General features: G+C 35.4%; 16 protein-coding genes and 4 pseudogenes across 17 annotated transcripts in view; 9 read left to right on the plus strand and 11 right to left on the minus strand.

The window, feature by feature from the left end:
- The first annotated feature begins 3,798 nt into the window (after positions 1-3,798).
- Positions 3,799-5,023, plus strand: LOC147283748 (citrate-binding protein-like). The gene is made up of 2 exons (XM_086245486.1): positions 3,799-4,104; positions 4,631-5,023. Exons 1-2 carry the CDS (start codon positions 3,799-3,801, stop codon positions 5,021-5,023), a joined length of 699 nt encoding a protein of 232 aa, XP_086101612.1.
- Positions 5,024-18,398: 13,375 nt separating this feature from the next.
- LOC147283749 (plant/protein, putative (DUF3411)) lies at positions 18,399-29,028 on the minus strand. Its single transcript, XM_086245264.1, has 8 exons — positions 28,596-29,028; positions 25,096-25,260; positions 24,890-24,982; positions 24,667-24,782; positions 20,857-20,955; positions 20,462-20,767; positions 19,796-19,960; positions 18,399-19,075 (listed from the first exon to the last, which is right to left on the minus strand). The coding sequence occupies exons 1-8, from the start codon at positions 28,932-28,934 to the stop codon at positions 18,787-18,789; spliced, it is 1,572 nt and encodes a 523-aa protein (XP_086101390.1). The 5' UTR covers positions 28,935-29,028; the 3' UTR covers positions 18,399-18,786.
- Positions 29,029-52,534: 23,506 nt separating this feature from the next.
- Positions 52,535-61,193, plus strand: LOC147283750 (Chaperone DnaJ-domain superfamily protein). The gene is made up of 7 exons (XM_086244258.1): positions 52,535-52,953; positions 53,819-53,848; positions 55,502-55,609; positions 56,544-56,631; positions 59,649-59,958; positions 60,078-60,132; positions 60,979-61,193. The coding sequence occupies exons 1-7, from the start codon at positions 52,819-52,821 to the stop codon at positions 61,051-61,053; spliced, it is 801 nt and encodes a 266-aa protein (XP_086100384.1). The 5' UTR covers positions 52,535-52,818; the 3' UTR covers positions 61,054-61,193.
- A 1,407-nt stretch (positions 61,194-62,600) lies between these two features.
- Positions 62,601-63,635, minus strand: LOC147283751 (uncharacterized). The gene has a single exon (XM_086245255.1). The coding sequence runs from the start codon at positions 63,459-63,461 to the stop codon at positions 62,877-62,879; it is 585 nt and encodes a 194-aa protein (XP_086101381.1). The 5' UTR covers positions 63,462-63,635; the 3' UTR covers positions 62,601-62,876.
- Positions 63,636-69,979: 6,344 nt separating this feature from the next.
- LOC147283752 (trihelix transcription factor DF1-like) lies at positions 69,980-72,711 on the minus strand. The gene is made up of 2 exons (XM_086245339.1): positions 72,199-72,711; positions 69,980-71,759 (listed from the first exon to the last, which is right to left on the minus strand). The coding sequence occupies exons 1-2, from the start codon at positions 72,459-72,461 to the stop codon at positions 70,337-70,339; spliced, it is 1,686 nt and encodes a 561-aa protein (XP_086101465.1). The 5' UTR covers positions 72,462-72,711; the 3' UTR covers positions 69,980-70,336.
- Positions 72,712-78,649: 5,938 nt separating this feature from the next.
- On the plus strand, positions 78,650-82,128 carry LOC147283753 (BolA-like family protein). Its single transcript, XM_086244212.1, has 3 exons — positions 78,650-78,806; positions 81,648-81,670; positions 81,765-82,128. The coding sequence occupies exons 1-3, from the start codon at positions 78,744-78,746 to the stop codon at positions 81,958-81,960; spliced, it is 282 nt and encodes a 93-aa protein (XP_086100338.1). The 5' UTR covers positions 78,650-78,743; the 3' UTR covers positions 81,961-82,128.
- Positions 82,129-94,096: 11,968 nt separating this feature from the next.
- On the minus strand, positions 94,097-94,684 carry LOC147283754 (VQ motif-containing protein 31-like). The gene has a single exon (XM_086245580.1). It carries the CDS (start codon positions 94,682-94,684, stop codon positions 94,097-94,099), a length of 588 nt encoding a protein of 195 aa, XP_086101706.1.
- Positions 94,685-95,498: 814 nt separating this feature from the next.
- On the minus strand, positions 95,499-102,913 carry LOC147283755 (DNA glycosylase superfamily protein). Its single transcript, XM_086244216.1, has 3 exons — positions 100,470-102,913; positions 96,264-96,460; positions 95,499-95,819 (listed from the first exon to the last, which is right to left on the minus strand). The coding sequence occupies exons 1-3, from the start codon at positions 102,792-102,794 to the stop codon at positions 95,702-95,704; spliced, it is 2,640 nt and encodes an 879-aa protein (XP_086100342.1). The 5' UTR covers positions 102,795-102,913; the 3' UTR covers positions 95,499-95,701.
- A 3,467-nt stretch (positions 102,914-106,380) lies between these two features.
- On the plus strand, positions 106,381-107,450 carry LOC147283756 (uncharacterized protein At2g29880-like). The gene is made up of 3 exons (XM_086245581.1): positions 106,381-106,533; positions 106,872-107,136; positions 107,257-107,450. The coding sequence occupies exons 1-3, from the start codon at positions 106,381-106,383 to the stop codon at positions 107,448-107,450; spliced, it is 612 nt and encodes a 203-aa protein (XP_086101707.1).
- Positions 107,451-113,242: 5,792 nt separating this feature from the next.
- On the plus strand, positions 113,243-115,831 carry LOC147283757 (uncharacterized). The gene is made up of 2 exons (XM_086245488.1): positions 113,243-113,545; positions 115,277-115,831. Exons 1-2 carry the CDS (start codon positions 113,243-113,245, stop codon positions 115,649-115,651), a joined length of 678 nt encoding a protein of 225 aa, XP_086101614.1. The 3' UTR covers positions 115,652-115,831.
- A 14,445-nt stretch (positions 115,832-130,276) lies between these two features.
- Positions 130,277-143,308, minus strand: LOC147283758 (WAT1-related protein At5g64700-like; annotated as a pseudogene).
- On the plus strand, positions 134,016-137,554 carry LOC147283759 (uncharacterized; annotated as a pseudogene).
- On the plus strand, positions 137,807-139,358 carry LOC147283760 (uncharacterized; annotated as a pseudogene).
- A 3,005-nt stretch (positions 143,309-146,313) lies between the features above and the next one.
- LOC147283761 (WAT1-related protein At5g64700-like) lies at positions 146,314-152,444 on the minus strand (annotated as a pseudogene).
- Positions 152,445-155,451: 3,007 nt separating this feature from the next.
- Positions 155,452-161,582, minus strand: LOC147283762 (WAT1-related protein At5g64700-like). The gene is given in 8 exon segments (XM_086245583.1): positions 155,452-155,520; positions 155,522-155,642; positions 155,871-156,022; positions 156,656-156,814; positions 157,000-157,258; positions 160,893-161,009; positions 161,197-161,259; positions 161,410-161,582. Coding segments are annotated over 8 exon segments (1,113 nt in total).
- A 2,335-nt stretch (positions 161,583-163,917) lies between these two features.
- Positions 163,918-169,045, plus strand: LOC147283763 (5'-3' exoribonuclease 3-like). The gene is made up of 11 exons (XM_086245584.1): positions 163,918-163,938; positions 164,239-164,316; positions 164,368-164,451; positions 165,112-165,207; positions 165,297-165,367; positions 166,044-166,172; positions 166,246-166,322; positions 166,414-166,454; positions 166,560-166,634; positions 166,742-166,899; positions 168,600-169,045. Exons 1-11 carry the CDS (start codon positions 163,918-163,920, stop codon positions 168,742-168,744), a joined length of 975 nt encoding a protein of 324 aa, XP_086101710.1. The 3' UTR covers positions 168,745-169,045.
- A 2,752-nt stretch (positions 169,046-171,797) lies between these two features.
- On the plus strand, positions 171,798-179,838 carry LOC147283764 (Putative endonuclease or glycosyl hydrolase). The gene is made up of 3 exons (XM_086244562.1): positions 171,798-172,290; positions 176,170-177,769; positions 178,507-179,838. The coding sequence occupies exons 1-3, from the start codon at positions 171,909-171,911 to the stop codon at positions 179,477-179,479; spliced, it is 2,955 nt and encodes a 984-aa protein (XP_086100688.1). The 5' UTR covers positions 171,798-171,908; the 3' UTR covers positions 179,480-179,838.
- A 5,987-nt stretch (positions 179,839-185,825) lies between these two features.
- LOC147283765 (acylamino-acid-releasing enzyme-like) lies at positions 185,826-188,582 on the minus strand. Of its 2 annotated transcripts, XM_086245480.1 has the most exons (7): positions 188,548-188,582; positions 188,332-188,424; positions 188,018-188,096; positions 187,754-187,931; positions 187,466-187,526; positions 187,048-187,170; positions 185,826-186,223 (listed from the first exon to the last, which is right to left on the minus strand). In XM_086245480.1, the coding sequence occupies exons 2-7, from the start codon at positions 188,344-188,346 to the stop codon at positions 186,185-186,187; spliced, it is 495 nt and encodes a 164-aa protein (XP_086101606.1). In that variant the 5' UTR covers positions 188,347-188,424; positions 188,548-188,582; the 3' UTR covers positions 185,826-186,184. The 2 variants fall into 2 exon arrangements, with proteins under 2 accessions (XP_086101606.1, XP_086101607.1); XM_086245481.1 differs by lacking the exons at positions 188,332-188,424; positions 188,548-188,582 and adding an exon at positions 188,195-188,297.
- A 39,502-nt stretch (positions 188,583-228,084) lies between these two features.
- On the minus strand, positions 228,085-230,986 carry LOC147283766 (Transcription elongation factor (TFIIS) family protein). Its single transcript, XM_086243968.1, has 9 exons — positions 229,997-230,986; positions 229,829-229,897; positions 229,640-229,725; positions 229,463-229,530; positions 229,272-229,321; positions 229,148-229,181; positions 228,885-229,012; positions 228,523-228,622; positions 228,085-228,436 (listed from the first exon to the last, which is right to left on the minus strand). The coding sequence occupies exons 1-9, from the start codon at positions 230,357-230,359 to the stop codon at positions 228,318-228,320; spliced, it is 1,017 nt and encodes a 338-aa protein (XP_086100094.1). The 5' UTR covers positions 230,360-230,986; the 3' UTR covers positions 228,085-228,317.
- A 14,903-nt stretch (positions 230,987-245,889) lies between these two features.
- The window catches only part of LOC147283767 (uncharacterized), a 3,224-nt gene continuing 992 nt past the window's right edge, over positions 245,890-248,121 (minus strand). The window contains exons 3-5 of the mRNA XM_086245585.1: positions 247,511-247,777; positions 246,945-247,020; positions 245,890-246,133 (exon numbers count right to left, since the gene is read on the minus strand). Coding sequence (XP_086101711.1) covers positions 245,890-246,133; positions 246,945-247,020; positions 247,511-247,777 — 587 coding nt within the window. The remainder of the gene's footprint in view (positions 246,134-246,944; positions 247,021-247,510; positions 247,778-248,121) is intronic.

Genomic DNA, 248,121 nt, shown 5'->3' on the forward strand with positions numbered 1-248,121 from the left:
GTGTTGGGCCAGATAAGTTCAAATGTCTGTGTAAAAAATGTTGCAATAGATATATTTTTGGAAGACAAACTATTGTGGATCATCTTGTTTGGCATGATATGGATAAAGATTACAAAAAAGCTTGGTGGCGACATCATGGGGAGCCTAATATTGGAGAGCCTAATATTGGAGAGCCAAATTTAAGGGAGATAGAAGATGACCGTAGGAGGAGAGATGAATGGTATGCATGATTTTCTTAATGACATATTTGTTCAACCAGTAACGGAAGAAGAGGTTGGGTCATCGACACAACCTACTATATATCGTGGACGGACGTCCAGCAAAGATCGAAAGTTTTTTCAAGTTGCTTGAAGAGGCAGATCAAGAGTTGTATCCTAGTTGTAAAGAGTTTAAGAAATTAGAGGCCGTTGTAAGATTGTACCAAATCAAGTGTTTAGGGAGTTTGCCGGACAGTTTATTCACTATGTTACTAGAGTTGGTTAAAAGAATGTTGCCTGATGAAGATTGTTTGCCGAACTCGTGTTATAAGGCAAAGAAACTTATAAATGGGTTGGGTCTCACATATGAGAAGATTGATGCATGTCCTAATGATTGCATGATATATTGGAAAGACACCTCAAAATTGACTGCATGTTCGGTTTGTGGCAAATCAACATATAAAGATAACAAAGGAGATGATATTTCTAGAAAGAAAGTCTCAACTAAGGTTATGTGGTACTTCCCTTTAAAATCGAGATTGAAGAGATTTTATATGTCGAAGCATATTGCTGAACATATGAGGTGTCATGCAACTGAATGTCCCAAGGATGAGTTTATGAGGCATCCATCAGATTCTCCGGCATGGAAGCATTTAGATAATTTGTACCCTAAGTTTGCGTCAGAAATTTGAAATGTGCGTTTAGGGCTGGAAAGTGATGGATTTAATCATTTTGGTCATATGAGCAATGCCCATAGCACATGGCATGTGATGCTTGCTGTTTACAATTTGCCTCCATGTGTACGAAGCAACCAAATTTATTATTGTCTTTGTTGATTCCAGGACCGAGAAGTCCCGGAAATGACATTGATGTGTATTTGTGACCATTAATTGATGAGTTGAATGAGTTGTGGGAGGTTGGCACGACCACGTATGATGTGTTTTCAAACCAAACTTTTCTGGATTGCTTTCCAGTAATTTAGGTGATGATGAATTTATGAGACAGTTTGGTCAGCAGGGAAGATCGAGGTCACATTCAGCTTTCGGTTTGGGTTCTGCTGCTGGACTTGAGTAGATTATTTTTGTTTGCCTGCTTTATCTTATCTCTGTTGATGGAACAATATTATTTGACATGTATTGTTAATTGAAAGATTTTATCTCTATTAGTGTATAATTATTATTTGAAATGTTTTATATTAATTAGTTTATTTTATATTAATTATTTCAAATATAATTTCATTTATTTTTTTTATATATATTCAATGATTCTGGCGGTTGTATCCTCCACGAAAGGATTTTTTAATATATTTTATTACTTTTCCTGGTGGATACACTGTCAATGTCGGCAGTTATATCCGCCAGGAAAGTATTTTTTTTTTTTTTTATATAATTTTGTTACTTTTCCTGGCAGATATATTATCAATGCCGGTGGTTATATCCGCTAGAAATTAGTCAATGCCGGCAGATATATCCGCCAGGAAAAGTTTAATGCCTTGTCAGCGTGGAATGATATTCCTAGCGGATTTAGACAGTTGTCCGCCAGGAAAAGTGCTTTGCCTGCGGTTTTAATGTTGGCGGAAAATTTATCCGCCACTGCTTCATAATCCTGGCGGATTTGACTATTTTTCCGCCAGAAAATTGTTTTTCCTGGCGATTTAATTTCGCCAGGAATAAGTGATTCTGTAGTAGTGACCATCACCAACTCACCAAAAACATATCATCCTTGTTGCTAACACCATCACTATCACCCCTTTATAATTGAGGCATCAAAAAATAATATTATAAATTTCGTATTTAAATTCCATTATGTTTAATAGGTTAGCCAGACAAAAGAATTTACAAATTCTAAAATGTTAAATCACATTATTTTAGAATTCCTTAGCAGACTCTTTCATTCAAACGCATAGTTTAGAAATTGTACATTTATGTTTTTCGTGGGTGGAAGCTTGTTCGGGGAAGTGACATAGAAGAAACGAAAGAGACGCATGCAGAAGATGCTTGACTTTTGTGCTGATTCAGTAGCTATTGCCTATTGGGATATGATATATGCGATCAATTGCTAGCTTCACATGCATGCTTTGAGACTCCCTCATTAAAATAAAAAAGAAATGTTTATCTATGGTATGTTATGCATGTGGAAGTTTATAGAGCAGGTAACGTGAGAAATTTAATTAATTTGTTCTGATCAGCTCCATGCATGTCTCAACTCTTACCTACTCTCTTTTTTTACTATTGAACTTTCATTAATTGTCTTTATTGTAGGTTTTGGCTTTTGGTCACTCATCTAGCTGTCTAGGTCTTATCGACCATTTCTCCATATATATATATATATATATACATATATACACGGAGATGGATCCATGTCACTATATTTTTTACATAAGTTTTGACATAAGTTTTCAATGAGACCCATAGGGACGGATCCATGATCCCCAAGCTGGGGGGTTAAAATTTTAAAAAAAATTTGGATGACATTAACAATGAAAAATTGAGCGATAATACTTTCATTTATAATTCAAGGTAAAGCAACATTACAAACTACCATTGTCCACGACAATGTTTCATATTTTGAAAACGTAGCATTATAGATTCATTATCAATACAAGAAAAAACATTATTCTCAATATAAGCAATCAAACTATTACTCAATCAAATAAATATGGATTAATTACAAAAATATATCTCAACTAATCCTTGTTTTTCAACTTCATACCTTAAGTTCAAAAGGTTGAACTAAGATAACTGAACTACGAATTTGTGTCAATAAAGTACCTTTGTTTGTTTGATCGTAAAAAAAAAAAAACCATTATCTCATGACACAGCCCTGAGGTGGCACCCACAAACTCCAACACTTGTCTTTTAAAAATAGCCACTTAAAAAGAAAAACAATAAAAAAAAATATAAAACCTTTTAAAATTATATAAAATACAAAAAACAAATGAAGAAAAAAATTTGAAAGAACTCTGCAGATCCCCACCTCACGGTCCCCACCCATTTTCTTTTTCTTTCTCCTTTTTCTTTTTCTTCTTCTTCTTCTTCTTATGCACCTCCACCATCACCAACGACACCCACCAGACCTCTTATGCAACTCCACCATCACTAAAGACACCCCACCCCACCCTACCCCAACCCAACCCAACCCACCCCATCCCATCTCTTTTCTTTTTTTCTTCTTCTTCAGTTCTTCTTACCCTTTTATTTCCATTCTTCTTCTGCAACTGAGTCAGCTAGTCAAGCATTTCATCGAACAGTTGCTGGTGTGGGGGGTCGCCAGTGTCACCGTCCAAAGCTCTAGGGCTTCGTGCTCCGGGACTTACTTATGTATATAGGCTCCTTCTATTGAGGTATACCTAGAAAAAGTGGGCGAAAATTTTCACAAAGATCATCTTCATTGATAGGCAAATAGGCTGATAGTTTTGCTTTTCTTGTTTTTTTAAAACAGAAATTTGTTTTTAAATATATATAATATAAAAAAAAATTTGTGGGCCCCTCTTGAAGATGAGCCCTAGGCGGTCGCACTCGGTGCCCCCTTAGGGCCGGCACAATTTATATATATATATATATATCCAACTTGGCCATTTTTCTTCTTCAGAAAGGAATTAATGGCATACACATACTCCTCCTTTGCTCACTCGCTAGCTTTCTTCTTCTGCTTAAGCTTTCTTCTTCAGCTCATTATTAATCTACACCAAGTCTCGGCTTGGGATGGGGAACATGCAGATCCTACACAAGGCTTTGTCTCCCTCCCTCTTAACAGTTCATACTACCATATTCAGAAGCCTTACGATCTGCCTCAAGACCAGCGCTACAGCTTCATCCATGGAGTTCATAAATGTTGGGTCTACTCCACAGACAAACCTCATACTAACACCAGCCAAACCATGCCTCGTACTGAGATTGCCATACAGGTAAGCCTCGCCAATTAACAAGTACTATCTTACTTCCTCATTTTTTACCACTAATAAATATATATAATCAATGCAAGATAACTCTAGATAGGCTAGATCGATTTCATTTTGGTTCCTATATAATTTCCAATAGTTTCAAATTTTGCCAGTCACATCAATGCATGGTTTGATAGGGATTGCAATATTGGGGAGCATATAATAATGTCACATTTTAATTTCGCCGTATGTATCTGATGAGAAAAATTAAAATCATCATACGTATGTGTTGATCAGTGAAATATTATTGTAGTGATTTTAATTAGAGAATTAGGAATTTTTATCAATTTAATTAATAATCTTTTAGGTGACCAACATGTGATATTTTGGTCAATTAATTTGGCAAAAAGGTAATTATTCACCCAATTACAATCTTATCAAACTAGAGAGATGCAATTAGCAAAAATAAAATACAGGGACCAAAGTGGAATTGAGTCCAAAACTATAATTAAGTAGAGAAAATATAATTTAGCCTTTGTTTATATGACAGGGATACAATTACTCTTCTGGTATGTGGCAATTTGAAGGATATGGGTATGTCCCATATGGAACATCAGGTGTGTGCATAATGCAAGTGTTTGGGGCAAGTGCTCCTCATGCAACAACTCTAATGCTTAGGGTTTACAATGGTTCACTCATGTACTACAGGGCTTCGGTTTTGGTACCAAACATCTATGATAAATGGTTCCGATTAAATGTAATTCACGATGTTGATGCTGCAAAAGTGAAAGTTTACATTGATGGATGTCTCAAGTTAGAGGCAGATGTTCGTGGAGGCACTTCTCATGCATTCAAATGTGGTGTATACGCTCAGACTAATGACTCATATTACATGGAGTCTCGTTGGAAACACATCAGAGTTTTAAGAAAAGGTCAACCTTGAATCATTCCTAGCTAGGAAAGGAATGTGAGAAAATGGTAAATGGCTTGTTTAATTTCTTGTCACCAATAAATGCTTAAAATGCGGTCACCGAGCAATTGAACAATTGTACTAGACCCTTTGCTCTAGATCGACGTACCAATTTCATGGTTGTGTCTCGCAAATTAAAGTGCATTTTAAGTTTTCAGCTGGGCGCGCCACCTTATATTGTAAATTGGCCCCCCTTAATTTCTGTAACTTTGCAGAAAGTTTCATACTTAAATATATCAAAGCAAAGTATCTGTCAAGATCATAGAGCTAGGCTATTCTATAAGTGTAGTGCATATGATGCAAATCTCTCCAAAGCATCATGTTCTTATGACAGTATCACACTATAGCATATATAATAGGGGTGGGCGCGGTGCGGTTCGACTCACTTTTCCCCCGGAACCGTGCGCCGCGCCGGACATTAATACATGGTGCGGTTCGGTGCTTAAAACCGTGAAAGAAATAAAAAAATCAAACCAAACCAAACCATTCAAGGTGCGGTGTAGTGCGGTTCTGGGCCTAATGGGCTATTATTCAGATTAGCACTTTTGGGCCTCACATTTATTTTTTTAAGCCTAAGCCCAATTATTTAATGATGCAAACTCATCCTAATTAACAAGTTTTGGCAACAAAAAAACAAATTTACAAGTTAATTGAATGAACTTAACCAAAAAGACTCACACATTAAACTTTGCTTAACCTGCTTAGTACTTCAAACTTAAAAGTTAAAAACAAAATCAATTATACAAGTATACAACCAATGACTACAACTACAACGTAAGAACCTGCTTAAAACAAAGTTACTAACTTACTAGTTACTACAAGTTATAAATCTTATATGACATATACCCTATACACTTATATAGTATATAACTATATATTATACCCTAGAACTATAAACAATTAAAAATTTTAGTATATAGAGTATAAACTATAAATAATATACTAATTTTTTTATATAGAATATAAAGAATATACTAATTTTATTATCAATAATGCTATTTGTCCCACATTTTTTTTCCCACATTTGTATCCCACCTGATGTGTCATTACTTTACTGGAAGGGTATTTCCTTTTTCTTTTTTAAGTTTTATTTTTTAATTTGTAGTGTCCAATGTATGAATGCCATGTAAGATGGTATGCAATTGTGGTATAAAAATGTGGTAAGTGTAGCATTACTGTTTTATTATATAGGGTAATGGGTATAACTAAAATTATATACTAAAACATTATTAATTTATTATTATATTATATATCTAGAAAATAGATCATAGGGTTATATAAAATATATTTTAGGGTCTAAACCCTAAAATATAGCTACGTTAATATTAATTATAATATTTTATTAGGGTTTAGGGTTTATGGTCTAAAGTGTATAAAAATGTGTACAAAAAGTGTATAAAAAGTATATAATAATCGTATAAATATATATAAAAATATATATAATGGTGTATATATGTATAAAAATATTTAAAAATATATTTTTTGCAAGTATGCTGTGCGGATCGGTTCGGTACGGTTAAATAAGGTGTAGAACCGGAACCGGAGAGAACCGGTGCGGTTCGGTTTTTTTGACGGTGTCGACTTTTTTTTTTCAACGCGGTTTTTTGGCGGTGCCCAGTTAAAATGCCCACCCCTAATATATATAAAATCAAAAAGGAAGGCTTCATATGAAAATTGGTTTGAAGAGGAGACAAGAGTTGGCCCAATCATGGAAAGGCTTAAATTAAAATTAAAAAAAAAAAGGTTTAAATTTAAATGCAACTACACTTTTGGGTTGGAATCTAAGAATCCCACATAAAAAGCATGGAGGGTCTACAAAACTCAATCCAACCAAAAACATTATTTTAATTCATTTACTTCCCAAAGAAAGAAGGAAGAAATCGATCTGGAAACCAAAACCAGAGAGAAAGACGAGCTGTGGAGACAAGGGGGAAAATATATATGGATCGAGAAGGGAAAGGGTTAGTAGGTAGATGTACTTGGGCACACTAGGTGAGAAGATGAAAAAGAGAAAATGGTAAAATATATAGGTCATACAAGACATGCATGTACTTTAATTGACATGATCATCAAGACACTATTACTTAGGTGGCTAAGCATTAGCCTTTTAACAATAACCATGATTTGGCCAAGATGTTTCTCAAACTAATTAACTTTGAGGTCACGATATATAGCTAATGTTGGCCTTAAAGTTGTAAGAGGGGTTGCGTTTAGTGGACATTCACGGCATTGTTATGTGATGATAAATAAATTACTTGGCACCCAATTAATGTTAATGATCGAGGTCAAGGCAAGATATGGCCACCTTGACAAGAATTTCATGTATTGGGGACTTTGAACGTACCTTCTACTATTCTAGCAATGTCAGAAAATGGTAAACGGCTTGTTTTGTTTTTTTTTTTTTTTAATTTTTTTTTTTATAAGAATAAACAAGTTTAAAATGGAGAAGAGAGAAACAGTAAATTGATTAAGGGTCACCAATTCTTGAACTATTTTTCGTGTACCACTTTTGGTCCACAAATTAAATTTTGTATCAAAATGGTCATCAATCTTTCAGTGGTGCGTCATTTTGGTCCAAAAAGTTAATCCTTTTAACTTTTATATGTTTATTTTAGGGGTAAATATATTCGTTCATTCATCTCCTATATGAAAAGAGGTTGGGGAGTTAATTAATTATGTCGAATTGGATGAACAATTTTACCCTTAAAATAAACAAAAAAGTTAATAAAATTGATGTTTTTGATAATAGTGACCACCACTGAAATTTTGAGAAGCATTTTAATACAAAAATTAATTTAGGATCAAAGTACGTAGGACATGGGCTATAGTTCAGGGATTGTTGCAATTAACACTTAATTAGAAGATGTTAGATTTTATTGTCCCAATATGATTTTATTTAAAATAAAATAAAAATACATACCTTTGCTATGTGAGATATATTTTAAGCCATTGTTAGCTAGTGGTCTAATCTAGTGCTCCATAACTTGTGTTAAAAGTTGTGTAAAAAATAAGGGGTCATAGATCCTTTCCAAACATAAGGGGGCCTTCAAATAAGGGATCCTTCATTTAGTGTTAAATGAGGGATTCACTTGTGGGGCCCACACATGTCATTTTGTGTCAATCCGAACCGTCCATTTTTTACACCTCCATTGATAAATCATCTCTGTAAAAAAATCAGTCAAATCAGAGACCGTTAAAATATCTAATTTGGATCAAACAAATGGACGAACAACAAGTTCATCTATAAACACCTAAACTTTGACTGCTTAATCAAACGGGTAAACGGTTTCCGATTTGGCTGATGTTTTGCAGGAATAATCTATCAATGGAGATGTAATATATAGTGAATTCGAATCGACACAAAACAACTCATGTGGGCCCCACAGGTGTTAAATGAGGGATCCCTTATTGGAAGGCCCTTGTCCATATATATATATATATATATATATATATATATAGGAGTGCTCTAAAGCTAACCAGTTAGCAAGTTAATACGAAGCTAACCATGCTTTTGGGCTCACCACATCACTAATCTCATAATCTGAACCATCAATTATTTAAGCCATACTTCAAAGATTATCATTGGAAAAAACCAACTCAATCGAAATCATGTAGTCATCTAATTGAGATCAAATAAATAGACGATCAGTATTTTCGATAAAAGCATAGAAATAGTTGTTATTATAATCAAATGGCTAAATGACTTCCGATTTTGAATATTTTTTACATGAATGATCTTTGAAGTATGGCCTAAAAAATAAACGGTTTGGATTTTGAAATTACATTGTGCAGTGGGCCCAACATGGTGGTTAGTTTTGTATTAACTTACTAACTAGTTAATTTTAGAGCATTCTTGTATATATATATATATATATATATTTATAAACATATATGAGGATATCTTTATTTTAAGAAAAGTAAGGACATTATTGGGACCACTCTTAGAATATATTTTAACAAGCTGAATCGTCAATTCTTTATATTTCCCATCATGGATCATTTATGCAAAAATTCAACTAATTCTAAAATTGTTTAGTGATCTAATTATCGTCAAACAAATGAAGGAGTATAATGTTTCAAATAAATATAGAATTGATCGATGATAATGATAATCAAATAGCCAAACAATTTTCAAATTTTCTGATTTATTGCATGAATGATTCATAACTAATTATCTAAAAAATGAATGGTTTTGGATTATGCATATCCCAAGAACAAAAATGACCCTCACTTTTCTTAAAATGAGGGCATCCTCATAAGAGAAGGTAGTGTTTCTCTTTGTAGGATGTTCGTTCTTTAATTAAATTCCATATTCGTTCTTTAATTAATTAAAGAACGAATATGAAATTTAATTTGTTTATCTTTTTTACACTTTTTGCTCTCATTTTTGAAAAGGTTTAATACTTTTTTGTATATCTTGTCGATTGAGACTCGTTCTTTGGTTAAAATTTGAAGTTTTAGCTCTTGAGCTATGAGCTCTCTTCATTCAATTATATTTTAGGTTTTAACTCTTGACTTTAGAGCGCTTATATATATATATATATATATAGTCTTTCTCTTTGTAAGATGTCCATTCTTTAATAAAAAAATGGAAGCATATATTAATTTTATGGTTTTTTTTGCATCTTGATATAATTCTTGGCAGAAATACTTTAGAGTATAAATCGTCAATTGAGACTCATTCCTTGGTTTTAACTCTCATGGTTTTTAGCTCTCATTCCTTAATTAGATTTATATAGAGGTAGTTTAATTCAAGTAATTAAGAAAATAAGGACATCATATCTCGGGTAAGGCTGGCATTTTTTACCCCAATACCAAAAAAAATCGCCTACCGAGCCGATCCGAATTGATTGGTTCGGTTTTGTTGTTGTCTTTTCGGTTTCGATTGGTGAACCGTCACGATCGGGGTCGGAAACGGCATGGAAACCACCCCTCTCAAAACACTAAAAAACCCGACTAATCCCTGCAATATCGCCGACCGATCCATACCGATCCCAAAAAGTCGGTAACCGACCTCAATCAGTTCGGCGGCGGGTTTTTTTGTTACATTCCATCTCCTTCGGTTTGGTAGTCGGTACTAGTGTTTTGGTTCGGTTACCAAAACGATTTCACCCTTAATCTCGGGTCTATAATTCAATTGAAACCGTTCATATTTTAGGACATCATTCAAATATCAATTTTTCAAAATATCTACCAAATCAAAAACTGTTTTGCCAGTTTATTATTATCAACATTATTTCAATTTGTCTGACAGACTATACTTGTCCACTAACTAAACAATTACCGATTTGACTGAACTTTTATAAGGACGACCCATGAGGATGGTCTTAAAAATGGGCCATTCTAATCATTGAACTGCATTTATGGGTGGTACCCAAAGATGATGTTCTTACTTCTCTTAAAGTAAGGACATCCTTACTTGAAGCTCCCTCTCTATGAACAAAACTATATATAAGAACATGTCAAAAAAGTAATCTTTTTTTTTTTGGCTTTTTTACTCAAATACCACCTGGACTATATGAGGTGTGTTCTCATACCACCCAAACTTTTTTTCTTGTCAATTTACCACCTGAAGTTATTCATATGTGCCAATTTGCCACGTGACATCCATTTTTATGTTAAATCATCAAAAAATTTCCCAAACTTCCCATTTTGTTCATGAATACAATAAAAAAATAATATTATTTTTAAAATATAATTATAAAAAAAAACTTAAAAACTAAAAAATAGAAAAAGGAAATACCCTTAAAGTCTTTTTTTTTTTTTCTAGTGGGTTTACTTAGAATTTTTTTTCAATATTTCAAATGCTTTTATTATATGAATTGACAGAAATACCTTTAAAATAAACAGAAAATTTAACTGAAGTGACGGTAGATGGTAGATTGGTTAATATGTGAAAGTTCAGGTGTAAATTAACAAAAAAAAAAGTTTGGGTAGTATTTGAGCACACCCCCTATAGTTCAAGTGATATTTGAATAAAAAGTACAGCCTTCTTTTTTTCTATTGTATAAATTGTACAACCCGAAGGAAATGATGCCCTAAGGCCAATTGAAAATAGACTTAAGGACATCTTTTCCTCAATTGGAAAAGAACTTAACCAAGCTTAGGGATCTAAGGAAGTTTACTGAAAACCTTACTCAAAGCGGATTAGGAAAACCGTCAAAGTTTCTGAATTGCGGACTCGATATTTGATTGTTATGTCCCAAGAAAAGAACAAAACTTTTGAACTAAGGGCTCCCACTTTACTAGTAAGCCCAAGAACAAGTGTAGAACTACACTAGTTCTAGAGAGAGAGAGAGAGAAAACTTGATTCTAGAGAGAAAAGCTCTCAATGAATTGAAGGGAGAGGTGCGGCAAATGAGGGAGGAGGGGCTACCTATTTATAGTTTTGAAGGTGGGTTCTACTTACCAAAGAAAGGTGGTTCTAGCTACTATAATATCAAAGTGTCAAACTATTTTTACAATAGCAAAAACCTAACAGAATATCTCTCGGAACACTTAGAAGTGTGTTTCCTTAATTTCTAAAAATAATAAATAAAATACTAATAGTCTTAAATAAATCCCAAAAAATTACTATAAGCTCAAAATAAAGTACGAAAAAATTCTAGAACGTCACAGGAAGAATTCATTGCAGCAACTGAAGCTTGCAAAGAAATGTTGTGTATGAAAAGATTCCTACACGAATTGGGGCAACAACAACAAAAGTACACTCTGCATTGTGATAGTCAGAGTGCAATCCACTTGAGCAAAAATCTAAGTTTTCACTCGATGTCAAAACACATTGATGTGAGATATATATCACTGGATACGTGATCTCTAGAGTCCAAGCAACTATAAATTGAGAAGATACATAATGACGACAATATATAGTTCAAATATGATGACCAAGTCCCTACCTAAGGATGAGTACCAAGTATTACAGGAAAGCAGCATGCATGATGGAGTTGAGAACTAGATTTCTTCTTTAATGCATGGCCATAAAATGAATAATAGCTTAAACCAATGCATATAAGCGCCTTGAAGGTTTTACATTCTCTTCATTCTGAAAATCATCGAACAAAACCTCACTTAATTGGTAGAAAAAGTGAGAGACTTTGAGAGATAGTAAGCCTGACATTTGTGAGAAGAAAATTCCTCTTGAAAGAATCCAAGAGAGAGTCACCCACTTCGATGAGATCATCTTTGTAACTCAATTATTTTCCTAATGGAAGATATTGTCCGTGGACATAGGCACATTAGCCGAAACATGTGAATTTGGTGTCTTTATTTCCTATTATTTATCTGTTGCTCGCTAGCCCATTTGAATAACACAAGGGTAATAAAAGTTTGATCGACTGCCAAATTATTTATTGGCTTGTCGCCGTCTTTCCCAACACTACGATTGTTGAGGGTGCTTATTACCCATAGTCAGCGGTCCATACTATAACCTAATGAGTCCATTTTTGCTCACCACCCTTAAAGTGGTGAAGCATTATCTTTCAATGAAAATTTGACAAGTGACATTTTTTAATTTTCTTGGTTAACCATAGTTTAAATATTTATATTATACTATTTCTGAAAAGTTAATGAAGAAAGAGAAAATAATTTTGTCATTAACTTTCACTTTTACCCTTACTAACCATTCTAACTCTCTTTGATTCTTTCAGGCCACTTCACAATATATACTCCTCACAAAGGAAAATAAAAATCAAATGCTCTAACAAGACAATTAATTGAAATTGTAATAATCATGTTTGCACCTAATGTACTCGTACAAGAAACCCACGGTAATATATATAGAAGACAAGAACGACATTTGACACAAGTACCCGGCCAGGGACGGACGCACGTAATAGGTTGGGGGGTCGGGCGACCCCCCGAACAGCGGAGCACGAAGCCCCCAACCTCTAGACAGTGACACCGGCGACCCCCCGAAGAGAAGAACGGTGACCCCCCACGCCGAGCAACTGCTCGATGAAAGTCCTGACTGAGCTGTGGCTTCTGCTCATCTTCTTCTTCTAGCTTTCCTAGTCCATGAAAGCCAAAAAAAAAAAAAAACAAGCACCAAGGTCTATCCACTAGTAAATTCATTTGTTCCTCCTTTTCGCTGTAGCCTGTAGGAGCTTCGAGATGTTTGCAGTGATTTTAGTCTTTTGACTTTTGGTTTTACTATTGTTCTCTATTTAATTGGTCGGGACCACTTGGTTATGGGCCCTTGAATACTTCAATAGTTCTAGTTGTGAATTGTGATGAATCTCTCTTTGGGCCTCTAAATTACCCTTTATGAAATCCCTTCTTCAAAGAAAAATGCTATATACTTAAATTAGTTTATAATACTTAATCAAAATAATTGGTTGAAAATAATTTTTACAATAAATTACATATTAACTTAATTTTGATTTCCCAAAACAAAACAAAAAGTATAATTTCAGAAAGGGCCCACATTTTTATTTTTGTACGGGCCCCCCAAATGTCAAGGATGGCCCGGCCCTAGGTTCAACCGTTCCAGCAGAAGCAGAGAAGCCTTCCACTTTTTTTTTTAGTTTGTAGCCTGGCCAAATAATGCTACATTTTCAAAATATGAAACTTCATCGTGGACAATTGTAGTTTGTAATGTTGTTTTCTCTGTTATTGTCGTCCAAATTATTTATTTTTTTTTACACTATGACCCCCCTAGTTAGGGATACTGAATCCGTCACTGCAAGTACCTTCAACCAATAAAAACACAGAAATAAAAAATGATTATATTGGCATGATGTGGGCCATGACTGTTCTTGTAGTTTTCCTTTGTAGTGACATCTTAATTAATATGTTATGAACCAATCCAGATTTGTTTTTTTTTTTCTTTTTTCGGTCCAAGCACAACTGGAGATTTATATTCAGATAAAATCAGAAACGTAATAGTAAAATTTTAAACCAAAAGAAATGATGAAGGGGTTCAATGTTTTCTAAAATAAGCAAAAATGAACCGTACAATGTCAGGACCAGTATTAATATTTTCATGATGGAATGGAAAATTACTAAAAGTGTTAAGACTGTCGAAAACAAGGAGGATATATATGAAAGCTCCATTGACCAATTCCATGTCTTTGGATAGAGAGGGCTCTCCATCAATCATTCAGACAACTCCAAAATGAACCTTCTCTCGGGCCATCAAAGCCGTAGTGTTCGAAACAATTTTGGTCAGTGTGATCTTTTTAGCTTCAGTTTTGATAGATAAGTACAGGGTTTGTTTTGTTCATGGGGTTGACTATAATTCTTGTATTTACAGGCCAAGAGAGTTCGTGATGGCAAAGCATACCGCTAAGACTCGTTTGGATCAAAACAAAGTTGTTCTTTGGATATGGGCAGTGATGAATTGGTGAATACACAAAAAACAAAAACCAATTCGAAGTTGTCAGATTCATCTCCTTCTAGTACTTCATCATCTTCGTCTTGAAAAGGGTAAAAGAGTTAGAAAAAAAAAAAAAAAAGTTATAAACAAGAGTTATTTACACTTACACCCCTAAAATTTATTGTCTTTTCATATATATACCCTCTAGGGTTTCAAAAATTACACATACACCTTCTGAGGTTTCAAAACTGTTATATATAACCTCCTACAGTGAGACAAAAAATGATCATAAAATATACAAAAAGGCATGCCAAGGGGTATAATAGCCTAATACGATTACTCAATATGTAAGATCCAATCTCAATATAAATTTCTTTTTCTTTATTTATTTATTGTGTTCTCTTGCAGGTGGTTATATGCAATAATTTTCAAACCTTAAGAGATATATGTGTAATTTTTTAAGCCACATAAAGTGTATGTGAAAAGACGATAAACCTCAGGAAATATAAGTGTAAATAATTCTATGCTCAATTACAAAATGCACCCACCAATTATGGGGGGTATTTCAGATTGGTCCATGAACAAAAAAATATTTCAAATTAGTACACGAACTAATAGAAAGTTACAAAATAGCACATACGTTATAAATTTCGTCAATAAAAGCGTTAAATGCTAGTGTAGAGAATATTAACAGGATTTTTTTAATAATGTGAACACTAAATTTACACTACATGGATTAATGATGTCATATTTTATTTTATTTTTAAGGGATTAAAAGTTTTTGTAGTTTTCTTTCTTAAGTTTTTTTTTTTATCAATATGACATTATAAATTCATGTAGAGCAAATTTGGTATTCACATCATTAAAAAAACTCACATCATTGTTGTTCAAAGTGACATTTAACCGTCTTTCTTGACGGAATTTGTAACGTATGTGCTATTTTGTAACTTTCTATTAGTTAGTGTACTAATTTGAAATATTTTTTTGTTCGTGCACCAATTTGAAATACCCCTTATAGTTGGTGGGTACATTTATAATTGAGCCATAATTCTATAAACAAAATAAAAACTGATGATTAATAAGGGTAAAAGTAAAAGTTAATAACAAACTTATTTTTTCTTTCTTCATTAATTTTTTCATAAATAATAAAATATATATATTTAAACTATAGTTAACCAAGAAAGTAAAAAATGTCGTTTGTCAAATTTTTATTTAAAGGTAATGAAATAGACTCATAATCTAATTACCAATTTATACAGATATATTTTTTTCTCCTTTTGCTGGGTTAAATTAATTTACGAATGAATGAGTTGGGGACTACCACAACATATAACAGTGTAATGACAGTAGGTTCACTAAATAATGATTGGTACACCTTCATGTCAATATTTTACTCAGCAAAAATAAATAAGATTTGAAAAGGTTGAAATTTAAATAAATCTGTAGGTTTTTTTTTTTTTTTTTTCCCGAAGCAAATCTATAGGTTAAAACTTAAAAGTGCCATTTACTACCTTATGTTTTGATATAAAAAAAATAGTGCCTAATTTTAAACACCCTACTCACCAAAAAACTTTGTCTAAACCCCCACCCATCTAGAAACTCTTTCAAAACCCCCTAAAACTTATAATCCTAAATTACCCTTCTGACGCATGCTGACGCGCGCTGACGCATGCTGACACATGCCGACGTCACTGTAACTGTATTTTGGTGAAACTGTTTTTTTTTTTTTTTTTTGAATTGAAGTTTTTGCTAAAACTCAATATTTCACTAAAACTAAAATCAAACACTGAAATTGAATTTCATTACACTGAAACTGAATTTCAAAAATTCAGTTACACTGAAACTGAATTTCAAAAATTCAGTTACACTGAAACTGAATTTCAAGAATTCAATTACACTGAATTGAAGAATTCAGTTATGAATTCACTTACTGAAACTGAATTAAGTGATGAACCATTACACCTCGACTAAAATGCAATTACACCTTAATTAAAAAACAATTACATCTTTACTAAAACAATTACACTTCACTAAAACAGTTACACATTTACTGAATTCCATTTCACTAAAAAGAACACAGCAACCTTATAAAAAAAAAAAAAAACAACAATACAACAAGCCATTGAGATGAAAGGAGTAGCCAACAATACAACGTCGTCCGATCACCTCATGCGCAACGAGTACACGACAGTCGCCACTGTCTCGATCTGTTTCTACCTGCAAATTTGATTTATCATATTTCAGAACCATAATTTTATTCAAAATTCATTTAAAACTCATGTTTCACGAACTGAAACTGTTTCAAGAACTGAAACTGTTTCACAAACTGAAACTGTTTAATCAATAAATGAAGTAAATTTGTATATACTTATAAATCAATTAAAAAACCCACATTTCTATCCGATTAACATAATTAAGCTAGAACTGAATTTGGGGTGAAACTGAATTTTCAAGAAATGTAACTAAATTTTCTAGAACTGAAACTGAATTTACACCGTTACACTAATTAAGCTAGAAACTGAAACTGAATTTGTTGAATTCAGTTACACTTTTTAATCGCCGAGGTACCTGTTTAAGACTAGACAGTTCAACAAATCAAACAGGGTTCATAAAATTGATCGTTCAACGGCCAAGTTGGGTGGTGACCACCACACACAGTGGCTGCCCAGCCCCAATCAACACACAGAAAATCACAGAACTCACCCAAAAATATTCTCGGACCACGAATTGAGCTTTTAGGATTTGGGGGAGGCTGAACAGCCAAAAAAAACACCCAACCCGCCGCCACAAGTGGCGGATCTAGCGGTTGCAGCGGCAATCCAACATGAAAATCAAGATTTGAGTTAAAACAACCCAACCAATAGCAAGAGCAGGTCGAGGGGACAAAGATTGATACCTGGATCGACGGAAATGGTTGCCGGAACACAGAGATCGCAGACAAGGATGTCGCCGGCTTCTCTCCTTCGAAACGGCGAGCCTAGGGGTCGTCCAAATCTTCTGATGGCACCAGTGGACTCGGGATGACGAGAAGAAGCCATCCATGGCAGTCTGGCACCTCATCGTCGCCGGAATTGGCGGATCGCCGATGAGGGAGCTCGGGTCTGCCTTGACCCGATCCTGCATTGATGTTAGGTTTCACGAAGAGTGGAGGGCAGGGAAAGGAAGAGGGAGGAGAGGCGAGCGTGATGGGACCGGTATTGCCGACAACCGTCGCTGGATAGCGGCGAATGCGCCGGCGACAGCAGCGGGAGAGAGAGAGAGAGAGAGAGAGAGAGAGAGAGAGAGAGAGAGAGAGAGAGAACACAGAGGGGAGAGAGAGAGCACACAGATGGGAGAGAGAGAGAGAGAAAGAGTACATAGATGTAAATAATAAATAAATAAAAGGGGTAAAACTGGAAAATTAAAAGATGGGGAGTCAAACTTGGCTGGGTATTAGTTGACCAGGGGGTTTAGGAAAATATTAAGTGTAAAATTGGGAGTTATGGGAGAGGTAGATTTTTGGTGGGGGTTATGAGAGATTTTTTCTCTAGCTAGGGGGTTTATAATTATTAACATTAAAAAAAATTGGGTTGCCACTTCAAATGTTTCACTCCAATGAATAAAGCAAATTGTTAGAATAAATATTATATTATTAGTTTGATAAAAAGTTATTGAAATTGCTGAAATAATAAGATGTTAAATTTTTTTTTTATTATTTATTGAATAGTAAGTGAGCCTAATTTACTCTAATTTTGATTTTCTCTTGATCAAATTTGACCATGCATTTACTCTAGGAGTCTCAAAATCTAATATGGCACTACAAATAAAGTTTACCCATCATTTGCCCCATCCTTTGATGATGCTAATAGTCTTTTCCTTTTTTTTTTTTTTTTTTTTTTCTATCCACATGAATCTACCTCCATCTCTAAGGCCAAAAAAGAAAGACACCCTATCTCTGCTGTACTTGATCCTTTTATTCCAACGAATGTACATTTTCACCAAAGGGAAAGAATAGTACAAGTTGGTGATATTTGAGCACAACTATATGATGGGTCATGATATCAAGAATCGCTGAATTAGAATAGTATGACAAACTGGAACTGCTAAAATTACAACACGCAAGAATTTTCAATCTTGGAAACATAATTTTGTATTACCCAAAAAACAAAGAAAACATAATTTTAGCTAAAAATTTGAAAGTTTCTGATTTACTAAAATTTCAAGGTCGACACAGTAGTACAATACACTATCAGAAGATGAGAAACTATAAAATGCCAAAAATTAGAAATCTTCTCCTTATATTTGTCATTCAGCAAATCCTCTGCCGGAGATGCCACATATTTCTGCACAGAACCTCCTCCTGGTTGCTCTTTTAAATATTTGACAAGCAAGTTGTATCTCTCCCTCAGGCAAAAAAATTGGACTTTGATGGTGATTAGTTAAACTACGCTGAACTTGCAGTCACCTTCTTCCGGATGATCCTTTTTCTACGTGTCTTAGGAGCTGAAGATTCCCCGTTGGAAACAGAGTCCGAATTTCCCTCTTTGATGCCAAGGAGCCCGAGTCCAGAAACAATCGCATTCTTCGATATAAACCATTTTGAAGACGACTGGTCAACATTCTCAGAAGGCCTGCTGTAAGCCTTCAAAAGATCATCAGACTGAACCAGTGGATCAGCCTCCACCCCAAGCCAAGCCAACCTTGATCTCTCTCCTAATTGAACATTCAAAATCCTGTGTACATTCCCAGTTAAGAGTCAAAGAACCACTCTGATAATAGTTCACATGTAGAGCCAATTTTACCATTTAAAGCAAAACCTAATAGAGTAAGACCGAGAGAGTGAGGGTGACAGATAAATATATCTCTGCAATGCAAAGGGAACTACCAAAATCCAAATATCTCTGGATGAGTTCTCACCATAGTCTGAGAGATACACACTTACATATAAAGACTTAAGACAAATGCTAGTTACTTTCCCCTCTTACCTTCCACACTTTTATTTCTGCTAACCATAAAACAATCTATTTTAGACATGTCATATATTTTAGAAATTTTTTGAATAAATAAACATGAGGGGTGAAGGACTATTGTGGCTCCGCCAGTGAAGACAAAGATGAGAGAACTGAAACATATTTCTTTATGGAGTTAAAATGGTTAGATTTATAAAGGGCAATTATGGGGAAAATATGATTTATGTTTTCAAAATATTAAATGCTTAGTTTTAAGTGCAATATGTGTGGCACAAGAAGAATGGGGATATAGATAGAGGAAGACAGGAAAGCAGCTAGCATTTTCCAAGACTCAAAAAACAGATAGACCAAAAGAAATGTAAGAATGTTAAATGTATGGAAGGACAACCCTCTAAGCATGGGTTACCAGAAGCAGATGTCAAAAAAGCAATTTAGGACAATGTAAGCTTTGGATGCAAGTTTCAAATAGAATGAAAAGCATACCTCAATGCCGTGCTAAAAAACAGCCCCACTCCAATAACATCAAAATGGTTCATCACTGCTCTATCAAACCCACATAACAGCTGATATCTCAGGTTTGCATAAAGTCCAAGGAAAGCACCATAGCCAAGTGCATTTGCTTTCACACTTGGGACCGTCACAGATAACCTGTCAAATAAGTTAACAATTGCATAAGAACTAAATTAGTTGGACTAATTATAATTTAAAAACCTCCTACACTTTTTTTAAGGGAAAGGGAGGGGGGGAGGGGGTTCAAGCACTTTCTCTTCTAATAACCTTTTTTTTTAGTGGAACCCTTTTAATTTCACCAAAAAGAAAGCATCATTTACTCAAAAAAAAAAAATTTGAATTGACATGCGGTTAATTTCTTTTTTTGGCTGAAGATATTCTGTTCAAATATAACTATAAAAAATATGAAACATTTTTTGGTAAATATAAAACCACTCAACTAACCTATTATTATTAACAAACTTCTATAACTGAGTGTTAAAATTTTGTGAAAGGGACTAAGGGTTCAAGAAATGATAGGACTCGTGGTACTTCCAGTGGAAAAGTAAGATAAATTACTTGATATGTTCCTTTTTCTCCATTTTGTTCAATATGAAAACAAAGTAGATATCAAAAACATGTCGGCAATAAATTGCTTACCTTCCCTCCTTTTTATGTGACAAAAAATTTGCTAAAGAACCTTGCACTGCTCCAGCAGTTAGTCCAACCATACACAACTCAGCAGCCTTGTAGAAGAAAGAGTGAACTCTCTTTTGCAAGTCAAATTCCCTCAATGGATAGCTCTTCTCAAATATATTGTTGGGGAGCTTTTGCAACGTATTTTGCAAATCAAACCTGAATGTGTTCCCATATGAACGACAAGGAGCAAGTGACCAAACAACAATAGCATTGCATGCTGTTACTGTGAGCACATTTATAAGTGCCAAATCCCATTCTTGCTTTATCCTATTATCAGAGTAAACAAATATCTATCAGTTTGATATTCACAAGACTTCAGAAACATTTCATGCCTCTGTCATAACATTAACACACACCTGTCCTTACGGTTCTTTAACTCCCACCAAACTGAGCAACCAATTGTGGCAGCCTGCTCTAAAAGAAGCCTATATAAGAAAGCAGGATCTGCAAGCATTCTGCACAGCAAATTAACTTACACATCAAATTTAAGAATTGAAATAACCATTTATGTTTATTTGAGAATTCAATGGACAGCAAAAAGGATCACTCATTTTTCGAAAGTACTAATGAAAGGGAGGACATACAGATATTGCATTGTTATTGGATTACAATAAATGCCTAAAAAACAATCTAACTTATTACATCATAAAATTCAGTCAATTTATGTCTTCACAGTTCCAATAAGAAAATTATCCATAGAGGCACCCATCTTTGACACTTAATTAAATGCCTCTCATTAAGTAATACAACTAAACTGTAGATATGATGTCATGTAGAGAGATTACTCGGTACTAAGACAATTGAAATGAAATATTATAAGAGTGAATCTTAATTTTAAGTGGGTGCACCAATCACAATTAGCCATAGTTATAACTATGATATGGATACCTGCTTTTAACTTCTTAAACACCTACTAAACCATTTAAAAGTAGAAAAAAAATTTTTGGTCAAAGAAAAAAAAAAGTAGAACTTTAGAAAGATAATGTGGCCAGCATCTCATCTATTAACATAGAACAAGCCAGAAAACAATGAAACTAAGATATCTTATTTTGTGTAAATATTATCTGTTTTATATTCCATGTCGTCTGATGAGAAGTCACTTGTTATGAGAACTTACATATCTCCTTCCTCACACAAGCAACACAGAAAAAAACTTTTTTTTTTATCTGAACAAAACGTAAATTAAGAATGCCACTATGAACCAGATTGCAATCTGACTTGAATCATACTGTGTATTAATTTGTAATCATTTTTTTCAAAGTAGAAGTACATGGTGAAATGGCAATCCCTGGCAAAGTAAGTTGCATCAGCTGAACCTCCTAGACCTCACCCCACCTAATCATAACCTCAAACTATTTTTTTTTTTTTAACAAATGAAAGATTATTACTTACAACTGATCTCACATTTTTTTATTTCAAATATTTAGGAAGAAATAAAGAAGATAATCCACCTATTGGAGAATAGAAGTATTTTGTAATTAGAAGTCCAAGAATATTCTGTTTCCTAGCTTGTTTAGGTGTGTGATCTAGGTTTTTTAAATTAAGATATGTTTTTCCAGTTGTGGTTGGATTGTCCTCTATTTAAAACCTTTTGGGGTTATGGTTAGTGTATCTCATTCTTTCCCTATTTCTTTGACAAGTAATCAAAGCACCAATTCTGAAACCTAGTCATCGAAAAGAAAATGTATTCCTTCTGTTGGATGATCCAACAAACTTCATCACATTATATATATATATATATATATATATGTTGTCATACTGTTCTCCAAGGGTTTTCTTTGTTAATCATTTCTCTGTCATCTGGTTGGTGATTTCTATGTCACTAATATTGATAGGCAAACATGGCTTATCGGCTTTTTTGGTTATATGTCAGATTTTGTTCAGACATCTTCACTAACCTTCTTTGGCGTCTCTTCAATTTTTGTTCCAATCGTGTGAAGACCAGTAAAACCATTCTCCCGTTGGGATCAGATCTTGTTGCTAATTTGGTCTTGGTGGGTGTTTCAGTTCGGTTGGGAGTGTTCAATGAGATCCCTATCAAAACTTCTCTCTTGGTTATATTTGGTTGCTAGCCTGCTAGGTGTTGTTCGAGTGCTCCCAAATTAATAGCTGAGTGTTGATTTCTCATGTTTGGTTGCTATATTTTATTCAATTCAACCAGGAGGAGTTTTTTATTGATATTTGTCCCCACAAATTTAAAATATGTATTTTTGTTTTGAGGCCCATTGTGTGAAGCACTTGATGTCGACCTTAGCGTTTTGGAAAGACAAGTGATCTCTTCATGGTGTGGACGCACATGATGTTATCAGGTTTGTAGGCACGCGAAGCCTAAGTTATTGAAGTAAACAATAATATTCTAGCTGTTCTTTACAGGAAAGAAAAATATAAAAGAATCAAGAAGTTGTTGTTCAAAATGTGTGACAAATTGATCCCTTATCAATTTGTGGGGGAGTATTGAGAGACTGAAACATGTTAAAGATCATATTCAGAGAAATTCAAGACTCGGGTGGGGAATAGGGAGAGTGTGAGGTTTGGGAAGAGAGTTGGATGGGAGAAACAGAATTTTCTTATCTTTCCTAGATTATAGTATTATACAGATTATCAAAATCTCTTTTTTTGATGAGAACAAGAGTTTCATTAATTGAAATTAATGAAGTACATAGAGCAATACAGTGGACAAGATGTCAACAATCGTACAAAAACCTAGGAAGCAAGCTCTAGTGTATTACCAAAGCCAAACAGAGTACAAAAGTTGTGAAACAGCAATAATTAAACTGTAATACATGAGAGCCTCCCAATTAGACATAATAGCAGTTATGAAAGTCTGTGTGAATTAATGCTTCGATTGCTGGTTTGTGTGTAAATCAATCTTTTTCGTTTCCCTCCTCTATTCCTTTATCTTGGGATTTGCTTTTTGAAGAAACCTGAATGATGTTTGGAGGTGCGCCAGTGATGGGTGTTTTATGGGTAATTTGGATGGAGATAAATAAAAGGATTTTTTATGATGTTTGGGAGGAGGGGGGGCAAGGTGGATTATTTGTGGGAGAGAGTCAGGTTTTGGGCTTCATATGGGCATCAGTCACTCCAACATTCAGAGACTACTTGTTTTCTGCAATTATGTCTAATTGGGAGGCTGCTGTGTGTTAGGGTTTGACTGTTTCTGTTTTACTAGGGTCTAGAGCTTGTTTGTCTTACTAGGGCTGTTTTACTACACAGTTATTCTCTATTTGTTTGGATTATATAATATCATAGAGCTAACAATCTAGGAACTTTTAGGAAAATGGATATCTTGTCCACTGCACTGTACTATGTACTTCTTTATTTTCATTTAATGAAAGTGAAAGAGAAATTCAAAACCCACAGTGGTATGACACAGTATTTAAGACAGCATAAGCACAAAATCAATTTATTTTATGTTTTTTGTTTTGTGTTTGTAGTTTCTTTGATATTTCTAAGTTCTTAACTATATTTAGGAATAATGAAACAAACTGGGTATGTATCATTTATGCTCCAACTTGAGGGGGATTGTTAAAGAATAAAAGTACACTATAATTAAATACCATTAAAAGAATATTTGGTTTCCTTTACTTGTTTATAGGTGTGATTGTGATTAGGGTTGTACTCTTTTAAAATGAATTTAGGGTTATGAATAATGTAAGTAAAACCCTTTTAGAATTATGATTAATGAATTTCTCTCTTGCTATTTACTCAAACACCACCCAAAGAATACAATTTACTACAAGTATAGAATATGTGAAGACAGAGCACTACTTATGTGGATCTTAGTTTTAATAGCCTGCAAATTTCTATGATCACAGTGTCAGTGTCATGAAAATGTCTTCATGCGTGCAGATAAAGTTTTCTAGAGATTTCTATTCCCACTCCTACCATAAAAAACAGCTTCCTTTCCAGTATGGAAACACATGCCAAACATATTTCTATTTGTATTACATCTTTCTATTGGTATTATGTATGAAATCTTACATGCCAAAATGTATTTTAAATCGAAACACGCTGAAAGATGCTAAAGATAGTATTGCTTAGGACGGCAAAAGGAAATAATTGACAAAAGGACAAATTTGTAACTTAAGAATAAAACTATATTGAGATATCCAAAGAGATGACATTCTAAAAATGGTAAATCTAGGCCAAATAATCAAAATCACCTGCCAATGAATGCCCTCGATATTCCATCAGGAAGTGCTCGAGAAATAAACCTAGTAGTGGTTGGCCTGGCATTGGTTGCTAAAAATTTTACCATTTGAGCAGAGCTGACCAATCCCTGGAGGCAATATTTCATTTAGTATCTAGCCACAGGTGTTCCATTTTTTGATTAGTAGTATCTAACTGAAATTTTTCAGCCAACAGGTGATATAAGAAATACTGCACCATTTCATAAGCTTGCCGGAACCCGGCGGGTAAGTCCATCATTGTCCTCTGCCACTCATTCAATACTGCATCTACAAATTTTCGATCAAACAGCTGGAGAAAATATCATAAATCATCAGTACATCCATAAATTTCAAATTAACATCAGCAAAGGAAAAAAACTCTTTCAAAGATAAGAAATAGTGTTTATGTGCAATATTACCAACCTCTTCAAAAAACTTCCGTCTTCTAAACAGGCCACCCTCATCTCCCTCATCGCCCTCATCGAAGTCATCAAAATAATCATCATCATCGCCATCATCATCACCTCCATCACCACCACCATGATTTAAATTCTTTCCACTATTTCCACCAGCTCCACCATGTGAAAGCTGCAATTTCAAATTATTAGCATTTTCACTAAATACTAAACAGAGTAAATGGAAGGAAACAAAACATGTCAATTTATATATGGTCAGAATTTCTTAATGAAAGCAGAAACCATAACCAGAGTGGAGTACATTGACAACTATCCGATGCAGTAGCAATTGGAATGGTTAGAAAGGCGATTTCCATTTTTGGAAACCTACAGAGATACCTTCAAAAGTAAGTGACCAACCAGGAAGTCACTTCTAGCTTGCGGCTAACGAATGTGGGAATGAGTTCGCTACTGTGGGGGAGATGGGCCTTCCGTCTTCTCTTAGTTGTGTTGAGTCTAATTAGGATATTTTGTTTTTATATTCTGTAAGCTTTTTTTCTTTTCTGGATACCAAGAAAACCCCCAAATCCGCTTCACAGACCTGGGCTCAAAAGTGGGCCTCCTACCGAACCCTACAATCTTTAGAAGGCAGGAAATTCTAGCAAATAGCTAGGTAGGTACCTTCACAAAGATTTGAACCCAGACACCACATGGTAGCAAACCATGGACCGGACCATTCCACCAAACCCTTGTTGGTTTATATTCTTTAATTTGATTACTTTGTAGTATGAAACATAACTTAATTAAGGAAAAAGGTACATTGAAAACGCACAAGATGTCCGTCCTAAAAAGAGACAACAGAAAACAAGCAATAGAAACCCTTGAAGCCCAACAGGACAAGGAAAATCCGCACCTCCCCCCTGACAGGGAATCCACCTCTCTTATCTTCAAAAAACTTATTGCTTCTGTAAGTCTAAACACTCCAAAATGTCACCAAACCTAACACTCCAAAAAATCACCAAACGTGCACAACAACACAAAGTGCTCCAACATGGATTACCAGTCTAGGCAATGCACCCACAACACCAAACACATGAAACTACCTCCCCAAAATATGAGAGGTAAAAGGACAATGCAGAAATATACGATTAAAACTCTTTGCATCTCTAAAGCACAAAGAGCACCAATGAGGGGACAAGCAGGAATTTGGTCTATGTATGATTAATACAAGTCATAGAATTAATCACTAAGACTATTAGAGTCAGAAAAATCCTATATCTATTAGGAAAAGGAAAGGGAATCTATATAAACCCTTGTAAACCTATGGATTAGTAGAGTTCAATAAAAAATTGAACGCTTTGTTTAAGGCATACTTGCCTATGTTTCCAATTTCTCCTCTCTTTTTATTCACTGTTTATGTGTACCCGTGCTTTCAAAGGTGAGACGTACGCCCATCGGGTATTGAATTTTTATAATTGTAAACATGTAAAATAGTAAATATTTTGTCTCCTCTCCTCTCCTCTTCTCTTTCTACTTCTTTCTCCCTAAGCTTTCTTTCTTAATGTCACTTCTCCTATCTATCTATCTATCAATGTAGCACTAGCTTACCTGCGCATTTTACATGCCGCACAATGCACATTTTTTTTTATAGGAAAGATGATGAATATATTCATACAAATTTGAGAAGTACAAACAAAGTGGAAGAGCAGTCCACAAAAACTACAATAGACAGAACATCAGGAACACAAAAAGAAACATTGGTTCCACATTACCACCAAACCAAGTTTTTCTAGACAACCCAACCTAGTTATAATATCCAAGATCCATAAGAGCAACGCCCACACACACCAGTCATTATCTCCACTGAGACACCCAACACACTGCCAATTTTTTGGACAACTTTTCCAGCAATGTCGTCTGCCTTCTCCTGCGATGTACAAACACCAGTTAAAGCTCCAACAAGTTGAAGATTTGCAACCTTATTCAAATCCAACTCAATTTGGTTCAAACGTTTCTCAACCAGCTCATACCAAGTTAGGTCTGATTTGCTCTAATTTCAACCGAGTTTCTTACAACCCGAAAACGTCTGGCCAGTCATCCCTATTCCACCCAAACTAGTTTAAGTCAAAATGACATCCTCCCTACCAGATTCTTCTTGATATTTCCTTCACGAAACTTGTTTTGGCCAAAACTTGTCGATTGTGACCCACTTCAGCTCGATTTTGATAGGATTTGCAATTTGTTTGCCAATGACCATTTGGTCAAATGGTGGCACCCAGTCTCCCATTTGTGGGAGGATGTCCTGAGTTCAAATCTCATGGATGCTAGTTGTTGATAGTCAAAAAAAAGATTTGAATATTGCACTTCCTACTTTGGTAAGAAACTAGTCCTACCTTGAGAGTTGATATTAGTGTCATTTGTTAGATTGACTGATAAGTATGTATTAGGTCTATAAAAAAATAAAAAAATATTCAATAAGTTTATGTTAGGTACATAAAAAATATTCAATAAATTTGTGTTAGGTAAATCAAATAAATCCATACCTATCTATGAAAAAAAAATAATGTTCCTTAGCCTAGCTCTTAATTTCCTTGGGTTGTTATTCTTCATTCAACAGCAAATGCCTTGTCTACTGCTATTGTACTATTCCTTGAAATGATTAATAACATTTGTTCATAAAAAAATAAATCTTCTCAGAAGATTAGCCTTGAATTAAGCTAACCAAACAATAAGCCTTAAATTAAGCTACTTAAAGAACTAAACCTTAATTTTGGCAATGACAGTTTCTTTTCTCCTCTGTTCTTTCTCTATTCTAATCACATCTACACACTCAACTCCCTTCAAATAAGTCAGCATAATTTGAAATGCCAATTTCAGCATACAGTCAATCTTGTTGTCCTATCAAAATTCAAAAATATTTCTAGTTGGGAATTTCATTACCATAAGAAATTCAAACAGGGCGTACCGCCTACTGGCCTAGTTCTTTTATCAAAACCAAATAAATCACATATTCACAAGAATTGGAAAATCGTTGATTTTTGTAGAGAAACGATCATGATTGGGTTTTCTATGCATACTCTGTACCTTCTTTAAAGTAAAAAATTTTAATAAATTTCTACTTTCACAATTAATATAAAATGAAACCTAATATGATTTTCATTCACAAGAATGATAATGCTAACAGACATTTCATTTTTTACTTATGTCTCATCCTTCAGAAAAGAGTACACTTATTCTGGCTTTAATTTTTTCATTCCCCTAAAATTCTTATCTTGTTTATTATCTCTACATTATGCCAGTCACCAGCACCTAAGTCAAGCATTCTATGAAATTTTGTTTCTCTAAAAAGAATAAATTAGAAATTAAACTGAAGAAAAGCTCAACTCAGCCCAGAGGCTAGACCCTCTCGCTTCCTTTGGCATTTCCCACATTTTCTCACCAACCAAACACCTCAAATAACTTGAGAGAAAAACAAAATAAACAAAATAGAGAAGTAATTAAAATTTTCATTTTTTTGAGGGGACTGACCTCGGGGCTAGACTTGGTTTGCTTCTGAGACATATCGAGCTTACCCTTCTCAAGAGTAACCGCACCCAACGCACCAAACTTTCCCTTCATAACCGGACCAAAACCAGCAGTCGCCGATGGAGCCACGAAGCAGCGCTCCAACATAGACATGGACTCTCCATCCACCGCATCCGAAGTCGACGGAGGCGCACAGCACGCCCTCACAGCCAGACCTCTCCGTAGCTTACTAGCTACCAACTGAGCAACCGGCTGGCCCGGTGGACCCATCAGCTTCGGCTTCGTCGGCAGCTGAGTGTTTATCGGCATGATTTGAGCTGTTTGGAACACTGCGTGCGCCATCTCCTCCTTTTGTGCTCTCTAGAGAGAGAAAAGTGAAGAGCCAAAGAGAGGAACAAGGGGTTGGGGAATTGGGGGTTTTGATGGGATGAAAGCCGACTAGGCGAGGACAACTCAATCCGAAAGCGTAGAGGATTTTTTTTTTTTTTTTTTTTGTCTTCCTTCTTTTAATTTGTTCTGACCAGGTGAGTTGATTAGGATATTTTGATGAGTCGACTCGGCCGGCCTGGGTTTTAGGTGGTGAATTGGGGGTCATTGTCAACGTGTCATTGCCTCATTGCTTAACTGCTGCCCACCCAAGCGACGTACCGGCTGGTCTTATAAGCATCACCTGTTCGTCATTGTTTGAGCGGTTGAGCCTTTAATTAATTATGTGAATTTATATTGAATGTTTATATTCTCACTCCATGCCCAATTTTCCTATTTATCTTATTTTTACACATTTTATTAAATTTTTTAAAGAGTGTTGTTATATACACACCTCACTTCCTCTTACTACACAATACACACCCCTCCCTTTGAATTTTTGAAGTTACAAATTTGATCTAATATGAAAAGACAATAAAGGATAATAGGAAAAAAAAAAATAGAACACCCCACCCTTAGCCACTCCCGCCGTCGGCAAGGTGGCTGGAGGTTCAACCTGCCCATTCCCCTCTCTCTTTCTCTCCCTTCGCACTCTTCTAGCTTCCCTCTTTTTCTCTCTCTCTCTCTCTTCTATCCCTCTCAGTCTGGTCTGTTGCAGAGGTCGGTGACCTTGCTGGTGTAACACCCTAAATCTTATTGATTTTGGTTAAGGTGGTGTTACCAAATTAATCACTTAGTTTAGAACTAATGTTCACTTTTTTCAACTTGTTATGGATTTGATTCACATGTTTAGATCAATGGAAAGTTACTTTCTTTTATACACTTGTAATGATTCAAATTATATGCTTATGCTCATTTTTATTTCCATAATTTGTTAAATGGTTATACATGCACAACTTTTCTTGTGGAAACACATAAGTTGCTTAAATGTTTTATTTGTTTTTCTCGGATCACATGTGCATTTAGACCTATGCACATGTGTAATTTTATACTTGAATTAGGTTTAGAATATCAAGAGTTGACCAAAGGAATACCAAAGAACCAACAAGTTGACCTTAGAAACCCTAGCATTGACCGGCCTACACAACTAAGGCTAAAACCTCAAGTTACTTGAGTGAGAGATAAAGAAAATAGCCATAGCATGAGATGTTGATTATGACCAAAATTGGAGGTTGAATGTGCTCTCGAGTTAAGGAAAGAAAAAGAGATAAGAAAATAAATGATGATTTTTGTTTAAAGTGAATTTAAGCAAGGAAAGAAAGTAATGGACTTGGATTGGCTAATGAGCGGAAAATCCTATTGATTGCAGCTTTCTCCAGACCTCCGGGAAAAGCATGAAAAAAAGGCTCGAAATGGTACGATCCCTCCATCAACCCAGAATGAAAGGGGCGATCGCGTAGTTCTTGGTCTGTGAAGATACGTTGTTAGGTGCTCCGTTTTATTTTCTGAATAAACCTAATCCATTAGGCTAAATACTCATTAAGCTAGGCCTTAAGGGACTTGCCAGCCACTTAGAGCCCTCTTAGGAAACCAAAAGCCCTTACAAGCCATCCCCAAGACTCCTTGTTCACGCAAAAACTGAATATGAAGAAGTGACTTTTCAATTTCCCTCTAACAACCATATCCTTCCCTATTAAACAAAGCCTTCATTCAGACAACCATTCCCACATTCAATTCAGGGTCCAACGAGAAAAAGAGAAAGAGAGAAAAAAAAAAAAAAAAAAGAGATAAAGAGGAAAGAAAAGGAATTCAAGAAAGTAAGGAGAAGGAGAAGTGCAGCCTAAACTACCTTCGAAGGGATTCCTAATAAGGAAACCTCCAAACCAGTCTTTTAAGTTCTTCAATATCAGTTCTTAGGATTAAAATGATGGTAGGATGATTGAGATAAGTTGCATTTCGAAAATCAATAGGTTTCATGTTTCACAACCCTTGTTTGGTTATTTTTAAGGGAAAATTTTACAAACATGACACATACTTTGATGGTTGTTTCATTTCAGGACATTAATTTTGCTTTGTGTTAATGAATGACACATACTTTCATTTTGTGTCAATTAAGTACCATATTTTTTTTCAATTTTTATCTCAACTTTGGCCCGACGTCGGACCTATCAAAACTCTACCAAATTTAGCAAACTTATACTTGGTTTAAAGATATGCATTTCCTCTTTACAACCATATAAAGATCACTCAAATCGGATCTTTACAATTTTAGATAATCGGCCCCAAAGTAAGATACCCGAAATTATCCGATTTTTCAAATTTTTTCTCAGAAGTCCGATATGACAATTTCGGGTACCCTACTTTTGGGCCAATTATCTGAAGTTGTAGATGTCCGATTTGAGTGATCTTTATATGGTTGTAAAGAGGAGATGCATAGCTTTAAACCAAGTATAAGTTTGCTAAATTTGGTGGAGTTTTGATAAGTCTAATGTCGGGCCAAAGTTGAGATAAAAATTGAAAAAAATATGGTCCTTAATTGACACAAAATAAAACTGTGTCCTTCATTAACACGAATCAAAATTAATGTCCTGAAATGAAAGAACCATCAAAGTATGTGTCATATTTGTAAATTTTTCTCTATTTTTAAACTTTTTGACCTTACTGCCATGTTTTCAATGTTTGCCTTAATTCTTTTGGAATTTGACAAAATTGTTTTAATGTGAGAAACTAGACATTTTAACCTTTTTTTAGAATTTAGAATCAATAATCACTCAAATGAAATTTGTTATGAATTTATAGTGAATTTTACAAGTTTATGCATTTTATGCATGTTTTCACAAAAGAAAGCATTAAATTTTTATGCACGAATTTTGATACACTTGAAATTTTGATTTTGAAATTTTTACAGTAGCTTTTAAATGTGATTTCAAACCTTTTTCAATTGGTCTCACTCAATTTGGTTCAGTATACACACAAAAATGAGAATTTTGACCAAATGAACAGTGATTATGCAGAAAATTGGTTTCTAGTGTGAGATTTAGCACTTTGAAAACCTCATTTTCACAACTCCAAATGCTTTAAAAAAAACATTTTACATGAGTGTTAGCATGTCTACTAGTTTCTTATGAAAAATCTTGTTCAAATAATTTTTGTACTATTTTATAAAATTCATGGAGTAGGTGCTACTCTTTTGACATTTTTAAGATTTCAATGAAGTGTCAAACTGTCATTTTCCATTTTAGGACCTTTTGGCCTAAACTCTTGGTTTGAGCAAGTCAAAAATCACCACTGGGAATGTTCTAGGAACAAGAGGGAGTCCAATTACCCCTGGATTGAAATTTGGGTTGTCAAACCCCTTGTTTTTCAAAATAAAACCTTGATTTTGGTTTATGTAGCATATCCATTTCTTTGTTATGGTTTTGTTGATGCCTTTAAGCTTTCAATCATGCTTCAATACATAATTTAGAACTTGTGAAGGGTTAGACTTTAATTGTTTTTTTATTTTGAAACCTCGGATGCAACTTAGCTTGTCCAATAAAACATTAAAACCTAGAAAACCCTAATTTTGTTTATAGGATGCCCTTTCTGATTTTGTTATCTTTTAAAATAGGGAAACAACCTACTTGGAGTTGTAGTAAGGGCAAGGATTACAATTGAGGTAGGGGAGCTAGTCCACCTAAACTTTATGTTTTGATTATATCTATATGTATATGTATTTATATATATGCATGTGCTTGGTTTTTGATGCTGCATACTTGTTATCGAATTAAGTGTGGATAATTTGATTTATTTCATGCATTCCTTGCAGCAATAATATGTCATGATAAGTATCTATAAGAAATTGCATAACTCTAGCCTTAGGTAGATTTTCTGTAAACACTTAGTAATGGCTGCCTACTTTGTTTAAGAAAAATCAAACATGTGAAAGCATGTTGATGACTTAAACTTACTTTACCATGCTTGGGAGAATCAATTGTTCAATAAAAGTTAGTCTCAACTGCCTTGGTTTGTATGAATTATTGGTTTGGATAGCAGGCTTTAGTGTTTTAAGTAAATCAATATGAGAGGCTATATTAATGACTTCAACTTGCTTTAAGAAATAAAACTCACTGATTTAGATTTAAATTGAAACTAAAATGAACTCACACTTAGAATGAGACAGTAGGAGCTGCATAATTGGGAACAACTCTAAGGGAAACCTGAACTGGTACCATCACTTTTTAATGATGCATGATTTTAGGCTTGTGAAACTAGCAAGGCTTAAAATCAAAAGTTATGTTGCATAAGTTGGTAATTAGGTAATATGTTTGGTTTCAGATTAAGGTTGATTTCAGTTTAATAAGTCAATTTATTGCTTACATTTTATTAAACACTTCTACTATAGTATGTATATGTGAACTGTGAAATAAACTTGAAATTACATATTTGAAACTGTCTATGGTTAAATACATATGCATTATATTGAATTGGTTCATTTGGGGCAGATTTCCTTGCCAAGGGATCGATCTGCCATTGCATTACATTAACATTCATAGATATTGAATAAAAAATGTATACTCTAATGTGTTTTGAGTGTTTGGACTTCATAATTAGAGATGAGAGGGTAAAATGAAATTTTATCCTTATGTTCAATCCCCTGAAAGTCTGCATACAGGTTTTATCTAGAGTTGGTTATGTGTTTTAAGAATATGCTAGAGGGGAAAAAAAAAATAGGATTATCTACTTTCAATAAAAGACATCTCACTATCTAGACCTACTTAATTATTAGTAGGATATGAAGATAGGAGTAATGAAAATTACAAACTAGGGACAAGTCCACTGTATTTGAATTTTGACAGGTTGAGTTTGTCTTAGAGAAAAGGTATGCATTGCATTGTACTTTATTTTTAAAACATGCATTTACATTTCATGAATTAATTTATGGTTAATTGTGATACTCGTTGAAAATATGCAAATTGCTATTACAACCTGAGACCAAGGAATGATCTCCTTGATTGTTTTATATCATTGTCTTGTGCTAAGGACCTCAAACGAAGTTAATGTGCAATCTTGTTATAAGTTTCACATAGTTTACTTTGTTTTGAACATGTTGATATTGTTTGGATGTCTTAGAAATGTTATGTTTACAAATTTGGCCAGTTTGACAAAAATGTTTAATTAAAGTCTTACTTTCTTATCTAAACTACTTTGAAATGTTTGGAAAATAATTTGGACTAGTTGAGTGTGTGATAAGCTGTTTTGGTGATGCTCACCCTTACAAAGTTTATTAAGTGCAAGAAACCTTAGAATTTAAGATGGTTAGCTTGGTGGATCTTACAAGTTTTGAAGGAGGAAGGATCAACAAGAGAGATAGGTCTCAAAGTGTAGAAATTTCAACACCACCACCATCTCATTACTCGAGTGAAGGGGATCCTAGCATAGATGAGTGTGTAACAACCCCTTTTCTAGCTTATTTTACCTTTATTTTGTCCTTTGATTAAGAAATCTGTTGATTGATGTTCTAAGGAATAGAATGACTCATTACTCATTACTTGTTTTGGTATTTTAATTTTATAACTAGTTTTCCATTTAAGAAATGTTTAATTAATTCCCTTTTATTTTGTTGCTTCATTCACTGAATTTTAAAGCAAGGGGTTTATATTTCTATTTCATAAATTCATTTTTAAACTCTCAAGCTCACTACTTAAACAATTTATAGATATGATCAATCTGTAACATGTCTGATGTAACACCCTGAATTTTCGGCTTACGTTAATTTTGTTATTTTAACTTTTTAACCTTGTTCTTAAGGTTTGTTTAAAGGAATTGAAATTTTCCTTAACTTTTTTTTAACTAACCAAGACCTTTGATTGTGGTTCTAGAATTTAGTTACTTAGAAGTGAATTTTAGAGAAAGGAAATTTAAGAGTTTGGTGATTATTTTATTTATTTTCATTTTTTGGAATTAAATTATAAGAGGGGGATTTTTCATAATTTTTCTGGAAGTGATTTAATAATTTTGAGACTATAGGAAATTAGCACTCATCAATACTAGTCCGTAGGATTTTTCGAGGAATTATTTGGAGTCCCAAGCTATTTTTGATGAATTTTCGAAGTTTGAGAAATTAGAAAAAATAGGAAATGAAATGAAAAGGAAAATCTTGCTGACAAGGTTGACAAACAGCAACGTTACACGCGCTTATTGGCCTAGAGGCACTGACGAAGCAAGTGCACGGAAGCAATGGTGCGCTGCACCACACGCATGGAAAGCCTTGTTCTAATCCTGACCGCTCAAATTCATTTAAGTGAGTTAATCTGAAACGTCCATTTTAAGTGAAAATTCGATCAGATTCGGATGAGTTGCGTTGACCCATGCCTCGACCCGATTTGACCCGCCGGACTATCCATTTCCTCTCACAAAATATCCATTTTTCTGACCCGTTTACCCACTGGACCCGGTTCGTGTTTTAATCCTTGTTTGTGCATTTTTAGTGAAATTTGTCCCACATTGGAAACTTATAACTTCTTCACACCCCCTTATGCCTATAAATCAAGACCTTTGTACCTCATTTTTACTTGCACCAATAAGTGAAGTTAGAGTTATTCACTAATTTGTTCTTTGGGAGTCTCTCTAAGAAGAGACATACCAAAATGAAAGAAAATTCTAATAATTTAAAAAGTTTTCTTTGGAGACCTTGCCAAGGAGGAGGAGTTCCTAGGAGTGGAGTTGAGCTTTGGAGGTCTATAATCGTGTAAGTATTTTATTATTTTTGCTTTATTTATTTTTCTTATGCTTTAATATTAAGTTACATGCTTAGATTAATTAAGTATAATTTATTTATTAATTAAGCATGCCTAGGTTTATCTTGGAGATTTAATTGCTTAATTTATTTGGTTAATTAAGCATGATTAGTTGTAACCTTAATTTGAAGATTTAATTTAAAGGTTATTAACATGCTAGGTTTAACAAGTCCTATTGCAGAGATTAAATTGGATTTAAGCTATTATTCAAGTTTGATTAATTAGTGGAATATTTTGGAGAAATACTAATTAATTAAATACTTGGATATAGTACTTTGATTTGATTTATTCTAATTTGAATTAATTTGTGAAATTGTTTTGAACTAAAGCAATTAGTCAAGTGGTTTGACTTTAAGATAAAACTTGAAACTTAGAAACTCTAAAGAGTAGAGTTTAGCCCACTTAGGACTAGAGTATTTAGGAACGTGTGACCTAAAAAGATGGGTCATAACGAGATTGCATTGAACTTAACTTTTGACTAAGTTGTCGTATTGTCGACACTAGGAACACCAGTTACCGAATGATTTCTTTGTGACGTGACAAGAAGGCGATGGATTCAAAACAGATGAGGATGCATAGACTATGTAAGAGAGTACGTGAAAAACATTGGATTACAGGTAGAGAGATTTATCATACATTCCTGACTATGGACTTTGTGTATGTTTGTGTTTTTAAATTATTATAACATGCTATTATTGTGTTTGGTTTGAGAGTAATGGTAGCCTCGTCGGTGACTTTGCTGATCTAGTGGCAGATGATACGATTTCTCAATTGCGAGTTTCTATCTCTATTTATCAGGGCGCTTTCGCTTTGGTAGCTGTCTTTTGCAGCTAACATCATAGTTGTACCTAATGTGTATCGACCATCTAAGTTATTGTTATTTATGGGTTTTATGCATGTTTATCATATTGCTGTACAACCGAATTATAAATTTTTTGAAAGGATTTCAAAGGAAAAGTTTTGAAGAACTTGTTTTGGATGATTTAAGAATCCGACGGAAAAGGATTTACACTATGTTTTTCACTGTGAAAAGTTTTGTTGTTTTCAAATCTAGCAGAATCCCTTGAGAGAAGCTATAAGCGTATGATATTCTTATCTTCTACATTGTTTTTGTGTTCGTTGTTTATTGGATGTTTTTATAGGTACGAGCATGATAAAGAGACAGACTTGGACGAGGGTCGAGCAGAGCAGCATCTTGAGACTTGTCAACTTCCTAGATTCAATTGGTGTTGTTATTTAATTGATATTTCGTGTCGAATATATTTTGTTCATTTTTCCTCCATCGATTGGAGATGGTTTTGAGTTATTTACTTTGATTATACATTTGCGTAGTTTTGAAACCTTTATTTTATGTTTGCCATATATATTTTGAATTTATTTAATTCTTTAAGGTTACAATGAACTACCGTAACCTTGAGGGTTTGTTTTATAAAAAAGTTTTATTTTTACTTCACATGTTTTCCGCTATTTATTATCTCTTATTCAACCTATACTAAACCCAAAAGACTTAACTCGCCTTGAGTATTTTTGGAGATTAACACTTGATTTAGTGGTATTAATCTCTTGGAACATTCAAGGTAGGTGCCTCTGTTGCATACTTGGGGTTCGGGGTTCGGGGTTCGGGGTTCGGAGTTCGGGGTGTGACATCTGAAGCTAAGGCAGCTACTACACCAGCTAAGTTGGTCTCATCCTCATTTCGTTTATATCTCATTAATGTACTTATTACAAAATCTCATGCACTCTCCAGTCAAGTAACACTCTGCTATGCATCCTTCTGGTCGTGCCTAATTTCTAACATATCCCTTTAATACTTTCATGTATCTAAATTAAAAAGAATAAAACATTAAAACAAGAAATAACTTAAAAGAAAACACATATTATAGCAAATATAAATCATGTAAATTTAATATATGTACCTCTCAAAAGGCCGGGTACATCCAACGATACTGAATTGGTCCACATAGTCTAGCTTCCCATGCTAAATGAATCGTAATATGAACCATAATATCAAAGAAAGAAAGTGGAAAAAATCTTTCAAACATGCATATATTCTCCACAACTTCATCCTCCTATGTTTCTAGCATACTTTTGTCAATTACTCTTTGACAAAGTTTATTAACAAATGCGCACAATCGAAATATTGCATTTCATTGACCCTTAGATAAGAGACCTCTTATTGCTATTTACAACAACTGCTGAATTAGAACATGGTAGTCTTAAGTCCAACTAATTTGCATTCACTTAGTACTACACAATTACTAATGTTTGAGTAGTAACCATCTGGCAACCTTAGATTAAACAACCTTCTACATAAAATTTGTTTCTCAGCCTTTAATAAACTGTGCGGAGCTGCAGGTAGGTAAAGCTTATTTCCTTATTCTTGTATGTGCAAATCATGCCGAATGCCCAAAGCTTGCAAATCTTTTCGAGAATTTAGGCTATCCTTTGTCTTACCAGTCATATCTAACAATGTTCCTATAATACTTTCATAAATATTATTCTCAATATGCATCACGTCCATATTATGTCGCAAACCTAATTTCTAAAATTAAACAGAAAAAAGACATTAAGTACTTGAAAAATATTAACCATTTTTAAGAAAATTATGATTGACTATGAAAAGGCAGTTTTGAAATGCATGTCTTACCTCCCAATATGGCAAGTTAAAGAATATTGATTTTTTTTTTCCATACTTGTCTGGAGTCTTTCTTCTTTCTCTTTTTAGACATCTTTTCCCAATCATTTCCAACTTTTGTGCATGCGTGTTGCACTTCTACACCTGTTAATATCCTTGGTCTCTCTCTCTCTCTCTATTATCTTCTTTCTCATCAAATCAAGACTTTTTTTTGCAAAATTCATGACCAGGTGGAAGAAACTGTCTATGGCCCATATACACATTCTTCTTACTATAGGGTAATCTCAAAGAACATGTCGATCTCCAAGCTACATGCAAGACAAGCAAATTTTCCCTTTGTACAACATCCAGCCAAGTTGCCATAAGTCGGAAAATCATTGATGGTCCACATCAAAAAAGCCCTCAAATTGAAACTAAAACTAGTAAAAGCATCAAACATATTCACACCATCATTCCACAAGACACATAAATCCTCTATAAGTGGCTGGAAGTATACATCAATATCATTCCCTAGCTGTTTTGGCCTAAGGATTAGTAATGACAACATTAAATTTTCCTTAGACATGGTTGACCAGGGAGAAAGATTATATGTAACTAATATAACTGGCCAACAATTATATCTAGAGCTGAGGTTGCTAAAATGATTAAATCCATCTTAGGCCTGACCAAGTCTAAGGTTTTGCGCATCTGATGCAAAATCTGGCCATTTATTATCTATGATCTCCCATGTTGATGAATCTACTGGATGTCACATCTTTCCATCTTGACTTTTATGGGTATAATGTCATGTCAAGTCTTTTGCCATTTCAGGCAACTTAAACATCCTCTTCAATCTAGGTATTATCGGAAAATAACACAACACCTTTGCTGGAACTCCTTTATGGATACGATTAGTGCGTTCATTCACCTTCCATCGTGAAGAAACACACTTGGGACATGTCTCATGCTTGTCTAAGTCTTTTCTAAACAAACAGCAATTATTTATGCATGCATTTATTTTCTCAAACCTTAGATTAAACATCTTAAGTAACTTTTTTGCCGAGTACATCGAATCTGGGAGTGTATTACCTTGCAAAACATATCAATCAAGGTTTGAAGAATGTCATCAAAGAACGTATATGTTACACAATGCATAGCTTTTAGCTTGTATAAAATAATAGTAGTAGACAATTTCGTGTACTTAATTTGTACACCCTTTATATAATGGAGATTCAGCATCTTCCACCTTGTCCATGAAATCCTCATCTCTTATTTGTGATGAGGAGTCTGCAATACCATCATCTTCAATGAAGACATCTCTATACATTGGATATGCTTCTGACATTCTAATGTCATTATATTCTTCAACAACAAGTTCTTCTCCATGCCACACCCAAGTAGTATATGTATCTTCCATTCCCTTCATGACCAAGTGTGTATGCACTTGGTCAGGTAGTTGAAAACATTGACTTTGACAAACTATACAAGGACAAACTATCTTGTTTTGATTACCTCTACGTTATGTAGCTGCTTTTATAATTTTTTGCACCGTCTCTATATTCTTTTGATCGTCTATATTTCAGATAAGAAAAAAAATCTTAATCACTTAAACCAAATATAACATATAACATCTAAACAACTCCTTACTAAGTTAAGTAATATAACCTATCAAATGTTAGCCAATCCTTGTCCATTGCACCTAGCCAAATAAATAATGAATGTTTGCTATTAATAAGGCAAAACAAGGAATAATCCTAAAATCGTCCACAATTCAGGGCAAAAATAAATTAAAGAACAAAGAGAAGGGAGTGAATTAAGGGTCATGGAGAAAATCAAAATCAAACTCTGATATAATTAGTAGTGGAAATAATTAGTGGTCTTAGCATAATTAGCAATTGGTTTATAACAAAAAAAAAAAAAAAACAAGAGAAACCCAGGTTTCACTTGATGAGCAGTACAAAAATTTAAAAATAAGTTTTCTAGCACACCCAGCCAATAATATGATCAACAAATCTTGTTCACCTTATGAGTAGATCAAACAATCAAACAATCAATATCAATTTCTTTTCTCAAATCTAAATTTGTCCACATATCCCTCCCATCAAACAATCAATTAGATTAGATCACTCACAGAACCGAAATGAGAGAGAGAGAGAGAGAGAGAGTCACTCACCGAATCGAAACGGCCAAAGATGAAGCTACTAATGGTGGCGTGCTTTTCTCAACACTCAGCCCGTCACAGCTTGCTCAACACTCTTTAGTCATTGCTAGAGGGAAGAAAAGAAGGATAAAAAAAACACAGAGAAAGAAAAAATTGGACAAAATGTAAAAGCCAATTTGCAAAACTAACAAAATCATTATCATACACACTTCAAATTTTAAATAAATCCAAGAAAAAACAAAAATCTAAGAAACCCACCACTTCTTCATATCGGGGCTGGTATACGGGACTTGGACAATTTCAGACAAAAGTGAACTCTCTTTTGCTTAATCTTTTTAGTTTTGGTTCAGTATTCTAGAAGGTGCCAATCTCAAAAAAAAAATCATTATAGGGTGCAAGACTGGAAAAATTTCGAACAAAAAAAATATTTTTCCACCACGTACATATCCCGTGGTGGATCATAAAAAGACACTGTGGTTATTAAAATTATTAACCACCTACATATCCCGTGGTGGATTAGAAAAAGGCATTGTGGTAATTAAAATGTTTAACCACGTTCATCTCCCGTAGTGGATTTCATTATAGACCATGGGCTTTAAATGTCCATGATAAATTAACTTCTTCTAACTACAAGTCTGTTATTGACCATGGTAGTATAACTTTATTTATAATGGGCTTATATTGACCGTGGTAGATATATATTTTTTACCATGGACTTTTCTGAACCGTGGTACGTAAAATTAATCTAAAGTGGACCAAGTTGGGATTTTCTGTAGCAAATAGTTTGGGTTATCAGCCTTATTTGTGAACTGGACTAAAAAAAAAAAACCTTTTTGATAATAGTGACCATGACTAAAAGTTTGAGAACCATTTTAATACAAAAATTAATTTAGGATCAAAGTAGGACATGGGCTATAGTCCAGGGATTGTTGTTGCAATTAACACTTAATTAGAAGACGTTAGATTTTATTTAAAATAAAAAAAATACATACCTTGATATGTGAGATATATTTCAAGCCATTGTTAGTGGTCTAATCTAGTGCTTCATAACTTGTGTTAAAAGTTGTGTAAAAATTAATAAGGGGTCATAGATACTTTCTATATATATATCAGGCTCCTTCTATTGAGGTATATCTCGACTTATTTATGTTGAGGTATGACCTTATTGGGGCTCACACGAGTTGTTTTGTGTTGATCCAAACCGTTCATTTTTTACATCTCCATTGATATATCATCCTTGCAAAAAATTAGTCAAATCGGAAATCATTTGCCTATCTAACTTTGATAAAAAAAATGGACAGTTTCATCGAAAATATTTGGTTCGTCCATTTATTTGATCAAAGTTAGATAGGCAAATGATTTCCGATTTGGCTAATTTTTTAGAAGGATAATCTATCAATGGAGATGTAAAAAATGAACGGTTCTGATCTACACAAAACAACTCGTATGAGCCCTAATAGGGTATACCTCAACATAAATAAGTTGAGGTATACCTCAATAGAAGGAGCCTGATATATATATAAATTATATATATATATAGATATAATGTATATATACATATACATTTAGATATAATTATAAATTTATATATACTTTATATATATATATATGCTTATATACATATGAGGATATCCTTATTTTAAGAAAAGTAAGGACACTATTGTGGGACCACTCTTAGTATATATTTTAACAATCTGAATCGTCAATTCTTTATATTTACCATTATAGATCATTTATGCAAAAATTCAACTAATTCTTAAATTATTTAGTGATCTAATTATCGTCAAACAAATGAATGAGTATAATGTTTCAAATAAATATAGAATTGATCATGAATAATCAAATGGCCAAACCATTTTCTAATTGGCTGATTTATTGCATGGATGATTCTTAAATAATTATCTAAAAAAAAATGGTTTGTATTATGGAGCCATATCCCAAAAACAAAAATGACCCTCACTTTTCTTAAAATGAGGGCATGCTCATAAGAGAAGGTAGTGTTTCTCTTTGCAGAATGTTCGTTCTTTAATTAATTAAAGAACGAATATGGAATTTGTTTATCTTTTTTACACTTTTTGCTCTCATTCTTGAAAAGGTTTAATACTTTTTTGTATACACTACTACAATAATATAAATACACAACACTACCTACACAACGGTTTTGTTAAAACTGTTGTGTAATTTTAAAGGATAACGGTTTTTAAAAAACCGTTGTATGTATGCTTAAAATCCAATGGTTTACGGAACGATAGATTTTTTAGTTTTTCCTACACAATTGTTATAATATGCGACTGTTGTGTAAGTGAAATAAAATGAAAAAACCGGTCTACAGTAACTTCATTAAAAAAATTCACTGTTTACCGATATGTTGGCTCTTTCGATATTTTCACTTTCACTTTCCCTTTGTCACGTTCATTCTCTCGATCTCTATATTCCCTCTCACTTTTTCTCACCTTTCACTCCTGACCTCCAAAATCAAAAGAGATCTGAGAGAGAAGCCACCCTCTGCGCACCCACCTGACCTCCAAGCGCACTTGTCCGACCCTCCAAGCGACCTCACAAGCCCATTCCTCTCGATCTGCTCTCTCTCTCTCTCTCTCTCTCTCTCTCTCAAAATCTCTCAGTCCAGTCGGACCCACCTCCCGCCAGCCCTCCTAGCACAATCGCACCCACTTCTCACAGATGAAGCTCGATACCCGTTCCCTGCTGTAAGTCCTTCTTTGTCTCACTCTATTTGCTCTTTTTTTAAGGGTTTGTTTGAACTTTCGAGTTTTAATCTGTTTGGTTCCTAAGAAAATGAAGGAAAAGAAGAGAAATTTTTTTTATTGCAGTTTCCCTATGTTTTTCGTACGTTTCATTAACTAAAGTAACGAAGCATTTTTGTTAATTCGAATTATTTGGTTCAAGTTTCAATTTTTCTTTTTGGGGATTTATGAGATATCTGATCTGGGTCTTGGATTTCTCTCTCTAGACTCTAATTTCTTTGTCTTTGCTGTTATTCTGATTTTAGCTAAGAATTGGGTGATGGGTGTTTTTTGGTTTGGCTAATCTGATTTTAGCTAAGAAATTTTTTTATTGCAGTTTCCCTATGCTTTTCGTACGTTTCATTAACTAAAGTATCGAAGCATTTTTTGTTAATTCGAATTATTTGGTTCAAGTTTCAATTTTTCTTTTTGGGGATTTATGAGTTATCTGATCTGGGTCTTGGATTTCTCTCTCTAGACTCTAATTTCTTTGTCTTTGCTGTTATTCTGATTTTAGCTAAGAATTGGGTGATGGGTGTTTTTTGGTTTGGCTAATCTGATCTAGTTCTGCAATTGGTTTCTTATCCTTGATATTGCTTAGTGTTAAAGTGAATCAATGGGTATTTCATTCATGGGGATTTTAGGGCATATATGGTCTGGAGCATGCTTCTGTGCTCTTCTGATGATGTGGTTTATTTTTTGGTCAAGATGAGCTGATGAGTGCATGAATTTTTAGGCCAATAGGGTAAAATCTGATTTGCTTACAGTGATATTTTTGTTTTTTAAGATTGTAAAACCACTTGAGAGAAATTTTTATTTCTGGGGGGTGAAGAAAAAGGGAAAAAATGAGTTTGCTTCCTCAATTACATTGTAATCCATACTACACATGATTTCAGGATTCTGTCAGGCATTGGTTGACTTAGGTGCTTAAGAGTTGCAATGGGGTTTTGGTGTAGATCTTAGGTTTGATGATTCTGAACAAAAGCTCCAGTTCTTTGCAGCTCGACAAATAGCATGTCGCTTGCTTGGAAGTAGGGGATACCTTTGTCAGAAGGTATTTGGTTTATTTTGCATAGACATATATGTACATTATATCGGGTTTCATATTCTTCCAGTGAGGTGATATTGATGTTTCCTAGAACAGGCGAATATGCCTTTAAATAGTTGCATATCTTCATACCTTGTTCATTATCTCGTATTAGACTTATTAGCACTTTGCAGTGCTGGCTTCCCTTGGAAGATTGTATGTGCTCAAGAGTGACACAATGCACTTTGTGGCGTGGAATGCGGTTCTGGTTATATATGCATCCAAAGGCTTGTCACTTCGCTCATTTATGAATCTGATGGGTCCTTATAACATTTTAAAAAATATATATTTAAATGATCAGTCATCATTCTTGTAGGATTTCTTACGCTAGAACAACACTAGAAAATTGTTATGGCAAGTATTTGGTATTGAGGCTGCAACCTTGTGCCTCTTTGGCATTGCTGGGCATGAAGAAATAATGTGGGATGCATTTAAGCTTGCAGGTCTAGTTGATTTTTCTTGCTTCTTCAAATAAGTTCAAAAACTGATTGTGCCTTCAACTCAGACAACTTAATGTGATCAGTGTATTGCTACTTTGAATTATTCAACTCTTTTTAGGGAAACATAGTACTCTCTCCTTATCCTAAAAAAGGATACTTTGATTCGACAGTGTCCTTTGACTCTGCTAAAATGGATTAACTTTTTTATTAATGTTTGTAGCCACTGGCTCTTGCAATTGATATTGCAACTACATGTTGAAACTTAATTACTAACATTACTTCCCATCTAAATTGATGAAGTTAAGTTGTTACTGTTATTTTGAGTAGTTAGAACTGGCAGTATCTTATGTGCTCTCTAGTTTAATTTTTATGGATGTTAAACCTGTTGAATCATTAACATATGTTTGGGATTTACATTAAATTCAGGTAAAACAATGTTTGGTGCCTCTATCCTAACAAAAATGCAGTGCTAAAATCAGTTCAGGATGTCTTTGGTCAAGAATCTTCAGGAAATATGGAAAGTGCTGATACTAAGGTATTATCTATATATATAAAGCAAAGGCTCTCCTTATGTGAAATTTTCAGAAATTCCACAAATACCCATGGTTAATTAAAATTGTTAAAACATACAATTTTAATTGGATAAGGACAAATGAGTAAATCAACCACTATTGCAATTATACAAATTCAAAAATAAATTTGAAAAATGATGCAGTATGAGACCACGTTCTCTTTTTTTACCCTTTTTTTTTTCTGTATCCAAACCATGTTATCTCTTCTTTATCAATCCAAACTCACGTTCTCTTCTTATGCAGCACATTCTTCCCCACAATCTCTTTAGTGGTTTACTTGATTTTTCAGTTTTATGAGTTGAGAATTGGATCGATTTGAGTTTCTTAGATTTTGTGATTGGATTCTTTTTTCCTCAGGTAAAATATGTTTCTTAGCTTTCATTTGTTTTTATTCGATCATCAGAATTGGGATACTGATTCACCTCATGAAATCTCCATATATCTAACTATATATTCTGTTTTTCGATTTAAGCATTGTGTTTCACTGTTTCGAACATAAAGGAAGGCCTTATACACAGGTATTAGCTCCTTTGTTGTGCCTTTAATTTGTGGCATACATGTTGATGGCGGCTACCTCTTCCTCATCCTTCTGTTGGCCCTATGTTATGGACTCTTCTCCTCATAGTTTAGGCAAATGGGCCCCACTTGGCTCTGCTCTTTATCAACCTCAGAACAGAGCGGCTCTGGCTTCGAAAGTAAGTCCCTGTAGGACTCATGTTAACTAAATTGGCTATTTTCATAGGTAATAATTGTCTCACCTGTTGTTAACTTTTATTTGGATATGGTGAATATTTTAAATATTTGAAATACATTTTTAAATTTCAAATTTACATGATAAATATTTAGCCACAGTTGTTTCTTTGAATGCATTATTAGCTCACGTAATTTTCATCATCTACAGTTTATTACATTTCACTTCATTCTGATTCAAATGACATCCTCTCAATTCTTCTAATATTACATTTTGGTAATAAAATGCTCATCTTTCAATAGTACTGTTGGAGATTGGAGGGGGCAGGGAAGTAGCCATATTAGTGGTCTCAAATAAATTAAAATTCCTTTGTTCTGCTATCGACTTCTTATATGTGTCTGTTTATTGTGGTTATTATTAAATTGGTTTTTACGTTTATTCTCACATGTATTTCCCCCTCTTCAACAGGTTGTCATTTATAGTTTATTGATTACTGTTAGTTACACTTAGTTCAGAAGCCTATATTGGTAATACCATAATACATACGCAAGATGTATTAGTTTGGCTTACTGCAGCATGGTAATAGATATGATAGTATTAGTTCAGGCTAATGGTATTACTGTTAGTTAGGCAGTATATATTTTGATGCCTTTCATTTATGTTTAACAATTTGATTATTGTTAGTTACGCTTTGGTAATACATACGCTAGATATATTAGTTAGGCTTACTGCAGCATGCAGCATGGTAATACATATGATAGTATTAGTTCAGACGAATGGTATTACTGTTAGTTAGGCTTACTAGGCTTTAAATAATGACAAATATTGATTAGTTCGGATTTAAATAATGACAAATATTGATTAGTTTGGTAACTTTAGTTTAGTTTAAAAGTATTACATGAACCTCACCCCTTTAATATGGATGATTCTAATACAAAATTTTCATTTGGCAGGCCCGGATTAAAAAGATTATGCAAGCTGATGAGGATGTTGGGAAGATAGCCTTAGCGGTGCCCGTTTTAGTTTGTGAGTAGTTCTGACTATCTTTTTTTTTTTTTTTTTAATTAGAAACAAGGTTTCATTAAATGAAATAAAGAAGTACATAGTACAATACAGCGGACAAGATGTCCACTGTATTAGAGTTATTTTTGCAAGACCTATGTGACCGTACATATGAGATAACTCTTCAAAGAGGAGCTAAAACCATGAATGCAGTGCATCTGTAAGTGAAACATTGAACTTCCTTTTTGGTTTTTGTATTTATTTTTGGAATAAAATATTTAAAGTGAAAAGTACAGCATCAATATTCAGTATTCATCAAAAAAAGGTACAACATTAGTGAATGGGCAGTGCACTAAATGTACCATAATCAACTATCGACCAGCAAACTGTTCAAAGCTACTACAACACACACAATACAAAATTGTTCATCTATGTTGTTTTTATCTTTATATTTCTTTATGCATCTTATGTTTATACTTGTGCCATGTTAAAATGCTGAGAACAACAAGTCTATTAATTAATTGTCTCTTCCATACATATTCATGATTTTACTATGATAGTTAATTTATTATAATTCCCTGAAAACCTTAAAGTTGTGGACCTGTGGTTTGTTATTGCTTATCTTCTTTGAAGCCATTTCTCCATTACTAGCAACATTTGATTCACAAATTTGAAACTTAAGATCTGTCTGATGTATCATTGATTTGCTTCCACTGCAGGTTCCTAAAGATTCCTGCTATATGGGCTCTAACAACTCTGCCTTCCTACAGCAGGGTTCAACTCTGCTTGCCTTTATTTTTTGGGAGATATTGAACTTATTGATAACCATATTGACATAAAGCTTCAAAGTTCCAGCAAATTCACTTGTTATATTTGTGTTGTAGGTAATTAATTACAATTGGCTCTCATTGTTATTGTTTTTGAATTTCTTGTGTGCATTTACAAACTTGTTTCATTTGTATTTTTAATGTATCTTGTGTGCATACCCTTTTGTTATGTTTGCATCTTTTGCTTGAGTTTAATAGTAATACAAATCTTCTTTTCTTTTTCTTTTTTGTTGAATATTGTTGTTTCTTATCTTGCAGAGTGGAAAGTCTGCAACTATATATCTATGCTTGTGCACAAGAGGAAGGGTTTGTTTACAAGCCTTGTAAAAAGTGCAAGAAGCTAGTATGGGAATAATGCGGATGTAGAAAGGTTCAAAAGTTGGTCTCCAAATTTTTAAGCCATGCCTTTATAGTTTGTGTAACAAGTACTTTTTTTCAATGTATATCAAGCTACTTTACAATTAATTTTTTGGAGTGTTAATTGGCAATGTATGTGTGAATGGGTTTGCTATGACTTTGTAAATTCCAATTCCAATTTAATGAATTCATGGATCTTTTTGAGTTCATATTTGTGGATTTAATTGGATGCAAGCAGGGATTTAGTGGGATTTAATTTCAATTGGATGCAAGTAGGAATGTTAAAATGTGAATCAAACAAACAACATTTGTTAATTTAAAGATATTGTGTTAGTCAAACCTAGACAACGATTTTAGTTGAATAATCATTGTGTTAGTCAAATCTTGACAACGGTTTTAGAGGAAAACAAGTTGTGGATAATTAAATTACACAATGGTTTTATGTTATAAAACGGATGTGTATATGTGATTAAAACAACATGTTTTTCTTAAACCTGTTGTTGGGAAATAAATTATACAACAGTTTTAAATAATAAACAATTGTGTATATTCTTTTCAAACAACATGTTTTAGTTAAACCTATTGTTGGGCTATGAATTACACAATGGTTTTAGATTATTAACAGATGTGTATATGCTTTACTAACAACATTTTTTAGCCAAAACTGTTGTTGAGTGCCTCTACTAACACCATTCCTACCAAATTTAACCTTAATTATGCAACGGTTTTTATAAAAATGATGTTTAAAAATATATCGGACAACATTTATAGTATATAACTATTGTTAAACATTTGTTACTACAATAGTTTTATATCTATAAACGTTGTGTATTCTATTGTGAGACAACCGTTTTTTATGAAAATCATGCATTTTGGTGGATACTAGACAACAGTTTTAAATTATAACTGTTGTATGTATTCATTCAGACAACAGTTTTTAACCGTTGTCTGAATATGCTATAGATGTCACTCGCCTAGACGACGAAATTTTGGGTAAATAGACAACGGTTTTTCACCGTTGTCTATTAACTTCATTGTTGTAGTGATATCTTGTCGATTGAGACTCGTTCTTTGGTTAAATTTTAAGTTTTAGCTCTTGAGTTATGAGCTCACATCACTCAATTACGTTTTAGTTTTTAACTCTCGACTTTAGAACACTTATATATATATATATATATACATAGAGCCAGTGGCAGAGCCAGGAAAACATACCTATGGGGGCACCATCGTTTCTTTATAAGGCATTTCCACTTCAGTATTGCACACCTGATTTTAACTTGCTTCAAAACCTTTTAATCAAAATAGAAAATAGCTTTAATTTAAATAGAAGCTGTTGCCTTTTAATCAACAAGAAAAAAACTTATATAATATTACAACAAAAAAACATAATAGAGACAAAAACATAGAGTTTTATATGTATGTCCTGGTAAATCAATACACTTTTCTTTCCATTACAATATGTCAGGAGTTAGGAGCACAAAATTATATAGCATTACTACTATATGTCAGCGGACCACAAATATTTCAGTATCACAAAATAGGAGAGACAGAGCAAAGCTTGTTGTCCATGGAGAATAGGAGAAGACGTGAGAGGAATAAAATGAAAAGTCTGAAGAGTGAAAAGTGAAAAGTGAATCTTCTAGAAAAGGGAAGTAGCCAAAAAAACAAATAAAAAAAGGGAAGCACGTGTGTGAGTCTGTGAGACCTTAAGTCAGGACTGATATTTTAAAGGGTCTTTTAGTCAAAAAACCATGAAATCAATAGGTCATGTCTTTTTCCCCCAAAAGTTAAGTGGGGGTCGTGTCCCCCTTGGTTCTCACGTGACTCCGCCACTGCATAGAGCACTTGTGTGTATATAGTTTTTCTCTTTGCAGGATATCTCTGTTCTTTAATAAAAGAATGAAGGCATCTATTTTATGGTTTTTTTCACATCCTGATATTATTCTTGGCAGAAATACTTTAGGGTATAAATCGCCAATTGAGACTCGTTCCTTAGTTTTAACTCTCATGGTTTTTAGCTCTCATTCCTTGATTAGATTTATATAGAGGGAGCTTCAAGTAATTAAGAAAATAAGGACATCCTATCTTGGGTATATAATTCAATCGAAGCCGTCCGTATTTTAGGACATTATTCAAATATCAATTTTTCAAAATATCTACCAAATCGAAAACTATTTAGCCAGTTTATTATTATCAACAATAATATCATTTATATTTTGTCTGACAGACTGTGCTTGTCTATCAAACAATTACCGATTTGACTGAACTTTTATAAATGGACGATTCTAATTATTGAACTACATTTGTAGGTGGTACCCAAAGATGATGTTCTTACATCCTTACTCGAAGTTCCCTCTCTATGGACAAAACTATAAGAACATGTCAAGAAAGTAATCTCTTTTTTCTATTGTATTAATTGTACAAACTGAAGGAAATGATGCCCTAAGGCCAATTGAAAATAGACTTGAGGATATCATTTCAAGGCAAATTATTCATGTACAGACCCGTTAATATTGAATTCTTAGAACTATCTAGAGGAATGTATGGTAGACTAAAGTGGATCATATACATAGTTCTTATACAGGTTCCTAATCAAATGGATGATTAAATGAATACCGATGATTTTGAGTGAGTTCATCATAGCTCTTAGCCTGCTTGATTGATGAGACAGTCAATCTCGGAATGTGCGTATGAGGGATACCAAGGCATGCGTATACCCACCTATAAGAGTATGAGTACATTGAACACCCTTTCTCATGTGCTTCACATGCTATTTTTATCCAACAAAAAGGACGAAATAGACGAAATAATGCATGTGTCCTTGATTTGCAACCATTAGAAAACTAAAGGAACAAAATTGGCACAATTGAAATAATAGGGATGTATAACTTGGCTGAAACTACACAAACTGAAAATGTCATTTAGCTTTTTGTTTTTTGGGTTCTTGCCCTTGGTTCGAACCAAAGCCGTCCCTGAGCAAGGGCTGGAGGGGCGACCGCCCAGGGCCCACTATCAAGGGGGGCCCAATTTTATATATATATATATTATAATATTAAAAAAATTAAATTTAAAGCTATGGTATGAAGAGGCCTAGTAAGTAGTAATTAAGGTGTTCAAGGTTTATATCTAAGAGGCCCAAGTTTGTAAGAGGCCCAAATTAAATTTATAATAACTAAAGTAATAATTAAATTCAGTTTTTAAACTTTTATTTCTTTATTGAAAAGCTTAAACGTCAAAATGTTTTTAATATTAAACGAATAAGGGTTTTGTTTTTTGTTTTTCTCTTTCTCCTTCCTTCCCTCACTGTCTCAGACTCTCTCAACTCTCAATCATTTAATTTCTCTTCCTCAGTTGAAGTTCCCCCATAATCCATTCGATCAAATTTTCGATTCTCAAGGCTTCAACTCGATGCTCTTCTTCGATTAACTATCGGATTCTCTTGATCTCTTCTTTAGTCCTCGTATCCTCTCCATTGTCTCCAAAGAAATTAGGGTTTTGTTCAAAGTTTAAATTACTTTTTGTTCAAAGCTTGTATGTCCAAAGACCCTATAACTTTAATTATTTATTGTCCCAAGTTTTTTGTTAAAAATTTGTACAAACTATAATATTATCTCATGTTTAATGAAAGTATCATTTTATTTTTTATTTTCAAGCAAAAGTAAATGGAAAACATGCCTACATAATTTTATAATTTTTTTCTTTATATACAAAAGGGCCCTTTTTAGATTTTTGCCTTGGGGCCTCTAAAAAGTCACGAACGGCACTGGTTCGAACAACTTTGGTAAAGGTAGAACTTCTATTTTACTTGAGAGAGCATATGGGCCTTTAAGTAAATAAACAATATTTTGAACCCAGCCCAAATATCCCAAATATTTCAAAGAGTGAGACTATGCAGACCACTCTTAACTACTGAGTTGATCACTCTAACATATTTTTTTTAACTTTTTTTTTATTTTATCCTTTATTGCAAAAATATGATAAAATCACCCAGATCCATTCGGTGGTCACCTACTGAAATATCCACCAATGTTCGGCAGATAAGTGTCGAATAAATACAAATATTTCGACAGATAACTGTCGAATGCCTTTTTCATTTCCATTCGGTAGTTATCCATCGAATAATTCACCAATGTTCAGCAGATAACTGTCGAATAACCATAAATATTTCGGTAGATAACTGTCGAATGACCCGACGAACAAAATTCAAATTTTTTGTTTTAAGGGTAAAGTTGGAATTTTGAAATAGAGTGGTCAACTCAGCAATTTAGGGTGGTCGGAATAGCACTCTGCCTATCCCAAATTTGCATCTCTACTTTCAGACCTTACCCCTAACCTGTGAAAGCGCAAACGTCGGAGGAGAGACTAGAGAGAGATGATATCGGCCGCGCTGGCCTCAAAGATTCGAAGAAGAGTAATTGTGGTCAATTTCGTATTTCTCAATGCTTAGATGAAACCCAAACTCCGAGCCACAGAACATGCACCTCCCTCTGCGTGAAGATAGCTCCTTTCCTTAATCCTTATTACAAAGGATATAAAAAAACCAACCTTTGAATCTTAATACTACTTTTCCAGATTACCCTCCATAAATGCAAATACCCGGATGGAGAAACGCCTTGATACTCAAGAATTCATTGATTTCATCAACTTCTATAGCAACCCGTTTTGCTTCATTCCATTCCACTCCAACTTCATGTGAGAAGTGGAAGAACAAATGGAACTTTGTGAGTTACTTTCCTCTGCTCAATTTCTCATTCCAGGAAAGTTTGTACTTTTTCGTAAAATTTTGTATTCATTCTGCTTGTTTGAGGCTTTATTGTAAGACGTTGTTGGGATTATAGTGTTGGAAAACAAAGTGGCCTATTTTCAATAGTATTATGGAAAAGGAAAAGATCAATTTTTTTTTCTTTCTTTTATAAATGCATATCTACAATTGTTTGATTTGTATTTTGAAGATACATTTTTTTGTGCGTGCGAGGGAAAAAATTTCCATGATAAATGCTCCTAGAATCAATAACAGAACTGTTAAAAGAAAAGAGAGCGGCAAAGCTTTCTTATGGAAACACATTATCTAGCAAAAAAAAAAAAGTTTCTTGTGCTTTATTCTTTTGATAGTATAAAGTTCATAATGTCTGACTAATAGCTTGTATTGAGGATGGTTTGTTTTTATTTTTATTACTTTTTTTTTAGGTGGGGATGGGGGTATTTACCACTGCTTAATCAGTTGATACATTCTGAAACTTTGTTTCCCATAATGGCTCTTCACTTTCACCATGCGGTCCATCATCTCACTCAGCTTGTCTTTATAAAAATGCTTTTGCCATTCAGCACTTCATAACTCTGAAGTTGGTTTCATTTGCATAAGGTTTCTTTTATGTGAAACCTTTTGTTTATTTGCTGTCTGTCAGCAAATCTCTTTTTAGGTGTTCTTTTCTCACTTGGTTGCCTCTTAAAAATGGCCCTGATGGAATAACTGACAATTGTTTTGTTTAATCATTTTTTGTTATTATGAATTAACAACACGGTTTTTTTTATTTTTTTTTTATGAGAATGTTTGACGATTCATTTTTTTTTTTTTTTTTTTTGCAGGATGTAAAAAGTGGTCAACAACCATCAAAGGTATTAAGTCTGTGTTAACCTTTTGAATTCTCCTGGAGTATATTGTAAATACATCTAATAGTAGCAAGGTATAGAAGCAAAAAATGACGCTGCAAACAGGACTTTTATCTTTTTCCCCTTTTATGCTCTGATTTTCACATAATAATTCTAGGTGGGAATTGTTAATTCTCGAGTGTTGCTGAAATTTGGTTGTTTGTTTTGAAAAAAAGAAAAGAAACATCCTAAGAACTTCAATTCTCATGAAATATGTAAATTTCAACTCTCACCTTTAACACAAGAATGATAGTTCCCATAATATATCCCTTATAAATATGTGAGTTCCCAAATTCAATCTTTGCTCAAAAAATATTTATCTTAAGGTTGGTTTGAAACACACATTATATTGCAAAAGTATTCTTCCAATTTAATAATGCTATTTTTATCGTATTAATTGAACATGGAATTTTACTTAAAAATATAAAATAATGAAGTAGAAGTTTATTTATATTATGAAATCAATTCACATTATAAGTATATCTAACAAGAATTTGTCAGCTCCAATAATTAATGGCTTACAAAAGTTATAACCCCAAGAATTAGAAATTTTCAAGATTTGAACACATTTAAAAAAAAAAAAAAAAATTAGAAACTCTCAAGATATGAATTTATCGACTAAAGAACAAACTCTCATTTATGGCATTATGATGTTTAATGATTAATTTTGAAAGAAAATATATAGGTTTGGCGTCTACCTATTTGGGTTGGTCCATGAGACTAAGGGAACATAAGCATTCTCAATCTGTGTTTTGATAGTAGGCCAAGTTGTGCTAGATGTAGACACTTCTCAAACAGACCATTTACAAGGAGGAGAGAGAACAACCATGCACGTTTAAAATTCTTAAACATGTAACATTAATATATTCTGGTGCTGGTGTAATATTTGATTGACTATTTTTCTTTTTTCTGATTTCTTGCAAACAATACATTCTTATGCTTCAATTTCTTTTAATTGCTAAGTTTATTATAGCTTGAAAAATTAATATTTCCCCTCAACCTCTTAGCTACAAATTTCATTTTAGCTCCTGGTTGGTCTCATTTTTTCTTTTTCAAGAAGCAAATGCATTCTTATCATGTGGTATTTTTCCTTCGTTCTTTCACCCCATGTTATGAAATGTGGTGCATGCCTTGTTATCATCCACATTGAGCAGTCCTAACTTTACCCTTTTTTTTTTTATAGATAAATTTTAATAGAATCTGTTGGTCTTTAACCTCTAAAATTTTATTAGCTATCAAGCCTTTAATTCATATGAGTGTACAGCATAATCTGAATTTCAAGTTAAACAGGTTATACAAAGATTATATTAAATTTAGATGTGCATTTTTATTACCTTATTTCTTGTAATAAATGGTAAGCTCTTATAAAGCAAGGGACTGCTCTCTTTTATGGTTGTTCCAAACTCTTCTACTCAATCATGAGTCTGTTTCTCTTCAGAAAGAAATCAAGAGTCTGTTTCTCATAAAATAAAATAAAAAAATCAGGAGTCTGTTTCACTGCAAAGTGTCAGTTTGTCTCTGTCTCTGTGTTCTTTATAATTTTTCTAAATCAAAGCATCTCTAACATTTTTTGGCCAAAAAAAAAAAAAGCATCTCTAACATTTGAAATATGTAATTCAGACTTACATCAGATATGCAACACGTCAGAAGCGTGCTGATGCAAAAAAAGCCTTGAAAAACCTCCTCTTCAACAGTGGGTCCTGTAGAATTCCATTTCAGGGCGTTCAGGTAGAATGATCCGATTGCTTTTTGTTTTCACTACCATGATGTAATCCCTAAGTTACTATTTAACACAACTTGGCTAAATTCTATTGTTTGTGCACATTATATTAAATTGAGGTTGTGCATGCACCATGCAATTGAATGTGCTATTTTTGTTGCATTAAATTAAAATCTTAATTTGTGTTCGTGTTGTGCGTCTTTTATATTAAATGTTCTTGGAGGATAATTTTGAACATTAATTTCTTATTGAATGGTCTTCTTGTATATACCTTGGTTTTGTATAGGTACGAGGTATACATGATTTAAGTGAGGCCATTGGAAAAGATATCTCAAAAATAGTGATGAGAAAATTTAAAATTATGTTGATTCTAGAACGTAAGAATCCTATGTCCTCAGTCATGATGATAGATCCTAATTTTTTCAATGAAGACGTCCTGAAGACCGTTCCTGAAGACGTTCTTGTGTCTTGTGGTTTCTTGATCTTAAATACAGATTATATGTACCAACGAGGGTTTAGTCGAGTGGTTAGGCCCATGGTTTGCTCCCATGTGGTCTGAGGTTCGATTCCTCAAAGGCACCTATATAGCTATTTGCTAGAGTTTCCTGCCTCACAATGTTTCTAGGGTATGGCGGGGGCCCCAAGCTTCAAAGCCGGGTCTGCTTGAGGGTTTCTGGGTATCAAAAAAATAAAAAAATTATATGTAAAACACTGGAGCCATCAAAATTAAGAAATTCCCACATGCACTTTTAGAGTTTCAGTTATCTAGCTCTTCATATTATGTGTTTCAAATTCCAGTACCTTTATCCCATTATGTTTCATAGGCAGAACCATGTACCTCTTGTGCTTCACTGATTTCTCTGGACTATATCTTGCTTTTGGTCAAAACTGCTGTTACTTTTTCATGTACAGATCTTTGGTTTGTTTTTCACTGTTAATTAGGATGAAGATGATTCAGGTAGCCCTCCTAAGAAACATAGATCGAAATCTTCTCGACATGCTGAGAAATCTCGCCAAAAGAAAATGAAAGGTGAGCTTTTCTTATTTTTCTTTCCCAGGCCTTTCCTTTTAATATTCTTTTCTCTAATATCTATGTTTACTGTATTTTATAATTTTGATTATTTTTACAATTTGTCACCTAAATCATGTTCTGAATTCAATGGGTTCAATAAACTCCCTGCACTAGTTCGTTTTGGGTGACCAAATCTAGAAGACCAGAACTACCCTTAACAGTTTGTGTAGCCATAATAGTTTATATTGATGACGATCTGTTGACTTTGTATACCATTCTGTTGTACATAAATGATCATAGATCCATTGCGGTCTTAAAAATATATAATGATGGAAACATCTATCCTAGTTGCTATCTCTTTACTGATTACACCATATGTACTGCTTTTGGGCAACCCTCTAAACAACTAAGAGATCCTTTCAAGGAACACAAGGACTAGTGGCCTGTACTTTCTTCATATTACTTTGCCTGCATCTGATGAGCTATGCATATATATATATATATTGTGCTATTGTTTCCTAAATTTCAACAATCAGGTCAAGAACCAAGATTATCTTTGAAAGTTTAAATGATTAGAACTCCTATTTTTCTGTAATGGTAAAAGCCGGATGATGCCTTCAGCAAAGTAGATATAATTGCACATACGGTTTGTATGAAACCCTGGTGTGGTTATGGCATGCCATTAGAGTCAACACCATGGTTGTAAAGAATATTAAGTATGCCATTTCTTGAACTCAATTTCATGATCCTGTCTATAACACCTACTAACCCTGTCATTGATAAATTTTATTCCAGGATGAATACATAATAGACATATGAAATCTGTCGACCTCATTATGTGGTCCATACAAATGTGTTAAATCAAGTAGATATTACTGTTGAATTCTATGGGGAAAAACTCAATGGTGTTAGTCATAGTGGTCCTGCAACAATGAAAAATATGCTAGATTTGCTCAGTTTGGTTATATTTTGGAATTAGATTCTGCTACTTTGAATTAGAATGGTGTTTTATGTAGCGGTTCACGGGATTGGATTACTTTTGGCATATGCTTCCTTTGCTTTCCCCTTCTTCTTTGAACATGCTTGTCATGGTGTGATCTTGTTTGAAAAAATATGTTTCTCGTTCTTTTGGTTTACTTAATAGTTAATAGATGTATTGAATGGCATTATAAATGTGCTACTACATACATATTAAAAAAAAAAGTGGATTAAGTAGTTGAACCTACAATACGTTTCTTGTTATAATGTGTGTTGACATGAGAGATACACTGAGAAGCATAAATATAGATATGTGGATATGTGGGATGTTTATAATATGGATGACCTGTGTAGGATATGTGGATAGCTCTTGGGGCACATATGACAGATATATGCTATATAAATATTGTGTAATAACTTCTAGTAATCTAATCTTACAATCTTATATGTAAAAAATATATATGATTTATAGTCATATTTTATGGGGAGGCGATTTTCACACTCCACTTTTCTCCTTCTGCACTCCTTTTATTTTTATTTTTTTTTACATCTTTTTATTATTTATATTTCCAAATCTACCCTCTTTGTTACATTCTCTCACCTCAAGAATTCACTTTCAAAGCCACCCACAATTTCTTCCTCGGATCCTCCACACGCTATGCTTTAATCCTCTCCTTGAATCTCCTTCACTTGCAAATATCTAGTCACCATCAAAACACCATTACCGTCATCTCTCTGCCATCAAGGGCAACTTAAACCCACTCCTTCACTCTCCAATTTGATAACAAATCAACACACTAAAATCACTCATTTGGGTTTTCTTTTTCACCATATTTGTTTAGACCGCCGTCTGCCGAAACTGGCATATGATGTACCTTGACTGTACTCCCAAGGTTTTAGAGCAACTTTGCATAAGGGAACTCCAACAATTATCTTTATTATGTTTTCAATTAATTATGTCTTGAAATGAATAACAATCCTTTTTCATGGGATACAAAAGCAACTAAGTTGGTGAAGGCTTTTTATGTTGGTCAACGCTTTGGAATACCTGTCATGAATAATATCATTTGATTGAGATTACAAGCCAGCAATATAATTAGTCAGCTCTGATAGGGATATTGCTTTTTTATTTTTGTTGAAAAATTCCATTTTTTCTTGATTAGATAACAAATAGAAATAAATTGAAAGAGGAGTTGATTCCTGGTTTGGGTTGCAAAACAAGAGCAGGTGTGGGTCTTATTTCTCCTCTCCCAAAAGCCCCCTTTTATTTTCTCTTTTATTTGGTTCTAGCAGTCCTCTATTTGAAAGGAAATAAATTATCATGGTCTATGATTGTGACTTGTGAGAGAAGAGAGAGAAAAAAGGGGAAGAATATGAGAGAGAATGGAGTGCAAAAGATAAAAAGATGAAGGAATTTAACAATTCTTCAGGTGAAGTGAGAGAATAACAAAGAGAGTAGATTTGGAAATACAAGTAATAAAAAGATATAATAAACAATAAAAAAAGAGTGCAGAACTGCAGATGGACAAAAGTGGAGTGCAAAATTGTCTCCCATTTTATATTGTATTATCATAAACCCTTCCTATGTTTTCAATTGAAGTTGTAAATCTCTACCATACACAAAATAGTCTAATAACTGAGGTGTACTGTGTATGTGACATGTACTTGGTAAGGTAACAGCATATCAGATGCATTTCTGAAATTTTCTTTTGGTACGGAATAGGAAAGCTGCAATCCCAAATTTAAAGTTTCTTGAAGAACTTGAATGTTTATGAAGTAAGGGAGTGCCATGAAGTAATTTAGCCAATATGGACTTGATACAAATATAGCACTCTTCTAAAAGAATCATAAAAATATCTGACATCTGCTCTCATGTAAGATTGTTCAGAAACCTTATAGATATGGTACTGATCTTATTGTGAAAAACACACGAGACTTTAGGTAGAAAGTAATAACCCCATCTGTTTCTCTTCTGGGTAATGGTTTAAAAAAGGGTTATGATTTGCCCACATTATTTGCATCCTAACAAAGTTTATGGTTCTTTGTTACATGTTCAGGCAAGTACAAAAAAGAGAGTTTCTCAGAGGACTATGACAACAATCCTGAGAAGATCTTTCATGCAACATTTGGCGAGAGATGGTACACCTGGTCTTTTAACTCACGGCATGACCCTTCTCTTCAAGATTCAGCTTATGGATTTGAGTGGAGAGATCATTCGAGCTGGACAAATAGAAGTAAAAGATGGGAGAATAATAGTGATATGGAATCTGATGATGAATCATGTGCTAGTATAGGATCATGTTCTGATAGAGAAACTCTTGGTCTGCCTCCAACAGGTCCTTTAAAGATTGAAGATGTTAAAAAAGCGTAAGCTCAGTACTTTCGTTCATATTTTAGTAGGAAGCAAGAATCTGCACAAAGTTCCTGAACTTTAGTTTCTATTATGCCATTGTTTTTATGTTTAAACTTCTGATTTCTTCTGGCAGTTTTCATTTATCGGCTTTAAAATGGCATCCTGATAAGCATCAAGGCTCTTCGCAGGTCAGTTCTTAATCTTTTGAACTTTCACTAAATTTTACTTCTTAAATACTCTTGAATGCTAAGCCCTCTTAAAAGAATACCACGTTCTTTGAACTTGCATGCTCAACATTCTTTTAGGTTTGGTTATAGTCCCTTGTGACAATTATTTTCAATCATCATCATGTGTTCATTAAACTTAGTAGACTCAGCCAATTTCTAGAGTGAAACTGCCTTTTTTGTGTGGATGTGGCTAGCTTGAAAACAAAAAGGCTGCTTGTAAAACTGATATGCCAGTTTGTAGAAAGCTTTGATATATATGGAATGAGTGTTAATACTAGTTACTCCCTTGGAACTCGTTAATATTTAATTACAAACAAGACCAACAATTCACATACCTTTAATTTGGTTTATTTAAAGTGATTGATGACTTTTCACCTTTTCAGCTAGCCAGATAACACTGGTAAATTAAATATAAGAAAGATACAAATACCATGTTCATGCTTCAGTGGATACTGTTAATTGGACGTACAATTGAAGAAAATGAAGAATTTGCAAAGAAAAATCTTATCAGTAACTGCAATGCCACAGAAATGAGACTGAAATATTCTTCTCATTCTTTTGAATAATCAAATGTGTTAGACTCATATATACAATTGGAGCAAGCCAACTGAAGCATGACTAACCGAACTATAACAAATTTATAGCCAAGCATAACAAATTCCTATATTCTGCTGTGTGTTCTAGTTTCTCTTGCTTCTGATGAGCATGATTTCTAAATTGGTTTTTTATTTAATCCGAGTTTTGTAATTTATCTGTTTCATTGCTTGGTTTTAAAACTGATTATAAGATATTTGTGCATCTGTGCAGTCAATGGCCGAAGAGAAATTTAAACTTTGTGTAAATGCTTACAGCTCTCTCTGCAATGCGCTATCCCCAGCATGAGCCTTAGTTTCAAAAGGTTCTGGTTTGAACACTAATGGCTCTTATGGGTTCTCAATTCTAATGGAGCTCTAATGTTGGGTGTATCATGAACTATATTTTTTTATTCATCCAATTTTTATTAATATCATGTACTTAATCCATGACTAGAGTTTGTTTTGGCTAGTTATTGACATACCATCATATTTAATATTGAGAAATCTATATTTAGTAGTCATAAGATAATTAGTTAACAACGAAACATAAAAGTATAAAGGTTCCTAAAATTACTCACAATTCACCAAAGTTTAATTCCTCCTTCAACTCAAAAAGTAAAATAAAAAGAGAGAAAAAAATGGTTTTATGTTATATGGTGACTATTAATTTTCTTTATCAATAGAAAAAATTATATAAATTTACTTAAAAAACAGTAAAAGAAAAAACAATTGAATTCACATTCAATGCGCAGTCCAGCCTTCAGGGACCAGCGTTCGGTCCCCCCGTCGCATTAATTGCTCAAGCCCATCATCATCATCATCATCAGATTCCATTCACCACTCACGTGTTTGATTAATTTCAAAATTCAAATTCAAACAGTATTCAAAAATAGAAAATTACAAAAAATTTAATAAAAATTTTAATATTACAAATAAGTTAATATAAAATTTTTTATCTCATATTACTAAATTGTATATTTTGAGAAATTACATTTTAGTCAATGATCCAGCCAAATTTATATCCACTTGATGATGTAATATATTTTAGTGCATTAGAAAATACCAATTTGCTCATCCTTTTTAGTTTATGAAATAGAAATAAAGTGCAAAGTATATAAATGAGATTTAGGGTTTAAAAATAGAGTTTAAGATTTAAAATTATGGTTCTAGAGCTTATGGCTTAGGGTTTAAGTCTCTGCCCAAAACCCGAGAGCTATCATGCATGTTTGGACTCATATGAATTCATATATTTAGCCGTTTTGATACGTAACAATCAAATACAAACCTAAATATGAATAATAATGTATGTTTATTAATTTATTGTAATTCATATTTTTTATTTTGATAAATAATGACTAAAATAAAATTATGAAAAAAAAAAAAGCATTAATTAAAATGTAATTGTGAAATGTTTTATTGACTTGTATGTAATTAGCACATTCAAAAATTTTCTAAAAAAAAAAGAGGTATTCAAAAATTGTTAATAAACTTTGTGTAATCTTGTTTGTACTCAAATTTCTATTTTAAATTTAAATATTAAATGATGTGACAGTGTACTGTGTACGTTAGAGTGTTTTACTTGTAAATATATGAATTCAGAATGAGTCCAAAGACTCCAGACATGCATGAAACAATGTCACTATTTCGGTGCTCAATTGGAAAGTATTGAGTCAATTTCCCCATCAAGAGAGAATGAAAAGGTCCCAACACTACTCCAAAGAAAAGTGAAAAGAGAATGAAAAGGTCCTAACACTACTCCAAAGAAAAGGCATTCATTTTTCTTTCTAGGTAGAAAAAATAAAAGGGACATCTCAGCAAAAGAAGAAACATAAAGAAAGATGAGTGAATGTCACTTTTGGGGCAAACTTATGGCTTTCTAGCTCAATCAAACCTTGTATAGTTGTATGGATATATAATCTAGATTCTAGCAGATGATGATTGTAGTCAAGCTTAACAGTTATAACAATTCAGATCCTAAACATTATGTCAAATTTGACAAAAAGTAGCAACAAATTTTCAAATCTTAAAAATCAATAAATATGGCACCAAACCCATCCCTTAATTACTCATATAACATCTACTCTCTACTAATTTCTCTCTCAAAAAAAAAAAAAAAAGAAAAAAAGAAAACTAAAAACAGAGGAGAACAACAGAGGAAGAGACCATGAAGCCATAGATGAGGATCAAGAAGCCAAAATGCAAAGCCCAGTTCCTCTTGAACTTACCAAAGTAACTCTCGGGAGGCTCCTGATAATGAATCTCGAAATCATTATCAGCAACCCCATCATCAAAGTCCCCACCGCCATTGCCATTGCTATTGGCACTACTCAGCCTCAGCTTCATCTCCCTGAGCTTCTCAGTGGCCAACCCAAGTGTGAGCTTGTGGCAGCGCCTCTGGTACTTGAACCCATTGATGCAGCGCAAGGTCTGAGCCACCGAGACGTAGAAGGTGAGGTGGGCAAGGGAGAGGAGGATGATGGGGACCCAGCAGTGGCGGCATTGGAGCCTGGAGGACTGGGCCTGGGCCAAGAACATGAGGCCCAAGAAGATGAAGAAGAGCTGGAACAGCTTGTGGAGCTCTTTCTTTTGGAGGTCTATGGACCTCTTCTTCTCGAGGGTCTTCTCGAAGTGGAGCTGTATGATGGTGTTTAGAGCTTGCAGAGCTGTCTCCTTCGGGATTGCTGAGTGGTGGTGACGGGTTTCGTAGTCTGCCATTGATAGGCGGCTGGAGCTTCACTCTCACTCACTCTGAGGTTGAGAAACAGAGAGAGAGATCTTACCTTAGCCTGTGGTTTGGGACTTGGTCACTGAGTTATGGCTCGGATCTCAAAAAAGTTTTTATCTTTTTTACTTTGACTCAAGTACTCAACGAACCAAAGACGCTGACAAGAAAAAACAAAAAATGAACCAAAGAAAGACGAGGAGAAATAAAACAAAGGGTTAATTATTTTGGTCCACATTGTTTGGTTTTTGTTGTTTTTTTGGTTCTTGTTTCATTGTGAGTTCATGTAGTTTAAAGTTTGTTAGTTGATTCTTTGTAGTTATCATATTTTTTTACAATCAAAGTCTAAAATTTAATTTCGGGCAAACTTTTGCTTTGGTCAATGTAGGAGTTTAACGGTTCAAGTTTTATAATCGTTTAGCCTCTAAACTTCAAATCTAACGTTACACATAGTTTTTATATGAAAATTTCATCTAAAATTTGAATGAGATTTAAATTTTAGACTTAATTGTAGTAAAAAGAAAACTATGGGGACTTGATTGAAAATGTTGAAATAACGGAGACTCAAGTAAAATAAGAGACAAACTATGTGATTTTGTAATGCTTTACCAATGAACTATTCTATGTGTCCTAAAATGCCCCATCAATGGCCATGCTTACCCTACCCAAAACTATTGGATTTTATGCATTCATACAACAGTATTTTAAAAAAGCTTATTCACATCATTGTCCCCTATAAGATACATTTTTTCTCACTTTGTCCCATAAAACTTAAATCTTCTCAAATTGCCACCTGAACTTCACACAGTTGTTGCAAAAAACTCTATGCCGTCAACACTATCAATTTTTCCGTTAAAATAGCTGACGTGACACCTATATGACATGAGTGAAACCCTTTTTTAGTTATGTAAGATCCATGTGAACAAAAAAAAATAATAAAAAACAATTTTTAAACTAAAAAATAATAAGATTCATGTCAATTTTTTATAATTTTTTTTGTACACATGGATCTTACATAACTAGAAAAGGGTCTCACTCATGCCATATAGGTGTCACGTCAGCTTTTTTAACGGAAAAATTGACAGAGTTGACGGCATAGGGTTTTTTGCAACAACTGTGTGAAGTTCATGTGGCAATTTGAGAAGATTTAAGTTTCATGGGGTAAAGTGAGAAACAATGTATTTTACAGAGGGCAATGGTGTGAATAAGCCTTTTAAAAACACACAATAGTTTTTAAAATTTTGTTATGTAAGTAGTGTCGTCTATTCATATTATTGTAGTAGTGTCACTAGTTGGCCTCCTAAGGCCTTCTACAACAATAAAACCCAAACACAAACCCAAAAACCCATTTTAAGCATCAAATAGTGTCAAAAATTTGGATTTGGATATCAGCAACACCAATGGTGCTATAACCCAAAATGGGTTTCACTATTCTCCACCAATTTAATTTATGTATAAATTTGATTAAATGTCCATTAAATTAAAATTTATAATTTTTTTATTATGAATATTGTATCATTGTTAATATTTTAATTAGCTCTTCAACATGATACTAATATTAATATATTAATATAATTTTTTAAAATCATAAAAACATTACATACACTAAAATTTATTCTATTTCACAATACGAATGAAAAACAAATACACAACTTAACGATAAATAACACATAAACGAAAAAATACTGGCTACTCAACCAAATACTAGAATGAAGATATAAATAGAACTACAACAACGACGATCTTCAGTGGTTCCCACGGGTTGAGGGCGACTCACGGTCGTTCACGTAAACATTCTTATAATTAAAAGAATATGAGATATTTGCTTTGGCTTCACAATTGAGGCATGGTTGAATGTCCTTCCAGCAAGTGCATGGAACTGGGCTTGGGTCTTTGGGGATTGGGAGTCTTAGGTCCTGCTTTACACAATAGTGCCACAGTGGCCTATTTCCTTCACGATCGCAAAAAAAATATTGCGACATTGGGAGGCTTTGAAAGTAGTTGGTACAAACCTTTCAATTTGGATTATAATCATCAGGACCATCACACTTACACAAGATCAAATCGAGGTCTTGGCCGTTGGCCTTTCAATTTGGGGAAAAAAGAGCCTTTGGCCTTTCAAACTCAGCCGGCCATCTGCAATGGACAAGAAATCTCCACCATCCTTCAATGTGTATTCATATTTTCATCTGCATCAGTACACTGGCCCCACTTGCAGGGATTGTGTCGGTTGCTCTCCATCAAATGACAGACTCACATAGTGGGTCGAAAAAGCTTTTTGGGTTTGGGTATATTGGTCACCCAGATATGGGTTTCTGTTTTGGCTTTTGGGTATAAATGGGTATACTATTCCGGCCCATTGGTGTTCGAAAAACCCATAATACATCCAAAATGGGTTATAGCTTACCTTTCCGATGACCATTGTGGAAGGCCTAAAGGCTACATGATCAAACTCATGCAAAAAGTGATGCAATTGTCCAAAAAAAATAAAGAAATTAAATATGAACAACAAAGGTATGATGTAATTCAATGGGAGCATCACCGACTAGACTAACTTCAAGATTAAAAACAACAACGAATATGATAGGCATTTAGATTAAAGAAAAGGAAACAAGAATTGCATTATCACTTGAAATTAGAACAATCAACGTTGCATAAAAAGTAAAGAACAAAACCTAATCGATATCACAAGCCTTTGGAAGGATGATGGCAAAGCTACAAAACCTAGTGAACTTAAAACTAAAGCTACGAAAAAACTAGAAGCACTTAGAACGGAAGCAACAAAGAAAACTGAAAGCAATAGAACTTATGAGTTTCTTGAGACTTGAAAGCTTTGTAAGCGTTGTGTGTCCATTTCTCTCTTGGATGCTAATATTTATAGGGGTTAGGATACAACCTCAACAATGGGCCATTACTTGGCCTGGAATCCTCTTTAAGTCTCCTAGTTTGGGTAGGATTCGTCCTCCAGGAATATAGTATTTGATCGAATTTGGGGTAGAGAAATGAGACAGAGACATAGAGAGAGAGAGAGAGAGAGAGAGAGCCAGAGAGATGTAGAGTGATCGAGGAGAATAGAAGAGAAGGAGAATGGAAGAAGAAAAGAATAGAAGAGAGGAATGGAGAAAAGAACGGCGCACAAAGAAAAGGAGGGCAGGAAGAAAGATAATGTAGGTCTGAAATAGCAGTGCTAATATAGTAAACTTTTTTAATGAAAAGATTGTACACTGGTTTTTTTCTATTTCTTTCGTGTACACAATGGTCACAACTTATAATTGTTGTGTAGGCAAAAACCATAAAATTTACCCTACCCAAAACCATTGGATTTCATGCGCGCATTCACACAACGGTATTTTAAAAACTGTTGTGTGGTTAAAATACACAAAAATTTTAAAAAAACCGTTGTATATGTAGTGTTGTCTATTCATATTGTTTGAGTAATGAAATATGAAATTATCTAGTTTAGAAATTTGATATCATGGAGCAGAGTGATCTGAATGTGGAAAAAACTTGTGTCTCTGCTAATCACAATTCCATTTAAACTATTTCCCTCCGAATAGAAATTCTGATGCTTTTACATGTTGATAATATAATTGTCATATATGATTGGATATCTTTACTCCCCTCTGTTGCAAGTTCACATGATTATTATTTTCAAGGAAATGTTGTTAAAAATTTGGTTTAGGCGTGCGCCACATGATGCCTTTTCTTCCATTTTCTAAGATAAATTTTATTCAATAACCCTTTTAAATATCCCTTAGAGGATATTACAGATTTGGTCCACTTATTTTATAACTAGTTCAATTTTGGTCTACGATTTTTTTTTAAGTTTTGTTTTGGTCCACTAATTGTTTCATTTGTTCAATAAAGGTCCAGATTTGTGTCTTTAAATCCTTTGGGTTGTGTTTTCTTCAATTATAATTGAAGTATAAGTTATATTTCATCATTTCTTAATCATAAAAACAAATTTGGAGTATTAGAATCTAAGAGAATTGAGATTGAGTGAAGTTTGAAAAATTGGCAGTTTCGGGTACCCTAATTTGGGGTCAATTTTCTTGAGTTTTAAAACTCCAATTTGAATGATTTTTATATGGTTGTAAAGAAGAAATGCATAACTTTAAAACAAGTATATGTTTGTTGAATTTGGGTGAGATTTGATAGGGTAAAAGGCAGGCTCAATTTGAGAAATAAATCTAGATCTTTATTGAACAAGTGGACCAATTAGTGGACCAAAACAGAACTTGAAAAAAATTGTGGACCAAAATTAAACTAGGTATAAAATAAATGGACTAAATCTGGAATTTCCTCTATCTCTTAAACTTTTTTGACCCATAGTTCCAAATCTTACTTTTATGACCCTTTTTCTTGAAATATCCATAATACCCTCCATGTAAAACCTTTTTTTTTGTTTTTTTTTTTTTCTCTCTTCCCCAGTCAACCACTGCCCCCTTCTCCCCTCTTCCCCAGCCAACCCATCCATCACTCCCTCCCTCTCCAGCTAACCACTACCCCCTGTCCGCCCTAGCCGCCGGCGCCCCCATCCCCCGCTGCTGCAACCAACCCAGCATAATTCAATGAAAAAAAACCCACTTCACCCAGCAAAACCCACAAAAGAAACCCAAAAAATGATTGATTCTTTGAGAGATCAGACCTATCAAAACCTAGCAATGGAGAAGAAAAATATGCAAAATTTTCAGATCTGGGTTTTTGTGTCGACCACAAATTCGACCATCTTTTCTCCTCTTCTGGCAATAGAACATTCCACCAGATCTGATTTTTCAATTTTTTTTTTGTTTTTTCTTTGTTTTTTTTTTTTTTTCCAAATTTGGGTTTGGAGATAAGGGAAGAGAGATAGAGAGAAGATGATGGGTCACTGGTCGGTGCCCACCACCATCCTCCACCGACCTCTCATCTATGTCTCTGTTTCTCTCTCTCTCTCTCTCTCTCTCTCTCTCTCTCTCCCCTTCCCTCCCAACCCATTTAGAGAAAAACTCATATCTGGGTTTTCAAATTTTGTTTTTGTTTTTTCTTTTCATATTTGGGTTGTGAGAGAATGTGAGAGAGATAGAGAGAGGAGATGATGGGTCGTTGGCTAGTGAGAGAGGTTGCTCTCCATGGCTGCTACAGGAAGAAGGTGGAGGAGAGTTTGGCTGCTGCAGCAACTTGTCGAATTTTTGGTCGACACATGGTTGACTGTGGCGACATTTTCGTATATAAAAGGGTATTTTGGTTTGAAAAATACAAAAGGGTCATTATTGTTAGTTTTTAGGGTAGGTATTTAAAAGGGTTATTGAATAAAATTTCTCATTTTCTAACAACAAAGAAAAGCTTTCAGAAATTTGTTATTTAAGCAATTGTATTTTCTGAAGTCCCTTGATTTATCTTGTTTTAATTTAGTAGTTTGTTTATGAATATAGGTCCAAAAGATGAATATTATAATTTCAGTCATGCATTTATGATCAAATTATTTACCTTTTTTTTTTTTGAAAAATTCAGGTGTACCTATTTTTAATTTCTTTTTAAACTTTATTGATCTGCCTTTCTTTGCTGGATTGAGTTACAACTGTTTATTTATACGTTGAACATCCAACTGTTTTTGGCAATTTGCTACGCATATATTGACTGTTTATTTATGACATATGCTTCTCTTTTGTTCATTTTTCAACTGGTTTTGGTAATTTCAAAACAAGTTTAGGCTAATGTTGGCTTTTGCCCTTTTTTTTTTTGGAGGAGATGCATCTGCAATTCTTTTTGAAAGCGTGTAATGTGGCTGATTCTGGAGTTCACTTATATGCTTAAGAAGCACTTTGCTTTTGGAGGGGGAGAGGTGGAAAAATTTGTGTAGTTGTGTATTGAATTCTGATAACAAATTCACATTGCAAATTAAGAAGTCGATCTTCCTATTGGAGAACTTCTCTCAACTGGATGGTAGGAGATTAGCTTGTTGCATTTATGCCGGAGATGCAGTGATGTTGGCTTTGCTTGAAAGTACTACATTTGATGATTTTATTTATCAAGTTGTGTTCTAGGTTCAAGAGTTTAGAATTTAGTTCAACTATTTGTTACAGGTTGTCTTTTCGTCATGACTTTTTCGTCATTAAATTGTTTTTTGTTTTTACCTTATCGCATTTTTTTTAGGGTGATTCTCTCTAGTTGTAACTTGTAGTTGGGTAAAATTTTTGCCCAATTTTGAGTAATTATTAGATTATATGGATACAAAATTTTATGTTGTAAATTGTAAAGAAACCAAGAGCAGGAAAATTTGAGCGATACTCCTTAATGTTGTTTGAAGCATTTAAAAAAAATAAAAAATTTGAGCGTGTAAAGTGTAAACAGTGACAAATGAACAGTGCACCTAAACAGGAGCGAGCTGTTTTAAATTTGGTCTGAGCTTAAATCTTGGGCCAGCTGAATTTAGGCTTAATAATCTTTCTCATTTTAAGCAAGCACCCTAAAAAAAATACATGACAACAAAACAGAAAAGGTTGGAAGAAGAAGGCCCGAGTGATATTAAAAAAAATGCAGCTTTTATTGCAGCACGACCACTGTTACTAGTCTTTATTAATACAATTCAAAGCAACTAACTATTTCCAACCTTTGCACACATGGGGAGTGAGCATCCAAAGCCATATTAGTTTACACACCCCGCCTCCTTTACTCTCTCTCTCTCTCTCTCATATCTATTATCCAACAAAAGATGAAGGTATACATATATTTGTAGATCCCATTTTACACTACAAAAACAAATTTCTCAAAACCAGAATAATGACCCACAACGTTGTAGTAGCCACAAATTTGTGGACCCGACTCTCCTCAAAACTCACGCACACCTGATTAAGCTTTCATAAAGGATTTCTTATGTAGTGTCACCTCAGCTCATAATCACCATTGAAGGATTATCTTCGTCAATTGAAGGATTAACTTCTTCCATTGAAGAAGGATTACCAGCTACAATCCTATAGCCATCTTCATCTCCATTTTCATTATCTCCCTGAATCTGATCAACATTCTCGCTTTCACCATCCACAGTCACGGATTCCGGTTGATGCTGCTCGTCTTGCCTGCCCACCATATGCATTAATAGCTCCTCAGGCTTCAATACATAATTGGAATTAACTTGATTATCATGAACCTTATTAGTCTTCTTATTGTACAAAGCATCAAGCAGGCCAAAATAAGCACATGTCTTTGAATCCTCAGGCCTTCTCTTGTTGCTTTCTTTCAATCTTCTGAAGTACTTGTTTATGTTCTCCCACTTCTCTTTACACCTCTTGGCACTTCGGTCGTAACCAAGCTTTTTCATGGCTGCTGAAATCTCCTCCCACAAAGGCCCTTTAGGTCCATTTTCTTGATACTGCAAATCAAAATTAGATCTGAGCCGAATCAAAGCTTCAACTTCATCTTTAGGCCACCGGGAAGAGCTCATATGCATCAAATTTCTGCCATTATTCTTTTCTTGCTTATCCATGTGCATATGCACAAGATTTGCACCATCATTCTGTTCTTGCTCGTCCATATATGTGTCAGCCAAAATTGGGTTATCAGGAAAGTTCACTGAGGATGGTTGCTCTGGCAATTGCACTGAGGATGGTTGCTCAGGCAATTGCACTGAGGATGGTTGCTCTGGTAATTTCACTGAGGATGGTTGCTCTGAAAATTGCATTGAGCATGCCTGCTCTGGCAATTGCACTGAGCCTGCTTGTTCTGAAAACTTCTGCAAAAATGCAAGAACAGCAGCATCCTTTGCAGCTGCAATTGACCTCTCATGAACTAGTAGCTCTCTTTCTCTCTTAATCCTAGCCAATTCTTGCATCTTCCACGCCTCTTCCCTCGCTATCCGATCTTGTTCATACTTCTCCAACACCTCTACAAACTTGTTCTGTAAATTCTCTTGCTTGTCTATTACTTTCTTCATCAACCTCTCAAAGAAGTCAGTTAATTTCCTCTTTCTCTTATGTGTGCCTTCAGATTCTTTGCTTGAAGTTGATGTGGTAGAAGTAGAGTTGTCAACAAAACTCGAACCTGGGTGTTGAATGGAAGAACAGGGGATTGCATTGTAAACCACATTTGTTGGGCTTGTTGCTGTTTCTGCTATTGAAGTGTGAATCTCTTCAGCGGGAGGAGCTTCAAAATGGTGGTGGTCTAGAGCCTCTAATTGCTCAAAAAACCTATAAGCCTTGCCATTGGGTCGACCAGACCGCCCTTCTCTAGTCCTTCTGTGGTACTTGTAGATGTTCTCAAATTTTTCCTTGCATTTTTTGGCGCTTCTATCGTATCCATGCTCTCCCATTTTCCTAATAACACAATCCCAAAAAATTCCATGTTGCGCACTTCAATTATACAAACTCCAAAGAAACCAATTGCTAAAATAGTAAATAACTATCGGGGGCGTTTGGTTTTCTATTCAAAAACAGTTTTAAAAAATTTCCTTCTCTATTTCATCTATAAATATCAAAGATGAAAACAAAAAATGATTTTCCAAAAGGATACCAAATGCTGCCTTTGAACATTTTTATCGAAGACCCATTTCACACAATGAGATATTAATGTAAATTATTGACTGCATATGGTATAAGAAAACAAGATATAAAGAAATGAAATTCTGGGTATACAAAGAAACCAACAAAGAATATGAGAGCAACAAAGAAAGCAAAAGACTTTCCTCCATTTTCTTGCAGATTTTCCCAAAGAAGAAACTCAAAGCGAGGTGGAAAAATAAAAAGGAAAACTCACCTGGAAACCTCATCCCAAAGAGGAGCTTTAACACTTGCTTCCTTGAACTCAACATCCATATCGGACCTTATCTTCAGCAAAGCCAAAGTCTCTTGCCGAGGCCACCGGTTACCGGCCCAGTTCCGGAAACCCTGTTCAAGCCCCACTCTCTCTTCCTCTTCAATCCCAACTGAGAGTGACCCACCACCACCGGCAACCTCCTCATTTCTCCGGTCGCTTGAGGCTGTGCTTGGGTTTTCCGGTAAAGTTGAATTTTCAAGCATGAGGTATCTCGGATTTTACAGTTGTACAGCTGAGAGATTTGCTGGGAGAAGAAGGTGAATTTGTGGAGAGCGAGGTAAAGTGAAGGGATGAGATGGGTAAAGGGTAAAATTTGATGGGGGCTCGCTCTATAAGAATTGAGTTTAGGCCTTTTGGGTTCTCAGTTCCCACACTCAACTGTTCTACCATTTTCATTGGGTTATCTAGTCGGTAACAATGGGAAGGTGAATTAGGGTTTTTTTTTTTTTTTTTTTTTTTCTCAGGGTTTTGTGAGAGCTAAAACATTATTTGAAGTCTACAAGAGGAAAAAAAAAAAAAAAACTCATTACTTAAGTCAATGTCTGACCCAAAATATAACAGTGGGTTAAATACAGCTAAGGTTGTGACCAAAAATGAAAAAAAAAAAACAAACAACTAAGGTGGCAGATTTTGATTAGGAGGAGTCAATTTGTTATTCACCTTTGGTTTCACACAGAATTTGTGGACTTTAGAGCAAACATCATGTCTGACTTTTGGTCAAGATAAGTGCGCCCTATTGGATAAGTAGAGGTGAAATATCTGGAACGGAAGGTAAAATTGGAAATTAAGGTTTGAGGAGGTGGAGATTGGGACAAGTGACAACTAGGGATAGGCCTCACCAAAAAGCCCAAGGCCCGAAGCCCACCCGAAGCCCGCCCGGCCCATTAGGCCCGAAGCCCGATTTGGCCCGAAAATTGGGCCGGCCCGGCCCGGCCCGAAAGTCTCTTGGGTTGGGCTTGGGCCATCCCCTTGAAGCCCATGGGCCGCCCGAAGCCCGGCCCGTTTAGGCCCGCCCAAAGTCCGACCCAAAGCCCAATTTGGAAATCATAACATATTTAATAGGTTTTTTGTTTGTTTATTATAATAAATTATTAATATGCTTATTAAGTTATTATATAATACTATAATGTTAGTAAATAGTAATAGTGTAAACTATATAATACCATAAATAATAAAGTAATAAACTTTTAAAATTATATACAACATTACAAGTATAATAAAATATAAATGTATATGTGTATATACAACTTTTATAATACAAGTATAATTAAAGTTATTAAACCACAATCGTCATTTCATTAATTCAACGATCTGAACCGTTCATTTTCTATTTTCATAGTCAAAGATCATCCTTACAAAAAATCGGTTAAATCGGAATTTATCTACCCATTCGATTATCATTAGAAAAACCACGATCGTTCATTAATTCGACCACCGTTACATTTAGAAAAATCACTTTTACATCTTCGATTAAGCTAATTTTTTGCAAGAATTCTCTTTGAGTGGAGAACTAAAACTTGAACGGTTCGGATCGTTGAAAACAAGATCGATATGTGAGCTTCTACATATAAATACACTTGAAGAGTATAATTCTAATAACTTTCCCGTTGAAACCTTATTGTTTCCATAATTATGAAGACCACAACGTGATTTCAACAATCTGACCTGTTCATTTTCTATGTTCATAGTCAAAGATCATCCGTACAAAAAATCGGCTAAATCGAAATTCATCTACCCATTCGATGATCATTAGAAAAACCACGATCGTTCATTAATTTGACCACCATTATGTCACTTTTACATCTCCGATTGAGCTAATTTTTTGCACAAATTATCTTTGAGTGAGGAACTAAAATTTGAACGGTTTGGATCGTTGACAACACAATTGCATCGTTTGTTTATAAAATTATGTAATAAAATATATAATAATACATATGTACATTTATGTTTTATTATAGTTGTAATGTTGTATATAATTTTAAAAGTTTATTATTTATGGTATTACACTATTACTAACATAATAGTATTATATAATAACTTAATAAGCATATTAATAATTTATTGAAGTAAATAAACGAAAGAGCTATTAAATATGTTATGATTCACAAACTTGACAAATAAACTAGTCAGCTCAGTTGGTTGAGAGTTGAAGCTTGTTATGTGAGGTCTCATGTTCAAATCACAATATAGCCAAAATCCTTTTTTTTTTTTTTATGATATATATGTGTCTAAATAGGCTTTGGGCCCAAAATGGGCCGCCCGTTCGGGCCTAGCCCGGCCCGGCCCTCCAAGCCCGCAAGCCAAAGCCCGATGGGCGGGCCTTAGGCTTGTGTATTAAAGCCCAAGCCCGACCCGGCCCGGCCCGAAAGCCCTATTAGGCTTCTATAATTCAAGCCCAGACCCGGCCCGAACCCAAAAAATTTGGGCCGGGCTAGCCCGGCCCGGCCCATTGCCGACCCCTAACTAGGGAAAACAAGTTGTTTCTTGTCTTTGCAGCCAAATTCGGCTGAAAAGCCAAGGCCCACACAGCTCACCTTTAGCCTTTTCTTTCTTTTTGGTCAAGGCCTACCTTTTAGGCTTTGTGTGGGTATTCTGCCTTTCGATCAAGTTATTCAATTTCAAAATTTTTGGCGAAGTTTTGCTGAAAATTTCATTTTTTTAGAGTGTCAAAATTGAAATACATGTTCAATAATTTTTCGGGAAGATTTCGCTAAAATTTATCGAAATTTATCGAAATTTTTATATTTTCTATTTTCTCTAACTTCATAAATTCACCAAAAATAGCTCGAAACTTCAAATAATTCACCGAAAAAATCTACGGACTCGTATTGATGAGTGCTAATTTCCTATAACCTTAAAAAAAGTCAAATTGCTTTCATAAAAATTATGAAAAATCCTACTCCTATAATTTAATTCTAAAAAAAATAATAATCGCTAAATTCTTGAATTTTCATTTTCTAAAATTCATTTCCACACAACTAAATTCTAGAACCACAACCAAAGGTCTAAGTTAGTTAAAATACATTTAAAGAAATTTCTAATTCCTTTAAACAAACCTTAAAACAAATTTGAAAAGTTTAAGTAACAAAATTACGGTAAGCCAACATTTGGGTTGTTACACTTAGTGAAGACAAAGCTTTGCTATGTGAGAGTCACGGAAAAACAGTAAGGAAAGATAAAAAAAAAATGAGAAAAAATGAGGGGGTTTGGGGCCTTTGGGCAATTGAAAAGAAAAAAAAAAGTTTGAGATTTCGTTTAGTTATTTTAAACATTAAACATTAATATATTTCTATATAAAAAAATAATTAAAAGTATCATAGAGGGCTTAAAACCTAATATCCTAAAGAATATATAATATAGAATATATAGGGTTCAATGTATAGATTATAGAGTATAAAGAGTATTAGGGTATATAGAGTATTAGGGTTTAGATTTTAGATTTTAGTGTATAATTAAATTATACAGTATAAAGAATATACTAATTTTGTTTATTCATTATACTAATTTTATTTAACAGTATTTGTTCCAGCGCGCATTATATTCACCTTATATCATATGAAACTTACTATATAATTTGATTTCTTCAATGTTTTTTTATCAATTTAGTAGATAATATGTTAAATAAATATATGGTAAAGTTTCATTCAAAATTTCCATATTTTGATAGCAATTTCCGTCATTTCCGTCTAATTTATGTCGAAATTTAAAAATCTTCGAAATTTCCTCGAAACCCAGAAATTTTATTCCTTGCTTTCAACTAGACTGCATCTTTTTGTGTCAATTGTTTTGGGAAATTTCACTAAATAACCTTGTTTAATGTCAATGATTCTAACTCTCCACTTTAACATGTAAAAAGACTCAATTACCTTTGATATAAATACTGTACCAAGTATCCTAGAAACCCCTTTTAGATTTTCCCTCACCTTTGTTCTCTTCCCTTCTCTCTCCCCCACCCCACCTCACTCTCAGCCATGTTGCCTCCACCAACCCTAGAAAAAATTAATCCAAGAGATAACATTATACCTCTTTAAGTCTGCTTGATTGAGGAGACAGTCAATTTCGGATTATGCGTGTGAGGGACACCAAGGAAAGAGTATGGGTGCCTATGGGTGTATAGGTTCCACCAAACCGACCCAACTGAATGAGAATCTTGCCAATCAAATATCAATCAAGATATATATATCTTATGAGGTTGTAGTAGCTAGATTCGAATTGGTTCTTAGATTAGCATATGTACTTATAAGGTTTTGGGCCTCTCCACTTATTGGCAATTGATTTTGGGTTGGATACTTAAATTCTATCAAAGAAGACTTCGATCGAAGCAAATGGATAAGATGATAATTGGAAATGTGTTTCCAATTAGAACTCATAAGTAGTGACGTTTGGTCATAAAATCACATTAGAAGTTTTGACTTATAAAATACTCATACCTCATAAATGTGATCATGACATGGAGAGATAGAAGGACTGTCATATTAGAACTACAAATGAATAGGTTCTCCAAAATCTATTTAATTTGGGTAGCCTAATGCATAGCTAAGTGTCACGCAAGGCATGTGGAAACACTAAAAATAATTTGGGTCTAAGAAGTTTATTCTCACACGAAAAATTAAACATCATTTTAATTATTCCACTGTTAAATGAAATGGAACCTAAAGGGTCGCACATATATAGGTTAATGTGTTGGATTGGAGAATGAAAGAAAATAAAAATAGTTAATCAATCTAGCTAGGACAAATCGTTTAACTGAAATTGCTATAGAAGAATGGTTAATTGAGGAGATAATTAACCAATACTTTCTTGATCCTTAAGTATTAAATGAATATGTAGGAAACATTTTTGCTCAGTAGTGCTTTCATTAGAAGCGCTTTTGTTAAAAATTCATAGATTTTTTTTTAAAAAAAATTTAAATGGTTCTTGTTAATATATTTGAAAGTGCTTCATTGTGCTTCACTCGGAAGCGCTTCAAAGTGCTTTTAGAATCCAAAAGCGCTTGTTATTTTTTTTGCCAAACATAAGTAAAAGCGCTTTTGATTATTTGAAAACGTTTTTAAGCCTTCTAAAATCACTGCCAAACAAGCCCTAATTAATTATTTGAGTAGTGCAAGTGTAATTTATTAAAAATTAATTAAATCCATTTGGCACATAGTGAGAAGCATCTTTTACTAGGTCAAATATGGAAACACAACTCCTAAACCCCTTTCATGTCATAACACAAGTCAAGTGTCTAAAAATAAGTCTTTTGTACCAAATTCATTTGAAAGTGTTGGTGCAGAACTTAGGAGATGAAAAGTTTCAGAGAAATTCTACCTGATAGTGAAATAAGAGGCAAAGATTCTTACAAGCAAAGGAAAAATGAAAGTTTTTTTATGGCAAAATCTTTTTTTTCTAGTTTGCATGTAGGATCATAGTGGTGAATCTTTGAAATTATGGTAGGCATAGAGATTTTATTGTGGTTTTTTCTAAACATCCTTCGTTTTCTGGTCCTTGGTAAATCTTTATAGGGTGTAAACAATTTGGTCAAGATCAGTACTTGACTCACATGATTGAGTTTCTTCTAGCACTTCAAATCAAATGAAGGAGACACGAGGGTGTTTGCTAGTTCAAGCAGAGTAAGGTTGTTGGGAGCATTTGAGAGGTCGCGTAGTTTCATAGATTAAGGCCCCGTTTGGTATTGTTGTTGGAGGCCTTAAAAGTGCTTTCATTGAAATTTTTCTTGATGAAAGTGTTTGGTAAAGTAGATTGTAACCGATTGTAGCAGTTTTAAGAAACAACTCAAGTGCTACTTTTGAAATTTACATTCACTAGAAGCGGAAAAGAACCGGTGTATGGTTTAATAATGTCTATTTTAGTTAATATACATAGTTATAACACTTTTAACACTAAAATTTATCAAACACTTAGATTTTACTTTTTATACCCAAAGCAATTTTAAAAATACAGTTTACCAAACACTCGCTGTTTTATGTCACAGTTGATTATTTTCATAGCACACCTAGAAGTGAATATTGTCACGACATAGTAATACCAAACTAGCCTTAAAGAAAAGAAAAAAGTTTGATGTTAAAGAATAAAGAGTGACTCTTTAGTTCTCTTTAGCTAAATTTGAACCGGGTGAGTTGTACAAGTGACAAAATGTCCAACAGTGACACCTCCTGTCAGGCACTTCTGGCCACTTGCAAAAAATGGACAGAATGTCCCACTATTGATGTTTTGGAGCAAAATTGTAAATTAAATTAAGCTACAAGATTAAAAGTACAATTGTACAAAAAAACAAAAACTATAAGGACGAAGGTGCAAGTAAGGGCAAACTATTGTTTCATTAACCGAATGAAGGCCTTTCCAAGTGGGCCTTGAATAGAGAGTCCACCCAAGTACCCAACCATAATCTTCAATTTAAGCCACTCTGGTTTTAACTAGAGACTAGACACTGAGAGAGAGTTGTGACCTAAAAGCGAAAGAAAAGAGAGCAAGAATCAGAAGCGATGGGAGTGACAAAGGAACAAGTTGAAGCTTCATTGACCTCAAAATTGAGTCCTGCACATCTCGTAAGCTCTATTCTCTTTTAGTCTATCCCTGTTCTTATGTTTCATATGAATTTTCTCTTTTATTAAAAAGGAAATAAATATAAACGTCCCATTAACTTTTTGTTAGTTTTGAATTAGGTTTAAGTTCAATTTGAATTTGCCCACCTACTAGGTTCACTTCAGATTCTGCAAGTGCTCTTTAATTTGATTTCGTATTGGGGTAATCTAGGGTTTAAGGTCACTGTTTAATGTGTGCAAATTCAAAGATTGACATAAACATCTTTTAGCCATAGGGCGTTGGTTTGTTTATTTATTTATGTATTTACTTATTCTGGTATAATTTTAGGCATTTGTCTTGGTTTTGTGACCAAACTCACCTCATAAATACCCATTTGTTGGAAATTTTTGGGGCCATCCTCCATTTATCAGAAGTTAAAGTACATGTTTAGTGATTCTGTTAATATCGAAAAACTATGACTTCCTTTGGAAGAGGGGGGAGAGAGAATCTAGGAAAAAGAGATTGATACTAAAATTGAAACTAATTGCCTAGCCTCGAGTGCTGACCTGGACATTTTTTTGTGCTCTATCAAAACCTGCCTGAAGAATGGTGGGTGTGATTTTATGCATGTATTGTTTAATTTGGGTTGTGGCTTGTATGCGATAATAAATCACTTTGATCAATATAAGCCAATTGGAGCTGATTTTTTCTTGATCTCTCATTGAATAGAAACTTCATCGGAATTGTTTTGGATGTGTCCTGGATAGGGTCAAACATGCATAGATGCTGTGAGAAGGAGCTAATTAAGAAGGATTATTGAGGGCTTGGGTGATCATGATTGTTTGAGGGACAGAAGGCATTTTATGGCTATCTTTGTTTGTAATTTTTAGTTTTGCGTTATCTTAGTTAAACGTCACATCTGAGATGCTGTCCAACAGCAACCAGTGTCTTTTGAGATGTCAATAAAAGTAGGGTTAGTGCTATCCGTCAGGCATATGCAGACACTGGAATTTGTTGTTGTCACAGGTTAGGCCTTTTTACAAACAATTCCATGAAAATCCAAATCAATGTCAAATTGAAAGTTATAAATAGAAATTTTTTTACTGTGGTTAATTTTTTCTAGAAATCATTTTTGTGAAACATACACAACCTAAAGGGTAGAAGTTTAATACTACTAAGCTGATAAGCAAAAATGTTCATGGCACTAGGACAGAAGGAAGTGGTATAGGTAGCTTATGCGGTTCTTAGGAGCAACTTTTTGACAGGCGAGGAAGAGGTGCGCCTTGAGGTGCGAGTTGGGGCGAGGCGGCTGTGAAATGCCTGAGCTTACAACTCAACCTTTCACATCAAAATAATACACAAACCTAAGCCTCTGTTTCTACAATCCCGCACCTTCAAACCCCAAGTTTATCTCAAGTTCTAAACCGATCATAGAAGCATAAGTAAGATAGTTTCCTTAAATTCTCTTACTTCACATACCCTTTCCCATGTCGTGTTATTCAACACAATTTTGCTTGGAAATTGATCTAGGTAACCAAGCAATGAATCACAATCTAGTTACAGATGATATAAGAACTGGGTAACAGACACATTTAATAGGGATAAAGGAATGAGCATATCTTGTGCAAGATTGTAAGGTGCAGTGTGGAGTGACAATATATGCTAGGGAAGATATTTCATTCTAAAAGGTTGCTTAATCAAATTTGCTCTTCCCTCTATGAACTTATAAACTAACAGAAAAATAAAGGTTTGGGAGAGAAAGTTGATGGAACGAAATTAGTTATTTATATGTGATCACAAAACTTAAGAGACCCCACAAAGCTAGAAGATTGGTGCAACCATTCCCTCTTAAAAAGTTTTAAAAATTTGTCAAGCATTTGGTTGGAGTTGCCTTACTTCGATTGCTGCTAAGAAGTTATGGATTTTCTTAATTAATGCATAGGTATTGTCTCCAAATTATATCCTGTAGTATAAAACTCAACATACTCTTATAGTTTTCTGGCATTGTCAAATCGGTCCAATTCAGGCATTCCATCAATTTTTTTGATGGAACACAAGAGCCTCTCAAAAAAGTGGAATTGAGGCCAAACTACAGGGACTAATTGGCATTGAGGCCGAACTAGAGAGACAAAAAGTGTAATTTTTCCACTAAATTTAGAATGGAATGACCTTTCTTATATTATTATAGTTGATCAATATTCGATTAGAGCTCTAAATATGTCTGCAACAAGTATGAAAAGCTAAATTAATTTGTAAGATCCTCTCGCGGATTATTAAGCCAAATAATTTGCCACCCTTGGATTTTTGAATTATTCTCAACAACGTTGTTCGATTTCTAATTTTTCAGTTGTTACAACCAATTTAGCGAATGATGTATTGCCATTGTACTGCTTTTGGAAGCATTTTCCCATAGGTTTTGGTTAACTTCTATGTTGAGAAAATGGATATTTCCCCTTCTGGGTAGGGGCCTATATGAGAATCAAATGAGTCTTAAATTTAGTGTTGGCTTCTTGAATTCTTTCTTTTCATCGTCACCACTTGGTCTTCATGCTGGAAGTTGATATTCTGAACAGTTAAGGTAACTGCATAGACACTGGAATTGAGTCTGCAAATTGACCACTTGAATTAAGTTCCTCAACTTGGTTGAGGTGTCAGTCTTAAAAGTTTAAAGTGAAGTAAAAGGAGAAATGTGAGCTCCAGTGAGTCCTTTAGAAATAGATTGTGGCCATTTATATACCATTTATATACTTCCATTTATGTTGTTAATAATTTATTTGCATTCAATTATTCTTTTCATATTCCATGCAAATGCTTGTGCCTATTCATTTCTTTATTTTAATTTGTTTTGAATTTCTATATTTCAGGAAGTAATCGATACATCTGGAGGGTAAGTTAAGTCTTGCAATTTAGCATTAATTTATGAACTTTCCGAGTCCTTTTCTCCTTCATCTTTTTATTCAATTGAATTATGTGGTTGTCAGATGTGGTGCTAGCTTTGCTATTGAGATAGTATCCGAGCAATTTGTGGGGAAGAGGTTGCTGGAGAGGCATAGGCTGGTAAATTCTTCTTTAGAAGAGGAGATGAAGGAGATTCATGCTCTCTCAATAAAGAAAGCTCTGACACCAGAGCAGTGGAAACAACAGCAGGAGTCGGAAAAATCTGTACCTGCTGCTTGAACTTCATTTTAAAATGTTAAAAGTATATTCTATAGGTGATAAGAATATATTTTGAGTATTAGAAAATTGGCTGAAATTTTCTTTCCTTCTAAAAAGAGTGAAAATATATTGCTAACATTTTGATAATTATTCCACCAGTTTGTATATGAGAAATTTCTGTATTTTGGATGAGGTTTGATTTATGGTTGTTTTTTCCTCTCTAATGGTCAAAGAAAGGAAGCCTGAGGTGATGCTGATTTGGTTGTTCTGTGTTATGACCATGGTGTTCCTAATTTGGTTTAAACCCATCATACATTTAAAATTAACAAACATATTTAATTTGGTGTTTGAGCTATACGTTCAATCAATACACGTTTTCGTGTCGTTTCCATGTCATTTTTAATTTTACTGAAATTTCCTCTTTCTAGTTTGACCAATCATTTTAATTACTTTGTAATATTTATAATAAATGTGTTGTAACATTCATAATAAATGTGGTTCCACATCATCACGGTCTTGGTGATTTAGTAGCTACTATAAATAAAAGCTTTTTTTTAACTTTTTATCCACTTTAATTTTGACCTGTTTTTATTTTACTACCAAATTTTATTTTATTTTTACTCAATGTGACACTTGAATATTATTTTTTAAAAAAATTGCAATGTCAGACTTGATTGCATTCCGTTCAAAAATAGTCACGTGGGACACCTTTTTTTTTTTAGGGACATTTTGGTCTTTTTGGACCCCAATGAGATTGTTTTAGGAGTTCTTCTATTCATAACTCAAAATATTCTCTCTATACACAAATTTTTAATTTTACACAAAAATCAATTTTTTTCTACAAACAAAAAAAGGAAAAACACAGCAACGACCCCATCGAGCCTCCCTCCACCATCGCCGACGGTCCCTAACTCCGACACTTCGTTCCCCCCACCCCTTTTCCTGACTAGGCCCCTACATTCTTTCCCTCTCTTTATCTTTCATTCATTCTTTCTTTGTTTCTCTCTTGAAAATCCACCTCTTCTTTACTATTTTTTGCAAAAAAAAAAACCCAAAAATACAATTATTACCACCATCTTGATTTGCCCAAAAACAAAGAAAGAAAGAAGGAAGATAATGGAAGGAAAGATTTTGGGTTTTAGGAAAATTAGACCTTTTTGTCATCGTCTTTAGTACGAGACCTGAAAATGACTGTGGGGGTGTGTTTGTGACTTTTTGAGTGATATCGAGGAGGTTGGAGACCAAGAGAAAGAGAGTCACTGAAAGGCCGAGATATATTACATATGGGTGGCTCGGGGAGTGGACCAGAGAGGCAATGAGTGGGTGGTGGTGGCTGCGTGGCAAGGAATTAAATTCGATAATTTCGTTTCGGTAATATTTCTAAACCTAAAAAAAATTGAAAATTTTGAGGAAATTTTTGAAATTTAATTCCATGCTGCGTGGGTGGGCTAGGTAGTGGTGGCTGGTGGTGGTTTTTTTGTTTTTAATTTATTTAAAAAAGTTTTTCTTAAATAAAAAAGACATGTGTAAACTTCTTATTGGTCCAAGTAGGTGGGTTGCTGCAATTTTATTGTGTTTGACAATAGAAATTTAACATGGAAAGACTAAAATGCCCTTATTTTTAACAGAAACATATATTGACAGAATGTAACCAAGATTTCACATTGCAAATATTTAAATTTAGGTGCCACATTGAGTCAAAAATAATTTTAGGTGGTGAAGTGAAAAACGGGTCAAAGTTCATGTGGGTAAAGTGTTAAAAAATCTAATTAAAATATATGATCAGTGATCATCAATTAGTGATCCCAGAATTTTCTTATGCATGCATAATAGATATTTCAAATTACTAGGTACCCATGCCTGTTCAGGGATTTAACTGTCTTCTCTTAAACTTGTGTCTCTTCTAAAACTATTATCTCATTAGGATAGTTTATTTAGAGAATGTGGATATATTTAATCGGGCTTTATAAAGTAAATAGATAAGACAACATTGTGCCTAGAAAGGGAGGTTGAATAGGTGTTTACTTGTTTTTAACTAAGGTTGGCCGGAAGAGAAACTTTAGTCCATTTGGGTGTGAGTGAGGGGTGTGCCACTGTTAAGCCAATTTTGGCTTGATTAGAATGAGAGTGTGACTGAGTTGATGGATTGCACCTAAATTGATTATTCTTAAATGATTGTTCGACCGCGAACTAGGAACTACTTTTGGCCTAGGTTCTTTTCAAGTCTTGGGGACAAGGCTTTTAAGGGACTACTCGGACTCGGAGTCCGAATCATCACTAGTTGGCCTCCTAAGGGCTACGTGATCAAACTCATGCAAAAAGTGATGCAATTATCCAAATAAAATAAAGAAATTAAATATGAACGACAAAGTAGGTACGTATAATGAAATTCAATGCGAGCATCACTGACTAGACTAACTTCAAGATTAAAAGCAACAACGAATATGGGAGGCATTTAGATTAAAGAAAAGGAAACGAGAATTGCATTAATGCTTGAAATTAGAACAATCAACGTTGCATGAAAAGTAAATAACAAAACCAAATCGATACCACAAGCCTTTGGAGGGATGATGACAGAGCTACAAAACCTAGTGAACTTGAAACTAAAGCTATGGAAAACCTAGAAGAACTTTGAACGGAAGCAACAAAGAAAACTGAAAGCAATAGAACTTGTGAGTTTCTTGAGACTTGTGAGCTTTGTTAATGTTTTGTGTGTGTCCATCTTCTCTCTTGGATGCTAATATTTATAGGGGTTAGGATACAATTACCTCAACAATGGGCCATTACTTGGCCCGACATCCTCTTTAAGTCTCCTATTTTGGGTAGGATTCGTCCTCCATGAATATAGTATTTGATCGAATTCGAGGTAGATTTCTTCTTGTTGATTGCATTTATGGTTGATCGGAACTCTTCTCTTTCTTGGACTCTTTTGATCCATGGGCGACTTGAACTTTCAGCTTTCCTGGGTGACTCAGTCCCTAAGACCTTCTGAATCCTACCTCTTTGTGTACCACACCCTTACTAGTCTCTGAAAGCTTTGCCTATTCACAGACATAAGTGCCATGGGGTTTACCACGTATAGTTATTCAATCACTACACCAGCCATCTTGTTTTCCTGCACCACTTCCTCAGTAATGATCCCCTTAGCAAGTTGATTGCTTATGTACTCTTCAGGGTTTACAAGGACATGCTTCAAGTGAATCTCTATCTCTTGAATATCCTCATCAATTAACTAGGGCACACATATTTAGAAATTAGAACATCTCTATTAGTCTTAGCTAGGTTAATGCACCACCAAATCGATCTCTTCCTCGTAACTTGTAATGATAATGAATTATTTGGTTGTGATACCCTAACTTAATCACCATGTAATCAATCTTTGTTAGGGACAATTTTTCCGTCTCACCGTAATCAAAATAGTCTACTGTACCTTCCACATAATAGTTTTCGATCAGTCATTACACCCCATGATACATTATAATGGTGAACATATCTGGATTCCTAAAAAAGACATTAAATTTGAGTCAAATAATTATTTGAATTATTTATAAAACACGTACAAGTACATTTGAGTTAAACTTCATACACTTTAAGTCATTCTAACCATAAACCCCAATACACAGATTTTTAAAACACATACAAGTACATTTGAGTTAAATTTCATACATTAGTCATTCTCTAGAATCTAAGTCATATACACAGACAACTCATTGTTTTTAAGCTCCCTTTTCACACAAACTATTATTAAGGTGCAATCCCGTATTTTAAATGTCAAGGCACCAACATTCATTTTCCTATAAGGTACAACCACATTCATTTTCCTACAAAAAAATATAATCTATTTACTTTAAAATGAAACTTACTAGCAAACAAACACCAAGCAGCCAAACCTGCTTACCTATTATAAAATACGATCTATTAAAACCCTAATTCCTATATTCGAAAGCCAATAATTATAAAAATACATAGCCCAGTTTTGAAACTAATTGTTCAAAAGCCTACATTGACCTCGTCTTTCACAAAGTACCCAAGCCATCGCAGAGAGATTGTACAAAAGCCCAGCTTTTTCTTGAGTCAATATTCAATTTTACAAAGAGATTGAGAACAGTGGAACCCTAGAGTCGATGAAGAAAAGTTGAAGGGGTAAGTTGCTTTTGATTTTAGGAAGTGAATAGTGGTGATTTTGGGGCTGATTAAGGGTTCAAGGTTCCTTGGGAAGCGTTCATATTGTCATGGATTAGGTAGCCACGTGTCATAATTTGGGCAGGATAAAATTATCCACATTATGTAAAAGTCCACATCAAGTCATCCATGCTGGTACTTAACACTAGCCTTAACAGAATCCTTGATGGAACACGGTTTTCTAGAATTCATAATTTGGGAGGGAAAAATTATCCACGTCATATATGTAAAAGTCACGTCAAGTCGTCCATGCTGACACTTAACACTAGCCCTAATGGAATCCTTGATGAAACACAATTTTTTAGAATTCATGGACGTGCTTGAAAGATTTTTTATTTAACGAACCCGCTTGAAATACCCCCCATAGTTTATGGAAGTATATTGTAATTGATCCTAATTTTTATTATACATTCATGTTCTGCTAATTTGGACCTTAATTTACAACACCTAAGAAAATTAAAAATAAAATATTTATAAAAAGCCAACTGGACTTTTAAAATATTATAAAGAATCTAAAATCGTTTTTTTTTTGACAATTATTCAATATTTAATTTCATCTTCCAAAGTGAAAATAATAAAGAAAAAATTAAATTAAATTAGTCCTAATTGCACCAGTAATCCACTTACTTTTCCTAAAATTTCAATGTGGTCCACGAACTATCTGACATGTCCCAATTGGTCCAAACTATCAACTTTATTATCTTTTATGTCTATTTTAGGGTAAAATCGTCCACTCACTTATGCTTACCTTCCTAACCTATTCTCTCTAGAAAAATCTCAAATTTTATAACTATTACTAACTCTACTTCAAAAAATTTAAATGATAAAAAAAATTCAAACAAGAAAGAAAAAAAGAGGTTGCAGCACCTCCCCACCCCACTGCGTTCTCCCCTTCCTTCTCCCTTTCTTTCTCTTTTTCTTTCTGGTTCCCTTTCCCTCTCTCTCCCTCTTTCCTTCACTATTTCTCTTTCTTTTTCCAAACACAACAAATTAAGGAAAATAAAAAAATTCCAAGCAAAGAAAAGAGAAAAAACATATTTTTTAGCAAAGGGCTTATCTTTTTCCTCTCTGATAGGAAGCAATTAATTACCATAATATCACATTTAGAAAAGGAAATCTATGGACGTGTGGTTGCCGGAGTAGGGAAGAGGTTGGGGAAGTCTATAGACGTGTAGTCATCGAAAATCTACGTTTTCTGGAGAGAGAAGAGGTTGGGAAATGTAAGCTAAAGTGGAAGGACGAATTTATCCCTGAAATAGACAAAAAGTATAATAGAGTTGACGGTTTGGACCAAATTGGAACACGCGCGTCAGACATTTCGTGGATCACATTGGAACAAAATTTAGTCCGTCGACCACATTGAGATTTTGGGAAAAGTAAATGAACTATTTGTGCAATTAAGTGGTTAAACTAAACCCTCTCAACCCGTAGAAACCCTCCCATACCATCTCCAAAAATTTGTAGGAAGCAGCACCACAGTCTCGCCTCCGATGGATGCTCCAGGCTTCTACAAGCTTGTCCTTCAACATGATCTTCGAGATGGGAAGCTTGTAAGTTGAAACCATTTGCTTCATCTTTTTCATTTGAGCTTCTAAGTTGAAAACATTTGCTTCTTTCAGCTTCAAAGTTGAAATTTAATAGCCAATAAAGTTGAAGCCTTTGCATTCTCTCTTTTCTCATTTTCTTTGTTTTTTTTAGAAAATGAAAGAAATTTGCATGCTCATTTCTCAGATTTTCTGTTTTTAATCAAACACCAAGAGAAATATATTGCTATGGCCATTTATTCTTTATTTAATTTCCCATATATGAAATTTTGTTAAGGATAATCAAGAAATTAAATTTTGAGGGTTCAAAAATATGGAAATTTCGAGAAATTTCAAAAGAATTTTCGATTTCGTTTGAAATTTAAACTAAAACAATTGAAACTTTTAACAAAATTTCAATAATTTCGTTTCGGTAATATTTTGAAACCTAAAAAAAGTGGAAATTTTGAAGAAATTTTCAAAATTTAATTTTGGAGGATAATGTTATTGACACTCCAAAATTTTTCTCTTATGTTTTTTTTTTTTAAAAAATTTGTACATGTTGGAGTGCAGGATGACTTTTTTGGAGTGCCAATAAGATTATCCTTTTGTTAATCATTATTATTCCTTTGTTGGGTATTAAGAATGATAAATCAAACTAAAAATGGCAAAATAATATATTGTATGGTGTATGTATTGTATTTCACACAATAATATATATTATGGGGGATGGATGATGGAGTTACTTGACACTCATAGTAACTTTGTGAACCATTTTTGCCCATAAAACTTTTCTCACAGTTTGTGGGTTTGGTAAGGGTGGGTGAGTTGTGTTTCCTGCATTTACCTATGCTTTCTAGTTTTATCTGAGATAAAATGTGACTGGCTGTATTTTAATTTTTGACTTCCCAAAGGGTAAGTGTGGGCGGGTGGTGTTTCCCTGCATGTATGTACCATTCTACCTCTGTATTAATTTACATCTTCTTTTGAATGTATTCTAATAAGTTTTTGGTTTGTTTTGGCAATGGTATATTGGTATGGTACATAACCTTGATATGCTAGCTTATTGTATTTTCACTTCCCCAAGAGAATATTGGGTGGTGTTTTCTGCATTTACCTATTGCATGCTCTTAGTTGTATTCTAGTCAGTTTGAGACTTCTTTAATTTGGCACTGGTGTCTGTACATGTCATTAGATACATGTCATAAACTTAAGTGTCAATTTAATTGCACTTACATGCCTTCATCTCGGTTGTTTCACAACAATGTTATCCACATGTGTGTTTCTATATGCTACATATATAATTATAAGCATATCTTAATATGAGAAAGTTATTAATTAATTTCAGGAAATTCCAAGGATGGCTATGATTAATTAAGGAAACTGTATAGCTGACTCAGTATTCCTCAAGGTTCCAAATGGAGAAGTATGGCCTATAGAACTGAGAATGTTTGCTGCAAGTAGGCTTTGGTTACAAAATGGCTGGCCAGAATTTGCCAACTTTTACTCTATAACCCATGGATGTGCCTTAGTGTTTAACTATGAAGGCGTATATTCCACTTTTCGAGTGCGTATTTTTGGTACGAATAGTTTGGAGATAGATTATCCCTTCAATTCACGCCATGATGAAGAACCCGGCCAATTTACATGAAGGTATATATGGTAATTTGATTTTTGTGTGAGCATGCATTTAGAATTTTTTTGGGATTTTTTCTTTTTGGTTTTGAGACTTGTCAGACTTGAATCATAAGAATTGAACAGGAGGTGGTGGGGGCATGTCTGTTGATAGAGCTTTTTCGAAAGCTAACTGACCATTTATTTTTTGTGATCATAAAAGTTAATGAATTTACTCATACATATATGTTGAATTGTGCATAAATGGATGCCTTCTAGTATCCAATGACGCGTTGATCTGATTCTTTTTTCTGTTTGGCTCTGCATTTGAGATTTCCTTCTTGTGTCTTTGGTGGTTTGAAGCTTCTTGTGGCTCCTTGTTCTTTGGTGATTTCCTTTTATGTTATTTTTGGATTTTGCAAATTGCGTTTATTGGGTTACACTTGAGTTTTGGACATGCTAGATTTTTCTGTTATGTTTGATGGTGCAGCTTTGTTTAATTGTAATATGATCTTTTGTATCGTTCTCATTCTTCTCATTCTTTCATTTTAATGCAGATTCTGCATGAGGATGAGGGGAAAAGAGTATTGGGCTTTGGTTGTTGTTTTGGTTGCTTTTTGTATCCAGTTTAGATATCAAAATATTAAATTGAATGTATGGATTTATGGATATGCTAAGAACTAGGGACTTTAGGGTATGTAATGGATTCTGTTTTCGTCAAAAATATGTAATAAATTAATGTATGGATATGTGTGTTTAAATATTTAGAACAATGTTTTTGTATTCGGAGGTAGTACTTGTGGATTTATAAATGTAGATGGACTTATATTTGGATGGAATGTTGTTATCTTTCAAAAAATTCGACAGGTTTATGAAAAGCTTGAAGATACAAGGGCATGGCTCACAATTGAAACAAAGTCCGTTTAGGGAGATTTGATCTAGACATTACAGTTGGAAAAACATTGCAATGTTTATTGTCTTTGTCATTAGTTTAGTTGACCATCAAATCAACTGTTTTTTGCTTTATATAGCTGAGTGGGCCAACATTTCATGCCTCATGGGCAAATATAAAATAAAATTAAAAAACCAACTGAATTTTCAAAATAATAAAATCAGATAAATTTTTTTTTCAAAAATGACTTAAAATTTGACTTCGTGTCAATTTAGGACATGAATTATGGGTTGTACTAATCTGCCTCCTGAACTTTAATTTCAATGCTAATATGTTGCTTCTGTCAACTCAATTTGCAAATTTCATGCAAAAAAGATCATATGTCACGCACATGATCACTTTTTCAACTGTAAATTCATCATTCTAGTTGTAATACAAGATACTTCTGTATTATGGTTTTGGAACCTATAGTTTGGGCCAAGTTCTACTAAGATACTTGTAGTTTTAATTGTCTAAAGTAGGGTGGGCACGGTTCGATTAACGGAACCATAATGAGAATTGACACCGACGAAATCAACAGGCTCGGTACGCTAAGAGTACGGTTTGGTTTCAGTCGGTACGCCGAGATCTGGAGGGAAAGAGAATGGTGACAGCGAAGCCAAAAAGAGAGTAACGATGGAGACGCCGGATAGAGAGACTTGCGACTAAGATAGAGAGATCTTAGACATAGAGACAAGAAAAAGATAGGGATACAGAGAAAAATTGGGTCCCTTTCTTTTCCTTCTGTTAAGAAAACCTTTGTTTTTTTTAACTGATCCCTTTAATTCTCTCATTTTACAAAGACTTGGTTTTTTTTTTTTTTTTTTTTTTTTCAACTAAGATCCATACCAGTTATTGCACATTTCAGTGATTTTATGTTGGATTGATTAGATACCCTTTGGATTTGATTTAAGGGAGATGGGGTGGCAATGGGTTTTTAGTTGTACGTTGTGCATTTTGGGTTGTAAATCTGAGTGTGTTACTATGATCTGCTATTGCTTAAGAGAAAGAGGAGTTAAGAGAGGGAGAGGGAGACAGATGAGGGGAGGGTTTTCGATAATGAGAATGGGAGGGAGTGGTGTTGCTGGGTTGGGAGGATGGATGGGGATGGGGGTGGGGTGGGGGTGGGGGTGCTATTTGGTTACATGAATAAGAAATATTAAAAGTAACACATGGTAGTACGTTTTGTATTGGGCCACATCAATCCTAATGCCTTGCACTACAGCACTGGAATTGGGGACCCAAAACCCATTTTGGGTCATAAATGGGTCATACATGTACACTATGGGTCAAAATTTGTGACCCAATATAGCTTGAAACCCAAAGTGATACTAATGTATGGGTATCAGTGTTACCCAAACCCAAATTCAGCTGGAGAGCCCATGTGAAGGAGAGAGAATGAAACAGCAACAACTGACGCACGCCTCAAAGGTGGGCCCCGCATGTCGGGCCGGTCTATGTGAGTCTCCCCTGGTGCGCGTGTAAACCACCAAAGACTAGGATTACAGGCCTGTTTGTGGATGTGCAGTCCAAATTAAAGGACTGTTGGTCCTTTTTTTTTTTTTTTTTGATACGCCTTTGAAATCAATAGCCTAGATGAGTAGACCGTTGGGGGTGAATGGCCCAGATTGCTCCTGTTTTATTTTTTTTAATAATACAAGAATCATTAAAAAAATAAATACCCGAAAAAATTCCAAAAATTTCCTGAAAAATAATAATAAAAATCCCTCAAACCCCCCAACGGCGATATTCCCAAAATGTTGTTGTTGTTGTTGTTGTTTTTTATTTTTTAAAATCATCGTGTTGTTCTTGTTGTTTATGTTTTTGGAAGTCTCGATGTATGGCTTGTGTTGTCTAATTTATGAAATTTCATGTTTTTATGTGTTACTGACATGGGTATTTAAATTACATTTTAAATATATACAATATTATACTCATTTTGAAGATCTAATTAAAATACTAATGATTATATCATATTAATAATCATAAAAGTTTATATATTTTTAATTAACGGTCACTTAATCAATTTTAGACATAATTTAAATAGGTCTAAAATGCTGAGACTCAAAATGGGTCTCAGCACCATGAAAATGAGAAATGAGTTTCAACACTATTTGAGACCCAAAATTGGTTTTGGGTCACAAATTTTATGTCTAATTGTAGTAGAAGGCCTAAGAACAACAAGGTCCTCAAAACTGAGGACCCAAGTATTTCCCTTTTTTATCCACGTATCAGAATGTATACCCATACCCGGCTCATTACCTAATGAGTTAATTAGAAATAGGTCCAATTTTAGAGGGTCATTCAGACTAAAACCATATAGGAATTTAGATTTGTACTTGAACCCAATTTTTAAGGCTAAAGTCCAAAAAAATGGACTTTTTAAAAATTAAGATAATTAATATTAATTAATTTTAAAAATTATGAAAGATAATATCCGTTAGGACATTTTTTAATTTAAACATTCAAGATTATCTAGTTTTTATGTTTTATAATTTAAAATAATAAAAGATAATATCCAATTAAATTATACAAATAAAAAAAACATGCATTAACCCACAAAATTGAAAATAATCAAACAAGTAAGAAAAAAAGTATATATAAGTACATTTCAATTGTACCAATACCTAGGTTTATATATATATAGGTACATTTCAATTATACTAATACATGGGTTGGTATATATATATATATACATATTCGATTAGGTGCGCACCAACGAACATGCGCACCTGATTCGAACTCTCGATTTCTGCCGCCGATTGTTCGGCCATGTTGGTTTATTTATGGAGTTTTGAGGGTAAATCCCCATCTTTTCACCTCATCCCCTCATAGGGTATAAAATGAGTTTAGTGGAGGCGTTATGTTAGAGTTTAGCTCTGGGAACCACCGATCGATTGGTACAATTGAAATGTACCCATAAAGAATTTTTTTCCTTGTTTGATTATTTTCTATTTTGTGGGCTAATGCATTTTTATTAGATTTATATAATTTAAATCCCACAATTAATTTTAGAATAATATGATAATATTAAGATAATATTAAACTAGGATAATATTAAGATTTAAATATCACTAATTCTAGGATAAATATTAGACATTTTTAAAATTAAAAACATATGGATAATATTTTTGGACCTCCAGTACAAAATAAAAAAGTATTAAGGTATTAGTCTAAGAGAGGAGAGAAAATTGGACCGACCTGTGAATCATTCTTATCTAATAGAGTAAATACTATCCATGGAGCTCTTGTGGCAGAGATGAGGGTGTTGGTAGTGAATTTTTAGATAATTTCATTTAGTTATCAAACCCAAATTTGTAATGTTATTGCTCATAAATTAGCTTGTCATAGCCTTGATATTGATCAACCATATGTGTGGATTGAGGAAGAGCCTCCTTGGCTTCTTTCTCATTTACAACATGATATACTTGTTTGGTTGAAATCCAATGAATAAATTTGCCTTCTGGATTTTTCAAAAAAAAAAAAAAAATGATCAAACATTACTACATTAGTTCACTATTATTGTTTTATTTGATATTGAAATTCTTTTGTGACCTAACAATAATTATTTATTAGAATTTTATTTTAATAAACATTTTGTGCCCTTCTCATTTCTCATTTTTTTTTTAATCTAGAAAAGAGAGATTCGAATTTGAGACCACTCTATGATATTTTGAAAAGAAATACCATTATACCAATAGCTAGTTGATATACTCATCATCTCTCTATTGACAATTAAAACGTAAACAATAATAAAAAAAAAAAAAACAGGTTATAAATAATTGAAAAGATAATTAGTCTTGGAAGAAGAAGAAGAAGAAGAGCAATGGAATTATTCAAAACTATGATAAAATCAATTAAGTCAAAAAAAAAAAAAAAAAGAGCATTAATTTGCATATTATGGAAATTATGATGATTTTTTGATTGATTTGGGAGATGATAGAGGGAACAAGGTAAGGAGTTCTGGTGACTTGCTCCCCCGGGGTGATGGATGCAAGTAAAATCTCCTCTCTTTAATGGCTTTCTCTTCTTCTTGAGTATTCAATTCATAATAGTGGTGATCAGAAGAAGATGTTAAGGTTGCTCCTTTGTTTTCTTGTTCCACCTGCTGGTGTATGGACAGCTTTGAGAAAATTGTAGATGGGCTAAGTAATGGGCTGCAGCTTTGTGATGTAGCTGGTGGTGGTTTGAAATGGCAGGGGGAGATCGTGGGCTTAATTATCTCAAGCTTGGGCCTCATGTACTGCCTTCTCTCATGAAGTTTGCATGACTTGGTTTTCCTTAAACCTATGCTTGTGCCCATAGTGCTTGTGCTCGTGCTCGTGCTCGTAGTTGTGGTTGTGGTCGTCACTTGTTGATAATCAGTTTGGACAGGTGGTGGTGTGCCACTGCCTGTTAAGCGCTGCACTACTCGTCGGAACGTATTTGTCTCTGTTTGGACAAATGTAGTTAAGGGTTGCTTACAACCACTTGTGCCTTTTGGCGTTGTCTCCATGGACAGTGAACAAGGCAAATGCAGAGAGAATTCAAATTGGAAGGAGAGTTAATTGAGAAAAAAAAAAAGTAGTTACGAATTGAAACAACTGACGAAGAATATGACTGGAGAGAAGGTTCCAGGTTCAAATCTCATAAATGAAGAGTTGATGATACCTCTTTGGTGATTTAAGGGTACAAAAGTTTGTTGTGCAACTCAAAATGTGAGAACAAGACATAAATAAGAAAGAAAGTGATGAAGGAGGACTAAAAGTTAAGGCATGGTTTTCTGGCATACACTCAGGAGCCAGTGAGGTCAAACAAAATTGGTCCCAAAACCCATGAATGAATTGCAACCATTGGAGTTGGGCCTGCCTGCCACATCACACAAAAAATCCACAATTGCCTTTGCTTAGTTAGTTATAAAATTCCTCAAATCACTGGTTTTTGGGAGGGACAACCACATTAGAATTACCCTTTTTGGATGATTTATTGCTATTTTTGCCGGTCAATGACTCAGTCATGGTTGTTGACTATTGACTTTAATTACAGAATCATGGTTAATTGTTGACTGCCCAAAAAAACAAAAACAATATTCTGGTTGTTACTTGCTGGTTTCATTAGCTTTTTTGGTCTCTTTCCTTGTGCGTGCAAAATAAACCCTTTATATACATCGATCCAGAACACTTCCACAAGGTTATTTTCTGAAGAAACACAGTGAACACTACAGCATACTTGTCTTTGAATTCCACGCTAAAACAAATATTTAATCATCAAAGACATTTGAATCTTGGCTAAAATATTTATGCATGAAACACTAAATTGTCTGTAAAAAAAATTTCAGGACAAGCAGCCATTCCTTTAAGTTACAAAGCTAAAAAGAAAAGTATGCCTACTTACAAAAGGTTCCCAAAATTCATAAATTTATAAAAAAAAAAAAAAAAAAAAATCTAGAAGCATGACACCCTAGTGTAAAAACCTATACACGTAAGTTTTAAACAAAAAGTCCCTGCTCTCAAACAAAACTGTTAACTGCCTCTTACAATGTATGTCTAATCCTGCAGAGAAAATCCCAATAATAATTTAGCATGTGGTCAGTAGGTCTCACTCGGTCCCACTTTCCTGTGCAAAATATTGCATATGCATCAGCTGCATACCTAGCCCAAAAAAAAGGGGAAAATTCAATTTCCACAAGATAAAGTTCAATAGCTTGTATGACATTGGAAGAGAATGGGAGGGGGGGGGTGAAATTGGCTCCTCTAGAGTTTGGGGACAACTCCTATAGTTTTGGACTCGACAAAATCTCAAACATTGATAAGACAATGAACATTTCACACTGTGCCACATCATGCATTTGAGGTCATCAAACATAGAGGTTGGATTGCTGAATCTTGGTCATTAATGAAAGAAAAATAGAAAAGAAAAAAACACTGTTTATGTCTTTTGTCATGTCATGCAAGCTATATTGGAGGCCCTTTTATCCAGGCTTGGCAGGTTATGGTGTTATTTTAACATATGAATATAGCATTACCAAACAAACAGGAATAATAAAAACAGAAAAAGAATAAGAAAATAAAAGGATCAAAAATTAGCCAATTTACTTGCCAACACCATGCAACTCAGTTACATGGGTCCATCTTTCCCCCAAATACTCCTCAGAGAAACGCTTTAACATCACTGCCCTTTTCTTTTGTAGACCAAGAGTTTGTATAATATTTTCTATATCCTCTGTGGCAGTCTCAGTTGCAGCAATTGCATTGGGACACAAAGTGAAGAGATCTGATATAACTCTTTTAGCCTGCATTGAAAAGTATAATCCATCAAGAAATTCAGACATAAAAATAGCAAGGAAAAAGAATCAATCTCCACATCTTTCCATACCATTGATAATCCATCATTTTCAAAAGAGTATCAAACGTCAAAATCATTATTTTTATCCACAGTCTAACACAAGATCAAGGATCGCATGAAACCACACCACGGATCCATTATATTCAAGTATAAAGGAAAAGCCCAAACCAAAGAAACATAACTTAGGTTAGTGATTTCAGTGTAATTTATATATTTAACAAAAACAAAATTTATAATTATACTGTACTTATGTGGCAACCTAGACTGCACAATTAACAAATAGCAACCATATCATTTCATAAAGATTACAAAACAGCCACCTTTATAAATGATATTGAACAGTTAGAATTGCAACCCTATTAGATTGAAAATTCTAACAGTCAATGTCCTGCATCTTTTTTTTCTGACAGCAATAAATTGTTTATCAATGGAAAGCCTAGTTGTCTCCCTGAATGATAAGGAACTTTCCAGAAATGTGGCTAAACTTCCGTTTTCCAGTCTCTAATCACAAATCAAAGTCATAAGTGATGCCCAATATCAGTTTAATTTAAGATGCACGCTACCCTAGTCCTATCCAAGACTTCTGAAGAGTCTGTCACAGTGGTACCAAATTGACAAAGACCAGGATGTTATGATGCCAAAACTGACATAGCACCACACTTTAGGTTATAATCTATTTACCTATCATTTTTTTTTTTTTTTTTTATGTTGGCTAAATCAGCAGAAAAGAGGTTGGTTTAATGGTTTATTGGGCTAATGTGAGGATTCACCAATTATGGATCAACAACGGTTGAAAAGTATCCAATCTAAGGTCTGAAAGGTTGCAGGAAGTGTAATGGATGCTGCAAAAAAATTTGGGGTTAGAATCCTCTGATTGTGATATTCAAGACCTGAATGGTGTGAGAAATTCTGAGGTTATTGTTCCAATAGGAATGGAAAGGACACATAATTCATACAGAATTGAAAGAGCACCAGAAGGTATTAAAGTGAAGACAATAAATAATTCAAGACTGCAGAAATATGAAACAAGTCTAAAGTGATCTAAATATAAGCACAAGAAGTTACTTGATTAATATAGAAAATCATCAGAAATCTTTCAAAAACTTTCAAATTTCAGCATCCTTGAAATCAAACCAAATTTCGAAGCACTTCACTTTTTTAGTTATCATCCTATTAAATTCTTGATCATTTTGCAACTCTTTTGTTGCAGGGATTGTAAGATTTGAAATGGAAAGCAGATAAAGAGTATTTTAAAAGCTTGTGGGTCACAGGGAAGATGGTAGTAAGTAGTAAATGGATCATAGGTGGCGTTTTAACATGATAGTTTAATAATTTTTTTCGGGAAAAAAAAAAAAAAAACCAAGATGGTAGCGTGGCAACAGCCCTGCACAAAATCAAATTATAAGTAGGGCAAATCTAGGCATCACATATGGATTTTCGTGGGATCATACCTTATTTAAGGCACATCACAGATGACACAAGAAAGCAACACTGGATAGAGATATCAACTAGAAAAATTTGTTCAGATATTTTAATGCAATCACAGGTCTGTTGCTGTAAGACAGAAGCATACCCAAGAGAAACTCTCACATCAGAAATCTCTGAATAATATTATGCCAAAAACTGTCTATTACAACCTAAGCCTTAAGCTTATATATAGGGAAAACATAAACCTAAGATAACTAGGAAAAGCATAAACCTAAGATAACTAGGAAAAGCATAAACCTAAACTAACTAGGAAAACATAAAGTAAAATTACCTTAAAAGACCTAATGAAATAAGGAAACTAGACTCTAAATCCAGCTAGGAAATAAAAATTAAAAAGCTACTAAAAAATAATAATAAGTCTTGGAACCCTAGGAGATGCTCCTGCATCATCTGTACAAATGCTACCGAAAAACGCATGACAGATAATGATCCAGGTCCCCAAAGGGCACCCAGCCACTAATGGCAGTACGAAGCTTGATAAAGTAGAACAAAATTAATGAGGCATGGTAGCAAACGGCTGCAGTTGGTCATCACTTTCAAATGTGACATATTCAACTATTTTTAACAAAGTCATACATATTGATAAGGCTGTTGGATGTCACACAAGCATGGGAGGCAACAATTTCTTAGCAAAATTTTAGGGGGAGCAGAAACATTAATGACAGAAGAAAAGTTTAAATCTACCAAGCTCCCAGTGGACAAAATGATTTTAGGTGAATATAAATAAGCGTTAAGCTCACAATCAAAGAACACTCCAGAACTCAGGCTACTACTCTTTTTCCCCTTGCTTTCGCCCTTCTTGTGGTTAATAGGGCATTCAGAACTCTTTGTGTAGAGCTAACCATGACAAATTTTCAGGGTGACCAACAAAGAGTTGCAGTAGAACCTCAACTTTGATTTTTCCTAAGTGTGAGAACCCAAGTGAATGAACCAATTAACTAGCATCTAGGGGTTGAGGTACAGACTCACAGTTGCAGCAGAAGCTACAAAATAGGGGTACTACTTGCAAGCATTTGACGACCTCTTAGCTAATGTATCAGACAGCATATCCATAAACACAACAAATGTATGTCAGAATTACACAGAACAAACTCATAGATTGGACACAGAAGTTGGTAGATGATGCTTGTTACTTGCACTCTTGGCTAGGAAATGTAATATTGCAGTTTCCAGACTTGTGAATCCAAGACTCCAAATAGAACTGCTTCCTCTACAAAATCTGTAATTCATGTTTATATCATTAATTTTCACTCATTGCAAATTGTCGTTCCGTTTTGATATATTCACGGATCAATTTCACATAAAGTGCCTTTCTTCACTCAGGCAAGTATAACAGGGAATACAAGGACCTAAGCGCCTTGAGAGAACCTTTGCATTTGGAAATTGCATATATTAAATCCAAATAGAAATAAACAGATGGCTTATACTAAATGTTGCCTACGCCCATGACATTAACAACCAATTTATGGCACAACAAAGAGAGCAACAAAAGCCTTGTCCCAATTATCTGTGTTGGCTGCATGAATCCAGGTCTTCCCTTCTGTCTTATCCTAGGCAATTGAGTGACTCAAAAGTCCATGATGAAAGCATTCAGTAAAATTCTGCATTGATGAGAAGAGCTAAACGTTCTATGCTAATTGTTTTACGGCTGAATCTAATATTGATATAATAAAAGATGGGGGAGAAGCTACTAGCCTTCCTGAAAATGTGAGGATAAGAGTGGAAATTTGACAATGAAAGCTAACTGCAGATATTGCCCATTCATAATGGAATTAAGCAATAGCATATACCTGTGGTATTCAAAGGCAGACTATACTATAGTAGATTTTATCCAATAAATTATTGCAAAATTACTACTTAAATACTTATTGTGTCTTGATGGCATCAATGGCCTGCTTGAGTGTCTTCAACTCCTCATAAACTTAAGATTTAAATTTCCCATACTGACTTTCAATGCAATTGTATTCTAATTTAATTATACAGAATTAGTGTTTGGAATTAAAATAAAACTCCCATCCCTCCCTAAGGACAGGTGTAGAGAAACTAAAATTGTAAGTTGAAGTTTATAATCTTGAAATTTTTTTTCCATTCCTAACACACGAAGGCTGTGTATAATCATTACCATACAATATATGATTCAAAAAGAATCTAATTTATTAGGAACTCATATTGCAATAATTTTAGTCAATTTCCATTTGGATGTCATTCTACTAACTACTCAATTGTCAATGTTCAGTACTTTAAAACCATGAAGTTCCTAACAAGACAGGAAAATTACTAACATACCATGATGTTAGCAACATAAATAAAAGCATAAAGCTGAGCAAACATCTACCAAAAGATACAAAGAATAGGCAGAAAACACATTTTTGGTAAGGAATGGCACTATTCCTTACAGTAATCCAAATCTCCAATAATATATGGATAATCAAGTAGTCAAACAATGAGAATATATAAAGAAACAAGACCTGCAATCCTGTTGTCCGATTAAGGAGCATGCATATCACCAATACTCTCCAAGGATCATGGAAATGATCCTCTTGGAGGAGACCAACTTCAGAGTGAGGAGGAATCCATGTGTTATCTGCAGTTTTCTTTCGGTATGCTTCGTCTTTCTTCTGGGAAGCAGAAAGAGAAGTCTTAACTATCAGAGATCTCTTACGCCTCTTTTTACTTTCCAACAAGTGGCAATCTGCATTTTCTTCTTCTTTGGATTCTTTCTGAAAGTAAGGAGACAGCTTCACAGAGTTGGAACAAGTTTTTGAACACCGTTTAGGTGGTTTAACTTTTGTATCCTCACCCTCATTTACCACCACTTCTTGCACTCTTGAGGTTTGGAAGTAAGGGGAAACCTTTTCCACATGGGCTATTCTTTTCGGATTTTCATTTTTCTTCCTCGTCTTGGAAGAAACCTTCACAGACTTAGAATGAGTTTCTTCCTCTTGTTGGAAGAAACCATTTGCACTATCTTCTTTGGATTCTTTCTGAAAGTAGGGAGACACCTTCACAGAGTTGGAACTTGTTTTTGAACACTGTTTAAGTGGTTTAACTTTTGTATCCTCACCCTCATTTACAACTACTTCTTTCACTCTTGCGGTTTGGAAGTACGGGGAAACGTTTTGGACTTCCAAATGTGCTATTCTTTGCAGATTTTCGTTTTTCTTCCTCCTCTTGAAAGAAACCTTCACAGACTTGGGACAAGTTTCTTCCTCCTCATGGAAGAAACCATCTGCATTATCTTCTTTGGATTCTTTCTGAAAATAGGGAGAGACCTTCACAGAGTTGGAACTAGTTTTTGAACACCATTTAGGTGGTTTAAGTTTGGTATCCTCACCCTCATTTACCACCGCTTCTTGCACTCTTGAGGTTTGGAAGTAAGGCGAAACATTTTGGACTTCCACTTGTGCTATACTTTGCGCATTTTCATTTTTCTTTCTCCTCTTGGAAGAAACCATGTGATATTCTGCACTATTCTGATGCACTTTCTCTTCAATGAAGCTTCCACAGGTGCTTGGCATCGTGGCATGCTCCTCAACTGAGTTCCTGCCACTCTCTCTAGCTAGAATGGAAGAATTGATAATGTTATTAATTGGGAAGTCGGCTGTTGTTTCCTTATGATATTTTTTCTCCTCATCCTTCTCTTGATCCACCACTTGTTTGTTCATAATACTAGTTCGACTTGGAGAATGAGTTTGCACCTTTGTGACCATCTTATGTTTGTCATTCCGTGCGTTGGTCATGCTAACACCACCTCCCGTATAAACAAATTGCGAAAGCACATCCTCAAGTTTCAAAATCTCATTATAATTACATTGATTAGCCTTTCTTTGGTGATTGAACTCTGATTTGTCTTCCACATTCCTTTTGTTCTCCCTTACTACCGCAACGACATTGACAGCACCAATTGTGTTACAGTTTCCCCTCTCCTTCTTCTTTTTCTTCTTTTTCTTTACAATGCCATTACCACCTAATACCTCCACTGAATTCACATCATCATTGGCTACACCACTACCTGTTTGTAATTCCATACTTTGATCCTTGTGAATGGGTTCCGTAGCAGTCACATTGCTGTGACTTGTACTTTTATCATGTTCATCTTCATTTGGTCTCCTACTCCTCTTCTTTTTGACGCTGCTAATACAATCACAAAACTCATTGTCAGATACACCCACATTGAAATTTACTTGTTCCTTTTTCTTCGTTTTATTCTCAGTTGCAGTCTCCGCTACAACACTCACAATGTCTGACTCTGAATTGGGAGAAGAGGAGGTTGCGAAGAATATCTTACCATTTTTGTCTCTATCTCCTCCTCGATTCTGAAAATACGGAGAAACCACCCGCTCCCGCTGTGCCACGCGACGTCGTTTTGGGGCTTTCCTTGTCCTCTTGTGGTCGTCGGCATTGGCATACACAAACCCATTTGCAGATGAATCATCAAATTCAAGACCAGGAGCACAACACAAAATGGGTGGTGGTGATGAATCAATTTGAGCCTTCTTTCTCCTTTTCTTTTCCTCACTCTTCTCCTTCATTGGGTTTTCCTCTTCCACTTCCTCATGGGTTTGGCTTTGAACAGGTCCACTGAAGATGGAGAAATTCGCATAACCCTTGCCCTCCCCTTTTTTCTTCTTCTTACGACCCACCGCATCTTCAATCAACGACGTCTTTTCAACCACTAACGAAACAGGAGGCAGAACCTGCTTTTTATTCTTCTTCTTCTTCTTCTTTAGCGGCTCTTCTTCTTGTTGTTGTGGGTACAATTGTGAATATCGTTCCCTCTCGCCTTCCTCCATTTCCCACTTTCTCGTCACAGCGGTTCAACTCCACTTCTGTCTTCTCACCTCGACTTTTGAAGCTTTGACTCCATTATTTGTAGAACAATGCTTGTGAGCTGCTTCATAGGGGTGATCAAAATCCAATCCAATCCGTTCAAAGTTCAAACCCACCAATTCAATTTGATCGATTTCCATGACTTTGCGGATTGGATGAGATCCCAAAATTATAAAATTGATTTTTTCTTTTTTGTTACGTAAGAGGAATCCAAGACATAGTCTAATCATAACACCTATCTCAATTACTTTCATCACTTAGTTAACCTAAGTCTTTAAGAAAAAAATAATAAATTACTCTCAATTCTTGTTTTTGAAAAGTTTTTAACTACAAACCTAACCAATTAAAAAATTTAAGTGCAAGTTTAATCTCTCGAGAAACACTTGGAGCTCCGAGAGCACAACAGAGTTTTCCTTAAAGTTTACGCTCTTCAAGACACTCTGGGCCTAGTCTCTCTAACTAAGAAGCGGGCTAGACTAATCTCTCCAAACCCGTACAAGTCTTCACAAAAAAGGTCCTAACATAAATTGGCGACTCTGCTAGGGACTAGGCTGTGATTCTTATTATGGCTCCACCCCGCAACAACAAGAAGAACAAGAACAACAATGATCGCAACACGATACTCTCTTAAGAGCAGCCAGAGCATGGAGACTCCATCTCTAGACAAAACGACTCCGCCCATCATGAGGAAGAGCTAGTGGAGGATGTGGAATATACCATTCCAGACATTGTGCAAACTCTCCACTCCTTGGGACGTGCACAAAAGGAGATAATGGACAGTGAAAGAACTCCAAAATTCTCTATCCACAGCCAAGCCAAACGGCCATAATGACGAACCTCCTCGTGAGAAGGTCCCTCATGAAAACTTCACAGCTAAAGGATCCACGCACAAAGAACCCTATTTTGTCACCTAAGAGGATGTCCTCACCATGCTGAAAAAAGAACTCCACAAGACTTCCGAAGATTGGAAGTACATTCCTCAACCACCTTACCCAGCAAGCTTGCTTCAACTTCCTTACCCAAAAAACTATGAAATGCCCACTTTTGTCCTTTTTGATAGGAGGAAAGGCAGTCCAAAGGAGCACATAAGCCGCTTCATTGATGCACTTGAGCCTCATGACGGTGACTACAACCTTTGTCTCCGAGAGTTTTCAAAGACGTTTACCGATCGTGCCTACACGTGGTACACTACCCTAGCGCCATGCTTCATTTAGAAATGGGAAGAGATGACAAGAAAGTTTTACAAAAAGTACTTTCAACACGAGGAGAAGGTCACCACAACCCAATTTAACAATACCTGTCAAAAATCCAGAGAACATCTAGTTGGACTTGAAAGTAGGACCCACTATAGAACATCCAGGCTACAGGCATACCAACATCAAGGATCATGAAATCTGGAATCACTATAGGAGGTTTTGGAAGTGGAAGTGAAGACACCATGGGGTATATATAGTTGGACCCATTCGATCTTTGACCAAATTCCATGTCCTAGATGCTTCGGTTGCTTATCACGCTTTTCTTGGACGAACCTAGATTAACAAGCATAAGCTCATTGGTTCTATCTACCATCAGTGTGTAAAGGGACGGTTAGGGTTAAGGCACATCCACATACCAAACAACCAAATGCCTTTCAACCAGGAGGAGGCTCACTACACTGAAGCTCAGTTCTACAATGATTTCACCCAGGAAAATAATAATCCCTTGAAAGTTTCTGGTACACCTCTACCTTCCTGGTCTCATATTCGAGACCTGAACGATGAAGAGCTCATGACCATCTTTGACCAAGAAAAGTGCATGCATGGAGGAAGTAGTGCTTATGCCTACGTCCCACCTCAATGCTTCATAATTGCCCTTCCAGAAGGACGTGTAGCCTACCGATTATGACGGGTTGCGCGGCCTAACTACGCTTTGTAGAAAGGCCCTAAGACTGGAGGAGAAAGTGTCGTGGGATATATGTGTGCTCAGACCAAGGAACTTGAAGGGTCTCCCACGGCACAAAAACCATGTGCCCTTCAAAAGACTATGCTTGCACCAAAATGTATGCAAGACCGTTCCAGCACCGTCACAGAGAAACTAGAAGAAATTGATCTCAGTGAAAACTCACCGTCAAAAGACTAACTACACAATTTATGATTCCTATTCTCAATGGCCCAATTAAAACATGCTCATGGTTGATCATAAACAAATTCTAATGCCAAAATCACAATACCCAAATCCTAATCAATTATCAAGCACATAGAATTTAAGGGGGGTGTACTCAATCTAAACGTTTAATGACTTTTAAAGACTTAAGAAGTCAGGGGTACTCAATCAAGAATTTTATAGACTTTAAAAAGTCTATAAAAGTCTGGGGGTACTCATTCAAGACTCTTTAAAAGTCTATAAAAGTCATATAGTACTCAAAATGTCAATGACTTTCAAAGAGTTCTCAGGTTAATAGACTTTGAAAGACTTTTGGGCTTTAGGTATAAATACCAAACCTCCTGATTTCTCTCAAATTCCCCTCACTGACTTTTGACGTGAAACAACGTGGTAAGATGAACAGGCGCACAACACTTCTTTGAAAGGAAGGAGGACACCAAACGTTGTTGAGGGAGGAAGCCATAGCTTGATTTCACGGTTATTTCTCATCGACCAACACCATTCTTTCTCATCCAGAGCTTTGATTTCACGGTTATTTCTCTTCATCTTTTGCACAGATTCATTGGGTAGTATATAGTTTTCTCATCTCTTTCATGGGTTGCTAGTTTATAGTGATAGTTATGCTTGATTTCAACTTGATTATAGAAAAGAGATAAGAGTTTGGGTGGGTTAGATAAGTGCTATGTCTTTCTTTCTTTGTATAAATTTTTTTTTCTGGCCTGTTTGTTATGCTTCGTTGATGGTGTTATTCTTGTTTTGTTTGTTAAATTGTTTGTTATTTCCTGATTTTGATGTTTATTTCTTTGGATATGATGGGCTTAGGGTTTATGGGTGCCTTGCAAATATGTTGGATTTAGGATATATGTTTTTTGCTACATATGATGGGTTTATGGTCTATGGATATGATGGGTGTTGACACTATAGCAGAAAGATACGATACTTATGTATTTTTTGATGATCTTTTTTCTCATTTATTGATCTAACCTATTAGTGTGTAAATTGCAATTCGTTTTTGACAAGTTAATTCTCAACTAGTTTCTTTAGAAATCATGTATCCTTTTCTTATATGTTCATGTACATTAGTGATATAGAAAACAACAAGCTAGGTGTTGCTTTTTTAAAGCTCTAACCATAGCATATCATCATATCATTCATCAACGTACAATACTAGTGTACTAGCATGTTGAAATATCAGAAGTGTTAGTGCAGTTGCAATGTATGATTGAGCCTGGTGTTTCTTTTTTCTTTTTTCATATCTTTCTTCTTCTTTTTTTTTGGATGAAAGTGATTATTGAAGGCAAATAATATTTGGTGTTTAGAGTTATTTCTTGCAACTTGTTTTGTTTTCTTATGTTAATTTTTAGTTATTAACACTTGGCATGTAAAATATAGCTAGTAATATTATTAATGGGAGATTCACAACAAGGAAACGTCAAAGGAAATGGCAGAGTTACGGAAAAATATAAAATATGGACGGTGGAAGAGAGCAATGAATTGCTAAAGCTCATGGTTGACGCCGCCAATCGTGGATGGCGTGATAGTAATGGCTTATTGAGCAAGGTAACTGTAGAGAAAAAGATACTTCCTGCTCTTAATGGAAAACTCAACTGTCAAAGGACTTAATCACAATATCTAAGCCGATTGAAATAGTATGAACATCGATACCAGTACTTTTCTGAGCTTATGCGTCATAGCTTTGGGTTTGGATGAGACCTTGTGATAAATAAGTTCATTGCTAGTGACGAAGTTTGGAAAGATTACTTTAAGGTGAGCTTCTTGTATATATTAAAAAAAAATGCATATATAGTTTATTATTATATGTTGCATATATTAACATTTGTTATATTTTTATTCTTTGCTAGTCTCATCCTATCCATAGAAGTTATCACACGTAAACTTTTCCTGACTATGAAGATTTGAGAATTGCAGTCGGAAATGGAACTGCTGTTGGGAGACACTCCATTGGATTAGGTGATGATACTGAAGCAAGAACATTTGGAGTAAAAGAAAGTAGAGATGTTGGGATAGATGACTTAATATATGATCATGGTGCTATGGCATTCATACTAAGTGAGCATGAACCTTTAGATCAAGAACCATCTCCCAGGCAATCAACTCCACCATTACCCTCTCAGCCCATGAGTTCAGATGTTCCACCAACAAGTAGAAAATGAAATAGAGCTGAGTATGAAGGGAATCCTACCCCATTTGAGAACAACACTCAATCTGATGTTATAGACATACTAGTTCATTCCATTGATTCAATTGCTACTGAATTTCAAGGAATTCATAGCCTATTGCAAACAAGGGAAAAAGAGAATAGTTGTTGGGATGCTATCAAGGAGATCCCAAACTTAGATAATCGTGCTCACTTTAAGGTGCTTAATTTGCTTAATACTAGAGCAAAGAAAATTGAATTCTTGAAGATGACACATGAAGAGCGGTCGGATTGGACATTTTTCGAATTGATGGAATGAGTGGTTCTTTTGGAGATGAAATTGTTGAAATGAGTACTTATTTTAGAGATGAAACTATATGGTTTTGCATATGTTTGAATTCACTAAACTTTTGGAATAGACTTATGTATGAATTGTGTAACATTTTGGAGTAGCAATGCATACTATTGCTTTTGGTTTTTAATTAATTGTTATTAGTTGTATTCGGTTATTTTTTGTTTTTTGTTTTTTTTTTTTCATCTGGAATGGGTCTGTTATGCTTGCTTTGAAAAGTTTTCTTGTTTACTGTTTTTTTTCATAACTGTGATGTTTTTATTATATGATGGATGAAACTAGTTTTACACTATGGGAGTTTAATTGGCACAACTAGTTTTAAACTATGAATGTTTATTTCTTGTTTCTGCATTACTTCTAAACTATTGAGCCTAGGCAGACACGTGATTGGAGTGATAAAATTGACATAAGGTTTTTTAGTCTGGTGGTTGGTCAATGAAAGTTAGTATGGAACAAATTTTTTAGTTTGGTAGTTGGTCAATGAAAGTTAGTATGAAACAAATACAGGAGCATTCTTATGAAAGTTAGTATGGAACAAATACAGGGGCATTCTTGCTGCAATTGATGCCTTCTCCGACCAAACATACTAATAATCCTTTTCTTCTTTATTTTTAGTGGTTATGTCCTCTTGTCCAATAAGAATAAAAGTGTGAATATTGCTTCCAATAGTTGCTAATGCCCAACGCAATCTATGTTTTCCCTGCCAAGATAGCAACATTTTCTTTCTCTTCTTTCTAGAAAAGGAAAATTGACAGTGATAATTTAACAGAATAAATTATGTTGAAAATATTTACATCCTTGACTTTATGACATATACTTTTGTAGTTATTAGTCTAAGCCCTTGTGGCTTATTGATTCACACTTTTTTAGTAGTGAGTAGCATTTGCATGTGATTATGACTTTAGTGGTTCCTGACTAGTCAAAAACCACACCAACAAATTATAAAAAGGCTTATTCACGTCAATGCCCCCTGAAAGTAACTTTGATTTTCAATTTGCCCCTTGAAACTTCATTCCTCCCACTTTACCCCATGAACTTTACAAAATATCATATTTAGTCAAGTCCGTTACAAGCTCCGTCAAATAAGCTGACGTGGCAGTTTATTGCCTCTTCTACATAAGCGCCACATAGGCTTTTTTTACGAACTCATAGACAGACTTAACAGAATATGGTATTTTGTAAAGTTTGGGGGGCAAAGTGGGAGGAATGAAGTTTCAAGGGGCAAATTGAAAATCAAAGTTACTTTCAGGGGACATTGACGCTAATAAACCTTATAAAAATTAAATGATCAATCATTTGTTGAAAGGTTTCCTATTAATTTGATTTCTAGCATGCATTCACGTTAAGCCAACCTTTCACATTGCTTCATGAAACTATTTGCTTTAACATGTCCCAGGCTCCCAACTGAAGAATTAGGTGTTTCAAAGTGACAAATTGCTGTGACAGAAGAGGTGGGGATTAATGTCAGAACACCAGGTAATTGTAAAAATGTGAAAGATTAGTAGTTGCACGGTACATTCAGATTTCAATCGTATTAAGTAAAAGCATGTAACCCCAACTATTAAGCTTCAAAAAGAAATTTTTTCAGGTTGAGTTGGAAATGTCTATTCTACTGCACAAATTAGTTTTTATCCTACTATGAAATGTCTATTATACTACACAAATTAGTTTTCATCCTACTTCATTCCTTGCATCTAAAGATTTTTTTTTTCTCTGGTGGTTTTGTATATATAATGTCTCAGTCCAACATGCATGGAGATAATGAAGTAGAGGAAGAAGAAATGGAAGAAGAAGAAGTGGAAGAAGAATTTTATAAAACAATCAGGTATTCATTGATGGCAATGGAAGCAATCCTCCATGTTCTAAATGAGCTTATAGCTATCATGCGTTGTGAACGTGTTCAACGTCTTCTAGCTCGGCGACCAATTTCTACAAATGGATACAAATATATACATACAACATTGAATGAGGATCTTGCACACTTCCAGAAATTGTACAGAATGTATCCTAATGTGTTTCTAAAGTTATGCCATATCATTAGAGAAAAAACACTCTTACGGGATACAAGGTATATTTGCATTGAAGAAATGCTTGCAACATTCTTACTCACTGTGGGCCAAAATTCTCGATATTGTTTAAGTCATAAAACATTTTATGGATCACATGCCACTGCGAGCAGAAATTTTAATAAGATTTTGAGGGCATTGAACACAATAGCAGTAGACATGATGGTCAAACCTAGACCCACAGTGCCAGCTAGAATAAGGGAAAGTACAAGGTTTTACCCGTACTTCAAGGTAAGTGATAAAATATACGTGCTTAGTGGGTGGGAGGGATCTGCTCATGATTCAAGAGTGCTAAATGATGTTTTATCAAGGAGGAACAGACTTAAAGTGCCACAAGGTATGACTTTAATTGTTTTGTTTTGCTTTTTATTTGTTTTTTGGCTTTTATTTATTAATTTTGGCCAATTTATAAAGGTCATAGACAAGGAGTAAAATTTCGGTTTCGAAGAAATTTTCGATGGAAATTTCGACGGAAATTTCAATTGAAATTTCGATTTTGACAAAATTAGACAAAAACGACGGAAATTGCTATCAAAATACGGAAATTTTGAATGAAACTTGACTATATGTTTATTTAAGATATTATTTACTACATCGATAAAAAAATATTAAAGAAACCAAATTATATAGTAGGTTTCAAGTGATATAAGATGAATATAATGCGCACTGGAGACAAATACTGTTAAAGAAATGGGTCACTAATTAATAATTATATAAATAACACCTCAAATTTATTTATATTACAATATTAAATCATGAATTAAATAAATATTCAATAAAATAAATATAATGTGTGTTGGAGGTAAATACTATTGTAAAAATTGTTTATTACTTAACAATTACATAAAAATGACCTATTTTTAAAGGATATAAATGTATTAGGGTTTAAAAACAATTAAACGAAAGTACGAAACCCAAAATCTTTTTTTTTTTTTTTTCCAATTGTCCAAAGACCCCAAACTCCAATCAACCCTAAACTTTTTGTTTTTCTATTTTTTTTACTTTTTTTTCTAATTTTTTACTTTTTTTTTTCTTTCCTTCATTTTCTTTCACCGTGACTCACTTCTCTAAGTTATCTTTCTCTTTATCATGTTTTTTCTTTTTTTGCCCTAAAAGTCAAACTACTCAGTCTGCTACTTTGCTCCCAGCTGTTGAGAGTAATGTGGAATAATGTCCCACATCGGAAAACTAAGACGTAGCATATGTGTTTATAAGTCTTGGGCCTCTCCACCCATTGCCAATTGGTTTTGGGTTGGATGCTCTAATTCTATCAATTTCGTTACTTGAATTACAGGGTTATTTTGTGAGTTGAACCTGCCAAAAATTTCGAACTCCCGAAAGTAAGGATTCTGGAAGATTCTAATGATATAGGCTAAAGTCTGCGGAGCACGACTGAAGAAATCAGATGTATATGTTGGTTCAAAGTGTATGGCCAACACGACGTAATTATGAGGACACCACACATACTTTTATATTCTTTCTCAGTGTCATCACAAAAATTAAAAAAACTTTCAATATCATCAGCACATATTAATTATGGCTTTCTATTAGATTGTTCAACTTTAATATCCTTCAAAATATTTGAATATATATATCAGAGATGTGGCTTTCCCCTTGCTAATCATAATGGCTATGAGGAGTTAAGTACTTAAAAATGAAGGAGCCCGAACCTAATTTTTTGGACTTTTTAGTTATATTAAAGGAAATCGAACTTTAAATCTATCTTTTAGCTCATTACTGCGCTTACGTACTTTCAAACACTTGGACTAACTCCAACTTCTAATTACTTAGTCATTACGTATCTTTTCAAAGTACATAACATTTTAACTTTTCTTCTGTCTCAGCAGGTACCTTGCATCCTGAGCTGGCTAGCTAGAAAGTGTTTATAAGAAGAAGCAAAAACGCTATAGTACTTTCCTTTCATAAGCGATATAAGATATAAACGAATTGCAATATTATAATAAATGGCTTGTCCTTTTGTATGAAAGAAACTAAATTTAATATATTAGATATCCCTCATGTTCTTGACATCTTGTGTATTTGAAATTCCAAGGAACTGCCGCAGATTTATTAGTTCTCATCACATAATTAATTAACTTAATTTCTGTAGCAATTAAAAATGCTTTTTGATAGAGCATTACTCTTATAAAATTTCCATGGACATAGTCCATTAATTTGTTTAGTGGGCAAACTGTTTTTTTCACATTCCATCATGCAATCCTTGTAACATCGGTCAATCTGAATCATTGGTTCCATTTGGTAACACAAAGTCTATATATGGACCCACTCGCATGCATAAAGAGGTTAAAACATATGATTCAGATCCTTTGTTTGTACGTTTTTATTTGAAATTAAAATGTATAATACAAATCGAAAGGATATATTTGAATTATATGTTGGCCTTTTTTTTTTTTTTACATAGAAGAAAATTGATCGAACCTCATCTTTAGTCACTTCATCACTTGGACTAAAATTTTTTCTTGTTTCGTTTCCAACCATGTAATTTAAATCAAAGAGGTGTGAGTATGTAAATGTAACTCCACTCGATCATATCCAAAAAGTGTTGCAAATTAATTTATTTCATGTTTTGTTCCCTACATTTAGATAATAAATACATGACTAGCTAAATTTAGAGGTCAAGTAGAAATAAGTAAAGAAAAAACAAATTAATAGAAAATCCAGATAACTTTAAATTCGTAATACACAATTAAAATTGAAATTAAACAAGTAAAAACAAATACAATAGAAAAAAATAGGTTTATATCCTTTAGAAAAATAGTTTTTAAATAGAGACTGGGAATGTTTTAAAATTTATAAGAAAATAATTTTAATTCATAATAATTTATAAGAAAATTCTTTTAATTCATAATAAAATTATTTTAATTTATAAGAAAATCCTTTTAATTCATAATAAAGTCTTTCCCCGATTTGAATGGTATTTCTCCTCCTATGTTGTAGAGTGGGCTTTGTAGAGAATGTATGTTAGATTTTAATTAACTCTGAGATTTTAGGCGGAGCCTAAATCCTTAGAGTTAAAACCTAACATAAAGCCGTCAAAAAATAAAAATAAAAAGATTTTAGTAAAAATCCTAAATTACTATCGGTCTTAGTCTAAAAAAAACTCATAAAATAGATTGAACTCTAAATCTCCGTTTTATATCTCAAAGGCATAACTAAGAATTCATTATTGTACGTTTGATGAATAAAGAGTGAGGCCAAGGTGGGATGGGGATTATGGAAAGGACTCGCGCGCCATGAAACAGCCAACTCAGAAGCCTCCACATCATCACATGTACAGCTTGGCGAGCTGTAAATGACAACATATGTGTATACAAAAGGAAAAGGTTCCTCCCCATAGGCCCCTTCACGTCCTTCCTTAATTAATATACCAATTCCAATTAATTATATATGTTGATATGAATTTACAGCGCCTGCATTATAAGCAACAACATTAATAAAAGTATAATAAATAATAACAGCTAGCTAGTACTAGAATAAAGTATTGGATACAAATTAACTAATAATATTTTTTTTGCATTGGAACAAATGTTGGAACAACACAGGCTCTCTCAGCTTTCCCTATAAACAATCTCTCTAGCTCCCTCCTTTTTTGTTCTCTTATCTTTGCTATAGCTAGTCTTGTTTTTATTTGTTTGATTTTTCTCTCACCATCCTAGAGAGAGAAAGAGAGAGATGGGAGGGTGTGCGACTAAGCCAAAGGTGTCCAATCCGGTAGCCGGCGAGGTGCCGGTGCCGGCTCCGGAGCCGGCCAAGGAAGAAGTAGTCCTTGAGACAAAGGAGAAGGAGGTGGTAGTTGCTCAAGAAGTAGTTGAGATCCAAAAAGAAGCAGCTGAGGATGGTGGTGGTGGCGGTGGTGGTGGTGGTGGTGATATTGGTGATGATAGAGTCAAGGAGATCGTTGATGATGACAAGGCTGATGATGATGATGATGATGAACAAGGAAGTAAACGCCGGTCTCTTAGCCTTTTGTTCAAGGTGCGTGATCACTGCTAATTAAATATATATTACTTTAATTATTATATATATGTTTTCAACTTAATTTCTCATTATTACACATACATGCGCGCCTGCCATCTCTTAGCTCACATAATTAATAAAGCAGCAGTTTCTTATCAAGGACAAGAAACCCAACAAAACCAACAAACTAGTTTAAACACTATATTTTTTGAATTAGTGGGATTTCTTGCTTTTTTTCTCCCTAAATATCATTTTTTTTTTTTAACTGATGTGAGATAGGAAAGATTTATATTTGTGATCTCTTTAATATTGTGCAATAAAAATACCACTAGATCAATAACTAGCTAGCTAGTTAATAAATATGAAAGACATACGTACTCTTTATTTTTTAGATAGAAAGAAATTAATATGGCCATGGCTTTATGCCTCTACTTAAGTTAGGCTTCAGATCGAATATATTTTTTTTCTTATAACTTCTTAATTTTATTTTATTTTTTCATTTCTTTAGATTCTTTAAAATTTGAGAACTTTACGATAAAACATTATTACAAGATTGTCCCATAGACTATCCCCATCAAAACCCGAAAGGTTTTTTTCATTTTTTTTGGCATTATGTTATTATTTTGGAACCACAATACAATGTCATTATGAAAATGCTAGCTGTTGGGGTTTTCTATAGAGAAGGAGAATTCATATTTACAATCTTAATTTTCTAATAAAATAAAATAAAATACTAAATTAATTAATTAATCAGTAATTTAGCAGAGTTTTTTTAAGCAAGTATTTTAACAGAGTTTGGAAAAATAGTAAAACTAAAAATTAAAAAAAAAAAAAACCAATGTGGAAATGTGTTACTATCACTCCTAGTATTCCCAAGGTGAAAAGGAATCACACATTGTCAAATGAAATAACATATAATTCTGTAGCTAGCTTTTTTGAAGCTGGCCCGTGTCTTGGTGCTTGTCTAATGTCCTGTCGGCTTTGCGGATTTTGCGTTAGATTCCCAGATATTTTACACAGAAAGATGATTTTCTCTATGTAAATAATATATTTATTTATTATTGGTTGGTATGAATATTAAAAAAATAAATAAACATAATATATGCTTTGATTACTTTGGTCGATACTTACGTACGTGGTCCTAGAGAATCAGTATAAGGTAACTTGGACATGCATTCGATCACATCTTTACTTCACGACAAACAAATAAGTCGCAATTTAGAGGCCCACTTTAACTGGGACCTGTACTGTTTGTTTTCTTCGACTGCTCAACTGCAAATCAAATCTTGTATCGTAGCTCAATAGCTCTTGACTAAGCTTTACAAGTTGATCACCCACCAAGTAAAGAAAAGGAAATCGATTTTGAATATATTTTATAGATCCTTTATATATTTTGTTTGTGATTTTATTATGTTACAATTTTAATTTTGTGTTATTATAATGATGTTGGTTGATCTTTATTGAAAAAAAAAAAAATTACGTGAATGTATATAGAGATTGAGGGTTCAATTATTAGAATTCGTTTCGGACTCCCGAAATTTAAAGATATATCCTACCAAACTATAACTTCTTTATTAACTAGATGAATCATATATGTATGTACATTCTTTGTACTATGTATGATTGTGATTTGAGAATTTTACTTTAGAAGTAAACCATTTTTTAGCATTAGGAAAAGACAATTTATATATGTTCTAATTAACTAACATTTTGGTAAATCATCCATTACTGATGCATGAAATTTAGCAGAATGAAGAAGGGAAGGACTCAACAGAAAAAGAGAAGCAACCAGAAGTATCGGAAGGGACTGAAAAGGCTCTAGAAGAACAGACCTCAGCTGATACCAATGTTGTTGTTGATGCTCCTCCTAACAAGGCTGATCATTCAGAGATAGCAATTGAAGATGCAGCAGCAGCAGCTGCAGAGACACAAACCAAAGAAAAAACCGACGAAACAATTACAGAAAAAGTGAATATTCCCAAAGAATTAACAAGTGATGAGGGAACCAAGGAAACATCAGAGGTAAAATGCACAGATGAAGCGAAGGAAAGTACTACTGTTCATGAGGAAAAGGCCAAAGATGTACAAGTGGAGGGAGGTGCTGAGGAGAATTCCAAAGTATGATATGGAGAGGGCTAGCTGCACAAACCAAGTGAAGAATGTTGTTTGGATCGATCTTGGCTACTTTTTGAGACGACTTTCTTGCTATTAATTTGTTAATTTTCTTCTTGATCTCTCTCTTTTTTTTTCTCTTCCATTTGAATTGCCTTATTTCTCCCCTTTCCCTGTGTGGACATATATGAGACTTTTTAGATTGAATATATACGCGTATAGATATTGTTTCTTACATATTTTTACATGGGAAAAGATTTTGTGCCCTAATAAGCATACTATCTATGTGTAATAATCTGATGTGATAAAATTATTTTAAATGCATTACTATTTATTTACTACATCAGAACAGTATTATTATTAATACAAGACTATCTTACCCAACGCTATATTTTCGCTCTTTTTTTATCTCCTATTATATCTTAACCATCAAATTCATTAAATAAAATAAAATCCAATGAATTTTAAAGGAAACCCTTCAATGTCTAGACTCTAGAGCTAGCACTCATCTTCGTTCAACTATATATTTTCACCCATTAAACCCAATTAAAATCATCTACCATATTCCCTGCAAAAGCAAACATATTATACGAAATGATTGTTACTGTCAATTTGCACCAGATTCAGACATCTCCTAATTAAAGGTTTACCAAAATTAAGTTTTTTCTTATATTCTACGCTTGAACATAAACTTATAAATTTGACAAGCTATTGTCTTTAGAATTTTCGGATTTCAAGTGAAGTCCTTTAATTTTTCAATTAAGTTTCTTTTTTATATATCGCTTTAGTGTAAATTTGACTGACAAGCTATTAGGAATGATGATCCAATGGGTGCCAAAAATATCCCCTTAATTAGGATCTCTTTGTTATTTTCCAAAATAATCAACTATCCCTTAGCTTCATGCTTAAGGCAAAATACAAGGCCAATTTAATTACTTCATTATTATTCTAAGTGTTTTCCATTGGTTTTCTCAGTTTTCTATCTTTAGAATCTTTATAACATTTTTTTAAATACTTCCCACTAGTCCAATTAAGACCTTACAAGCTAGGTTATAGATAACCTTTGTATGCAAGTCAGTGTAACCAAACTTTATAATCCAGATTCTAAAACAATACTTCCTAAAACACTATTAATTAACACTCATAATTAAATTAATTTCAACTTTTAGTTTTAAGCATTCCTGGAAAAGTACATTGGGTAACAAGAAAGAAAGTGTTAAGATATTGTTTGCCTCAAAATCTCTACGGCCACGTGTCAACCAGGCCGCAGATCAAGGAAACTATGTCCTTCTTGTGTGCATTGGGTGTGCGTAGGCCGAGCGTACAAATGTGAATTTTGAGCGTAAATCTGACTTCGAGCAAGCGATTGATCGAGGAAGGAACGAGATCTCGGTCTTAGGTTCTCACTGCCTTGATGATGCAAGGACTTTTGTGAGGGCGTGATGGAATAGAAGTAATTTAGTGGGTGATTATGGATGTATGGATGATGGGTGTGAAGTTGATGAGAATAAAAAGTAAAATAAACAAGTAGATGCAGGAAAAGTAAAATGCAATAAAAACAAATGTAATCCTAAAGATTTAATAGAAATAAAATGAGTGTGAACTAATAAAGTGCATAATCTAACACCATTCTAAACTACAAAAGCGATAAAGAAAGAGATAAAGAAAACAATAAACCTAATTACGTGCAGAAAATAAACCTAATAAACGATATGCAAATTAGAAATCACACGCATATTAAAACTAATTAAGAAATATGTTCAAAAACCCAACATTCTGAAACACTAAACCCTTAAGGAAAACCATTAGATCTCCTCAAGAGTAATCTACAAACTACTTGAAAAGAAAACTAAAATCCTAATAAGTTCATGAGATTAACCTCAATCCCTCAAGACTAACTATTACAAAAGAGAAAATACTAAATCATGATAACTAGAAAGCTTAATTAGCTTGAAAAGCTTGAATGATATTTGATAAAGTGTGGGGCTTTGATTGGTTTTTTCTTGATTGATTTTTGATTCCTTTGTGCTTCTCCAATAGCTTATATTTATAGGGTTCAGTGGCAACCCTAATGGGTCGGGCTATTACTTAGCTTCAAAGAAATCTTCTAGCCAATCTCAAGGATTTGATGGGATAAGATCCTTATCTTCTATTGACTTGATCTCCCAGACTATTCAAACTCCTTCCATGGTGGGCTCGGAGTAGACTTGGGCTTGAAGATAACATCTTTGGCATTAAATTCTTGAAATCTTTTCTAATTAAGTATGGTCTTGATCTTTGAAATTAATGAGATTCCCTCAAATCAAGACTTGTCGGCTTTAAATTTTGAACTTGAGTGGACTCTTGCCTTAGTAAACGACTGAATGAATATGGAAGTCCACAATTAGGCGTCAGCCGTGGCTCATCGTCCTTGGGCGTTGAATGGACTTCCATGATACTTTTGAATCATTTATAAAGACTGCAGTCGAAGCCTCCTTGTCCATATATAGCTTGGTTGCTTAGTTGGAATAGCTTGGCCGCAATCAAGTTTGGCTACGGCCATCAATTATGTGAGCTTGCTATACGTTTACAGCCGTCCATATGGTCAATGGTCGTAAGAACATTCAACCTAAATATTAATTCACTTCTTAATTTGGCTGAAATAGAAGTCAGAATGAACTAGAATCAAAATATAAACCATCTCAAAGCCCATTTTTTGACTTTATCTGGCCGTCGGGCTATGACCTAAATTTAGTGCGGCCTGAGCACTAGAACTTGGCTTGAAATCGCAGCCTAAATTTAGTGCGACTTGAGCACTAGAATGCGGCCTAAATTTAGTGTGGTCTAAGTATTAGAATGTGGCCTAAATTTAGTGACAAACTGATCACTAGAACTCGGCCTGAAACCCAACCAAGGACCCTAACATAGACTAATATGGACTTAACTTTGACCCCTATGTCAATTCATGATGCGTATTATGAGTTGTATCAATGTGCCCCCTTAACTTTAATTTTGAAGCCAATTTGCCCCTTATGTTATTCCAATTACATTTTTCGTTCAAAAAAAGCCACGTGATTGAAGTGGTTTGACTTTTATAGACTTGTACGTATTACAAGTAGAATGACAAATTTACCCCTGAAAAAGTAATCACGTGCATGACACTTAATAACTTTTGGACAAAATTTGTAACCGAGTTGACGAAAGTAGCATATTGGAATCCAAAGTAAAGTTGAGGGGCCAAATTAGTACAACCCATAATTCATGTCTTGGATTAACACAAGGGGCAAAGTTTAAGCCATTTTTGAAATCGTTTCCTTGCCCTTAATATAATTAATTCCTAAAATCCAAAACTAATGTGCTTTTCAAGCGTAAATCTAACAATGCCTAGTTTGCGCTCATTTCGTGATTTTACTGGTGTTTCGGTTGGCTTGTGTCATGGCGTACCTAATGGGCTGAAAATTTATGGCTGACCAGCCAATTTATTTGTGTCACATGCTCATGTCGGCCAATCTTGTTTCATGCCTATATCGTGGTCCAGCCCGTTTGAGACCTCTAAATCTAACCTATTTATGACTACTAGCTACCAGAAAAATTGCTTAAGCATTCTGATCACATTTGTATCCTTTGGTTAGCTTTGCAATCTGTCATTTGTATCCAATGGTGTTTAGCAACTAATCACCTACATATATGATTTCAGTTTGCTTTGCTGGGGTATCTAGTAGCTAATTTCTTCAATTCTTGTTTCAGTTTCCCTTGTTTTATCACTTTTTTAAAAAAATAACCTTTATTGAATTAAAAGCAGCAAGTAAGTATTAATTGCTTTGACAATTTGGGTTCCCCACCATTTTATGCACACAGCTAAGCCTCAAGCCAACCTCATGTCCTTTTGGCTTCATGCTGGCTTAACCCATGTTATCTTGGCTCCATTCCAGCTCAAGCATGTCCCTAGCCAAAGCTTGTTCTCAGCCAATTTTTGTTTTCAGGATTCCCTGCACACAAAAAAAAAAGGAATGATAAACTTCTAGATCAAAACCCAGCCAAATTGTGTTCCCAAATCAGAAATAAAATAAAAATAGAAAGAATAAGCAAATAAACACCAAGTGAATTGAAAAAATATATATATGGAAAACCTATGAAATTATACAAAATTTAAAAGAAAGATATGGCCACCTGAACTCAATATAGGCCCTCATCATCAACGTCTCCACAAAAGAAAGTTGCTAATGTATCGCCATGATACCCCTGTAAATTACTAGCTAGTCAGTCAAAAGGATAAAGATACGTACTAAAGCTTGAACTTGGTAAGTCATTGAACATGCATTATATCAAACAATTGTGAATGCTAATGCAAGTAAATCTCCAAGTTAAATAAAAAGGGATGGACTTGCAAGAGAAACATTAAATTACACTGCCTCATAACAAAGCTAGGCCTAAAAGACTAACCTTTAAATTTGTATCCCGGCCAACTTCCTGTACACAAGGCGCTTCCATCAGTTGATCGACAAACCGAAATAGCTAATCTAGGCCTCATGTGAGTTTTGGAGAGATCCCAAGTTCAAAACCACCTGCCACAAAATGACAGACTAATTAGGGCCAATTCATTCATTAACATGCAATGAGGCAACCATTATTTTTTATTGGGTCAGAGATAAGCCAACCTCTAGGAAATAAACATTTTGAATCGATCTTTTAGCTTAAAACCACATCATACACGAGATCTCTGATCCCCTAAACAACAAAACCCAAAAATTTAATAACCTAGACAAGCACATACATAATACCGTTTTTGTAGTAGTGACCTGAATTTAATAAAAAACAAAAAAACCAAATCAATAAAAATAAATTACCTTTTGATATGCTCTTTTGGTTGGATGTCTGGGTATTTAAGATTTTGGGGCTTTAGGTATTCCCTACAGACAAACCGAAACAAAACATTTCATAAAAAAAAATTAAGCAAACTTTCATATTAAAATTCATCCAAACGGTGTTCCCAAATCAGAAAAGATGAGAAACAAAAATACCTTTTTTCCTTTGAACTCTAACGGAGGAGGCTGAGAGAAAAAGAGAGAGAGAGAGAGAGAGAGAGAGAGAGAGAGAGAGAGAGATTTTGGTGTTTCCGAAAGATACATACTTTTTGAATAAATCAAACCCAGCAGAAATCAACAAGCCATAAAATTTTACAACACCCTAAAATCAAAATCCTAGAAGCCGTCCCAAAGGAAAAAAAAAAAAAAAACTAATAATACTTTTTTGTGGGTTATAGGAATGAATTAGGTTTTGTCTCAGGCAGAGAGGGGGAGGAAGAAATTATGAGAGTGGTATGTACTCAGAGGGCAGAGAGTGATTGAGAGATTATGAGAGTGGTATGTACTGAGTTGTACCACCTTTGGGCTTGCTAGAACCTATATTGGAAAAGAGGAAATTAAGGAATACAGTCTATTGAGGAACTGCTGCCTCTGAACAACTCAAGAAGTTGAACAATAAATTTGATAAGTCATGCCTTTATTCATAACTTTTTTTTTTTTTGGTCAAAATGGAATATCATAGAACAGCCCAGTCTATTGAGGAACTGCTGCCTCTGAACAACTCAAGAAGTTGAACAATAAATTTGATAAGTCATGCCTTTATTCATAACTTTTTTTTTTTTGGTCAAAATGGAATATCATAGAACAGCCCAGAGGCAAGAAACAGAACAAAGGCAAGTCCAACCAAGCCATAAGAGAAAAACAACGCCAATACTTAAAACAAAAGGAAGAAACAACAACGCAGAGCTATGACGAAGAAGCTTCCAGGAGCTACCAATCAGACAGAGGAGAACCCAAGTCCAGCAACACCTAGAAGGCAGCCCTGCCCCCCTCAAGCACCAACAGGAGGGCAAGGTAGACCATCCCTTGAGAGAATGAACATTAAGGAGGATGGGGGTCTGGGGACCCAAACTTCTAGGCACATCCTCCTTTTAGCAAGAGCTGCGACATGGTCTGCAGCAGAATTGGTAGATCGCGGAATCCACGACCAAACAAATGCAGAGAAGAAGGAAGAGGCCTCCTTAATAGCCTTTAAAATAGGGTACAATCTCCAATTGCCCCTCTTGATAAAACCAGAGATACTCTGAATTAGTTCTCTACTATCGGATTCAAAAATGACCTTCTTGAAATTGTGTTGTTGAGCTAGGAGAACCGCCTCATGTGCAGCCAATGCCTCAGTTTCGAGAGCTGAATTTGAGAAGCAAGTTCGGGCCGAGCCCCCGCAAAGATGACCATCACAATTACGCGCAGTTACTCCAATACCACCCTGCGAGGATCCAGAATCCCAGGCACCATCAAAATTGATTTTAATGGTTCCGGGAGGGGGCAGTGTCCAGTACATGGGGGTAGGGACAACAGAGCCAGCGCAGCCAAGGGCGGGGTCCTCCAAAGATGAGGCTCTAGCCTTTAGAAACTCCAACGCCGCCGCATCAGCTCGCCGGGCCACCATAATCGGGGAAGGTTGAGTAGCTTGATACAAGAAGCTGCACCGAGCTTTCCAAATCTCCCAGCAAAGGAAAGAACCCAGAGTGAGTGCTAACTCCAACTCCGACCTTGAGGAACCTGCAGGGTTAGAAAAGAGAGCAAACCAACTTGCAAAAGAAGTGAAATCTCTGCAATTTATTTTGTGAGCTAGAGAGCTAGCAAACCATGCCCCTCTGGCCCATGGGCAAAGGAAAATAACATGCTCAGTCGTCTCGGGGCCTTCACCACACAGACTGCACACAGGTGACTGAATGATTTTCCTTCTAAAAATATTGTAAAAAGAAGGGATAGCATTATGCAGGCATTTCCACAGGAACAGCTTAACTTTTGGCAAAGTGTTGATCTTCCAAAGTCTTTTCCAAGTTGCAGAGTCAATCCTTCCAGAAGGGCCAGGACACACAGGGAGAGATTGAAAAGATGCAACCCGAGCAAAATGATACCCAGCCTTGACCACATAGTCACCAGTAGAGGACGAAGGCCAAATTAGCCTATCAGCTGTAGACTCCGCACCCAGCGCAATAGTTGTTATTCTCTTCAAAGTTTGGCCATCCACTAGACCAACAAGATAATTAACATCCCAACTTCTTGAGGACCAGTCAATAAGCGAATCAACAGTAGCAGGAATAGGACGAGTCGGATTGTCCAACAGTTGAATTGTACCAGATGGCAAGTTGGGAACCCAATTGTCCCTCAGAAAGTTAATACTAGTCCCATTCCCAACTTGCCAAAGAGACCCCTTTAAGAGAAAATCACGTCCTTCCAGGAGGCTACTCGAACCCCACAAAGCCCGGCCACCTTTACTAGCATTAAGGAAATCGCCATCCGGGAAATAGAGCCCTCTCAAAATCCTTGCCCAGAGAGAGTTGGGTGATTGGATGAGGCGCCAACATTGCTTGGCAAGGAGGGCTAAATTGAACTCAGAGAGGCTTCTAAAGCCCAAGCCACCATTCTCTTTAGACAAACAGAAAGTATCCCAAGACTTCCAATGAATTTTGAACTCATCCTTCTGTTGCCCCCACCAGAAATTGGAAACCAAAGAATCAATCTCAGCACACATACCCAAGGGGAATTTGAAACAATGCATGGGATAGTTAGGGACATCATAGGCCACCGATTTGATAAGGACTTCCGGTCCCTACCAGCTTGGGATAAAATTTTTTGCTTCCAGCCTTGAATTCGATTGTTAATTTTTTCCTTCACAAAGGCAAGAGCTGCCCTTTTGGCCCTACCCTAGATAGTTGGGAGGCCCAAATAAAGTCCAGGATCTTCACACTGCCCCACATTTAAAATGGCACCAATTGCATTCCTTAAACACACAGGGGTATTAGGAGAAAAGAATAAATTTGACTTATGGAAGTTAACCAACTGGCCAGAGGCATGGCAATAAACATCCAACAAATCTCTCATTCGTTTACAATTACGCACAGAAGCACGAATGAAAAAGAGAGCATCGTCCGCAAAGAAAAGATGTGAGAGAGGAGGCCCCTGGGGGCTTAGGACAATTCCTTCAAGAGTCTTGAGGCTAACTTCTCTAGAGATGATGGAAGAGAGGACTTCCGAAACCAGTAGAAACAAATAAGGTGATAGTGGATCACCCTGCCGAAGCCCCCTAGAAGGTTGAAAGTGGTTTCCATTTTTTCCATTGATGGTGATAGCAAAAGAGACTGTTCTAATACACTCCATAATTAAGCCAATCCACTTAGCAGCAAAGCCCATTTTATACATGACTCCTTCAAGAAAGTCCCATTCAACACGATCATAAGCTTTGTTCATATCAAGCTTGAGACCGACTTCAAAAATCTTCCCGCTCTTCTTAAGCTTGAGGTGATGAAACCCTTCATGAGCCACAATAATATTATCTTGAATTTGGCGATTAGGGACAAAAGCACACTGGTGAGGGGAGATAATGTCTGGAAGAATAAGCTTCAACCGATTGGCTAGAACTTTTGCCAAGATCTTATAAGAATAATTGCACAGACTAATAGGACGGAATTGTGAAACCACTTCCGGATTCGGAACCTTTGGAATAAGGACGATATTAGTTTGATTCAGGAGAGAAATGAGGTTACCACCATCAAAAAAATCATGCGCTGCCCCCTGAACCACGTCACAAATAATAGACCAGTACTGATGGTAAAAAAGTCCCTGGAACCCGTCTGGACCTAGGGCCTTATAGGCACCCATCTGCACTGCAGCCTCATGAATTTCCTCATTAGTAAGGTGCCTAAGCAAATCCTGGTTCATTTGATCAGTGACCACTGGCTGGATATAATCGAGGGCACTGGCAAGATTCCTTGGCCCATTAGAAGTGGAAATGTGCTTGAAATGGTCTTCAAACTCATTTCGAATTGTTGTCTCTCTTTCCGCCCACTCGCCGTTCCCCAATTTTACTTTGAGAATTCTGTTTTTCTGGCGGTGTTGTAAGGTAGTGATATGAAAGAAGCGGGAGTTAGAGTCCCCCTCCCGAAGCCATTTGATTCTAGAGCGCTGCTTCCAATACAGTTCCTCCCTCTCCCACAGTTTACTAATTTCCCCCTGGAGAGCAATAAGCTTATCATTATCTTGAGGGCACTCTTGGAGTTTATCGATTTCCGAGAGCCGTGAGTCTATCTCGCGCCTGGCATTCCCAAATTTTTTACTCCAGGGGATTAAATCCCTTTTGCAGGCTTCAAGCTTCTGTACCCACTGCGAGGCCGAGCTTCCAGGGACCGGTTTGGACCAACTCCTAGAAATAACCATCCTACAAAACTCATCTTTTGCCCAATGGGCTTCGAATTTGAAGGGCCTGGGTCCTTTCCTAACCATGGGCTCAGTTTTTATAATAATTGGAACGTGATCAGAGCCAATAAGAGGGCCATGGAACACAGTTGTATCAGGCCAGCATTCTACCCAATCCATATTCACCAGGCCTTTATTCATAACTTAAACACCTTATATAGGTGTGCTACAACTTACAACTGATCCCTAAAAAATAGGGCCAGCAACGGAAAGAATTAGAAAGGATAACAACCTCTAAGTCTATTCCTCCTACTGGATAGCAACAAACAGAAATTAAAAAGAGTACTCCCCTATTTATTAGCAACTAATCAGCTAAGTATTTCAGCCCAACTAACTTCGCACGTAACAACTCATTCCCCCTTAAAAAATAGCCTTGTCCCCAAGTTAGCAACCCTTAAACTGCTCCTTTATTACAGCCAGATTTTCCCAAGTAGCCTCAACTGGGGATAAACCCCGCCAATGAACAAGGACCTCTTCCTTTCTCTTTCTAACTCGATGATCCAGAATAGCTTGAGGCATCGGACAAAAAGACTCATCTTCTTCTCTTGTCAAGGGCAGCTCTGTTTGAACTGGAATTTGCTCTCCAATTTTTTTCTTCAACAAGGACACATGGAAAACAGGATGAATCAGAGAGTTCTTGGGCAAATCAAGCTTATAAGCCACTGCACCAATTCGCCTAACAACTTGATATGTCCTATAATACCTTGGAGACAATTTCACATTCTTTCGCAGTGGGAGTGAAGCTTGTCGATAAGGTTGAAGCTTCAAATAAACCTAATCGCCTTCCTCAAACTCTCTCTCTCGATGGTGGCTATCATACACCTTCTTCGTACGTGCCTGAGCCTCTTGTATAGTAGTCCGCAGCTCCTTAATTATTTGATCTCGTGCCATCAATTCCTTAATTTTCTACCGCATCCACCTTGGCCATGCCCGAAATATAAGACAAAAGAGTTTGCCATAAAGCACTTCAAAGAGAGTAGATTTGATTATTGAATGCAAGCTTGTATTATAGCAATATTCAGCCCAGGATAGCCATTTACTCCACTCCTTAGGCTTAGAACTTGTAAAGCACCTCAGATACATTTCAAGAGTACGATTCATGACCTCGATTAGGCCGTTCGTTTGTGGATGATATGCCGAGCTGAAGTTGAAACTCATACCGTTCATCTTAAATAGCTCAGACGAAAACAAACTTGCAAATGTTGAATCACGGTCACAGACAATAGTCCTTGGCATTCCATGTAACTTGAAAACATTATCGAAAACACTTGAGCAACTCCAACAGCAGTGTAAGGGTAAGTTAATGTAAAGAAATGTACGTGCATACTTGGAAAGCCGATCAACAATGACTAAAATCGTAGTCTTACCCCTGGAAGTAGGCAAGCCATCTATAAAGTCCATAGAGATGTCTTCTTATACCTGCGACGGAATTGGAAGCAGTTGTAATTGTCCTGCAGGAGCACAAGTTGTTCGGACTTGTGCCTTTGACACACATCACAAGCTACAATAAACTCCCTGACCATGCTTCTCATCCCTGTTCAATAAAAAACGGCTCTAATTCTTTGAAGAGTTTTGTGATACCCTTCATGAGTACTATTATGGAACTCCCTCAGGATGTCATTAATCAAAGAAGAATTTTCAGAGAGACAAATTCTATCTTTGACATTGTTGATTCTCCACGGTGCCAAAGATTCCCCATCCAAGATGCGACGGGTCAGAGCTTGCAAATCTGATTTAGATTGAACCTCTTTTTTAATGGCTTCTATGAAATCAGGGACAGGCTGACTAATAGCTGCAAGTTCTATCTTCATCTTCCCCTCAACGTCAGCCTTCCCTGTCTCTTCCCTTCTAGAAAGTGCATCTGCAACTATATTCTCCTTGCCACTTTTGTATTTGATGACAAAATCAAAGCCCATTAGTGTATACAACCATCTTTGTTGAGCCAAAGTAGTAATGGTCTGGACTCACAGATACTTTTAACTTCTTTGATTAGTTCGAACCACAAACTAGTGTCCCACCAAGTATGGGCGCCATTTTTGTACTGCTAGTACTAGCGCCATAATTTCCTTTTCATATGTTGATAGAAGCAAATTCTTCCCTTGCAAGGCTTGACTAAAAAAGGCTATCGGTTGTTCTTGCCTTAAGACAGCACCTACACCTATCCACTTGCATCACATTCAACAATGAACTATTTCAAAAAATCAGTTAATGCTAGCACAGGGGCATTAGTTATGGCTTCCTTCAGTTTGGCGAATGATTCTTCTGTTGTGGGCATCCAAAAGAAGGAGTCATTTTTCAACATTTAGGTAAGTGGGGCAACTATTGTACCGAATTTATGAATAAATTTTCGGTAGTAACCTGTTAATCCCAAGAATCCACGCAATGCTTTCAACAAATTTGGTATAGGCCAATTTAACATTGCCTCAACCTTCTCTGGATCAACTACAAATCCTGAAGCTCAGATGATATGTCCCAGATAATGGACTTGATTCTTGCCAGACTCACACTTCTCTTGCTTAACAAAGAGTTCATTAGCTTCCAAAACAGAGAAAACTCACACTTCTCTTGCTTAACAAAGAGTTCATTAGCTTCCAAAACAGAGAAAACAATCTTCATGTGTTGCAAATGCTCAGCCCAAGATTTGCTATAGACTAATATATCATCAAAGAAAACTAGTACTAACTTTCGTAAATAAGCTTGGAATACCTGGTTCATAAGGGCTTGAAATGATGAAGCTAGGTGCATTGGTGAGGCCGAAAGGCATCACTAGAAACACATAATAGTTGTGATGAGTGCGAAAAGCCATTTTCTCAATGTCATCTGGGTGGACTTAGATTTGATGGAAGCCGGAGCGGAGGTCCAGCCTTGAAAAGAACGTGGCTCCATTCAGTTCATCCAAGAGTTCATCAATGACAGGGATCGAGAATTTGTCTTTTATAGTGATAATATTCAACGCCCGGTAATCGACACACATCCTCTCTACGAGCCATCATGCTTCTTCACTAAAATTACTGGAAAGGAATAGGGACTGTTGCTCGACCCTGTGGATAACATGTTGCCCACCAATTTCTCAATCACGACCCCGTGGATAACATCTTGCCCACCAATTTCTCAATCTTCGTTTTCTGAAAATGTTGGTATCGGTATGGCCTAACTGATATAGGCCCTTGTCCAGATTGTAAGGGAATTTTGTGATCATGCAGACGTCGAGGGGGAAGACTCATTCTCATAAGTTGTCGTCTCATTGAAGGGATATAAATTCAGTAGGATGTTATTGTCTCGATTGACTCCACTTAAGGACTGAATGTTGCTGATAAATAAGTTCTCCTAAACAGATAACCCCCGTAATGACACTACCTTCCCATCCGGAGTGAATTAACCTCATTTGAAGTTTGGAGAAATCCCACTCAATGGGACCCAAGGTGCTTAACCATTGAGTTCCTAGAACAATATCATAACCTTCAAGTGGGATTGGAATACCTTGAAGGTGGAGCTGAACGTTAGAACATCTACACGCACTGGCCAACCTTTCTCCTGATGCTACCATTACTTCCAGGCTGTTTAGTGAACTAGGTTGCACCAGCTTCTTTGCCACCCGCTGGCACACAAAGTTGTGTGTACTTCTAGAATCAATGAGTACACAAACTGGTTTGCTTCCCAAGCTTCCCATTACTCGCATAGTATCTGATGTGCGAGTTCCCGATATGGCATGCAGCGAGATTTCAGGTGTTGGATCTTCAATATCAGCATCGATCTCCATCTATTCATCACCATCGCTATTTTCTTGAGTAGCCTGAATTAAGAATAGCTTCTTGCAACGATGCCTTGGGACAAATCTTTCGTTGCAATGGAAGCATAAGCCCTTCTTTTTCCTCTCGTTCATTTCCCCTATTGTCATATTCTTTACTGGTGACGTCAAAGTGTTGTTGACAACTGTACGGCCAAAGGGTAGACTATTGCTTGAAGTCACACTCTACCTTTTTCGTTGAGACACTTCTTTGGCTTCGTAGAGTCGAGCTAAACCAATTGCAGAGGACAAAGTTCCAGGCCTTTCGGCTTGCACATCCATTCGAATGGTGTCTCGAAGCCCACTAATAAAATTTGATAAATCAGTTGGGTCTGACTATCAGTTACCATAGCAAACAAAAAGCCCAGAATGAAAGATGGCTTTAAGCAACCCAAGCCGGATAGAGTAATTAACAAATTGAATAAATATTGAATTTTATTTGGGTTTGAAACCAATAATAGAAGGGAAAAGAAAAGTGAATAATGAAAAGTTTATGGAAAAATGGGAGTAACTAATCGATATATGAATGGGATGAAGCTAGTGTAAAAGTTGTAGTTTGAATAAAATAATATGAAAAATATAAACAAGAGATACTGAAACTAGTTGTTGGGCCACAAAACGGGCCCGCAAGGACCATACAAGTTGGGAAAGAAATGTCATAAATCAATAATAAATTTAATAATGAGTCTTTTGAATGAGCTTGGATACAAATAATGGCATGGATAAATTTAATATATTAGTTTAAAAAATTAATGAAAATATATGGTTGTAAATGAAAATTGAATGGGTTGTAATGAAAATTTTGAAAGTTGATTTAATAAAAAAAAGAAGAATACAAACATCATTTACTATTTTACTTACACTAGGTATTGAAACTGAATTTAAAAACAGAAGCTAATAATGGAAAAATGAGAAACTGTTGTGCAAGAGTTCCTATTGCATCAGTAGTTAAAGGCCATTTTTCTAGTAGTTAACCCAAGCTATCAAACTGAAAAATATAATTAATTAATACTCCAAATTAACCTTGTTAGAAAAATCACATTTCTATCGCTTTATTACTAAAGCTGCTATTATCAATCTTAAATTTTAAAAACTGTATTATTCAGTATAAAATTTAAAATTTATGAGGACATTAATTTTCATAATATGCTTGGGAATCTGGAAATAGTTTTCCAAACATTTTTATACCAATCCATCTGGCATGCTGACTTGGCTAACCCACTTAAAATAATAAACAATGAAAACTCACAAAGAAAAAAATATACACATCTTTGTAATTTCCAATAATACTATCGTGCGTGCTCATACGTTGATTTTATTTCTGTATTATAAAATGATCGTTTATTATAAACATTAAGTTTAACTGACGAGACTAATTTTGTTTTTGGCCAGGGACTGATGAGACTAATGTAAATACAAACAATGATATACTTTACTGCCTTTTTTTTTTCCCCTTAGTTCTTTTTGATTGATTTCAATCTTTCATTTTTACAATGAAATTTGTAAAGTTTTCAATCGTAACATCGTTTCTTAATTGGGAAGCATATGATATCTGAAGGAGCTAGCTTGATTGCATTTAATAAGTCAATTAGCTTTATATGTTAAACAAATTAACAACGGTGGTTCACTGATGGTCACCTCTGGTTCTTTCACCTTGATCTGCACCTTCCTTTTCAGCTTGAAGTGGTAAGCAAGCCTGATTTTTCATGTTCTCTTCTTTGCTTTTTCCCCACAAAACACTGTAAAGGCTCACCACCAACATGATCCCACCCAAAACACTGCGAAAAGAGTTACGTGATTAGGGCCTCCTCCATCCGAATGCAAACAAAATGTTCACATGGAACAAACTTAAGCCATATGTGCAAAAATGTAAAAGCGCATTCCGCCACAAGATTCAAAATAAAATTACCCACATTTTCAAAAGAACATAGACCTATTAATTATATCTTTCAAGATATATGGTTCAATAACAAAATTGGGAACAAAAAAACGAAAAAAGTATTCACCTTCCCAAAGTAATGGCCTCTCCTAAGAGAAATACTGAGCCAATAATTGTGATGATCAGATTTAGAGGTTGTGACATGGCTTGGAAAACAGGACCCTTCTTTTCGATCACATATGTTTGCAAGTAGTATGAAACACTGGTCACCATGATTCCCTGATCATAGGTTGCAATTTACTTGACTTTTAGTATAAGCATGCTAGAAAGAATTAATGATGAAAAATGTGAGAAGTGAACTTCTATATATATATGCATGAGTGCAAATAATTAACACTGCTCCTTAGAAATCACCCATCCACTAAACTTAAGCCTACGTACTCCCTGTAATGGTGCTTTTAGCATCAACACTATGGTGATCCACTCTCAGCATGGAATCCTGTATGAGAATTTTTTATGCCAATATGCAAAAAGATTTTTTAATTAGACGGGATCCTATACGGAAATCTGAGTCCTATAAAAGAATCTTTTATGCATGAAAAACTTCTTGTATAGAATTGACATAAAAGATTCTCGTATAGGATTCCGTCTACACTAGATATGAGTATAAAGATTTACTAACCTTACTGGACATTAGAAATAAAAAAAGGGAGATACGTACTAAAATTGGATCAAAAACTCATCAAAATCTAATTAACATGAAATCTAAGAACCCGACTTAAATTGACATTATATATAGATATATATATTCTATCTTTGGTTTTCGATCTCTTTGGTTGATCCTCTGCAGTTAGGAGAAAAAAACTAATATAGCATAGCAGCTAGCTTATAACATAATTAGTTTTCTTACACAGTAAGCTACTGCAAGTAACTCCATGTTCCAGCCCAGCTTCCACTGACTAGGATTTCTTTCAAAAGCGATAGCAACAACAAATGATTGAACCGCACTTGACAGGCACTGTAGACTTGTGAAGCATAGCTTTGCTGGGTACTTTTTCAGAAGTTGGGCCTATTTTCAATAAACATGCAAATGGTAATAGACATTACATACAAACATATTATATTATATTATATATATGTTTTTTTATTTAAATATAGAAATAATAAAAGAATATTTAGTAAGCCATTTGACAGAGGAAATTACTTCTTCCTTTTTGTTCTATAGAAGTAGGATTGAAATCAAAGAGCAAGTACCTGAAGTACAAGCCACAAACTCCAACAGATAATAGAAATGAACAAGAGAAAACAACCGATGATCCATCTTGGTTGAGAATTGGATGCATGATGAGGCTGATGGTGTTGAGTGTTATGATACTCCAAAGGGTAATGATGGAGAAAGGGTTTGAAGTGGGGGCCCTTGTAAAAGACAAGGGTGGTCACACCTGTCATGGACAATACAAGACCTGCAACTTTTGCAATCCCTGCTCTTGTCCTTAAATCCACCTTCTCCATCCTGCATTTATTAATTGTAACAATATATGCCATAAATACGGATACTTAAATTTATAATCAATTATCGACAATGAATGATTATCAGAAAAAAAAAAAAAAAAAAAGTATCAATAATCAATTGAAGCTGAACAGAGTACTCAATAATTGAACACAAAGAAAGTTCGCTGCTGAGTGCTGGCTAGTTTCTAATTTTTATATATGATATGTTGCTGGACCCTTTTGATGCTGCCCCATTTAAAGGATGCTATATTAATGTAGAATCCTCTTTGTCCAAAAAAGTTGGATTGGAATTATCTGCTGTGCTTGGTTTTACATTCACTACTACAAAAATTCATATTTTTGGCGGACAATGTTGGCGGATTAGAGTTGTCCGCCACGAATACTTAAGAATTCCTGGCGGAAGATATTATCCGCCAGGATTGATAAATACTGGCGGTCTAATCCGCCAGAATTGATCAATCCTGACGGATAAATCCGCCAGGAGTAAGTGAGAGAAAAACTCCCGCGCCTCACTCAATCCTGGCGGATTGGGCCGCCAGTATTGATCAATGCTGGCGAATTAGACCGCCAGGATCGATAAGTCCTGGCGGTCCAATCCGCCAGGATTGAGTGAGAGGGAAAATTCCCGCGCTATCTCAATCCTGGTGGATTAGACCGCAAGAATCAATTAATCCTGGCGGTTCAAACTGCCAGGATTGAGTGCTTAACCTAATCCGCCCTCTTTCTTCTTCTCCTTTCTTTTCTCTTCTTCCTAGCGCCGCATCTTCCTCCTTCTCTTCTTCCTCGCGCCGATTCCTTCTTTTTCCTCCATCTTCTCCATCTTTCTTCTTCCTCCTCATCGCTGCCACCACTGCGCTCGGCTCAGGCTCCACCACCACGCTCGCCACCAAGCTCCGGTAATCTCTCTCTCTCTCTCTTATTTCTGATTTTATTTTTCAGATTTTGTTAAGTTTTTTTCTGATTTTGTTTTATAATTTGTTAGGTTTATCCAAATCTTCTCCAATTTCTTGTCTCAGAGGCCAAGATCCACTTCATTCTTGAATTCTTTGGGGGTACGCCGAATTTGATTTTTGTATATGTTAGATTATATTTAATTTTTGTATTTGTATGTCCATTTTCATTATTGCTATATATGTGATTTTTTGTGTTTTTTTTTTTTTTGCAGGCCAATTAAGTGGTGATTTTGGTGCAGCAAGATTTAAGTGTTGATTTTGATTTTACAACAAAGTTTTTCTATGACTAGCTTGGATATTTTTTTTTATATGTTGATGTGTTGAAATATGTTAATATATGTTAGATATGTTAAAAATTATATATCCTTGATTTAATTGATATATATATATATATGTATATGTTACATTTGTGTTCATTTTTTGCATTGTATGTTAATGTTAATATATTATTGGGGTAGTATGAATAATATTAATTATGTAGCTAACATACAATTATTAGGGTAGTATATATGAAAAATGTTAGTATTATGTTATTGTTCATGTATCAATGTTAAAAATAAAAATAATAGGAGAAATAAAAAAATGAAAATTTTTGGTTAAATAGATAAATAAAAAATATAACATATTAGTGAACTTAATTTATTCATTTGTTCTATTTCAAATTAAAAATAAAATTGACTGAAAATTTTTAAAAATTTGGGTTAATTAGATAAATAAATATAGAACAACTTATTTGTGGATATAATTTATTTGTTACAGTTCAAATAAAAAAAAATGGTTAAGTAGATTAACAAACATACAACTTATTTGTGAATATTTTGTAAATTTAATTTATTTGTTTGACATATATAAATAATCATAAATTGTTATTGAATATTTTTTGAATTTAATCTAATAGGTATGAATAGGTACGCCTACATGATAGGGATTGAAAGATTGTAGGCGTCAGGGTCTAGAGTTTTCATCTAAGAGGTAAAGCATGGATAGGACTTGGTTGACGATACCGCGACAGTTAGAGGCATACGTAGATGGAATTAATTTGTTTTTGGATCAAGCGGCTGCGAATGGTGTTGGGCCAGATAAATTCAAATGTCCGTGTAAAAAATGTTGCAATAAATATATTTTTGGAAGACAAACTATTGTGGATCATCTTGTTTGGCATGATATGGATAAAGATTACAAAAAAGCTTGGTGGCGGCATCATGGGGAGCCTAATATTGGAGAGCCAAATTTAAGGGAGATAGAAGATGACGTAGGAGGAGAGATGGATGGTATGCATGATTTTCTTAATGACATATTTGTTCAACCAGTAACGGAAGAAGAGGTTGGGTCATCGACACAACCTACTATTGTGGATGGGCGTCCAGCAGAGGCCGAAAGTTTTTTCAAGTTGCTTGAAGAGGCAGATCAAGAGTTGTATCCTGGTTGTAAAGAGTTTAAGAAATTGGAGGCCGTTGTAAGATTGTACCAGATCAAGTGTTTAGGGAGTTTGCCAGACAGTTTATTCACTACGTTACTAGAGTTGGTTAAAAGAATGTTGCCTGATGGAGATTGTTTGCCTGACTCGTGTTATAAGGCAAAGAAACTTATAAATGGGTTGGGTCTCACATATAAGAAGATTGATGCATGTTCTAATGATTGCATGATATATTGGAAAGACACCTCAAAATTGACTGCATGTTCGGTTTGTGGCAAATCAAGATATAAAGATAACAAAAGGAGATGATACTTCTAGAAAGAAAGTCTCAGCTAAGGTTATGTGGTACTTTCCTTTAAAATCGAGATTGAAGAGGTTTTATATGTCGAAGCATATTGTTGAACATATGAGGTGACATGCAATTGAATGTCCCAAAGATGGGTTTATGAGGCATCCGTCAGATTCTCCAGCATGGAAGCATTTAGATAATTTGTACCCCGACTTTGCGTCAGAAATTCGAAATGTGCGTTTAGGGCTGGCAAGTGATGGATTTAATCCTTTTGGCCATATGAGCAATGCCCATAGCACATGGCCTGTGGTGCTTTCTGTTTACAATTTGCCTCCATGGATGTGTATGAAGCAACCAAATTTATTATTGTCCTTGTTGATTCCAGGACCGAGAAGTCCTGGAAATGACATCGATGTGTATTTGCGATCATTAATTGATGAGTTGAATGAGTTGTGGGAGGTTGGCACTACCACGTATGATGTATTTTCAAACCAAACTTTTACGATGAAGGCTGCTGTGTTATGGACCATTAGTGATTTTCCAGCTTATGGAATGTTGTCTGGATGGAGTACGAAGGGATATAAAGCATGTCCACATTGCATAGATGATAATGTATCTGAACATTTGCCTGTGAGTCGTAAGATTTGTTATTTGGGGCATCGAAGATTTTTACCAATTGGGCATAGGTTTCGAAGGGAACAAGCAGCATTTAATGGTCATCGAGAAGATCGTCAGGCACCAAGACAGTTGAATGGGTTACAATGTCTTGAACAACTATCTAGTTTGAGGTTTACTTTTGGAAAGTATGACCAAAATGCTCATGTTGGACAAAGAAGACGAAGGCCTTCAATTTCTAGAAGTAATAACGGTCAGTGGAGAAAGAAAAGCATATTTTTTGAACTACTCTATTGGAGGCATCTTTTGATCAGACACAATCTCGATGTCATGCATATTGAAAAGAATGTATGTGATAATGTGGTTGGAACATTGTTGGATATTGCGAAGAGGACGAAGGATGGATTGGCTGCACGTGCAGATCTTGAAGTCTTGAATATAAGACATAGTCAACACCCTCGTAGAGAAGAAGATAAAACATTTTTGCCCCCGGCAATATTCACATTGAGCAAAGAAGAAAAAACCTCATTTTGCAAAGTGTTGTCTACTATTCGGGTTCCTGATGGATATTCAGCAAATTTGTCTCGATGTGTGAATGTGAATGAGAGAAAAATAAATGGGTTGAAAAGTCACGATTGCCATGTTTTAATGCAACAATTACTCCCGCTTGCGATACGTGGTGTGTTACCCAAATCTGTCACTATGATTTTACTAGAGTTGAGTGCTATCTTTAGACAGTTGTGTAGCAAGAAGGAAACTGAGGCAGCATTCAATCAACTAAACTCTAGAATTGCATTGACCTTATGTCAGATGGAGAAGATTTTCCCTCCTTCATTTTTTGATATCATGGTGCATCTTCCAATTCACTTGGCAAATGAAGCTGCTATTGCAGGACCAGTTCAATATAGATGGATGTATCCTATTGAACGGTAATGGTCATTTCCTTATGCTTAATTTGCATTAATTTTAGTTTTGATTCTCTAATATTTTTCTTCATGTTAAATATTGAAGGTATTTGCAAAAACTGAAGCGGTATGTGCGAAATAAGAGTCGTCCTGAAGGTTCTATTGCTGAAGGGTATTTGGTTGATGAAGGTTTATCTTTCTGTTCCATGTACCTTAGAGATGTTGATACTCGTCGTAATCGTAAAGGTCGAAATGCAGATGGTATTGGACGTGGAATATGTGGGGGGTTATCAATTTTTGACTCCACAGGCCAATATTTAGGTTCAAGTGAAAATGTGGAGCTTGATCTAAATGATAGGAATCGATGCCACAGATACATTCTTGATAATTGTGATGAAGTAATCCCTTTTAAAAGGCAACATGAGGACTTTTTGAGAGATAAACATCGAAGGGAAAGGTTCACTAGGCGACAAATCATGGAAATAAGCAAGTAGGAATTTCCTGAATGGTTTAAGAAACATGTAAGAATTCAATTACTAAGTTTCTAAATCATGTCGTTAATATTAATTTTTACCTAATGTTTCTACATCATTTTTTTCACAAATTAATGCAAGGCTTTATGCTAATGATCCATTAATATCCGATGACTTGCATTGGCTTGCTATCCTCCTCGCACACTTGTGACGAAATACAAAAGCCACGCTATTAATGGTTTTAGATTTCGAATAAAATCGGTGGATGATAAGCATAAGAATCAGAATTGTGGTGTATTTGTACCTGCAAATATTCCGGGTGGTGTTGGGCAAGTTAATTGCTATGGTGTTGTCACAGATATGTTTCTGGTTAGATATTGTGGTCCTACCGAGGCAGAAGATATGGGTCGTTGTGTGATGTTGTTTAAGTGTGATTGGGTTGATAGTGGAAGTCCTAGGGGTATGAAGACAGATCAATATGGTTTTACTTTGGTGAACTTCAATCGATTGGGATTTAGGGATGACCCTTTCATACTAGCTTCACAAGCAATGCAAGTATTTTATGTTGCAGATTTGATTGAAACAGATTGGCATGTAGTGGTCCGAACGCATCCGAGGGATTTTTTTGATGTATTAGAGGATAAAGATACAATTGATGATTATGCCATACCAAATCTGGATGATCAGGTACTTGACAATGAAGATATGCAAACAAGGGTTGGCGTGGAAGAGACACCTTTTGATGAAACATTACCTTTGTCCACTGAATTGGTTAATTCAATTGCTGACGATGAGCTTGATGATGATATGGATGCTTAAATTAATTTTTTTTTTTTTTGGTGTTGTTTTGTAATTGAGAACTCTTATGTAATATTTTTTTATTAGTGAATTTTTTTTGTGCTGGACTAGGTCCCGTGGTTTTTACCATTCGAGGGTTTTCCACGTTAAAATATATTTGTGTGTTTATATATTGGTTTTATAGCAATTTAATTTAATTTAATTAATTAATATTTATGTAGTATGTATTTGGTGGTGTGTATATATATATATGGTTAATTATAATTTATTTAGATGAGTGATAATGAAGAACATATGGACGAGCACCACGACGAGCAGGTTGAGACTAGTTCAAATGGTAAGCTATAGTTTGTTTATATAAAGTTTTTATTTATTCTATTATTTACAATATTTTTGTCATTCATATATATTAATTTGGATTAATATGTAGCAATGCCTCAAAGGAGAATACGTGGTCCCGGAAAGATTAAGTGGGCTGGTAAAGATCATAGGGGGAAATAGTATTGTGAATTCAGTTCGAGCGGGAAGTGTATTTCTCAAAACAGTATAGAGTTTTCGAAGTTTATATCTTCTGAAGTAAAAGATCCCAATAATGTTCCTCTAGTGCATGATTGGAGATTGGTTGATGAAGAAACAAAGAACACTTTGTGGGACAGAATACGGGTATCAATTTATTTTTTTAAAATGATATTAAAAGTAAAATGCCTGTAAATATTTTCTTGGCAAATGTTTTTTTTTTAATCTTTTATGGATGTAGGGCACTATCACTTTTCGTGATGAGGATTTGGTAAAAATGCCCGTGATTAAGACCATGACTTTGCACATTGCTGAACATGCTTACAAAGAATACAGAGCATATTTGAAAGGGAAGTACTACACTGGCAGGACAGGTCAGCGGCGGCTGAGATGTCCCAATAATGTAGATCCTGTGCAGTGGGCGAAGATGGTGGAACATTGGGCTAACCCAAAAACTCAGGTGACAACCTTTAATCAAATATTTCATAACACTAGTATGTGCAATTATAACTAATTTATATTTTGTTTGACCTTTTAGGAGATAGCTGTGAAAAATAAAGCTAATTGTTCTCAACAAACGATGAGCCATACATCAGGATCGTGGACATTTGAACGTCTTCATGAAGATTATGTGAGTATAGTTAATTTTTTTCATCTTATTGAGTTACAATTTTATTTAATTAGGGCATAGAAATATATTCTAAATTATTTTTTTAAATGGTTTAAATTTTTAGAAGAAGAAGCATGGAGTTGAACCCGATCCTGTTACTTTTTTTCGTGTCACCCACACGCGTAAAGATAATAGTTGGATTGATGTGCCATTGGAGGAGAGAGGGGTAAATATTATACCAGTTTTTTTTTTTTTTTTTTTTTCCATAATGTGTATTTTATGTTCTTAAATTTTACTTACAAATTTATTTAAATATTTGTTTATTAGATGTCCATGGAGAATTCTGTTGACTCACGGGTTGAGTCTGGAGCGGATGACACTTCTGAACTTCGCACAGAAGTGTATGTTGAGGAGATGGGTCCTGAGAGGAAAAATAGGGTTTGGCTCTATGGACATGGGGTGACACCTGAAATGGTGCCTTATGCTAGGGCTCAATCTAGTACTTCTTCTCGGAGATCATCGAAGACAAGAGAAGCTCTTTTGGAGGCACAGTGCCTCGAATGGCAGAAGAAGCAGGAGGCTATGCAGGCTAAGCAGGATGCCCAAGATGAGGCAATTGAGCTGTTAAAGGCTCAGCTACAGCAGCAGCAGCAATTGCAGCAGCAACAGTGGATGATGTTTATGCAGCAGCAACAGTAAGGGATGATGCAGACACACCTGCAGAGCTCGCATCCACAACAGCCTTCTGGCCAGAGTCAGCCTCCACATTCTCCCTATGGAATGTTCTCGATGCATCCAATGTACCAGATGCCGTTTATGCCTCAGTCACCTTTGCAAATGCCTATGTATCGACCAGAGGTACCTTCTCAGCCATCTCCTGGTGGGTCACATCATTCTACAGGTGTTGGATTTTCCGGATTGCTTTCCGGTAATTTAGGTGATGAAGAATTTATGAGACAGTTTGGTCCACAGGGAGGATCAGGGTCACATTCAGCTTCGGGTTTGGGTTCTGCTGCGGGACTTGAGTAGATTATTTTTGTTTGCCTATTTTATTTTATCTTTATTGATAGAACAATATTATTTGACATGTATTATTAATTGAAAGATTTTATGTTTATTAGTGTATAATTATTATTGGAAATGTTTTATATTAATTATTTCAAATATAATTTCATTAATTTTTTTTTATATATATTCAATAATTCTGGCGGTTGTATTCGTCAGGAAAGGATTTTTAATATATTTTATTACTTTTCCTGGCGGATACACGATCAATGCCGGCGGTTATATCCGCCAAGAATTATTGTTTTAATATATTTTATTACTTTTCCTGGCGGATACACAATCAATGCCGGCGGTTATATCCGCTAGGAAAGTAATTTTTAATATATTCTATTTCTTTTCCTGGCGGATATACTATCAATGCCGGCGGTTATATCCGCCAGGAAAATAAATTTTAATATATTCTATTTCTTTTTCTGGCGGATATACTATCAATGCCGGCGGTTATATCCGCCAGGAATTAGTTAATTCCGGCGGTTATATCCACCAGGACTTAGTTAATGCCGGCGGATATATCCGCCACGACTCAGTTAATTCCGGCGGATATATCCGCCACGACTTAGTTAATGCCGGCGGATATATCCGCCAGAAAAAGTTTAATGCCTTGTTAGCGTAAAATAGTATTCCTGACGGATTTAGACAGCTGTCCGCCAGGAAAAGTGTTTTGCCTGCGGTTTTAATGCTGGCGGAAACTCTATCCGCCACTGCTTGATATTCCTAGTGGATTTAACTATTTTTCCGCCAGAAAATTGTTTTTCCTGGCGATTTAATTCCGCCAGGAATAAATGCTTTTGTAGTAGTGATCTTAATACAAATGTAAAGATTATAAATATGTGGCATAAATTCAATTTAGGCACATAACTATGTATGTCATTTCAACGAAGTCTACAAACTCTAAAATATTTTAAATATACACTCGATTTATTATCTAAATTGAAAAATGGACTTCCGTCTATTGATTTGTTGAGAGATCAGTTAAATATCAACTTGGCTTTTGCTGACGGGAATTAATTGGGGACGTGGCGCCAACTCAGCATACCTTTCCCGCTAAATAAGCGACACATGTCCACCTGAAACGGGCTCACACACCCATCATCTTTTTCTCTCTCGTCGAACGCTCTCTTGACCATTTAGTCTCCCAAAAACATCACGTTTTCCCCCAAATTCGAATATAATCCCTCACCTGTGTTCGACGAGCGAGAAATAGATGATGGGTTTGTGAGCCCGTGTCAGAAGTTAGGTGGACATGTGTCGCCGTTTCGCTTATTTGGCAAGAAAGGTTTGCTGAGATGGCGCCACGTCGCCAAGTAATCCCGGTCAGCAAAAGCCAATCTGGCATTTAACTGATCTCTCAACGAATCAATATATGGACAGAAGTTTATTTTTCAATTTAGATAGTAGATCGGGTGTATATTTGAAATATTTTAAAGTTCGTGGACCCCGTTGAAATTACATAAATAGTTATGTGTCTAAACTGAATTTATGCCTAAATATATTGATGTAACCCACATGAATTCACATTCTCTATTTGTTTTTTATTTAATAGTTATTCTTCACTGTTAGTCTTAGTCATATATTTATTATCCAAGTTAAGGTAGAAAGTGAAAAAATGAATTAAATAGATTCATAATAGGGTTGTGAATAGAGTTATATAAATCCGTGGATTTATATTGCACAGCTAGGATAACAAGTAAAAACAAGACCAGCAGATAATCCAAATTTAACCCACACACTTGAAAAGTGTTATGAATCCATTTTTTTTTTCACTTGCACACCTTTAGATTTATAGTATATAGTTTAAATTAAAATTTAAACAAAAACAAGCAGAGAATATAAAACCCCAAAATTCACCTCAGCTGCAGTATATTTTTCATTTTCTTTTGGGTTCGATACCATAGTTCATCACTAGTAAGTTGCAATATATTCTCTCCATCTGTTTCAATAAATAAATATGCATATAATATATATATATATATATTAACTTACTAACTAGTTAGTTTTAGAACATTTATATATATATAATCTCTATTAATTCTCATTGGGTTAGAAATCACAGGCATGTCTTACCTCCTCTGACTTTTAGGTAATTGATCCAAACTTCAAATTAAGGCCACAGTACCCAAAATATCTCCTATCCCTTCCTTCTTACACATATATATATATATATATTTCATTAAGAGATTCCTCAAATAATTTTATTTAAGAGATCACTCATGTGTTCATTTTATATAGTATTTCAACGATTCGAACCGTCTATTTTTTAGATCTATATTTAAAGATCATCATTGTAAAAAATTAGACAAATCGAAAAACATTAAGCTATCAAACTTTGATCAAATAAATAGATGAACAAAATATTTTCGATAAATACTTGAAATTGTGACCATTTAATCAATGGTCAAATGGTTTCCGATTAACCTAACTTTTTACAAGAACGATTCTTCAATGTAGACCAAAAAAATAAACAGTTTCGATTGTCAAAATACAATGTGGAGTGTACCCTACAAGAGATCCCTTAAATAAGCTTATTTAAGGGCTCCCTCAATAGAAGCCTATATATATATGTATATTTTTTTTTTAAGGATTGTATTTGTTTGCACAATTATATATATATTATTTGATAGAAGGTATTTGTCTTATTGTCTATACAATTTTGATGCTCAAACAAAAACTAATTTGATTGATTTTTTATATGAATGACTTAAAATATGGACGGTTCGATCATTATTGAATTCCCCACTTTGTAATTAGCAGAGAATATCCCCACTTTATGTTAAACAAATAATTATTTCTGTATATATATATATATATATATATTATATCCTTCATTTTAATATGTTAGTTGACTAATTCATCAGAAGGATCGGAATTGAAGAATGACAAGAAGCACTGAGTACCTCAACAAAACTGCGAAGAAGAATGTTGCAACAGGTAGACAGTTGATGGTTGCTGCACACAAAGTCGCAGATGTATAGATAAGAGCAATGCAATAAGCATTTATGGCCAAAGTAATCCTGAAACGCAACATCTATCGATCACGTACTGCATATATATTTATGCATTTAAACCTTCAATATATATTTGCAGTCACCATATGATCATACACGGTTTTCTCTTTTTGAATTGATGATCGATTATCACTATAATAAGCTACAAGCCTACAACAATGACAATAATATTAAACCATGCGTACGCGCGTACCCCAAAAAAGACAGCATAAAAATCTTGCAGAAGGTCACAAAAGAAAGCGGCGTTGCATTTTTCCTGGAATATATACCAAACAAATTAGATCAATGAAATAAACCATGTTGTAATTATATTTCATATATACTATGTATACAAGGAAGGAGAAGAGAAAAAGATAATAATTAAAAAAAAAAGGTTTAATTAATTGCTTCTTTTTCTTATAAGTACCGTTCGAAAATGAAGGCGATAGGAAGTATGAACACAGTTCCGACTGTTTGTCTATAGAAGACGAATACATAACTGCTCATACCCCCATTAAACGCAGCTTTAGAGAGCAAGAGCATGCCAGCATATATTATTTGTATGAAAACTACTGCCAAGTAAGGCTTCTTTGAAGCCATTAATGATCACAGTTATGATATATATATATATATATATATCTAGCTACTTGCTAGCTAGGCCTCTGCCTTCTAAGTATATACAACTTAGAGACTGCAAATGGGAATGATGAGAATGGGCAAGAGGCTCTACTTTAATTTTCGATCACTTTGATTAGTAGTCTTTGTCAGTGGCCCACGTCCCATGCATGTTGCACCCAACTTCCAGCACCTTGATTTGCTTGAAATATTATTTTCAATATTAGAGAATCTTTTGCCCAACAAGAAAAATAATTGAGCATCTTATCAAATGTGAGACATGCAATTGTATATATTATACTCAAATATATATTGCCTTAAGACTTCACCACCTTTAATTTGGTTAATTATAATTCAGAAGTAGAATCTTATCTTAAAAAGTTTGGATGCAAAGAAGAAAAATATCTCACTTAATATATTCAATGATGAACAATTAATTATTCTATATAAAATAATTATATTTGTCATACAATTCGATGCTAAAAATCTCTCATATCCTAAACCTCCAACCCTAGTAAATATGGTGAGATTTGGAAACACGAGCAAGACTTATATATAGTACTGCACAAGAGTTGAAATTCGGTAGTGGTTTATTTATTCTCCAAAGCATTCGGTAGTTTTTTAATTGCCCACCATCGGTTTCTGTTCCATGACTGTTCCTTTTGGTCCTGTATAACATCATCAGCAATGAGTGGTTGGAATACGTTGTCGTTTTTGTTGGCGGCATTTACCAGATGGTAGTTGAGAATTCATATCTTGGATATTGTATTGAAGAGTCCTTAATTAGTGCATCTGCAGCAGCCTTCACTTGATTATCACTTGGATATTTTGCCAGGACAACAACCTTCACTTGGGCATTTCCAGTGAGGTGCAATTCTCAACTTGGGCAGAAAGACTCCATACGGGGTGGCGGACTTGACTATCATTAGAACATGTGATTTATAGTTTAATCCATTTTATAGTTCATTTATAGACGGAAACCTTAATAGTATATAAGAATTAATATATTGAGGTCCAAAAATATTGTCTAGCCACCACGGCTAGCGTTTGCTCTTCCAAAATTTCCCTCAATATTATCCTAAAATTAATGATATTTAAATTTTAAAATTTAATCCTAAAATTATTCTAATATTAGGATAATATATACATCAACTTAAAAAATGAAAAATTAGTTAAATACTAGGAAAAAAAGTATGGGTTGGTACATTTCAATTGTACCAATAGTTAAAAGAAAAACTGAAATAGAATATATAGTAGTACAAGTTAACTTATTAAAGGGAGGATAAAACTCCTAATGAGCTCCCAAATTGCATTTAGGATATGAACGTTGACACATTTCAATTATGCCAATACGAGGTTGGTATATTTGACAATACAATGTACCAAGAACAACCGATCACTTTGGAATTTTGGGAGGAGTCCAAAATCCTGGAGTTAAAAACTAACATTTATAAAGCCAACAAACCAAGTACTAAGCACTTAGAGAAGGAGAAAAATGTACTAGTTCAGATTGGAAGAGAGTACTTGTTCTTGATTAATTGTGATCGACATGATTCAACTTCCTATAGTTCACACATAATCGTAGTGAACCATCATGCTTTTTGGCGAATAGCACGGGATCTCCCCAAGGTGATGCACTTTTTGATCTTATGAAGCCCTTCTTCCTAGCTTAAATCCTCCAATTGCACCTTCAATTCTTCCAACTTAGAGAGGGTCATTCGGTAGGGTGGGATTGAGATAGGTTGAGTACCAGGTGCCAAGTCAATCATAAACTCTACTTCTCTTTGCGGTGGTACGTATTCCTCGTAAATCTTCAAGAAATACTTTGGAGTACTCGTCAAATACTGGTATCACATTACACCACTACAAGAAAAATCACTTTTTATAACATTATATTTACAACATTTAATATGTAAATGCTGTTAATTATAAATATTTATAACAATATTTAATTAAGATGTTGCATAACTATGTTACATTTTGTCTAATTAGATGCAACACCTGATTTTACATATTTACAACATCTTTACGCCTTAAAATCCCTAACCCTTACCACGTGATGAAAACGTTGTTAACTCCAGATTTTTCATGGGTTCTCATTCTTCTGCCAGATTAATTCTTCCCGCATAGAAGTTTGATAACATTATCAGCTCTCAAATCATGATTGTACAAAAGTGATTTAGATCGAATTCAACCCTAAACCTCAAAGGTACGTATGAGGTTCTTCAAAATTACCCAAAATCCAGTGGTGCTTTCTCGCTCTTTCTCCCAGTGATCTTTGTATGACAGTAGTTGTGTTAAGAAATGAAAAATCTGGTACGTACGTATCTCTACATCCTATTCTTACTTTTCATTTTTTGTTTCTTTGTTTGGGTATAGCCCACGCTAGCTAATCCAGTAGTTAGAGCTTTGGTCAATAGGGCTTGAGTAGTGGGTACCATGGTTCAAATTAAGGAAGGGTGCATAGTTGAGAGTTATCTAACTGAAGATGTATGAGGTTTAATTGGTAGTGGATACATGGAACAAGCAAGTAAAATAGGTACTCGATTGGAATTAATGATGAAATAATATTATTTGGACATACATTCACTATTGGGGTACCAATTATTTTGGATGATGATATGTTACAAATTGCTCATTGCTATGTGTTACGTAATAGTACAAAAGTTGAGCCGTATTTTGAGTAAGTTCGATGGCTATTATATTAGACAACAATTATCTTAAGTTTTTTAAAATTTTGTTTGTATTTGGTTTTATATATTAGAATGCACAAAGAAGAGTTGAAACAAGAAGATACCAGACTTAGAAATTCAAAGTACGAAAGCCTAGCTACTAGATAAGAGGCACACAGACCAATTTTGCAAATAGTTGTCAAATAAGGTGGTTGAGTATTTTTTGATTTGCTACCAATCTTCCTTTATCATTTAGATATAGTTAGTGATCCCCAACTTAATTTATATTTAAACATATTAAGGTCCAAGAAGATGGGATCATTGACACATTGTTGAACAAATTAACAACGGTGGTTCACTGATGGTCACCTCTGGTTCTTTCACCTTGATCTGCCCCTTCCTTTTCAGCTTGAAGTGGTAAGCAAGCCTGATTTTTCATGTTCTCTTCTTTGCTTTTTCCCCACAAAACACTGTAAAGGCTCACCACCAACATGATCCCACCCAAAACACTGCGAAAAGAGTTACGTGATTAGGGCATCCTCCATCCGAATGCAAACAAAATGTACACATGGAACAAACTTAAGCCATATATGCAAAAATTTAAAAGCACAGTCCGCCACAAGATTCAAAATAAAATTACCCACATTTTCAAAAGAACATAGACCTATTAATTATATCTTTCAAGATATATGGTTCAATAACAAAATTGGGAACAAAAAAACGAAAAAAGTATTCACCTTCCCAAAGTAATGGCCTCCCCTAAGAGAAATACTGAGCCAATAATTGTGATGATCAGATTTAGAGGTTGTGACATGGCTTGGAAAACAGGACCCTTCTTTTCGATCACATATGTTTGCAAGTAGTATGAAACACTGGTCACCATGATTCCCTGATCATAGGTTGCAATTTACTTGACTTAATTTTAGTATAAGCATGCTAGAAAGAATGATGAAAAATGTGAGAAGTGAACTTCTATATATATATGCATGAGTGCAAATAATTAACACTGCTCCTTAGAAATCACCCATCCACTAAACTTAAGCCTACGTACTCCATGTAATGGTGATTTTAGCATCCACACTATGGTGATCCACTCTCAGCATGGAATCCTGTATGAGAATTTTTTATGCCAATATGCAAAAAGATTTTTTAATTAGACGGGATCCTATACAGAAATCTGAGTCCTATAAAAGAATCTTTTATGCATGAAAAACTTTTTGTATAGAATTGACATAAAAGATTCTCGTATAGAATTCTGTCTACACTAGATATGAGTATAAAGGTTTACTAACCTTACTGGACATTAGAAATTAAAAAAGGGAGATACGTACTAAACTTGGATCAAAAACTCATCAAAATCTAATTAACATGAAATCTAAGAACCCGACTTAAATTGACATTATATATAGATATATATATATTCTATCTTTGGTTTTCGATCTCTTTGGTTGATCCTCTGCAGTTAGGAGAAAAGAACTAATATAGAAAAGCAGCTAGCTTATAACATAATTAGTTTTCTTACACAGTAAGCTACTGCAAGTAACTCCATGTTCCAGCCCAGCTTCCACTGACTAGGATTTCTTTCAAAAGCGATAGCAACAACAAATGATTGAACCGCACTTGACAGGCACTGTAGACTTGTGAAGCATAGCTTTGCTGGGTACTTTTTCAGAAGTTGGGCCTATTTTCAATAAACATGCAAATGGTAATAGACATTACACACAAACATATTATATTATATTATATATATGTTTTTTTATTTATATATAGAAATAATAAAAGAATATTTAGTAAGCCATTTGACAGAGGAAATTACTTCTTCCTTTTTGTTCTATAGAAGTAGGATTGAAATCAAAGAGCAAGTACCTGAAGTACAAGCCACAAACTCCAACAGATAATAGAAATGAACAAGAGAAAACAACCGATGATCCATCTTGGTTGAGAATTGGATGCATGATGAGGCTGATGGTGTTGAGTGTTATGATACTCCAAAGGGTAATGATGGAGAAAGGGTTTGAAGTGGGGGCCCTTGTAAAAGGCAAGGGTGGTCACACCTGTCATGCACAATACAAGACCTGCAACTTTTGCAATCCCTGCTCTTGTCCTTAAATCCACCTTCTCCATCCTGCATTTATTAGTTGTAACAATATATGCCATAAATACGGATACTTAAATTTATAATCAATTATCGATAATGAATGATTATCAGAAAAAAAAAAAAAAAAAAAAAGTATCAATAATCAATTGAAGCTGAACAGAGTACTCAATAATTAAACACAAAGAAAGTTCGCTGCTGAGTGCTGGCTACTTTCTAATTTTTATATATGATATGTTGCTGCACCCCTTTGATGCTGCCCCATTTAAAGGATGCTATATTAATGTAGAATCCTCTTTGTCCAAAAAAGTTGGATTGGAATTATCTGCTGTGCTTGGTTTTACATTCTTAATACAAATGTAAAGATTATAAATATATGGCATAAATTCAATTTAGATACATAACTATATATGTCATTTCAACGAGGTCCATAAACTTTAAAATATTTCAAATATACACTCGATTTATTATCTAAATTAAAAAATAGACTTCCGTCTATCGATTTGTTGAGAAATCAGTTAAATGTCAACTTACCTTTTGCTGACGGGGATTAATTGGGGACGTGGCGCCAACTCAGCATACCTTTCCCGTCAAATAAGCAACACATGTCCACCTGAAACGGGCTCACACACCCATCATCTCTTTCTCGCTCGTCGAACGCTCTCCTGACCATTTAGTCTCCCAAAATTAAACATCACGTTTTCCCCCAAATTCGAATATAATCCCTTACTTGTGTTCGACAAGCGAGAAATAGATGATGAGTTTGTGAGCCCGTGTCAGGGGTTAGGTGGACAGGTGTTGCCGTGTCGCTCATTTAGCGGGAAAGGTTTGCTGAGATGGCGCTACGTCACCAAGTAATCCCGGTCAGCAAAAGCCAAGCTGGCATTTAACTGATCTCTCAACGAATCAATGGACAGAAGTTCATTTTTCAATTTAGATAGTAGATCGGGTGTATATTTGAAATATTTTAAAGTTCGTAGACCCCGTTGAAATGACATATATAGTTATGTGTCCAAATTGAATTTATGCTTAAATATATTGATGTAACCCACATGAATTCACATTCTCTATTTGTTTTTTATTTAATAGTTGTCTTCACTGTTAGTCTTAGTCATATATTTATTATCCAAGTTAAGGTAGAAAGCGAAAAAATGAATTAAATAGATTCATAATAGGGTTGTGAATAGAGTTATATAAATCTGTGGATTTATATTGCACAGCTAGGATAACAAGTAAAAACAAAACCAGCAGATAATCTAAATTTAACCCACACACTTGAAAAGTGTTATGAATTCATTTTCTTTTTCACTTGCACACCTTTAGATTTATAATATATAGTTTAAATTAAAAATTAAACAAAAACAAGCAGAGAATATAAAACCCCAAAATTCACCTCAGCTGCAATATATTTTTCATTTTCTTTTGGGTTCAATACCATAGTTCATCACTAGTAAGTTGCAATATATTCTCTCCATCTGTTTCAATAAATAAATATGCATATAATATATATATTAACTTACTAACTAGTTAGTTTTAAAGCATTTATATATATATAATCTCTATTTCTCATTGGGTTAGAAACCATAGGCTTGTCTTACCTCCTCTGACTTTTAGGTAATTGATCCAAACTTCAAATTAAGGCCACAGTACCCAAAATATCTGCTATCCCCTTCCTTCTTACATATATATATATATTCCATTAAGAGATTCCTCAAATAATTTTATTTAAGGGATCGCTCATGGGGTCCATTTCATATAGTATTTCAACGATTTGAACCGTCCATTTTTTAGATCTATATTTAAAGATCATCATTGTAAAAAATTAGACAAATAGATGAACAAAATATTTTCGATAAACACTTGAAATTGTGACCATTTAATCAATGGCCAAATGGTTTCCGATTAATCTAACGTTTTACAAGGACGATCCTTCAATGTAGACCAAAAAAATAAAAAATTTCAATTGTCAAAATACAATGTGGAGTGGACCTTACAAGAGATTCCTTAAATAAGCTTATTTAATGGCTCCCTCAATAGAAACCTATATATATATATATATTTTTTTTTTTACGAATTGTATTTGTTTGCACAGTTATATATATATATTATTGGGCAAATTACACAAAAGTACCTCAACTAACCACCCTATATCACTTGAGTACCCCAATTAAAAAAAGTTGCTCGTAGGTACCTCAATTACTGATTTTGCACTCCCAGGTACCTCCGTCAACTTTTCCGTCAGGCCTGCCGTTAATTGCCTACGTGGCACACTAGAAACATGCCACGTGGACAAAAAAAATTTTAAAAATAAAAATGTTTTTAAAAAATAAACTAATTATTTAAAAAAACAAAAAAAAATTTAAAAACTCAAAAACTCAAAAAAAAAAAACAAAAAAATGGAGTTGCAGGGGAGTTGCAGCCAGCCTCCCTTCGCCTCCCACCCTTCCCTCCGAGACCCACCCAACCCAGCCACCCACCCCTCCGACCCCAGCCACCTTGCCGCCGACCCCAGCCACCATGCCGCCGACCCACCCCTTCTCTTTCCACGCCCTTCTCCTCTCTCTCTCTCTCTCTCCCCGAAACCCCAGCCCAAGCCCAACCAGAGCCTAGTGACCCACCCCCTCCTCCCTTTGCCTCCCCCAGTGACCCACCCACTTCCCTCCCATCTCCGGCCACCAGCTCCATCTCTCTCTTTATGTCATTCTCTTTCCCTCTGTTTCTCTATCTCTCTCTCTCTCTTATAGATCTGAACGAAGGTGGAGCTCAGGGCAGGCGGGCGGGTCGGGGCTGGGGTTTCGGGGAGAGAGAGAGAGAGAGAGAAAGAGTGAGGTACAGAGAGAAGAGATGGGAGGGGAGAGAAAGGGGGTGGGTGGCTCGGTCGGGGAGAGAGAGAGAGAGAGCGAGGCAGAGAGAGAAAGTGAGGGGCGAGGAGAGAGAGAGAGAGAGTGAGGCAGAGAGAGGAGAGAGGGGGTGAGTGGTTGAGTGGGTCGGCGGTGTGGTGGGTGGATCGACGACATGGTAGCTGGGGTCGGAGGGGGGGATGGCTGGGTTGGGTGGGTCTCGGAGGGAGAGGTGGGAGGCGGAGGGAGGCTCCTGCAACTCCATTTTTTTTTGTTTTTTTTTGAGTTTTTAATTTTTTTTTGTTTTTTTAAATAATTAGTTTATTTTTTAAAACATTTTTTATTTTTAAAATTTTTTTTGTCCACGTGGCATGTTTCTAGTGTGCCACGTAGGCAATTAACGGCAGGCCTGATGGAAAAGTTGACGGAGGTACCTGGGTGTGCAAAATCAGTAATTGAGGTACCTACGAGCAACTTTTTTTAATTGGGGTACTCAAGTGATATAGGGTGGTTAGTTGAGGTACTTTTGTGTAATTTGCCCTATATTATTTGATAGAAGGTATTTGTCTTATTGTCTATACAATTTTGATGCCCAAACAATAACTAATTTGATTGATTTTTTATATGAATGACTTAAAATATGGACGGTCTGATCATTGAATTCCCCACTCTGTGATTAGCGGAGAATATCCCCACTTTATGTTAAGCAAATAATTATTTCTGTATATATATATATATATATATTATATCCTTAATTTTAATATGTTAGTTGACTAATTCATCAGAAGGATCGGAATTGAAGAATGACAAGAAGCATTGAGTACCTCAAGAAAACTGCGAAGAAGAATGTTGCAACAGGTAGACAGTTGATGGTTGCTGCACACAAAGTCGCAGATGTATAGATAAGAGCAATGCAATAAGCATTTATGGCCAAAGTAATCCTGAAACGCAACATCTATCGATCACGTACTGCATATATATTTATGCATTTAAACCTTCAATATATATTTGCAGTCACCATATGATCATACACGGTTTTCTCTTTTTGAATTGATGATCGATTATCACTATAATAAGCTACAAGCCTACAACAATGACAATAATATTAAACCATGCGTACGCGCGTACCCCAAAAAAGACAGCATAAAAATCTTGCAGAAGGTCACAAAAGAAAGCGGCGTTGCATTTTTCCTGGAATATATACCAAACAAATTAGATCAATGAAATAAACCATGTTGTAATTATATTTCATATATACTATGTATACAAGGAAGGAGAAGAGAAAAAGATAATAATTAAAAAAAAAAGGTTTAATTAATTGCTTCTTTTTCTTATAAGTACCGTTCGAAAATGAAGGCGATAGGAAGTATGAACACAGTTCCGACTGTTTGTCTATAGAAGACGAATACATAACTGCTCATACCCCCATTAAACGCAGCTTTAGAGAGCAAGAGCATGCCAGCATATATTATTTGTATGAAAACTACTGCCAAGTAAGGCTTCTTTGAAGCCATTAATGATCACAGTTATGATATATATATATATATATATATATCTAGCTACTTGCTAGCTAGGCCTCTGCCTTCTAAGTATATACAACTTAGAGACTGCAAATGGGAATGATGAGAATGGGCAAGAGGCTCTACTTTAATTTTCGATCACTTTGATTAGTAGTCTTTGTCAGTGGCCCACGTCCCATGCATGTTGCACCCAACTTCCAGCACCTTGATTTGCTTGAAATATTATTTTCAATATTAGAGAATCTTTTGCCCAACAAGAAAAATAATTGAGCATCTTATCAAATGTGAGACATGCAATTGTATATATTATACTCAAATATATATTGCCTTAAGACTTCACCACCTTTAATTTGGTTAATTATAATTCAGAAGTAGAATCTTATCTTAAAAAGTTTGGATGCAAAGAAGAAAAATATCTCACTTAATATATTCAATGATGAACAATTAATTATTCTATATAAAATAATTATATTTGTCATACAATTCGATGCTAAAAATCTCTCATATCCTAAACCTCCAACCCTAGTAAATATGGTGAGATTTGGAAACACGAGCAAGACTTATATATAGTACTGCACAAGAGTTGAAATTCGGTAGTGGTTTATTTATTCTCCAAAGCATTCGGTAGTTTTTTAATTGCCCACCATCGGTTTCTGTTCCATGACTGTTCCTTTTGGTCCTGTATAACATCATCAGCAATGAGTGGTTGGAATACGTTGTCGTTTTTGTTGGCGGCATTTACCAGATGGTAGTTGAGAATTCATATCTTGGATATTGTATTGAAGAGTCCTTAATTAGTGCATCTGCAGCAGCCTTCACTTGATTATCACTTGGATATTTTGCCAGGACAACAACCTTCACTTGGGCATTTCCAGTGAGGTGCAATTCTCAACTTGGGCAGAAAGACTCCATACGGGGTGGCGGACTTGACTATCATTAGAACATGTGATTTATAGTTTAATCCATTTTATAGTTCATTTATAGACGGAAACCTTAATAGTATATAAGAATTAATATATTGAGGTCCAAAAATATTGTCTAGCCACCACGGCTAGCGTTTGCTCTTCCAAAATTTCCCTCAATATTATCCTAAAATTAATGATATTTAAATTTTAAAATTTAATCCTAAAATTATTCTAATATTAGGATAATATATACATCAACTTAAAAAATGAAAAATTAGTTAAATACTAGGAAAAAAAGTATGGGTTGGTACATTTCAATTGTACCAATAGTTAAAAGAAAAACTGAAATAGAATATATAGTAGTACAAGTTAACTTATTAAAGGGAGGATAAAACTCCTAATGAGCTCCCAAATTGCATTTAGGATATGAACGTTGACACATTTCAATTATGCCAATACGAGGTTGGTATATTTGACAATACAATGTACCAAGAACAACCGATCACTTTGGAATTTTGGGAGGAGTCCAAAATCCTGGAGTTAAAAACTAACATTTATAAAGCCAACAAACCAAGTACTAAGCACTTAGAGAAGGAGAAAAATGTACTAGTTCAGATTGGAAGAGAGTACTTGTTCTTGATTAATTGTGATCGACATGATTCAACTTCCTATAGTTCACACATAATCGTAGTGAACCATCATGCTTTTTGGCGAATAGCACGGGATCTCCCCAAGGTGATGCACTTTTTGATCTTATGAAGCCCTTCTTCCTAGCTTAAATCCTCCAATTGCACCTTCAATTCTTCCAACTTAGAGAGGGTCATTCGGTAGGGTGGGATTGAGATAGGTTGAGTACCAGGTGCCAAGTCAATCATAAACTCTACTTCTCTTTGCGGTGGTACGTATTCCTCGTAAATCTTCAAGAAATACTTTGGAGTACTCGTCAAATACTGGTATCACATTACACCACTACAAGAAAAATCACTTTTTATAACATTATATTTACAACATTTAATATGTAAATGCTGTTAATTATAAATATTTATAACAATATTTAATTAAGATGTTGCATAACTATGTTACATTTTGTCTAATTAGATGCAACACCTGATTTTACATATTTACAACATCTTTACGCCTTAAAATCCCTAACCCTTACCACGTGATGAAAACGTTGTTAACTCCAGATTTTTCATGGGTTCTCATTCTTCTGCCAGATTAATTCTTCCCGCATAGAAGTTTGATAACATTATCAGCTCTCAAATCATGATTGTACAAAAGTGATTTAGATCGAATTCAACCCTAAACCTCAAAGGTACGTATGAGGTTCTTCAAAATTACCCAAAATCCAGTGGTGCTTTCTCGCTCTTTCTCCCAGTGATCTTTGTATGACAGTAGTTGTGTTAAGAAATGAAAAATCTGGTACGTACGTATCTCTACATCCTATTCTTACTTTTCATTTTTTGTTTCTTTGTTTGGGTATAGCCCACGCTAGCTAATCCAGTAGTTAGAGCTTTGGTCAATAGGGCTTGAGTAGTGGGTACCATGGTTCAAATTAAGGAAGGGTGCATAGTTGAGAGTTATCTAACTGAAGATGTATGAGGTTTAATTGGTAGTGGATACATGGAACAAGCAAGTAAAATAGGTACTCGATTGGAATTAATGATGAAATAATATTATTTGGACATACATTCACTATTGGGGTACCAATTATTTTGGATGATGATATGTTACAAATTGCTCATTGCTATGTGTTACGTAATAGTACAAAAGTTGAGCCGTATTTTGAGTAAGTTCGATGGCTATTATATTAGACAACAATTATCTTAAGTTTTTTAAAATTTTGTTTGTATTTGGTTTTATATATTAGAATGCACAAAGAAGAGTTGAAACAAGAAGATACCAGACTTAGAAATTCAAAGTACGAAAGCCTAGCTACTAGATAAGAGGCACACAGACCAATTTTGCAAATAGTTGTCAAATAAGGTGGTTGAGTATTTTTTGATTTGCTACCAATCTTCCTTTATCATTTAGATATAGTTAGTGATCCCCAACTTAATTTATATTTAAACATATTAAGGTCCAAGAAGATGGGATCATTGACACATTGTTGAACAAATTAACAACGGTGGTTCACTGATGGTCACCTCTGGTTCTTTCACCTTGATCTGCCCCTTCCTTTTCAGCTTGAAGTGGTAAGCAAGCCTGATTTTTCATGTTCTCTTCTTTGCTTTTTCCCCACAAAACACTGTAAAGGCTCACCACCAACATGATCCCACCCAAAACACTGCGAAAAGAGTTACGTGATTAGGGCATCCTCCATCCGAATGCAAACAAAATGTACACATGGAACAAACTTAAGCCATATATGCAAAAATTTAAAAGCACAGTCCGCCACAAGATTCAAAATAAAATTACCCACATTTTCAAAAGAACATAGACCTATTAATTATATCTTTCAAGATATATGGTTCAATAACAAAATTGGGAACAAAAAAACGAAAAAAGTATTCACCTTCCCAAAGTAATGGCCTCCCCTAAGAGAAATACTGAGCCAATAATTGTGATGATCAGATTTAGAGGTTGTGACATGGCTTGGAAAACAGGACCCTTCTTTTCGATCACATATGTTTGCAAGTAGTATGAAACACTGGTCACCATGATTCCCTGATCATAGGTTGCAATTTACTTGACTTAATTTTAGTATAAGCATGCTAGAAAGAATGATGAAAAATGTGAGAAGTGAACTTCTATATATATATGCATGAGTGCAAATAATTAACACTGCTCCTTAGAAATCACCCATCCACTAAACTTAAGCCTACGTACTCCATGTAATGGTGATTTTAGCATCCACACTATGGTGATCCACTCTCAGCATGGAATCCTGTATGAGAATTTTTTATGCCAATATGCAAAAAGATTTTTTAATTAGACGGGATCCTATACAGAAATCTGAGTCCTATAAAAGAATCTTTTATGCATGAAAAACTTCTTGTATAGAATTGACATAAAAGATTCTCGTATAGAATTCTGTCTACACTAGATATGAGTATAAAGGTTTACTAACCTTACTGGACATTAGAAATTAAAAAAGGGAGATACGTACTAAACTTGGATCAAAAACTCATCAAAATCTAATTAACATGAAATCTAAGAACCCGACTTAAATTGACATTATATATAGATATATATATATTCTATCTTTGGTTTTCGATCTCTTTGGTTGATCCTCTGCAGTTAGGAGAAAAGAACTAATATAGAAAAGCAGCTAGCTTATAACATAATTAGTTTTCTTACACAGTAAGCTACTGCAAGTAACTCCATGTTCCAGCCCAGCTTCCACTGACTAGGATTTCTTTCAAAAGCGATAGCAACAACAAATGATTGAACCGCACTTGACAGGCACTGTAGACTTGTGAAGCATAGCTTTGCTGGGTACTTTTTCAGAAGTTGGGCCTATTTTCAATAAACATGCAAATGGTAATAGACATTACACACAAACATATTATATTATATTATATATATGTTTTTTTATTTATATATAGAAATAATAAAAGAATATTTAGTAAGCCATTTGACAGAGGAAATTACTTCTTCCTTTTTGTTCTATAGAAGTAGGATTGAAATCAAAGAGCAAGTACCTGAAGTACAAGCCACAAACTCCAACAGATAATAGAAATGAACAAGAGAAAACAACCGATGATCCATCTTGGTTGAGAATTGGATGCATGATGAGGCTGATGGTGTTGAGTGTTATGATACTCCAAAGGGTAATGATGGAGAAAGGGTTTGAAGTGGGGGCCCTTGTAAAAGGCAAGGGTGGTCACACCTGTCATGCACAATACAAGACCTGCAACTTTTGCAATCCCTGCTCTTGTCCTTAAATCCACCTTCTCCATCCTGCATTTATTAGTTGTAACAATATATGCCATAAATACGGATACTTAAATTTATAATCAATTATCGATAATGAATGATTATCAGAAAAAAAAAAAAAAAAAAAAAGTATCAATAATCAATTGAAGCTGAACAGAGTACTCAATAATTAAACACAAAGAAAGTTCGCTGCTGAGTGCTGGCTACTTTCTAATTTTTATATATGATATGTTGCTGCACCCCTTTGATGCTGCCCCATTTAAAGGATGCTATATTAATGTAGAATCCTCTTTGTCCAAAAAAGTTGGATTGGAATTATCTGCTGTGCTTGGTTTTACATTCTTAATACAAATGTAAAGATTATAAATATATGGCATAAATTCAATTTAGATACATAACTATATATGTCATTTCAACGAGGTCCATAAACTTTAAAATATTTCAAATATACACTCGATTTATTATCTAAATTAAAAAATAGACTTCCGTCTATCGATTTGTTGAGAAATCAGTTAAATGTCAACTTACCTTTTGCTGACGGGGATTAATTGGGGACGTGGCGCCAACTCAGCATACCTTTCCCGTCAAATAAGCAACACATGTCCACCTGAAACGGGCTCACACACCCATCATCTCTTTCTCGCTCGTCGAACGCTCTCCTGACCATTTAGTCTCCCAAAATTAAACATCACGTTTTCCCCCAAATTCGAATATAATCCCTTACTTGTGTTCGACAAGCGAGAAATAGATGATGAGTTTGTGAGCCCGTGTCAGGGGTTAGGTGGACAGGTGTTGCCGTGTCGCTCATTTAGCGGGAAAGGTTTGCTGAGATGGCGCTACGTCACCAAGTAATCCCGGTCAGCAAAAGCCAAGCTGGCATTTAACTGATCTCTCAACGAATCAATGGACAGAAGTTCATTTTTCAATTTAGATAGTAGATCGGGTGTATATTTGAAATATTTTAAAGTTCGTAGACCCCGTTGAAATGACATATATAGTTATGTGTCCAAATTGAATTTATGCTTAAATATATTGATGTAACCCACATGAATTCACATTCTCTATTTGTTTTTTATTTAATAGTTGTCTTCACTGTTAGTCTTAGTCATATATTTATTATCCAAGTTAAGGTAGAAAGCGAAAAAATGAATTAAATAGATTCATAATAGGGTTGTGAATAGAGTTATATAAATCTGTGGATTTATATTGCACAGCTAGGATAACAAGTAAAAACAAAACCAGCAGATAATCTAAATTTAACCCACACACTTGAAAAGTGTTATGAATTCATTTTCTTTTTCACTTGCACACCTTTAGATTTATAATATATAGTTTAAATTAAAAATTAAACAAAAACAAGCAGAGAATATAAAACCCCAAAATTCACCTCAGCTGCAATATATTTTTCATTTTCTTTTGGGTTCAATACCATAGTTCATCACTAGTAAGTTGCAATATATTCTCTCCATCTGTTTCAATAAATAAATATGCATATAATATATATATTAACTTACTAACTAGTTAGTTTTAAAGCATTTATATATATATAATCTCTATTTCTCATTGGGTTAGAAACCATAGGCTTGTCTTACCTCCTCTGACTTTTAGGTAATTGATCCAAACTTCAAATTAAGGCCACAGTACCCAAAATATCTGCTATCCCCTTCCTTCTTACATATATATATATATTCCATTAAGAGATTCCTCAAATAATTTTATTTAAGGGATCGCTCATGGGGTCCATTTCATATAGTATTTCAACGATTTGAACCGTCCATTTTTTAGATCTATATTTAAAGATCATCATTGTAAAAAATTAGACAAATAGATGAACAAAATATTTTCGATAAACACTTGAAATTGTGACCATTTAATCAATGGCCAAATGGTTTCCGATTAATCTAACGTTTTACAAGGACGATCCTTCAATGTAGACCAAAAAAATAAAAAATTTCAATTGTCAAAATACAATGTGGAGTGGACCTTACAAGAGATTCCTTAAATAAGCTTATTTAATGGCTCCCTCAATAGAAACCTATATATATATATATATATTTTTTTTTACGAATTGTATTTGTTTGCACAGTTATATATATATATTATTGGGCAAATTACACAAAAGTACCTCAACTAACCACCCTATATCACTTGAGTACCCCAATTAAAAAAAGTTGCTCGTAGGTACCTCAATTACTGATTTTGCACTCCCAGGTACCTCCGTCAACTTTTCCGTCAGGCCTGCCGTTAATTGCCTACGTGGCACACTAGAAACATGCCACGTGGACAAAAAAAATTTTAAAAATAAAAATGTTTTTAAAAAATAAACTAATTATTTAAAAAAACAAAAAAAAATTTAAAAACTCAAAAACTCAAAAAAAAAAAACAAAAAAATGGAGTTGCAGGGGAGTTGCAGCCAGCCTCCCTCCGCCTCCCACCCTTCCCTCCGAGACCCACCCAACCCAGCCACCCACCCCTCCGACCCCAGCCACCTTGCCGCCGACCCCAGCCACCATGCCGCCGACCCACCCCTTCTCTTTCCACGCCCTTCTCCTCTCTCTCTCTCTCTCTCCCCGAAACCCCAGCCCAAGCCCAACCAGAGCCTAGTGACCCACCCCCTCCTCCCTTTGCCTCCCCCAGTGACCCACCCACTTCCCTCCCATCTCCGGCCACCAGCTCCATCTCTCTCTTTATGTCATTCTCTTTCCCTCTGTTTCTCTATCTCTCTCTCTCTCTTATAGATCTGAACGAAGGTGGAGCTCAGGGCAGGCGGGCGGGTCGGGGCTGGGGTTTCGGGGAGAGAGAGAGAGAGAGAGAAAGAGTGAGGTACAGAGAGAAGAGATGGGAGGGGAGAGAAAGGGGGTGGGTGGCTCGGTCGGGGAGAGAGAGAGAGAGAGCGAGGCAGAGAGAGAAAGTGAGGGGCGAGGAGAGAGAGAGAGAGAGTGAGGCAGAGAGAGGAGAGAGGGGGTGAGTGGTTGAGTGGGTCGGCGGTGTGGTGGGTGGATCGACGACATGGTAGCTGGGGTCGGAGGGGGGGATGGCTGGGTTGGGTGGGTCTCGGAGGGAGAGGTGGGAGGCGGAGGGAGGCTCCTGCAACTCCATTTTTTTTTGTTTTTTTTTGAGTTTTTAATTTTTTTTTGTTTTTTTAAATAATTAGTTTATTTTTTAAAACATTTTTTATTTTTAAAATTTTTTTTGTCCACGTGGCATGTTTCTAGTGTGCCACGTAGGCAATTAACGGCAGGCCTGATGGAAAAGTTGACGGAGGTACCTGGGTGTGCAAAATCAGTAATTGAGGTACCTACGAGCAACTTTTTTTAATTGGGGTACTCAAGTGATATAGGGTGGTTAGTTGAGGTACTTTTGTGTAATTTGCCCTATATTATTTGATAGAAGGTATTTGTCTTATTGTCTATACAATTTTGATGCCCAAACAATAACTAATTTGATTGATTTTTTATATGAATGACTTAAAATATGGACGGTCTGATCATTGAATTCCCCACTCTGTGATTAGCGGAGAATATCCCCACTTTATGTTAAGCAAATAATTATTTCTGTATATATATATATATATATATTATATCCTTAATTTTAATATGTTAGTTGACTAATTCATCAGAAGGATCGGAATTGAAGAATGACAAGAAGCATTGAGTACCTCAAGAAAACTGCGAAGAAGAATGTTGCAACAGGTAGACAGTTGATGGTTGCTGCACCCAAAGTCGCAGATGTATAGATAAGAGCAATGCAATAAGCATTTATGGCCAAAGTAATCCTGAAACGCAACATCTATCGATCACGTACTGCATATATATTTATGCATTTAAACCTTCCATATATATTTGCAGTCACCATATGATCATACACGGTTTTCTCTTTTTGAATTGATGATCGATTATCACTATAATAAGCTACAAGCCTACAACAATAACAATAATATCAAACCATGCGTACGCGCGTACCCCAAAAAAGACAGCATAAAAATCTTGCAGAAGGTCACAAAAGAAAGCGGCGTTGCATTTTTCCTGGAATATATACCAAACAAATTAGATTAATGAAATAAACCATTTGTAATTATATTTCATATATACTATATATACAAGGAAGGAGAAGACAAAAAGATAATAATAAAAAAAAAAAAGGTTTAATTAATTGCTTCTTTTTCTTATAAGTACCGTTCGAAAATGAAGGCAATAGGGAGTATGAACACAGTTCCGACTGCTTGTCTATAAAAGACGAATACATAACTGCTCATACCCCCATTAAACGCAGCTTTAGAGAGCAAGATCATGCCAGCAAATATTATTTGTATGAAAACTACTGCCAAGTAAGGCTTCTTTGAAGCCATTAATGATCACAGTTATGATATATATATATATATAGCTAGCTACTTGCTAGCTAGGCCTAAAGCCTTTTCGCTGCCTTCTAAGTATATACAACTTAGAGACTGCAAATGGGAATGATTTATATAAACGACCCACCAATGATGAGAATGGGCAAGAGGCTCTACTTTAATTGTCGATCACTTTGATTAGTAGTCTTTGTCAGTGGCCCACGTCCCATGTTGCACCCAACTTCCAGCACCTTGATTTGCTTGAAATATTATTTTCAATATTAGAGAATCTTTTGCCCAACAAGAAAAATAATAGAGCATCTTATCAAATGTGAGACATGCAATTGTATATATTATACTCAAATATATATTGCCTTAGACTTCACCACCTTTAATTTGGTTAATTATAATTCAGAAGTAAAATCTTATCTTAAAAAGTTTGGATGCAAAGAAGAAAAATATCTCACTTAATATATTCAATGATGAACAATTAATTATTCTATATAAAATAATTATATTTGTCATACAATTCGATGCTAAAAATCTCTCATATCCTAAACCTCCAACCCTAGTAAATATGGTGAGATTTGGAAACAAGAGCGAGACTTATATATAGTACTGCACAAGAGTTGAAATTCGGTAGTGGTTTATTTATTCTCCAAAGCATTTGGTAGTTTTTTAATTGCCCACCATCGGTTTCTGTTCCATGACTGTTCCTTTTGGTTCTGTATAACATCATCAGCAATGAGTGGTTGGAATACGTTGTCGTTTTTGTTGGCGGCATTTACCAGATGGTAGTTGAGAATTCATATCTTGGAGTATTGTATTGAAGAATCCTTAATTAGTGCATCTGCAGCAGCCTTCACTTGATTATCACTTGGATATTTTGCCAGGACAACAACCTTCACTTGGGCATTTCCAGTGAGGTGCAATTCTCAACTTGGGCAGAAAGACTCCATACGGGGTGGCGGACTTGACTATCATTAGGACATGTGATTTATAGTTTAATCCATTTTATAGGTCATTTATAGACGGAAACCTTAATAGTATATAAGAATTAATAGTATTACCATTTTATAGGTCATTTATAGATGGACACCTTAATAATATATAAGAATTAATATATTGAGGTACAAAAGTGATTTAGATCGAATTCAACCCTAAACCTCAAAGGTACGTATGAGGTTCTTCAAAATTACCCAAAATCCAGTGGTGCTTTCTTGCTCTTTCTCCCAGTGATCTTTGTATGACAGTAGTTGTGTTAAGAAATGAAAAATCTGGTACGTACGTATCTTTATATCCTATTCTTACTTTTCATTTTTTGTTTCTTTGTTTGGGTATAGCCCACGCTAGTCCAGTAGTTAGAGCTTTGGACAATAGGGCTTGAGTAGTGGGTACCATGGTTCAAGGGAAGGGTGCATAGTTGAGAGTTATCTAACTGAAGATGTATGAGGTTTAATTTGTAGTGGATACATGCACACCACTACAATTATATAAATAGACAACAGTCAATAGACAACGGTTAGTATTTTATCCGTTATCTTAATTTAATACACAACGGGTATTAAGAAACCGTTATATAATGGTATCATATCCAATGCTATTTGGTTGGATAGATTTTTCTAAATTATTAAAAACAATAGTTTTAGGAAAATCCGTTGTGTAGGGCAAGTTACACAAAAATTAAAAATTTGCGGGTCTTTGTATTGTCAAAGCGCACGCCCGCTTTAATTAAACCCTTTTGGCGCCTTAAGTCTTTTTGGGTCAAACCCTCTTGACTTCACCCACCCATCAGACAGAACACTTAGCCCCCATTCGAGAAGCATGCACTGGGACTGAAGAAGCACTCAGCGCCATTGAGCACTTCATCTGCATCCTCAATCTTCACTGCAGCCCAATTCGTACACTCATCGCTCAATCTTCACTCATCACTGGGACTGAAGAAGCACTCGTCGCTCAATCTTCACTCATCGCTCAAGTTTCACTCATTGCTCAATCTTCAATACTTCTGCCATCTTTCTCCTCCTAGCTCCTTCCTTGTCGCCCATTTCTGTGCCCTAATTTCAACACTAATCGACCAAAGAAGCACTCCCGTTCATCATCTTTGCCTATCACTCAGGTAAATTTGGGTTAGGGTATGAAATTTGTTAAATAAAAACAGATTTCAATATGGGTATGAAAAATCAGATTTCGAACGGGTCTTTTCCTCTCTAAATAAAAGCCCCAAATTTGGGTTAGGGTGTGCACTTCTGTTTTGTGGTTAGAAAAGCACCAAATTTCGGGGTTTTTTTCCTGCTTGGTTTTGTGCTTTGTTTAGATCTTGATAACTTGTATAATTAATTTCCTATATATGACAGCATTAGTTGAAGAGGTGAATTGCTTAGTGAGCTTGGGGATTGTGAATATAGGCTGCGCACTGATTGGATTGGAAAGGTGAGTTCATCAGGCTGGTTTTCATTTTATTTTTCTTGTTTGGTTTTTTTTTGTTTTCCCTGTTTTGTTGGTTCTGGCATGTAGTTAGGTATAGTTTAGGAAATTTGTCCATATAGCTACATAGTAGGTGGCAATTAGATAGGATACCTCTTGTGGTTTCTTCTTGCTGATGAATTGAACAATTATACTTAGAAAGGCAAATACCTTCCTGTGCTAAGACTCATTGTTTATTTTTCAGGGCGCAATCAACTTGCTTTTTGCTGTATACAAAAAGGAATTTAAGGCAATGGGTGGATATTTGACTAATGGAAGCAAGGTATTTAAGTAACTGCGTTGTAGGGTAGTCAATAAATTGCATTTGGTTTAGATAAAAGGATTGAAAGCAAAGCTCAAAGAGGTTCTTCGTGAGAGGTCTGATGCTTTTAACTCTGACAATCCCGAAGAAGACAAGGTCTGATTACTTGTGTATTGCTGACTTTTATTATGTGTAGGTGATATCTTGTATTTGGTATTGCTATAAATGTTGATGCTATGAAAGAGTTTTTAGATATTATGAAGCATTTTTATGGTGCTCTTCTATCTTGCAACCACATTAAGTTATGTAGATGCAAGTATCACTTGTGGATAAGGTTTTTTATGCATATCGCAAGTGATGCTTTTATTTCAAATGTTCAAAAGTAAATGATGAAAGGGACACCCATGGAATGTTCACTGTCTCAATGTTTATGTCTTGTCTTAGGTAAATTTGAATAATAAAATTTTAAAACAGTTGTTCATTTTTTGTCTTTTGGTCTTGCTGCATGGCCTTGCTTATCTATATAATATATGCTCACTGAAAGCAAATGATATTGTTTTATGATAGTAATAATTCCAACCTTATTACGGCAATTTCAAAAACTATTCAGTTGCATCATACCGGTTAAGTTGATGATAGGATATGTATGGCTTGTACTATAGCTGTTTGTCCACCTTGTATCCCTTTGTCTATTTATTACTTCATGATGTTATATTTCATTTTCTTTTGAATCCTAAAAGGTTGGAGTTTTGTCAAAATATAGAATGTATTGATATTTGCTTATTTACTGGTTGTTTTTATATCTTATATTATTAGGTTAAATTGGGAGTACCTGGATGGAAAGATAGATACTATGAAGAAAAGTTTTCTGCCAAAACTCCTGAAGAACGTGAAGCAATTCGAAAAGATGTTGTATGTAAATGAGTTCTAGTACTGTCATTGTCAAATGTTAATTGTATAACCATTTTTAGTTTGTCTTATATTTTGTGCTTATTGGGTAGGTTTTGCGATACACAGAAGGTCTGTGTTGGGTAATGCACTATTATTATGAAGGGGTTTGTTCATGGCAGTGGTGGGTATTTTGCTTCACCCTCTTCTATCGTTTTGCATGTATTTATAATAGCTCAAGTTTCCAATTTCCACTATAATGTTAATTTTTTTTAGGATTGGGATTTATTACTTAATGATATTGAGGATGTAATTGATCTCACGATGTTGTAATTGATCTCCACCTCATTGGGGCTATGATGTATCCTTTGCTATTGTAGCATTTTGTTGTGACTGTAATGGTGAATTGGGTGAGGTTGTTAGTGCTGTATAAGGATTGGTATAGGGACAAGCAGGGTTGCATTATGTACAATTATTAAAAAAAGACGAAAGTTAAGCATATTGAGATAATGGATACATAAAAGGGATTTTGCTCTATCAATTAAAGCAGTGGTCAGAAACGAAGTTCTATTGTATGATAAGCCAATGGATTGAGTTTGATAATTTCTATCTTAAGAGTTAAGTCACTTTAAATGTAAGCTATTGTGGCTTTGTATAACGTACAGGAATGCATTAGGACCTAGGTGTGGTTAGAATCATCATATTACTTAGAGTTGGATTCTGAGGAGAAGTTATCTAGTTTTGCATTGGATGATTGATTTAGATAAAAGGAAATTCATTCTCTTCCCCATGCATCATCAATGCCGTTTGTCCAATATGTTTACCGTGCTGCTGAATATCTTTTTCGTATTTTTCTCTAGGTTCTACCCCTATCATTATGCACCCTTTGCTTCTGATCTCAAGGACCTCAGTCAGCTAAATATAAGTTTTGATTTGGGCACTCCTTTTAAACCATTCAATCAGCTGTTGGGGGTTTTTCCTGCTGCAAGGTATGCTGTTGATATTTTCTTCTATGTTGGAAATTTTTCAACTAGCAAGGTACTAATGATTATACATGTGCAGTTCCCATGCCCTTCCTGAGCAATATAGGAAGTTGATGACTGATCCCAACTCACCTATTATTGATTTTTACCCTACTGGTATACTTTCTGGGTAAGATTGGTGTTCTAGATCTTAATTCTTTTTTACTTGCTTAGTAAGATGCTATTCTGAACCTTTGTTTTGTATCAGAGTTTGAAGTGGATATGAATGGGAAACGTTATGCATGGCAGGTGTGTTCTCTTTGAATCCATATTGTACATGTATTTTTTTTTCCTGGTCATTTTTTTGGGATGACTCTCTAGTGGAGTTCTTGACATCTTATTGCTGTTCTTAAGGGTATTGCAAAACTGCCTTTTATTGATGAAGTCCGTCTTTTTGCCGAGGTTGAGAAACTCGAACATACATTGACGGTATGGAATCTTTTTTGAGTTTGCACTACCGGCATACTTCTCTAATTTCGTATTTTTATTCTCAGAATGGTTTTTATTTTAATTCCACCTTCATTTCCGGGGTGCAGGAAGAGGAGACCCGGAGAAACAGTGAGATGTTTGAGATGCTTTTTGTTACATCATCTCATCCTCTCTCTGTATGCATATATTCCCTTTATAATCGCTGCAAACAGTTGACAGACAAAGAGCGGGTTGAAGTTAAGGAACAAATTGATCCCAAGTACAGGTTTGTGCAATAAAGTTATATTTACTATTTTCCAGTGAAGCAGTCGTTATATGGTATGTTCCATCCAAAAATGTTACTATAGTTTGCTATTTAGGAACTAGAGCTCTTAAAGTTTGACATGGGTAGTAAATGCTACTGCTATTTACTTTGCATCTTGGTGCAGCTATGTTCAACACCTGAGCTCTACTCCTAGCAGCTATCTAGTATTGACTGCTTGGTCCTCTTGATTGGGCAAAGATCATGATATTAGATAATATGGCCACTGTTACAAATAGGTGGTTTGGCAGATGCAAATTGATTTACTGATTTTACTGTTGAGAACAGGATCATGCTCTATTTAGGAACACTTGGTTTAAATATTAATATTTCTGCAATTTTCCTGATAAATCTAGTGGTCTAGCCAAAAGTTTGTTATATTTATAAGGAGATCATTTTCTCTGGCAGATGTTTTGTACCGTCTGCTACATGAACAGAAAGTTTAATTTCTGTTCTTTTTTTTTTTCTTTTCTTATTAACTATATATTTAAGAACTGTTTGGACTATTTTCTGATTTTATTTATAAATGGGTATTCGAATCTTGAGAAAGAAGTTAATGTATTGTTGCAATTTATAATGCTTTAATTTGTTTTGTGGCTGAAAGCTTGGAAATGTAGTTGAAAGCTTGGAATAAAAGGAAAACAAATTGTGGCTGAAAGCTTGGAATAAAAGGAAAACAATTTTGATGATCACTTGTGTTAATATATTAGAGCTTGATTCTGGATATAGGCCCCTATTTTATCTTGTGGATGCTAACTATATATATATATATATATATATATGCTTGCTACTGGATGTTGAAACCTGACAGGGGCATATTCTTCTCTTGCATGCCTATGTTTTTCAATATATCTACTTAGGGGCAGAGACGGATCCAGGATTCCCAACTTGGGGGGTCATGTTAGGTGGAGCTTAGTGCCGCGAAGCGGCGGCAAAATTTTTTAAGGACCGGGCAGGTGACCGACTTCGGTGGTGGATCTGTGTGGTGTGGGTTTTGGGAAATTTAATTAAGAAAGAGAATGAGAGTGACTGAGTGAGGGGCACACTGCACACACACACACAAGTTAGTAAATTCTGGAGATTTTTTTGTCTTGAAAAAATTCTCAAAAATATTGAGCAGGTGAGGCGTTGAGACCATTTGGCCATTTTGTTTTTTTCTTAAATTGACAATCAACCTAAAAAAAAAACATTTTAGTTAAAAGGGCTGCTCCACCAACTGGTATTAGCCCATTCCAATTGGTTTCCTTTTCAACTAGGCCCAGCCCACGTAGCTTTAAGTCAACAGTCTCAGTCTCTGTTCTCTCACTCTCTCAACTCTCAGCTCTGTTCTCTCACTCTCTCAACTCTCATCTTTCACTCTCTCTTACTACTCACCAAGCATCCAATCATCACCACCCCAGGCTGAGAGAAGTGAGGCCGTAAGGATCGCCGTCCAGAGAAGGGGGGTCGCCGTCCAGACACTCGGGGGGTCGCTGTCCAGAGAGATGGGGTGTTGTGGGCGTCTCGGCTGGCCGCCGGGGGGTCGCCCGACCCCCCACCTTTGTAAGTGGATCCGTCCCTGCTTAGGGGCGCGTATGTTCTTTATTTTTTTCTTTCTGCTGGACTGTTTGCATTTTTGGTTGAATTTTATTTTTAATTAGTACTCCATGTTTGCCTTGTTTCAGTGGGAACGAAGGCAAGACAACACTTATACCCAAGAAGATATCGATGAAGTCCGGGCTGAATGGGCAAACTTCGTGGGCTAGTTTATGTAGACATTTCTGGTTGGATTTTTGCATGACACCTTTTTTACGTAGGCCATATGTTTAGCTAGACTAGCTTTGGGTATATATGATATATTGATTACTTTGCTAGATTAGCTTGGGATGATTGATAGGCTAGCTGCTGGATAATATTTTGATATATATATGGCAGCAATTAGGTTGATTCATTAGATTGATGCCTAGTTTTTTGGAAAGGTATATATGGAGGGTTTTTGTTTATGGCATATATGGCTGGTTTTGTGAATGAAATTGGGTTAAGGGAGCAAGGTACATATATACAATTACTACCTTTAAATATCTTATATTATTTGGTTATATTAGAAATTCCAATCCTTTATTATTGTGAATTGGTATTTTGTAAATGTATAATTTATTAGGAATGTTAATTATGAAGGGAATCAATTTGGAACAATTAATGGTTGTACCAAAACAACCTATCTCATCAATCAGATTTTGCATTGTTTGTTATTCATAATTGCATTGTGGTCAAAGACAATTGGGAGTTTCTAAAAACAGATGTAAACAGGCACATTATACAACAGTTTTTCGATGAAAAGCGTGGTCTGTGCCCTTGACTTACAATGGTTCAATATAATAAACCATTGTCTAATTAAGCATACCACACAAATCTTAAGAAGCCATTGTGCTAAGTACCTTCATACAATAGTTTCTAATCCAAAAATCGATGTACCAAATAAGTATATACAACGGTTATATGGTTAATATTTAATTTTCTTAATGCATGAATACAACGGTTTCATATAAAACACCGTAGTTTGAAAAACCTATAGACATGGCAATACACATATTATTCAATAGATTAGACAACGGTTTTTAACAATAAACCGTTGTTTTAATGGCTATTTCACCTCGTGTTTCTACCTAAAATAGTTGTAAAACCAATTCTTTACTTAACATAACCGTTGTTTAACATATATATACACATCGGTTTTTAAATATAAACCGATGTTTAAATTGGCACTCAACAACGGTATCTTCCAAATCATTGATTTTAAAGGTTGTATATACAACGGTGGTACATCTATAACCGTTGTGTAGGTGCACCAGGACAACGGATTTTATCCGTTGTCTATTGGGGGTATGAATAGACAACACTCGATTAGACGACGGTAAATTATAAACTTAGACAACGGTGAAAATCCGTTGTCTGATTGCTATTTTGTAGTAGTGTATATGGAACAAGCAGGTAAAATAGGTACTCGATTGGAATGATGAAATAATATTATTTGGACATACGTCTACTGGGGTACCAATTATTTTGGATGATGATATGTTACAAATTGCTCATAATTGCTATGTGTTACGTAATAGTACAAAAGTGAGCCGTATTTTGAGTAAGTTCGATGGCTATTATATTAGACAACAATTATCTTAAGTTTTTTAAAATTTTGTTTGTATTTGGTTAATTTTATATATTAGAATGCACAAAGAAGAGTTGAAACAAGAAGATACCAGACTTAGAAATTCAAAGTACGAAAGCCTAGCTACTAGATAAGAGGCACACAGACCAATTTTGCAAATAGTTGTCAAATAAGGTGGTTGAGTATTTTTTGATTTGCTACCAATCTTCCTTTATCATTTAGATATAGTTAGTGATCCCTAACTTAATTTATATTTAAACATATTAAGGTCCAAGAAGATGGGATCATTGACACATTGTATTGGCTTGCATATGGACCTAGAAGTTATGCTATGTTATATTCGGGCTATATTATTAACATACTTTGTTTTTGTGCCAAGGGTACTGAGAAGTCAACACAAAATAGTAGTAGCGTATCCATTGAAGCATATCGACACTCGTTGTAGATCCAATGCAAAAGATCTCAGTCAAGTTAATTATGAGAAACATCTCTTACTATATAAGATTCTGAAGGATATCATTTTACTAGATTACCACACATTTAGTGTTCCGATGTTTAAGTGTGATTGGGCTAACATTTCAAATGGTGTCAAAGTAGATCGAAGATGGTTTTATATTAGTTAACCTCCCTGATGGAAAATCAATATTTGAAAAAGATCCTTTTATTTTGGCACCACAAGTGAAGCAAGCAGTCTTTTATTCTTGGGAAAGTTATACATCATCATGGTATGTTGTACTAAAAGCACCACCTAGAGGCATTCATGATATAGAGATGTCCAGTGAAAGTGATTTTACTCCATACACAACTCTAGATAAAGAAACAATTAGAAGATGATAATTAGAATTAGAATATGAAGATGCAACCCGCTTTCCATAAGCCTTTGGCCCGAGCAATAATTGAGGTAGCGTTGGCCATGATGGCAACAAAAATAACAGCAGTGGAAAAACAAATAACTAAAGAATGCCGAGCAATCAGTGCAACATAATAACGTAATAAATTTAAAATCCAAACCTGATTTTGAAGAGACTCACGAACATAGACGAAGATACCTTGAAAAACACAAAAATTAAACTCAAGATTTTCAGGGAAACAAATCTTGAACGAACCTAAGAACTCAAGAACAACCCCTAAAACACCACAAAAAACGTAAGATAGTAAAATAGGAATTTTGGGTGGCTGATACCATGCCAAGAAACTGTTATAGGGTAAAAAATTATGAGTTAAATTTTATTGATCCCGTGTAGGGGTATTTATACATGTACGTACACATTATAACCTAATTACCTAAGGAAGGAATTACATATGCTTCCAACACTTTCTAAAATTTACAAATATTCTCAAACTAACTAGGAAACGCACATTAACAATGTATGCATAAAAAATGAGACGCACAAGTGAGTATTTTAGACGAAAACTAACAAAAGGGATAAGAAATGATTATAGTGGGAAATGTAAAAAATGTTAGAGGACTCTAGAATTTAAAAAACGAATTAACCGAATAAAGTGAGAATCAGAAATAATTTAATAACCGTCTTCATAATTAACACGAAAAAAAAAAAAAAAAAGATATATATAAACATGGGCCCTTATTCACAGACCAACTCCATGTGCACCGCACGTGCCTAGAGGTTTTAGATCGCCTGCCTCGTTCACCCTAAACCCTCCTCCAAACCGATCCTTAATAATCAATTTCTTGTTCAGAGCTCCAATTCTCCAAAATCCAAATAACCACTGACAAAACCCATTTCCCATTTCCCATTTCCACCCTAAAACCCCTTCCCCTAACCCTGGGTCCCTGACCGAAACCCTAATTGTCATCCCACCCACCATGAGACCCATATCTCCAAGAAACCTGTACTTGTTGTTCTCTTCCTCTTCTTCCTCTTTGTCATCTGCTCCTCCTTTTTTCCTTCAAGTTTCCCACTTGAGCTCTTCGTCAGCTCAGCATTTTCACACTCAGCACTCTTTCAGACGCCTCGACGAGGATGTTCGGAACGTGAGGGTTTCGGTTTGGTGGGACTTTGAGAATTGCCATTTGCCGTCCGGCGTCAACGTGTTCAAGGTGGCGCATAGAATCACCGCGGCTCTCAGGGTCAATGGGATAAATGGTCCCGTTCAGATTACGGCTTTCGGGGACATGTTGCAGCTCTCAAGGGCCAACCAGGAGGCCTTGTCTTCTACCGGGATCATTCTCACTCACGTTCCTAACGGTTAGTCTCATACCTTTAATTAATCCGCTTATTCCTGTATGGGGTTAAGTTTTTTTTTTTTTTTCCTGGGCAAATTATTTCTGACAAGTAGCTGCAAATGGGTTGAAGTTAGAAGTAAGTGTATGTGTTTGTGTGCGTGGTAATAATTGTTGCAATGGTAGATACGTAGGATGAGTGCAGACTAGGAGTCGAATTGCTGAATTGAATGAAATACATTGCATGATATAGTTGTTTGCATGTATGCTCATATATTTCCTATTAAAAGAAATTAAGCTCATATATTGAGGAAGAGAAACTCTGAAATGAATTTTTCTTTGCAAATCATTGTTTACAAGTAGCTGCAAATGAACTGAATTTAGAATTAAGTGGTGGAATGCTGAAATGTATGCTTGTACATATAACATCTGTGCATTTATTGCGTTAGAGGATGTGGTTTGTTATGGGATGGCAATCAATTTTATATTTGATTAATAATTTGTACATAAAGTAACTTGGTGACTGCTGTTGTATAACTGATCTTTCGAGAGTACTAAAATGACAGAACATGTCAGACCTCTGAACATTGTGGACCCTCTTGAGCTTTTTTAGCATAGCAGCATGGTCGAGTTTGTTTTGGTGATAAGCAGCATGGTCAAGTTAGAACAACGATCTATTGTTTTTTGACTACCTGCTCCTTTTTTTTATTTTTTAATGAGTGATCTATTACTAGGTGAACATGTTTATGTCTTCCAAATAACACTGAAGCCTAATGAGGCTTTTGTTGGATCTGAAGGTAGTTTAAGTCTCCTTTTGTTTCATGGGATTCAGCTCTAGGAAATGTTTTCCTCTCTCCATTGGCAGTCAGAGCATACAGAGCCACTAAATTCTGCTTTGGCCAAAATGTTCTGGAGGTGGATAACTTAGATTTTGTTGCTGTCTTTCTTGATAAAATGAAATTATTTTTAAACAATATTAGATTGTTATGGCGAAAGTAAAGAAATTAAAAGACGCAACATAAAAAAGATTTAAAATGATTTCTCTTCAGCAACTTGTTATTGTCAAAAAAAAGGAAAATAAGTCTCTTCAGAAACAAATTTTACCATTTGAGAGTATGGTGTTACGCTGATTCAAAGTTTAAGTTCCCTGCAATTGGCATGGAGCAGCTTTATTTTTTTCTCTTGTACGATTTCATTTCCATTTTCTTATACTTATCTTGTTTCTGTGGCTTAGTTGGTCACCCTGGTTATCTGCATAGCTAATCTGTCTCTTGTCTTACTATATCAATTGCATAAGATTCACAATGAGTTTATTCTATCCTGGGTGGTTTTAGAGGAAATTCCTCATAATCCAATGTTTTCCATGCCCGTTGTGGCAGATGTGAAAATGAACTCCCAGCATCCTATTGGAGCGTAGAATCCTTGGGATTAAATCCACAACAGTTGGGTTAGAGTCGATTTTGGAGAGCATTGTTGGGGGCTCACAGGGGGGTGGTGAGGGGGAGGATAGTGTATCATGTGAAAAAGCGACTTGTATGTCTCCGTGGTTGAGGTTAAATCAAGAAGACAGAGAGAGAGGGAGTTGTTTCTAAACAAAAAGGTGCTATCTTTGTATGTGGATCATATGAAAGTGACTCGTTTATCTTGGTGGTTGGAATTTAGTTTTGGAATGCATCATCAACAATAATATACTTTAAGAACATTGAATTAATTGAAAGCTCAAATTTTCATGGATGATTGGCTGCTTAAACAGTGTTCTGGAAAAAAGAATGACAAAGATTGGGAATTGTATGTTATAGCTTGACATAGTGACTTTTAGACTTTTAGTTAGTCTTATGCAGGAAAATCTGGCATTCTGTTATGAGTTCAATGGGTGTACTGAGTGACCAATCAAAGCACTATGGAGAACTCATTCATGGTGGTGAGGGGATGATTATCAAGTTTGACTGCTTATGGTTCTATTACCTTGGATGATGGGAAAATTTTAATCACCAATGACGAAACAAACGGTGGCTATATGAGCCATAATCATGAAATGAGACTCACTAATTTTAAAAAGTGAGGCTCTTCATATGATATTCTACATTAATTCTGTCATTGATATAACCAAGTTATATGTCTAGGGATGACTAAGATAATTTATTAGAACCAGTTCAGGACTACTGATTAAGATGATTTCTAAGACTAATCCATAGTATTGGAGGTTATAGAAGGCTATGTATCTTACTCAATTGATGAGTGAAATAATATCCTCTTCTTCCTTAAATTTTCTTTCCAACATGGTATCAGAGCAATCTGCTCCAGAGACCTAAATCCACTGCTAACCTTACCTTAGTTTCCCCACACCCAGAAAAGAAAAAAAATGGACAACTTTTCTCTCAACTATGTTGTAGATTCCATTAAATCTTCTCATTTCGGATCTTGTCTTGATTCTCAGCTTGATTTACTCCATATGTGCGAAAAAAAAGACAGCAAGGACTCCCTTTTTATTCGGCTCTATGACTAGTACAAAACTGAAGAGCCCAAATTAGTTTCAGTAGGCCAAGCCAAATTTTTTCCAAAAACTTGTAAACGTGTTTTTGATTCTATTTGCAGTAAGTTGGAAGTTGTTGATATCTACTCTCCAGCTTGAGGGGGAGTGCCGTTAATGTAGGATATAAACAGCCCTATGCTTAGGGGTGATTTATCTAATTTGGGGATAATGTTTAAGCTAATTTAATTTTTTTGCCTGAGCTGATTTGGATGATTTGTAGGGCTAATTTCTATGAATTTTTCATTGAATAATTTTTTTTAGTCTATGGAGGTTATATATGTATCTTTCTCATTGAATAATTTTTTTTAGTCTATGGAGGAAATTTTTCATGGATTGAAATTTTTTTTATTCCTGATCATTCGGCACCCGTTCATCGTTTAGGGTTTAAGTTCTAAAAGGGCGATTGTACACTCTAAAGTAATCAATCCTGTCAAGAATGAGATAAATAACTTAAAGAAAAAAACAGTGCAAAACCCCCAACCAATCAATCTGGCTGAAATTTTTTATACATTTTTGCCTTGCCAATCGATCGACATTCCCTTCTTGGTCAATTGGCTCTGCTCCGCACAAATCCACATCAGATCTGTGTTGCTGAATGAGACGTGTCCCCCCATTTTTACCTTTCCATCAGCACTCAGGACAAAGTTCTTCTTCATCTGTCAGGAAGTAAGTATAGTCTTTTTGGGATTTTTATTGTATTTTTAATTTCATTTTTTTTTTAAATGTATTAAGTGAAAATATTTCCCAAAGTTTGGTATTTTTGTTTCGAAATTATAAATTGGGTTTTGAAAATCCAATTTCACAAGTGAAAGATCATGTCATAAAAATCTCATTCAGTTTTCAACTGACAGCAGTATTCTCCCAGTCATCAATGAAATCAGGTTTTGAATATCTAATTTTTCAATATTAAAACCGGGTTTCCACTCGAATCAAACCCAGGTCTCTCTTCTCTTGATTGTAGAACATATAAGTTCTTCACTCATAGTTTTCTGTATTATTTATTTCACCATTTTAGTTTTCTTTGTTTGGCTGGAGCGTTTTAGTGGGCGGGAATTATTCCCCATTGAGTCAAGGGCATCACAAATGCAAGTGGCTAGTGACTGATACCTTCTTTGAAAGCCAATGATGCCATACTGATGGTAAATGCTTAATGTACCTTCCACTGAACAATGCATTACTACTGATTTTTCTGTTTGAAAAAAATTTTCAACTTAATTGCTGCTGGTGGAAGCCATGAGTATGTATGAAAAATTATTGATTTTCGAGTCAGCGTATGCATCCATCTGCGCACATGCATACATGCAAATATTCAGTTATCCAACTTTCTTACATCCTAACCAGACTATATTGTAAATGTTTTAATTAATGCAGGTGGAAAGAACAGTGCTGATAGGTCTCTTCTCGCAGATCTTATGTATTGGGTTTCTCAAAATCCCCCACCTGCACATCTTTTATTAATTTCTGGTGACAGGGATTTTGCTAGCATTTTACATCGGTTAAGAATGAACAACTACAATATATTGCTAGCAGGTCCAGAAAATACCCCTGGTGTTCTCTGCAGTGCTGCAAGTATCATGTGGCCTTGGCATGCTTTGCTTATGGGTGAAAACCCCACCGGAAAGTATTTTAACCAACCACCTGATGGTCCCTATGGTTCTTGGTATGGCCATTACAAGGTGCCTCTTGAAGACCCATTCATTGAGCAGCCAGCATTTTCACAGACTGAGAAATTGACTGATCCTCACTCAGATTCTAAACCTTGCATGATTCCTACCGGTTCTGATTCTAAGCATTGTCCAATTCCTAAAGCAGTTATGAAGCGAATTTGTCAGCTATTGAAGTCACACCCTAAAGGAATCTCCATTTCAGACCTTCGCTCAGAGTTGCAAAATTTGAATCTAGATACAGAATTATATGGGTATAAAAAGTTTACCCTCTTCCTTTTAGCAATGCCACATATTTTAAGGCTCCAACCATTAGGTAAAGGAAACTTTTTGATACATGGTGTTACCCCAAAATCACCTGAACCATTTGAGTGCAGCCAAGGTATGTCTACAGGACCTGTTAATGATAATGGAAATCAGGAACTCAATTTAGGTTCACAGTTAGATTGCGATGACAGATCTATTAATGGAACAGTCGATGGGAAGTTGTCATTACCTACATCCACTGAACCCAATGCGGAAGAGCCTTATAGAGAATTGCAACAGCCATTTTCACTTCATAGTTCTTTGACTAAAGCTTCGGATGGAAAATCTCTACTGCTTCCTTTCTCTGAGAATGTGAAGCCCTCATCTCCCCATGATGAGAAGTCACCATCCCCTTCTTCTCCTAAGAATGTGAAGTGTTCGGCACCAATTAATGAAAAAGTTGAAGTAGATAAAGCACAAGGAACTGAGTTTCATTTGCCTCTGGTAGTTGCACAAAATTCTGCATCTGAGGTTGGTTATTTTAAGAGGGTTTGGAGAAAATGGTTTGGCAGTAGAGATAATGCTTCAGGTACTAGAAGTCTCAATGATCAAGAAGAATCTTGCACTTCTGTTGATGGCATTGAGAAGGAAGGTCACAACACTCCTGAAAAATATTTTACTTCTGTTGATAACCCTGGAAAGGGAAAGGATAAGGAAAAATTTGTGACATCAACAGGAGAAGTTGTTGATCTACCTCCAGCATCATCTTCTTCATCCCATAATGAATCAGCTCAGGACAACAAAACTGCAACAAGTTCCGAAGTCACTAATGAATCTGAAACAAGTCCAGGGCTTTTTGATAAAATAGTAAACTTTCGTAAATTTTGGAGAACTAGCCCAAGATCTGATAAATTGAGTGATCAATCCCATGACAAACTGAACCTGATGGATACTCACTGTCAAGAGCACATGCTCTTTTCGAAGAATTCTTTTTGGAGTGACATGGAATCTTTTATGGACACACCTAATGCATTATTTCTTGTCTCCGAATCAAGGACCAGGTTGCATTTCATTTAATTTTTTTTATTTTTTTTTTCAGGATTATGCTTCATATATTGACACACATACACATACACATACACTTACACAAACACATACACAAACACAGTGTTCTATTCTTCACATTTGTGTGTCTCTGTATACTTGAATTCGTTTAATCATTATAACTTATAAGATAATTCCCAACTTTTTTCTTGTTTTCTTCACAGGAATAGTACTGTCTAACTTTAGAACTACGAAGTTGATACATTGTTGCTTGAATTTTCTGTTTAATATTTTAGGCCATTAGAATTTGTAATATGGTATAAATATTCATATTAGAGCTCAACGTGCTGATCCCAAACTTTTTTTGGTGGGTTTAGAGGTTAAATTGGTAGGATGTGGTAACTATTTAGGGCTTAGGGTTTAGAGTTTCATAAAAATAAAACAATTGTTCAAGCATTTGTTGAGCGGCCAGATGAGCTGCTCTAGTGGCAAGGGATTCTGCAAGCGCTATCCCACTCAGAAGTGCTCTGTGTATGTCTTTTTGCACCTCATTAATTCCATACAGTTCTTAATGATCCATGCTCATATTGAATGTGGTATTCAAACATTCGGTCAATGGTATTGCACCCAAATTGATGATTTTGTTGATTTCCTGTGACAGTATTGTTTGAACTTGATTGTCTGTTATTTAAGAGTTCACAGTTGCTATCAAACTTATATCTTAATGTTTTTCTGGTGTATTTAATTTTCTCAGGAAACAGATGGCACTCTATCTTAAAAAGGAAGGGCCTTTGTGTCTTAGATCGCTTGAAAAAAGTGATCTCCTTCACTTGGTGGATTTGTTAATATCTGAAAAGAAATGGGTGGAAGAATGCCCCTCCAAGAAATCACCATTCAAACTCACTCAGCGTAATGAAAAGAATTCTTTGGATCATTCTCATGGTTCAATTAGGTTAAGATCCATCTTTTTGGGTAAACCATCGCAACATGACATGCAGAGATCACCGGAGCATGGAGAGAAAACATGTCAGAATATTCCTCATACCGGAGTTGCACTACCTGTGATTAAGAAGATAGAGTCCTCTCACACCATTCCTCCATGTACTACTCCAAAAATGTTTGTAATGGAGACTTCTGTGCCTGATATCCAAAAAGATATTGTGAGTAATACAGTGGTCAATTCAGATGATGAATTATCAGATGTGTCATGGAAGAATGATGATAGTGACTCACCATGGGAAGAGCTGGGTCCCATTGCCAGCACAATATCTAACAAAAATGAAGTGGAAATAGCATCAAGGAGGAAAGCAATAGGATCAACAAATTTTTATTATGAACCGTCCCTTTCAGATGACTTTTCAGATTCAGATGGAGAAACAATGCCTACAACTGGATCAGAAGGACGAATGAAGAACAAAGTGAACAATGAACCTAGCTCCCTATTGCAGATCCTTGATTCCTGGTATAGCAATAAGGATGGTGACATTAGCAAGTACAAGTCAGATAATGTTGATGGGTTTGTTGACTCCGCAAATGTATCTAAGCTATCTGGTTCATCTGGAGTTGGCATCAAGAATGGAACTTCTTTGGGAAACAATGCACGGATGCAAAGACCTCGAAAGAGCTACTCTTTTGTTGCAGACGCAGTTGGTGGTGACAAGGACAAGTTTATTGATGGCATATTGGGTAGCTTAAATAAAAAAAGTGAGCCGAGTATGGAGAGCTAGAGGGTTTAAGTGATTGAGAGTGAGAGCAATGAAATGAAGCATACTACTATAACATATTGTGATATTGGGTACCAAGTGATGATAATCGCAGTCATGCATCTGTGTTTTTTTTTTTTTGGACAGATTTGGATTTTTTTATATTTTTTTTGAACGGATTACATTTTTGTAAGGGGCAGAGAAGAGCCATGATTCAGGATGGTTGGCAGTCCGAATAGTTAGATTTATGCTCCGGTTCTTTACTATTAATAGTAGATTGAGAAAATTTTAGTAAAAAAATTCTAACTATATTCTTATTTTTAGTTGAGTATTATTAACGATTTGTTTCAATAAGGATATTAACAGTCAGTAATTGGGACCAATCAGTTTATTAACGATTTGTTTCTATTCAGTAACGATTTTGGTGGTGGATGTGATATGAGTTGGTTTCTTATGTTATCATTCTTTATATTTTGGGGGTTTTTTTTTTTTTTTTCAATTTTGACACATGATCTTTGACTTATGTCTCAATTCATTACTTACACTCTAATTGGTCCCAATTTAGTACTTATACTAACAAAGTCTATTCAGGAACGTTCGCACCCAACGCTGAGCGCTTGGTGGCCATTGCCAAGCATAAATTTTTCTGCACCGAGTACTCGGACCTGGTTTATCGGCGTTTATGTTAGAGTTTAGCTCAGCTTATACCCTCAAAAACAGGAGGAGAAAGCAGTGCCAAGCACTTCAAGAAATGATCACCTGTTTTAAAAAAACTTCACCGAGTGCTCGGTGGCACGTTTGCACGTCCGCACTTAAACGGATATGCTTATACTAATATTTTGTATTAATTAAGTTGAGGGCAATTTTGTCCTGCCCCAAACCCTATGTTGGGACCATTGGGATATTATTATTTAGGCTAAATTACATTTGAGTACCTCAAGTTTGGGTCGTTTTCAACTTGGTACCTTAATTTTAAAAAGTTGTAATTACCTTTTCTGTCAAAATAACAATTAACTGTACAAGTGATGCTGATGTGGCACCATTGTTGGCATCGACCTGGCCAAAAAATTGCGTCACATAGATTAATAATGCCACATAAAAAAATGGAAAACCAAAACTTTCAAAGATGAATATATATATATATATATATATATTGAGGTATGACCTTGTTAGGGCCCACACGAGTCGTTTTGTGTCGATCTGAACTGTTCAATTTTTTTTACATCTTCATTGATAGATCATCCTTGCAAAAAATTAGCAAAATCAGAAATCATTTGCCTATCTAACTTTGATCAAACAAATAGACGGTTTCATCAAAAAGATTTGGTTCATCCATTTATTTGGTCAAAGTTAGATAGGCAAATGATTTCCAATTTGGCTAATTTTTTGCAAGATGATCTATCAATGGAGATGTAAAAATTGAATGGTTTAGATCGACACAAAACAATTCGTGTGGGCCCCAATAGGGTATACCTCAACATAAATAAGTTAAGGTATACCTCAATAGAAGGAACCTGTATATATATATATATAAGTAAATGTTATAAATATATGGGTTAATGTGAATGACCACCTTAATGTCCATAACTTATACATTTGAATGATTTGTAATCTATGCTCTAATGATCACATTTAGTGATTTGTAACCTATGATTTATAGACATCAGATCATTGTCTCTATCATTTGTAAGCCTATAAATAGGCAGTCTAATGAGAAGAATAATAACACTCTGAATTCCCTCTTATGTTCTCTCCATCTTTTATGTTTTTATAGTACTTTATTTTATAACACGTTATCAGCATGATAGTCTCACTACGATGATATATATGCACAACTTGGATGGTGCAATAGTATAATAAACTACCAATGTGTGATGTGGGTGATCATATTATTATTTACTCGGTTGAATGTTAGGTCTATACTTCCTCTTAGTAATATATATATATATATAGGAAATTACAGATTTGGTCAACTTATTTTATATTTAGTTCAATTTTAGTTCACGATCTTTTTTAAGTTCTATTTTGGTCCACTAATTGTTCAACTTGTTCAATAAAGGTCTAAATTTGTAATCTCAAATTTTTCCCGCCTTTACCCTATCAAATCTCAGACAAATTCAATAAACATATATACTTGTTTTAAAGTTATACATTTCCTCTTTACAACCATATAAAAATCATTCAAATTGGAGTTCTAAAACTCAAGATAATTGGCCCTAAAGTAGGATACCCGAAACTACCAAATTTTCTTAGAAAATTTTAAAATTTTTCAAACTTCAATTCTCTTTGATTCTAATACTCTAAATGGGTTCCTATGACTAAGTAAAGATGAAATATAACTTATACTTCAATTATAATTTAAGAAAACACAACCAAAATGATTTAAAATCATAACTTAAAAAAGATCGTGAACCAAAATTGAACTAAGTATAAAATAAGTGGACCATATGTGTTTCAATAACATTTGATCTACTTAGAATCATTTATATAAACAATATTTTTTATTGATGTTTTTTACCAATTCTTTTGGCTCCAATTTTTTTTGTATGCCTTTGACTATTATAAAGCTTATGGAATTTTCGAGTATTGATTTAGAGTTATGAATTTATATTAGGGAAAATTCAAGCAAAAGGACGTGACATTACTACCCATTTGCAGTTGAGGATGTGACATTCAAAGTGTTCCAATTAAGGACTTCACTTTCACTTACAGTTCAATCAAGGATCTTCCGTCAACTATGTTATAACATCCGTTAAAAATTGATCATGTGCCAAGCACATGACCAATTTTTGGAGTTAAATGTGTAAAAGTAAATTTTCTTCTATAAAAGAATTAAAAAAAATAAAACTAAATAATTAAAAAAATAAAACTAAAACAATTACAAAAAAAATTAAGCTAAAATAATTACAAAAAAATTAAACTAAAATAAACTTATAAATGAAACTAAAACTAAAAAAACTAAACCCACCACCCACCCACCCCCTCCCCTCCCCCCCACCACCCAGCCCCAGCCCCAGCCCTCTCTCTCTCTCTCTCTCTCTCTCTCTCCCTCCCTCCCTAATCTGGACACTAATTAAAGGGAACCTATTGTAGGTCCTCTCTATCAGAGTTCACCCATCTACATGAGATATAAGTGTAAATAAGAATAATTATCAATCAAACAGAGCTTTGGTCTTCATAAGAGAAAGTGTAAAAACGATCCACCATGTCCAAAACGTTTTGCTTCAATAAGAGTAAATATCAGAATACTAGAGAAAGTGGTGAGTGGTGTTTGTATCATGATTTTCAGGTGGCCTAAAATTAGCCCAAAGGTGATGCCAGCCCAAGTTCAAGGCCCATGCAGGATGGCCTCGACAAATAAAAATGCTTTGGCGAAAGAATTTCTTCTCGGCATGGTATGGCGAAAGAATTTCTTCTCGGCTTCACCAAGCCGAGAAATTATGAAGAGATGGGGACCATTAAAGCCGCAACATGTGTCCCCACAAAGCTGTCAAAAGCTGGGTAGCAGCTGTCAAAGAGGATAAGTACCAGAATTTTAAGGTTATTCAGAGCCATACACGTGTCAACTATCCAAGGAAGGATTGCCTAGGGTTTTTGGGATCCCAATTCAAATATAAATACAAAGCTACAGCAAATGTGATGTCTCCAACAACTCCACAAAAATCTAAATTCATTCTCTGAAAATTCTCTGCCAAATGATTTGATCATTCACTTTGTCTACTCTTTACATTTGTGTTAATGCATTGATCTTGTTTCTTTTATTACGACTTTGTTCATTCTTATGCACTTAATAGCTTTATTTACTACCTTTCTCCTTGCATTTATTTCTAGAATTTAATGTATTTCCTCATTGAGAATTGATCAAGGAAGGATTTACTTTCTCAGTCATTGAGTGTTTATCACCAGTTCATCTTCATTTCTTTGCTTGAATTTTACAATCTCTATTTGTGACATATGATCTGGATCTTGAGATAGTGAACTTCTACACTTTTGATTTGTTTACATATTTATTTTGTTTTATTAACTCGCCAAGAGTAACATGAACACGTCCTGAAGAAAATAAGCTTAGAACGTACTTTAGAACTTTTAGCATTAAAGTCCTGGAATACACAAGCATAGAGAAGAACCAGCCACAATCGTTTGATTCCCTTTAGTTTTATTTTACTTTGTCTTATTTTTACCTTTTTAATTTTTTTGCAATCGTTCCAAGTATGATCTTTACTTGGTGACACGCCCCTTTGCCCAGATTAATTAAGTAATGATATGGATCATATCTCAGCCTTACACGTGTCCGAGACATTTTTGACCATAACAAGTGGTGACTACCTTCCGTACAAGACATGGATTGAAGCCATCAATAACCTAATTAAGTAAACAGCATTAAAGAAAGTAATTGGCTATAACAACACAACCACTAAAAGATAATGAAGAAAATTGAACGAAGGGGGAGATCATTTGTCAAGAAGCATGACAGATGAGTTTATTCATGTCCACTCTCCCAGGTTCCCAAATCCACCAAAAGAAAACCCAAAAAATCCCTCTTTTGTTTTTTGCATATTTGATCTTAATTTAGATCAAAGAAGAATTAGATGTTATCTGGGTATATATTATCACAAAATCAAATTTGAGAGGTCTAGTGCTCAAGAAGATGAATCATAAATCAACCCACATGTTATATGATCTTTGGATATTCAAGAAATTAAGGTTTTTACAAAAGGAAGAGAAGAAGAAATTGTTGGTGTTCTTCATAATCTACAAAATAAGAAGAGAGAGAGAGAGAGAGAGAGAGAGAGGCGGCAAAGGGGAGGGCCGGTTTAGGTGGGAGAAGGGGGAAGGGAGGGGCTGGGTGGTGTGTTTAGGTTTTTAGTTTTAGTTTATTTTTTTAAAATTATTTTAGTTTTATTTTTTTGTAATTGTTTTAGTTTTATTTGTTTAATTAGTTTAGTTTTATTTTTTTAATTATTTGTTTAATTATTTTTTAGAAAAAAATTCACTTTTACACATTTACTCCTAAAACTGGTCATATGCTTGGCACATGATCAATTTTTAACAGATTTGACGGAAGATCCTTGATTGAACAGTAAGTGAAAGTGAAATCCTTAATTGAAACACTTTGAATGTCGCATTCTCAACTGCGAATGGGTGGTAATGTCACGTCCTTTTGTTCAAATTTTCCCTTTATATTATTTATTATTTCATGAGAACTTGAAGCTTCTCAATTCTTATGTAATTATATGAGGGCATGAAGATCGTATGTTATACAATTGATTGAGGACTAGAAGATTCTTAATCCTCACCAAATTGATTCAGGACTCGAAGTTCCTTAATCTTTATAGTTTTTTTTTTTTTTTTTATCACAAATGGCTCTTCAACTTTCACCAAAATATTATTTGGTACTTAAAGTGCATTTTCACTCAATGTGGTCCTCCATATTTACCACCGCACATCAATGTAGTCCTTTTATTCAATTCCATTTGAATTGCCGTAAATTAAAAATGGTCACATACACTGCACAAAAACCTTTTTTTAGGGGTAAAAATGTGTTAGCACACCTAGAGATGGTGTGTTAACACTCGGGTTTGGGATTATTTTTTTCTTTTTGTTTTTTTTAATTATTGTATTTTTTATCTTTTTTAAGGGTAAACTTGAAACACTACTAGGAAGTACCCCATTAGATATCAGTGGAACACTGATGTCTATTAGGTTTGCGACCGATAAGGGCAGACGTGATATCTAATGTACCCTATTTTCAATATCAGTTTTGGGCCGATGTCTATATCAAATTAGACATCCTATTTGTTAAATATCTGATATTATTAATAAATAATATATATCGAATTTTCAAGTTTCCGCTATCTAAATGAACGGATTCCGATATGTAATATAGTTTCAATATCATTATTTTTTCAAAAACTGACATTAAAAGGTATATTAAATATCTGTTTGGTTCTATTTTTCGATATTATAAACTCATCAAAAGCTATATTTGGTAGGTTGTTACATCACTTTTTTTATCAAAGCGATATATAATATTTTTAACACATCGAATTTGTAACTAAAACCGATATATATGTACACATTAGATATCTGTTTGTTCGTTGTTTTAGATATTATAAGTCTCTTAAACATCATGTTTGAGTTAGAATGTGAAATAAAAATAACATTATATATCGATGTTATTTGTTATTTCGATATATATACCTGTATAAATATCAGATTTAATACACATTAGATATCAGTGTTTAACTGATATTGTAAATGTTTTTGAATTAAAAAAAATAAAATAAAATAGGTTGTTAGATATTAATTTTTCCTGCCAATTTGTGCAATTTAAATGCTTCCATAAATTTCATCCAACATTCTCATACATTTCCAACATCCAATTTCAACCCATATTCAAGTTAACAAAAAAGAATTACAAATCCCTCTACAAGTAGGGATAACCCTAATTCATATATAACCCCCAAAGCAACTTCAAAAATATGCACAAAATATAAGGCATGGCTAGTTCTACATTATGCACACTAGTTAGCTAGCTAGCTAGCTAGCTAGTTCTAAAATCTGCATACTAGCTAGTTCTAAATTCTGCCTTTTCCTTTACAAAATATTGGAATGGCAGCACTCATACTATATCCACAAAATGTACGTCAAAACAGCATACCAACATGTCTAAAAATAATTCTCAGTGACATAGTCTCCCCATTCAACTCAGACTTCACCAATCTGGGCTTAGGTGTAACCAGTCCGCTTGTTCTTCGACTTAGACCACTGAAAACATTAAAGACAAGTGCATGATCAGCCACTAAAAGATATGCAATTATATATTCAAATGATAAAGTTATGCTCTTGCTGCAATCCCAAAACCTATACATGGCAGAGGGCAAATAATACAAGGCTAGTTGCATGCTATCACAGCCGCCTAGACATGCAATTATTCAAAAAAAGAAGGCAGCTGATAGCAATCCAAAATCCAAAAGGAAGAGTTGCATGTGATGGTCCAGCAACAAGCTTAAGTACATGTGATGGTCCAGCAAGCTTTAAAGTTCAATTTACTAGATTTACAACAACCAAAACCATATCCTAGTTTCCTACCAATCCAAAACTAGTTTCAAGATTAAAGATTGACAAAACCATATCCTAGTTTCCTATAAATTAAGCTGCATATCCATGAAATAAAAAAAGTCATTGCATGGAGTTGGAAATTCAATATGGCAGGGGGCAGTTCCAAGTTCAACATGCAAAGTTGCAAACATTCATGCAAAAGATAAATATATGCAGGGCAATTCAAGCCAGGATATCTCTAGTTTTATAAATCCACCAGTGTATACGACGTGGATATGGCGCCGGCATGGTGAAATATATGAGGAAAGATGCAATGCTGAATTTATAAAACCTTTGGGGTAGCCACTTTTAACTTCTAGCATTATATTGCCAAGAAAGTGCTCACTTGATGATACACTCTATAACCACAAAAATGTCAGCTATTAGACATTTGATATACTGACATGTGGCCAATCAAGTGGCGCGCGCATGTAAGTATGTACATTCTGATCAATGCATGCATAGTCATGCTTTTTGCAGAACTACCAAACCTGGCCAATCAAGTGGGTTGTCAGAAAGCCACCATGAGAACCACCAAGAACTGCAATTTTTGAGGGACTGGCAAGCCCCATGTCAATAACATGATCTATAGCCACCAGTACATCCTTCACATCCTGTAAACAAAGAAAATAATAGATTAGGGTCTAGAAATACACACATTATGTAAATTATTTTTCCACAGGAATATTAATTAAGTAAATGCTCTCTCTCTCACACACACACACACACACCCCAATCATACATGAGTATGTGCACATAACTAAAATAGTATAAAAGGCACACAACAATAGGGCTCTATGTAAGCACATCGGTTGTATGGAGTAGGCACCCCCGAAGGCGCAGCGCCAGCTAGCATAACAAAAGTAAGATTACTGTAAAAAAAAAAAAGGTAAATATGTAAGTAAGCACCTGCGACCCAATTTTCCCAGGAAGAGATTGAAGTGCTTCCTCACCAAACCCCAGTGAACCTCTGAGATTAAAGAAGATGTCAGAATAACACAAGTGAATTGCTAATGATATATGCTAATATCTAAAAGAGGCTTCTTTTTTCAAGCATGGGATGCTAAAATGCCAAAGGACCCAAACAAATATAAATGGTTTTGTCATCTGCAGTAAGAATACAATCAGTAGATCAACTTTAATCAGATATGTAGGGAACAGAATCAGAATGAAGTAAAAAGGAGAATTATAACCTACCTATAATTTACAAGTAGCATGTTGAACCCAATTGATGAGAGAAATGCTATGGACTTTGAAAAGCTTGACAATGAAACAGAATGCGGGCCTCCATGAAGGATTACAATTAGTGGATCAAATGAATCATTTCTTGTAGTTTTGGAAGAAATAAATAAAGCTTCAAAAGGTTTGCTAGCACCTGAATGGTTTCAAACATATACAGGACATCAAAATTAATTAGATTTTAATACACGACTCACAAGAAAGAAAATTGGCATATAATACCTTTTGTTAGACTATCAGAAACATCCTTGACAAGAATCTTCATTATACTGAATTGAAGAGATGAGAGCAAAGATTTAACCTGTAGCAAGGATAAACTTGAGTGAAACAAATGTAAGTATTGAAGTTAATCTTCATATGTAGACATAATTGAACATTTACAAAAGGAAATTAATAGACCTTCTGAGAGCATTCATTTGTGGGGCTTGATACATTTGACCAACTCCATGCAGTATTTTTACTTTCTTCATTGGACCCATTCTAGTGAATTTACGACAAACCAAAATTAACAAGAGTTGTAACATGTGCTTCATTACCTCCACAGAACACATGATTCATTAAGTTCCTCATTGATCGGCCCCAAAGTGGTATGCCTTTAAACATCCAAAGACACTAACAATCTCCATAAGCTAGAAAAGCAGCATAAAAGGCCTAATCAGTAAAGAGGTTGATGAACATAGGGGAAAAAAAATTAAAAGAGAAGATGCGATTTTGGTAAGTAAAGAGAAATAAATGCATCATAAACATCATACCATATTACCATTTTCGATGAAAGAGCCTTTGAAATTCCACCAATGAAAATCTGAGCAATAAGGGAAAAATGAAATATGATAGAAGCTCCAGATATCAACAAAGACAAGTAGCACATCATAACATTTGAGATGTAGAGAGAGAAGTTAGAGAAATTGGGAGTTAGGTTTCCTAAAATTAAAGACAAAATGTTGAATTCAAGAAATCACTCACCTCAGAAATTGGGAGTTAAGGTTTACCTTAGAAATTGGGAGTTAGGGTTTACCTCAGAAATTGATAATGACCAAGAGGATGAATCAGGCAAAGAGGGAGTGAGAGAGTGACAGAAACAGAGAGAACAAAGGGTGCTGGGTGTTTCAAGGGATGAATGAATTGGTTGAGAGTAGGAGGATTGTGGTGGTGGCGATGGTGATCCATGTGGTTGTTGTTGTCGGCGGGATTTGGGAGAACGCTTCAGAGCTCTCCATTCCCTCTCCACATTTCAAAACCCTATTTCAAAAAAAAAAGAGGAAAAACTTTGAGAAATTCCTCACTAATCAAACTTATTCTGTGAATTGGTAACCAAAACAACAATAAAATAGAGAATACAGAGCAACTAATTGAAAACCTCAGAGAAACTAAAATATTTAAGATAGTATTTCCTTACCTCAAGCAAGCACAATCAATAACCTGCATAAAATAAAAACTAAAATTAACAAATAAAAACTACATAGAAAACAAAAAGAAAAACTGTCAGAAAATAAAAAAATGAGAAATTAAAAAAATCACCAAAAATGGTTGTGGCTCCGATGGTAGAATGGTGGGTCGCTCAATGGCTGGAGAAACTTTAAATGAAAATCAGAGTTTTTATACCAAAAACCCAAAGAGAGAGAGTAGATCTGGGCTATGTAAACGACAGATCAGAGATATTAGATCTGTGAGATTGAAGAGAGATGAATAGGAGGTGAGAATGAGATTCAGAAGGAAAAAAGGAAAAGATGAGATAGAGAGAAAGAGAGAACCCAGGAGAGATGACTAATCCTTTTGGGTTGTGCAACCCAGAACGATGAGGCAGATCGCGCGCAGTTGACCATTGACGCCGACGCCAAGGTCCACCACGCGACGGCGACTTCGACCGTGAGAACGAGAACAAGCTCAAGAGAGAGGAGGGTGAGTGTGGTCTCGATCAGTGAGGGTGTGAGTAAAGTCTGAGAGTTGTTTGTGTTTGAGGGGGAGGCATCGAGTGAAGTGTTGGGAATATATATAGTCAAAACATTTAATTTGTCTTCAGATTTTTATTCTAGTTTTTTTTAGCTGAAACAAAGATATCAGTTAAGGGTAAAGATATCAGTTTTTACATAAAATTAACTTTTACCAAAAATTTTAGATATCAGATTTTAAAATTTGGCCATATATAAATTTGTTTACACATCAATTTTAAAAATCTAAAAACTCAACTGATATTAAAAGCTTTTAAAATATCTATTTCGTTAAAACTGATATCTATATAGTGATATCTAATGGGGTACTTCCTAGTAGTGAAATTAAAGAATTTGTAGGGTCTTTTTTGGTGGTTATGAGAAATGTGAAGACCATTTTGGCCTTGAGAAAATGTCACGTGCACTACATATGACAATTATTGACGGAAATTCGTACGAAATACAACAGAAGGACAACATTGATGTGTAGTAGTAAAGATGGAGGACCACATTGAGTGAAAATGCACTTTAAGGACCAAATTGATATTTAGGTGAAAGTTGAGGGACCATTTGTGATAAAAAGCCATCTTTATATGCAAATCAGAACATAAAGTTCTTCAATCTTTATTTACAAATTAGGACCCACAGTTTCTTGGCTTCTTTGTCGGAATCAGAAGTTTCCATTATCTATTTTATTGCAATTTTTTTAAAGATTTTTGTTTTAATTTCATTGTTATTTTTTAATTCCTTGTTTTAATGGTTAGCTTTACATTATTTTATTCATGTGGACCTGTAGTCCTAAACATCGAACCCAAAGTTTTGAGTACAGACATCACCTTGAAACTATAATTCAAATAAATCTTAGAACCTGAAGTTCTAATTATGTTAAAACTTGAATTAAAGGTTTTGATAAATTATTTTGGCTTGAAGTTCAAAATACAAATCTTGTTAAAGAACCAGAAATTCTAACATAATATGGATGTATATGTAATTCTATTGGGCAACTTATATGTAACACAAACATATTGTGTTTTGTTTTCTCCGTTGGCATTATCCAAAGAAGTTATATAGCTACCTACATTTTGTCTTGGATCTATTATAATCTTATTATTCATAAGACCTAAATCTAAACCTGAAGTTCAGAATCCAAATATCTAAGGCCTTGAATTTTAAGCTGAATTCTAATATCATATTCTCTTTTCATATATATGTTGATTAATATGAACCTGAAGTTCATGTTATGAATTTTTAGGCTTTTTTTAATGTCAATATGGGTATGAAATTCGAAATATTTTAGAACATGAAGTTCTAAATTAAATCCAAATATCTTTATTTTTGAAGAACTTATGGCCTAGGAAAATTACATTGGAACCAAACATTCCTTTATTCAAAGTTTAACCCAAAAGTTCATGAGTCATTTATTCTTATCGTGATTATTGTAGTTACACGATTAAATTGGAACATGAAGTTCTATATTTTAATTTATCTTAGAACTCGAAATAGTACCATCGACCTTGATGAGACAAATTCTATATATACTAAAACAAAACCCTCAGGCTACTATTCACACTGTTCATAAACTGTTCATCATAAAAAGACCTTTTAACCCCTTCTTGTGCCCTTAATTCTTAGTTAATTAGTTGGCGTTTTGAGTTTTTGGGTTTGGTTGGGCCCTTTTTTGTCATTGCGCCTCTCTTTGGTTCTTGCCCATCTTCTTTCGAAATTTTTACGCTTCTTGCCATTGCTTTCTTTCTATTTGTTTTACCCTCACAACGTTTTCTTTTATCTATTTGCCATTATGGGAATAGGGGTGATGGGTCTGTCCTTTTTCGTCATTCATCTTTGTCTTGCTTTATCTGGGTTCATGGTTGCGATTCCAACCATATGAACAATCTAGTTTGAGGGCTTTTATCGCTTGATGTATTGGTGTGGTTGCAATTCCAACCAGATGAACAATCTGCTTTGGGGTCTTTTGCCGTTTAATGTGTTGGAGTGGTTGAGTATTTCAGGCAGATGATGAGATTGATTCATTGCATCACAAAGGTAAGCCACAAGTTTATTTAGGTTTTTTTTTGCTTTTTTCTTTTCTAATCTCTCACTGACAACTTCACTATTTCAGCTTGATCTGGCTTTTGGATTGCCGTTGATTTGTGTTTGGGATGGTATGATTGAAATCGGTCCCTTCCTTTGTATCTGCTCCTCGTCAAATAAGTCTTATCTCTATTTCATCTGCTTTTTTCATATTACTCTGCTTCTATTTGGTTAGCCTGCTTTCATACAGGGTGAATGCGATTGTGCATTTTTGCGTTCATTTACTCTGGGTCTGTGTTGTTCTTGGATCAGTGTTTTTCTTGAGCATTTGTTGTTTTGTCTTTGTGTTAGGTCACAGTCTTAGGTTTTGTTTTCAATCCTTCTCCCTAAATAAATCCTATGCAGTTCATAAAAAATAAGGTTTATACAGTTCTTCAATTCTTTAATTAATTTTGTTCTTGCTTTTGTTCATGTCTCTTTTTCTGCTGCCTTTGTGTATTTCAGTCTACTCTTTTTTAACTTTTATTTTTCTGCAACTAATGTATCTCAATTTAACTGGTTTCATTATATTGTTTTATCTTGCCAAAGATCAGAGGTCACTCTCTGTGCAAATGTTTATATGCTATGAAACATTTACTTTTAGAAAGGTTTTAATCATTCTCATTTATGTTGCTTATCTTTACCTCTTAAAATCATGGTTTTTGTTGATTGCATAACTTTATATAGCTATTTATTTTCTTATTGTAAGCATACAAGCATTTACACCAACAGTTTAATTTTTTTTACCTTAATGTGTATGTTTTGTAGGTGCTGTTGTGTTGGTTTTCCAACGTTGATCTTGAAATTCTGCTATCGTGATATTGTATCTTGTTAAGTGAAAGGTTAGGTTATACTTAATGTCTTTAAATATGTTCAATATGCATATGTATGTCTATAGATGTTGAATTGCTGTCATGATGATATTATAAGTGTCAATTTCCTTTGCTTCATTGTAGTACATATGTTCTCTCAAATTTCCAATTTATTTATGTATGTATATTGTTTTTCTAGCTATGAATTTATTTTACTAAGATTGTAGGAAGACACCCCCCTCCAATGGTTTTATTATGTAATTTTTTGTATCTCACAGATCATTTGGAATCCACCTAATACATAACAACCCATGAAAGCATTAGGGTTTTCTTTTGTTGAATTTTGGTCTTCCTTTCGTTGATGTCCCTTTTTCTATTGCCTTTGTGTATTTCAGTCTGCCCTTCTTCTGATGTCTTTGTGTATCTCAATTTAACTAGTTTCATTACTTTGTTTTATGTTGGTAGAGATGAGAGGTCACTCTTTGTGCAAATGTTTAAATGTTATGAAACATTTATTTTTAGATAGTTTGTTGATTTCGTCTCATGTTATACATATTGCAATGAACTATCCTCATTTCTGCTGCTTAACATTTTTTAGCCCTTAAAATGATAGTTCCTGTTGATTGCACAACTTTATAGAGCTTTTTATTTTCTTATTGTAAATTAGTGTATGCTTGCATTTTAGACAAAAAACATGCAAACGTTTTCACCAACAGTTTAATTTTTTCACATTTTTTCCTTTCAAATAGGTTTTCAATATTCATAAAAGTGTGAGACAATTTAAATAAATTTGTTTTTCTCTCTTATACTTTTATATTTATAATTTGTATATATTTTATTTGCGTTATATGTAAATTTTGCTTTATTTTTATCTCACTGCTATACTTTTAACATTAATATGTATGTTTTGTAGGTGCTGTTGTGTTGGTTTTGTAACCTTGATCTGGGGGTTGTGGTATCGTGGTATTCGATCCTGTTAAGTGAAAGGTTAGGTTCTACTGAATACCTTTTAAATATGTTGAATATGCATATGTTTGTCTATAGATGTTGAATTGTAGTCATTATGATATTATAAGTGTCAATTTGCCTTACTTGATTGTAGTACATATGTTCTTTCAAATCTCCAATTTATTTATGTATATATATTTTTTCTCTCCAGATATCAATTTATTGGCTCAGGCTTTTTTCTTTGAATGTGATGCATAAAAGGTCTAGGGTTGGTAGTAGAGTTCTCTTGATAGAGAAAGCTGATTGTTCTCATATATCAAGTCATATCTCAAGTGGTATGCAAGTTGCCACTGAAAATGTTTGTGAAGTTGTTTCTAGGGCTAGCTGCGAATTAAATTCTCCAACTCATAGGAAAAACAAAAGTCTATTAGAAATAAAACATTTCACCATGTCAATGCAATTCAGACAACTACAGATCAGGTCCCTTTGGAACCATTGGACTCTGATTCTGGTAGTGTAGCCTGTGATCTAAATCTTTTTGGTTCTGAAGTTGTATCTCTGATCTCCACATTGAATGAAAGCACTCCAAATAACAACAATAGGGGCCAGACATTTTATCAGAAGATGAGACAAAGTATGTTCTCTTCTTTGTTAAAATTTAATCCAAAATTTCAACATTGTTGTTCTATTACTAACAATGTGCATTCTTTGTTCCACACTTCTTCTTTCTATAAGAATGGTTAAGGGATATGTGGATTTTGGAGATAAGGATTATAAGTGCATTTACTGTTATGCACTTTTTTGGCTGAAAGAATCCATTAGTAAAAAATCTACAAACAAACAGCCTCTATTCAATCTTTGTTGTTTACAAGGAAAAGTTAAACTTCCAATTACCAAGCGAACTCCTACTTTTTAGACAATTTACTTGATCCAAGCAAAGGCCAAAAAAACTCACTATTTAGGGACAACATTTGGGCCTATAATTCTATGTTTGCATTCACTTCAATGGGAGCCAAAATTGATCATTCAATTAACAATAGGTCAAGCCCTTACATTTTTAAAATTAGTGGTCAGGTTCATCATTTAATAGGGTCGTTGTTACCACCAGAAGGTCAATGTCCAAAATTTGCTCAGCTGTATATCTATGATACTTATAATGAAGTTATGAATCGCCTTAATGCAGTTAATCGTAACCAAAATAATACAAATCTTCATTAAAACATCATTGAAGGTCTTATTAAAATGTTTGACCAATCAAATGGCCTGATCAAATTTTTAGAACAGTAAGAGATAAATTGGAAGGCAATTCTGTTAGTGATGTGAAAGTGAGAATATTGGGAGGGCAGCCAAATGACATGCAGTAAACCATATGAAAGCCCAACATCTGATGAAATTGGTGGTCTGATAGTAGGAGATATAGGCCTCTTTGATTCAAACAGAGATATTGTCATAGAAAGTAAAAATGGAGAGTTGAAACGAATAACAAAATTAAATCCAAAATTCATGTCTTTGCAATATCCTTTTTTTTTTTTTTTTTCTTAGGGTGAAGATGGTTATAGGCCTGATATTAAATGAAATCATGATTTTAAAGGTCGTTAGCCAAAAACAGGAAAAGTGCCTATAAGAGCCTTTATAGCCTATCAAATTCAGGAGAGTTTGAGTTTAGTACACTCTTAAAGGGCGGAAGATTATTTCAAAAATTTTTGGTAGATGCCAATGCAACTCTTGAAGAAGATAGATTAGATTACATTCGAAAAAAATCTGAGAAGTGAGGTTTATAAAGGATTTATGATGCAATTTCAAATGGTGATACAAATGCCAATGATCTAGGACAGAGGGTTATATTGCCAAGCTCACATACTGGAAGTGCTAGATATATGATTAATAATTACCATGATGCTTTGGTAATTTGTAGACATTATGGCAATCCTGATCTTTTTATTACTTTTACTTTCAATGTCAAATGGCTTGAAATTGTTAGAGAGCTTCATAGAAAACCTGGTACAAACCAAAAGATAGGTCTGACATCATTACTAGAATATTCAAAATCAAACTGAATGATATGATTAGTTATAAAAAAATCAGGAAAACCTTTTAGGGAAGTTGCTGCAGGTGAGTTTCATTAAAGAGAATTTCTCCTTTGTTGACTTTCTTCCTTTTTTAATAAAAATGAAATTTATTAGGTTTTTTTTTTTCTCTTGATGATATCAAACAAAAGTTCGTACAATTGAATTTCAAAAGAGAGGATTGCCTCATTGTCATCTCCTCATCTGGTTGAAACAAAATTACAAGTTATTCTCTGCAGCAGATATTGACTCAATAATCTTGGCAGAATTGCCAGACAAAACTGTGGATCCAACGCTTTATGATGTTGTAAATCAGTTTATGATCCATGGTCCTTGCGAGGATTTAAACTCTAATTCTCCTTCCATGCGAGGAGGAAAATGTTCTAATTTTTTTTCCCAAAGTAATATATACAAGAGCGAAACATTTTTTGAAACAAATGGTTTTCCTACATATAGGCGTCGTGACGATCCTAATAAATTTGTGCTAAAAATTGGAATTAAGGGTGATAACAGTTTTGTAGTGCCATATAATTCAGAGTTATTTTTAAGGTATAATGCTCATATAAATGTTGAATCGTGTTGTCAATCAATGCTTATAAAATACCTTTTTAAATATATCAACAAAGGTTCAGATAGAGCTAGAGTGATAATTGAAGACAAACCAGAAGATGAAATACTAGTCTATCTTAATTGTAGATATATATCACCATATGAAGCTGCATGGAGATTATTTCAATTCCCTATTCATTCAAGAGAATCTGCCATTGAATGATTGCCTATACATCTGCCTTTAGAGCAAAATGTTATTTTCAGTGAAAATCAATCACTTCATTCAATTCTTAATCGAGAGAGTGTTCAGGATACAATGCTAACCAATTGATTCATGTTCACTAGTTTTTAGCCAAAGTTGGCCAAAAGTGAGTTTTGGTCCGTTTGGATGTGAGTGTGCGGAGCGTGCCACTATTAGGCCTCAAACGAGGCCACAATAGAAATTGGGATGGTGATGTTGAGGTTTTGCGCCTAAATTTGAAATCCAATCTGAACGATTGTACGGTCAAGCTAGGAATCCCTCTTGGCCTAAATTCTTTTCTAGCCTCGGGGACAAGGCTTTAGTCAGAATCAGAGTCCGAGTCGCGTCTTAGCCTCCTTAGAACAGTGTTGTTGAATTCGTGAATGCAATGATGAAATTGGCGAAAAAGATAAAAGCAACTATGGACGATAAAATTATAATGAAACTCAACGCTATTATTGCCAACTAAATCAACTTCAATATTAAAAAGAACAATGAACAAAATAAACATCTATGTATTGAGCAAGAAAATTGAACAAGAATTAAAATAAAAACGATCCAATTGCATGAAACTAAAGTGCATAAAATAAATCGATACCACAATCCTTGTGAAGACAATGGCAGATTTACAAACCTAATGATCTTGAGACTAAAGTTATGAGAAACCTAAAAGCACCTCGAACGGTAGGAACTAAAAAGAAATTGAAAGCAAAAGAACTTTGAGAAATTCTTGAGATTTGAGAATTTGGGTGTATTGGATGCTGAATGTCCACCTCTCTTCTCTCAAATGCATCTATTTATAAGGGTGCTAGGATACAACCCTAGATAATGGGCCATTTCCTGGCCCGAAATCATCTTCCTTCTCCTAGTAGGACTCGAACTTCTGAGATTTCTTCTTGGTGGCCAAGTTTTGTCATTGATGAGAATTGAAATTCTTTCCATAGTAGGAGTCCTTGCTTGATCGTATTGAGTCCTTGTCCATCTAGGTAACTTTTCCGCAAAACTTTCCGAATTCTTTCCAAAGCTGGACTCTAAGGGGATCTTTGATCAAATCTTATCATTAATGAGGATAAAAATCCTTTCTAAATTCGAACGCATTGCTTGATTCGATTTCCTAGTGATTTTGGACTCATTTTTCGGAGTTGGTTATGTGAATGGGCCGTAGAAATCTCTACCGGCCCCTTTATTGAGACGGGTTCATCTATTTTATAGTCTCATTACTGGCCTTAAAAACTTTTTTTAGGTCTTGAGCCATATTACCTAGTAGTGTTAAACAATTATTGACCCTTAAACCACAATTTAAAGAGGAGTGGGTTAAAATGTCTACTGGCCCTAAAGTGAGATGGTCACCAAACAAAGGTATACGGGTCAAGAAAATATTCTTAGCCACTACACAGAAATGACCAACATAATAAATGACCAATATGAGAAATGACCAACATAAAAAATGACCAATATGAGAAATGGCCAATATAAGGAATGGCCAACATGAGAAATGACCAATATGATAAATGGTCAATATGAGAAATGGCCAATAATAACCCAAGTATCATTTTTTGGTACAAACATTGCCCCCCAAGCTTTATAGTCTAAGCAATTTGAGACTATAAAGTTTTAGTTTTAGTTTTTCTTTCTCTTGCACGCCGAGAATGGTCATTATCATTTCATTGGCCTATAAAAAATGCGGCATTCTTTGTCCCTTTTTTCTAAAAAAAGTGCATGAACTTCCTATTGGCCTACAAAAGTCGTTAACCTTAGCCAATTTAAGAACAATAGCCAACATTGGCCATTTTGAGAATTACGACCCACTTTGGCCCTTCTTTCTTTTTTTTTTTTTTTTTTTTTAATGTATTGGCCTATAAGAATTGTGGCCAACTTTGGCCCATATTTTATTTTTGGCCAAAAAATTTGGAAGAGCATTGCCACAAATAATAGCCAAGAAATGGCTAATACACATATCCATATTAATATATATATCCAACTATATACATATATAGCTTATAACTAAGCCACTAATTTGGCTAAAGAAGAACCAACGCCACAAACTTCCTAGCTGCATCATGACTTTGCCTTGTTTTTTTTTTTGGTACATGGCCATCTCTTATTGGCCATTCCTAAAATAACTCCAACTAAAGCATGTCTCCACTGCACTTCAACTTACGCCACCACCAAACCTTGACACATATATATAACTAAGCCATCAATTTGGCTTAAGCAAGAAACCACCGCCCAATCTTCATAGATTTGACCATTTATCTCAATGTGTAGTCTAGCCATTGACTTGGCTTAGGAGAAATCAACACTCACAAAAGAATCATCTTTGCTGCAGTGAGTATTCTCTTCATTATTTTTTTTTTAAACATGGCCACTTTTCATTGGCAACTCCTAAAAGTAATTGTAACTAAATTAAGCATTTCAAATATTCTACCTATTCTACGCCACTAAGCCTATCACTATCTCTGTACATTAACATTTCACAAGACTAGCCCCACTTCCCTCAAAAGCAAATGGAATTTCTTTCAAACTTCTTTTCTGCTTGACGCCAACTCAAAGGCCAACCCATCATTCTCCTTTTTATAATCGCAAATAACCATTAAAATTACTTTCTTCACATTACCTTTGTATGACTCCTCGACCACAGCAAATATTATATGGTAGAAAAGAGTGAAAGCAATTTTTCGCACATGGCCTCCTGTAGCAACACCATCCTTTCAAATTTCACAACCCAAAGCCAAACAGTAGAGGCAAATACTCTTCACCCCTTCTATCTCCCTGCTGTCTCATCTTTGACCTTGGTTCACCAAGGTTAATTCTTTTCTTTATTTCACTTAATTGTTTGCTGCAACATCTCCCCAAGAACCTGTCTTCCCCAAAAGAAAAAAAAAAAATCTGCAAGGTACCCAACCTCACCCAACTCAAGCCTTTTCTTCCTCTTGAATTGTCAAAATTCTTCAATTTTCTTTTAATTTCTAATAATTGCTTACTTGAAAGAACTTGATTTTGTGACGTAAATTGATGCACTCTTTGTGGATTTGGGTTTGTAGGATGCTATGATTGGCTTGTTCTAGGTACTTGAAGGTGTGCGCGCCACGTGTTTGTCTTTTTGCTCAAGTAAAGTCAAGTTCCTTACTTTTGGGTTTTTCTTGTTTTCAAGCACACCATGGATGCAAAGGCCATCAAAGCATATCATAAGAAACTTCATGAAGCTCTAAAGAAGGATGTTAATGCCTACTCAAATGAGCCTTATGATCCCATTGACCCCGACGCCACACCCGAGGTCATGACTTTCACCCTCGGCCTTCATTTTCATGGCCCTATTCCTAACATTGTTGTCGAGGTAATGCCATCTCCGGAAGAAGATCTTCCTAGTTTTTTTTCCATGAATTTCTTGATTGGCAAGGGTGGGAAGCAACTAAGCCATTTAAATGTTGGTCATCGCCTATGAAGCCGAAGGAAACAAATGGGGTTCCGGACATGGATTGGAATCGTTGGTTTAAGTGACTAGAGAAGACTTGCAAGCCACTATGGATTCAAAGTGGGATATATGATGCATTGAAGTTTTTCTACCATGGCCGTTTTGCGTGTGATCGGGCACTAATTTTGGCCGCCCTATGTTTTTGGTCCACCTCCACCAATACTTTGAGATTACGGTTTGGGATAATGACACACACCCTCTTGGACTTGGCCACTATTGCGGGTTTTTGACCATATGGTACAAATATTAGCGCGGCAAAAACAAAGAGAAACTCGACTACTCAAGCAAAAAAAGCTAGAAATTACATGACATTTGTAAAGACCAATGTCAAGGCTTCCAAGACCATCTCGACCAAGGAACATGTTGCATTTTTGCTAGTTTGGTTGTGCAAATACAACTTTTGCACGGGTAGCGGTATGAAGACCACGGAGTCCCAATCTTTGGCCGAATTTTTGGCCACCGGCATTTCTGTAGCTCTTGGCCCCATTGTGCTTTCCCACCTCTACCGCGGTCTTTGGAAGATAGCCAACAACGAGCCCATTGATAATTGAACTTCGGGGCCAATATGACTTTTTCAATTATGGCTCCAAGTTTACTTTCCTCAAATGGGTCCTCTTGATGCGGTTCATTCTTCCTACAAAGTTTTAGGCGAAGGAGTTCTTATTCTCCTCATTATTGGCCTAAAGGTTGAAGAATACTTTTTCATATTTTACAACTTGGAGAGTCGTTCCCCGGATGAGTTTGCCGTTTGTCTCCGACACCGGCATCCTCGCTTCTTGGAGTTGTTGGATCCACCTAGTCCGGCTGCCCCGAAAGACTCGTGGGATGATCATAATAACTTATGGGGTAGCATTCTTGTCACCCGGGACATGGCTTATGGGTTCATTGTTAGCCTAAAGTATGTCCACTCTTGTGGTTGTGAGTTGTATTGGATGTCGGCCGTTAGCCGCCAATTTGGTTTTACCCAAACCATATCTGCTCTTTATATGCCTTCTCGCAACAAGTGTGACTCAAGTAGGAGTGAGTTTAAAGAAGTAGAGAAATGCAAGACCCTTGATACACTCAATGGGAAATTATTGGCCGGGTTCAAAGCTCCCTCATCGGCAGCAGTTTTCTCAGCCATACCCAACTTTGTGGCATGGTGGGAAACGTTTGTTCGTTCTTGGTTCCTTTTGTCAGTCGTTGAGCGGGCCACACATTTATTTGATGATTGTCCCATGTCGGCCAACCGTATAAAAATGGCCAAATTCAAGTTAGCCAAAAAATTGGTCGTGAGCCAACTCTCTGGTATTCATCATTTTCTTTCACTTGACTCTTTTGATACTTGACCATTTGTATCTATACTCACTGTTTATGTTTCCATTTCTAGATGGTGAGGCTGATACCCAAGAGTATGAAGAAACTAGCGAGTCAGAGCCAGAAGATTCTTTTGTTGCCGTACCTCCTCGTGGCCAAGTGAGCCACAAAACTCGGCCCCAAGGTTTGCCTTACTTCTTTATTTTCAATTTAGACAAAAAATAAATTGTTGGCCTTTATTTCTTTAGCCCTTCCTTTGGGCACCTCAGATGAAGATTTGTCGGATGTCCCCCTGTGAAAATCAAAGGTGAAATGAACAAGAAAGCGAAATTTTTGGTGCACAAGACTCCTGCTTTTTTTTTTTTGGCCAACTAATCTTTCACTCCCTTTGTTACTTAGACTCATTCTCAAACGCCTCGGATGAGAATTCGGATGCCTCCCCTACGGCTGTCAAGAGAAAACGAATCAAGAAAACTGTGGCCAAGCGTAGGGCACCACCCATCAAATCGAGTGAGCTTCGTTTCAAATAAATGTTATATTTGCTTTAATGGCCCACTAACAAGTTTCTTCCTTCTTTAGAACATAAGCCTAAGTCCAAAGCCTCCTTGGCCATGCTCGAGGATGAAGACTTTTCGGAGGGCATCCCTTTGAAGAAAAGACCTAGGCACACTCCTGAGCCTCAGGTATGCATTGTGTTTCACTTAAGAATTATGGCCAACCTTAGCCATTTTAAGAATTACAGTCAACATTGGCCATTCTAAGAATTTCAGCCAATGTTGACCAATTTACAAATTACGGGCAATATTGGTCATTTTGAGAAATATGTCCAATGTTGGCCAAATTATTTCTTTTATTATAAACCTTCAAAAATTTATTAATTTCCTTATCCTTGTACTAGTGGGCCGCTAATTCTTCATCCCCTTCTTCTTCTGGGGTCATGAATGTTGGCCCTCCAAACACATCCACAACCATGTGTTCGATGCCAATAGACTAGCTTGCCACCAAATGGCTCTTTACTTACTGTTGAGCAAAGGGTAAACATGTTCCTCTAAACTTTTGACGAACATTGGGATTGCACCACTCTAACCAATATTTTGTAGGTGGCTAGCCTTGTTTTTCGGCCAATTAATGGGTGTGTGGAGACATTTTTGGACATGGGAGAGATCGTCTATGGTCACATCATCTCTACGCTTAATGACTTAGTGACTCAGCCTGATGGGAACAAGTCTTCATCTCCCCATTCGAAGGTGGGTAGTGAGGTAGCTCAAATTTCTTAAACCCCTTTATTTTCTTTGTTTACCTTTATTTTTTTTTATATGTATGTGAGGCATACCTAACCTATTTTGTCCATCATAGGTTGTGGTTCGAACATCTCATGTACGTCTAACCACACCCCAAATAACCCTCACTTGGACCATGCCACTGAGACTGCTCCAGGGACCTCTACGGATATGGCCATTGTCCTTCAGCCATAAGCAACAAAGGTACATAACTTTCTTTCTTCATATAAATTCTCAGTTGGCCTTGTAGCACATCTAACTTCTAATCGCCTATCACTTAGGACAACGTCATGCCGACCCTTGACATTTCCTCGGTTGTTGGGGCCAATTCTAATGGCCTTGACAAAGATTCATGTACCTCATAGATCGCCTCCTCTTACAGTCACGGTAAGTAATTGTCAAAAAACCTCATTTCAACCTAAAAGAAAATCAAATCTTTTATTCATTTGAGTTTTCTTGTAGGGATCCATGGCCGAGACACTTGTCCCCACTTCTACTGCTGGCTCCAGCTCACAAGTCTCCACGCTAGTGGTCCCGGCAACCCCAATATCTGAATCCATGGCTATTATTACCACGACTTCTCAGCCATTTAAGGTATATTTCTCTGGCCTTGCATACTTAATTTCTATTGCCCCCAAATGGCCTCTCACTCCACTTAAAACTTTCAGGGTTCACCTATGATGGACACTGGAGCTACGGATTCCTTGAAGCGCTTTCATTGTCTGATTGCAGCCTCTACTGCCTCCACTACTTCAGCCTCTGAGTCTTCCATCCTTGGGCCATGCAGTGGCCAAGTGAAGACTGATTTTGAGGCCTTATTCGCTCAAGGTCTCGAAGCGATGTCGGACAAAGCATTTCGGGCTAAGCTTCAAGATGCCATTGCTAGGCTATCTTTGGCCAACCATGTGGTTGCTGGCATTGGGACCATAATAGAGTTCTCGTTTCAGCTACTTGACTTGACTGCGGCTAGCTACCGTCACGCCAGGGCCGAGCACCAGGCTGGACTTAGCCTAGCCACTGAAATTCTGTCTGCTAAGAGTGTTCTTGTAGCCGAGGTCGTCGCAAGCAAGAAGAAGATGCAACTTTACCACGACCTTGAGGAGCAGAAGATGAAGATTGAAGCCCAACAGGCCGAGTTAGCCTCTAAGTTCTCTACACGTATTCAGGGGCCCAAATCCATTGAGCCTGCCTTTAGGAGTTGATTCGTGCTCAGGAGGACTTCTCCAAGAAACAGACCGACCTTGTCGCGACCATGAGCATTGCTGAGAGTCATTGAGACACCTTCAAGGCCACCATTTTTCGTCACTTTTAGCCTTATTTTGAGACTTTGGCGATGTTTAGTCCACGATCATAGTTGCCTATTTTGGGATTTATCTTTCGATTACAACCACTTTGTTCTATAATGGCTAACTTATGGTTTTTGGCCATCTATGGCCTTGCTTTTGTAGCCTTGACCATTTTTTTTAATGATATATATATATATACATATTGGTCGACTTTCTACTTATCCTTATGATTATGTTTCTCATGTGTTTTCGTTTTGCATCAATTCCTAAGCCGCTGGGTAGTATTGCTTTAAATATCGGCCATTGATTGAAGCATCATGAAGTTGGCCATCGTAGTCCATTAATTGATACTCTCCTCTACCTAAAACCTTAACCACAGTGAATGGTCCATTCCACGTGGGTGACTATTTTCCGAATTGTCGATCATGTTTACCAAGAGGCAAGATGGTTTTCCAAACTAAATCGCCCTCTCCGAAACTTTTGGCCCTCGTTTTCTTATTGTACATCCTTGCTACGGCTTGTTTTTGAAGTTTTAAGTTGTCCAAGGCTTTTAATTTTGACTCATCCAACTCTTCGAGCTCTTGAACCATGGATTAAGTGTACTCATCCAGTGTTAAATTTCCTTGGAGGGCAACCCGCAAGGACTTGACTGCTATTTCTAAAGGTAAAACCGCGTCATGCCCATACGTTAAAGCAAACGTTGTCGTTCCTGTCCCTGATCTCCTTGATGTCCGATATGCCTACAAGGTTTCGGATAATATTTCGTGCCACTTCTTTGTCTTGTTCGTTATAGCTTTTTGAATAATATTGTTGATAACCTTGTTGCTGGCTTCTGTCTGACCATTAGCTTGGGCGTAATATGGGGTGGAGTGATGCAACTTGATCTCATTCTTTTCCATGAATGCCTTAACGTTCGCCCCTATGAAATATTTTCCCTGATCAGAGGTAATGGACTCGAGTAGATCAAAACGGTGAATAATGTTTTTTCTTTTACGAATTGGATAACCTCCACCTATGATACCTTCTTCAAAGGTACAATTTCGACCCACTTAGTGAAGTAGTCGGTGGCCACTAAGATGTAGGAATGGCCCTTACTTGAAGATGGGTGAATTTCTCTGATCACGTCCATAGCCCAACCTCTGAATGGCCAAGGTTTGATTATAGGGTTCAACGTTGATGCCGACACGTGTTGGATCGGGCCATGCCTTTGGCAAGGCTGGCAACCTTTCACATATGTGATGCAATCTTTTAGAATAGTTGGCCAATAGAAGCCATGACTCATGATCAACCACCTCATCTTAATTCCGGGTTGGTGGGCACCGCATGCTCCTTCATGGACTTCAGTCATTATCTGCATGGCCTCCTTCTTCCCTTGGCACCTCAATAGCAAGTCGTCACACCTTTTTCTATATAAATCATCGTTCATAATCACATAGTTCCTTGCCTGAAGTCTTATTCTTCGACTATGCTTCTCGATTGGACTCCTTAAGTATTGGAGAAGAGGATAACGCCAATCTTCTGGCGTAAAGTCTGATGGTATTGCTCCAATCATCAGTCCCCTTTCCTCGACCAAAGGCAAGGATCTTATTTCTACTTTAAAGAATTTCTCAGCCAACCCCTTAGATAGGTGTACACCAGATGCAAGTTGGGCCAATTCATTGGCCTCCCAATTCAAATCTCAAGGAACATGCTCCATGTTAACTTCGTCAAAGTCATCCATTAATTGTATGGCTATTTCACGGTATTCTGACAAGACCGCACTATAACAATTATATTCTTAGGTTAACTGTTTAATGACTAACATGGAATCACCCATGATCATTACATTGGCTGCCCCTAGCTCCCTCAAAATTTCCAGGCCGATAATTAACGCTTCATATTCGGCTTAATTATTTGAACATGTGAAGTTTAATTGGAAGACATATTGTGCTCTAAAACTCCCCGGAGAAACGTTCACAATTCCGGCCCCAGATGCGGCCGCGGTACTTGACCCATCAAAGTATAACTTCCATGGAACCAGAAAGTGAGATGTTATCTTGAATGACTCCATGTCTTCTATTTCTACACTAGAGGAAATCGGCTAAGGATTGGTCCTTAACCGATTGTTGGGGGACGTACCTAAACGAGAATTCGGACAAAGCCATTGTCCATTTTCCAATTCAGCCTCTAATGATAGGTCAAGACAACATGTATTTAATGAGGTCTGTTTTGAAAAAGATGAAGACAACATAAGGCAACATGTAATGTCTCAATTTTGTGGTTGTGAAGTATAAGGCCAAACATAATTTTTTGATCGGCGAGTATTTTCTTTCCACCGTCGTTAGTATTCTACTTAAGTAGTGGATGGTATGTTCCTTCTTTTTATCGTTGTTTTGGGCCAACAAGCTTCCAATAGAATTTTCTGAAGCCGATATGTGCAACTTTAGTGGTTTGCCTCTCTTAGGTGGGATCAATACTAGTGACCGGGTTAAATAATCCTTGATTGCTTCAAATGTCTTCTATTGTAGTTCTCCCCATACAAATTCCTCTTCACCCTTAAGCCTAAGAAGTGGGGAAAAAGCTAGGTTCCGTCTTTCCGGCCAAGTTTGAAATAAACCTTCTCAAAAAGTTTATTCGGCCCAGGAAGCTTTGCAATTCCTTTTTGTTCTTAAGTGGTGGCGCATTAATGATGGCTTTGACTTTATTGTTGTCCACTTCAATTCCTCTTTGGTGGACTAGAAAGCCTAGAAATTTTCCGGCTGACACCCCAAAAGCGCATTTTTGAGGATTCATCTTTAGTTTATGCAACCTCATAACTAAGTCATAAAAGTCTCGAAACTTCATTCCCTCAAACTTCTTCTGAAGCTCCAAAGACAAGTCATTATGGGCTAACTTCACAAATTCGTTCTCAGGCAAAGAGACAGTGCATCTACTTCTTGCAAGCCTGAATCGAGACATATACCCTTGAGCTGATTCTTCAGAATTTTGTACCAAACGGGCTAAGTCAGTCATCAATATTTCTGGTTCAAGGCGATAGAATTGTTCATGAAAAATTCACTCCATAGTTTGCCAATTTGGAACCAAGTTGACCGGCAAACTAACAGACCAAGTGAAAGCAGCTCCAATGAGTGAGTTGGGAAACATCTTAAGTTTCATATTATCATTGACACTGGGCTGTGAATTGGCCTATGTGTTCAATAGAGGATTGATAATCTTGACCGGAGAAGAAAGTAAAATCAAGAACCCTAAAACCTTTTGGGTATTCTGTTTGGTCCACAAAGTCAGAGTAAGGTCTTCGGTATACCGGTCGGATTGTTCTCCTAGCTAGAGGTCCATACATGTCTTGGACAACCATCTCGATCATATTCATATCAATTCCCACAGGGGCTTGGCCGAGTCCGACCTGAATGCCCCCAACAAAGTTGTTGACTGCTTGATGGTTGCCCATCTAGTTTTGGGCCCGGCCAATATTCTGGCCGTTACCATTGCCCCCCAAACCTAAATGAGCTTATTGTTAATTTGCCAAAGGTGGCGGTCTATAGGGTTCAGGGATTTGCACTTGATTGGCCACAGGTGGATTCTGGCCCTGACTCCCTTGAAGAGCTTGGACAATGTGTTATCCGATTTGGGTACCCATACCAGCAATGTTGTTGGTTATCACATTGTTAGTCCATTCAATCTAGTCTAACGTAGTGTTCACCTAGATAGCCACGGTTTGTAGATGAGTCTGGGTGACCCGACTTTCCTCTCTCACCAAGTTGATGAGTTGTTGGACATCCTCTATAGTATCCGAATTCGACTGGAATAGAGGATCGATTTTCTCTGGTACATCTTCAATTGTAACTTCACCATATGATCCATCCTAATTCTTTTGGTCCACTCCTTGGACCACAAAGGTCGGAACGTGATAGTTCCCACTTTATTGGCCAACTTGAGGCCTCTTTCCAGAATCGAGGTTGGAATGATTGCTTGGATTCACAGCACCGGTGGCCTTTCCGGCGGGTTAGTTGCTTGGGTTGGCTTCATTCTTCGTCATTGGATCACGATAAGGAATTGGATTCCGGTAAGGATTCTCCTGATCACAATTTAGAAATGCACGAATATTAGCAACTATGCAACGTTAGTAAAGACAACAAATAATATCTCACCGGGCGTGCCAAAAATATGTTCACTAGTTTTTAGCCAAGGTTAGCCAAAAGTAAGTTTTGGTCCGTTTGGATGTGAGTGTGCGGGGCATGCCACTAGTAGGCCTCAAACTAGGCCACAATAAAAATTGGGATGGTGATGTTGGGGTTTTGCGCCTATATCTGAAATCCAATCTAAATGATTGTGCAGCCAAGCTAGGAACCACTCTTGGCCTAGATTCGTTTCTAGCCTCAGGGACAAGGCTTTAGTCGGAATCAGAGTCCGAGTCGCGTCTCGGCCTCCTTAGAACAGTGTTGTTGAATTTGTGAATGAAATGATGAAATTGGCAAAAAAGATAAAAGCAACTATGGACAATAAAATTATAATGAAACTCCACGCTATTATTATTGCCAACTAAATCAACTTCAATATTAAAAAGAACAATGAACAAAACGAACATCTATGTATTGAGCAAAAAACTTGAACAAGAATTAAAATAAAAACGATCAAATTGCATGAAACTAAAGTGCATAGAATAAATCGATACCACAATCCTTGTGAAGACAATGGCAGAGCTAGAAACCTAATGATCTTGAGACTAAAGTTATGAGAAACATAAAAGCACCTCGAACGGTAGGAACTAAAAAGAAATTGAAAGCAAAAGAACTTTGAGAAATTCTTGAGATTTGAGAATTTGGGTGTATTGGATGCTGAATGTCCACCTCTCTTCTCTCAAATGCATCTATTTATAAAGGTGCTAGGATACAACCCTAGATAATGGGCCATTTCCTGGCCCGAAATCATCTTCCTTCTCCTAGTAGGACTCGAACTTCTGAGATTTCTTCTTGGCGGCCAAGTTTTGTCATTGATGAGGATTAAAATTCTTTCCATAGTAGGAGTCCTTGCTTGAGTATTAAGACCTTGTCCATCTAGGTGACTTGTCCGCAAAACTTTCCGAATTCTTTCCAAAGTTGAACTCTAAGGGGATCTTTGATTAAATCTCATCATTAATGAGGATAGAAATCCTTTCTAAAGTCGAACTCATTGCTTGATTCGGCTTCCTAGTGATTTTGGACTCATTTTTCGGAGTTGGTTATGTAAATGGGTCACGGAAATCTCTACCGACCCCTTTATTGAGACGGGTTTATCCATTTTATAGTTCCATTACTGGCCTTAAAAACTTCTTTTGGGTCGTGAGCCATATTAGCTAGTAGTCTTAAATATTTATTGGCCCTTAAACCACAATTTAAAGAGGAGTGGGTTAAAATGCCTACTGGCCCTAAAGTGAGATGGCCACCAAACAAGGGTTTACAGGTCAAGAAAATATTATTAGCCACTACACGAAAATGGCCAACATAATAAATGACCAATATGAGAAATGACCAACATAAGAAATGGCCAATATAAGAAATAGTCAATATGAGAAATGGCCAATATCAGAAATGGCTAACATGAGAAATGGCCAATATAAGAAATGGCCAACATGAGAAATGGCCAATATAAGAAATGGTCAATATGAGAAATGACCAACATGAGAAATGACCAATAATAACTCAAGTGTCATTTTTGGGTACAAACAATTCCAAGGAAACAAAAATTATCCTGAAGCACGAAACTTATCTTATTCAGAATTTCCTTCAAAATTTGTATGGGACTCTCGCAATAAGATTTGGAAACCTAGACAAAAAGACAAATCTATAGGCAGAATACCTTATGTACACCCTGGATCTGGTGAATTATATTACTTGAGAATGCTTTTAAATTTGCATAAAGGTGCCTTTAATTTTGATGATATGAAAACTGTTTAAGGCATTAAACATACATCATATCAGTCTACATGTAGGTCTTTGGGTTTGTTAGGGGATGATAGAGAATGGATTGAGGCCTTAGAAAATGTTGTCAGCACAGCATCATGGTCTTAATTAAAGCAATTATTTGTTACAATAATTTTGTTAATTTTGTGATGTAGCAAATCCTAAACTCATTTTCAATGCTCATTGGCAAAATATGTGTGATGACATCTTATATAAACTTAAGAAAACATTTTCTATGTCTAATCTGATTGTGGCAGAATCTGAGTTAAAAAAATTTCTTTTGTATGAATTGGAACAACTTTTTAATGCATCATCTAGCACTTTGAAAGATCATAATCTTCCAATTCCTGATGAACAAAGTATGCTATAAATTAGAAATCAACTCTTAAGAGAGGAACTAAATTATGATGTTCATGATTTAGAGAATCAACATTTTGTTTTAATTGCTCAACTCAACAAAGAACAAAGAGAAGTGTATGATTCTGTTATGACTTCCATAAATGAAAAAAAGCCAGGTTTGTTTTTTGTTTATGGACATGCTGGAACTGGAAAGACTTTTTTGTGGCACACAAAAATCAATGAGATTAGGTCTCAGGGTCAGATTGTTCTAGCTGTTGCTTCATCAAGTATTGCATCATTGCTATTACCTAGAGACAGAACAGCTCATTCTAGGTTTAAAATTCCTCTAAATCTCACTGATTCTTCCACATGTCAAATAAAAAAACAAACTCATCTTGCTAAATTGATTGAAAAAGCTGCCTTAGTTGTTTGGGATGAAGCGCCTATGAATCATAGAGACTGTTTTGAAGCGTTAGACAAATCACTATGTGATAATTTATCACATGCATTTCGATAATTCAAGTGATGTTGTCCTATTTGGTGGCAAACCTTTTTTGTTGGGGGGTGATTTTAGGTAGATACTACCAGTCATTCCAGGTGGAACAAGAGAAGAAATAGTAGATGCCACTCTTAATATATAGTTCCTACCTATGGCCTTCTTTCAAAAAAATTTGTTTGAAATAAAATATGAGACTATCGAACATGGGATTAAACAGTGAAGAAAACAAATTGCAGATTTTGCTACTTGGATACTCCAAGTTGGTGATGGCGAAATAAATTATATAAATGATCCAAGTGATGAAGAGGCATGTTGGGTAGAAATTTCTAAAGATTTACTTATTCAATCATACACAAATCCAATTTATTCAATTTTATTAGCAACATACCCAAACTTTGTTAGCCATTTTGACAATTATGCTTACTTAAGAGAAAGAGTCATTGTTACATCTAAGAATTCTACTGTCAGTGAAATAAATAACTATGTCATAGATTTATTACCTAGAGAAGCCCGAACTTATTTAAGTTTTGATTCTCTATGCTCATCATCTAGAAATTCAGAAAAATCTTAACATAATCTATCCCACATAATTCCTTAACCAGCTTGAATTCAATGGCGTACCTCCACATGGTCTAACTTTAAAAATAGGCATGCCCATCATGTTGTTAAGGAACTTAAATCAATCTTCAGGGCTATGTAATGGAACTAGATTGGTGATCACCCAAATGACTGATAGGGTTATTGAAGCAAAGATACTAACTAGTAGCAACATTGGCCATAAAGTCTTTATACCTAGAATCGGCCTTACAGCAACAAAAAAAAATGGCCTTTCGTTTTTAAAAGGCGTCAATTTCCAATTAGACTAAGCTATGCAATGACAATAAACAAAAGTCAAGACAATCTCTACAAATAGTTGGTTTATATCTTCCCCAACCCGTGTTCACCCATGGACAACTCTATGTAGCATTGTCTAGGGTTATATTAAGAGAAGGGCTTAAAACTATTATAGACAACAATGGAGAAATGCCAAATAAATACACTAAAAACATAGTGTATAAAGACATTCTTCAAAATTTAGTTCCAGGTTTAAACTTCTGTCTATGCATAGTCAAACATCTCTATATATTTTATACATATTGTCATTTACCAAAATTTATGCATTCTTTTACTAACAGAAAATATGCTATATTTTCAGCCCTGTGACACAATGATTATAACTCCAATTAGAAGCTTGGAACCCCATCAAGACAAACTGAAAATTAGGGTTCGAGTTTGCAGGATGTGGAGGCCAAAATTTTTTGGATCTGATGATCAATTTGGTGGTTTAATTTACAATGTATATTGGTTAATACGATGGTAAAGGAACTACTCCCTTTAATTATTCTACTGTTGTTGTTGTTGCTGTCAATAAATCTAATTAAAAAAAAAAACATCTTCGCATAAATATAAGTCAAACGTACTTTACAAAAAAAATCTCATGCGTGCCCAAACACCTTGCAAAATTGTTTTCCTGCTAAAAATTATAAATCAACTCACTAACAGTTTTTATTTCCCACTACCATCTCTTATTAAATAAGATATTAAAAAGCATTAGAATGCTGCTCACACCCCCCCTTTTTTTTTGCGAAAATTACAACACAAAATGAAAGCACCATTCAAGTCTTCTAAATAGCAGAAATCACATCTCCCTTTGTTTTTTTCGACATCTACCATCTCCCAAATTTTTAAGCATTTATTAATTTCTTTAACCAATTGTTTCAACTCTTCACTACCATGTTTTGCTTCTCAAAAACCCTTACAAGCTCCCTCTGCAAATGGTGCATGATAGCTCATAAAACATTTCCATACATGTACAAATATAATATTTTCATATACCTTTCAATATGATTCCCTCACTAACAGTTAATCTTTTTCTTTTCTTTCCAAATCAAGGGAGATACAATTCAAACAACAGTCAAAGAAATTGATTATGACTGTGTTGCTCCAAAGATAGAATCTAAGGCTGCCTATGACATCAAGCACTTTTATACTACAAAGAGCAAACCAACCTGCAAAGTTGTCCCTTATGTTGCCACAGTGATTTTCAATGAGAGAACAATGTTCAACCACAAATTTCAACACACCATTTTGACCTCACAGATTACAATCAGCTGTCAACACAGATAAATACAACCACAGTTCTAACAAGTAATAATCAGAAAATAAATTTATTCCCAACATTTTCATACAATTTTTTAAATGTTTTATGGCATTCAAATTTCTATTATATACTTATGTTGCCTATCCTTTTTTCATGAGTTGCAAGATGTAATAGGACATAAAAGTGCCATACAACATTTGGAAGAAAAGATGATTGACAAAACAAGGTTGGAGAGCAAATGTGAGATATACATTGAAAACATCAGGTACAAGTACTAACCAAATCTCTGGAAATTTCAACAATTTTAAAATAATTATTAAAATGCTTTGTCCTCCATTCATTGCTCCAGGCATCAGATAATTAGAGTCATTAGAGTCACAGTATGGAACGATGCTGCCAAAAACTTCAATCATGATGCTATAAAACAGTTAGTACCCCCAGTATTTATCGTTTTCACAAGCGTCAAAGTGAAGGAATATCAAAGTAACTAATTCCTTTTGCCAACTTTCTATTATTTTCATATTTAATATTTATAAAAAAAATGCCTAATTTTTCTTTTATCCACAAACAGGGAAACCTGTTCTTAGCAACATCAACTCAACTTTGTATTTCATCAATTCACATATACCAGAACTTGAGTCATACAACCTTGCTTATAATTTTTTTTATTTTTTCAATATAGCATTTCTGTTTTCGTAAAGTTCCTTTGTGGGGCTGTTGGTCATTCTCTGCTCATGTACCAACAATGAGCTTTGCAACTCATCAATGGAAAGCTCATCAATATCTTTTGACTCCTCAATGGAATAAACCACATAGGCCAATTTGGGAGTCATCGACCGGAGAATCTTCTCAACCACTGCAACATAAGTCGTTGAGTCACCATGTATGTGCATCTTGTTTGCTATGACCATCGTTCTTGAAAAATAATCATCAATCGACTCTCCATCCCTCATTTGAAGAATCTCAAACTCTTTGCGAAGAGCCTGAAGTTGCTACCGCTTTACTCGAGTTGTGCCGTGATACTTCTTTTTCATGGAATCCCAAATTTTCTTAGAAGTGTCTTTTTGGAGAATTGTTTCCAAAATAGCACAATCAATGGCTTGAAACAGATAATTTTTCGCCTTGAGATCCTTCAGCTTCTGCTCTTTCAATCTCCTCTACTGGGCTTCCGTCAACACAGTTGCTGCTATTGCTGGTTCACCAACACCAGCTTCCACGACATTCCAATACTCTTTGGATCGCAAAAAGTTTTCCATCAGCATGCTCCAATGGTCATAGTGACCATCAAAGCGAGGAATTGCTGGTTCAACATAATTGTTGTCAGATGCCATTGATTTTTGCTGCTGCTTTTTTAGGTCAGGCCCCAGTGGGGTGGCTCTGATACCACTGTTACTTAATATTGAAAAACAGAAGATTGTTCTCTTATGTGTTGGAACTCAAGATATTATTATTCATTGCCTGGGAAACAACTCTAAATAGAGTTTACAAAACCAAACAAATTATAAATTACAACAATTATCCCATGACTAACAACTCCTTAGTTCCTGGGATTCTCCTAAAGAATAGGTAACATCAGCAACTAAATCCCTATAGAATAGGAACAAGTACAATTATTTCCTAAAACAATTAAAAACTCAACAAAATTTACATAAAATTTGAAATTTATGTTGCACATTTGTAAGAACATCAAACAATTCAAACCAGTATTCAAAACAAATCAAAACAGAGTATTTTATCCAAAAAAAAAAAATTCCCTCAAACTTCTCAGTACCCAAACAGATTTTCCAAATATAGCAGACCAACAACCCAAGAAAAAAAAAAAAAAGAACTTCATCTAATCAATGCGCTGCTACCCCTTTTCTTGGATGTCAATCACCGGAGCTCCACCGGAAACACCGCCTGTCCCATCATACTCAAATTGGCTAGATCTACAAAACTTCGATGCTCATTAGCTCCGCCGACACCGAAAAATGATTGACACATAACCACCATTCGGGTCTCTTCTACCACTTCTCAAACAATGATCTTTGATTACCGTTTTGCATCACCATCGGTCCCATTGGGATCAGAGGGTCGCAATCTATAAAACCCAAGTGACACCAGCGCCATCTGATGACGGTGGGTCGTTGTACGCACCACCAAAAAAATTGGGGAAGCTCCGATCTAAGAATAACTTGAAAAGAAGAAGAAGATGACGAAAAGAAAGAAAGAGAGAACAAGAAGAAGATGAAGAAAGAAAAGTAAGAAGATTAAAAGAAGATGAAGGGGGTGGGGATCTGGACCCCACCCATTAATGATTTGATTATTTGAAGAAGATGAAGGAAGGTGGGGATGTGGAAGGGTGTTAATTGTTTTTTTTAGGTCCGTTGACTTTAGGTATTAAATTTTAACATTTTTTTATTTTAACTAACAAGATATTTATGTCATTTCAATTTAAACATTAAATTTCAGTTTAAACATTGAATTTTAATTTAGGTACCAACTTTAAAAAATATGGTATGTTTTATCGAGCACTCAGTAATGTTCACCGAGGTGAGTCGGCATACTGAAAAAATTGATTACCGACCCGTTACCTTCAATTCTGATCCGAAGAAAACCGTCCCGACGAGTTACCAAAGCTTAGGTAGAGGTAATCCTATCGATCTGACGGTGGGCGGTGGCGGTGATAGTTTGGAAATCCCAAACTGTCGGTAATATCTTCTCTAACTTCCTTTCTTCCTTGCATGTCGTCTCATTCTCATTCTCACAACAAAATATCCACCAGAAACACTATAATTCTCATTCTCACATTTTCTCAGCGACCAAACACATCATAGAAAAAAAAAAAAAAGGTATACAGATTCATGCACATTCATTGAAAATTCACTAGTAGCTCAAAATTGATAGGTCATTGATAATTTGTAGACACAAAAAAATTGAAGAAGCAGCAAGAGTGATAGAGACCCCAAAATGCTTAAAACCTACAAAGAAAATTACAAAAAAAAAATGGAGTGGGAAATGAAAAGCAGAAGAGAGAGTTGAGGGACCTTAACAGCAAAAAGACGGCACCGTAAAAATCAAAGACCTGTAAGCTCGACGGTGGGCGACGGTGTTGATGATGATGATGGATCCGAGGGAGAACAACGGTGGGTGAGCGAAAGAGTTGGGCAGTGGGCGAGCGAGAGAGCGATGAAGGGAAGGAGAGCGACAGTGGGAGAAAGGGAGAGCGAGTTCTTGTGAGGTTGCAGATGATGTTGACTATGAGCAAAGAGAAAATAGAGAATTGAGAGATAAAGCTAAGAAGAAGATAAAGGTGTTTGTTTGTTTGATATATGAAGATAAAGGTGTTTGATATATGAAGATAAAGATAAAAGGTGTCTGAAGATCAAGGTGTTTGATATATTTTCTCAACAATGCAATCATACAAAGTCATGTGCCTGTCTTAACTTGTTTTGCTACAATCCTACATCGGAAAGAAGCAAAAGGCAGCCTTTTTCTTATTATAAATAAGTTGAGTGGCTCCCAACATTAGAAGCCACTTAGTTGGCTGGGTGGGGTAGGGCGGGGCTAGGGCTGGGGCTAGGCGAGGCAGGTCTGCATGGGTGAAAAGGAGGGGCTGGGTCGGGCTTGGGTGAAGGGGAGGGGGTGGGTCAGGTTTGGGGGGAGCTGGGTGGGATGAAGGGAGGAGTGGGTCGAGTCTGGGTGGAGAGGAGCTGGGTGGGGAGGAGCTGGTCTGGGGGAGAGGCTGGGTTGGGGGAGACGGGTCTGCGTGGGGTGGGGTGGCACTGGGTGGGGGAAGAAGAAAGAGGGGCAAGGAGGGCTGCTACTGGGTGAGGGGTGGGGGGTACGATGGGGCTGGGGCTGGGGGAGGAGGTGCGATGGGGTTGGGGCAGGGAGAGGGGGAGGATGGGTGGGGGCGGGCTGAGGAGTGTAATTTGGAACTCAGATAATTTGGATTTTGGAAACTCTGATCATTATTGCAGAACCATTGATGGCTTATATAGCCTTTTACAGAGCACGTAATGTCTAAATAAAATGCTTAAAAACAGGACAACTAAACAACCACTACTTGACCTTAAGACTCGGTCCTTATTGAACTACTTGAAACAAACACAGACTCATTCAAAACAGAACTCCTTTATTCTCGGTTTGGTCTGCTGCAACAAACCCTCCTTAAACTAAGCTTGGAGCAACAAGCTTAGCTTATCTCCAGCAGAACAAACTCCAAGCTTGCTCCTCAGATCTTCGAACACTTCTAGCTTCAACGGTTTGGTAAGAATGTCGGCTACTTGTTCCTTTGATTCACAATGTTCAAGACAAATCACTCCATCTTTGACCAAATCTCGAAGGAAATAGAAACGAACACCAATATGCTTGCACCTCCCATGAAAAACCGGATTTTTAGAGAGCTTAATTGTTGAAGTGTTGTCACATAGAATGACAATACTACCACTCACGTCATACTTCAGCTCTTCCAAGATCCTTTTAAACCAAACAGCTTGACAAGCACAGACAGATGCAGCGACATACTCCGCTTCGGTTGTAGAAAGAGTAACGATTGGTTGTTTCTTGGAACACCAAGCAACAGCTGCATCATCTAAGAGAAAAGCATAACCTGTGGTACTCTTCCAGCTATCGATATCTCCCGCAAAGTCACTGTCAGTGTAAACAGTCAACCCTCCGATTCCTCCTCTCTTATACCAAATACCATAATCCATAGTCCCCTTAAGATACCTTAGGACTCTCTTAGCTGCTTGTGAATGTAATTTCGTTGGCTTTGACATGTAGCGGCTTAGAAGACTTACAGAAAACTGTAGATCAGGTCGAGTGTTGGTGATATACATGAGACTTCCAATTATCTTCTTGTAGAAAGTTTCATCGACTAGCTCTCCCTTTTCATCCAAATCGAGTTTGCACCCAGGGACCATCGGATTGCGCACTGAGTTGCAATTTTCCATCTCGAATCGCTTCAGAACTTCTAAGGCATACTTCGATTGGGATATGTGAATTCCCTCCGGTGTCTGCAACACTTCAATTCCCAGAAAATACCTCATTTTCCCGAGATCGGTCATGTCGAACTCCCTTTGCATCGATAACTTGAATTCTTTCATCATTGAGACATCATTTCCTGTGTAAATCAGGTCATCCACATAAACACTAACAAACAGAAACTTGCCTTGTTTGTTGCTTTTAAGAAACAAGGTTTCTTCGTTTGGAGATTTCATAAAACCCTCCCTGATGAAATAATCTTCGATTCGACTGTACCAGGCCCTTGGAGCTTGTTTTAAACCATACAAAGCCTTGTGGAGTTTGTAGACTTTGTCTTCATATCCTTCTGCCACGTACCCTTTAGGTTGCTGAATGTATACATCTTCTTCAAGAACTCCATGAAGAAAAGCAGATTTTACATCTAGCTGATAGATGTCCCAACCTTCTCGAGCTGCTGTAGCGATGATGGTTCTAATGGTATCCATTCGAGCGACAGGAGCATACACCTCTGTGTAATCGATTCCATGTTCTTGAGAGTATCCTTTCGCCACCAATCTCGCCTTATATTTGTTTATATCTCCTTGCTCGTTGAACTTTGTCTTATAGATCCATTTCACTCCGATGCACTTTGCTCCAATTGGCAAGTCTGTGAGTTTCCATGTTTGATTCTTCTCAATGGATTCTATCTCCTTGTTCATGGCTTCTCTCCACTTCGAAACTTTTTCTGCTTCTTCGAAAGTTGCTGGATCAAAGGAATTGATTTCCACCATGTTTAATTCGTCTTCTTCATCAATATCATCTCCGGTGACATAGTCACTGAGATATTGTGGTACACTTCTTGTTCTTTGTCCCTCTCTGACTTCTACGATTTGCTCGTTTGGAGCTTCTTCTTCGACTTCAACCGATTCCTCTGATTCATCACGTGAATCTTCTCCGGTATCATGCTCATCGTCACTTTCCTCCCATGTTCCATCATCATCGTTCCAACTCAAAACAGAATCTGTGTGATGATTTTGATCTTCTTCCCAGTTCCATCCTTTTGTTTCCTCGAACACCACATCTCTGCTTATCAATAACTTCTTCGTCTTTGGGTTGTACAGTTTGTACCCTTTGGATTTCTCTGAAAAACCAAGGAATACACATGCTGCACTTTTGTCGTCGAGCTTCCCTCGTTTCTCGTCGGAGATGTGAGCGTGTGCGAGACTTCCCCACACTCGAAAGTGTTCTACAGTTGGTTTGATTCCATTCCATGCCTCTTGCGGTGTGATGTCTTTTACAGCAAGTGTGGGACATCTATTAAGAATATAGAATGTCCAGATTACTGCTTCTGGCCAGAAAATCTTTGGCATCTTCCTTGCTGAAAGCATGGACCTGACCATGTTCATAACTGTACGATTCTTTCTCTCTGCAACGCCGTTTTGCTGCGGTGTGTAAGCAGTGGTCAGTTGTCTCCGTATCCCATGTTCTTTGCAGTAATTCAAGAACTCATGAGAGGTAAACTCTCCTCCTCGATCGGTTCTCAGCCCTTTGATGCTCTTTCCCGATTCAATTTCCACCATCGTTTTAAATATCTTGAAGTTGCTGAAAGCTTCTGACTTCTCCTTCAGCAAATACACCCAAGCTTTCCTGCTATAATCGTCTATAAAACACAGAATGTACCTCTTTCCACTGGTGGATGTGGGACTGATCGGACCACAGATATCAGAGTGTATCAACTCTAGAGTCTCTTTAGCTCTCCACTTGCTTTTCTTGGGAATGGGTTTCCTCGCTTGCTTTCCCACTAGACAATCTGAACATGTGAACTGTTGTGTGTCGAATTTGGGAAGACCACGAACCATGCCTTTGCTCTGCAATGCTCTCATGCCGCTGTGACTGAGATGTCCATACCGTTCATGCCACAACCTTGTCATGTTTTCTGAAATTGTCTGCAGGCACTGCTGTTGTGGTCTTGCTTCTTTTCTGGTTTCATCAAATAGTATGAACATTCGATTTGTGCTCATCTTACTCTCTGCTAGTAAACCCTTCTCGTCATGGTAAATTTTGCAGGTTCCTTTTTGTATCAGAATTGACAGCTTCTTCTCTTGGAGTTGTCCGAGACTCAAGAGATTGTTTCTGAGTTCCGGTACGTAGTAGACATCACTGATCACGTATGGTGCATCATTTAGGATCAGCTTCACGTTCCCTTTTCCAATGACTTCCATTTTTTTGTTATTTCCCAGCTTGACAGAATGTTTGAAACTCGAATCCATCGTTGAGAACAAGTTGCGATCTCCGCTCATGTGATTTGAGCAACCTGAATCGAGAAACCAAGCTTTCCTTCTCATGATTTCTTGGTTATCCGAGTATGTCATCATCAACAGTTCTGCAGTCTCTTCATCCTCTTCGTCTTCGATGTAAGCCATCAACAGCATCTCTTCTTTTTCATCGAAATCGGCATAATTCGCTTCTTCTTCCCACTTTGGGCATTCGTTTTGAAAGTGACCAAGTTGATGGCACTTGTAGCATTCTACTGTGCTTTTGTCGAACGATGTCCTGCCCCGACCACGTCCTCTTCCTCTTCCATTAGAACCTCTCCCTCTGGTTCCCGATCCTCTTCCGGTTGTTACTTTCAGAACTTGTTCGTCTACCCTTTCTGGTTTCTTGAATTTCTGTTCATGAACAGACAATGAGCTTTGTAGTTCATCCAGAGAAATACTCTCAATGTCTTTTGATTCCTCTATCGACACCACCACATACATGAACCTTTCTGTCAAAGTTCTGAGAATTTTCTCCACCACCTTCGTGTCAGTCATCACTTCTCCATTGCTTCTCATCTGATTTGTGATGGCTAGCACTCGTTTGAAATAATCTTCAATGTTTTCAGATTCTTTCATCTCTAGTACTTCGAAATCTCTTCTGAGTTTCTGCAGCAACGATTTCTTTACTCGATCGTTTCCTCCAAACTTCTTCTTCATCGACTCCCATATGATTTTAGATGATCTCCGGTCCAAAATCTGCTCAAACGTCTCTCTATTGATTGATTGATAGAGATAGTGTTTGACCTTGTGATCGTTGGTTTTGGCATCGTCAAGTTGCTGCCTCTGCTCTTGTGTCAACACCGTTGTGACCGGTGGTTCCTCGAAACCGGTCTCGATCATTCTCCACAGTCCTCTGGCTCGGAAGAAATTCTCCATGACTTCACTCCAGTGATCCCAATGCCCATCGAATTGAGGTAGCTTCATCTTATCATCATCTCCCATCTCTCCTTACTCTCGTGTTTGAAGCTGCGGCTTCTTTTCTCACAATATCCAAAACTCGAGCTCTGATACCAATTTGTAATTTGGAACTCAGATAATTTGGATTTTGGAAACTCTGATCATTATTGCAGAACCATTGATGGCTTATATAGCCTTTTACAGAGCACGTAATGTCTAAATAAAATGCTTAAAAACAGGACAACTAAACAACCACTACTTGACCTTAAGACTCGGTCCTTATTGAACTACTTGAAACAAACACAGACTCATTCAAAACAGAACTCCTTTATTCTCGGTTTGGTCTGCTGCAACAAGGAGGGGCTGGATGGGGGCAGGCTGGGGTGGGGTGGGGATGGGTAGGGCGGGGAGGGGAGGGGGACGGGGCTGGAATTGGGTGGTGAGGGGGCGGAGCTAGGGGTGGTGCTGCATGGGGCAAGGTTGGGGAAGGAGAAGGGGTGGTGCTGTTAAACAAGGTTTTTATTTAACAAGGTTCTTATTAAATTTTTTTAAAAAAATTTAACAAGGTTTTTATTTAATAAGGTATTTATTTTAAGAAATTTTTTTAAGAAATTTTTTTATTAAAAAGGTTTTTAAAATATTATTATTTTTTAAATGTAGAAAAAAAAAAAAAAAGACGAAAATACATCTGCCACGTCAGCAGATAACGGTTTATTTGACAGAAAAACTAAAATAAAAGTTGAGGTACTATTTTCACACAAAATGAAAGTTGAGGTACTTTTTTGTAAGTTTTCAAAATTTGGGTACTAAATTGAAACAACACTTAAAGTTGAGATACTAAATTATAATTTGCTCTAAAATATAATTTAGCCTATTATTTATTATCTTAGGCTACTGTCTTAAGTTACCTACTAATGAGATGCATTGGTATCACATGCCTACCTCGTGATTGCCTAATAAGACTTGTCTGCCCACCTGGAAGAATACGTAAAGCCATTTTCCCCCTGTTCAATAGTATAGACCAAAAGTCTTTTAGGATTTCAAACAAAAATATCTAAAAAGGAACTTCTGAGACCAAAAGCGTGCAAGAGAACGAAGGTGACTAAAAGGGAGGTAACCTAGGACAAATCTTTAAGCTTTCTGACATAAAATATGCTTCGAGAAGAAGGTGAAGATACATTATTTTACAGGAAGTTATGGTTTCTACCTAATCTAGACAATGAATTTTGGTGAAATAAAAAAAAAAATCACTAAAATTGTCCAAGTTTAAGTTTGACTAGTCAAAGCCAACTAGTGCAAGTCGTGGGTCCGATAAAAGATATACGTGGTGTGTAGGGGCGGGCCTACAGTTTGGCTAATCTGGGCTGTAGTCCAAGTCATTTCATATTATCGCAGCCCATTCTACTTCCTTCTAATTATCCCAGTCCATTCTTCTTCTTCTTCATTCCCTTGGCCCAAAGTCTCTTCTTCTTCCCTAGCCCAAAGCCTTTCCTTCTTCTCTAGCCCAAAGCCTCAATCATTCTACTTCTTTGCTCAGCCCAAAGTCCTACCAATTTTATTTCTGCTTTCATATTATCCCAGCCCAAAGTTCCACCCATTCTTCTAGTCCATTTTGGGTTTTACTTTGGGCCAATACAATCTTGCTTCAATTATGGGTTGCTGGAGCCGTTTATTTTGTGGGTTTTTTTGTCTTAGATTTCTCCTCCTCAAAACCTTGGTACAGCAGCTCTATTTAAAGGGAAGTCTCCATGGTTCTCAAGTAAAGAGTGACTCTTTCAAAAGCCTATCTTTTCTCATATCATTCTTTCAGCATAGACTTCTTTAGGGCTACCCATCGGTCGGTTGGGATCAGTATTGGGGCTTACCAAACCAAAACCAAAAAATTCGGTATTTTTCGATTCGGTAATTTTTGGTAAACTTTAGTTTTCAGTTCGATTTTGGTAATTTTGGTATCAGATACTTTCGGTTCATTTTTTATTTACTTCGGTATATCTTCGATTCATTTTCGGTTTACTTCAGTATATTTTCGATTTAATTCTAATAATTCTAATTATTATATATATACCAATATAAATTAAAATTTAATCAAATATGATGCATAAAATATAATGTTTGATGAATATATATTTGCACGAGTAGTATTGGTAGTTTAGTATAGTACTAGTATTAATTGCAATAATATTAATATTAGTAATAATATATACTAGTATAATTACTTTAATAATATGTATTAGTGCATATCCTATTAATTTAGTATGTATATATACCGATAAATATGAGTAAATATATATATATATATATATATACAATTGCATTATTTACCTAAATATAAGATTCTTATTTTCCTAAAAATAATAACATATACTTTATTAGAGAATGACTCTATATCATAAATCACACTTTTAATAATATTAATATGATAACATTATACAATTATATTTTCTTATAATTGTTTAAGATATTAGAAGTTTAATATTTATCGTACCACTAACATAATAGTATTATATAAGCATATATAACTAAATTTCGGTAATTGTTTCAGTTTTTTTCGATATATATTTCAGTTTTTTCGGTAATAATCGATTCGATTTCTTTTAGTAATCGGTCGGTTTACCAACTTTTTTCAGTTTTTACCAAAACCAAACTAACTTTTTTCAAATTTTTTCGGTTTCGGATTTTCGATTTTCGATTTATAAAAATCGGTATACCAAACTAAAAAAATTTGGTCGGTTCGGTAAAAACCAAACCAAAGGGCAGCTCTAGACTTCACTTATCCCCACTCTTCTTGATTGTACCCTAAGCCAAATAGAACAAAAGATCAACTCTTAATCCAATCTTTGCTCCACCATGCTTCTTTCAAATTTGAATGGATTTCTTTTGCTGTTAATATAAGAATAAGCTCACAAGTTCATTAGGCATGGGCCACAAGTCAATTTCTTTTCATCCAAGTTGAATGCAATTTGGGCTCCATTCTTTCTTGCTCACGGGAGAACCCTACAAAACATGGGTCATGCAATTGTACAGAAGCGTGGGATTAGGAAATTAGATAGGGTAAAATACATTTTTGGTCTGTTTTGAGCTAAAAGCACATTTGGTCCTCGTGGTTTCAATTTTGCCAATTTAGTCCTTGTGTTTTATATTTTTTGCAATTTTAGTACATTATACACCTAACATAAAAAATTTCTTAAAATCAAAACTAATAACTTGTTTAAACTAGCAAGTTTTACTCAAAATTATGTATAGAACCTTGAATTTTTTATTTTCAAACAAGAATTTAAAGAAATTACAAATTTAAAGTTCAAACCCTAAACATTTTTTGAGCCTCAATTTCTTTAGCAAATAAACATGAAAATACAAATTGAAAGTAGTTTTAGGAAGCCCATTAGATGATCTTTCAATCCCCCAGCAAAACGTTTCTTGATAACAAGTGAATATTTTTTCCGCAAATTGAAGATTTTTTTTTTAAAATTGTCCTAAGATTGCAAACTTCATAAAACACAATGACCAAATTAGAAAAATTGAAACCACGAGAACTAAATATGCTTTCAGCTCAAAAGGGACCAAAAATGTATTTTACCCAAATTAGATAATAGGCTTCACATCACTTTTCAACTTTGGACTTGCAATCAGTAATCTTTCGGGCTTGGATAAAAGACTCCTTAGAATGGGTGCTTCACAGGTCGGTCCAATTTTCTCTACTCTCTTAGACTAATACCTTAATGCTTTTTTATTTTTGACTGAGGTCCAAAAATATTATCCAGATGTTTTTAATTTAAAAAATATCTAATATTATCTTAAAATTAATGATATTTAAATCTTAATATTATCCTAGTTTTATATTATCTTAATATTATAATATTATTATATTATTCTAAAATTAATTATGGTATTGAAATTATATAAATCTAATAAAAATGCATCAGCCCACAAAATATAAAATAATCAAACAAGGAAAAATTTTTTGTAAGGGTACATTTCAATTGTACCAATCGATCAATGTTTTGTCGGCGTTTATGTTATGATTTAGCTCCAGGATTTTGAGCTACACCCTAGGAAGAAATGAAGTGAAAAGATGAGGATTTACTCTTCGGGGAAGGAAGCAGCATGGACGAGCAATCGGCGGCGAGAATCGAGCGTTCGGATCAGGTGCGCATGTTCGTTGGTGTGCACCTGATCGAATATATATATATATACCAACCTAGGTATTAGTACAATTGAAATGTACCTATATATATAAACTTAGGTATTGATACAATTGAAATGTACCAATATATACTTTTTTTCTTACTTGTTTGATTATTTTTCATTTTGTGGGTTAATGTATTTTTTAATATTTGTATAATTTAAACGGATATTATCTTTTATTATTTTAAATTATAAAACATAAAAACTAGATAATCTTGAATGTTTTAATTAAAAAAAATAAAAATATCATAACGGATATTATCTTTCATAATTTTAAAAATTAATTCATATTAATTATCTTAATTTTAAGAGATAATATGAGTCAAAAAATTTTAAAAGTTTATTTTTTGAATCTTAGCCTAAAAAATTTGATTTAAGTATAAATCTAAATTGCTATATGGTTTTAGTTTGAATGACCCTCCAAAATTGGACCTACTTCTAATTAATTGTTGAATGAAACAAGTACTAACAAATATAATATTTAGGGATATAATTATTATATAAATGAGGTTGTCAATGACTTAGTTGTTTCTCTTATTTTCTTTTATGATTTTCTAGGGTACTCTTGGAGTAGTGTAAAGTTAATTATAAAGATTCAACAACTTCCAAAAACATTTCAATAAATATTACAGATTCCAAAAAATTAAAAAACTCAATTTGTTTTTTAAAAACAATTTAAAATTTATATATGTGGAAGAGTAAAATTCTATTTAGAATATGTACTAGAATTCTTGTGTGTGACTATAACACATGTACACTCATTAATTTCTAAAACCCTAAATCCTAAAAAATATCTTTAAAATTGTACACGTGTTATAATCTAAGGCCTTCTACTATGGTAAGACCCATTTTTTGTGACCCAAAACCTATTTTGGGTCACAAATAGTGTTGTGATCAAATTGTCACTGCAATGGTGCTGTGACCCATTTTAGGTCACAATGTTTTATACATATTTAAAATATGATTAATATTGATTAAGTGATGTTTAATTTATAATTTAAAATTTAAATTATAATAAAATTATTCTATTGGTCTTATTTTAATGAGATCTTTAAAATAAGGTCAATATTGAATATATTTAAAATAAAAAAATTTCATAAATTAGACAACATAAGTTTTACAACATCGAGACTTCAACAACCATAAATAATAAGAATAACACAATGATTTAAAGAAAAAACATGAACAATTTAAACATGCTTGATAATTTGATAAAACAAAAAATAATCATACAAATATATAAATGCATATAAACTTACCACATTGGCATCATTTGCGCGCATTCACTCGACCTCCAATAAGCAAGCATAAAAACTTACCACATTGGCATCATTTGCACCGTTTGCATGCTCTAACGCCACCAACCTTACGAATCGTTTCACCCCCCATGTTACACTTGAAAATTTGATAAATTTGTTTCCAAAGCATGGCGGCTCTATTTTGGGCACCAAGACAACCGTCGGGAGACCTCTCTAGGTATGCCATCACTAGAGCTTCATCTTCAGCTACCCCCCAAACATTTCCTCTAGGAGTCATGACAAAGTAAAAAAAAAAAAAAAATTGTGCAAATTTAGTAAAAAAAGGTTGTAGTTTGTGATGAAAAACTATGAGTGTTGTATGATATATATAGATCCATTTGAGAATATAGCTGTTGGAGGGTTTGGGGAATTTTTATTAATTTTTTTGAAATTTTTTGGCAATTTTTCGGTTACTATTTCAATTTTAAATGATTTATTAATTATTTGTTTAAAAAAAAAAAACTTGGGCGATCTAGACCGTTGATAATTAATCTAGGCCCTTTAATTTCAAACCGGCCCATCTTAAAAAAAAAAAAAAAAAAAAAGGACAAACAATGGCAGCCATTGATCACCAACGGTCATTTAATCTGGACCGTTGGTGACCAGCCAGCAAAGCCGCATGCGTCACACCAAGGGAGTGGCCGACAAGAATAGTAGGCGGGGCCTACCTTCTTTTCAGCTGCTGCAGACTCTCTCTCCTCACGTGGGTGAGCCTCTTTTGCAATTGGGTCACAGCCATTTTGGCTCACACTGAGACCCGAATTTGGGTTACACTTTGGGTTACTCCCTCTTTTGAGTCACATTTCCGGCCCATAGTGCTTGGGTGTGAGCCATTTGTGATCTAAAATGGGTTTTGGGTCACATTTTCAGGTAGCATAGTGGAAGGCCTAAGTAGATTGGTAACACCATGTCATCAAATTACGTGGTATTACAATCACATACAATAATTTTTTACTCTTTGAAATTTCAACCATTTTCTAAAACTTTTCCAAAAATCTCTCTTCCAAATTGATTCATCCAAAAATCAACCCAACAATGGAGATAGGAGGCATTTTCTTTATTGTTATTGACCTCCATTGATTATTTAGCTTTTTTTCTATGATAAATTTCACTTTTGGTCTATGTAATTTGAGTTGGGTTTCACTTTTAATCTATGTAGTTTGAACTAGATTTTATTTTTATCCATATAGTTTCAATTGTTATGATTTTGATTATATAGTTTACAAATCGTTGCAATTGAATGATACATTAATATTTTTGTCAATTAATTCGTTAAATTAATCGTTGTATTACTAACGGTATGTAAAGTATATGACCAAAATCACAATGGTTTATAAAGTAAATAACCAAAAGGATAAAATTTGACAATTTAATGAACAAAAATATTAAAATGTCATTGAATTGTAACAATTTATAAACTAGAAGACCAAAATCATAATAATTGAAACTATAAAAACCAAAATAAAACTTAACTCAAACTAACAAAAGTGAACATTAACCTCTTTGTTTTTTTCTATTTCTATTGAAAGATAATTGATTTTAAAACTTCAAAGGGGCAAAGAGCCCTCTTTAACCTCACTTCTTTCAAAGCTCCGGCAGGAATAAAATAAATAAAAATAATCATGTCTAGTGCAAGTCCTGAAGTCCAATAAAACCGCACCACCCTCCCACCAACCACAACAAAGTATGCCAGCCAAATCAATGGCCCCCATCCATCAAACCTTGACCCTTGAAATGCGCTTAGAGAAAGCATTGTTTGGCACCATTTGTCTTGTCCAAATCCAAACCCAAAACAAATGAAAATAACAAGACACCATTTGGCTTCCACAAAATTGAGAAATATTTCTGTTTCTTATTAAGCAAAATAAATAAGAGAAAAAAATTTTTTTTTTTTTTTGCTTAATAAAAAATGTAATATAAAGACGAAGCCGGTTTGACTGCTTCTCTGGGTGTCCCCCAATCCCATGAGCCTTTTGTTTTGTGCTTCATGTGATTCTCTGTGAGGCTCTCTGTCCAGTTCCAGTCAATTATCACCAATGCCTTCCCTGATGAGAACCACTACCTCCTCCTCTGTTCTTGGAAATGAAGGAGTTCTTTGGTTTTGGTATCTCATGGATGTCCATCACTTGAATTTTTCTTTGCTTTTTGGCTTCACAATCACAACAAGAACATGCCAATCAATAATTATCAACACAAGTAAACAACAAAGCAGTAAATTGGAAATATAAAGCAGACCTTTTTCAGCTTCTTTGTAATTTGCTTGAAGTCGTTTTCTTGCCGAAGCCAGTCTATCATTGTCAAAATTGCTTTCCTTCTGTTCTCTCTCTCTCTCTCTCTGCAAAAACCCAATTAAATGATGAAAAAAATTCAATGGAAATAATTTACTTCACTTTTCAGTTTCAAAAAACTTCACATTGTGCAGGCATCTGAGATAACTTACACTTGCACTCAACTAAGCTAAAATTGAACTATTTGGCTTAGTTGAGTTCAGTTTCTTAGATTTTGGAAGAATATATAAGCTTCAAAATTTATATTATCTCCCCCCAATTTTCAGCATCCAAACCATAGAGTTAGATACTCTAATTTGGTATCCGTACATTTTGAAAAGCAGAAGCAGACACAGGAGTTGTTGATTGGGTTGGTTTTGGTGGAGCTTCTCTCCTAGGAATAGCCTTTGGCTTGCGTTCTGGCTCTGAATTGTTCTTGTCTGACCCAGAGCTCCCATCTGTGTGAAAAGCATAATAATAAGAACAGTAAATTTTTAAGAAAGACACAAAAAGACCCAGATCAATTAAATTGTCAACTAGTGAATTTCCAGAAAAGGATGAAGTTGAAGATTGGAATCGGATTCTATACTCACTGTGAGGATTTGGAGAGTATGCAAAATCAGGAACCTGAGAAACGGAAGAAGCGAATATTAGAAAGCAAGAATAAAAACACAGAATTTTCCACAAACTTTTTCAAAAAACAATGATTTCTTTGACCTGGTGAAGACCATTTTGGGGAATCTTCTGCTGGGGTGAGTCTCCATCAACTGCTATCAACTATAGGTTAGTATTCATTCACACTGACTTCTAGGAGTAGGAATTAGGATTCTAATTTCTGGACATATTCTTATTTTCTGCAAGAAGAGAAATTATATTAAAATTAGAAATTAGTAGGATGATAATTTTACCCATGACTGAAGAAGCTGGCTGTTCTCCATGTAACTTCACCCATTCATCCACAATCCCTTTCCACTTCCTGGAAAACAGAGGAGAAACCAAATGAACAAAGAATTGCTTTTTCAATGTCCAAAAGCTCAACAGCTCCACCACCAACAACAACCCTATAACAAACATGCTTCACAAACCTGACAAGTTGCTTTGCCAATCTCCGAACAACTTCGCTTGGATGCTGCTTCCGCAAATGACTCACATGCCTTCCAATATCAGCCTCCTAAAAACCCCAAACAATAAAATCTGAAACAATTATTTTTTGTTAAGAACAAAATAAGGGTGATAAATAAATAAATAAAACCCATATATGAGTGATTGATTACCTTGAGTTCCTGGAATGATATTTCCATATCTGCTAGACTTTGAAGCAATTCAACCAAAGAATCCTCAGACTGCCATAAATGAAAATATTCAATTCAATAGAATCAATACACAAATCATAAAAGCAAACAAGAATGAATACAAATTGAACCACAAACAAACAAACGAACCTGGTGAGGATCCTCGAGCTGTTTCTTGATGTCTAGGATCTTCTTCTGCTCGTCATCGAAAAGGCCTGCGTACGGATCCAACTCCTCCTCGTCGTCGTCGTCTCTGCCGACGGACTGCGGCGTGGAGGGCGAAACTCCTTTGGCAGCAGCGGCGGCGGCTTCGGTGGCATCGTCGCAGGTGAGGCAGCGAGGAGGAGGAGGAGCGCAAGTGGTGGCGGCGTAGAGGCGCTCCACGATGCCGTCTCGCCGGTGCTTGAGCTCGGCGCCGTAGTCCTCCGCAGCCACCGCGATCGCCGTGTCGATGAACGTCCACAAATCCACTCCCGAGCTCTCTACAATCGTCCGCAAGTCGTCGTAGTCCATGACTACTAGTTTCTCAGGTTGGTTTCAATGGTGTACAGATAGATTCTCGGATTCTGAGATTGATTGCATCACCTGATCATCAATGGAATAGCTGCTCTGACATGGGCAAACACCATCAAGAGAAAACACCAAAATAGCAATACCCAGATAAAAAAAGGGACAGATCTGACTCAGAGTTACAGAGCTTTCACCAATCCAAGCTCAAACAAGAATACCCAGACAGAAAACTGAATTGGGTTTTCTGGGGACGTCGGAGAATTTGTTGATTCTTGCTTTTTCTTCGCTGCTGCTGCCACCAAATAAATTAAGCGTCCGTTGAATTCTTAGGACAATTGGGACAAAGTGAAGGTATATTCCAAAAACAAAATTGGGTATTCTTTCAACTTTAATGTTTTCTTTCTTCCTATGGCCAAAAAAAAAAAAATGTTTTCTTTCTTCCTGGCCAAAAAAAATGTTTTCTTTCTGTTTTCACGTAATGGGTTTTGGTTATAGTCCGAGTCTCTGAGCTATGGCATTGGGTTTGGAGTTTGGACCTTGAAGTTTGGTCATTGGTGCGTGGTCTCAGAAGCAGGTTTTTGTTTGTTGTGGTTTGGGAGATGAACGGACAGAATGAAAGGGGAGAATTGAAAAGTCATTCAATCAAATCGTAATGGTAAGTAATGGGGTTACTTTATTTTAGCGCGTGTTGCGTCCATAATTGGTGGGAATATTGTGTGCGTTGTGTGCGTGTTTCTTCTGGATTGGGAATCCTCCTTATCCACCTAGGATTTTGCTTACCAAAGCATTACTAGTCTTTCTCTATGCGTTTTCCTATGTGGGAGGCTTTTTCAGTTTTTCTATTCATATGCCTTCTTTTATAGTTAAAGTGTTGAATTTAAAGACTTAGTTTGGATGAAGTAATTTTAATTTTCACAAAAATTTACAAATGATGAAATTTTGTTATTTAAATTTTTATCAATTGTATTTTTTATTATTTATAGATATGTATATAGAATTTAGTAAAGAAATTAAAATTACTAAAACAATTTGAGGAATAAAAAACAATATCAAAATAAAAGCATAATAAATAACACAAAAATTGGACTCAAAGTATACATTTAGCTTTGAATATACTTTAACTTTCGATTCAAATTTGGGAAAACAATTATCATATGGTCAAATTGTGGAAAGTTTATTTGAATATAAATTATTTAGCTTCGAATAGGAGAATTATATTTAACTTTCTTTCTTTTTTGGCCCGATTGTATTTAGGTTTCTTAAATGTCTTAAAAGTATGCAAACAATTTCAAGAGTAAGAAAATAAAAAAGAGACAATCTGACTGATGGCATAAAAGGAAAAAGGGGCTTTGCTAGAGTTTTGAAGGACTAACGATTTTTGGGTTGCATTAACAATTTCAAGAATAAGAAAATAAAAAAGAGACAATTTGATCGATGGCATACAAGGAAAAGGGGGCTCTGCTAGGGTTTTGAAGGAATAACAATTTTTTGGTGGCATAAGTGGTTCAGTGGCCTCATGGAACCACAATTCTTTGGGAAATTGGTATGATTACGTCAAATGCATGGTTTGCTTATCTCAATTAATGGAACTTATTTTACTCAATTCTTGTCAGACCTGTGACTACTAGGCTTCATTTAGTAGCAGCTGATAGTTATAGTTTCACAGCCCAAACTCATCATGAATAGATCTGTTGTACATGTTAGCTGTTATGGGTGTTATCCTCTTTTGTTATTTTCTTTCTTTAGTTTATTTTTTGGAATTGTTGTAGGGTTGCATTTTGGTAAACACGTGTACATAAAATATGATATCATCAATCATGAGCCGCCCCATTATTATCATGTTTATAACCTACTCATGAATGAAAAATCAAGTTTATTTCTTTTTGAAAAGGCCTTTCTTTCCTTTCTTTATTGTCCTAGTCCTAAGAATTTGGTATTAAAAAATCCACGTCCATAGGAGGAAAGCGACACATCAAGTGGACCCTACACCATCAGCCTCTAACGTTATTCCTAAGCATCTCGTTAGTGGTTTTTAGGAAGCCCAAAATAGTATTACTCAATTATTGGTCAACATGAAGCTCACTAAACTTCTATGGCTAATATGCAACGATCTTTGGACACATTCTCCCTCTCTCAAACCCACCTTCAAACTGCATGCCATTAATTCCCAATTGAGGAACCACCAGAAAAATTTCATTGAAGAACTCTATCAGCTCAAAGTCGATCCCAAAATTCATGTCTATCTCGACCCTTTCACCTATCTCCCTACTTTTGAGTCTTTGCCCTCTTCGTTGCCCACCCAAGCCTTTTCTAAAACTATTTCTTTACCCAACTTCTCCAGACCCCCACCTACCTATGACCCAAACTTCCCTCCTTTCTCACACGCCTTTGCCTCATATTCTCACTCTCGTCCTTTCTAACAACATTCTACTACCATGGCCATATCTTGTCGTTTATCTCAATCTGTTAGCCTTTTATGTTAACACATGTCACAGTCCCTTTTTTCTTTCCACCTCAAGCAACGTCTTCTTACCCATGACCTTTCTGCCAACTTCTAAGACACCTTAGTCCAACCCCTTACTATATACAGCCTCACTGCCACCATACCTACCCTATTTTGGGTATGACCATCCCCAACCCCATCCTTATCTATGACCCAAACTTCCCTCCCCTCTCACGCACCTCAGCCTCTCATTCATACTCCCGTCCTCTCTAACAACATTCTACTATTATGACTACCATGGCCACCTCTTGTCGTTTACCTCAATATGTTAGCCCTTTATGCTAACTCATGTCGCAGCCCATTTTTCTTTCTACCTCAAGCAATGCCTTCTTACCCATGACCTTTTTATTCACTTCTCAGACACCATACTCCAACCCCCTACTATATATAGCCCCACTGCCATCGTACCTATCCTATTTTGGGTATGATCATCCTCAACCCCATCCTTATCCTTATAAACCTAACTTGGAGCTCGTTTGATTTATGGCTAGTCGTGGTGAGGATCCCTTAGTCTGGATCGCGTCTGTCGAATGCTACCGATTAGATTCTGAAGTCACAAAAGGTTTATGTCACCATCATTCAGTTGGGTAGCAAATGATTCCCTTTGGATGATGTTATTTAAACAACATGACCCTAGTGATTATTGGGCCTTATTTTTGCACCTACTTTTGCAATATTTTTAGGCTAGTGATAAGGCCTTTGAGGTAGATATGTCCCATTTGTAGTATATAGGCTTACTAGATGACTTTCAGGCCCAACTGCTTCAATTTGGTTATGGACTCGCACAAAATCCTAAGAACATCGCGAGAAAGGCATTTCTTTCCATTGCAATGAAAAATTTCACCTTGGTCACAGGTGCAAAGCCCCAATGTTAGCTATGATTGAAGCTGACTAGCGCGAGATCTTTCACGATTTATCTTCGTCTTTAGAGCACACTTATCCTCCAATTTCGTCGAATTATCTTGACGTCATTATTCATGTTCTTAGCGGCCCAACTACATCGTAAACTATATATGCGTTGACGATTTAATTGGCAAGCTCCATGTTCATGTATTTATCAATTATAGTGCAACATTCAATTTTCTAAATCCTTGTATTACTTAATGTTTGATCGATCTTCCAATTGATTTTTTAAGAACTCGTCACTTGACTATGGCGTCGGGTGAGCACGTGGTTACCAAAGGTCAAGTTCACAATGTCACTATGGTTCTTCAAAGTTATTTCATGACTTCCTTTTTTTATCTTTATCAGGGTTGGTTGTGATATATTCTCCTTGGGGGTGAATGGCTAGAATCATTGGGTTTCATTTCCTGACCTATATTATATTAATAAGACACTCATGGAATTCTAGGTTCGGAGTATGGTTCACAAGTTGTGCGGTTCCTCTCTTTATTTTACTTTGTTGGTTGACAATCCCCTTCTTCAAAAATTATTAATTATTAGTTGAGGGATTGAGTTTTTTTGCCCAGCTGATACCTATGGAGAATAGGTTGTCTTTTTCACCATCATTTCCAACATAGCTGCAACCCTTCTTAAACATTTCAATCACTTATTTTATGCCTCAGATGGCTTTCCACCCAAGCGATCAGTAAACCACATAATCTTTTTACTTCCCAACATTAATTCGATGAATGTTAGGCCACGTACACTAGTACCCCCCATCTTCAAAAGACCAAAATTGAACAACTTATCCTAGAAATGTTAGCAACTAGGGTTGTTTGGCACAATTCAAGGCCTCACTCTTCTCCGTGTATAACAAACTAAGATAATAGAATAGAGTGCATATCTCTTATCAATTATGCTCTCATTAACTTCTAATGGCAGCTAACTCCACCTTCACTTTTATTGTTCCTATGCCTCCATTAGACTCTAGCACCCATATGGTTGTTAACAAAGGCAACTTCTCTAATACTTTAGGAGGGGATGTTACCCATGTTTGTATTATAAAATACTATTTTTCTAATTCCACTAAGTTGGCAATGTTGTGCTTAATTGAGAAAGTTTTGGTCTTCTAGTGTCATTTCTAGTACTCATGCATTTTGTGAATATAGTTAGGCTAGCTTGCAAGGGTCATTCTAGATTGACCATTTGAGACATGAATGGTGCAATGTTAAGTTTATTGATTAGAAGGATCTACTTACAGTCTTACATAATGAAAAATTATCCTTGGTTTGTGAGGGGTCAAATATTTATGTTGCGTTGCATGACTCTAACTTATACTCAAATTAAAAACCTTTTGGTGTGGGCCATTTTCTCTTTCCTACCCTTGATTATGTGGGTGGGAGAGCTGCTCAAGGAGCTAGTAAGTATCATTAGGAGATTTGACAATGTGATCTCATATTTCATGGAATAAGTTAATTGCCTATTTGCTCGGGCATGTGTTGAAGTGGATCTTTGTAATCTGCTTAAGCGATGCTTGGATTTAACATGAGATGATGAAAGTGTTAATTTGTATGTGAATTATGAAACTTTGTTTGAATTTTGCTTTTATTATTGAAATATTTATCATTTACATGGTAGTAATGAAAAAATGATTGAAAGACATTTTTTAATGGTGGATTGTCTACATGAAGAACCTCAAATGCTTCTGGTTGACATTTCCATGGATAAGGATCTCCAATTAGTTGTTTTTATGAGGTGATTTTTGTGACATGTTGACCTTGACTACAGTAACCATGAAGAGGCTGATGAACTTGGCTCACTTGGATGGACTTTTATGACTCTTTGCCATGCTTGTCGTCGGTGTCATATTGGGAATCAATCTTCTTCCTCTGAGCATAGACCTGAGATTACAAGAAATGGTACTTCTTCTAAGGATGCTGCTTGTAGAAGACTGCGTATTGGTAGCCATCGTTCTCATTCTTCTCCCCCTTAAGTTGTTGTCATTATGTAGTTCCCTAATTTTGATCTTCATACTATGATGGTAAGTTCTTATTCTTCTGAATAATCTTTAATGAGTTACAAATATGCATCTAACGTAGATAAATTGTCCTTGCAAGTTATACTATATCTTTTGATAAAAACTTACTTTTTTGCAGCGTTTAAACGCTAACTATTTCTCTATGAAAAATGTTATTGTTTATAAATATCATAATGTTAATGTTATGAACAATGGTCTCCCTATTCACCACGACCAACCCTTCTCATCCTCATTTCTTTAAGACCTCTACTTTGAATATGACCATTATTGGACCTGTTTCTGGCGCAATTCTTGTTGAACCTACTGTTGGTGAATCTTCCTAAATTGTCTATCGTGAAGGCAAGGTAAAGCATGAAAAACTCTACCATAGTTGAAACACCCTAGGCATCCTCATAGGTATTGTCAGGCAATTTTCACAAAAAATAAAAGATAGAGCATAAAATTAAGGATTATACTTGGAGCATGCTTTCAACCCAAACCAAGTGTTACTAAGTTCGCTATTCCAAAAAGGTGGCAAAAGCTCCTCTAGTAAGCCACTCTTTGAGATTTACAAGTATAAAACTTAAAAAAATGGTTTCTCTAAGGATTGTGATCCACACTAGGGTATGGAGGTTTGAAAAAACTAAGCTACAAATTGAAATCTTTTTAGAGAAGGTGGGTATTGGTTGATTGAAAAACCTAAGCTAGAATACTCTAATAGATTTTCTCTATATTAAGTTTACATGTGGTATCAGAGCAAGGTAGAGAATTTTATGATTTTCCAAAAGGAATTATAGGCTTTGATTTATCGAATTGAATCACATATATATGTGTGTCATAAATGGATCATATTCTGACTAACACGACTTTGATCTGAAAATTATATATATGTCGATTTGCATCTGATTTTCTATATGGAAATTGACAAGCAAAAACACTCAGCGTCAAACATATATATTGATTAACTTAAAATCTTGATGTACAAGAAAAGTCTCATTAGATGGCTTATATATGTATGTGATCGGTTTTGACCCAATTAATATTTGCTTGATCATCTATTAATTGTTTGGATTTTCGTGCAAGGCTAACATTGACCAATGCATGTCTGACGACTCCACCGGTGTCGATGATGCTACTGACTTAGGGGGTCATTAGGGTTTATATTTGTCCGGATTATATTTGAATATATTAAATTGTTGCTACTTTGTATTGATATTTGGATATAAATTTATTATTAATTTTGTGCTATAAATTTTTTAATAATGATTTAAAAAAAATTAATTAAAATTTTTTTAAAAAAAATAAAATAGGTTTGGGCGACGGAATTGTTCGTCACCTAAACATACTTTGGGAGAGCAATTACCGATTTGTCGCCCAAAGTATGTTTAGGAGACTAACAATTATGTCGCTCAAACCTACTTTGGGCGACGAATACCACATTCGTCTACCAAAGCAATGCTAAGGCGACAGATTGTTCATCACCTAAACACCCTTTGGGCGATGAACCATTAATTCGTCGCCCAAAGTATGTTTAAACGACAAATAATTCCGTCGCTTTATCATTGCTTTGGGTGATGAATATTATTCGTCCAAAGTAGGTTTGGGTGATGAACAATCCGTCACCCAAACATGTCCATCGCCCAAACATGCTTTAGGCGACAAACACCATATTCGTCGCCCAAAGTTACCTTAGGCAACGAACTGCTTTATATACATCTATCAAGTTTTGTTTTGGTGTCACTACAATATTATCCCCTTATCATCATTATTGTTTTGTGTTAGCTATTGATGCAACATCCATTATCAATGGTAGTGATTTAACAATGACCACCCTGCAATCACCATTAAGCTGATGGTTGTTTAGAATGAGGTGGCAAAGTGGCTAAGCAAACAATTTTTTAGGAATGGTGGAGTTTGCAGACCAGAACTGTACTTTTCTGCTGACAGCTTCTACCGCAACATAGTTGTTGAATTGGTGAAACATTCATATCATTAAACAATGCCTCCATAGACTTTGGTGACTAATTAATTAGGATTCAAAATGCATTTTCCCACCAAATTAAAATTGCAGCTATTTGAACTGGTAATTTAATAACATTAATCATGTAAAGAAGAAGTGCAGTAACTCCATATATATATAAAAAAAACCATCAAAATACAAAAATGTATTTAATTATAATTGTATATACAAATCTACTGTACTAAAAACCCAAAAAGAGTTTTATATAATAAAACTAGAAACTATACTTTTCCAGCTCCCCCAAGTAGGCATCCTTCAAACTATATCACATCAGCACATGACTTGAAATAAATTTATATCCAAATCCAAAGTCAGTTTGTCCGTCAATAACTGGCAATATACATTCTGCCACAAAGAGTAACCCACCAAAAAACATTAGTATCAGGATATTATGTAAATAAAACAAACATTTTCTACATAACATATCAAATGATATCTAAGAGCCAAAGACAAATAAGAGATGCATACCTCATTAAGTTGCTTCTTAAGATCATCCAGCTGCTCTTCCGATAGCTCTGATTCTTTCTCAAACTTATGAGCTCTGCATTCCATTCGTTCATAAAGGTGTCATAAAAACTAAATTTAAGTGTCATCATAGGTATTACATGACATCTAAAAGGTATCATAAATCAGTTGAAAAAATATCATTAAAAAATATAGATGATATGTAAATTACGTCATTGATCCATAAAAAAGTGTCATTAAACCTATCTCATGACATAAAAAAAAGTCATTAATAATAAAAGTGTATTAATAATAACTAATCAATATTTTACCAATTTCCTGTAGGAGGAAATATTTTGAAGTTCCTTTGCATAAAGAATCCATGTCCCACTATAACATCATTATTTTATCCATCTCAAGAGTGATAGAGTAAAACATCATAGATAATTCAATTAGATTTGAACTTATAATACAACCTGGCATTCATTTGCAATAATATTGATGGAACTCAGCCATTTGACAGAATGAGCACCTATAACATCAGGCACAATTACACGCAGTGGATATCCATGATCCCTGTTTACAGGCTTTGGCATATATAATAACAAACAACTATTTAACATAAAATACAAATTAGAAGAAATTTGATCTGAAAAATTAAAAGGTTTTATACATTAAGCTTGTTGATGCTCAAAAATGGTAGAGCACTCAACATCGAGTCAAATCACATGGACCAGTTGACCTCCCATTGAGAGGATGACACGTCGAAATGGGGTAGGAACGGATAGCTGGGTCTGACTAGTGAGTAGTGGTAAGAACGTAATGTCTGTAGCACCCTGCGCAAATACACAAAAGTGAGCGGGAAGGGCACCGGTGTGGTACCAGCCTAACCTCTCCCGACACTCAAGTTAGTGTCAAGAGAATATTTGAGCAGAGTGAGTGAATAATATAATAATGATTGAATTGTTCTTTTATGACAAGAAAGTACCCATTTTATAGTACTTTTGGAAGGGTGTTAACCAATCTGATGATGACACGTGTCCCCTGTGACAACTTGTATTGTGGGAGTGCCACGTGTCACCCGTTTCAGGGATCCGAATAAGTTGACATGGGTCAGAGTCTAGGAGGCTGGAGCTTAGGAGGCCGGAGTCAAGGAGGTCGGAGCCTAGGAGCCCAGGAGCTCAGGAGCTCAGGAGTCCAGGAAAGGCTTAGTCTTTGGGCCTAAGAGGTCAATGCCTAAGAAGCCGGGGCCTAAGAAGGATTTAGCCTTTGGGCCTAGGAGGTCGGTGCATAGGAGCCCAGAAGCCTAGAAAAGGTTTAGCCTTTGGGTCTAGGAAGACCTTGCTTAGGCCCAAACGACATGATGCTAAGTCATATGTGACTTGTCGTTATGCCAAGAGGATAAGTGGTATGAACAGAAGACCCCCAAGTTTCCGAGCAAAAAGTACTTCTTAGTTGGGAACTTTGTACACAAAGAAATCCGAGCAGAACGACAAGTGACCACATACTTGTTCCTGCTTAGGGTACTGTTATGAAGTCTCCCAAGTTCCTTAGCAAGAAAAGCTATACCGTAGAAAAGCTTAGGAGGTGAGACATGAAATATCATAATAATAATTTTTTTTTTTGAAATTCTAATCACTCCGTATTCCGAGTCGTAGACACTTGGCAAAATCCCAGTGAATCCCGCCCAAATGAATGGTGGGATGTTACCCTTTATAATTTAAAATTTAGACTTAAATTGTAGAGCCCAAATATAAAGAGCCCAACCCACATCTCACATTTACTGTTTGACTATTTTGGAGAGAGAGAGAGAAAGAACGAATAGAATTTTTTGTTAAACTACAGCTGTGAGTGGGCGGAAAAGAGGGTTCAGATCCAAAGAGGCTGGAGGCTAGGATCCAAGAGGGGGGGTTGCTCGGGATTGAAGAGGGAGCTTCTCGTTGGGCTCAGGTTAGAGAGGTGGTGCGCGGGGCAGAAGCTCGGAGTGAGCTGCTCGGGGTGGGCTGGTGTCAGCGGCTCGGAGGCGCAGGTACTCGAGGCTCGGGTCAGGTTGGTGTCTTGGCGCGAGTCGGAAGAGTTAGGCTTGGGCTTAGAGGCGCTGCGAGAGCGGAGGAGCTGCTCGGATCGAAGGGGGCTTCTCGGCTCAGAGGCACTGTGTGGGATGGAGAGACTGCTCGAATCGGAGGGGGCTCAAGTCAGACGATTCGCCTGGGTTGCGGCAGCCATAGGCTTGGGTCGGGTGCCTCGAAAATTTGTGAACCAGTGCGGGCTCGAGTAGGAAGCTTGTTTTGCTTCGTCGGTGCTTAGGTGAGCTGCTCGGAGGAATCTCTGTGGTTTTCTCCGAATTCTTGAGGTAAGGCACTTCATAAGCTTTCCTAGCCATTTGATTTTGATGATTGTGCCTTGGAAAATTTGAAGCATGAGAATTTGGTATTGCCGACCCTATGCACATTAAGTATGCTGATTTTGGAGTTGTAAAAAATGAGTATTGGCAGGTGGGTATGAACCTGGCCGAGCACCGATAGGCTAAATGCCTTCATTTTTGGACTTGTGTAATTTATAGAGTGTTGTTTGTTGTTGACCAGGTAGATATGAGCTAAAACAAGTGGGTCGAAACCCATCTGAGCTGTTGAAGCCGCGAAATACGGGTAAGACTTGGGTTGTTGTTGCTTTTCCTCTTGAATTAATTTTTTGAATATTGGCTTTGATAAATGGTTGGTGGCTGAGCATGGGAAAAGTGATAGTGTCAATGTTGTGAAATTGGGGGAGGAAGAGCACACATGAGGGGTGGGAAATCAGTAGTGATTTGATATGTCCATGGTGTTGTCTTGGTATTCCGAGCAGTTCCCATCTTGATTTGTGGTTTGTCTTGGATGGGCAGGTGTGTTGGGGTCTAACATTCCATGGCTTGCTCGGACGATTCGTTAAGAGAGAACAATTTCATGGATGAAAGGGAGTCCGACCAGGCGTTCACGAGTGATGGGACACCAATGAGACCAAGTGTGCCCCGACCTCGGATGGGGTGTGGAAATATGGGGGTAGGCAAAGTGTTCAAAACCGTCCAAGAGAGCTTATCCATGGTGATGGAAAGTGAAGGAAATGACACTGGTAGTGAGGACAGTGATGATGAAGAGACACCCACAAGTGGTGGTGATGTGGGTGGGCATATAGCACCGAGGACGTACTGGTCCGTGGATGGGCTATGTGAGAACATGATGAAAGATGAAGAGCATGAAAAATTGAAGGTGGAGTTCCAAATTCCAGATTACATCCATCTGAGCCTCCCACGGGAGGATGATGTATAAGCGACCCGCCGGAGGGGCATATTTTGTGTTTTGCCAAGAGTTTTCACCATAGATTTAGACTTCCTCTTCATCCCTACTTCCAATATATTTTAAGGAAGTTAAGAGTTGCGCCTGCTCAACTAACGCCCAATAGTTGGAGGACACTAATTGGATCGTATGTATTGTTCCGAGATGAGGGGTATAGTGCCCCAAGCATGGCTCAATTCATACATTTGTTTGAAATGAAGTCAAGTCCCAACTTGCGAGGGTGGGTGTACTGCTCGCAATTGCCAAACAAGCAATTCACCGATGACACAACTCGCCAATTACAGGTGGGCCACCCAGATGCTCATAAGGATTGGAAGAAAAAATGGTTTTTCGTGAGTAGAGCCTGGGAATTCGGCCGGAGTGAGAGGGTGACCATGAATAGAGTGCCGACAAATTTCCAAATAATAGATTGTCCGGTTGAGCCTAGGCATTGGTCTTTGTGCACTTTGATTATTAGCTGATGTTATGTTTGTACTAATAGTAATCTTTGTTGTTTGTTTGTGCAGGGGTGAGTGGGAGATGTTTCCATTGTCGAAAGATAGTGTGGAGGAGGTGTGGAAGGTGCTTAGTCGACCCGCCTGAATGTTGAGCGCCGCATACCTCCTGTCTCCTGAATTTGGCTAAGTATGGCTTTGGAGCCCCAGGTGAGTCTTTGTACTTCCTCTCTTGATTTGTTTTGTTGATAAGAAAATAACTTGTGCTCATTGATTATGTGTTGGTCTTATAGTAAAGATGACCAATACGAAGAAGACAAGTAGGCTGGTTGGTCCTGCCCCGCCTGCCCAAAGGAGGCTAATGATGGGAGCGCTGCTGGTCAGGGGTGGCCTGTCCCAAGGGAATACAAGTAGAGGCGCGCTGGTGCTTGGGGGTATGAGGCATGGTGGGTCTTTTGCCTAAAATCTGCCTATTTTCTATAGCTTTTTCAAAGGAAATTATTGAGGTTTGCATACTCGAATTTTGATTTACTTAGAGACTTGTTTTGAAATCATCATGCTAGATTGTAGGATTGATTTTGGATTTGTACCAATTGGTTTTACATGATTTGATGCATTAAACCCGAAAATGACACTTTTTGCCATATGAAGAGTAATTATGTAGCAAATCAGCATTCTGATGTGAACTTTGGGCTTTCAAAAACCATACTTGTACAACTCCAATTGCTTTAAAAATTTTTGTGCACGAGTATTAGTATGTCTTCTAAATTCCTGTGAAAAATCTCATTCAATTAGTTTTGTGTGATTTTATAAAATTCCGGGAGCAGGTGCTGCCCATTTGCGATTTTAAAAGAACCATTTTGCCTCAAAAATGCCATTTTTGTTGTTAAGGTTTTTTGGCCTAAATGTTTGGTTCTCATAAGTCAAAAATCATCCTTGGGATTAATCTATGAGCATGAGGAAATTCATTTACTTCTGGAATAAAATTTGGGTCGTCAAAACCCCATGTTTTTGAACAAAAACTAGGTTTCAACATACCTATTCTTAGCCAAGGCTTATGTGGATAAGAAGCTTCAATTGAGGTCGGGGGAGCTAGTCATTTCTAAACTATATGTTTCAATATGGTTTAATTCATAGTTACATTGATGGAAGTGTTTGTTTCTTTGATTGCTTGTCTCAGCTTTGAATTGATATTTTAATTTGTCTTGACGTGTTGTGACTGTCATGTTTGTAATGAAATTGATTAATTAACCTTAAAAGGAAATTAGAATTCATTTGGTTAATTGTAAATTAGTAATTAAATTTGGTAATTGAATTGCCTTGTGAGGATGAAATAAGTTAATCTATTTGTTCTTGGATCAACGAGTAGACTTAAGTGAATTTATTTGAGAATTGAATCACTAGGGCTGCATGTTTAGTTTTAAAGAAACTAGCCTAGGATTCAAGGTTCTAATTGGACTTAGGATGATTTATTTTGGAAAGTAATAAATTACATGTTATTTTAATATGGCTTTGAAAAGGGATTAGATTGCCTAGAATAAAACTAATAGGGCTTGCATAATTGGTGGTACCCGAAAATATTAAGGATTGATTATTACCTTGTTGTTAATCTTGGAGGTTCTAAGGTTTAAAAACTAGATTAAAGGGTAAAAGATGATTGAACCAATAAGAGAAATATGTGATTAATTGGTCTTGTGATTGGTTTCGGATCCAAGCTTTTTAAATCTAAACTTGGTTGTTTATTTAATTGCATCTATTGTTTTATACTTGTTGTGTTATAAAACATGCTATATGATTAATGAAAGGAATGAATTGATTATATAATTGAATTGTCATTTCATGTTCATTTGGCATCATATATACATATGAAGCATTGAGGGCAGCCATGTCTTTCATGGGGGCTGCCAAGGCATACATTAGCATTCATATTTATTGAATCAAGAATGTTTACACTAACGTGGTTTTAGTGTTTGGACTTTCCAATTAGAGATGAAGGGATACAGTTCTTACTCTATCATTGGATTCAATTCCTTAAAAGTATTTATACATATGTCGTCTAGAGTGGTTATGAGAAATAAAGAATATGCTAAAGGGGAAGTAAATGAGTTTTTATTTACTTCAATGAATGGACATCTCACTATCTAGATATTATTTTTTAGTAAGATATGAGGGATATCGGTAATTAATTTTACAAATTAGGGGATAAAGTCCATTGTATATAAACTTTGACAGGTTTGCAATGTCATGGAGAAAAATGTACACTTGCATTGTTATTTAATTTAGCATGCATTTGCATTTTATGGGATTAATCATATTGGATTATTAAAAATGGATGCTTGATGGTTTGATAATACCCAACCTGAAAAAGCTTGGTTTTATGTTGAGAATTATAGCCATGACTTTATACTTGTGAAATTGTGTTTTTGAACATTGAAATTGATTATACTTATGCTTGTATAGTTGTGGTTTCGATCTTTGAAAATGGATGTGTTTATTTATCAAAGAAAGAATGTTTGGTTTCTATTTAAATGTTTTAAATAGGTTGTCATTTGACTATTAATTTATTTGTTTGGGCAATAGTCATTTCGGCATGGGCTTAAGCCTTTGGTATAACCTACTTGTTATATATTGAATTGATTGAGTTTTGTTGGACTAGTTGAGTGTGTGATCAGCTATTTTGGTGATGCTCACCCCTACACAGTTTGTTAAGTTGCAGGAAACTATTAGGACAAAAAGATGGTTAGCTCCATAGACATTTCGGATAGCGAGGGATGTTTGGAAGTAGAGAGAATTCACCAAGGATTAGCATACCAACATCGATCACCCACATTCGAATACTCAAGTGATGAGGAAGAGAACCCAATCATGGATGAGTTTGTTACTATCTATTTTTATTTCTATCTTTTATATTTTAGTTGAGAAATCAGTGAATTGATTATTTAAGGATTAGTATGGCTTAGTTACTTATTTAATATTTGATACTTCTTTATGTTGTTTTGTTTACACCAAAATTAGATTTTAAAATAAAGTTTTCACTATCACTTGGATTTCAATTTCTTATGTGATGTCTTGTTTATTGAATTTAAAACAAAGAGTCTATCTTCTTCTTGAAATTAATTTATCTTGGAAAATGAATAACTAAAAGCTCACCATTTTATGAAGCTTTCAATTGATTTACTCTAATTAGTTGTTATAAAAAAACAAAAAATTTCCACAATTTTGGAGTTTAGTTAATTTGTTTAAATTTTAAACCTTACATTAATCTTCGATTTTGGCATATTCTTACTTAGGGTTAGTGAGAGTATCTCGAGTTAAAGACCAATGTGGTGCTACCACATACCCAGAGTGCTAGACCCCATTTTGGAGTGACAATTAATGCTCACTTTTCTTGTAGTGTAAAGTACCTGATTCTTGCGCTGCTTGAATCCTGTTATTGAAATGAATAGATTGAGCTTTGTGTGCATGCAAATTCTCATAAATGAAGAATTTACGTACGTAATTTCCCAACTTTTCTTTATAGTTTTTCAAAATTCCTTTAAGCATTATTTTTCTTGCTCTCATAGTCTTGTAAGGCATAGGTTTTAGAGGAGGTGGTAGTGGGTCCCTCAAGCTTTTTGTGCGATGTTATTGTTGTACTGTTTGACTACTACCACCTTGACCACTTTGTTAATTGGCTGCTCATTTGATTAAACTCAGCTTGTCTTGATGGTCGTATGGCAACACAATAATTATCTTACTCAGAGGGGTACAAATCATTAGGATACATGTTTCTACCATTTTCATCGTCATCGTCATCAACTGGGATGCTTATTTCACTAATTATGTAATCGTCTCTCAGTTCAGATTGTATGTTTTCGAAGATAAATACCATCTTTTGTTTGGTGGCGTTTGTACTCTTTATCTATGCGATAACTTCGTTCTTAATGGCTAATGGTACATCAATGCACTTCTTTACATTTTTTGATGAATCATAATCGGCCAAATGGTACTTCAAGCATGTAATGCCTCTACTTTGAAAAGTAGAATGACAAAATATGCATGTGGTTGCATACTTATTGCATTCTACAGTAGTGACATACTTCCAGTTTGAACCAATCTCAGTACTACCACTATTACTCGCCATTTGAAATCTATCACTTAATAACCTATAATTAATTGTATAACAATTTAAGTGTATAGCTTATACAATAAACCTATTAATATTAGTAAAGTTTTATAGTATGTAATTGTAAAATTCTAATAAAAAAAAGACATGTCCAATATAAAAGATCTGTAAACAATAAAGCTTTTAAAAAAAAGCTAAAACCTATAATCAAATAAAAAACACAGCTATTATAAAAAACAATAAACTATATAAATAAAAGTATTATTAGATAAAAAAAAACCATTTTCATATACATTTTATTTATTTATTATTATTAGAATGTTATTCCCTATTAAATAAGAATGTAGAATTGATATATTTAATTAGTAAAAAACTCCTAAAAAAACTAGTAAAAAGCCCCAAATTTAATGTGTTCAGAACCTTCAGGTTACAATTTTTTTTTGAGTGCTGCTATTTGCACACCCTATTTTTTCTTTTTGCACACCCTTTTGTAAAAAAAAAATTAAAACTAAAAAAAAAAAGACACACTTACCCCTCACCCAACACACCCTAACTCCATTTTTTCTCTTCTGCACACCCCATCAACAGACAAAAAAAAAAACACACACACACCCCCTTCATCTCCCTCACCCGACCACACCCACCGGCCACCCACGCAGCACCCACCTCCTCCCTCCCCTCCACCAAGCCCAGCCCCGTCGCACCCTCCCTCCAACCCCGACCCAGCCCACCTCCTTCCCCTCCATGCACCCAGCCCGACCTCCTCCCTCCCCTCCACCAAGCCCCAGCCCGACCACCTCCTTCCCCTCCACCCAGCCCGACTTCCTCCCTCCCCTCCACCCAGCCCCGGCCCCATCACATCCCCTCCCACCCAACCCCGTCGCACCCTCCCTCTAGCTCCGCTCTCTGGTTTCACTGTGTGCACCCCTGAACCACCACCACATCAACAACAAACCCAGTAATTATTTAGCTCCGGGAATACTTGAGCGGTCGCAAAAAACAAATTTCATTTCAAAAAGTGGAAACAGTGAGTATATTCTGAAATCTGAATCAAATTTCTTTGGAATATACCTTTTTCCATGCAAAATAAAACACTAAAATCTGAGGGAAACAGAAAAAACAAAGACCCAGAATGCATACATTTGAATCTAGTTTACATTTTGTTTTTGGCAGAGAAAAATTAGGGGCCCAAAACCAAAATAAGGAAAGTGGGTTTAATGGAAAGTTGTTGAATCTACTTTCTAATTTAATGAAAACCCAGATATGGAAAGTAGCGTATGAACATTGTTTTGTAAATTTTGGAGGAAATTCAGGTTGGGGGAGATGAAGCAGAGAAAAATAATGTGAAATACAACTTTGTGAAGGAAAAATTGAAGGAAATCTGGAACAGGGGATTGTTTTCAAAGAGGGCTATTACCATCAAAACCCTTGACGCATTTTACAATCTTGGAAGCACAGCCTTCGCAGTGCATGTCAATCTTCAACACCACGGTTATAGGGTTGTCCTTCTTCTTGTCGCCGCCATCGCCGCCCTTCTTCTTGTCGCCGCCTTCGTTGTTGCTGTTGTTGTTCTTCTTCTTCTGCATTAACCCAAAAACAAACACAAACTCATTAGCCAGAGAGATTGAGAGAGAGAGAGAGTAGTACAGAAATAGATGGAGATGGAGGAATTGACTGCGATTGACTCACCGCGCCCATTGTGAGTTTTTCTGGGTTGATTTTTGTTTTGTGTTATGAGTGAGTTGAAATCGGAGAGGGAGTGGAACTGTGGAAGACGTGGAGAGAATGAGTGTATTTATAGAGGGAGGGTGCGACGGGGTTGGGTGGGAGGGGATGTGATGGGGCCGGGGCTGGGTGGAGGGGAGGGAGGAAGTCGGGCTGGGTGGAGGGGAAGGAGGTGGTCGGGCTGGGGCTTGGTGGAGGGGAGGGAGGAGGTCGGGCTGGGTGCATGGATGGGAAGGAGGTGGGCTGGGTCGGGGCTGGAGAGAGGGTGCGACGGGGCTGGGCTTGGTGGAGGGGAGGGAGGAG

This window comes from Dryas octopetala, chromosome 5 (assembly GCF_963921425.1).
Source record: "Dryas octopetala chromosome 5, drDryOcto1.1, whole genome shotgun sequence".
NCBI lineage: Eukaryota > Viridiplantae > Streptophyta > Magnoliopsida > Rosales > Rosaceae > Dryas > Dryas octopetala.

Bases quoted from the DNA above. Each gene is read 5' to 3' on its own strand.
- LOC147283748 (XM_086245486.1), top strand. From the start codon at position 3,799: ATGGCATACACATACTCCTCCTTTGCTCACTCGCTAGCTTTCTTCTTC. The intron at 4,105-4,630 runs GTAAGCCTCGCC...TTTATATGACAG, and splicing joins GTACTGAGATTGCCATACAG to GGATACAATTACTCTTCTGG.
- LOC147283749 (XM_086245264.1), bottom strand. From the start codon at position 28,934: ATGGCGCACGCAGTGTTCCAAACAGCTCAAATCATGCCGATAAACACT. The intron at 20,956-24,666 runs GTGATTTTGATT...TTTGCTGTGCAG, and splicing joins TCGAGGGCATTCATTGGCAG to AATGCTTGCAGATCCTGCTT. The intron at 19,961-20,461 runs GTAAGCAATTTA...CTTATTTGACAG, and splicing joins TCACATAAAAAGGAGGGAAG to GTTATCTGTGACGGTCCCAA.
- LOC147283750 (XM_086244258.1), top strand. From the start codon at position 52,819: ATGCAAATACCCGGATGGAGAAACGCCTTGATACTCAAGAATTCATTG. The intron at 55,610-56,543 runs GTAGAATGATCC...ACTGTTAATTAG, and splicing joins TTCCATTTCAGGGCGTTCAG to GATGAAGATGATTCAGGTAG. The intron at 59,959-60,077 runs GTAAGCTCAGTA...TTCTTCTGGCAG, and splicing joins ATTGAAGATGTTAAAAAAGC to TTTTCATTTATCGGCTTTAA.
- LOC147283751 (XM_086245255.1), bottom strand. From the start codon at position 63,461: ATGGCAGACTACGAAACCCGTCACCACCACTCAGCAATCCCGAAGGAG.
- LOC147283752 (XM_086245339.1), bottom strand. From the start codon at position 72,461: ATGCTTGAAAATTCAACTTTACCGGAAAACCCAAGCACAGCCTCAAGC. The intron at 71,760-72,198 runs GTGAGTTTTCCT...TTGTGTTATTAG, and splicing joins CTTTGGGATGAGGTTTCCAG to GAAAATGGGAGAGCATGGAT.
- LOC147283753 (XM_086244212.1), top strand. From the start codon at position 78,744: ATGGGAGTGACAAAGGAACAAGTTGAAGCTTCATTGACCTCAAAATTG. The intron at 78,807-81,647 runs GTAAGCTCTATT...TCTATATTTCAG, and splicing joins AATTGAGTCCTGCACATCTC to GAAGTAATCGATACATCTGG. The intron at 81,671-81,764 runs GTAAGTTAAGTC...TGTGGTTGTCAG, and splicing joins GTAATCGATACATCTGGAGG to ATGTGGTGCTAGCTTTGCTA.
- LOC147283754 (XM_086245580.1), bottom strand. From the start codon at position 94,684: ATGGAGACAACGCCAAAAGGCACAAGTGGTTGTAAGCAACCCTTAACT.
- LOC147283755 (XM_086244216.1), bottom strand. From the start codon at position 102,794: ATGGAGGAAGGCGAGAGGGAACGATATTCACAATTGTACCCACAACAA. The intron at 96,461-100,469 runs GTCTTGTTTCTT...TTTTCAATGCAG, and splicing joins ATCGGACAACAGGATTGCAG to GCTAAAAGAGTTATATCAGA. The intron at 95,820-96,263 runs GTAAATTGGCTA...TTTTTGGGCTAG, and splicing joins GAGTTGCATGGTGTTGGCAA to GTATGCAGCTGATGCATATG.
- LOC147283756 (XM_086245581.1), top strand. From the start codon at position 106,381: ATGGGAGATTCACAACAAGGAAACGTCAAAGGAAATGGCAGAGTTACG. The intron at 106,534-106,871 runs GTAACTGTAGAG...CACACGTAAACT, and splicing joins GTAATGGCTTATTGAGCAAG to TTTCCTGACTATGAAGATTT. The intron at 107,137-107,256 runs GTAGAAAATGAA...CTGAATTTCAAG, and splicing joins TTCAGATGTTCCACCAACAA to GAATTCATAGCCTATTGCAA.
- LOC147283757 (XM_086245488.1), top strand. From the start codon at position 113,243: ATGGGAGGGTGTGCGACTAAGCCAAAGGTGTCCAATCCGGTAGCCGGC. The intron at 113,546-115,276 runs GTGCGTGATCAC...GAAATTTAGCAG, and splicing joins CTCTTAGCCTTTTGTTCAAG to AATGAAGAAGGGAAGGACTC.
- LOC147283763 (XM_086245584.1), top strand. From the start codon at position 163,918: ATGACAGCATTAGTTGAAGAG. The intron at 163,939-164,238 runs GTGAATTGCTTA...TTTATTTTTCAG, and splicing joins TGACAGCATTAGTTGAAGAG to GGCGCAATCAACTTGCTTTT. The intron at 166,455-166,559 runs GTGTGTTCTCTT...GCTGTTCTTAAG, and splicing joins GGAAACGTTATGCATGGCAG to GGTATTGCAAAACTGCCTTT.
- LOC147283764 (XM_086244562.1), top strand. From the start codon at position 171,909: ATGAGACCCATATCTCCAAGAAACCTGTACTTGTTGTTCTCTTCCTCT. The intron at 172,291-176,169 runs GTTAGTCTCATA...TAATTAATGCAG, and splicing joins TCTCACTCACGTTCCTAACG to GTGGAAAGAACAGTGCTGAT. The intron at 177,770-178,506 runs GTTGCATTTCAT...TAATTTTCTCAG, and splicing joins GTCTCCGAATCAAGGACCAG to GAAACAGATGGCACTCTATC.
- LOC147283765 (XM_086245480.1), bottom strand. The intron at 187,527-187,753 runs GTAGGTTATAAT...CTTTAATCTCAG, and splicing joins ATGCTACTTGTAAATTATAG to AGGTTCACTGGGGTTTGGTG. The intron at 186,224-187,047 runs GTTTGGTAGTTC...TAATGTTTTCAG, and splicing joins CAACCCACTTGATTGGCCAG to TGGTCTAAGTCGAAGAACAA.
- LOC147283766 (XM_086243968.1), bottom strand. From the start codon at position 230,359: ATGGACTACGACGACTTGCGGACGATTGTAGAGAGCTCGGGAGTGGAT. The intron at 229,531-229,639 runs GTTTGTGAAGCA...TCTGTTTTCCAG, and splicing joins TTGGCAAAGCAACTTGTCAG to GAAGTGGAAAGGGATTGTGG. The intron at 228,437-228,522 runs GTCTGCTTTATA...GTGATTGTGAAG, and splicing joins TTACAAAGAAGCTGAAAAAG to CCAAAAAGCAAAGAAAAATT.